This window comes from Urocampus carinirostris, chromosome 5 (assembly GCF_059441175.1).
Source record: "Urocampus carinirostris isolate Australia breed hairy pipefish chromosome 5, RoL_Ucar_1.0, whole genome shotgun sequence".
Lineage (NCBI taxonomy): Eukaryota > Metazoa > Chordata > Actinopteri > Syngnathiformes > Syngnathidae > Urocampus > Urocampus carinirostris.
Window position 1 is genome coordinate 11,286,025 of NC_142353.1, and position 262,203 is coordinate 11,548,227.

Here is a 262,203-nt window from a genome sequence, read left to right on the forward strand (position 1 = left end):
CGGTATCGTTTTTTTTTTGTTGCAAAGGAAATCCGTCTCTTTTTAGAGAACCGTCTTTTTCGGCTCAACTCATTAAAGAGAGCCGGCTCTCAAACGGCTCACTTGCTTTGATGCATTATATTACGAATTATTATGTTGTATAAAGAAGTCACCAAATGACTCCCAACACCTCAGTTGGGTTGAGCGAGGGGGCTGGGAATCCCCTCCTCTGAATCAATCTCCCAAAAAGAGTCAGAGATGACTCTAGCCACCTCCCACTAGGGGGATATGGCTGTGGTATATATACTGGACTGTCTCAGAAAATTAGAATATTGTGATAAAGTTCTTTATTTTCTATAATGCAATTAAAAAAACAAAAATGTCATACATTCTGGATTCATTACACATCAACTGAACTATTTTAAGCCTTTTATTATTTGAATATTGCTAAATTTGGCTTACAGCTTAAGAAAACTCAAAAATCCTATCTCAAAATATTAGAATATCATGAAAAAGTATACAAGTAGGCTATTCAACTAATCACCTGAATCATCTAATTAACTCGAAACACCTTGCGAGGGTTTCCTGAGCCTTAAAAACACTCAGCTTGGTTCAGTAAACTAAATCACAAGTATGGGGAAGACTGCTGATCTGACTGCTGTCCAGAGGACCATCATTGATACCCTCCATCAGGAGGGTAAGACACAAAAAGAAATTTCTCAAAGAGCAGGCTGTTCACAGAGTGCAGTTTCAAAGCATATCCACAAAAAGTCTGTTGGAAGGGAAAAATGTGGCCGGAAACGCTGCACAACCAAGAGAGATGACCGCAGCCTTAACAAAATTGTGAAGAAGAGCCGCTTCCAGAATTTGGGGGAGCTTCAAAGACAGTGGGCTGAAGCTGGAGTCCAGGTATCAAAAGCCACAGTTCACAGACGTGTCCGGGAAATGGGCTACAATAGCCGTATTCCCATGGTCAAGCCACTTCTGAACTCAAGACAACGGAAGAAGCATCTGACTTGGGCTATGGAGAAGAAGCACTGGACAGTTGCAGAGTGGTCCAAAGTCCTCTTTTCAGACGAAAGCAAGTTTTGCATTTCATTTGGAAGTCAAGGCGCCAGAGTCTGGAGAAAGGCTGGAAGGAGCAAAATCCAAGTTGCTTGAAATCCAGTGTGAAGTTCCCACAGTCAGCAATGGTTTGGGGAGCCATGTCAGCTGCTGGTGTTGGTCCACTGTGTTTCATCAAGTCCAGAGTAAATGCAACTGTGTACCAAGAGATTTTAGAGCACTACATGCTTCCATCTGCTGAAAAGCTCTATGGAGATGAGGATTTCATTTTCCAGCATGATCTGGCACCTGCCCACAGTGCCAAAACCACCAGTAACTGGTGCACTGACCATGGCATCACTGTCCTTGATTGGCCTGCTAATTCCCCTGACCTGAACCCCATCGAGAATTTGTGGGGTATAGTTAAGAAGAAGATGAAAGACACCAGACCTACAAATGCAAATGAGCTGAAGGCCGCTATCGAAGCATCCTGGGCATCAATAACACCTCAGCAATGCCACAGGCTGATTGCCTCCATGCCACGCCGGATTGATGCAGTAATCCGTGCAAAAGGATTCCCAACCAAGTACTGAGTGCATCAATGGACATTTTCAAATGTTTGATTTAGTTTTGCTGTTATAAAATTATTTTTTTACTTGGTCTGAGGAAGTATTCTAATATTTTGAGATAGGATTTTTGAGATTTTTCAGCTGTAAGCCAAAATCAGCAATATTCAAATAATAAAAGGCTTGAAATAGTTCAGTTGATGTGTAATGAATCCAGAATGTATGACATTTTTGTTTTTTTAATTGCATTACAGAAAATAAAGAACTTTATCACAATATTCTAATTTTCTGAGACAGTCCAGTATATATATATATATATATATATATATATATATAGGCAGCACAGTGGTTAGCGCATATGCGGCACAGTTCATGTAATGGGAACCTCCTGCGAAGGGTTCAAATCCAGCTCCAGACTTCCTGTGCGGAATTTGTATGTTCTCCCCGTGCTTGCGTGGGTTCCCTCCGGGCACTCCGGTTTCCTCCCACATTCCAAAAACATGCATTTCAGGTGAATTGGCCGGTCCAAATTGTCCCTAGGTGTGAATGAGCGAGTGAGTTGTCTGTCCCTGTGTGCCCTGCGATTGGCTGGCAACCAGTTCAGGGTGTCCCCTGCCTGATGATTGCTGGGATGGGCTCCAGCACCCCCGCAACCCTACTGAGGATAAGCGGTGTAGCTAATGAGATGATATATATATATATATATATAAATATAAATAAAGAAGTTAAGAAAAAAAAGGAAGTATATAAGGAGAAAATGAAAAAGACAGGTTTGTGGTTATCCCTTTAGTCAGCATATTACAATAATTTAATGCAGAAAATGAATTAATAGTTGTAATAAGAAAATGTATCATTCTACCTTATTCTATTTGCATGTATTTTTCCTTCTACAGTGAACGTCCAAGCTTCTTCATTTTTGGACTTATTTTTATAATCAACCTCATTCATGTCGAGCAACTCAGGATCTCACAACAAAATGTTCATTAACAATATATACGATATAACGAAACACATGTACATTATTAAAAAAATATATTTTTTTTTGTTGAACAATTATATTGACACTTTTAACAGCAATTAAACACATTCACAATTTCACCATGTTAAACTACATAAATAAACACGTTTATGGTGTAAGATTATTTTGTATTGTAAGGGAAAATACGACAGTTTGTAAGGGCATAGAGCCGTGGAGATTGACAGGTATGAAGACACCCCAAGTGTTAAATAATACACAAATGTCGAAGGTTTCTTTGAACCAGAACGTGGCTTGCAAACGACGAGATCAAATGAAGGAGGTGACTGTTGACGAGTTTCCGGTTTCGTGCGGAAGTGCTTTTCAGCCGTTTGTTTACATTTTGCAAAAGAAAAAGTGACAGCTAACCCTCGAAGGTCCATCGCAAGCTGCTACCAGGATGGCTTTCCCGCTGGTGCTTCTGCTGCATTTTGCAGCCGTGGCGTCGGCGGTTCCTCCGCAGGTCGCGGTGGTGGAAGTCTACGCGGAGCAGCAGCGGCTTAATGGCGTTTTACTAAGCGGGGAGGTGGCGAGCGACAGCCGTCACGAGAGCAGAGAAGAAGCCGCTGACGACCCGAGGAGCCTGGAGGGGGAACTCATTCTGGTTTGTGCAGCACGTCGATTCCTATGGAGCAAGACGCTTAAATCCGATTCTGTCTGGCTAGATTCGGGACGTGGAGATTGAGGTGAGTGGCGATGACGAGGAAGGGGAGCTTTGGATCGGCGTAGTTCCGGTGGAGAACCAGCAAAGGTCCGCCGGGAGTCGGCAAGAGTCCTTCACTGAGGCAGTGGTCGAACGGGTATGAAACACACATTCTTGAGAAAAAAACGTTGAGATAATGGAGTAGAGTAGATCCCGGGGTAGGTCATGAATAAGTTCTGAGGTGGGGAATAGTACACAGGGGTCTCCAACTTGGTACCCGCGGGTACCAGGGTGTCCCCCGAGGACAGCTGAGGTGCCTGCGGACCAGTTCTGAAAATAGCTCAGCAGTGCTGGGTCATTTTTCTTAGTGGTTGACGGTCAATTTACCCTACTTTTCTTTCGGTCTTTTTCTATCTTTCTCTCGATCACTCTCCCATGATCTCCCTCCCTCTTTCTGTAATTTTCCTTCTTCTTCCTCTCTTTTTACCATCTTCTCTCGTTTTCCCTTTTCTCTTTCTTTCACCTTCTTTTTTTTTCTTACTATTCTTTTTTACTTGTTCTCCCTTTCTTACCCTCTCATTCTTTTGCTCTCATTTTCTCTTTATCTGGATTCCTCCCTCCCTCTCACTTTGTACTGGTAATAACAGTCATAAGCTAAGTGGTACAAGATAAGTTGTTATTTTAGAACTGCAAACCAAACTAGGTGCCCTTTGTTCCACCGGGTAGCAAAAAAGTAACTTTCAGCTTAAAAAAGGTTAGGGACCCTTGGTATAGAGGATAGTAACCTATGCTAATTAGCTCTGAAACCATGGTTGCCCAGATGAATAAACATTAAAATAACAAACCAGTATATAATAAATCCAACTTGCGTTTATTAGTCTATACGAGTAAATAACATATAAGTACAGGAAATAATACATTTGTCTTTACCTTTAGTGTGACGTGACTTGAGTTGTTTGAGTGGAGTAGCAGGTGGATGCAGCGCGCAGGACATGGCAGGATGCAATTAATGCTGATATTAAAACTTCTACTTCAGAGGATTATTATGATCTTAGAAAACGTCCAAATTGCCACATTGTTTTTAATAATAGTCTAGATTGTTATTTGGTCACAGCCATGAAACTAAGCTTTCTTCATATCAGTTTTTTTCTTCTCCCTTTAGCATCACTTAAAGTCTTGGGACATGCAGCTTAGCAAGTGATTCTTGTGCCTCCTCTGTACTTCCTAATAATTTCAAGCTTATCATGTTTTGCTTCTCCCTTTAGCATCACTACAAGTTGTAAGACCCTTAGTGAATACAGTTAAGAAAATACAGTATTCTATTGGGGCGGCATTAGCTCAGGAGGTAGAGCGCTCGTCTTGGGATCAAGGGATCCCAGTTCGAATCCCGGCTCGTCCGTGTTACATGTCGAAGTGTCCTTGGGTAAGACACTGAACCCCTAATACCCCCAATAAGCAGGTTAGCGCCTTACATGGCTGCAAGGCCGCTATTGGGAAATGTGGAGCACATTGTAAAGCGCTTTGGGAAGTCATCGACTTGAAAAGCGCTATATAAATGCAGATCATTTCATTTTCATTTCATATTGCTAACTTGCAAAGTCTTTACGAAGCACACATGATTCTGATTCAAACCAAAAGAAAGAAAGGCATTGTGGGAGGGAGTTCAGGCAATGGTATACCTATACTTCATGATGCTGTGACGCAAACCAATAGCAGCCCAGCATCTGATATGACCAACAAGGGACAGGCAGCTTGGAGTCACATCATATGCACAAACATCTCAACTTTTGAATTTTACAACTTTTTGCATACATCAAATAGTTTATTGATGTGGTGTAATGGGGAAAATACCATAACGAGGGGCAGAAAAACATCTCATTTCACAGTGTGAAATGAAAACGCCATAAAATGGGAATGGCATATCTGAGGGTCTAGTGTACTTTGTATAGCAGATATGCAGAGTCCATTTTTTTTGACTCGTTTTTAATGGTTGAAGAGAACATGTTGTCTATTTTTTTCTTTCAGATGAAGCGTGCGTTGGTGCTTGGAGCATCAGCTCTTATCATCCTGGCTCTCAACCAAAATAGCATCAGAGAGGTAGAGAGAGAATTGTATTATACAAAAAGAGAATAATAATAATAGTAATAACTGTCATTGTGTTTTGGTGGAGATGGATTTGTCTCCGGTTCTTTCCAAGCCTGTGATCGTCATCCAGACGTCAGAGAACGTCACCAGACTGATTGGAGCGCTGCTCAGGTCTGCTGGTTTGATATCAATAATTAACATGCTAACATGCTAAAGCACAGGTGTCAAACTCACAGCCCGCGGGCCACATCCGGCCCGGCGTACAATTATATCCGGCCCGTGAAATACTTTTATATACATCTACTATAATAGCCCGGGTCTATGAAACCCTGATAACTTTCAAATTATACTCGGATACTAAAAACCACAATGGCAGAGAAAATCATGTTAACTGACATTGCCGGTAAACCCGTGTGTCTTATTTGTGGAGATTTTGTGGCCGTAATTAAGGAATTTAATGTAAAACGGCACTACAAGACAAAACTTCAGAGTAAGCTGAAAAACCTTGAACCTTGATACAGAAATTTGAAGAGTTAAAGAAGAATATGAAGATGTTTCTCACTAAAGCAAATTCCCAAAGTGAAAAGCACAAATTTTATTTATATTTTCCGTTTCTTTTCATATTTTCATTTTTATAGTTTTGTCAGGAGATATTTTTATGGAGCGCAACAATTTTTATTCATTTCATGTTTAAGTTTTTTTATTGTGGAATAATATTCCTGACTGTTTTAAATTCTTCTTTTTTTTTTTTTTTTTTTTTTTAAAGAAAGCGTATTCAATAAATGTTTATCCTGTTCGGCCCGCGACCAAAGGTGTGGTTTGAGTTCTGGCCCTCTGTATCATTGAGTTTGACACTCCTGTGCTAGAGAGTCATTGCAGTGTTTCTCAACTGGTGGGTCAGGACCCAAACTTGAGCAATGGCTAAGCCAATTACAGTCAATTATAGTGCGCATGTCCGACCCAATACAGTCGAAGGTCTGTGCTTCCATGTCCATTGAAATGCATTGCAGTTCGTCAGTTTTTTTTCATATATGTTTTAAACTTAAAAATGGTCAAACGGTGTGCATGGGGTACATGCAAATCTGATACGAGTATCCCAAGAGGCTGGGCGATAGAGTGTAGTTTTTACACTTTTTCGAGCTACATCTCAATTGTGTCTGCTTTTGATAAAGTTCAACGTGGATCATGTTAATAAGGATTTCTTTCAAGTAAGTCAACATAGTATTTTGAGGCATTTTGCTGAAGATAAATATACATTTATAACTATAGGCTGACATTAGCTAACGTTAGCTCTTGACCGCGTTGCACATCACGTCACTTTGTTTACTGGGAGTTCAATGGCCTGTTATGTGCTAGGTTTTGTACTTCCGTAATTATACGTGAGTGAAAAAATCCAACTAGGCTAACATGCAGCTTTGAGTTCGGTTTAGAATAATTAAAACTGGTAGCAATAACAGTCAATTTTACAACTCTCGTCAAGTTAGGTCAGTTGAAGGTGAACGATGTTGATCCTCTATCATGTTCTTATAGCCGATGAGGACTACGAGATGCGCTCTTTCACGTTTACATTGTGATCTGTAAGTTTTTGCTTGGAGCTGAAGCTTTTCATCCAACTTCTCAACAATGAAATAATGAATATAGCCCCCCAATGCATAGCTCAGGCCCTTTCGGTGACTGTGACATGCTAGTTGATCTTTGTGGGCCCAAAAAGCTTCCTGCCAAATGTCTCCTATTGTGCCATAGCGCTTCTCACACAATGTTGAATGTGTCGGATTTAGAAAAGGGGGCGGGGCTTAGCCATAGCTGAATTGGATCAATGCTAAGAAAGAAATAACTGAGTATCATTTAAATTCCTTAACAGTAGATGGCGATAATTTGGTACAAATGCGAGTGACGCCCGCCATTTCCTTACAGAGAAAAAGACTGATACTTTGCTTAGACATGTCAAGCTTGGCCAAACACAGATACAGCGGAAAATATGACAAATGGACTTGATTATCTTGAAAACAAAGCCACTGAAGCGTTTTGGATTTTTAAAAATTATATTAATATTCGACCACAAGAAGGCACCGTGTTGTCTGGTGCGAATGAGGACCAGTGCCACAGAGCACAACGTGGGGGGAAGATAATAATAATAATAATAATAATAATTTCCTTGTATTGTCATTCTGTGTAACAATGTACACAGAACGAAATGTCGATTGCACCTGACCCGTTGTAGCGAGCCGATGCAGCCGCAGCCAACAGAGGGCGCCGGCGGCGACCTGAGTTGAGACTCCACCGTGTCAAAGAAGTACAATTTCTCGACTTATAACTTTTAATGAAAATTTACATTGGTATGATAGTTCATGTATCTTTGCCTAGTGTTCAAATTAATGTTTTTTTTTCAAGTTTTTTGTGCCAATAGGATATACTAAATATTATATTATTCTTGTAATAATAGTCTTGGTAGTCAGTTGGTCACAGCCATGCAACTTAGCGATTTGTTTGCTTTCTTCATATTTCTTGATAAGCGCAAAATTCATTTCCATGGTTATCATGTTTTTGCTTCTCCCTTTAGCAACGCTTCAAGTCTTGGAATGGGACCCATTGCAAATAAATATAGAATAAAAATTCAGTATTATAGCACAGACTTGGAAAGTATTTACAAAGAAGACGATGTCCTGAACTGAATGAAGAGAAAAGAATTGTGGGAGGTAGTTTAGCCAACATAAAATTATCATGTTCTTGATGCAGTGACGCTAACCAATAACAGACAAGCATTTTAGTGACCTCGACCAATAGCAGGCAGCCATCTACGCACAAACACGGCAAACTTGTCAAGCACTCAAAATAATTTGTTTTTGATGTTGTATAGTAGGCAAAATACCCCAAAAAAACTCTTATTCTTCAACATAAAGTGAAACCGTCAAAAGGCCAGCTCGCCATTATTCATATCGCTTCACGATACTAAGGGTATCTGTAGCTGATATCAGGTTTATGACAACTGAAGGTCTGGGTATCTGTATTAGTCTAAACATTTTTAGAATCAAACAACCTTAAAGCTTCAGTGTGTAATATTTGACCACTAGATGGCACTGTTGTCTATTGCGAAAAGGGACATTGTGTATTATGTAGCGGCTCCTATTGGTTAAAAAAATCATTCATTTAAAAAAACAATATTGATTTTAATCATATGAAAAAATATTTGAAACATCATATAAACATGATTATTTTTTCAAAGAAATTGTATTTATTTGACGTATCATGAGTACCCCCTAGGGGGAGCTGACATGATTGTCAGTCATCTTGCTCCAATGTGTATCCAAAAACCCTTTTCCTTTTTTTTCCTGACCATTTCCTTGTTTTCATTTCCCCCTTTTCTTTTTTCTCCTTTTCTTTCTGAGTGTCTGCCATTTCGCTGCTAATGGTACCCCCAAAACCTTTTAAAAGGCAAAATAAAAAAATTTTAAAAAAAGTTGTCACTTTGAGCCTCCCTAGTTTGTATTCCTACTTGTGCTTTGTAATTTATTTGTATTCATTATTTCACAATCAGTGGCATCTAGTGCTCAAAAATTACACTGTCCTTTCAAAATTGCAGCTAATTGAGGGTTAAAGGGAATGTTGTTACTGTACAAGAAGTGTTTTTCCTGTTCATTGTACTTTGTTTTTTAAAAATGTGAATATGTTCTACTATCTCCGATTTAAACTGTACAAAAACTTTTTTATCCAATACATTTGAGAAGTGGAAATTATTTCCTTAATTTGGGTCGCATTAAGGTGGGACAGTGGGTCGGAACGGTGGGTCCTCAAGTCAGACCAATTGACAACCACAGTGTTAATGTATCTGGGTTCTTCAGGGGCCTCCACGCAAAGGCCAAGATCACCTTTGGCCACGTCCTACACAACAACCTGGTGAGCATTTGGACACGGTGCCGATCGGACGTTCCGTAATCTCAACATTTGCGCGCGGCAGGGCGCTACCCTGACCCTGTGGTCGAGCTGCGGGCGCTCCAGAGGGGGACGCTATGCTGAGTGGCAAGGTGTCATCTGCACTGGGGAGACCAACTCGCAGGTGCAGGTGAGAAGGATCCCTGCCAAATTTAAATGTAAGATGACAGATGATGGTTGTCTTTTGTGATGAGAATCTCATTTACTAATGTAAACGTCATTGGAACTGAAGATAATTCAGGCCAGTACAAAAATTAGGGATGCACAAATCTGACGTCAAAGTCATATGGCTCATAGGAAACAATACCTGATAATTAGTTAGACGCCACCCTATAGCATTCACACTTTATGAGGACTGGCAACTCTGCCGTTCTGTTCTCCATAAAGTGAACAGCACATGTGCGGCCGCAATCCATTATCCCTAATTGCATAATGCTGTGAGGACCAGCAGAGCGCACATGTGTCAGACCAGGCAGCTTTTTTTGCTGTTATTGTACTTCTGGCAAAAATCAACTTTACTTATGTGGCTGCAATCCATTGTCCCTGATCGCAAGCGAAGACTGTCAGAGCACTTGTCGGGAGGCATGCTTGTCCGACCCACCTAAAATGAAATGCGCGGTTGTAGCTGCAACCCGTTATCCTCAGTCGGCTATTGCTGAGAGAGAGCAAATTTCTGTCACATGTGGCGGCTTTCTTTCCAGTAATTTCTGCCCAAAATGAGATGCACCGTTTTGACCGCAATCCATTATCCCCAATCGACTACTGTTGAGAGCAAGGGCCAACAAAGCAAATTGGCGTCACACAAATCAAATATAAGGGAACAGTTTTTTTTACTAATTAATTTTTGGTGTTATGACTGATTATATTTGCCATTTTCTACACTACAGTCATTTTATGGTGTGTTTAGAAGCACCTGCAGCAGCTGTGGGACACCTTCCTGTGGGTGGCGCTCACCCTAAGCACTGGTGTCATCCTGCAGGCTCGCTGGCAAAACCAAGACGGCCACTTCCAGGAAAACACGGAAGTGAGTCCATTTCGGGTCAGAAGGATCTCAATCTATTGCTAATAAACACTTCAGTCACTCTCTAAACAGGACATCTCGGAGACGGTGTCTTCTCTCCAGATCAAAACGTACCGGAAGGCCAAAGGGCGTCGCAACGAGAAGGTGGACTGCGCCGTTTGTCTGGAGGCTTTTCATTACAATCAGGTGAGGTGAGGCAACCTGCTCGATAACATGAAGAGATTGACCACATGTTTTGCGCAGCATCTTCGAGTGCTGCCGTGCCGGCACGAGTATCACCGGGAATGTGTGGATCCTTGGCTGCTGCTGCATCACACTTGCCCCCTGTGCAAGCGCAGCATCCTGGGTGAGGGCTCACAATAATTCCCTCTCTCTTGACAAAATCAGGCACACGTCTTCCTCATGACAGTTAATAAAGCATCTACGGCAGGGGTCGGGAACCTATGGCTCGCGAGCCATATATGGCTCTTTCTATGAGTATCTGTGGCTCAGAGACCAATTTGATTGCATGCAAAATTTCTCCATCTTGTTCAAAACCGGAGTTGTCTATCCTATTCAGATACACGTAAAGGCAAACCAAAGCTAAATTCGAAGGCAACACTTCGCAGTATATATAGGGCACGTTTTTCACTACGATTTACAGTCAAGGTGTCACACAAAAAAAGGGGGAAAAAAACTCGTTTTGGCTGTACAACGCTAAAGAATCCTTTATTTAAAAGTTCACTATATAATCTGTGTTCAGTGTTCAGATACTTTATGATGAATCCACAGAACTGTAAATACGCCAAAACACCGGAAGAGAACTTAGTCATTTGATTGGGTGAGTGGGAGGGATGGGTGGAGCTATGCAAAAAGTACAAGCATTCCCTCCCATCTCTCGCCAAAGGTAAGCACATAAGACTCCCTATTCTCAGAATGTTGTGACGTTTTTACAAAATAAATGCTTGCATCTGGTTTTGAAACCAATATGTATGAAAAAAAGGGTCAAAAGGAGTTTAACCGATCTTGAGTAATTGCAAGAAAGAGACAAGTTTAAAGTGGTCTGTTTGTTGAATTTGGGACAGGGGCTCTGGCATTATTCTCTTTTTATAATTTTTATCAAATCATCAAAAATAAATGTGCTGAAGACTAAGCTTTTGTCTGGGGCGCCGATTTAGCAATTTAGTAAATTTGTCTCATAATATATGGTGTGGCTCTTTCCCAAAATAAAATTAATATTTTTTGCTTTTATGGCTCTTTGAGTCAAAAAGGTTCCCGACCCCTGATCTACGGGGTCAAATGCACTGGTAGCTTCAGCACATTTTTCAAATCTAAATTTCTTAGCATGATCCCCAACTGACTGCACACTTGTTTCTTGGGATCAAGCACATGTGTTTATGTTGGCATGTTTTTATTTTTAATAAAATGGTTGATGTCATATGAAAAGGAGGAGGAAAAAAAATATTATTTCACCCAAAAAATTGTATATTTCTAAAAAAGTGTGGTGCGCAGTTTGAGGTGTCCTTAAGGGGATACCAAAATTCTAAAACGAGCATAATGTGAAAACTACTACATGTTTTTTGAATATTATCTAGATGTCATTTGTATATTCCAATTATTTTCTGAGATAATGCATTTTGAAGAAAGCCTGAATAGTCTTATTATACGAGCTGTGACATCATCGGGGCAACACACACAAACACATACACGTAAACAAACACACATACACACAATTATTTGTATGTGAAATGTATATTACATTAATGTATTTGCCATATTCAATTATTGTATGCATTTACTTATATAATACGTAAAATTCAGACTATAAGGCGCACCCAATACATTTTAAAAGGAAAAAACATTTTGTACATGCATAAGCCGCATCTGACTATAAGCCGCATGTGCCCACATTAAAACATGAGATATTTACAAGGAAGGACGGTAAACAGAAAGAGTTTTAATAATATGCGGTGCCTTTGGCCTGGACGGATCTATTGACACTAACAAAGATGTTATATAATGAAATTGTGAATATGTTTGATTTTCGAGAAGGTTTGTTCAAACCTCACTTTGTGTTTGCTGTTAAAAACGTAATATTGGAATATAATATTGTGAATGTGCTTAATTGCTGTTGAGATTGTCATGATTGTTTTCTGTTTCTAGTGTCAATAAATTTGTTCAAACCAAAAAAAAACCTTGATATTTTGAGGGCCCGCTGGACTTATGATAAACAAATTTCTGTCTGTACGATGTCACTGAAATCGGTCATGCCACATATCACTGGAAAGTTTAAAACTTTGGGATTCAAGATATGACTGTTTCAAATATACTCATCAGAGAAACATCGAGATCACTCTAAAACAAGACACCCGAAAACTATAAAGCCGAGGTAATTCACCAATACGTTCTTTGGGCTCTTTTAAATTTCTTTGCATGTCCTCAAAAAAGGCTTTGTTACATCAAGGACACTTCATATAATCCAACAGCGTAAAATATGTCCTCCAGAACAAACGATAATGCCGACATATGAATAGAAATTCGCCTTAAACATTTCTGCTTCGTTTGACGTTGCTTCTTGCAATCCGTTCGTTTCGCCACATTATTTTCATTTAATTTACAAATTAACAGACTCGCAAAATTATTCTCAATATGGTAGTTTAGCTCTCCCCTTTTGATTGACACATTTTCCATGATGGTCTGTTCTTGCTATTTTTACTCATGCACAAAGGGCAAAGTTACATTAAACCTGTGTCTCACTCTCACTTTTACTGCTCTGGTGCCCCTGGAGGCCGTTAGAAAAAAATGCATAAATTAGATGCATCATTGCATAAGCCACATGGTTGAAAGCTTGGGGAAAATGTCGGGGCTTATAGTGCGAATTTTACAGTACTTTTTATTCAAATGTATTTTGTCAATTTCTATATATATTTTTGAGAATTATTTTAAGTAATATTTGTACGTATTTATTTTTTACATATATATTTGTTTTTATATTATAAAATATATATGTATGTATGTATGTTACTTAATCTTTTTCTCCAGGTGGCCTCCACAGAGACAGTTAGCAAACGCCATGGGAACATTCCATTTTTGGGTTTTATTTAAGGACCTCTGTGCCGGGTCAAAAAAGTGCAGCATGACATTTCATCAGGAATCTTTCACACAATGCACTTATAAATCAGCAACCTTTAAAAAACACACTGTCAGCAAAAAACCTCAAGTGTTTTATAGGTTGAACACGATCCAGGTTCAAGTATTTATTGTAAGCATTTCCATGTGCTGTTGTTACAAAGTGCTAACAAATCAGGTCCATGATCAAAAATTGTTGACTTGTAAAGGTGCAAATTGATCAATGCAATAAAACGTCCACTTTCAAATATTCCCAGTTTACGTTTTCATTGCCAAAATACACACCTCGCGCTTACTCTTCTGCTTTGGTTTCCAAACAATTCTATTGATGAGAGTGTCAGTCCTCTTCTTGTTCAGAATTTCCCGTCACGACGGGATCATACCTTTGTTCCTTTTGCGGTCGGCCATGGTGCGCCTGTTATGGTTGGCCCCCCGACTCTTGTTGGCCTCCTTCTTACGTCTGTCCAGGAATGTGTCTAGAGTCTGTCCTTGGCCTTTAGGACGGCCCACCACGTGGCTGGGTCGCTCCGGTCGGATGCTGAGAAGGAAAATCGGTCGCAGTTTAATACACGGATGTGTTTTGCGGCAAAGTTCGGTCTTTATTACCCTTTCTTTTCCTGCGTGGCAGCCCGTTTAGCCTCTGCTCGTGCCCTCAACAGCGCGGGATCCTGAATAAACTGGTCTCTGTTCGTGTTGCTCTGTGGCACAAAACAAAGCCAGGCTTTATTTTCTGTTTTAAGTTTCAAAACAACACCTTTGAAGTAGGGTTTCAATGTACTGTCGGATCTTTTATTAACGTGACTCTGTGTAACAATTCACCACTTGAACTTGTTTTAGCTTACAATGGAGCTGAAGTGTTTGCATTGGAAGAAAACACACTATGGAAGCCCAAAGGATACCATCCATCCGTTATCTGCACCGCTTATCCTCAGTAGGGTCGCGGGGTGCTGGAGCCCATCCTAGCTATCTTCGGGCAGTGGGCAGGGGACACCCTGAACCAGCCAGTTGCAGGCCACACAGAGATGGTTAGGTCACTCGCTCATTCAGAACTAGGGACAATTTGGACCGGCCAATTAACCTGACATGCATGTTTTTGGAATGTGGGAGAAAACCGGAGTGCCTGGAGAACATGCAAACTCCACAGAGTTAAGGTTTGATCTAATGACCTCAAAACTGTGTCAGACACGCACCAACCACTGTGCTGCCGTGCTGCCCCCAAAGGATACCACTTGGCAAAATTCTCAAGCCCACTTCCAGATATTATTGTGTGAGCAAAGATGAATTTCACCCAGCAACAGGACCTAAAAGCTGCTGTCAATCCCTGTCAGCGACAACCAGGGTATGTACTCCTTTTTCATCGCCAAATTGAAGCATTTTCAAGTACCTTGAAGGCCAATTTTTTCAGTACCTTCTAAGGAAAAAATTCAGCAGAGGAAAAAAAAAAAAAACATTTTTTGTTGTTGGCTGAATGAGTAAAATAAAGTCGTCATCTTGCTGCTAGCAAATACTTTGTGATATTTTAAGATGTTCTTATCTATAAACTACGATCTGTTTGTGTCAGTGAGCTGCTATAAACTGACATGAATTCTGCCTCGAAAATGCATGTGCAACTTGGCTACGTCAAACTCGTTTACAAACATGGTAAGGGCTCTAAAGGTGTTGGGTAATAATAGAGTTCAATACTGGGTACAAAAAAAAGTACTGTTTGTGTAAAAGGGCAGAAAAAATGAACCAAATTTGGACTAATTTCAATGTACCGAAGCAGAGTGCATTCCATCTTTCAATATTAGAGCCTGATGATGTTTTGCTTATCTTAATTTAGATATTTTTTTGCCAGTTTTTCCAAAAAATCTGTGCCGAAATTGGTTAAAACAGAATTGTGAATCCTGTAAAATTCGGACGAAAGAGAACCCCTGATTATAAGCCGGACCCAGTACATTTTTAAAGGAAAAACATTTTGTACATGCTTAAGCTGCACCCGACTCATGTGCCTACATTGAAACATGCTATATACACAGGAAGAGTTTTAATAATATACAGTACTTCAACCCCTTAACATTCCAACAGCCCGCTGGTGTGTCGCCGGACTTTTGATAAACAAACACATGTCTGTACAAAGTCACTAGTCACTGAAATCGGTCATGCCACGTATCATATGAAAGCTTCAACTCTTGGAATTCAAGATGTGATGACCATTTCAAAATATACTCATCAGGGAAACGTCAATCTTTAACAAGATTTCCGAAAACTAAAGTTGGCGTAACTCACCATTATGTCCCCTGGCCGTGTTCAACTTCTTTGAATATCCACCAAAATGGTTTCCAACCGTGTAAAATATTTATTCCAAAACACACGATATTGACGACAGATAAATAGAAATTTGCCTCAAACATTCCTGATTCGTTGGACGTTGCTTCTTGTAATCAGTTTGTTTTGCCAAATTATTACCGTTTACAAATAAACAGACTCGTAAAATTATTGTGAATATGGTAATTAGCCCTCCCCTTTCCATTGACACATTTTCCGTAATGAGGGTCTGTTCATGTTATTTTTATTCATGCACAAAGGGCAAAGTTACATTAAGCTTGTCTATTCCACCTGTCTCGCTCTTTCCTTTACTGCTCTGGCGCCCCTAGCGGCCGTAAAAAAAAAAGCAGGAGTCAAAAAAGTGTCGAAAGCTTGGGGAAAAAAGTTGCGGCGTGTAGTCCGAATTTGACGGTAGTTTTTTATTTTGCAATTTATTCATAGCCTTGAAGAGATAATATTTTTAATTTCTATGTTATGGTTTAGCATTTTCAGGGATTTTGTGTTGTTCAACTTTAATTCGTTCAGTATGTAAAATGCTGAAATTGTTTTGTGATTTTATATTGTATTTTGTATATCTGTGAATATTTAAATTCATATTTCATGTGTTTTGCAGGGATCCCCTGCACAACACTTTTGGAACCAAAAGAGCCTGTTTTCTAAATAGAGCTATCCTCTTAGTTGCAACCAGTAGGGGGTGGTGACGCTTCACATGACAACGCCATTATGAAAAGACACCAGAGCAGGCATACATTTTTTGGAGGAAAAATAATTCTTCATTTATTGCTTGGTCTTAAGTCAGACTTTCCAGAAACATGGCAATAGCAACCATTTACGCATTTCACCCAAAATTCAAGCATTTTCCCTACCTTGAAAACACTAAATTAATTCAAGCATTTTAAGGATTTCGAACCCCGGATAATATAACACAGAAGAGCCGATAGCTGCAGTTGGTCAGAGCTGGTATCAGCGGTTAATTTTAGTGGTTAGCTGGTGAAATTACTATAAAGGCCAATAAAAGACTGCAATCGCAAGCTTTATTTACACAGTGCATATAAAAGCAAGGCAAAGCTTGCAGGGAAGAGGCAAACATGAGCCGCCAGGGAAGGAAACTGGAAAGATGGTGGACGATGCGCCACTGACACGACTTTGCTAGTTTGGCTGTGTGCAGTATAGGCGATTAAATGCTAAAAGCATCACTTGGTCATGCTACCTTGGCAAAATTGTTAATCGGACATCCATTGCAATAAGATGGCGCCCAGACATGTTAGTTGTGTCATATAATTACTCCTTTCTTTGAAAAAGAATCATGTTTATGAGACAGCACATGTGTTTTTGTTTACTATTTGAATTGTTAGTGTTTTGTCTTAATGAAGAGTCTTTAGACTACAAGGCGTCGCTATATAACACACACTGGGGCTTTGAAATCAAACAGTTGGACTTCTTCTCCAGATATCTTAGATGACTCTTACCCGCAGTCCTTGGTCCTCTTCCTGTTCCTCGTCATCCTCTACTTCCTCAGCTTTGTTGGCTCTCTGGAGAATTCTGGGCATTGTGAAGGGTCTGGAGTTGGAAACATCATTTTCCACCAAAGTTGAAGATACAAGAGACCCAACATTGAAATTTCTTGGACAACACAAGCTTGATTTGTAGCTTCCACCTACCTCCTGTTCAGCAGGCTGTCTCCATCCAAGTCGTTGGCTCCCACTTGGTTAGTATCATAGGTGTCGTCGTATTCATCGTCATACTCGTCTGCATAGCTAGCTGACGCCGCGTCTCCGGCCTGCAGCTCCACTTCGTCCACAACCGTCTGATACGCCTGATAGCGCTCACGCTGCTCCGATATGTGTTGCTTGTCATCCAAAAGCTCCTTTGCGTTCTCACCTTTCCTGTTGAAGGGGTTTTATGAACATGAAATATTTAGTGTTCTAACTGCAGCGCATTACTGGAAAAGCAGTGGTTACCATGTAATTACTATATTAGTTGTAGTTCAAGAGTTGTAAAATTGGCTAAGAAAATTATGAAAGCATTGTCCTTGAAAAATAACGACTGCATACGTGGATTCAATGCTAAGATGTATTCAGAGTTACCAAGAAACATAAATGTTTTCTTATAAATGATTTCCAACCTCCTTCCCTTCCAGACCCGCGACATGTCCACATTATCCCTGCGGAAGATGTCAAACTCGTCGTCATCAAACACGTTGGATCTAGTGTCCAAGACGGCAGGAAGCGTTTCTTTCACCAGCCTTGAAGCACAAACATACTCGATGATAATATGCTCAAGTTTCAACATGATCGTACATTCTCACTCCATACATCCATTTTATTCCGCTTAACTGGGGTCGGGTCGCGAGGGCAGCATCCTCAATAGGGAAGTCCTGACCTCCCTATCCCCAGCCACTTCCTCCGACGGGATCCCAAGGAGTTCCCAGGCCAGGTTAGAGACGTAGTCTCCCCAACGTGTACTGGGTTGTCCCTTGGGCCCTCTACTGATGGGACAAGCCCGTAAAACCTCCCAAGGGAGGCGTTCAGGAGGGATCCTTATCAGATGCCCGAGCCTCCTTAACTAGCTACTTTCAATGCGAAGGGCAGCGGTTCTACACTAAGTCCCACGGTTCTCACCCTATCTCTAAGGGAGAGCTCTGCCACCGTACGAAGGAAACTAATGTAAGCCGCTTGTATCCAGGATCTTGTTCTTTCGGTCATGACCAACAGCTAATGACCATAGGTGAGAGTAGGAACATAGATCGAGCAGTAAATTGAGCGCTTTACCTTTCGGCTCAGCTCCTTCTTTACCACAATGGACCGGTTCAGGGTCCGCATTACGGCAGACGCTGCACCGATCCATCTGTCGATCGTACATTCTTTAAACAATAAATGACGGTCCAATTATTTGGTAGAATGTGACTATATCAAAGAATTTAAGGAAATACAAATCACTTTAAAAAAAATACCAATAATGGGGCGACACAGCTTAGTAAAGCTTAAACATGTGTATTGTAAGTCAAGCTAACAAAGCACACAGGATAACGCTTGGCAAAATTCTAAAATATGTGTGGCTATAGAAGGAAACAGTTGGGGGGGGATGCTACAGATGCCTTAATCACTGGACTCTTCAACTCTCACTGACAGGGCTCAGCTGTGGAAGGTGAGTGTCACTGTGGGACAAAGCAGGAGAATCTATGAATAACATGAGCGGAGAGTCATAAAATGCAGCCAAGTGGGAAATGTGAGTGGCTATAGAAGAAAACAGGGGGGTAAAAATTGTCAGGTGACTAAATTACAGGAAATGGCAGACATGATAGGCAGGACTCTTCTAGAGCTCTAGAAGGCAAGTGACATAGAAGGACAAAGCAAAAGGAGGTAATGGTAACAATAGTGGCTAGCAACGAGCAATGGTCTGTAGCCAACAGAATACCATGGGTCAAAGATGTCAAGCGCCATGCTTTTTTTTATTAAGACTGTTTTAGCACACTAAATTCAATGCAAGATTTGAATATATTTTTTACAGTTCAATTAATTTGTATCCAAAACGCTAAAGCAATTTTCAGTAAAATTGAAGAAATCATCACATTTAAGACTTTTCAATGCATTTTAGAACCATGTAAGACTTTTATAATGTATATCTAATTACATGATTAGATTACTCTAATGTGAAGAGTTTAGATCATCAAGGGGACAGGACTAAGACAAGCTCTGGCTTTTTACCATCAGCCTCTTTTCCCTTCTGTTGTGTCAAGTGTTTATCAAAGCTCTTGATTTAGAATTCAGAGTAACCTTGCATTGGATGATCAGTGGAAAAAAATAAAATTTCAATCCATCAATTATAAAGCAAAATTTAGTCAAGTCAACTTTATAGAGATTGAATTGTCTTCATTGTCATCAATGTTAACATTGTGAAATATTACAACGATATTAAACATGAAGCTCCAAGGTTAACATAATAAATACTTTAAAGATTACTCATGTGAGGTAAAAGACTGTCAAGATAATTAGGCAAAAATATTTACAACTTGTCTAAGTTAGAATGTTAGCGGAATGAAAGAATACTGCATGGTAGCAATAGTGCAAATGAAAAGTAGTGAAAAATTATAGCACCAACACTAATTCGCGAATAAGCCACAAGATACATATTTGCATGATTCTGTTTAGGGGGGGTGATGGCCATGGGGACAAAACCATCTTTGAGCCTGTTAGTCTTTGTTATAAAGGACCTATAGCACTCACTAGAGGACAACAGGATGACTTTTGCTAATCTTACTATTTTTCTTCCAATTTTTTAAGAACACAAATGAAGAATGTAAATTTGTGTTTCACCTGGGCATGGCGCGGTCCAGCACATCCAGGTGAGGTGCCAATCGCCCCTCCAGGATATTATTTATAACCATCTCAGAGTCATAGCTGTACTCCTGCAAGCACGCCAGTATGAAGCCCTCACCCAAGTCGGGCAGCAGATCCCGAATACATGACACCAGCGACTCCAGCTCCGCTTCACTTAAAGGACAAATGTCACCCTGGTGAGAGAAACAAACAGCCATTCAGATTTATTGATGGGATAATATGACTATTTTAGGGGGAGAATTTACATTGTTTCCTCTATGGGTGGCATCCAAAACTGCCTCAGCTCCCAACGGACTCTCTCGGCCACCCGATACTTCCCTCACATCCTGACCAATTGAAAGTGAAGCCAGGCCCGATGCTCCCTGGCTAGTCGACTGCACCGAAGACGCCGCTTTGCGCCTACCTATGCTTTCCCAGGCGCTTTGGACACCTTGGAGGAGGTAAGAAGTCCTGGTTTCGTCGCTGAGGTGCACTAATTAAGGTTTCTATGACATTTTTATCTTCTTCCAAATTGATTTTTCCTGTCAGCTACATTTTAAGTTGCGGGGATTGCCATGCCCTTATAATACTTTGTTGCTTTATTTGCCTTTTAATTTCTAATAAAAGTAAGATCATCAATTGTTATGGTCACGCAACCTAGCAAGGAAGCAATTCCTAGACCGCTGAATTTCTTCATCATTGCAAACTATTTCTTTAGATCATGTTTTTTTTCTCCTACTTTTAGCATAAATGCAAGCCTTTAAACCCAGAGCGAATAAAAACAGTACAAAAAATACAGAATTGTATCGCCGACTTGCAAAGTCTTTACGAAGCACACGAGATACTTAACTAAATCAACGAGAAAGAGGCATTGTGGAAAAGAGTTCGGCCAGTACCATATTGGCATTTTTATATTGCCATGCTTTTCATATGGAGTCGATCAATAGCAGAGAGAAGACTCAACGCGTCATGCACACAAACACCAAAGTTTGAAATTTATCAATTTTTGGGCACGCAAAAATAATTTGTTGATGTAGTATGGTAGGGAAAATGCCATAAAGAGGGGCCAAACAAAATCTTATTCAACAATGTAAAATGAAAAGTTTGTAAGGTAGGGTCGCCTGTCTTGGAGGTCTACTCTAGTCACTGTAGTCAAATTGGAGTTTCTTCAAGAAATATAAAGGGTTGCAAATATGTTTGATAACGATTGTGTGCAGCATTCATAAATAATCTCCGGTGAGAAATCCTATATTTAATACTTTCCCAAGCATTGGTCATTCAGTGAGGCTGATGCAAATATAATTAGACAATATTAACTTCAAATGCAAAAAAAAAGTGGGGGTTGGTGATAATTTTGGCAATCTCAGAGTTCTAACAACAATAAAACTATCCTAGAACTAATGAAGAGTTGAAAGATCATGTACATCAGGGCGCGGGAACCTATGGCTTGCGAGTCCAATATGGCTCTTTTTAAGAGAGCATATGGCTCAGAGATGATGTTACAAGCGGAGCCCAGCCCAGTATATGACACAATGGACTACAGTTGACAGGCAAGATGTAACACCAACACACCACGTTTTGGCTCTAAATTGCAAAATAATCCATTATATGGAAGCTCATTAAACAATCTGTGTTCATCGGTGAAACACTTTATGATGAAATGCCACACAACATTATTTAAACACCCCAAACCTCTAGCAAAGAACCTTGGGCAATTTGATTAGGTGAGTCCTAGGAATGGGCGGAGCGATGCACAAGGAGCTTGCACTTCTCCCCCTTGACCAGCTCAGTTTGCACTACAGGGTAACTACGTTGGTATCCTCTTTTGCAGTATTTTGTGATATTTTTACAAAAAACTTTCCTCGCACCTTGTTTTGAAACCATTATTCAGGACAAAAACAACAGTCAAAATTAGCCTCAACTCTATTAAGTAACTGTGGGAGTGAGATGAATTTTAAGTGGTATATTTTTATTGACATGGGACACTGGCATTATTCCTATTTCACAGATTCAAATTGTTAAAGGTCACACAGTAAATTAGCTTTTGTCTAAAGAGAAGGTTTGGTGGTTTTGTTGAATATTGTGTCTCAAAATATATGGTGAGGCTCATACAAAAAAAAATGCTTTTATGTCTCTTTGGAGGTCTCAAAATGTTCCCGACCCCTCGTGTACATGTTTTTGTATAACATTTCTGTTCTAATAATAACAAAAAAAGTTTGCAACATGGAAGACGAGAGGATACATTGCAGGAAGTGCTTGTTGAAGGAGGTTGACGTCGTCCGCAATGGGAAACAGGTCGTCGTAATCGCACAAAAACCTGCAAAAACAGGACCAAGTTAACAAAATAAAAGCAGTCATGATCCAAAGAGAGAAAGTCACCTTTTCTCAGACAAAAATCCAGTGAAATGTTGCAGCAGCTCCTCAGCGAACGTATGCATGTTTTCCACCCTGCGGGATGATGTCCACTCCTGTTAGCGTAAGCATTAGAATGCCTTTGTCTGCCGTGGCAGCCTTACCCCTCAAGGATCGGCTGCAGGCAGGTATGATGCAACAGCAGGTGAGCAGTTTCCAACATCCGGCGGCACGAGTGAGACAACCTCCGCCACAGGTCATCTTGAAGACTGCAGAAATATTTTTAAGTGGCAGCGTGTAATACTGTATTTTCAAAACTATAGGGCGCATATAAAAGATTTACGTTTTCTTCAAATTGTGTGACGCGCCCTTTCATGCAGTGCACCTTGTATGTGTTGTATGGTGGATGTAATGGACGACACCATGAGCCTAAGGGTGAAGTGTAAAACTTAGACCTTTGGACATTTAGCGTGAACCAGCCGCTTAAAGTAAGGCTGGCGTGGAAGAAAAGGATGAGCGGAAGTGGTAGGCAGCGCCAGGCAGGTAAGGCCACAATTAACAAATGAATACTTGGACTAACGTGTTTGCCGGGACTGCCAAGCTTTTGCAAAAGCCGGCATAATTTCCGGGGAGCTGCACGGCATGGAATGTGACTGATAGTGACGAAAGTGAACCTGGGGTGTTTGATACAGATTTGGCGCAGGTAAAGAGGATGAGGACTTCAATGGTGTCGGTTGATAAAGACTACTGGCAAAAAATGTGAGTACTAAAATCAGTTTTGCGCCAGCCATTTTCTAAAAATGTGTTTTATTCGTGTATTTTATCATGCCTGTACTGTTTGACTTTGTAATCAATACTTAGACCACATCCAAACGTAGTTTTGCTCCCGCTGTATTTTTAAATACGCACACTTTGTTCGCTTGTCTGTGTTGTTTTAAAGCAGACGTAGTGTATGCACGGGTTGGATGACGTGAGCAAAGCACGAGTGTCCTGTGAGAGCAGGGGTGGGTCGTAACGGAGTAAATGTACTCCGTTACATTTACTTGAGTAGGTTTTGGGATATTTTTAAATCCCTTTACTTTTACTTGAGTAAATTTATGAAGAAAAAACTGTACTTATACTCCGCACCATTAGGCAACATTGAAGTCGTTACTGAGTAACTTAATAAATCCCCTCCAAAGTAAGTATGCGTCTGTCTGTCTCCGCTAAGGCACATTTATTCTGACGCAGAACTCCGCCAGGCTCTACCATGTCTAACCAATCAAATGTAGTGACCATATTCAACTTCAGCGGGAGAAAAGTTGTTTACGGATGAAACAGAAAATGTTGCTTAGCAATTCAGACTCTGAAAACACAGAAGAGGAGCACCACTGGCCGCACATCTAAAGTATGTTCCCCTTAGAAAGGGTACGAAACACCAGCTACAATATGCAATGTCTCCTTTGTTCGAGTTCATGGGCTAGCTTGTTGTTCTGCTTGCAGAGCCTGTTAAATGTTGGGGCTTTAAATGTGCAACTTGGTGCTTCATGTGCTTAACTTATTATTTTGATTTATACTATTTTGATTTTATTGTTTATTAAATCAATTTAATTTATGTTGATTATTTTAATCTACTTTTAAATTGAATGTATTTTTTGTTGATTGGATGGACTTGGATAATTTGATGATCTAATTGGTTGTTTTAATAAAGTTTAAAAATCCGACGTCTCTACAGTTACTAAGCAACAGTAATTTTTTCACCGAGTACTGTACTATACTTTTACACAAGTATTAGGTTGACTACTTTTACTTCTACTTAAGTGATATCATTCTGAAGCAACAGTACTTTTACTTGAGTAAAATCTTTGGCTACTCTACCCACCTCTGAGTGTGCACGTGTGAGTTGAAATTCAGTGTTGTGTTTTCAATAAACAGTGCAGACTTTGTCACTCTTCAAGGAAGCTGTACATGTCAATGTCTACTTTTTCTTTAACGCAGATTGATCCAAAACCTCCCCAAAATAACACGCTAGAGTAGCAGATGGCACCCGCGCCCAACCAGCAACTGAGATTGCGCCTTTTAACACGCTGCGCCCTATGGTCGTGAAAATATGGTTTTAACTACTAGAGGTAGCTTGTTAGTGACAGAAATCAGAATCTTTAAATTCCGTTTGAGATCATTTTATAAAAAACATTCGAAACACCCACCTTTTTCCCTCAAAGTTCCTTGTTTTCAAGGCCTTCTCCAGGTCAGGCACGACGTTCTCATAAAAGGAAGTCAGCCTGCAGCATGAAGGAAGGAAAGAGTTGATGAGTTTGAAGGTGTGGACGTCATACGTGACGTTTACCTGTAAAGGAAGCCGTTTGAGTGGAAACTGCCACAAGCAGTGGGGAAGACACTCAGGAAGGCGTGTAAGGTACTGCTTAGGTCACAGAGGTAGAGGATAATGTCCTCAAAGTCCTATAGACACAAATTTGAAGTGAATAAATAAGCTGATGTTTATTTCCTGTTTTGGGTGGTTTTACCTGCTGAGCCATGCTGATTGCGTCGAGCTGTCTTTGAGAGTTGAGCTTCATGGGCTCGGCAGCGGCAGCGCCGTCGCAGCGGAGGCCGCACTTCTCAGCAATAATGTCGAATACCTGACGGGCCATATCATTGACTTGCTTTTACATGCAGAAAATAAACTGAATGAATAGTTTACATGCCTCGAGACTAACAAATAAGCCGGTAAATGAGGATTTGTGAGTAATCCGATTACAAGGGCGAAGCAGTCACGACATCATGGTGCAAATGGACGCTATTTATGAATGTAACTTTTGGCAAGAAAATAAGAGAGGATTTCATTCATGCTACCAAATCCACAGTAATTTAATGTATTGTGGTTGTTTGCTCCAAAAAGTGCATCCCATGTGTTTACAATAAGTGCTTATATAAGGCCAATCAAAAGCTAAGACTTACACTATATATGGATGGATACAAATGTGGCATCCGCCATATAAAGATGGATACACCTGTAGCATTTTTGCAGTGAAGGCCAAAAAAAATGTCCTGGAGAAATCAACTACCGTAATACAAATGAGGTTTTTTAGCGAGTAAGCCGTGGTTTGTGTGTATCATTTGTCTTTGTACTACAAGTCCCACAGTGCATTGGAGGATTTATATATTCCATAAACTGGGCATGCGGAGAAGCAGTTGAATGACTCAATTTCCAGTTATCTGAAAATGAAAGGACTTACCCAACCATTGCACTCGGAATACTTGCAGTCGGACTAAGACCTCAATCGGACTATAGCGCACCTTTACATGGCTTTAGATCACAGGTGTCAAACAGGCGGCCCGCGGGCCAGATTGGGCCCGCTAAGGGATGGAATCCGGCCCGCAAGACAACACTCAGAGAAGCACAAGAGAAAAACAAGCTGCAGGTTGAAATAGGTCAACTTGATGTTGCCTGAGCCAGGTGCCTCAGACAAAGACACTGTACTTGTATTAATTTCTCTCTCTCTCTCTCTCTGTCTTTTCCACCCCTTTTCTCCCACTCTGTCTCTGTCTCTTTCACTCTCTGTGTTTCTCTTTTTCTCTTCCTTTGTTGCCCTTTGTCTCTTTCTCTCTGTGTGTCTTTTAACCCATTTTGCTCCAACTTCCTTTTTTCTCTTTTCTCTTTCTCTCTTCACGCCCTTTGGGCTTTCTTTTCTCTTTTCTCTCCTTCTGTCTTTCTATTTCTCTGTGGATTTCTTTCTTCCTCTCCCTTTCTTTTCCCCCTCTCACACGACTTTTTATCTTTTGTTTCTCACGCTCTCTCCCTCTCTCTCTTTTTCTTTCTTTGTCCCGCCCTCTCTCCTTTTCCCTCCCTTTCTCTTATTTCTTTATCTGTTTTTCTTTCTCTTTAATCTACCCCCCGACAGAATGTTTGTTCTATCGTGTGGCCCCCGAGTTAGAATGAGTTTGACACCCCTGCTTTAGATAGTCGAATTACTAGCAATAGTCCAATCGAGTTATTGCCTGCATTTAAACCTACCCAATGTTACTCGAGCAAGCATGAATGTTTGTACACTTATCTTAACCAAATGAATGGAACTAAACATGAATTGAAACCCAATATAAACCAATATACCACAATTCAAATGGTCTTAAATGATTATAATTTGAATATACAGATAGAAAAAATTTGGCGTTTCCCCATCCATTTAATACCGTATTCACTGTGTGTGTGGGCTAGAATTTTTTTCTGGATTGGATCTCACCTCCAAAATTGTAGGAATTGTGTCATCCAGGTCTCTGTAGTAAGATGGCTGCTGAATAAAGATGTTCTCTGCATATTGATGGAGAATGCAAGAAGTCAGAAAGTGTATAAAAATGCGTCTTCATAATGAGATGTCGGTCACCTATCATCTTGTGCAGCAGCGGGGCGTTGCCCTTTCCGAAAAGCACACAAAGGTCCATCATTTTGGGGATATCAAACAGGAAGTTCTCGTACAGGATTTCCCCGAACACGGAAGGTGTGATAAAGTTCTCCTGAATAACAAAATTAGCATCAAAATCATTTTCATGATAACACAGCGATTCCCTCGTTTTTTGTGGTAAATGAGAACTAGACGGCTTTTCTTCATTAATTCAATTGGCCGATTAAATATACGGCGAGAGCTTTCCTCTGAAGCAGCATTATTCTCTTACTCGCTTAATTTTTAGGCGTTTACAACAAATGAATATTCCAAATAACGGTTATCAGACGCCTCTTAATACTAATAATTGTTATCGGCCCTGAAAAAGCCATATTGGTCAATCCCCAATCAGAACCACCCGCAAAAGGTGGAAATCTGCAAAGTAGCACCTTTGACAAAAGCCCCCAAACGTTTAATTTACCACGAGATTACGTCGTTACCGACTGAGAGTATACGGCTGAAAATAACAACTATAAATCTACAAATAACACACAACACATAATTGCAGTTGAATGGATGGTGCTCTATTTTCATTGTACAAACTTGAAACTAAATTGGAGGGCTTTTCCTTTGAGTTTAAGATAGCAATTTAGAACGAGGCTGCCTAGCTGCGTACTGGCATCGGGAGTCCACGAACTGAGTCAAGTCTCCGCAATGATTAAAATAACAGAGTGTAGCGGTTTTCCACAAATTCTTTCTCCAGATTGTCTGTTTCATGGATCAAAGACCTATTATTGGGGGCTAACCAGGCTCTGTAGGGCTAGTTTGGGAGAGTTGTTAGCTTCTGTAGCCGTAGGCCGGACCGATAATGATCCATGGAGCACCCCATGGTGATCAACATTTCTTTGCACTCTTCTGACTTTCATCAGAATCAGATTTAATTGATGATTTTTTTTCAACGTAAGGAGGCGCTGAAAGATCACGTTTGTGGTGCTTCCCAGTTAAGTTTTGATTCTGAGATGTTGAATACGCATGTCCATTCCGGTTGTTTGACTGACAGCATACACCAGCCTATCACAGTCACACCCACCCAATACATGCACACACAATATGTCCTGTGCAGCATTGTGTGCTCCCTGTCTAAACAAAATGAACGATGCGGTGGTATCAATGACAATAGAGACAATTCAATCTAAAATCAGCAAAAGAGTGAACCAGCGATAACCATGGCACCAAATAATGAGGGGCCTTTGTAATGCTTATAATAGTCATACCTTGGACTCTTTGTGAGTGGCCATTCTGAGGAAAGTGAAGAAGACGGCACGGTGGAGTGAACGTTGCATTTCAGTCACCGCCGGAGACAAAGGCGCAGAGGTCAGTTCCAGGCCACGAGGGGCATGGTGGACATACGAGTCTAAGCAAGCCTGTAGCGAGCTGTCAAATACAACCTGGGAAAAGAGAAAATTCGGTACATTTTTTTGCCTGTCTGCTATTTGAAAATGCTGTTCTGCTACTGACTTGCATCGTTAAAATTCAGATATGCTATTGGCTATAATCCCTCCCACATTGCAATTCATTGAGTTCAGAATGTCGAGCAACAAACTTGAATTTGGTTACCTATGGACATATGGGGCAAGGCTGCCACCAAAACACTTTTCATTAGTTGTACATTTTTACAATCATGTTTATTCTAATTTAATTTTCACCATTTTGTTTAGCGGACCGGATTAACAAGCCCGTAGGCAGTAGTGTGCAAACCCCTGCCGTAACCAATCAACTATTGAGACAATTATTAAGATTAAAGAGCTAACTAAAGCAAGGATGTCTTCTAAGGAGAGGGTAATCCTCAAAAGGGTAAATTTCCAGATTAGTATTTGAATCAATCTGTCTTCTCTCCCCCATTCTGCATCCACCCACTAACTCCACTGTACCAGCTCAAGTGACGTCACACCAAAGGTAAATTTTATTTCATTTTTCCTTTTCATATATTTCTTAATAATGTTATTTATTATTAAAATGGTTTGGAGCGTATTAACAGCAGTTTCTCAGCAGCTATATGGCAATTCCACGTTGCGATTTCATGCTCAGAATGGATTCATGTCTTACTGTATTTCACTTTAGTTGAATAAATAAACATTCAAGCTCCTTTTTGAAGTAATATAAATGGGCAATTATGGGTGTGGTTAAACCTAATCTCTCACCTGGCACCAAAACTTGTCATGCTGCAACGCTAGTAGCCATTCCAGATCTTCCAAGATGAACCTGCTGCGTTCAAGGAACTCTTCCACCTCAGCCGGGCTGGCATCTTTCGACATTGGCTCGTATGGGATAAATGTACGCTCCTCCCTTCTGTCAGGATGCTGAACACAATCGAAAGATGACAATGTGCGAAAAACGACAATAACAAAAAAACTCACCAGAGCGGGCAGCAAGCGCTCCTTGCCCAGGGCATCTCGCTCTGTCACCTGCTGTTCATCCAGCGGTACCAGGGCACAGGCCATGGCTTCTCCTTTGAAATATTTTTCATGACCTTTATACAACACTTCGTTATCTTAAAAGCGTATGTTTTAATGGAAAATATAATTTCAGACCTCGAAGTTAGCAGTATTGTACGTAAAGGTGGGGTGCAGGATTTTTAAAATGTGTCATTCTCTGCTACAATCTAGTGGATAAAGTGATTATTACAGCCTGTGCCTGATTTGCGTGCAAGAACATGCATTTCTTAGGCACGCTCAAATCAACTCTTTTAATCTTTTTGGGGGTTTAGGTTGGTTATTTGACTTTACTAGAAGCAGGCCTTTTCTTAAAGCGATTTTCTTCTACATGGTTCCAGCTCCTCTCGCTTCATATGCCAAGTACTTTTCCAGGTCTACTTTTTCATTACACGGTCGTACCCATGCTACTGTGGCTTGACATCACCATGCACGGGTGACATACTCCTCTTGGGGTCTTATTCGCGACCTACACTACATCAAATTTGCTTATTTTTCATACAAACACACAAACAAAAAAAAATTCCAAACTTGTGACCATAAATATTTTTAGGTGCCAAAAATACCGTGTACACACTTTTAACATTATCAAAAAAACGTATAAATAGGGGATTTTTTTCACAGCTTATAAAAGGTTATACAATTACTGATGTGTCTCTGGGGCCATAAAATCAAATTACAATAGGAATATGTAGTTTTGGATATGTTGTTTGTTCAGATTTTGTATTAACTCATCTTTGTATAGGCAAGAGGACATTTTCTTAGTTGTATTTTGATTTTCAAACTGCTTGGGCAGTAAAAGTATACTATTTACAAACATATTTTATTGCAGAAGAATTATTTTTACTTTATTTTCATACTGTTAAATACATACTTTCACCATTTTCATTCTTCACAGACAAATAGGGGGAAACAATAAGCAGGGACGAGCATGACGGCAATCTCCAGCACTCCCTTCATCCCCCATTGCTCAAACCTAATGTGATCTGCCCCAAACAGCTTTGCTTAAAGTAAAATAAAACAAGATAGGCGCAATGGAAAATAAAGCAAAAGGGCTCTTTTAAATCTGTTGGGCACAAATAACACGTACTTAAAGCGCTAATGTGTAATATTTGACCACTAAATTGCCCTGTGATGTCAGTACCACAGTGGCTGTGATCTTAGTGGGGATTCCGCTACGTATATAAAAGAAATACATACTTCTCAAACTATGTTTTTTAATTTTTCACCGGATATTTTCTTATCACCAGGAGGCGCTAAATATTACACACTGTCCCTTGAATAGAGAACATATTTAATGTTCACTTTTTAAGTGACACTTCAAACGATACAGCAACTTTATATATAAACACTGTATTTGTGTCTGTTTCGGCAAGTGCCATATGGAGTTGCAAAAAGACAAACCGTAGAAAAAAACTTCTCTATTTCGAATGTAAATAAAAGCTTTAATGATTAGTGATATTTGGTAATACACAAAAACGTGACGATTTTTATGCTTTTAAATGAAATGAAATGAAATGAAATGATCTGCATTTCTATAGCGCTTTTCAAGTCAATGACTTCCCAAAGCGCTTTACATTGTGCTTCACATTTCCCAATGGCGGCCGTGATCTGTGCAGCCATGTAAGGCGCTAACCTGCTTATTGGGGGTATTGGGGGTTCAGTGTCTTACCCAAGGACACTTCGACATGTAACACGGACAAGCCGGGATTCGAACTGGGATCCCTTAATCCTAAAACGATCGCTCTACCTCCTGAGCTACTGCCGCCCCAACATGACAGTCCTGCCTTTCATACGATATTTTCCCCGTACATCATTCTCATTTTAGTTACTTATGGTCAAATGTTATTCATGAATAATTAAAATTGAAAAAAATATTTTTAGACTGTTGTTTAGAACGGAGTTTAACTGAGCAACATCATTCAGCATTAGCACAACATGGCTAAACACACTTACAACTTTCTAATATAGCCATTTAACAGGCAATAACCTAGAAATGAATACCTTACCTTCCCTTTCAGCGTCTAGCACTCTCGGAAACCATCTTCACAGATAGATTTGTTTATCGTTTTCACTTGGAAAAATGTTTCTTTTAAGAAAAAATAGCCGGCGTGTTGAGCTGTGCTTTGAGCACGCATGCGCACAAGTAGCTCAGAATTTCTTCTTTGTGGAAAACAGATGACGTTCGTTTATTAACGTCCCCCAGTGGCCACTTCAAAACTTAATATGAAATTAAAGATTTGAATAAAAATCCAACACACGTGAATTGCAAATTCCTTTACTGTTCAAGTATAAACTTCTTTTGATTTTCTTAAAAATTGTTTTTTCTATAAAAAGAAAAATGGAATGGAAAAAAAAGTTTCTGCTTTACAAATGCTTACAGTTGATCCAGGTATTGGAATTCACTGTAACAGATCTTGACAGAATTCTGAATCACTGTCCATCGTTTCGACCGTGCAATTTGGAACATGAAAGACTACAGAATAAAATATGCAATAAATAATCTCCAGCATCAAAAAATAGAGTGGAAGTCATACCTGGACCAATAACTTTAGAAAAGCCAGAAATATCAAATTTTTAAAATAAAAAATCAGTTTCCATGATATCAAAACTCAACATAACAAAAAATGAAATTGAAAGGCCAAATACAGTAGACCCGGAGGATATGACAACCCATTTTCACTATGATGTTGAAGTTTTAGCAGAGTGTGACGCAGCTGGGATGAAAAATCAGCACTTCCAAGTCCGAGACCATGGTTCTTAGATGGCATATCCCGCCCTAAATGAGTTCGACTATTTTGGATGAGTTTGGGGAGGTCTGGGCTTCCCTGCTGCCCGCGACCAGACACTAGATAAGCCAAAAACATTGTATGGACGGATAGGATCGGATAAAACAAGCTTGAATCTGTTGAGATGGGTTTGCAGCAACAAAAATACAACAACCACGGGAAAAAAAGCTTGTAATTATCAAGAAGGGGGCACACAAATGGCTACGCTCACTTAGTTGCATGGCCGTAACCAATCGATGATCGGGACAATTATAAAGAATAAGGAGATGATTAGAGAAAGGAAATATTCTTAGAGTAAGACAATCCTTTCATTTCGCCTATCTCACGCTGCATCCACCTGCTACTCCAATCAACCAGCTCAAGTCATGTCACACAAACGTAAATAAAATGTAATATTCATTTAAATGTATATGTATTTTATTCAATAATCTTTACCTTTATCACAAATTAGTAGTATTAACTAGCTACTATTTTGCCGTTTTAGATGTTATCTAAAAAACTGGGCGTTAAGAAGTACGCATAAGCATAGGTAAATTCACTTTACAATCAATTCATGTCGTATACCAAGGGGTCTACTGCACTTGTATTGGCCTTGAAAACATATTAAAATTGGTTGGCCAGCTGATAAATTGTCTCAACATGATACTAAATAGATTATGCAGCAAATTTAAAGTATGTAACCGATTCAGTAACTTTCTAAACGTAAACCTTTGTCAACAAAACAGTCCAGTAAACAAACATTGAAAAAGACAACTTTTTTTTTTTAAGTAACACGTCCGTGTTTGTACGCATCTTCACATCTGAAAGCCAAATATCTTTGGGGAGGCAAAATAAAATATATTTATATATATATATGTAATTCATCTAATAAAAACAAGTACCGTATATAATTCAATTGACTATTATTTTCTACGAGTTTTCTTCTAAATTCAGTAAAATGGAAATTAATTGTAAGCCATACATTATAAATGCATGCCAAACTTCAACTATACTCAATCATAAGTCATCTATAATGAGGTAAGTAAACACATTTTTGATGAATCTCTGATATATAAACTGTAGTTATAAGTACATGTTAGTTAAATCCCATTTTATTACATATTAAATTAGGTCAACTGTCCCTTAATATGGGGTAGCCAATTTATTATATAATATATTAATGTATTAATACTTGGGCTTGCGATTCAGGTTTCAATTCAAAAAATGATTTTGATGGAGAAAATGTATCTATCAGTTGTACATCGTAATCAATTAAATATATTAATTAACTTAATTTGGACTATTCAAACCGCCAGCGAACAAAGAAACGATTGAGAACCTAACTCCAGACAAGTTGATACTGCAGTAAGCTTTAGCCACTGGTAACCCGTTGCCAAATAAACAAGTAGACACAAGCAATCTTCTTTGGGTGGTGCCATTGCACAAAATCCAAATATTTTATAACTCGAATGTTCTTCTGCGTATGAAACTGATTTCTTTCTTCTTCATTGTGGTCACATAATGCTGTCCAGGAAGCTAACGGCTAGCTAAGCTAGCTGGATCTGTCCAGAGTAGGTGGTGAGCAGCAACATGATGCCGAATCCCGTTAGCAGGCCGGCATTTTGGATGGCGAAAGTGAGCAAGAAGCTGCTACCGCCAGCATTCTCTTCTTCCCGACTCACCTCGTTCATCTCGGGGAACTAGGAAAAAAGAATGATCCACAATGACTCCAGTGCAGGTGAAGTTTAATTAGTCGGGCATGTTTATGGACTGTACTCCCAAATCCATTCAATTGTGGACTGAGCAATTCGGAAAAACGCTGGACTATGTGTAATGTAAGATCAAACATTCGGTTGTGTCCGGCAACTCCTAGACCAGATAACAATCCACTGAGCACCCGCCGGTGATCAAAATTTCTTTGCGTGTTTCTGATGTTACTCAAGAGTCCGATTTAATTGGAATAATTTTCAATGTAATGAGCCGCTAAAAACTAGTGGCTGCTAGTTTTGGTTCGGAGACGTTGACTGCGCATGTCTATCACAGTCACCTACCCAAACAGTCACCCCCACCCAATATATGTACACAAAATTCCTTGTGCAGCACTTGCTGTGTGCCCACTATGACCACAGTGAACGATACGTTGATATCCATGACAACAAAGACAATTTAATTATAAACCCAGGAAGGACTGAACCAGCGATAACAGAATAGTGAAGTAGCGAGGGGTCTCTGTACTGAAATTTCAGACTATAAGGTACACTAAAACCTCAAATTTGCCAGAAAATCAAAATTGCTCCTTGTAATCTGGTGTGCCTTGTAGAGCATAAAATATGGTAGATAAAATTGGTAAAGGCATAATTACAATAAAATGATACTCAATTCAGAAACTATTTAAGAATGAATCAATTTATTGTAATGCTGAAAACAGATTTCATAATGTTAGTTTGTGTCCTATAGAATAAGCTTATTATACAAATGTAAATGTATTTAATATCATAGAAGACTGTTTTGTAGGTGCACCTTATAATGTAGAAAATACGATAATCATTTTTTCTGCGGTTTAAAATTGTTTCTTATTTTTAATGGAAACTATTCTTAAAATGAAATCATCGATAAATCAGATAATATGACTCATTCTTTGTGTTATTGATTTTAGTTGACCAACTAGTGTAAAACATTGCTATCTTTGAATACAATCTATATTAGAGGTTAGAAATGTAGTACAATAAGAAATTATAGTGCATCCTCTTTTTTTGTACTTTACCAGAAAAAACATTGCTCATTTTAAATATCTCTAATTTTATTTTACTAGAAAAACAATTCAAAACTACAGTGATTTGCTAGTGAAACAAGAATGTGTAATAGCTTTTATCTGCATTGTATTAATTCGTTTTAATTATTTGTCTTTACGGAATGGTGAAGACCCCTCATCTTAAACTTTTTGACGAGAATGAGGGATATATTTTTCCTAACCAAGGCAAGTTTGATATTAAGTACTGGAGCGCTTGTTTAATATTTATAAGTGACATATTTTCACACAATTATTTTCACACCAATAACCATGTGCACTTTCTGTAATATGTGGTGCTTAACACAATGTATTGTCATTATAGTTATAAATGACAAAAAAGCTAAGTTTTAAATCAATTGTTTGATAAAGACAAGTTCTAGTCTCTGACACTTTTTAGAGGCATGTTTACAATGTATAATGCTATTGTGATCATAAACTAAAAGAAAGCCAATCACAAAAATAATTATATGTTGTGTGTGTTTGAATTATTTTCTAAATATAGCATACAGTTAAAAAAAATTGTTTATCGATATTGTTCTTCAGAGGCAGGGTATAAACGATTATTGCACCGTCAGGATAAAACTTAATGGCGCATCGCTAAGAATTAAAAAAAAAATCAGTGAACTATGTACAGACCATATCCGCCAGGGAAATGTAGAGGAACATGCCACCCGCCAGGGCGAAAATCCAGTTGGGGGAGAAGCTGTTTCCGGCCAGGATTCCGAAGCCCATCCCCAGGTAGCAGCAGCAGGCAGACACAAAGTTGAAAAAGAGGGCCTGCTGGATGGTCATGCCTGCATTTAGCAGGATGACAAAGTCACCTGGAAGACGAAGAAGATATATTTTACATCAAAATGGATTGAACATGCATGCACACAAAAAAAGAAGAACTTCTCAACTACTTATTACATTGTATGTAGGGTGGTCACGATTAGGGATTTCTGGAGATGATTGTCATAAAAAATAATCAGAATTGACAAATACATTGTCATTTTTCTCCCCCTTCTGCATAATAAGCTACTGAAATATGAGCTTAATATTACATATACTGTATACTTTAATGAAAAAAAACAACCCTGATTTCACAGAAAACAGAAGGTGATCGCAAATGTGAAAAATATTCGCGATTAGACGGATATGTCATATCCGCAGCAGCCCTAAATGTTTGCAAAGTAGGGCTGCAATTAATTTTAATAGTCGACTTTTCCCTGACTATTAAAATGATTAGTTGAATAATTTGATAGGTTTTTGGTTTTATTTTTTTTAAAATTTTCAGGAAGTTATAGAGCAGGGATCGAGAACCTTTCTGACCCAAGGAGCCATAATAGCAAAGTCATTTGATTTATTTTTTGAGAGGGCCATACCATACGTTTTTATTTTTAATTCACCAAAACCGCCAAACCCATTCTCGAGTCAAAAACACAGTTTTCAGTGCATTTTATTTCATTAGGTGACGTCAGATGGCTTGATAAAATGTATGAAATAATAAAAATGTCAGCCTGTGTCAGATATCAACGCATATACCACTTTAAACTTGCCTCCCTCCCACAGTTAATTAAGATCATTATGGCTAATTTTGACCTTCATTTTTTTGTAAATAGTGGTTTCAAAACTTAACAGTTCTCAGCTTTAAAATCAAGATCTTTGGTGACTACTCATTGGACTGCTTGCATTTAATTTAAAATACAGTACATTTGTCAGACAGACTCTGGCATAATGCTCAAGCTCTCTTTTATAGCAATTATAAGCTTTTACAATGTATAATGCATTTCATCAAAACTGTATGGGCTTTAATGTTACTTGAATGTTACAGAATTAAGTCAGACGTTTCCTTCCAACATGTTCTTTTTATGTTCATGCATCACCAAGGTAATACCATAATACATTAAGTCTGCAATGCAAACTTCACAAGTACCGTGTTTTCACAACCATAGGGCGCATTGCGTGTGACGTCACATGTCCTATTCCGCGCATGCAGGACACTTGTCACGTTCCCACATGAGGTATCCCTAGCTACGTCCGCCGCCTTACATCACACACTAGGCACACTGCACAATTTGAGGAAAATCAGAGACTTTTATGTGTGCCATATGGTCGTAAAAATACAGTAGTCTTTTTATTGATCCCAAACTTTAGAAGTTTTTGTCTCGCCAACTTGATGTTGACGCTGTCGTTTCTGTATTTTACTACTCGACACAAGTGACTATTGCTCATGATCGACTCTCAGCCGAGATTGTAATCATGTAATATGACGTACACAGTTGGGAAAAACGTGTTTGGCGCTAAAAGTTGACGATGGAGTTCATTGTAGACTAATTCTATAATAATTTTTTTCTCGATAACATCGAGTAATCATTGCAGCCCTAATGTAGTTTCTTATATAAAAAAATATAGTGGTGTACCGTATACTTACCCAGCTCATGAGGGAACTCCTCACACAAGATGGCCACCGAGGTACTAATGCCCTGAAAAACTGAAGCAGTGAAGGAGGCGCCAATGGCCAAGCCATCAATAAAATTGTGTAAGCCGTCGCTCAGCGTGATCATCCAGGCCAGCGTGCCGATGTCCGAGTAAGACGTTCCCTTGAGCCAGTGGCAGCCACCGCTCCTGCTGGCCCGCCCGCTGCCATCCACATTCGGATGGTCCTGAGATTGAACGCAATCGTTTGAAAAAGGTGACACTGGTACAGGGTAGTGAAAAAGATTTAGCCCCTTTCGTAAGTTTTTTTTTGTATATATATTTATTACTCACAATACGTGTCAGATCACCAAACCAATTTTAATATCACACAGAGACAACACAAGAAAATAAAAAATGCAGTTTTGAAATGTTGATTCCATTTATTAAGGCACAAAAAAACCTATCTGGCCTAATGTGAAAATGTAATCCCCCCTGAACCTAATAAGTTGTGCCACCTTCGACAGAGATAAAAGAAATCAAACGTTTATGATAATTGATAATTAGTCTTTAACAAGGCTATGGAGGAATTTTGGCCCACCCTCTCAAATTGTTTCAAATCTGCTATATTGGAGGGTTTTCAAACTAGAATTGCCTGTTAAAGATCACACCTCAGCATCTCAAGTAAATTTAATACTGGACTTTGACTTGGCTACGCCAGAACCTTCTTTTTTCCCCACCCCGAGTCAGTTGTTTTTTTTTGTTTAGTGGGAACTCTCCAATGTATGCCATTTTTGGCCATTGTCTTTCTAATAGTGGAGTCATGAACAGTGATCATAGCGGATGCCAGCGAGGCCTGCAGTTCTTTCATTTTTGGTCGCCTACTCCTGGGAAGGTTTGTAACCATCCCAGTTTTCTCCATTTGTAGATAATGGCTATAACAGTGTTTTGCTGGAGCCCTGACACTCGGCTTTGTGACCTTTTCCAGACTGATACATTTAAATCAGGTTTTCCTTATTTCTTCTGTAATTTCTTTGGACCGTGGCATGCCAATTGTGTTCTTGAGATGTTGTAGCCTACTTCACTTTGTTAAATAGATTAAATTTGAGTGGTTTCTTGATTCAACACACATAGTAGCAGACAATTTTGGTTGTGGATTGTGGAATTGAACTAGGTTTTCCGCAAACTCTGATTTGTCAGTTACTTAGTTATTCAACAAGGAGGGGCAATTACTTGTTCACATAGGCACAGATAGGCCTAGATTTTTTTGTTCTAATACAGTGGAACCTCGGTTTTCGAACGCCTCTCAGTTCGAACAAATCGGAGTCCAACCAGAAATTTTGAGAAATTCTTGCTTCGCTGTTCGGTCAAAAAATGCGTGAGTGCGTACGCTAGGGTGCGATGCTGAGCGGCGTACGGGTGTAGGTTGCTCTTTTTGAGACCAACTGTTATCGCGTGCTTCGTTTTGCTTACGCTTTTAATATAGGTGTACGAAGTGTTTTAGCCCCTAATTATGCCTCCGAAGAAAGTCAGTGCAAGCAGCAAAGTTGCTACAGGTGAAAAAAGAAAAGTAGTGCTTACAACTATTGCATTTAAGAAAGAAATAGCAAAATATGGAGGAGTTGTGCGAGTGTCTGATCTTGCTAGGGAATACCCCACTGTCCACCTGCGCCTTCTGCTGACCACCACAAAGGTAAGAAATCCTATTCATAATTATTTTCTTTTTCCTTTTTTAAAATTTTTACATGTTCATGTTAGCGTAATATTTTGTACGGAAGATTACGATAACGCGAACGTACGATTAGCCTGGGTTAGCTTCATGTTTAGGTTAAACATTCAAGGTAAACATTCAGGGTGTTGGAACAGATTAAAACGATATACATTATTTTTAATGGGAAAAATTATTTCGGTGATCGAACAAATCGGTTTTCGAACAGGGCTCTGGAACGGATTATGGTCGAGAACCGAGGTTCCACTGTACACGGAATAACATTTCAAAATTGCATTGTGTTTTCCTTGGGTGTGATTAAAATTGTTTGATGATCTGAAACCTTTGCGAGTGATACATATGAAGACCCCCCCATTAAATTCACAACACTGTACCTGAGGGGTCTGCGAGTGCTGCAGCATGAGCTCTCCCTCTCCGGCATCCATTTTACCGACAGCATGGCCACCGCTTACTTCTCCGTTATGCTGCAGTTTTTCACCTTCCTCCATGTCAGCATTGGCTGAAGAGTACTGCTCCTTGCCTGAGTAATGGCTGTGGCCATGACCCTGACAACAATCAAGAGAATAACCAGTCTTTAATTTTACACAATAAATCAAATATGCCCTTGTCAAAGTGTTTTGACTACTCTGGTGTTCTTTCAACAATGGACAGAGTAAAAGGGAAAAGAATAACCTTTTTTGTATGTGGGAAAAAAAAAGGTTTTACAGTCTCACATATTTGTCTTAGTGTAAATAAAACAACTGTAGGAGTAAAATACCATTCCAGTGTAAAAAATAAATGCTGATACAAAATATTTGTCATACGAAAGAGTAAAAAAAAAAAACTGACTCTCAAAAGCTACACCTTCTTCCAGGTCGCCTTGTAAGTGAGCGCAAGTACGACACTGGCAGTGCAATCGTTAGCATCAAACGTTTCAGGTAATTTGAATGAGCACGCAGTGGAACCAAAACCCTGCCGGCGACGAACCAGCAGAACCAGCACCTTGAAGCGACCGCTTGCTCTGACCCCTAAAGGCCACGTGCGATCCTGTTCCTAAAAGGCTCCGGGCGGGCAACTGTGCGGGAGCGGACTAGAACCAGTCGGGGTGGCGGAGCAGTACACCGCTGGGACAGTTCTGGACGTCAGCTGGGCGACCCTGTAACGGAGGTCCGCGTCCATCTGTACCAGTTACCTTGCTGCCGCTGGGACGGGTTCAGGAGTAAGCTCGGTTACCCTTACCACTCATGCCCTGGTAGAGCTTGAACCCAGTTATACTTTGCATTACTCCATCACAACGGGGAAGCCTACACTTTCCCATCCCGAAGTAACAACAGGTTAGAGACTGTAGCATTATGTAGGAGTTTTACGTACAGTCATTTTCAAAAATGCGAAAATCTGGATTTTCCGATGGACACATTGCATTTATTGGTTAGAGATAAATAAAGTCGGAGGAAAATTACAAATAATTCTACAACACAACGATCCATATTTTGTTCAGTTTACTTATAATATAGAGAAGACAGAAAAATTAAGATATTTTAGAGGTAAATTTATGACTTGTAAACAACATTTGAGACCTTTTTAAGGCCTTAACTTGTGGTTATCACATTTAACTTTTTCAAGTTTGTAAGACCCCGCGGAGGCGTGTCTTCAATTATGAGTTTAAAACGGATAGTATGATATCGTGTTGGGAGCGAGCTTAACTATACCATCCTCGTGAAAAACAAGCCAGATTTACCTGAAATGATGTGAGCTGTTAATAAATTTTTGGTCTATGGGAAATGCCAAATGTGTCTCTGAAGTAGAAATAAGTGTATGGTTAAAGATGGTGGGTCAGTTGTTTTCATAAATAAGAAATCCCTATTGAGCAAGTTGAAAATATTAACTTTGGCGAAATGACGACTTATATTCTGAACATTTGTGTCTCGATAAATAAGAAAAGATGGTGTCATTTCGCTAAAGTAAATATTTTCAAATTGCTTAAAAGCAGTGTTGGGAATAACACCGTTATAAACAACGCCGTTATGTAAGGGGGCTATTCTTTCAGTCACGGGGTAATCAAATCATTTTTGTTGTTGTTACCGTTACTGACGGTCAAAAGCAGTGCATTACTTTGGCCGCAGAACACAAACTGCGGGGTGTCCTCGCATACTTGATGCCGTGTTCTCTCCTCCGAAATGTCTTTTTGGATCATCTCACTTATCAAAATAGCGACTACCATATAGTTGAGATAGCGATTACGAATTTATTATTTACTAATGTGCAGAAACAACTTATTTTTAAAGTAACGGAAATAGTTACTTTCCCTAGTAACTGGTTACATTTATTATAGAGTAAATTATTTAAAGTAACATGCACAACACTGCTCAAAAGTGATTTCTATACATGGTGCAAATCCTCTGTGTTGTACTATTCTATTACATTTTCCCCCAAAAAACAGATACAAAGCCATTTAAGTGACATTGGTTTAAGTGACATTGGTTCAGGTGACGTATGCTAGGGGGACTGAACGCAATGGGACATATGGTAGAACAGGGCAAGGTTGAAATTAACAACACAGGCCTAGCGGGTCCTCTTGCAGTTTAGTGTTAAAATAACATGTGGAATGCTATACCGGGTATTAATGTGTCAATAATTTCACAGATAAATCTCACCGGAAACCATGAGAAAATACTGTAGTTGTCTTAAAGGTACAAAATTGTGTGCTGCTTAGCGGTTCAATATATTTTCCAGTATGTATAACTTTGGCTCACTTACTTTATGCTTCTGCTTGAGGAGCATCTTAAGGATCTTTTCAGTGAAGAAGAAGAGGTAAAAGCCTCCAAAGACCACAGCGGACTTGGACACGTAGAAGTTGACCATAGGGTCAAAGCCGAAGGCCTGACAAGTGGGATGTGTGGGGGAAAGAGAAAAAAAAAGATTTAGAAGCAATAATAACAAGAGTTTAGGTGTAAATAGTAGCCCACATTTGGATGCGTTTTATTTTGAGATCTGCACAATACGTGTTCTGAATTTTTGATTTTGGTTTTACTTAATGTATGGTAATTACACAACCTATGAAAAATACACTCCAATTTGTAAAGTTTTTTTTTTGTATTTAGTTGTTGTTTTCAAAAATCTGCACAATAAGTGTTCTAAATTGTTATTGTTCAAATCAAAATTTTATATTTAGTATAGGTCGTATAGTCCTAAAGTACATAAATTTTTTGGGGTAATTTTAGTCTTATTTTGTGTATTATAATCTGCATAATAAGTGTTCTGAAAGGTATTTTTATTTAAAAAAATTAGGTTTATTCTAAGTAACGTTCAACCTATTTAAAATACACTCTAATACTTAATTTGAATTGACTTCAGATTTTTTCTTTCCTTTTCATGTTTTAAATTTTCTTTTTAAATTTCATTTTATTTATTTAGGCTTCACTTAAAGGTCCATCCAACCAATAAAATATATTTTTTATTTCATATATATATATATATTATATATTATACTGTATATATAAAACATTGTTACGTATTTAAGTTTAATTTACAAGTTATCAGTAGTTCAGACAAAGTAGTCTACTTTTTTATTTAAAAAATTTAGGCTTTGCTTAACTTAAAAAGTTAAACTCAATTTTGGATTTCAAACCATTTATGTTTATTACGTATTCAAGAGTTGTGAGTAATCTAGGTGCGATCGTTTCATGATTTATTCAAACAATTGCGACTTTACCCTTAGCACCATACAACCTATTGGAAAAAAATGAAGAAAAAAAATGTTTTTGAAAGCATAATATTGATATTTTTTTTTATAATTCGTTATATTTATTACACACAATGTTTTACAATGTTGATATCAATGACAATTAAATGCAATCTGCACAACTGTTCTGAAAGTTTTTTTTTTTTATCGTCAACAATTTTAGCTGTACTTTAAAGACCATGCAATGTATTAAAAAATAGAATCCATCTGATTGCAATATCATTACAGAGTTCAATGTATAGGATAAAAATATTTTTCTCCATATGCCTTAACGTAGTTTGATTCATGTTTGTGTCAATTACAAGCAAGAAAAGCGCACGTCAATTCCTAATGTTTTCTGATCAACCCTTTGCGGATTTTCTCAAATTTGTGAATGCGGAATATTACATGAAATGTAATTGCATGACTGAATGTTTCTTTTTAGTTAGCAGTTTTCTGCAATGCACTACCTCTGGGATGAGTTGGAAAAGAGCGTTGGAGTAGAGCGTGCCAATGGCGAGCGCAATGAAGTAGAGCAGCAGACGCTTGTAAAAGGTTTTCTTCATGAAGGGAACCACGCTGGCCCCCACCAGCGAGCACAGCGAGATGAGCGTCACGCACAGGAAACCGTAACCCCAAACTGAGCGCCGACAGGAGGAGAAACACACACCATAAAAGAGAGAGAGGTTGTTAATGAAATAGAAAACTGAATTGGGGAAACCACCACCTGAAAGGGGAAAGGAGATTAGTGACAGCAGGTAGGTTGTTGTGCACCTCACGGTACGCGTTTCAACTGGGCTCATTTATGTAGCTAAAGCAGAAGGTAAAGTTGTGTTATTTACCCAAACAAACATTTGAGGATATAATTTCACCCAGATGGACAGATCACTTTAAAAATGTTATTGTGGGAGATAAAGCGGTAGCCGTTCGGCAATGGTACGTTTTAGCCAAAAAGTGTTTGGCAGATGGATTAAAAAAATAAATCGTACAGCAGGGGTCTGGAAACTTTTTAACCCAAAAAGCGATTAAAGAAAAAATATTTTTTAAAAAAATATTTTGAGAGAGCCACACCATATATTTACAGGCAAAATTCAACAAAACCGCCAAAACCCCTCCCCAAACAAAGCCAATTCTTCAGCACATTTTTTTTGCCATGTGACGTTTGATTATTTGATCAAATCTATGAAATAATAATAATGCCAGAGCCTGTGTCCGATATCAACATGAATATACCACTTAAAAATTTGTCTCCAGCCGTCATTTACTTAAAGGTGTTGAGGCTCATTTTGACCGTAATTTGTCCTAAATAATGGTTTCAAAGCAAGGTGCAAGCAAAGTTTGTTGGAAAATTGTCACAAAATACTGCAAACGATAAGAATATTGCCACAGACTGCACTGAGAGAGAAAGAGAAGTTGAATGTCTTGCGCTGTGTGCCCATCTCTCTTGAACCTTTCCTGTGCTCAACGTTCAGTTGTTAAAGTCCCAACCTCCATCCCCGCTCTCCTCTGTTCAGTGAACAAAAACACTCATATTAACCAACCAACCATAGACTTTCCATGGTATGGTAAACACTGTATCCATGTACTATAAACAAGGAATTGGTTTACTTTGTTCACTACTGCGCAGGGGCCCGTTACAATATTCCAGGATATTTTGATGTAGCAAAGCACTGTGGGACTTTTAGTACAGAGGCAAATGATATGCGCCAACTCCGCTAACTCGCTAAAAAGCCTGAAAGGTTTTGGTTAATTTCTCATTTTCATATTGTTTTGTTTTCTGCACCAACAGAGAAAATGCTAAAGTCCATACCTAGTAGTTGAACACAGTTGGATCCATCCATATATCGTGTAAGTCCATGCATACTGCATACCACGTACAAGCGCTATAGTTACGATGCACTATTATTACAACTTAGGCCAGTCTACCAGCACTACCTCGGAAACATTTTTGCATATTTACCCTGCCTTTTCTAAAAATATTTTTCTCTTTTAAGTCTTTATTACATGTTAACCCTGGAGTGCAATGTCTAATCTGGTTGCAAACAATGTTCACTACATTGTCATCAATGACAATAAAGACAATTCAATAAATCAATTTCATAAACATATGATATGCAGCAATGAAGCCCACTTTTGGAACGAGAGAAAACAGATTGTTCTTTGTTAATTTTGGTGAGTGACATAAATTCAAAAAAATATTTTTAACATCAAAAGTTAATTGCAGAAACAATGTCAATTTGTGTAATAATGAGACTTTTGTTTCGCCCTTGTTATCTGAATACTCGCAAACGGCATGTAGAAAAGGGATATACGATTCAAAGACTAGTGACAATCAATTTATTTGGATTGGTCCAAACAGCGTCTAGGAAACTGAACTCAAGTTTCCTGATTACAAGCACCAGTACACTGAAACCAAAGTGACATCGAAACTGCGCCAAATACGCAAAAATCCACAAAATTAATTGAAAGTCGAACCGTTATATGGTGAAGAAACACTGTCAATTTATAAAACAGTCTTGGTACCAAAAACACACAAAAAAAATTATCAAATGATAAAATCTGTGCACAACACACACAAAGTGTTGCTTTGTTCATTCAGCTAGTTTCACCTTAGACCCTAGACAAAAAAAAAAGAAGAGGGCAAATTAACCCAAATTACAGCAGACAGACTCCCATTCATGCTCAAATCAAGAAGCCAGTGTTTTTGTCCACACTGAACAAAGAAAACAACACATGTGCCAGGTCAGTTTAAAAAACAAAGACGGGAAGGAAAATGCAAAGCCAGAAGGAAGGTGTGGAAGGATGGGAGGGGGTTAATGGTTTTAAATGAAACCCCCGAGCATGTGCAGGTTGCAAAATAGATGTCGGCAGGGGTCAGGGTTCATCCAACCTCGGGGAGCAGCTGCAGGATGGCTGTGGAGTAGAGCGTGCCGATGGCGAGCGCAATGAAAAAGGTGAAGGTGTGCTTCATGTAGCGCGTCTTCATCACCGGCACCACGAAGACTGCGGTCAGGGCGAAGACATTGACCACGGACACACTCAGGAAAGAAAAGCCCCACACTGGAAATGTGGGCGAGGGGTTATATTAAAGGTCAACACATAATAGGTAGCTTGAAGATAGCTTGTTTGGTGAAAAAAAGCTGCTAAACACCCCGGTTTCTGATGTTAGACCTACATGAAAAGCTAAAAAAATAATGGAGAAGAAAAGCTGAAAATGCCAACAGATAAAACAACTTAAGTAAATATAAGATTTTCATTGAACAGCAATAGCAGAGAAAGTACATTAGACCCCTGGGATACGGCATCCCCGCCTTACGACATTTTCCCTTTTGACCCCTTTTTACTGTATTTCCCACTATACAACACATCAACAACAAATTCAAACCTTGCAATGTTTGCCATATAATGAGTTACGTCTCTAAGTTGCCTGAATGCGATCATAAAATGCTGGTCTGTGATCGACTTGCGTCACAGCATAATGAATTGGGATACTCTATTGGCTGAACAACCTCCAACAATGCCTATATCACTCTTTCTTCAGTTTGAGTCACAAATTTAAACTTGTTTTGCTATTGGGCCGCCAGGCTTGCAGTGATGCTAAAGGGAGACGCAAATGGATGATAACCATGGAATCGAAGCTTGGGATAATCGAGAAAAGCGAAGAAAGCAAGCGCACCGTTTACCCTCGCTATGTTGCATGGTTGTAACCATGTGTAACGACGTTTAGGACTATAATAAAAATAAGGAGGCGACATCACACCAGAAGTAGATGACATTTCATTTTTCCAAAGGTTACTAGCCCCAACAGTAAGGCAATTTCACTTTGCGACCCCAATCTCAGAACTGATTCATGTCGTATCCAGGGGCCCAGAGTATTTAGCAATTTGCGAATTGTGCCATTTATGTACAAAACGTTAAGGCCTTTACCAGAAAAGGAGCCTTTGATATTTTACAGATGAAAAAGAATGTGATACCAAAATAGGAAAGCCAGAAGTGAACAAAACAGTCTAACTCAATTTCGGAAACAAGCTTTTCTCCAGTGATTTAAGATTTATTGTTAGTGTCATCATATGCATGCTAAAAACTGCAAGGTTCATCTCATCTTTGAAGAGCAGTAGGACGCTTAACAACGACAACATCGGCGACCAGATGATGAAGGTGCCGTATCCTCTCCTTTTCTCTCTCCCTCCCTCTCTCGGCTTCAATGAAGGCGCGCCCCCTCCGAAATTTTTTTTTTTTATAAATACTCGACTAAAATACATACTGTTGAACTTTAAAATCTAACAGTTTTACATTTGTTCTTTCTCCCCCTCTATTTATGTCTCCCTCCCTTCCCCTCACAAAAAATAAATAAATAAATATATACATTAAAAAAAAGGTGCAAAACTACTTTGCAGATTTTAGCTTTTCGTGGGTGGGATCCCTGTGTTGCAAATAATGCATTTTTCTGCAACTGGCTCACTTCTGCTTTCAAAACCAACGTGAAAATAGTTTATTGCCTTTGTGTGCAAATCACTCGTATATGATTTAGGACCCCTAAGATGCAAAAGTGTATTATATCACATATATGTTTTACCTTCAGCGTCACTGGGCCTGGGTGAGCCGTCGCCGCTCGGTTCTTCTTTATTGCGAGCTCGACAGGCACCATCATCCAGTTGCTGCAACATGGCAGGGCACAAGTCCTGCAAACCCTTCCCATCCAGGCGGGATTGCTCGCCCACGTTATAGATGGCCAGCTTGTCCTCTGGCAAACACTGGAAGGGAGAAAAAAATAAAGCAGAAATCAGTATATGAGAGCAAAGTAGTAATAACAGTCATGTGAAATGGTAATGACCCTTAACGGATTCTCTTGAGTTCTTGGCAGTACATGAAAAGGTTCAAGCTTGACGGGCCAAATTGGCAAACCTTCACGAGGTTAAGCTGAAGAAAAATGCCGCGCCTTGAGTGTCTTTTAAAGCGGCTTTTTGATGGAGTGGACATCAACATCTACAAGGGAGTCCACAGAGAAGCTCATTTTCTGAGCAAGTGGTGTAAACCAACATTGACTCATTAACAAATATAACTACTGCCTTGAACATACACCGACTGATGAAAACTGGACACATCATCAGTGATGTTTTGGTTATTTCAAACATATTGCACACTCGCCCAGGCGATCAAGCTGGGGTTGATCAGACCCCAACTTGTCTCCAGGTAGCGCTACCTTACCTATAGTTGACCTCTTTACAGCCATAGCCACCTTGTGGCAACCTGTGCTGCCTCTGTGACCTCCTTAAGTGCCCTTCGCTCGTTGGCCACTGTGATGCCCGAGATGTTGTAACCCCTGCAGAGAGACTGGCCAGCAAACTATCTGCATCCCACTTCGATAGGCTAACATCGTGCTTTCCACCCGTTGCTCCGGCATTTCTCCACTAGCTCAGCATATTTTGCCATTCCTCTCGTTGGCCTCCTCAAAATGGTCCTCCATGGTATAGTGAGTTCCAGGAAAACAATCAGCTTGCAGGCCTCAGAGATAAGCAGCATGTCAGGCCCTAATGTTGTGGTGGCAATTTATTCTGGGAATTTCAGTTGCTTCCCTTAATCAACAAGCATCTGCCAGTCTTTTGTAGTTGCTAGCTAGCAAGCCAGGTAAGGTACCTCTGGCAGCTGATGGTGGCTTTTCCCCAGCCCGGAGGAAAGCGATCGAGATCTTTATTGGCCAATTTCACAGCTTAAGGTGTTCGCTATGGCCTACAAGACTATATCATGGCGCGAACGGTAGCGCCCCTCGCCCAAAGCTTTCAAATAAGCAGCTCAGGATTTGCTCCAGAGTGCCCCATTTGGAGCAGAGGTCGCAGGCTGGTGACCTGGCAATACCATTACAATATATATTTTTCATGTTGCAAAAGTGTATCTATTGCCATGCTTGCTCTGCATTTTTTTTGAACAGCACTGTATACAAGTTTGCATTTTCCCCCTCCATTTTTTTTGACAGATTAGATTAAACGGCATGACGAGCTGTGCGTGACCCCTCGGCGACAGTTTTACCCACCCCTGTTCTACATACTCAGCATTTATTTCATATTTCTGTATTCAATAAATTTCTCACTTTCAAACTTTGTCTTGCTGACTTTATCCTTTAATGTTCAATCTTTCATGTAACAACTTGAACTTATTCGAAATGATTCCACTTCATGAAGCAGTTTCCAATACTTCAACTGAATTGTTCCAGTCTTTTTGCCATCACACGCAATTACCAAAGGTTACATGTTTCTAATTCAAGAACCAAATTGTTCTCACCTTGGAGTTGTTCCATTTGGTTTGAACAGACGTGGCGATCGCATCCTGGTGCAGCGCCTCAACCTCAGCACTCTGGCTGAGAAGGACCAAGAGGGAGCGCAGCTGTGGTACACTGATGGTTCCGTTGTCCCCGTGGCGGTTCAAAAGGTCCTCGAGAACCTGGGCCGGCGACTGGCCTGGATTGTTCTCCTGTGCCGATACTTGGTAAAGCAGCAAAACTGATGCCAACATGGAAATGGGCAACCATTGGGAGATCCTGGAAAAGTCGATCCACATGACGGCTGCACTGGTTGGAAGTCTTTCTGCCAATAAGACAGGAAATTAGGGGGATATTGTACCATATTTTCCACACTATAATGTGCACCAAATTTTAATGCGCCGCCCCCTAAAAAACATTTTTTTTTTCATATATACAGTCTAAAATAGCGCAATGACAAAAATATTGCTGACAAAACTGCAAAACATTGTATGCATTGGGTATCGAACCTGTGTTGCAGCAGGGAAAACTAGAGGTCAACCAATGATTCGGCGGGCCGATTATTGGCACTGATATTTGGGAATGTCAATATTGGCATTTTTGTTTATTCCACAGGGCAATCATTAAGTCTCAGATGCAGCAGAGACTCTCAGTCGCTCCTATTCCTCTCCTCCTCCTCTCTCCTTACCACCCCGTGCCTTCTGATTGGATAAGCAACCGGGGTCAGAGCCACTGAAGCAGGAAAAATAACGTTAAGAGCAGCAGCTCAGCTAACTCGTTACGACATGCCGGTGTCCTTGATAGAAAAGCATGTTTGCGATTGAGAGATAGCGTAAAGAGTGCAGTTAACTTGTTTTAGAGCGGGACGTTCAGGTGGAAACCGATATATTAGCGCTCATCATATTATTAGTTGGTGTTTGTTTATGATTGAGAGAGCATAAAAAGCACACTAAAGTGGAAGCTGTTAACATAACATAACATTAGTTCATCAATCGGGCTCTAAAACAAGAATGCCCACTTTTCAATTCGCCAGCTACGTTGAAATTTCCAAGCACTTTTTGTTTTAAATTAATTTTCGTCATGTTAGTTGTAATAACATTTGTATTTATTTATTGTTAAAAAAAATCAGGGAACCTTTTAAAATTGTCTTTGCCTTTATACAAGTTGCTGCCAAGCCTAATTTTATTTCATGCACTGTTAGTTGTTAGTTCAAATGAAAGATTATTCATGTTAGTTTTGTTGAATTTCTAGTTAAGTCACTGTAAAAGGTTTCAGAGAGCTATTAGCATTCTTTTATTCATTTAGAACTACCGGTAATATTCTTTGATTCATTCGCATTATTAACAATTTCTTATGCCAATTTGTAAGCTTTTACGGCAAATGAATATTGGCTCTAAATATCAGTTATCCGCCTCCTCTTGATACCAATATTTGTGTCTGCCCTGAAAAACCCATATCTGTCAATCCCTAGTAAGAACGCCGAAACGCTCGCAATACAGATGACAAACGAAAATCCATTAGCTTTTATCTCTTTATCACACTATTTTTGCTCACGGTAAAAGAAACAAATGTTAGGGAATGGAATATTGTCCTAAAAGATATAAATAAAAACGGATGAAACAACTCTTTGGTGTATCTGATGATGAATCAGATTTTGCCTCTATTGTTGGTGATTAGATTCGGCATGCTCACTGCTGTGGCCCAGGCTTGATACCCATTGCACACAATATTTTATGATTATTGTTGGCAATATTTTTGTACCTATTAATTGGTGCAAAAATAATAATACTACCGTAAAACTTTGTATTCTTTTTTTAGGCAAAAAGGAAAAAATGTGGGTTATACACGCATAAATACAACAGTATTTGTGTCACAAGGTCACTTGTTCTGGGACTCCCTGATCAGATTGCTATAAAACGGCATAAATATTGTAGGACCAAAACCTAAGTCTGGATTTTCAACTTTATTTAACCGGATACTTTCTGCAAGAACTTCAAGTTTTGGGTAACCTTCCATTTATAATTGCAGCATTTTACTCCCTAATAGGCTAGCCCATTGCATTACTGAACATGACAGCATGACTTGAGTGACATGAGTGGGAGAAATGATAGTTAATCTTTCCAACTACCTCACCGCTTCAAAAAAACATTTTGGCTTCATGCCTAAAACGTAGCACAGTTAAGAACACTCATCTTAAACATGAACATTTATTCATGCTTGCCAAACAGGCTCATTCAGTCTGTGATGAAGGAGGCTCGGCTTCTCCTCTCTGACCACACTGGAGCATTCCTCAGTCTTTTTAAGGACGTTTATAGAGCAAACGGATGCACTTGGAATTTTTGAGGGTGCTTTCCCTGTAACTAAAAACAAAGTTGCTAACTGGAGCTATCAAAATGTTTGAAACAAATATAAAAGTTAAAACCAATGAACATCTAGGAAGCACACATTTTATTTTCTTACAAGAGTTATAGTTTAGTTGACTGTTACAATTAATGAGTGTCTTTTGTGTTGAGTGTACACAATTAGCTTAGTTACACTTGACTTGTTCATTTGAACAGAAAAGCCTTCGGTACTCAGCCTAAGGGTGTTTGCGCACACACGCAAGAAGAAAACATTTGCAAAAACGGAAAAGAAAAAAAATATGCCACAAAGATTTTTTTTCAAAGAACAGACCATGAAAAAATATTTAGGGAAAAAAAAAAAATCTAGAAAAAAAGATTTTTGAAACATTTCCCCCCCGGAGCATTTTGTGTGTGTGGAAAAAATTGTATTGTTTATTATTTTCAACAAGAGAATGCAGTACACTTCTGTAAAATACAATAATTAATGGTTGTTGATTTTTAACATGCCAGAATGCATTGTTTTATGGGCAATAAGATGACCAAAAGATTGTCTTTTACAGCCATAAAACCCACAAATTTTTCCTTTTGAATTCAAATGTTTAAAAATGCCATTAACGTCAGCAACTCTGACTGCCTGGAGCGTTCCTACAGCTTCAGGAAAGTTAAAATTCAAGACTTTTTAAAACTTTTTGAAATCAAATTTAAGACCAAGTTGACAAAGAAACACAATTAAAATGAATAAAACAAAAAAAAACATAAAATATGTCTTGCGCACAATTCAACGTGCCTTGTACACATTACCTGGCACAGCTTCTAGCCGTGTTGAAAAATGTTCGTTGGACAGCCACTTCCCATTAAATTGAGACTTCTCCATGGTCCAAAGTAAACGTCTCTGTCCAAAGCTGCTATGTGCATTGTGGGTATACTTAAGACGTGTCTACTTCGAAAGGCCCGACTGAAACCAAATCACCGTTTTGACAGTTCCTTTATTGTGGTCACGCAAAGTTGCCACAAAAGTAAATTAGTGAATTATTAACAAAGACAATTAATAAATGTTACTAAATCTCCTTATTTCAAACAAACAAATCTTATTAACATGTTCCCATTTTCAAGACTTTCGAAAATTGGATTTAAGACATTTTAATGCTAATCAAGGCCTTATTTTTAGAGTAATGAATTAAATGCCTTTTATGACTTTTCAAGGATCTGCTGGAAACTCTGGGCCCTTAAGAGTCCAAGGCCTGTTTTGAAAGGCAGATAAGGCGGATTATAAAAGCAGACGTCACCATTCTGATAGTAGACATAGCAATTAGTAAAAATATCAAAAGTTTTATTTTTTTTAATACAAGTTATGCACAACGGGAATGAAGACTTCTTTTTCACGTTCACAACAATGACAATACAAAGAAAATTTAAAGCATACAGCAGCATATTTTCAATCATATTTTGAATTTAATTAGGGCAAAGAGTGCAATAGTATAATAAAGATAAAAATGATGTTGACCTTTTAATGGCAATTTAAGGAAGATATTTAAAGCTGCAAAAAGTCACTCTTTTAAATGCTTAAGATCAATCTTGGAGCAAAAGTGCATTTTACTATAAAGGTTCCAATGCATTTTAATAAAATACATCTGAAAAAAAAAACAATGATGCCTACCTTAAGAGTTTGATACCAAGCTTCTTAAAGTCGCTGATGAGAAATAATCAAATTTCACAATGGGAAATGTTGACTGCCAAACAAGTTCTGGCCGCAAGTAAAAAAAAGTGCCCACAAAATTTGCAAACTCTTGCCATTGGGCTTTCAAGTCTCTTCTTTAAGCGACACCCCATTAATTATTAGGTCAACAGTAGCAGGACCGTCATTACCTGCTTCGGAAAACAATGTGGTCCTCACAAAGGGAACACTTAATTACAGATATAGTTACCTCCCTTGTCCCAGGCATTTTATTAGCTCTGAAAGTTGATTCTAAGAGAAGAGTTGATTCTCAAATAAAAATGTCTTTAATTATCATGTCGATTAGGGCAACCGAAACTCAGTCAATATTGCGATGTAACTTAATGCAAATGTGTAATCGCAAGACACTGGATTTTTTGTAGGATTTCTAGACAGCAACCCTAACAAAGTTCCCGAGACGAGGGCGCTGTTAACAGACACTCCCCTACTTCGGACAAAATAAGTTCCAGACGATCGTTTGTAAGTTGAATTTGTTCGCAAGTTGCTTCAGTGCTACATTTTGTATGTTAAAGGTTTATATAAATATGTTTAAGGCTTGTATAAGGAACCTGTATTGGTTTATACTAAAAACAAACATTTCAAAAAGTAATAGGCTCTCTAAAGATGAATAAACTTCAAGAGGTCCTCCTCCGTGTTAGAGAGTGGCCGAAAAAAAGCAATCCAAACATTTTCTCAACCGCATCAAGCTTTCTTATTCCACTTTCGTTTCAAAAGAAACTGCTTGCCTCTTCTTTACACTTTACACCAACCATATTGAATGGATGCACAAGATATTAAAAAATAAAAATGTAAAAAATCTTAGCGCCCTGGTGATAGCATAGACATAGTATAGACAGTATAGAATGTTTACACACGAACTAGAAATAGAAAGCAGATTTTTTTTCTTCTGGGTGGATGCTGGGTGACCTCTCACAGTGCCACATGCCGGTAGCGGCGAAAATAAGCACTACAGTAATGTCCTGTACTTGGAAAAAGGCACACAATACAAAATCTAACTTACAGCAATGTCCGGATATTTTTCGACATCCTGAAAAAAATGTTCGTGTTTACTGTTTAGCGTAAGTCGAATGGTCGTGTGTAGAAGAAGAAGAATGAAGAAGAATTTACTTTTATTGTCATTCTTTGTAACCATGCACACATAACAAAATGTCAATACACCTGACCCGTACAGTTAAACTGTAGTGAGCCGGTGCAGCCGCAGCCAAACAGGGTGCCGCCATTTTAGACCCAACTGCTGTGTTGGGAGTCATTAGGTGACCAAAGCCCCAATTCCAACCCTTAATGCAGAGCGCCAAACTATAGCAACTAAAGAGTCGCCCGCTGTTGTTTCAGCCGCTCCATTTGCTCCGTGTGTGATACATGGATACCGTAACTATAGTGGACGTGGCTTAGTGCTCTGTCAGATCTATTAATTAACCCTTGGATGTATTTTTTTCGCCACTAATTTTTGACCCCACTCATGGAAGAGAGTGTGTACTGGTCGGTCATTGATCCAAGGGTTAAGTACCTGGAAAAAAAATGCACAGAAAATTTACTTTTGTTTTGAAATTTAATCGAAATTGCAATACTGGTCTGGATAAAAATCGCAGTTAGTATTTTTCAGATTGTCTTCAAATTTGACAAGATATTAGGTAAGGCTTCAAGCCATTGTCTCAAATGCTTTTCAGCTAAGATGCCCATGCTACACTCATCTGCAGCTTTTTAATTGCAAAAGAATTCAGGCGAAAATAAAAACATATTTCTGTGTGTTCTAACTCATTTAACTTAAGGATAGCTGCATTTCCAGTCATCCTTTCAGTTTGGGACAAAACGTCAGAGTACGGTACAACCTTTCAAAATAAATCAAAACTGTCCATATCCTCCTAATGGTTCAAGAATATTTAATTTACTTTGGAAACATCTTGAATTGTGATTTTTAGCAAATTTTACAGAAACCTTAAGGGATTCATAATGCAAAAAGAAACAATGAATATTTGTTATAAATTCAAATAAAACTTGAATAGCTCTCTGAAATTTCAAAACAACTAACGCAACTAATCTTTCACTTAAGCCATAAACAAACAGTGCAGGAAATCCAAAATAAAAATGGAGGAAGAAAGAATGCAACGAGAACTAAGGCAGGCGCTTGTAAATTAGAATCAAAAGTATGGACATAGTTTTGGTTTGTATACAGTTCCCAGGAAGATGAAGCAGACTTGTATCCTACTGCGGTAACACGCCCAACATCACGGCACATTTTTTGCGCTTTCATCCCAATATAAACATTAACCGACCCCAACCCTTTTAGAGGTTCTATTTTATTTTATCATCTTACAGTTAAGTGTAAATAGGATCGTTAAGGACCACATTTGTGTTGTGGATCCCTTAACCACTATGGTCGTCGGGGTACAATTTCCTGCGGTGTGTCTTGGGCAAGTACAGCCTGGTGGCGCCTATCCCTCTCCTGGCCAACAAATGTTTCCACCTGGTCTGCAACCGGGACCTTTGTAATACGTTGACATTTGAGTCCATGACATTTTGTAACTGTAAACCTGTTGCACAGTGTACATGTTATGTTCTCGTTGTCTCAGTTGAAATAAATCCAAGATTCCGGACTGACCGACAAGACTGATGTGCAATGTTTGAACATCATTCATGGTCCAAGAAGTGTATGATTTAAGTTGCTCGTTTTGAGGGTTAGGTGCAGAACTGCAATAATCAGGAATCGTCATATTAATCGAATTAGCACGTTAGTATCGTGATACTGAATCGAATCATAACCTAATCATATCGCCCCACCCCTAGTGTTTCCCATATAGTTTAAAGTCTCCGGCGGGCCACCAAGGTCTGATTGATCCCGCCATGGCGTTTCATTAACTTCTATCCATCCATTTTCTGCAGTGCTTATCTTCAATACAGGGAATGCTGGAGCCTATCCCAGCTATCTTTGGGCTGTAAGGAGATTTCCAGGTTGCCACGGCACACTGAGACAGAAAAGTCACTCGCTCAGTCACAACTAGGAACAATTTTGAGCAGCCATTCAATATGACTATCCTGTATTTGGAATGTGGAACAAAACCGGAGTGCCCGGAGGTAACCCCCACAGGCACAGGGAGAACATGCAAACTCTGCACCAGGAGGCTGCGATGACTGGAATTGAACGCTGTCTCGTTAAGTTGTAATATTTTTTATGCATAATAATATTTCAAATACAGTAAAATTCGGACTATAAACTGCGGCTTTTTCCCTAAGCTTTCAACCGTGCAGCTTATGCATTGATGCAGGTAATTTATGCATTTTTGCTAGCGGCCGCCAGGGGCACCAGAGCAGTACAAGTAAGAGCGAGACACGAGGAATATATGCATCGAGGAGGATGCAAGTTTAATAAAACTTTGCATGAACAGACCGTCATCATGGAAAAGGTGTCATTCGTAAGGGGAGGCCTAACTACCGTTTTGGAAATAGTATTACAAGTCTGTTTATTTGAAAACGGAAATATTGCGGCGAAAAGAACGGCTTAAAAGAAGCAACGTGAAGCAAAGCACACACGCTTTTAGGCGGATATCTATTAATCTGTCGGCATTATCGTGTGTTTTGGAGTTAATATTTTACACGGTTGGATTCTATGAATTATCCTTGATGTAACTAAGCCATTTTCGAGGACATTCAAAGAAGTAGAAGACGGCCAGGGGATAATTTGGTGAGTTACCTAGGCTTTATAGTTTTGGAGTATCTGGTTTCAGACTGATCGTGATGTTTCTCTGATGAGTATATTTTGGAATATCTCGAAACCTAAGACTTTAAGCTTTCTGATGGTATGTGGCATGACATGGCAGTGACTGGTGACTTAGAACAGACAGAGCTTGACGGGCCAAATTGGCAGAGCCGTTGGATCGTCAAGGGGTTAAGGCACCATATGTTATTAAAACTGTATACCGGCTTTCTTTGAAAATATCTCATGCTTCAATGTGGGCACATATAACTTATAGTTAGGTGCGGCTTATGTTTGTACAAAATGTTTTTTCCGTTAATAATGTACGGCCTATAATCAGGTGTGCCTTAAAGTCCTAATTTTACGGTATATATAAACTCGAATTTAATCAAAATAATTTTAGATATCTCTTTTTTTTTTTTTAAGCCATGAAGCTTACTTGCTCGCTTTGTTTGTTTACCCACCAGCTTTTTGTTGATTGGTTGATTGGTTTATAAGCTTGTTTAGGTTTCTGTCACTGCCACGGCTTTAATTTTCTCTGATGGGAAGGAGGATGTAAGAGGGCATCACATAACACACAGGAACAGTCAGACATGATCCAAATTTGGACTTGTCTTAATTATACTAATGGTTGAAGCTCTAAAGTATAGCGTTCCTAAATGCTTCATTAAGAAAAGACTGGTGATTATTTTTCTTTGTTTTACATATTTTAGTTTTGTAATACTTTTGTGTGTTTTTCAGAGGTTCTGGGTTGTTTCTGTCTACATTGGTTAGAAAATGAATTGTAAATGGTTAAAAAAAATGTAATATTTTTATTTTGTTGTGTAGCTTGTTTTTCATAGATTTTGTGTTTGACTTTTAAAGTGCTTAGTATAAATAGTTTAAATTAGTTAAGTTCATTGTAGAGTGGAAAAATAGCAAGTTTAGCATAATATAGTACATAATAGATTTGTAATAATTCATTTCATGCGTAAGGTTACATTATTACTGGTGGTATATTGGTTAAGGCTACAAAAATTTGACGAGCCGAAATATGAGCTGAAAAAGCCGGTTCTCTTAAAAGAATGGGAATTTCCATCATTAAAAGATTGCACGTTACGATTACATACCTGTCAATTAATAGGTTTACCCCATATTTTATACAGTTTTTCATCATTTTAAATTGTATACGCTGTATAACCATTTTAGTAAGTGGAGTAAAATAATGAAAAAAGTAACTTGCTTCTTTTTTGTTATGCACAGTCCGTCTTGCTGTGAATAAACAAGTGCTGCGTTGTGTCTGTAAGTTTTATCATCACATATTAAGGGGAATTGCAATCAGTAATAGGGTGGTCACAATTAAGAATTTCTGGAGACAAATAATTGTCACTCAAATAATATAATTGTTGAATAGATTGTTCAATTATACATATACGGCGGCGCAGTGGTTAGCGCATGTGCAGCACAGTTCTGAGGTCATGAGATCCAACCTTCCTGTGTGGAGTTTGCATGTTCTCCCCGTGCTTGTGTGGGTTTCCTCCGGGCACTCCAGTTTCCTCCCACTTTCTAAAAACATGCATGTCTGGTTAATTGGCCGGCCCAAATTGTCCCTAGGTCTGAATGAGCGAGTAAGTTGTCTGTCTCTGTGTGCCCTGCGACTGGCTGGCAACCAGTTCAGGGTGTCCCCTGCCCACCGCCCGAAGATAGCTGGGATGAACTCTGGGAAACACTGAATATTTATTCATTATTCCTTTTAGATTTGTATCAATGCAAATATTTTGTATTTTATCAAAACAAAAATGAACGTTGGCAATAAAGAAATTGCTCAAGTTTGGTGAATAGGACAATAGAACTGGCGGTAAAAATAAAATAAATGATCTTGTCTTCTATGAAATGACTTTGACTTTCATTGCAAATTAAATTAGAAGAACACTTTAAAACCCACAAACGGAACTGTCAACCCCCAATACGGAGTTTTAATATATATATGATATATATTATATATTAGATATGTATATAGCATTTACGAAACATTGTGCGGCTAGCTTAGCAGGCAGGTCGCATTTGTTAGCTCAATTAGCTTCCCTACCTTCTCCGCGGATGCTGCCACAAGAGCAGCCTTGACGTCAGCTCCAGTTCCCCGGCAGCCGTCTGTCAGTCACGCTAGTAAAAACACATTCAGTTCAGGTTGAGGTTCCGCCGCTTCATTCTTCCCCTCACTTGTTCCTCCCATTCAGGAGAAACATATATAAACGAGCTCTTGGTGGACAGCGCCGGATTTAAGTTCCGGGAGACGTCACAGGTTTGCTCCGCGTGATTTTCTAAGGTACTGCAACGTTATTGACCATTAAACCAAGAAAATGGTTGTCATATAATTTTGATCTTATAGTATATACGAAAAGAATCCACTTCTCGTGTTTATAAACCAAATATCAAACATGAAGGCGGGAAAAAGGGTGGGCTCGTCCGGGATTTGAACCCGGGACCTCTCGCACCCAAAGCGAGAATCATACCCCTAGACCAACGAGCCACGCAAGATTAACGATGTATTACCAATTAGTACATAGGACAATAATGCAGATTGCAGATGAAGCCCTGTGGTGCAATTGTTATAACCATAGAATTTACATTTAATTAAAGCCGCATCGAAACATTCAAATTAATTCAAATGACAAATTGGCTTTTGGAATTACCAAAAATTTACATTAACATTTCATCCTGAGTGTATTTTACATAGTTTTAAATTTTTAGAACAGCAACCTTTTCATCTCAATACGTTTTGAAATAAAAACGTAAATTGTGAAAAATATATATGTTTTTTAAAAATAGAATCATGGCAATTAAATCAACTTATATTATTATGAATTAAAGGCTGCTCTACAATAAAAAAAAACAATTTCAAATTCAACTATGATGAATGTGTAATTAGCTTTTGATAAAGGTGTTTGATTTTAAAAGGCCGTTTTAGTCAATAAAATGTCAATTTCAAGTCTGTTTCTATCAATTTAATATTCTTTTGAAGGTTGTTGGAAATAATTGAATGTTCATTCAATTCATTGAATTATGGCACTCATAGGCTTCCATAGTTTGGAACATGTTGGTATCATATGGTAGGAGCAACTTACGGAGTTGTCAACACAGCCCAGAAAATCATGAGCTGCTCTCTACCCAGTCTGGAGGACTTGCCATCATGTGATACTGCAAGAGAGCCAACAACATTATTCAGGACTCCTCTTACCATACCTGTCAACTTCCACGGCTCCATGCCCTTACAAACTGTCGTATTTTCCCTTACAAAAATACAAAATAATCTTACACCATATTTTTTTTCCGGAATGATGCATGATGGGAAATCCCCAGGCGGCAGACGCATGCGCACAGTAGCATCATACCACTCGCTTCGTTTGCAACGAAAAAACGATACAGAGATAGAGGCTACCGCAGGCGAACTCGTTTGACTTAATTTGCCGTTTCGTGATAGTCGGTGTATACTGGATGATACCCATAATTGACAAATTTGCGTTTTTTCATACAGATTTTCTTGTACGTCGTACACGTCTGAAAATGCATAATAAACTTACTTTGTACGGCAAAAACGTACAGGTTGACAGGTATGTCTTACCCTTGACATCACCTCTTTGACCTACTTAGACAGATCATACAGATTTCTCACAACAAAGACTTAAATGGGGGCAAGTGCAGTGCTGGGAATCAAATGGACTGAACCATTACAAGGAAGTGGAGTTTTTCAGACGCCGCATTGTTCACATTTTTGTTTTGTTTTACTATTTTAATTTTTAATGTAAATCCCACTCTATTACGACAAAAAGCGAACTTGTACCACTGAATCGAAAAAAAAAAATTAAAAACTGGGCATGGACCGCACCGCCACATCAGCCAATCAGATTTAGTCCTTTTATCACGTGACAATTCTTCATCCAGAAGTTGATGTGATTGCAAAAGTGTAATTACTAAGTCATTCATTTTACTTAAATACAGAATATTGATGATAGGTCATTCGACGATAATTTCTTGGTTCCTCCTCATATTTGATACAATTGTTTTAAGTTACGATTGTGGCCACAGAAATAATGTAGTTCATCATCATCATTCGGCCGGTTAATTAAGTGGATGCAAGAGTGTGTGCAAGGGATGGATTTCGATGGCGAAAGATAGTTAAGTATGACCGATAGCGACGCATCTGATGCGGAGGGGGTAAACCAGTGTATGCTGTCGGGCTTCTCTGCTGATTGGTGGGTTGCATGGAAAAGCAACTCACCCCTTGTTGTGCTGTGGGCTTAATGTTCGGTGTCGGGTTGGGAAGAGCAAAGGGGAATGGATCTTTGCTGAAAGTGAGTGTGATTTTGACTCAACCCACCTCCTACTAGGGGTATATGACTTCGGTATATAGGTAGATAGATCTCTCTGGATTGTTGTACTATTAAGCAAACAAGAAATAAACAGCAAACGTTTCCAAGTCAGCCAATCAGGTCCACCCAAATTATCACATGACGATTCGTCATCCGGAAGTTGTTGTGATTGCGGAAGTGTTTCGGTTGTCCAGTTGAGGCAATTTCCTCAAATAATCACATTTTCCTGCACAGAATCGAATCCTGATTCGTTCCAGATATATGTAAGATCTCAAATTTACACCGTGTCCAGGTAAGGATGACAACAAATCCCCTATGTGGTTGTTTTGTTCATTTTTGTTTACAGTTAATGTCGAAAAATAGCCAAGTTAGCTACATGCAGCTAACGTGGCATCGATTCATTGGCATGCAAATATTTAACTTGGACAAAAGTAGCCATATTTAATAGAGATTCTGTTTATGACTTTATTGATGTTTTCATATTGTTAAATTGTGTTTTAGATATCCAACAGTCCTTGTTTCACACAAAAATGGCAACTAACTAAAACTTATTGGGGTTATTTGAACACACTAGAAGTGGAAAAGTGTCATTCATTTTCGATTGTATCGGTTTTAAAAAGCTCAAATTTTACAGCATTTAAAGGAAATTAATACCTCCGTTTTCACTCTCGTTGGACAGCAACCCCTCGCTTAAACGCGGTTAAACTTTCACAGCCCCGCGGCTTTTCATCATGCACTGTGTTCTTCATTTTGATTGGCTAAACAGTTCCTTAGAGAGTAGGTATTGATAAAAAATCAATATCTGTTAACAAGTGTAGTGTACAATACTTTTATTAATGAAGCAAGTGCCTGGGCTTTACAAAAAGTATTTGTTCTCTGCTTTCAGTGTGTAAAAGAATATTTAAGTTCATTAAAATTGAAAAAAATAAAATGAAGGTTTTTACTTCACATATTTTCCCTATCACAGCTGCCTTATGGAACGTTAACCCAATAATAACCAAGGGTTCACTGTGAATCTTTATTGCCTTCTGTGCCTTTTCACATTTGTTTTTCTTAAAACAAAGGCATGGATAATAATCAGATCTATTTTTGTAGCCCCAGTGCACATCTCCAGTGTTTCAGGTGGGACCATGGCAGACCACAGTGACGTCAGTCTGGCGCCTGAGGAGCGAGTGCGCATCCTTACCAAGAAGGGGAGCTGGGTGGACATCAATGACGAGGTGCCCCTGCGCCGCTACTTTCGTTCTGGAATGGAGATGATCCGCATGGCCAACATCTACGCTGAGGAGGGCAACATTGAGCACGCCTTTGTCCTCTACAATAAATACATCACGTAAGGCATACTTACCCAGGAGATGGAGTTTTCCTTATAACGTGAGCATCTTGTTTCCTCCCCATCTCCACGTATAGGCTCTTTGTGGAAAAGCTTCCCAGACATTTGGATTATAAAACAGTCAATATTCCAGAAAAAAAAGACACACAAAAGGTAGGTGCAAAACCACCTTTGATCCGTTTTTAAATGTTTATGCTGTTTTACAACCCATTCTATCCTGCAGAAATTGAAGGATGTGGCATTTCCTCAGGCTGAAATCCTCAAGAAAGCACTGCTAAAGAGATTTGAACATGACTACAATCAATATTGCGTAAAGAAGGTAAACATGATTTAACTGTCAACGCGCACAAAAAGGGGAAATCGTGTAGTTGTGGTGACGTAGATGCTTGCAACGTTGCATGTGTTATGGACAGAATGTGATTTACAATACAGAACATTCAATATATTGATAGGGTTACCATTCCTTATGACATTTTCACTTAACACTGTTAAAGATGTTTTTTTTTCATCCCCTCTTTATGGCATTTTCCCCACTATACCATATTAAAAACATTTTGCGTGCCCTAAAACTTTCAAACTTTTAGGTGTCCGTGGGTATGACAAGTAATGTCTCTAAAATGCGTGTCTGCTATTAGTCAATGTCATATAGAATGCTGATCTACCATTCGGTACGCGTCATGGCATCATAAAATTACTGATATGCTGTTGGCTGAACTACCTCCCATAATGCCCCTCTCTCAATTGAGTGCTTAATCTTGTGTGCTTAATAGACTTTGCAAGTTGCCAATACAGTACTGTATTTTTTGTACTGTATTTGTTTGCTGTGGGTCTCAAGGCTTGCAATGATGCTAAAAAGAGAAGTAAAAACATCATAAGCATGGAAATGAAACCTTCAATTTATCAATAAATATAAAAAAAAGTCGCCAACCAAACGATGAACAGTACCATTAGTAAAGAATGGAGTGATTAAAGCAAGGAAATCTATTAAGAGCATGACAATTCTTGCAGGTGGAACTTTTAGAACCGTTTTTTAATATAAATCCGTCTCGTCCCCACTCTGCATTCACTTACTAACTCCAATGTTTCAGATAGATAGATAGATAAATATTTCACAACGTTGATATCAATGTCAATAAAGATGATTCAATTCACTTGACCAGCTCAAGTCACCTCACGGTCAAGGGAAAAAGAATGTCCTTTTTACTTTATACGTTTATCTATTATAGTATTTAATCGTATTCATGTGTATTACCCATAAGTATTACTTATGATCTACTTTTTTGTTATTTGGATGCTTTTACTTTGGGTAATGGGGATCTGAGAACATTAGCTAATTAGCATACGTTTCTATCCCTTGCTATACGGCAGGGATGGAGAACCTACGGCTCAAGAGCCATTCATGGCTCTTTTACAGACCCCGTTTTGTCTGTAAATCGCTATGCAATGCTTTATATGGAAGCTCATTAAACAATTTATGTTCACTGTTGAGACACTTTATGATGAAAAGCAACTGAACAAATTTTAAACACCCAGAAGCTCTAGCAATGTACCTAGAGCAATTTTATCAAGTGAGCCTGCCCAGCGTCGTCTGCACTGAAGGTTAATATGTTGGTATCCTCTTTTGCAGCATTTTGTGCAATTTTTACAAAAAAACATTGCTTGCACCTTGTTTTGAAACCATTATTTAGGACTAAAATGACAGTCAAAAGGAGCCTCAACACTCTTAAGTAACAGCGGGAAAGAGACAAATTTTAAGAGGTATATTCATATTGATGTGGGACACAGGCTCTGGCATTATTATTTCATAGATTTTATCAAATTATCAAAGATCACATGGTGAAATAAAATGTCCTGAAAAATTAGCTTTTGTAAGGAGAGCAGGTTTAGTGATTTTGTTGAATTTTGTCTTAAAATTTTTGGTGTGGCTCTCAAAAATAAAATCCTAATTGCTATACGGCAATTTCACATGTGTTCCCCCCTTACAACTGTTTCACGTCGTATCCCGGGTTTTACTGTTTTATGTAAAAAAAGGTACCAATTAGAATCTGGTGGTTGACTTAATACCTGTATCTGTCCTGGTACTGTGAGTCTAACACAAAGTGAACAACAAATTGTACATACAGTCAAACACACAGATTCCTCCAGTTCATTGTCAAATGCGATATCAAAGAGACATTAAATATGATGTTAATATGGTCCACAAGCCAGCAGCTCCCGTGTTATTTTCGATTGTTCTCAGTTATTTTCGATTGTTCTCAGCTTAGGGATGCTGCTGGAAAAGTGAATTTCCCTTCGGGGATGAATAAAGTATCTATCTATCTATCTATCTATCTATCTATCTAAGACATGCAAAGAACTTAAAATCTGACACCCGGACTTCCAGAAAGCCGAGGACGAAGCGCTGGCTCTGCAGCAGTCCCGTCAGCAGGCTTTGGACGCTGAACGGGAACGTGTGGCGGAGATGCAGCGGCGGCAGCAGGAGCAGGAACAGTTCAGTGCCTTTGAGGAGATGATCCGGCGACAGGACCTGGAGCGAGAGCGCCAACGAGTCCTCCTGGAGTTCGGACAGCCATCCGCGCCTCCCCCAGAAATGCCGCTCATCCCGGGCATTCAGGGCCCGCCTGTCGTCTCACCCATCCTGCCACAAAGCCCCTTGGGCCCATCTGGCAACCGCCCTCTTCCATCTACGGCCCCACCCACCTTCGACCGTACCCTTAAGCCTGGATCGCTCGCCAGCCCTGGAAACAACAGTAAGTTTGTGGGCATGGTTTGACAAAGTTTGCAGATACAATAGAGCATTAGGGCCACAATTTTCAAAAAAAGTCTGAATCATTTCCGTTTTAATGTCAGCAGATTTGACTGTGGATGCCCTCCGCCAACTGCTGGTGCCGTCTGAACTGTGCCGAAGTTTCCTGAGGCTAGCCGAGGCCAACACCAGCAGGGCCGTCGAAACCTGCGGCATCCTTTGCGGGAAACTTGTAAGGAAGCTCCACTATATTGAAAAGATTCGGTTAGTTTTACATCTTAATCGTTTGTTACTTACTTTTGTAGTTTTTCCAAATTATATTTTAAAGTTTGTAGCAGGAAATGGCTATCCCAATTACAGTACACCTGAGGTGGGGGTCGCAAAGTGAGATTGCCTTACTGCGGGGGATACAAAACTTATGGTAATTATCCAATACCATAGGGTCCGCTACCCCAGATAAAAACACTAAAATAACAAAGTAATTATAGTCAGTACAGTATCACTTCTGTGTAATATATGTAAATATGGTTAAATAACATTAAACATAAATATACAGCGACCCCTAGGTTATTATGGTTAATGGGGACCAGAACCCCCCCAAGGGAAGTGAAAATTCACGAAGTAGCGTCACACCTTCATAAAAGCCCCCAAAGGTGAATCATACCTCGAGATGACATCCTTGCCGACAGAATATTCAAAAAAAAACTTGGCGAGGGAAGCAATTTGTGCGCCTTCTTTGTATTATCTGATAATCACTTTTTTTTTTGCTCCATTGTTATCATGTTTTTACTTTGCCCTCAAGCATCCCTGCAAGCCTTGGACCCTTAGTAAATACAGTACAAAGATATACAGTATTGTATTCGCCGACTCAAATGTCTGTACAAAAGACACAAGATTCTTAACTGAACAAGACGAAAAGCTTTGTGGACCAATAGCCTATCAGCATCTTCACGATGCTTTGACACAAACCAATAGCAGACTTGCATTTTATGTGACGTTGACCAATAGCAGACAGGCATCAAAGAGATCATTCAAACTCTGAAAAATGTAAATTTAAGAAGATTTTGGGCACGCAAAATTCTTTTTTGATGCTTTATAGTGGTGAAAATGCTACAAAGGGGCCAAAAAAACATCCTTTACCACATCGTTAAGCAAAAACGTTGTATGGTTGGAAGGCTGTGTCCTGGGGTATTTATTTATTTTTCACATTTCCAGACTAGAAACACATTCACGGTGACGCACGTAATCATCCCCAAGCAGTGCGGAGGCCCCGACTATTGCGACACGGAGAACGAAGAAGAGCTCTTCCTCATACAGGATCAATATGATCTCATCACTTTGGGCTGGATCCATGTGAGTCCAAGTCTGAACCAGAAACATTTCTGTGCAGTCATGCAAACTTGAAAAACCTGTTGGGCTGATATTAAGGTTAGCCTTTTTTGTTGAGTGAGTGTAACAGCCCAACTACGCTACTTCTTACTACTACATTCCTGCAATGATGAATCATATTCATAACCAAACATGAATCACTGTAATTTAAACCCTTTTTCCCAGTAAAGGCCCAGTGGAAAAAAATAATGACTGTAAGCCAGGGTTCAGCAACACAAAATGTTGAAAGAGCTGTAATGGACCAAAAAACTACAATTGTCTGGATCTGCAAAAAATTAAAAGCTTTATATAAGTCTTGTAATCTATATTAGCTATATTAGCCTACTATCAAAATGACTTAAGTTTAATGAAGCGCATCATTTGGAGAACGACCATGTGACAATGCTATTCTAGGATACCTCCTCAAGTTGAATGTCAATACAATATTCACGGACTACAGTACTTTTCATTTCTTTGATGAAATTAAAGAATTCCTATTATTGTTGTCATTTTCAGGATTCGGAAAACGGAAAACAAAACAGAAACTGCATAACGTACCCCTATGTGCATCAAAAAGAGTGCTATAAAACATAGTATGCATTTGTAAAAATAAAAAAGCAGCCCTTTGATAAGGAAAAGTAAATAAACTCACATGCATGCACTTTAAGTTTGATTTCTGCGCAAATGTCAAACAAGTTCGTGCATTGGTAAAACACAGCAGCATCCTCTTGTCTTTCTCTTTTGATACTTAAAGCAGCCATTCGCAAGCCTGGACACAACACATAAATAGTATCCCCAAGAGTAAATAAAAATATATATTGACAAAGATCAGAAATAACTTAATAGAAACAGTTACTTTGTTACTAAATAAGCACTTATGATAGCATTGTGACTGGAAAGAGGAAAACAAGCGAAGGATTTCCCACTTGTCTCATAGTTACGTGGTAACACCCGCAGTTGAAATGTAATATTTACTCTACACATTCTTACAGCTTTGGAAAACGTTCGTTTGTGTTATGTTGTCCTCCTACTGAAACCATCTTAAAAGTAAAATGTATTGACCTCCTTTGTCTATTTTTTCAATTTGTAAACATTTTTTTTAAAAGAGCCAGGGAGCCACTCCGCAGTGCAAAGAGCCGCATGTGGCTCCTGTGCCACGGGTTGCCAACCTCGGTGCTAGGCAAATATGTTGGAGGAAGTCCAAACATTTGAAATTAGATGACGCCTGACGTCATGTCATTTCATGTCATTCTGTTTCTCTGGATTAATAAATGTGAATTTGATTCAACCAAATTAAAACTATTAAAAAATATATCACTAAAATGTTTTTGTTTTTATATGCAAGTTTAGAGTAGAATATATATCAATGTTCCCTATTTGGATGTTGCATATTTTCATTGAAAGCTCCATTGTGTAATATTTGACCACTAGAGGGCACTGTCGTCTAATAGGAAGGAAAACCAGTGCTAAATGATCACTGCGTAGCAGCTCGATGCCAGTCAAAAGTGGCAGCGACTACTAGGTATGGATTTCACCATGTAAAAGAAATACATATTTTTCCGCCTATGATTTTTTTTTTTTAATATTAACATTGGTATGATATTTTAGGTATTAAATAAATGTTGTTGTTTTTTATCCACTAAATGTACCACTAGGAGGCACACAATATTACGCACTGTCCCTTTCATTTTATGACTCCATTTTTAAAATTTGTAACTACTTTGTTATTATTTTCATATCATTTTTATCTACATTTGTAATCTTTTTTAGATTTATTCAATACAATGGTGTATCTTTATAAGAAATATTGTATTGATTAAAGGGACAGTGTGTATTATTCTACCACTAGATGTCCTTATATTATTTAGTACAACGTAAAACATCTAATAAAAGCACAAGGAAGAATTTAAACAATGGAGACTCAAGGGACTAAACCAAACCATTTTTTGCATTTTTTTGCCAAGGCTTTCACAAGCTATTTGTTTTTTTTGTTTTTTGGGCTACCCGTAGCAGCAAGATGAATGAATAATTTGTCAGCTTCTTCTCGGCGAGGCTCACATTAGGTAAAATAAAAGGAAATGTGTCGACCTACAGATACATTTTCTAATAGTGCTTGTTTAGATGATAGTTCATGTATTTTTGCTTATTGTTTAAATCAATATTGTTTTAGACTTTATGAATAGGGTTTGCTGTATCACTAAGGGGTGCTAAATAATACTCTCCCTTTGAATAAAAATGTATGAAATAATTTTAAACATTTAAAAGGGAGGCGAAAATCTATAAATAAAAAGGGTTATGCATCAAACATGTTTTGAGCGATTTCATTATCATCAAAAATGCTTAGGTGTTTCATATGCAATTTAAAAACAATAATTATATAATTGTATATATTTAAGTTGTTTATTTTTATATTAATTTCATTACTGTATTTTATTTGTTTTGTAATTTATTTTCCTATACTGTATATATTTTCTGTTAGTGTTTTTGTATTTAACGCACATTTGAATTTTTTTAGTATTTCTAATATATTTTACATTTATATTTGATCCCAAATGTCCCCAATAAGCAGGTAGGTGCCTTGCATGGCTGACTCCCTATTAGTGTGTGAGTGTGTGTGTGTGAATGGGTAAGTGTAAAGCGCTTTGGGAGGTCTTCATTGACTTGAAAAGTGCTATATAAATGCAGACCATTTACCATTTATATGATTGTGTATCATTATTATCATTTAAAATATTTATCCTGTATTCAAAGTCCCCCCTCTCCGTGATTTTATTTTTAGACTCATCCAACCCAGACAGCATTCCTCTCTAGCGTGGATCTCCACACGCATTGTTCGTACCAAATGATGCTGCCTGAGGCAATTGCGATTGTCTGCTCGCCAAAGTTCAATGAGTAAGTCTTGCCAGTTATCAATAATAAAAAAAATAATTGATGTCAACAAAAATCTTAAAATGACTGTCTCTTCTACCAGGATCGGCTATTTCAAACTGACTGATCGAGGGACCAATGAGATCTCCTCGTGTAGGCAGAAGGGCTTTCACCCTCACAGCAAAGACCCCCCTCTATTTACAGTAAGTTCACTTGTATAAATGAAATAAATGGAGAGTGAATTTCAAATTAACCAAAAAACAAGGTGACCATTACTGATAGGATAAAGTTGTTAATCCTCCTATTAAGAAACCTGTAAGTTGCTGAGTTTTTTAAAAATAATTTAAAGCCCCAGTGTGTATTATATAGTTACTTTTACTAGTAGACATCAATGGTAGAGTGCAAAGTAGCTCCAAAAGCCTTTGACAATCAGAGAGATACAGTGTTACAAAAATACCCAGTGCATGTATGCAAGTAGACAGTTGTAAGAGAGTGAATTATTATTACAAATAAGCTTCAGATTGTCCAATATTTAAAGAACCCTTAATTTAATATAAGTATATGACAAGAAGAGTATGGAATAGAACAAAGTGCTTGTGTCATATCTATCATTTGTATGGACAGCATTGCTAATCATAGTCTGCCAAGCAGTTGTGGCAAAAGTATAAGCCAGTGCTTGGGGTGCAGCCTTCATAGGCTAATTGCTTGCATTCAAAACACTGTACAAACTTGTCTTATCTTTTTTTATTTGCCCTTGCATTTGTCCATACAGACTATACATCATTTTGGGATGTTTTACAACTGTCCCCGTACCCATCAGCCACCGTTAAACTAACATTTTCTCAATGTTATTGGTAGCCAGCATGAAAAAAAAACCACATACGATTGAAGGCAAGAATGTGGACATTACAGCCATGTGCCAGACATGTGTCAATCTTTCGCAGATTTGACATGAAATAAAAAACTGTGAGAAAGAAAAAGTTGGAAATCTTACCCAAAAATTGAAACAATGTCTCTCAGTCTTTAAACGTCTTGCATGAGGTCAAAATGGAAAGATGAGTATCCTATATCTGTGGCATCAATAAAACACTCTTCCAATTGGTCAAACTTAGACTGTTACAATTGCCCCCGTGTTACAACTGTACCCGGTTTCCCCTAATCGTATGTCACATAGACATACGATAGACGACATGTCATATTGGCAACAGCCTTATACACTGACTCTCACCAACTCCAGCAATAGGCTCTTACCATTTGCGTCTGTTTATCCAGCACTTTGATCATTTGTTGTTGCTTGTGGGGATTAACAGCAGCTATTTTGTCATGTCGCTCGCTTCAATGCAAAAAATATGGAAGTAGGCTTGTCAAGTGGTATTTTTCAGGCTCCTGTAGTGTGTATTTTTAAAATATTCACATTTTTGCTACATTCTAATCTACAACGACCCTTAGTGGTAGAATATTACACACTCATTGATTTGTGATATATTTTTGTTTTGTTTTTTAAACAGCACGCTGGTCACATCACCATCTCCAACGACTCTGTTTCTGTGATGGATTTGCGATGATTTCAGGATCGTTTTTTTCCTGCTGTCCATCCTGTTTTTCCGACCACAAAGACTCAAAGACTGTTTTATCACACAAGAGTGTTTTAACTTGTTTTCAGGACGTGCATTCATATCGTTCTGCGGACTACAAATGTTCTCTGAGGGAACAAGCAAAATAAGAACAACATTGTCACTACCGCACTTATTTTTCACTCTGTTGTCTTTGTCCTGAATTTGTGGGTTGTTCTACAAGTTTTCACCCTCCTGTTTTAAGTGCCACGGCCGACAACGTGGATTACATTGGTTGGAACTCAGGTGCAATCCTATGACACATCTCAAAAAATTTTAAAGGGAGTTGGAAGAAACTTGTGTTCCTTGTGTGTCCTTGCTTCAGAAAGCGTGAATGTATAACTCCACTAACCTCCCTGCTCCAGGTTTTTGCCTCAATAGTTAGTTTGCCACCCTTGTGTTGAGGTCATCGTGAAGAATTGTATCTTCCCGTGTGTGCATATGCAAGTCTTTTGTAGATATAATGCCAAGAGGAAATAAACTACATGAGTTTGATGCGTTTACTTTCAGGAATTATAGTTCACCTCCTGAGTTACGACATGAATCTGTTTCTGGCCACTGCCTGAAGATAACTGGGAAGGGTTCCAGCACCCCGCGACCCTACTGAGGATAATCTGTGCAGATTATTGATGGATGGATGGACGTACTGGAGTTAGCATGTGCTAGTTAATCAATTGACAGGTTTCCGTCTCCTGAAAATCAAGACATTCATAGTATAATGCTGATTAAACAGCACACATAATATATCAAAATTGAGATTGGTGACATTTAAAAGAAATTATTGTAAATTCGTATTGGAACTAGCACAGAAGCCATTATTATTATTAACGCAGGGGTTACATTTAGAAAACAAACACTGATAGGTGAAATCTGTGAAGTTGAAAGCATTACTATTATTTTTTTTGACTATTTGAGACACCTTGTGATTAAGGGCTATACAAATAAACTTGACTTGGCTATTATACAATACAATGTTCTATTTACAGGCTCTAGCATTTGTTTTACAAACAAAAGTACTGTTTAAGTGTGTTGTATTATCTTTTTATTTTTATATTTTACAAATATCTACTGTAATATGAAATGATAACTTTAATCATAAATAAGGACAGATTGATGAAAGTCTGAAGTAGCAAGACTGAGAAGTAAAAGGCGTCATAGTGAGGATTCCCAGTACTGACAGTATTTCTAATCAAAGTAACTGAAGAAAAAAATTTTGATTTCTAATTTTAATCTTTAAAACAGATTTTCCTGATCGAAGCAAAGATGAATTATCTAAAACTTTAATAACACTTGACTGCATCGAAGGCGTTTGCGTGCTCTTCCCCTAAATAACCCGTGAAGAAGAAATTGAACATCCGGGTCTTTTTGTAGCCGAGCAAGAGACCGCACGGAAAGCTTCGACAATAATCTTTTTTTTTTAATTGTTTTTCAACAAAAATAAACAAATATGGGGAAGCGACAGCACCAAAAAGATAAAATGTAAGCTTAAACTCGTTTGAATATACAACAGTTAACACAATAAATAAATTCAAACCTATCGATGTTTTTAGCATCCGTGGCTAATGCTAACGAGCTAACCATAGACGTTCCTTTTAAATTGAGCTGATTTTGACATACTTGAGAGCCATTTATTTGTCTTGCTTCGATTTAAAGACGTTTTCTTCCCACCACGCAGGTACATTACGTCTACAGAGTACACAAACTTCTATGGGGGCAAGCGGGCAGGTAAATGTGTTTGAATTTTGATCACTTTTAAATAAAAATCATTGTCATTGATTACAACGTAATGTACGTTTTTTACGAGATCAGACGTGGCACACCTGGATCATAAATAATAACTCATAAAACCAGATGATAAAAGCCTATCCTCACTGTAAAATGTGGAACTGGAGTCGTCCAATTTCGATGTTACAATATATCCCATGTTGTAACAATGACAATAAAGGCATATTCTATTCTATTCTATTAGGATGGATGGAGTTAAAATGTAGTGCTTGTACACTAGCTTTTTAAGATGACTCAGACAACCAAGGTCACCCAGACAGTTTAAAACCATCCATCTTTTAGAGGGCATAAGTATGACGGCATCTTTATATCTAAGTGATGTTATTGTTAATCACTTTGCTGTGTTTCATAAGAAATCCCACAGACCAACTTCAGACGGCTTCCATTTGACCACTGCAGGTGCCTCATCTCAATTACCTTTGTTTTATGTGCACACCTAAAATGAAAACCATGACCCTTTTTCTTCTTTTCAGCTTGTCCCTTCAGCCGTTTTCTTATCCCGTGTGCACCCGAGATGGTGTCGTCTATGACTTACTGTGAGTATTGGTACATTTACATGCAGGCAACAATCCTATTGGAAACTGAATATTGCAAGTATTCTGATAATGTAAACTCATGTAAACACTTGATATAATCTGATTACGGTATGAGTCTCACAGAAAGTACTCTGATTGCAATGGGTGGGCTCATCCTTTTATATTTTTGATAACTTGTGTATATGTGCGCATTTGAGATATCTGAATGCTCGGTTAACCTCATCTGGGATATTTTCATGCCAAAAAGCACTGTTGGACTTGTTTTACAGAGATGAATGATACACACAAACTCGGATTTACTCGCTAAAAAAGCCTAATCTGTATTTGTTGATTTTTTTTTATGGGAGATTACAATTTATTTTTTGCCTCCATGGAACCATTGCTACAGTTGATATACAAGATATAGTGGATGCCACAGTTGTATCCATCTCTATATACTGCAAGTCTTTTTTTGGCTAACAACTTACAAGCACATATTGTAGACGCACGAGATGCGGAGATGTAGATCAGGGCTGCTACAATGCACTGATAAAATTGCTTAAAATCGATTATTAAATGCGTGGACAATGCATTTCCTCATCGTTGCGTTGAGTTGTGCAATTCGTTCGCCACTTAGCAAGTAAATCCAATGGAGTTGTTGGGAGATGCTTGTAATAGGCCTTTGGCAGACGGCGCCTTATACCGTTTTTATAAAAACAGTATCTTACGTATTCGCAGGTGTAGCTTACCATCCATCCATTATCTGCACCGTTTATCCTCAGTAGGGTCGCGGGGGTGCTGGAGCTCATCCCAGCTATCTTCGGGCAGTGGGCAGGGGACACCCTGAACTGGTTGCCAGCCAATCGCAGGGCACGCAGGGACAGACAACTTGCTCGCTTATCGGCCAATTTACCTGAAATGCATGTTTTTGGAATGTGGGAGTGCCCGGAGGAAACTCACGCAAGCACGTGGAGAACATACAAACTCCGCACAGGAAGTCCGGATTTGAACCCATGACCTCAGAACTGTGCCGCACACGTTCTAACCACTGCTCCGCCGTGCTGCTGGTGTAGCGTATGTATTTTTGTTTATTGGTAAGCTATCTGACAATTGGATTTTTAAAAATTGTTTTATATTACAGAATATTCTGTTGTTTTTTTGCACTATTCTTCTATCCATCCAATTTATATTTGAATGCAAAGAAGAAAATTAAAATGTGTTTTTTACCCTCTTGTGTTGGTTTTCCGGTGACACCCCCATGGTTAATTTGTTAGTCTTCTTTAACCATGAACATACTGTTTTTTTAATATTTTGTTGCAGTCTCTGGGCTTTTCTATCCCAGTTCTTTCCTCAATTTCACATAATGTGAAAACCTCGAAATAATTTATATAAATAAAGAAAAGGTTCTTTTGTTACATGACTATAACTTGCACATCTGCTATATCATATACATATATATATATATATATATATATATATATATATATATATGATTTCATTTTAATGTTATTTACTGTGATAACATCTAAAGTGTTAGGCTCAGTTTCGACCCATATATAATTACTTCAGGAACAAGGCTAACAATCCCTTTTTGTTCTGCTAAAGAACCTCAAAACAAATATAAAAGTCAATCCACAAAATATTAATATTTGCATGACCAAACAAAAAACAGCCAAGAAGGACCAAGATTGATTACTTGTTCACCAAAAATCCACAAAATTAATAAAAATCTGTTTGTGCAACAAATATGTGTTAAGATCCTTGTGTGGCAAAAAAAGCTATGCTTTTTGTAATATCCGAGATATTACTTGCAGTTTATGCACAATATGTCCAGTGCACATACGATTTTAGTTTTGGCTGTAGCTAGTCTTTTATAATCTTGTTTTTTTTTATAACAAGGTCAAAATGATCCTAACAATATAAATGTATTAATTTTAATTAGAGCATCGGTTGGGACTCTAACACAAGAGGGTTTGAGTCCGATTAATCGAATAAATAATCTACCGATTCATCAATTTAAAAAATAATTTTAGTTGCAGCCCTTAAATTGAGCTTCACTTGATAAACGCTAATTGTATCAGCTAGGGCTAATCAATATAATCGATGACATTAATTCAAAAAAATAATCGATCGATGATGAAAATAATCGTTAATTGCAGCCCTTATGTAGATCACTTTTGGAACAAGCAAGCACAGTCTCTTTCGGATTATTGCCTGCATGTTATCATAGACGGTGTTTAAAAATTGTCTCAATGAGATTTTGACATGTCACTTTAGGAGCATCATTCCATGGATCAAGAAGTATGGAACAAATCCCATTTCTGGGGAGGTAACATTAAATAAAATGCATGAACAATTAGCCCCTAGCTCTCATATATGCATTGGTCCACTTGATAATAATTTGAAGGGTTCATTTATTGCGTCATATTTTACAATATTTTTGTGTAATCTTTCTTTACAGAAACTTGAAGCCAAGTCACTGGTCAAGCTCAACTTTGCCAAGAACAATGAAGGTGATCATGGTATCATTTTGACATATACCAAACCAAAAGAATTTATTTTATTTTTTTTAAATGTTGCGACTCCATATTAAAGAATTAATGACACAATTGTTTTCTTGCATTTCCTCCAGGCAAATATCACTGTCCCGTTCTGTACTCCGTCTTTACAAACAATTCTCACATCGTTGCTAACAAGGTCACTGGCAATGTTTTCTGCAATGAGGTTAGTCAAAACACTCAAAATATTAAAAATATTCCCTATTCAAAAAATGTAGTAGAGCTCCATATTCAAATGTAATAAGAAAAAAGTAGACATAAATTATCAAGATGCTAACTGAGATGCTATTTTTTTTGTGTATTTGCAGGCTGTGGAGCAGCTTAACATCAAGACCAAGAACTTCAAAGATCTGCTGACTGATGAAGAGTTTACCAGAAAGGACATCATCACACTTCAGGTTGATTTTTGTTGACGTGCATTATTTGAAATGATCCTCCTAAATAAATGTGATCCTTTATTTAAGGATCCAACAAACCTGGACAAGTTCAACGTTTCCAACTTTTTTCACGTGCAAAATGACCTTAAAGTGCTTGATCCTGGTCAGACCTTAATCAGAGCTTTTGTTTTTCTATGTGTTTTCCAAAAGTGATAATAACAGTGTTTGTTGTGATCCAGATGAGGAGAAGGCCAAGCAGGACCCCGCCTACCATCTGAAGACCACCAACTTAGAGACCAGGGAAACCCTGGCTGAGCTTTACAAGGACTACAAAGGGGACCAGCTGTTGGCTGCCACCATGAAAGAGCCGGAGACCAAGAAGACGGACAAGCTCAACACTGTGAGTAAATGTAGGCGAAAATTACAGTAGACCCCTTGGATACGGCGTGCGCCGCTTTACGACATCAACAAAAAAAGATTTTGCGTGGTTTGAAACTTCCAAATTAAAACTCTGCGGCCTTCATCATGCAGAACTGCAAATTACAACTCAAATGCCTGTCTGCTATTGGTTGACGTCATAGGAAATAACGGTCTGCTATTGCTTTACGTCATCGAATCACAAAAGTACAAATATGCTATTAGCTGAACCACCTTCCACAATGCCTATCTCTTAATCTAGTTCAGTACATTGTAAAGAACATTGAGTTAGTGTGATACTGAAGTGTTAATTTTTTACTATATTTATTAGCTATGGGTCCCAAGGCATGCAGGGATGCCTAAGTGAGCAGCAAAAACATGACAATGAAAGTGAAACTTGTAATGATCAAGAAATACGAAGATGGCTCGCGCATCGTTGACACCGGTATGAAGTATAGCTGGAACCAACCAAATTGACGATTGGGACATTATTAAGAAAAAATAAAAGGCAAATAAATCTATATAACAGTCCTTGCAAGTTGAGGTTTTTTAATTCGGTTTCAACTTGAATTTTCTGCCTATCCACCCGCTAACTACACTGTACCAATTCAAGTCGGGTCACTCCAAAGGTAGATACAAGTTCATTTTTTTCTTTACATGTACTGTATATTTATCAAATATATTTTTTAATTTAATCGTATATCACACCTAAGTAGCACTTACTATATACAGTGGTACCTCGGTCCTCAACCATAATGCGTTCATGGTTGTTGGTTGAGTACTGAATTTTTTTTTCCCACAGGAAACAACGGTAAGTATTTTAATCCGTTCCACCCATAAAAAAATACCTAAAATATTAAGAAAACGTGTATTAAAACAACATTAAAGGCCATACATGTGTACATAATATATTATAAACATAAAATAGAAGAAATATAAACTAGTATCGGTTACATACCTTTGAACAGTGATGTGATGGCATACAGGAATGGGTGTGGGAAGGTTACTTGCTTGGGACACATGTCCAAAAGCAACGCAAGAGCACAAACTAGGATATTGATAACTTCGAAAATGACGTACCCCTTCACTCATTGACGGTCCGGATAGAAGTGGCGATAAAGCTAGGCTAACTCGCGCCGCCTAGTTGTTACGCGCCAAATCTCATTCGATTCGACTATTTCCGGCTATTTTGACTCTGCTATTTCCGGTTGGGCACCAAATTCCGTCTCGAGCAACGAAACATTATTTTGTCCACATTTTGTGGTCGAACACCGATTTGGTTGAGCAGTGAGGCAGTTGAGGACCGGGGTACCACTGTACTATTCTTTTATTTAAATGTGTTTATCCGGAGTACCTTAGGTTTAGAGGTAATTATTTAAGTTTCTATACCCCGCCAGACAATAATTTACCTTTGCGATCTCCACCTAAGAAAAGATTAATGTCGTATCCTAGAGTCAACTGAACTTGGCTGCTTACTCAAAGACTGTGAAATACATGGCGTCCACGAGAGGGAGACAAACACTCGCACTAAATAAAGCTAAGCGCAACTAAATATTATCCAATGAATGTGTCTTTAAAAACAAGATGCCAAGAAAATATCCTTGTCCTGAATATGTCTGTCCTGATTTTGAGCTAATTTTTACACAACAAAAAAAGTATTTAACTTCAACATTAAAAATAAATAACACATCTTTTTTAAGCCTTTCTACAGGTACATTTTTAATCCAGATAAATATGCAGTATCTCATGGATCAGTTCAAAGACCTTTTAATCTGATTGCCACCGTGTCTGGTGTGAGTAAGAGCAACTAAATAAAACATAGGTCAAACAGCGTACAAGCGTTTTGTCTACACGAAAACTAGAGCAAGGATCTAGTTATGGACAAATTATGACTTTGACAGTGTTTTAAAATGTGGAATCATCTCCCCAGGGTAAGACAATTACATGATGTTCCTTGACTCGTCACATGTATTTTGGTTGACCTCAAAACGTTCATCGAAACATAATGGTGATCATTCAGAGGAGAAAATCAATTTTTAACATTGTTTTTGTCTCCTTCAGGCCCACTATTCAACTGGCAGGGTCGCCGCATCCTTCACATCCACGGCCATGACACCAGCCACCACAAATGAAGCAGGTAAAATAAACACGACAATAATCGGGAAAAGAAATGTGAAGATAACTAAACAAGCATATCTGATTTTAAATCCTTTAGTGTTCCTTTAAAATTCACATAAAATCCTAATCTAAAACTCACCCAAAGTCATTTGACAGCTATTCTTGAACCGTTTGTAGAATATGGACAGTTTTGAAAGGTAAGACTTTGAAGTTTTGTCATAAACTGAAATAAATAGTGCAAATGCCTCTAATATTAAGTAATCTAAGATGGAACACACAGAAATAGGGTTTTTATCCTCTTCAAACTTTTTGTTGTTGATTTTTTTTTGTTTTTTTTGTTTTTTGCAATCACATGCCTGCAAAAGAGTGTAGCATGGGTATCTTAGCTGGAAAACAGCTGGGACAATAACATGAAGCCTTACCTGGTCCCATGGAATATTTGATCACAATCTGAAAAACTAAACATTGTATTTACACATCTTAAGGTAGATTTAGGCGTTTCCAAAAGTGGCCATTTGGAGTTGACCAGTTTAGAACTCTAAAACCTTTGCAAATGTGAATTATATTTTGGCCAATTTTTGGACATTTTGAAAGAGTCTTAAATGATTGACTTCTCTTTCCAAAAGTCAATCATTGACTGTGCCCACTTGCATGTGATAATCAACCATAAAAATGGTTCACGGGTGCATTTACGCATGTTTGTTTTCGGCTCCGATTTTAAAACACCCCGTAAAATTTCATAAGATTATTTTTGGAATTTTATTGGCCAACCAATATGTCATTCAACATTTTAAGCGGTCACTAATTGGCTAAAGATTTTTCAAGCTAAAGTTGTCATGTCAGTTATCTCGATACAGGCATTCCTATGCTATGGCAGTCTAAGGATCGTGGAAAAAAAAGCTTGCAATTGGCCAAGAGGGGTGTCAATCAAAAGGTCAGAGGCTAATGACCATATTCAAAAACATCTGACGAGTCCGGACATTTTTAAAGGGCAATTATGGAGCCAGACTGACTAATTACAACAAGGATCGTCAAACAATGCTGGAATGATCTGAGGCGGATTTGTTTTCATCTGTCGGCTGTATCGTGTGTTTTGGAATAAATATTTTACACTGTTGGATTCACCAGACTCGCATGTTTGTGAAGAATCGTTTCATGAGTGGAATATTAGAGTTATTCCGGCTTTATTGTTTTCGGTTATCTTGTTTCAGACTGATCGTAATGTTTTTGTGATTAGTATAATTTGAAATGGTCATCAAGAGTTTAAGCTTTCCAATCATAAGTTGCGTGACTTTTTAGTGACTGGTGAAGACATGTCTTTGTTTATCAACAGTCAGAACGTTAAGAAGTAATGGGTTATTTTTGTTTAATAGATGCCATAGCAGATGACACGGTGCGCTACAGTTACGTCAAGAAGAAAGGTTACGTCCGCCTGCACACCAATAAAGGGGACCTCAACGTTGAGTTGCATTGTGACAAGGTATGGCTCTTATTTGATAAAATTATCATTTCAAATGAAAAAAAATAATCAGACATTGCTCTTAATTTAAGTATAATTTTTTTAATTCTAAGAAAAGTAAAATAACACTTTAAAAAATGATGTTTTTTTTTTTAAATTAGCCACATCCTTTATCATGAAAATATGAATGAATGACGCTTTATTTCGAACAAAAACAAAATTACAAGTGACAAAAAAACAACCATTTTATCGTAACATGTCCGAAAACGAATAGGAAGAAGCATATGCCTATTTATCCCACCCCCCAAATTCCTTAATAATTGTCTTAGATTGATCTCTTGTGTATTTACATGAAACACACGCCTCATGAATATACATATTTACATAGGTTCTGTGGATGCAAAGACTTCATTGTCATAACTGTTACTATTTTTACCATCATAATTATCATCGCTGTCTCCATACTTTTTCAGTATACTATATGTTGGGAATTTCTTGGGGAAATAGTTCTTTGAACAAGGACAAAAATGATCCGCCTTATCAAAAATTTTCCCTTATCTATGTAACACTTTCATTTTTTTACAAAAGGTTTTCAACTTTAGGAAAAATAATCTTTAAAAAACTTACAAAAAAACTCCAATGAGCCAGACTCTCAATTATAAAAGTATGCATGTAAACGAGGAAAAAATTATTTGCCATATCTGTCATTGTCCTTACTCTAATTATAATTTCAATTATTTTATAAAATATGATTAAAATCTTAGAAGATATATCCTTTATAAATAAGCAAAAAATTATTTTTATATTGACCGCATTTTTAATCATAAAAATGAGACTTCGAAAGAGAAACATTATTCGCCCTATCAGACTTCATTCTTAATCTGTTTAAAATCTTTTTACAAAAAGTGTTAAAATATAAAAACTATAACCTTTAAAAACATTTTTTCCATCATTGGCCACATTTGTGATCATAAAATATTACTTTAAATGAGGAAAAAAAAAAGATTAAGTACAAAGTCTAATGCGACATGTCTTTTTGTTTTATTTTTTAATCCTCAAAGATCAGTAAAAAAAAATTTGAATATTGGTAACATTTTTAACCATAAAAACATAATTTCAAATGAGAAAATAAAGTATCTGCCATAACAGACATTTTGTTTGATTTTACAAAAAAAAACATTGAAATATATGAACTAATGCTTAAAAATTAGCCAAAAAATATCAGCTATTTTTGTATTTTTCTAATTTTCCTTCAAAGATATAACATTGGCAAACAAGCCTGAGTAGAGCGCCAGTGCCATCTTTTTTGGGGGGTATATATTATTTTTTTATTAGCTGTATCAGACATTGTGCTCAATCCGAGTACAATTTTAATCATTTTACAACCATTTTAGCCAGCCAATCAGAAGATAAGACTTGAAAGCGCTGGCTTCCTCCCCTTCCTGCCCTCCCAGGAGTGCTCTATTTGCGTCCTGCTGTTTAGGAATTAATGAGCGCTGCTTGCATGTCGCATAAGCTCTCCATCACACAAATCCTCAGCTCACCTTCCTCTGCAAACCCCACCTCACTAAAAGGACCTGACGGCCCCCATCGGGGGTAGCAAAACATGACAGACGTTAGCGTGGAAAGTGCTTAATCAAGTAGGGACAAAATAGAATCCGAGGGGTCAGTCTGGGTGATGAAACCAGACGACTGCAGCCTGTTACATGTCGGTTCAGGCGAATAACGAGTATTTTTGCATATTTTTCTAAAAATTGGATTTTGACACAGTGTGTTGGAATTCTTTATTGAAAAAAAAACCCCAACAAAATACAAATGTTGTCAAACGAGCTTTGACACCCGTGGAATTAAAGGTGAGACGAGTGACGTCAATGGAGATTGTTTTTTAAGGAAGTTAGCGTTAGACAAACATAATTAACCATGTTGACAAGATAAGAGGAAATTGAATGATATTGTCTAGACCAGTGTTTTTCAACCAGTGTGCCGGGGCACACTAATGTGCCGTGACAACTTGTCTAGTGTGCGCCAAGAAATTGCCCAATTTTGTCTTAGCAAAAAAGCATGTCACTGTTCAGTGTCTTTGATTTCTTCTAGTCATTAATCGGAGTCACTATAACAGTCCTCTATATCAGTAGCTGGCTACAGATTGCTATATTTTCATTCATTTTATCTACTAATCATATTATAACAAGCTAGTGCCAGGAAATATATTTAAATACCTTTAGTTGACACTCAAACTAAGGAGAGAGGATGTCAAAGGATTTTGAACTTGCAAGAAGTACAGGAAGACGGGCCTTTAAATAAAGAAGTCCAACCTGCTCTAAAGGCCTTCCACTGAGCCCTTTCTTTTTTCAAACACCTAAGTTTGGACAGAAAAAAAGAAACAATTATTCATCAAATAATGTAAAAACCTTGTCTGCCCATCAGTCTTTATCTGGCCAGATGAACAAAAAGTTAAGAAAAAAACTACTACAAATAAATAAATGTTTTTGTTTTGGTGCTGCCTCTTTCATAAAAGACAACATAATGTCTTGCATCGTGTATATTCTATGGATCGATCGATATGGTGGTTTCAGGGCCATTACCAATACCAATTATTAGTATTAAAGAGGAGGTTGATAACCGGTATTTGGAGCAGATATTCATTTGCTGTAAAAGCTTCAAATTGGCGTAAGAAAATATTGATAATGCAAAAAGAAACAAAGAATTTATATTATAAATTGAAAAAAATATATTTACTGTAAAATATTTGAAAGAGCTATCAAACAAATTAGAATTTCAAAACAACCAACATGACTAATCTTTTACTTAAGCCAAAAACTAACAGTGCAGGAAATAAAGTTGGGCTTAGCAGTAACTTATATGAAGTTACATTAAAACTAAACATTTTTTTTTGCAATAAATAAAAATGTCGCTACAACCAACACGACTTAAATTGACATGAAACAAAGAGTGCATCGAAATTTCAACGGAGCTTGTGAATTGAAGTGTTGGCTTAACAATGGAGAGAGGTAGAAAGAGGCAAGGCTGTATCTGGGCCTGAATGATCGGCACGTTGAAAAATAAAAATGTAGACACCGATATCCATCTAATTTCCAAATATCTATGTCGATAATCGGCCTGCCCAATTATCGTTCGCCCTCTCGTATATTATACCAATGCAAAAGTCATTTTAAATATTTAAATTACTCCCCTTTTTTTCTAATTGTTTCTTTCTCTACCCACATGTTAGCCACTTGGCTGCAGGCTATAATTTCTTTGACGGTGCAGTTTTCTGAACTTGCAATATTTATTTAACATTAATTTATCAAATGCCATGCAAAGAAACACGTTTGCATTTTGAGTTTTTAATTAGTACTATCAAATTTAGTAGTAGCTGTAGTTCTGACGGTTGTAACCCAATTTTAATAAAATGGTCTAAAACATTTATAAAATAAAATATAACCTGTACATATAAATGCGTGCTTGTATTTTTTTATTCATAAATACATATTAGAAAAATAGGATGCCTTTTCCTTACGAGTTGTTAAGCTGATTTAAGTCATGTTGGCAGTATTGACATTTATATTCATTTATTGTAAAAAATAATCATGGACCTATTTAAGTTTTTATGTACCTTTTATACGAGTTGCTGCTAAACCTAATTTTATTTCCTGCACTGTTAGTTTTTGGTTTAAGTGTAAGATTATTCATGTTAGTTGTGTTGAAGGCAGCCAGGGGACGTAATGGTGAGTTACGCCGGCTTTAAAGTTTTCGGGTTTTGTTTCAAACTGATTGTTATGTTTCTGTGATGAGTATATTTTTTCATAGCCTGAATCCCAAGAGTTCAAGCTTTTCAATGATATGTGGCATGGCATATTTAAGTCACTGGTGAGATTGTACTGGCACGTATTTTTTTTATCAAAAGTCTGGCAGCCCACCGAGTGGCCGTCGGAACGTTAATGGGTTAAGTTACCGTAAATATCTCATGTTTCAATGTGGGCGCACGGAGCTTATAGTCAGGTTTATGTATCTACAAGTTTTTTTTTTTTTTTATGTACTGTGAGCGGCTTATAACCAGGTGCGCTCTATTGTTGGAATTTTACAGCATCTTATTTTTAATTGACATTTTAGTGTTTCACGGAGGAAGGCCACTTGTCGGGACACACTATGGCTTGCTGCCAAGTTATGAGGGGGGAGGGAAACTCTAAAGGGCCACCTCACATGTACAAACTGATTACGAATGATTCAATTAATATGTACTTTGTGCTTCCTCAGATTCCCAAAGCAAGCGAGAACTTCATCGGACTGTGTAAAAAAGGCTACTATGATGGTACCGTCTTCCACAGGTCCATTCGCAATTTTATGGTAAGGAATTAAAGCCACCTTGTTTTGGTGAGTGAGCCAATCACATTATAATGAAGCGGTGATCATCTATTTCAAAATAAAGTGGGGATTTTATTTAAATGTAATTAATATAATTAGTTTTGCTTTGAAGTTGTATCTTTTTTACATGTTTTATTGATTGACTAGTTTAATTTAAAAATAGAGGGGGAAAACGTGTATTATTAAAACTAAAGCTATTTAAGATGATTCAAAAACACTTTTTTTAGTTCTGTGAATTATTAGTGAGTTGTTTTATCTGAAACCCTCAAGAATCTCAAAATATTATGTTAAAGTGTTTTTTGTGTCATCCCAAAAAAATCACATTTTCTTATTTTATGGGAAAAAAATTACCAATTTACTTTAATAACCAGCTCAGTAGCCTAGATGGTAAGGCGCCCGCTTTGAGACTGGGAGGTCGGTGGTTCGCGCCCCGCCCGAGTCATTCCTAAGACTTAAAAAGTGGTCGGCGGCGCCCTCTGTTGGCTGCGGCTGCATCGGCTCGCGACAACGGGTCAGGTGCAATCGACATTTCGTTCTGTGTACATTGTTACACAGAATGACAATACAAGGAAATTATTATTATTATTATTATAATAGCATGAAAACACTTCCATGCAAAAAAAAAAATGATTTTTGGAAATTTTAAAGAAAAGTTTTTTTTTAAATGGGGTCAAATAAATAGGTTAATAATATTTTAAGTAAAACAATTTTTCAACTAAGGGCTATACAAATACATTTGACTTGACTTATTAATTTTTTTACACATTTATTTTAATTATAATTTTTTTTAACTAAAAAAACAAAAATGGCACAATGGTAGACTCGTAGAAGTGACTTGTTTACCGTTTTACTATGAAATGTAAAAAATACAGCAAAAATAAGAAAACATGTCTCCATAAGAAAAACAGCATGATTTGAAGTGTAGATGACCTTTTCCTCCATCAAGTTTTTTTTTATTTCCAACCCCATTTTCATAAAAAAATTTTTATTTTATGTATTATTATTTTATTTTATTCTGAGAAATGTAAAATATATTTCATCACATGATAAAGGAAATATTCATAAACGAAAATAATACAAACCTATACAAAAATGAATTACCCTTATTACCCTCCTGAGCCACCATGACCACAAATACAAATATTTGATTGACACTGCCAATTCAGACACCATGTACATTTTAGCTTTAAAAAAAACATCCGATGCCAGGAATTATTTTTTTAACACTTTTGATGGACTTGGTGCCTCGATGTTTTTCAATTAAAAAAAGAGTGCTTTGGGAAACGCTGGATTATAAAAAATGAGTTGCTCAGTTTGATTGATTTTTTTTTCCTTTAATTTAACTCAAGAAATGAAAAAGGGAAACATTATTATCAAATTATTCTTAAAGCGAAAAAACTTATTTTTCACCAAGGCAATAATTCAGATAACAGTTGCAATGCAGAAAACAAACGAGCAATTTACAATTGGGTCACAACACTCATAAGTCGGCAGGACAGACGAGTTCTTTGTTGCTTCAAAGCTCAAAAAAAGGTATTTTGATAATGCTGAAAAACTTTCATTTTTTAAATGTTCTTCCCTTTTTCAGATTCAAGGAGGCGACCCGACCGGCACGGGAACAGGTACCATCTCACTCTTTCTTCCCCTTGCATAACGCCTCCTTTGTCTTCAATTATTCATGCCTCTTTTTTGAGAGTGTGTAAACACGGAGAGGCCACATCGGCTAATTTTACCCCGGTGGAGGAAAAAAAAAAGGAGAAAAAAGAAGCTCTCAAGGCGCCTGACGCAAAAGGAAGGGGGGGGCAAGGGTGTGCCTCTTTTTTTAAATTGAAAGGGCGACCAGTTTCAAAAAGTCAAACCAGTCCTTGATTGTAGATGCTTACAAAATGACAGATTTATGACAAGCGGAGTTCCAGATCCTCACCTAGAAACGACACTCAAACACAGAAAATGAAAGTGTTCTTAACCGTTGCCAGATGCTTAGCAAGTAGCAATTTATGGGCTTTTCCAATCATTTCTAACGTCATCCTTTGGACACGGGAGTAATTCCCGACGGTTAACGTTAATTCAAATGTTACCGTACTTTAAAGTCGAGCACGTTTATTTGCAGACCATAAAAGTAGGTTTTTACGTGTTTTTGTTCACTGAGCAGAGAAGGGAGCGGCCAGGGGGGACTGCTGCAGCAGCACATTGAGCACAGGAACCGTTCGAGACAGATTGCAATTCGGAGGACAAAAAGGAAATTAGAAAAAAATAGAGTCAAACCAGGAAAAGGATTTTTATTAACAAAATGTTCCAGAGAAATTAACCAGTATGGGGCTTAGTCAGCAGAGTTTTAGCTTATCATTCGGCTATGTTCTGCAAGTCCCACTCTACTTAGCAGCATCAAACTATCCCAAATGAGGGTAATAGGGCGTGCACAGTAATGTCAAGTTATGTTTATTTGTTTAGCCCTGAATCACAAGGAGTCTCAAAGGGCTGCACGGACTACAGATTATTGCAAACTACAGACTGTTATTACACCATCCCCTGATCTGAAACCTACATGAGGGCAAGGAAAAACTAAACCGATTCCTTGTTTATAGTACATGTGTACAGTGTTTCCCATACCATTGAAAGTCTCTGGTGGTACAACATGGATCATTTGGTCCCCGCCAGGGTCTCAAACTTGTATAAAAAAATATTGGGGTTAATTGGTTGTTTAATCTAAGTGTTTTTGTTCGCTGAGTTGAGGAGGGAAGGGTTGGGGGTTGGGTTGAGCACAGGAACGGTCCAAGAGCGATTGCAATACAGAGGGCAAAAAGGAAAGGAAAATTTAAAAAAGGAGTCAAAACAAAAAAATGATCCTCATTTGGACCTACCGTAAATTCCGGACTATAGAGCGCACCTGATTATAAGCCGCACCCACCACATTTTAAGAGGAAAACCGATTTTGTACATACACAAGCCGCACCTGTATATAAGCCACATGCGCCCACATTTAAACATGTAACACAGACACAAAATTAACCCAAACCCGACTTCGTCCCGCGATTGAAACTAAATGTCCTTCATTAAAGTCCACAGTCCAAAAATCACAGCCGGCAAAATGAACGGCAAATGACACCGGTGCTTAAGGTTTGATGCAGACCTGCAGAGTCCACGTCCCGTTGAAAGTAATCCAAGAAAAAAAGTGTATATTTCCAAAGGTAAGGGTGGGAAAAATATATCAGATGAACACATTTACTCACGCAACTCCTTTTTCTTTAACCAACTTTTTACCCCCTCTTCTTTCCTTGTCTGTCCCTCACCTTTAGCGGTCCCCACTTAAACTCGGCACCCCGCGTTTGTTCCGCCCCTCATTTTTCGTTCATCCGTGCAAAACATATCAGAATAAGTTTCTAAAATAAATACAAATAAATACATTACAAAAATATACAGTTGCAAATACATATTATACATGGGTTACACATATTTACAAAGAAAGACGGTACACCGAGGGAGTTTTCTAAGCTTTAATAATAATAATATAGCTTTGACAGGGCAGTTAATGGTAGCACCACTTTCTCCTCAAGCGGCCGTTAGAAAAATTACATAAATTGGCCGCATCACTGAATAAGCCCCAGGGTTGAAAGTTAGGGAAAAAAGTAGCGGCTTATAGTCCGGAATTTACGGTATTTTAATTATATTAATGGCTCCAAAACATTGCACACTGTCTGTCAGAAGAATTTGAATCAGTCACTTAAAGCTTAGCTCTTTGTGTTCCTTAATGGCATTATTCAATGAGACAAATGATATTTTTGTTTAAGTTACACATTACACTTTATATTTATCCGTGTTTTTCAGAGGTTCTGTGTTTTTTCAGTCATCATTGGTTGAAAGTTAAATTGTAAATAGTTAAAAGTTATTGTAATTAAAATGTTCTTAACTTTTAAAGTTACTTAGTATAAAAAAAGTTTACATTCGTTTATGCGGGGCATGCTCCCTGACCCCCTTAGACTCTCAACCCACTGGGGTCTCACAAAATTCTACGGGAAACACTGCAATGACAGGATAAAAGTTTGTTACGAATGGGGAATTTTAAAAAAAACATTGACAAGCATATGTCATGAGAGAAAAGGACCTCCCACCGAGGTTGTTTTTTCTCCTTTCTAACACGTGAAGGTGAAATGTCACCCGGTCCGATCAATTATGTACAAATGTCATCCGTCTTGTTAGTTGTCCACTGCAAAGTGTACATTTTCATTCATACTCGCTTGAATTCAATCGGGATTCTCGGAATGAAACAAAAACAGAATCCTACATCTTTGTTTACGTTCCAGGTGGAGAATCCTTCTGGGGCAAGCCTTTCAAAGACGAGTTCCGACCCAACCTTTCCCACACGGGCCGCGGCATTCTAAGCATGGCTAATTCAGGCCCCAACACTAACAAGTCCCAATTGTAAGTGAACACAAACTGGATTGACCAATATGGGTTTTTCAGGGCCGATAGCAATTATTAGTATTAAGAGGAAGCCGATAACAGATATTTGGAGACGATATTCATTTTCTGTAAAATTGGCGTTAGAAATTTTTAATAGTGCAAAAAGAAACAAAGAATAGTTGTTATAAATTTAAATATAACTTTATTAGCTCTCTGAAACCTTTTACAATAAATAAACTATAATTTCAACACAACTGACATGACTAATCTTTCACTTAAACCAAAAACTAAAATTAGGCAGCAACTCCTATAAAAGAAATAAAACAAAAAGTGCAAAAAGCAATGAAAATTTCAACGAAGATCTCGAAATAAAAAGTGTGGAACCATCAAGAACTAATGTTAAGGTAAGAGCTAATCACTTCCACTTTTAGCTTGCTTTTAATGCTCTCAATCACAAATGCACACGCTTGATTGACGAACTAATGTTATGATAAGAGCTAATATATCAGTCTCCACCTCAACATGCTTCCCTTAAACAAGTTATCTACAATTTTTACGCTATCGCTTAATCACACACACACACATGCTTTTCTACCACGTCACGGAGTTTTCAATTTATTTTTATCAGAGGCTTGATTCACATTCAGGAATGTCGGGACTCATGAGTTAGCAGAGCTGTCACTGTTTTACAGTCCGCAGTGTGTGGAGTGCAGAAAATTTTGCCCCAGTGGCTCCACCCCTGATAGCTTATCCAATCAGAAGGTGCAAGTCTGGTATCGGGTAGGAGCAATGTTCCCTCTAATTTTCCTCGGGTCTGAGCGTTCACACAAAGTCGGTGAGCAGCGCTTGAAACAACAGTGAGCAACCATAATCCCAAGTGTGGCAAGATAATTAATTATCAAACATGTCCAAAACTTGACATCAGTTACATTTTGCCGAGTTTCCGGCAATGCAAAATTATTTTCCTCTTTTGAATGAATTGACTCGTGTACTATTGCAAAGGTTGTACGGCCTACAAACGTTGTTTGTTCTTACAATTCTTTCACAAGATATCATTTCTTTTTCCTGATATATTTTGTCGCATAATATTAACATTTTTGGGGGCTTATTTAGTCGGTTGTAAGATACAGAACTGTACTTAATCACATTTTGTAGTGGAAGTCCAATGTTGGCAAGAACATTCACTTGATATAATTGGAAATTATTTGAATGCAACACAAACTTTTTCTATTTTTTCCGTGTTTTTTTCTACTTTTTAAAAAAATCCTTTAAAAAAAATCTCATTGTGTTTATTTTTTCCGAGCTTTTGCTTTTTTCTTTTTGTTCTCTATTTACTTTTTTTCCTACATTTCTTTTTCTTTTTTCTGGCTTTTTTTCTAAAATTTTCCTTCTTTTTTTCTCTTCCTTTTGTTTCTTTTTTTCTCAGCTTTTCACTACTTTTTCATTTTGGTATTTTTTTCTTTTTTGTTCTATTCCCCCCTTCCTTTAAGTCATGTTGTGCATAATTTTACATAATATTTGAACATGTTGGGATTAAAGAAGCAAAAACAACCTAAAGAGCCGTTTAGGACCCAAAGGAGCCAGTTCCTTTTAGTGAGCCGAGCCGAAGAAGCCGGTTCTCGACAAACTGTACTAACTTTACTCAACTTTACTCGACTTCAAAAGCCGCATTTAATAATAATAATAATAATAATAATAATTTCCTTTGTATTGTCATTCTTTGTAACAATGTACACAGAACGAAATGTCGATACACCTGACCCGTTGTAGCGAGCAGATGCAGCCGCAGCCAACAGAGGGCGCCGCCATTTTTACCAATGTTATAAGTCTTAGGTATGACTCGGCCGAGGCGCGAACCAGCGACCTCCCAGTCTCAAAGCGGGCGCCTTACCATCTAGGCTACTGAGCTGGTAGGACACAACGTCAGGGGAACCCATGTATTTTTACCTACGTGCACTGTAACTTTGACTTAATTCGCTTCTTAATTAGTCATTTTGAGCCCTCATTTTTGTGCGCTGGCTAGATTTTCTTGTGCGCTGAGAGTGTGCGAGCAGTGCGCAATTGCGCACGCGCGCAGCTTAGAGGGAACACTGGGTAGGAGTAGGAGCGACGGAGAGAAAGGCTCCGCTGCCTCTGAGCCTTAACAACTCCCTGTTGGATAGATAAGAATGCTGATACCGATATTCGTCAAATTCCTAAATATCAATGTAGATAATCGTCTCGCCTAATGATCGGATGACCGCTACCACAAAAGTCAATATTTTTACAATAATTCATATTTTTTCTCGAGATATAGATTTCAAATATCTAGGATAACATAGGTAGCATTTATTTATTTCCCTCAGCTTCATCACATTCCGTTCCTGCGCCTACCTGGACAGGAAGCACACCGTCTTTGGAAGGTAAATGTGTCTACTTTTTCCTTGTCTTGCCACTTGTCTTGCCTGCTTTATATGGCTCACCGCTAGTCTCGATTGTTAGTTAGCTGCTATTGCTTTGTCTTTGATTGTCACTCAGCTTCCACAGCTTCCATGCTAGCAAATGTCCCAGAGTCCTGCGATTCAGGAATCTGCTTCCTTCTTACCAACATTTTCTTTTCAAGCCACTCATGTTAGAATATTGTCTGCAGACTTTTGCTCGTCGCTCGCCACTTGACTGCTGGTCATTGTTGGCCATGAATGTTAGCTGCTTCTGCTTTGTCCTTCAGTCTTACTCACCTTCTACAGCTGAAGTCTGCATGTGATGGTTGCAGAGTCCAATTATATAGGCGTCTTTCACTTTTTTCCACTGTTTCCTTCTCTAGACAATCACGCTAGCCACGTGGCTGCAGGCTGTTGTCTGCTACTAGCCACTATTGTCAATATCTCCTGCTTTGTCCTTCAGTGTCACCTGCCTTCCATTGCTGAGTTCCATTCATTGATCTTTTTTCTACTCTTTCCTTCTTTAGCCACTCATGTAAAATGTAGACTATGGCTTGCCACTGTTGTTAATGTTGGTGGCTTCTTCTCCATCCTTCTGTGTCACTCGCCTTCCATGATTGAGCCCTGCATGTGATTGTCGCAGAGTTCAATCATTTAAGGGTCTTCCACTTTTTTCCCCAATTTCATTTCCCTAGCCACTCATGTTAGCCACTTTCTGCAGGCTTGCCGTTAGCAGCTTTAGAAATTTGCTAAGTGGTATACTTTAGGCTTTCGTAGTGTATTTTCTTTCAATGCACACGCTTGAGCTCCATTTTAATTTACAAGAAACTCTACTGTCCTTTTAAGCGTTCGGAGCACTTGTCTAAAAAGACACAGGAAAGTGATTGAGGGTCATTCAAACTTTTTATCTACAGAGTTGTTGGAGGGTTTGAAACATTAACAGCTATGGAGAATGTGGAAAGTGACACCAAAACGGACAAACCAAAGGTAAAAATCAAAACTTTGTCAGAAAGAGTAATAATATCATCTCACTAAGCATTTTTTTTTCCAACAGTCCGAGATCAAGATCATAAGCGCGACCGTGTTCGTGGACCCGTACGAAGAAGCCGACGCGGAGGTTGTCCCCGTTTGTCACAGCAGGATTCATGCAAAGGCTATAAAACTGAATATGTATTTTTTTTTTTCAATTTTGTCTTTTAGATCGCAGCCCAGCGCGAAAAAGAGCAAAAGAAAAAGGAGGATGAAGAGCAGCAGGCTAGCGCCACTCTGAATAAAGAGAAAGAAGCTCAAGCACCCAAAGCCTTCAAGAAAGGCGTGGGGAAATACATCAACCCGACTTCCGCGTAAGCAAAGCAGTTTGGATTTTTTCAGGATACGACATGAATCCGTTGTGAGGTGGGGATTGCAAAGTGAAAATGCCATAAGAAGCCTATGCTAAAAGCCCCAAACCCCTCCTACCTCAGGTAAAACATTATAAAAACAAGATAGTATATACAATGGGACCTCGCTACTTCGCGGTTCCACGTTCGCGAGTTCAGAGCTTCGCGGGTCAAAATAATAATAATAATAAAATAAAATATTTTCTATTTATTTATTTTTAATTTAATTAATTTATTTTTTAAGCATTTTTGAAGGGGCGTCGCTACTTCGCAGATTTTCACTTTTCGCGGGTGGTTTTGGTCCCCATTAACCGGGTCTAAAAAAATAATAATAATAAAATAAAATAATTTTTAAAAAATGTAAGCATTTTTGAAGGGGCGTCGCTACTTCGCGGATTTTCACTTTTCGCGGGTGGTTTTGGTCCCCATTAACCGCGATGACCGAGGGATTACTGTAGTAAGTGCTCCTTATGTGTAATGTTCGTGCATGTGGATTTCCCCTTAACAATCCAATTTGCCTAAAATCCCAATCCAAGACTAACCCAAAGTAAATATAATGCTGTGTTTGACCCGTTTTGAGAATTTTAATGGTTTTAGTCTCTTTTAAAAGATAACACTCTGAAGTTTTGTCCAAAACTGAAATAATCAAGGCGCAGGTGCTACTACCTGAGAATACTCTGAGATGGAACACAAAGAAATAGAAGGTTTTTATTCTCGCCTGAATTTTCTTTTGCAATCAAATGCCTGCAGAAGAATGTAGCATTGTCATTTTAGCTGGAAAATAGCATGAAGCCTTACCTGGTCCCAGGTCATATGTAATCACAATCTGTAAAACTAAACATTGTGTTTTACACAGTTTCTAAAGGTATTTCAAAGTGTTTCCAAAAGTGGCCATTTGGAGACGACCAGTTTACAGCTCTGAAACCTCTGCAACCGTGTATTTTACTTGGCCAATTTTTTTGACATTGTGAAAGAGTTGTAATTTCATGACATCTCTTTCTAGAAGTCAATCACTTATTGTGCGTACTCGCATGTGATAACTGCGTTTAAAAATGGATTCCGAGTTCATTTTAGACTCCAAATTGAATACACATCGTAAATATGAATATATTTATGTTGGGAATTTCACTGAAGCCAAAATTATGATCGTGTCAATCATCATTTGGCTTCAAAAATTTTCAGCAAAGAGTGACCAAATCAAAGTAGGTCATGTCAGTTTTTTTAATACAGGTATTTATATGTTATCGGAGGCTGACTGTGAAAAAAGGCTTCCAAGTGGTTGAGATTGATGTCAATCAAAGGGTGTTTTATTTTCCTCATTCTTACAAATGGTCCTGATCGTTGACTACAGCCATATACCTCGGGAATTCATCTGCTTTCTTCACATTTCTTAATAATTGCAAGCTATGTTTCCATGGTTAGCATGTTTTTGCTTCTCCCTTAGGCATCAGTGCAAGTAATGAATAAATACCATACAAAAAATACAGTATGAAATTGCCGCCTTGCAAAATCTTCACGAAGCACACACAAATCTCATCAGAATGAAAAGAATACATTGTTGGAGGGAGTTTAGGCAATAGCATATCAGCATCTTCATGATGCAGAGGAGCATTTTATATGACGTTGACCAATACCAAATCTTAGTGACTTAACTCATACATGAAAACGGAAAAGTTATAATTGTACTCATTTAGTGATAGAGGTCCACCGATCATTGACTGGGCTGATTATTGCTAGGCCAATTATCGCTCGGCTGATTATTGGGCAGGGCGATTATCGGCACCAATATTTTAGAATTTGACGGATATAGGTATGGGCATTTTCATTCATTTGATGGGCCGATTAATAAGTCTCAGATGCAGCCGAGGCTCTCTACTTCGCTCCTACTCTTCCCCTCCTCTCTCTTCGCTATTCACAAGTGGTGAACTTTTCTGTTCGAATCCGTGAAGCGTGTGGCAAGTATTTTAGATGAGTGCTTCTGAACCGCAAGTTGAGGTGTTTGTTGAAGACGTAAGGGATGAGTAACGTTTGAATCCCTTTCTCCTTAATCCTTGCTACCCATCCCACGCTTTGATTGGATCATGTATTTATTTTATTGTAAAAAAGATTAAAAAATCACGGAGCTCTTTGTTTATAAATACCTTTTACGAGTTGCTGCTAAGCCTAATTTTATTTCCTACACAGTTATTTTTTGGTTTAGGTGAAAGATTAGTCATGTTAGTTGCGTTGAAATTCTAATTCATTTATTGTAAAAAGTTTCATAGAGCTATTAAAGTTTTATTTGCAATTATAACAAATTCTTTTTGCATTATTAAAAATGTCTAACACCAATTTTTAAGCTGTGACAGCAAATGAATATCTACTCCAAATATCGGTTATCGGCCTGTTCCTAATACTAATATCAACCGGTATGGGCCCTTAAAACCCCATATTGCTTGATCCCTAGGTTTTGAGCATGAAAAATAATTTGATATTTTATGGTAGGGAAAACGCTGCAAAGAGGGGCTTAACAAACATTTTATTCCACACTGTGAAGTGAAGATATCGCAAGGCGGGGTTGCCGTATCCTGGGGTCCACTCTAAAGTTTACATGGCATGAACGCATGGATCTACTTCAATTGTAACCAAACTGTACAACGAAGCAGAGAAAAAAAAAATCCAAAATTTGAGTAACTATATGAATGTCATCTACCTCCAGGAAACGTCCAACCTCAGAAGAAGAAAGTGGACCTTCCACGAGCAGCGCCCCCAAGAAACCGAAAGGAAAGAGCACCTTTGGTGATTTCAGCTCCTGGTAGCATGTTCTTCAAATAAATAATATTTTTATTTTTTTATGGCCACTCTGCATCTTATTTTCAACATCCCAAATGGCATCGAGCGGCTCTTTAGAACTTGAAAGAAATCTTGTGATTTGGTGGAGAATATTCATAAGGTTGGAACACCATTTTGTCATTGAAATGTTCCATGGTCATACATTGCTTTTAAAAGAGGCCGACATGAATAAATGAGAGCATTGGGAAACCTGAATCCAAAGCAAGAAAACGGTCATGCAAGCAATGCGTATTCTATGCTTTGTCAGCAGAAATAATGGTGCTGTTTGATGTCATTTCTGTAGGTCTTAAACATAATTAGTTGACTAGTTTATCAAGGCCGATACCAAATATTAGTATAAGGTGGATGCCGATAATTATTTGCTGTAAAAGTGTAAAAATTGGTGCAAGTTTTTTTTTAAAAAAGGAAACAAGTTTGAATAAAACTAAACTAAAGCTCTTCAAACTCTTCACAGTAAATCAATTAGAATTTCAACACAGGTAGCATGGCTAATATTTCGCTTAAACCAAAAACTAACAGTGCAAAATAGAGATAAGCTTAGCACCAACTTAAAGGTACATACAAACTTAAATAGCTCCTGTTTTTTAAAATTAAAAAAAACAAAAATACTTTGACAAACAGAAAAATGAATATTTTGACTGAATTGAAAATTTAAACAAAACTCAAAATTTTAACATTCTGAAGAACAGAAAGTAATTTTGAAAAAACTGACAAAATATTTCAAAATCAAGAAAGATAATTTGGAATAACTGATTATAAAAAATAAATTAAAAATAAAACATTTTTATTCAATGAAAGCGAATTATTTTGCAAAATGACAAAAAAAATTTAAAACCAGAAAAAAATAGATTAGAAAATGGAATAACAAATATATGAAAAATATAAAATATTTTCCATAAAAAAGCAGAACCATATTTTGAAAAACTGAATTAAAAAAAATCAGTAAAAAAAAAAAAAAAAGGGAAATTCTGTGGGCAGCACGGCGGCGGTGCAGTGGTTAGTGCGTGTGCGACATAGTTCTGAGGTCGCGAGATCAAACCTCCTGTGTGTCGTATTCTAAAAATGTAAAGAAAAATGTTTAGAAAAATATTTTAAAAACCAGAAAAGATATATGAAAAAATAAAAAGGGTTTTCAATCAAAAAACGGAAAAATAATTTCTAAAAACTGGTACTTTTCCCCCCAAAATTTGTATACACAATATTCAATTAAAATCTCTATAGCAATTTGTCAAATAACAAAGGCCTAAAAAAAATATTTATTAGCATTAAATTTTCTCCTCTTTCTTATTAAAAGTCACTAATTGTTAGCTATTAATTAGCATTAGCTTTGTTTACCTTGGCCCCTCGCAGCTGTGACGTCACCATCCTAATTTTGCCTGTTAATCGTGTTTCGGGGTCCGCAAACCCGTTGTTTCTGTTGCCATGGCGACGGTGGATGCAGAGCGTGTGACGTCATCGCTCAGAATCAAAACAACATGCCCTCCTAGACTGCGGCATCACAAGTGTCCAGTGGACCCCACCCCCACTCCCCACCCAAACCCGCCCACAGCTGTGACTCATGTTCGCCCTGCCCACATCACAAACTACCTAAAAATAGCATCAGTGGAGGGGGGGGCAGTGGGTGGTTTCGGTGTTTTACATACAGCAACAGAGGATGAAGGGGACTAGATGGGGGGAGGAGGGGGATAGCAATCCCGTTGTCATGGTAACAGCATCACTGCAAAAAGAATCACGAGATCAACACTTTTTTATGTTATTTTCAGATTTTTGCCCCTAGTTTTTTTTTTGAATAACTTTTGTCGCCGTGAGACGAAAATATTTTGAAAAACTGAAAGGAAATAATTTTGAAAAACTGACCAAAGTAATATTTGAATGATAATAATAATATTAGAGATTTAGAGAGCGAGAGAAAGAAGAAACATATGAGAAAAACGAAAAAAATAAAAATTTGTAAAAACACACAAAGAAAATATTTTAAAAACTGAAAGGAAATACTTTTGAAAATTTGATCAAAGTATTCTTTTAAAAATTGAAAAAACACTTGAAAAAAAATGAACAAATGTTTTCATAAGAGCAATTAAAAATTAAAAAATCAATTATACATTATTTGTAAACACATTATTTTACAATTTTTTTTTTTTTTTTTCAAAAACTGGATTATTAAAATGAATAATCAGAATAATTTATTTTTAAGAAACTGAAATGACAACTAAAAATAATAACATTCAAAAACAAAACAATAGAATAATTTCGAAATTCTAAAAATATCTTGGGAATTATTATTTTTTTTAAACTTGAGAAATATATTTTGAAAAACTTTTTCCAGAAGGTAAAAATTACTTAATTGAAGAATTATTAACTGAAATGAAATATTTTTGAAAAACCTAAAGGAAATATAAAAAAATAAAGATAAAAATAAACAAAGAAAAAGATCTGGGGAAATACATAAACTGAAAAATAAATATTTGGAAAAAACATGTTTCTTAATTTGGATTATTTTCCAGGATACAAACTGAATTAAAATTATTTTTGAAAAAGAAAACCTAGATTACATTAAAAAATCATTTGGAAAAACTGAAATTAACTGTTTGAAAAACAAAATGAAAACAATTAAAAAGACTTTGAAAATCAGAACGTTTTTAATTTTTATCATTTTGGAAAACAAAACTTTAAACCTAGAAAAAAATATTTGAAAATAAAGAAAAAGAAACAAAGTTTAACACATCAGATGTTTTCTAGGAAATTATATATTAAGAAATGACAGCGATGGAAAATATACATTTTTTGAAAACACCTCAAAAACAAAGAATGATTTTGTAATACAGATTTGTTTTAAAATAATTCTCAAAAAACAAAACAAAACCATGAAAATATTCAACTAAACAGAAAAAACCCAAAATGTATTTAGAATAGAACTGAAATGAATTTAGGTGGGAAATTTTACAGTTCTTTAATATGAGACATTCAATGACATCGCGTAAAAAATGTGAAGCATCCAGCATTAGCATGGAAAACTTTATTGATAGAAGTTTTACACGAGTGAAAGAGCCGTGACATCATCCATATACGGAGGCAGAATGCGAAGCAACTCAAAAAAAAGCAGCATCTCAAGAACTAACTCCAGAAAACAGGCACAAACAGCAAGAAAATAACAAAAATAGTCGTCATAGAAACAGAAAATGTCGGCCATTTTCATTTGCCAACGTCCATAAACACCTTTTTGGATCACGCTTTTTTTTTCCTTTTCTTTTTTGACTTTTTGGTACTCGCTAAAAACATCTTTCAATGAAAGCAACATCTCATGGTCAGATAATACACACTGTCCCTTTAAAATGAGTGCCACCCCCTGGTAAAATGAATAGACGAAGAAAATCAGAGTATGTATCGAGAGGAGAAATCGAAAAAAGTCGGAAAATTTTCACAAGGAAATTTTAACCTACTGTGACACCAAAAACCTTGCAAAAAAGAGCAAATGAAAAAGGATAACTAGCTTACCACAGGAAAATAACGTTGCTAGCAACGAATAAAAGAATTGGAACACTTAATTGTGATTGTCAACGCGACAACGATAAAATGATCGAAACAACGATAATGTAACTCAAGAAATAAGCAAAATTTATTTTTGACTTTCAAATCGTCAAAAGGTGAAAAAACAAAACCCTGCAAAAAAATGGTCATTGTTACAAACATCGGAACTATTTCATCGCACACATTTCTAAAGAACCTGAAACAAAGATGTAACAAAACAGTAATGTCGACGGTCAAAACGTGAATAAAATGAACGCAAAACACACACAAAAATGTAACTTATTGAAGGAAAATTAAAAATAGAAACGTGGTCACTGTGCAGAATTTACGTAGAAGTCAACGTAAAAATAATAATCCGATCACAGCAAACGTAGCTCCATTTTTAATGGTCAAATTCGAGAAAAAAAACATAGGAACGTTGCAAAGCTTTTAAAGCAAAGTATCAGAAAGTATTAATACTTATCGGACAAAAATTAAATATTGCAAACGAAGATTGTTTCCAATTCTTGTACACAAAATATGGGAACACATTTAATTGCAGAAGTTAACATTTTAAAAAAAAAATAATTTTTTTTTAAATCACGTTTTTTTTTCTACCAGTAGGTGCTAAATAATAAATAGTCCCTTTAAGAAAAGCTTGTTTGCTACTTCATTTACCCAGAAGGGGGCGCTCAATGTTAAAGGCACAGTGTGATATTTGACCACTAGATGTCGCTGTATTGTGTAGTGTAACTGAAAAATGATGGTTGATGTATTTTTGCTTATTTTTCTAAAATCAATATTGTTTTTTTTTAGTGATGAGGGTTCTCTTTTTTTAACAAGTATTACAAACTGTCCCTTTAGGGAGAATAATCTTGCATCCCATGATCAAATTGCAATGTCTTGAAGTACAGCCCCCTTTCTTTTTTTATGAATATTCAAACAATAACAAACAATTAAAAAGTCCTGGTACCAATTTTCTTACGGACACGGGTGTAAAAATAAGTGACGATCTAATTTCCTGTGAGTACTCAAACGCACCATTCAAAAACAAAACAACAAAAAATAATCAAAGCTTCTGTCCAGCCAGCGACAGGAAAGTTTCCAAACTTGATCAGTAAACTTTAAGGGTTGTATTTTTTCCCAGTCAAGTGAAGTTTCCATGAGTTAATGAACGGAACGCTGACAAATTGAAAACAGTGGTATAGCAGGCCAGAGTTCAGGTGTGTCAATTATCTCCAGTTCGTGACACTGCTTTGGAAGTGTGACATTTCCAGACTTGGTAGGAATACCTGAACGCAGCGTTGAGCCTTTGGAAAGCGTCAAAAAAAAAATACTCGAGTGATGTAAACAGAGTTCCTGATTCGACTCAAGCACCCGAACGAACAGTTGGATAGACGTCAAGCAGGGATGCCCGGGTGAGTAAAACAAGCATCCAGGAAGCTGTCATCACCCAGATAGGTGAAAAAAAAAACTCAAATTTAAATGATTAGGATATACCTGAAACCATAATCCTGTCTCAAAACCCACATTTGAAAAACGGCAAACTTTCTTAAAACCCTAAATGGTTGTTTGATAAAGCCTCTTTCCCTATCGACTCTTAGTATAACTGAGATCAGAAAACCTAACTTGAAACCCTAATCCTGGTTTCAAACCCCACCTTAATGCACGTAGTCTTATATGACACTACAAATTAGTAGTCTTATTTAAAACCCAAATGAGAATGTTTTTTTGACCAATTTTTACATACTGAGCATTATTTGAAAACCCTTATCCTGTCTTAAACCCAAATCTGTTTTACAAGATGGATTTAGAAGCAAATATAGGCTTGAAACGCTACTTTTAAGTCCTAACCAATTTTTGAAACCCTAATAATTTTTCAACCCCCAATTTATAACCCCCAAAACTTTCTTTAAAAAACCTAAACGGTTGTTTAAGGGTTAGTTTTGAAACCTTAACTCTCACTGTACATCATAACTTTGAAATTATAAACTCTGGATATAAACCTAATTTGAAACTCTAATCCTGTCTTAAAATCCCACTTTAATGGAATAACCGTTATTTGGAACCCCGATCCTGTGTTTAAACCCAATTTAGAACCCTAATCCTGGTTAAAATCCCGACTTGAAGAACTAACCCTTATTTGAAACTTTGTGTCTTAAAACCTAAAATAAAAATCCTAAAATCGCTCAAGACCCATCTTTATAGTACTAACCAATATCTGAAACCCTAATCCTGTCTTAACCCCCAAATTTAAAACCCTAAACTTACTCAAAACCTAAAACTGGTTTGAAACCCTCCCTCAAAGTACTAGCCATTATTTTAAACTCTAATACTAAGACCCAAATTTGTAAGCCTTGATTGACTTGAAACCTTAAATGGAATTTTGTTTTGGTCTGTTTTGAAACCTTAACCCTGACTGTTATGTAACGAGCACCTAAATGCACCATTTATTTTGATAGCTGAACTTGAAGCAGGGATACCCGGGTGAATAAAACAAACGCTCGTGTCTTTTTTTAAAGATAATTCATAACCCGGAAAAAACAAACAAAAAAAAAACAGCAGCGAGCCCTGATTTTGCAAACAAAACAACTGCTAAGGCTAGCAAGATGCTAATAAATATCACAGAATACAATCAAGTGTGCGGCCTGAAAGAAATTATATAAAGGACTTCAAAAATGGCAGCCGGGCGAGAAAATGGCGGGAGATTCCAGATCGCCCTTGACGTCCAAACACTGCGCTAAATAAACAGGCTAAGCTAACTAGAGTGGTCAAAGCTTCACTCAAACACACACACCAAAGTGCTTCAAGTTGGGGCCAGAACGGGAAAAAAAGCTGGTAGAAATATACGTATAAAAAGATTAATTATGTCACTTTATGTACACAGAACAACAGGGACTATGTTTTTTTTTTGTTCAAGTAGAGAAGTAGAGTTGCTAATGCTAAACATTTCATTTGATGGGGGGAAAAGACGCGATCAGACTTCCTTTGCTGGCAAAGTCATCAATCACTTTTCATTCGTCCCGAATGCGCACAATCCGACAAATATTTTATTTTGATGCAAAGGGGGCGGAGTTATGCACTGCACAACGTCCCAAATTTTTCGCAAAGGCGTGCGATTGTCGGCAGCTTGCGAGGTCAAACGCTATCGAATTTACGAGATTGTAAAGTGCAGACGATAAGCAGCGAAAAAAAGAAAAACGAGAGACGTATCGTAATGCGAGACAATGAAAACGGAAAAGTCCGAAAATTTCAAAAAATTCACAAAAGAGATACAAAACTGACATAAAAAGATCAAACTTCAAAATAAGGCAAAGGAATACTAGTTATCATTGGGAGGAGAAAACGACAACATAATAGGTAGCCGTGAAGAAAAACTAGAACTTATATACTTAAATAATAGAAACAAACGGTTAAATTGTCAAGAAAATATTTTTTTTCTTTGCAAAGATGTCGGAAAAAATATCAGAGCTTGTTTGAATAAAAATGTGGCCATTGTTTAAATTTTACGTAATAAACATCATAAGAGTATTTCATCGTAGAAGATGAACAAGAAGTGTCGAATTGCAGAAACCGTGTTTTTGACGGTCAAGTCATCGAGAAAATGAATGCAAAAACTCAGAAAGTATTGTACGAAAATTCAATACGCAAACGTTTACAATAAAAAAAAATGGAAAAAAATGCAAAAACGTTGCAGAACTCACGAAAAATATCGGAACCTATCAAACGAAAACAAAAATAGGAATGTGTTCATTGTTAAACTCTTACGTAATGAACATCGTAACTGCGTTTCTCCGTAGAACTTGAAACGCAAATGTCACAGGTGTTGAATTGATAAAGCTATTTTTGACGGTGGTTTCATCGAGACAATTAACTGAAAAACCCGAAAGTATTGTACAAAAATTCAATGCGAAAATGTGCGTCAATTAAGAAAAAGGGGAAAAAAAAATGCAAAAACGTTGCGAGACTTTGCAAAAAAATATCGGGACTTATCGTATGAAAATACGAATGGAAATGTGGTCATGGTTTACATTTTACGTAAAGAACATAGTAACAATTTCGTGGCAATAGTTGAAAAATAAATTGACCTAAAGATGTTTTGAATTTTTGACACTCAAATCGTTGAGAAAATTAAAGCCCCAGTGTGTAATATTTGACCACTAGATGGTACTGTTGCCTAATGCGGATGAAAACCAGTGCCTCAGAGCAGCCAAACATGGTGGCGACTTCTACAAAAGTCAATTCCATTGAAGTTGGGAAAAAGTTTAAAATGTCAGTAAAATTAGAATAGAATGACTTGCAAACCTTTTCTAACCCATATTTAAATGAATACACCACAAAGACAAGATTATCCATGTTCAAACTCATAAACTTTATTTCCATAAGCAAATAATGATAAACTTAGAATTTTATAATTGCAACAAGTGCCAAAGTAGTTGGGAAAGGGGCTTCTTCACCATTGTGTTACATCACCTTTCCTTTTAATAACACTCAATAAACGTTTAGGAAGTGAGGAGACTAGTTGTTGAATCGTTGATAGTGGAATCCTTTCCCATTCTTGCTTTATGTACAGCTTCAGCTGTTCAACAGTCCGGGGTCTCCTTTGTCTTATTCTGCGCTTTATAATGCGCCACACATTTTCAATGGGAGACAGGTCAGGACTGCAGGCAGGCCAGTCAAGCACCCGCACCCTCTTACTACGAAGCCACGCTGTCGTGAGACGTGCAGTGTGTGGCTTGGCATTATCCTGCTGGAAGAAGCAAGGGCGCCCATGGTAAAGATTCTGTTTGGATGGCAACATACTTTGTTCCAAAACCTGAATGTACTTTTCTGCATTAATGGTGCCTTCACAGATGTGCAGGTTACCCATTCCTTGGCCACTCATGCACCCCCATACCATCACAGATGCTGGCTTTTGCACTTTGCGTGCATAACAGTCTGGGTGGTTCTGTTCTTCTTTGGACCGGAGGACACGACGTCCACAATTTCCAAACACAATTTGGAAAACTGACTCATCAGACCACAGAACACTTTTCCACTTTGTATCAGTCCATTTTAGATGGGCTCGGGCCCAGAGAACCCTGCGGCGTTTCTGGATGTTGTTGATGAATGGCTTACGCTTTGCAACATAAAGTTTTAACCCACACTTACGGATATAGCGTCGAACTGTATTGACTGACAGTGGTTTTCCAAAGTGTTCCTGAGCCCATGTGGTGATGTCCTTTACACATTGATGTCGGTTCTTAATGCAGTACCGCTTGAGGGCTCGGAGGTCACGGGCATTCAATAATGGTTTACGGCCATGCCGTTTACGCACAGTGATTTCTCCAGATTCCCTGAACCTTTTCACAATATTATGGACTGTAGATGATGATATCCCTAAATTCCTTGCAATTGTACTTTGAGGAATGTTGTTTTTAAACTGTTCAACAATTTGCTCACGCAGTTGTTCACAAAGAGGTGAACCTCGCCCCATCCTTGCATGTGAATGACTTAGCTTGTTCGGGTCTCCCTTTTTTATACCCAGTAACAACTCTCACCTGTTGCTAATTCATCTGTTCACCTGCAAATAGTTGGTTGATTTCCATTCATCCACTTTCTGAGTAGTTATTGACACCTGTCCCAACTATTTTGGCACGTGTTGCTGTCATCAAATTACAGAGTTGATGATTTTCTCCCAAAACAATAAAGTTTATGAGTGAAGACAATAAATATGTTGTCTTTGCTGTGCATTCATTTAAATATGGGTTGAAAAGAATTTGCAATTTACTTGGATCAATTTTTATTTGCAATTAACACACTTTCCCAACTTCATTGGAATTGAGTTTTGTATGTATGGATTCCACTATGTGAAATACAAATTTTTCGACCTATGATTATCATTTAAAAAAAAACATTGGTATGATAGTTAATGTATTTTGGACTAGTATTCAAATCAATGTTTTTTTTTTTTACTGTAATTTTTTCTTTCTACCACCAGGAGGCACCAAATATTACACACTGTCCCTTTTACACATTAACAGCACCAAACTCGCACACATCGAAACTTATGGTTCATTAGTATAATATGGAAACGTAGTCATTGATCATAATAAGGAAAAGCAAAAAAATTTAAAAAAACTCGCATGGCTCACTCGAATCTTATTTTACGAAAATGCATAAAAGGTAGTTATTGTTTACAGTTCAAGTAAATAAAAGAATATCGGAACAGTCTTTTAATCGTAGAAGTTGACGTGAAAGAGATTTATCAGATTATGATAATAAAAAAAAATATGTCAAACCTCTGAAAACAAGTGTCAAGTTAGGAATTAAAACAAGCCAAACTATTTTTCAAATGTCAAATCGTTAAAAAAAAAAGTATTGAAACGTAGAAATAATTTACGATGAATTTAAGTGAGAAAACGACAACAAATAAAATGACTAGCATGTAACAAACCAAACCAAAATTGTCATTAAAATCCGATAAACGCAACAGTTAACAAAAAAATAACGTAATGCTTAAAACGAGAATATGATCAAAATGCTGCGATTGCAAACAAAAGAAAACTCAAATTTATACTAACGTGTAAAAAACAAAATTGTCCTACTTAAAATCCGATAAACGCAACAGATTAGCTAAAAAATGATCGCAACGTTTAAAAGAGAAAATGTAAAATATCGTCGCGGTTTGACCTCCAAGCTAACGCACAAGCCTCCGCAAAGTGCAATGACGGCTAGTTATATATATATATATATATATATATTTATATGTATAAATGTATATGCATAATATCTACACACTAAATAGAACTGCAATGTTTATCAAATGGGACCAGCCACTCTCATGAACCAATCACTATCGACTACTTTTTTTGTATATAACTTTGCGTTTAAATATTCATTTCTTCGTAGTTTTATATATGTATCGTTGATAAATACTGCTTTGACTGTTTTTCGTAAAATGGACAAAAACGGCTAAAGAAAGAAAAACGGGGTTAAACTCTGATGTTAGCGCACTAGCTTGCAAACATGCTAACTCAGTAACTTGCTAGCAGGTCGCCTCGCTAAATGGCTAGCTTGGTAAAGTGTAACACAATCAGGAACTTGGGAAAGGTTAAAAAAATAACCTAATATGGATTAAAGCTCCAAATAAAATCAGCCGTTTGCAAGCTAGCTCCCAAACATGCTAGCGCCCAAACATGCTAGCACGTCACCTTGCTGAACAACTAGCTTTGCATGATTTAACATGGTTAATAATTTCCCAAATTTCAGGGCACGAAAAGGGGATTAAACTCACAAATAAATCTGACTTTAGCACACTAGCTTGTAATCATGCCAGCTCAGTAACTTGCTAGCAGATCTCTTCGCTAAACGGCTAGCTTGGCATAATGTAACAATCAGGAACTTGGGAAAGATTAAAAAAAAATTGGATTAAAGCTCCAAATAAAAACTTCTGTTTGCACGGCAGCTCCCAAACATAGCTCAGTAACATAATAGCTCAGTAACATGCTAGCGCGCCGCCTTGGTAAACAGCTAGTTTGGCATGATGTGACATGATTAGTGGTTTCTTTCCCAAGTTTAAAAGACAAAAACGGGGTTAGAGTCAAAAATTAAAACCAGACATTCACACGCTAGCTCTAAAACACGTTAGGTCAAAAATTGCTAGCAGACTTTCTTGCTAAATGGTTAGCTGGACATGATGTAACATGATTAGAAATATAGGAAAAAAGATTAAAGAAACAAAAACATGGTTAATGTCACAAATGAAATAAGATATTAGCGGTCAAGCTTGCAAAAGTGCTACCTCAGTAGCATGCTAAAACGTCGCCTTACTAAATGGCTACGTTAGCATAGTGTAACACGATCAAAAGCTTAGTAACAAGAAAACCAAAACAAAAATTGGGGTCAAAGTCACAAATGAAATCTGAAGTTAGTGGGCTAGCTTGCAAACATGCTAGCACAGTAACATGCTAACACGCTGCCTCGCTAAACGGCTAGTTGGCATAAATGATGATCAGAAACCTGGGAAAGAAACCAATAAAATAAACTAAACGAAAATGAAGTTCAGGTTACAAATGAAAACACATGTTAGCGTGCTAGCTTGGATACATGCTAACTCAGTAAATTGCTAGCACGCTGCCTTAATAAACAGGTAGTTTGACGTAAAGCAAGCTCCTGTGTTGCTGCTACATTTTTTCAAATAGAAGAAAACCACTTCGCTAGAAACGCAAAATCACGAGGAGATGCTAACAATGTAGTGCTAAGGTAAAAAAGTGGTCCATCATGAACAGATTGTGTGTGGGGGAGAGGGTCTTTGTGTGGAGGTCGCAGTCCAAAAGCGCTAGCGTCACTCCCATCCATTGTCTTTGATCATGTGAGCCAGCTCGATGATAAATTTTCCCTCTTTGTATTTTTGACTGCTCTCAAAGGCGTGCTCCTGAAAGACACGAGCGCTAATGTTAGCTTAGCTGCGCCAGTTCGCTATTTATAAACACATCGAAGTTGATGCTAGTTTAGCAGTTGCAGTGAAATTTTTTTTGAATACGATTAACTTTGGCTAAGCATGCTAGCGAGTTTCGTTAACAGATGTTTCAATCAGTAAAAACAGTGGCTAAACAGGCAAGCAAAAATTACAGGTTTTTCAAGAAATTTGAAGAAACAGGGAGCCAGACGAATAAGTTTCCTTGTTTAAAGAATTGAAAAAAAAGACATTTTTGTTTTTACAACTCATGCATAAAAATTAGTTTACCATGCGGGTTCACTTTTCATGTTATAGATTTTAAAAAAACATGGAAGTTAGCATTAGCTTGGCAGCTACAGCAGATTTTTAGAAGTGAAAAACACACACACTAACATTAGCTAACCACGCTTCAAAAGATTTGAAAAAATGTTAACCAGCCAGACTAGCAAATTGTTTTTGAAGGACTTTGTGGGGGAAAAAAACATTTTCAAGTTAACCAAAAAAGGGTAGTAAATGTTCTTGTTTTTCAAGAAACAATGATGTTAACGTTAGCTGAAACAGATTTGCATGTTTGTTAACCGAATTTGAAAAAAAGAAATATTTCAAGTTGGCTAAGATAAAAGAATGAAAAAAATAACAACGAATGCTAGCATTAACTAAACCCCACTACTATTTTTTTCAGAATAAAAAAAAAATAAGAATAATAAGAGACGCTAATGTTAGCTAAACCAGACAAGAATTTTTGTTATGTTTTAACGAGCTTTGTCCTTTTTAAATAATTTGAATTTCTCTAAATTAAAATAACGAAATGCTAACATTGGCTTAACCAGACTATCGAGTTTTTTAAAAATGAATTTGAACACATTTTTTGAGATTTAAAATAGTTAAAAAATGTGGATGCAAATGTTAGCTAGCTTAACCAGACCAGCAAGTGTTTATTGTTAAATCAAAAATATAGCTTAGCCGCATTAGAGAGCCCTTTCCTTTATTTAAAAAAAATACAAGATTGAATTCCTCGGATTTAAGTTAAAAAAACAGGAATGCTTCCAATGCAAGCTAGCAGTTTCTATTTTTAACATAAAATGAAAAACATGTATGTTAACGGTAGTAGCTTAGCAAAATTAGCTAATTTTTTCCCATTCATTTTTGTTTAAAAAATTAAAAAAGTCTTAGAACCAGAACACCCCCCTCCAAATAAAAATAACATTCTAAAAGCATTATCTGAAGCAAGTATCATCCCACCGAAGAATTGAACTCACATATTTCCATCCCAGCGTTGTTTTGCAGTTTTCACAGTAAATGTCGGCGACGGCGTGAAGACCCGTAAGGAGAACCCGCTCCTCGGCTGGACCGCAACCTACGTTCACGCTGCAAACAACGACAACGTCAGTCAAAAATAAAATCCAAGTAGGGTTTTCAATTAAGGCGCCGACTACTTACACAGAGTTGAAGAGATACGCTCGTCCTTGGCTGCCCTGAAACGACTGAAAGAGGAAAAGATCTTGGCGTTAAAACCCAAACCAGGACCCAAAACCTTAATACGGAAGCCTATCTTTGTTTTTAAACTTTGAGACTATAAACCTGGCTCAAAACCAAATTTAAAACCCCACTCCTGGTTTGAAATCCAACCAAAATACTTTCATCTAGACCAGCGTTTCAAACCCCAATTTTAAGACCAAATCTTGTGTTAAATTTAGGACTTAAACTTTAAATAATTTCAAACCTATGAAGCTGTCTAGTGTAAACCCCAATTATAAGACTTAAGTACATATTGTAACTTTGAAAACGCTAACCCTAGTTTTAAACTTCACTTTTAAGAACAACCCCTATTTGTAACAACTAACCCATATTTAAACCCTGCCTTTAGATGTTTAAGAGTTATTTGAAACCCTAACCCTGTCTCAAAACACCATTTTTTTAAACTCTAAACTTTTTGGAATACCTAAATGGCGATTTGACTGGTCTGCTCTGATACCGTAAGCCCAACTCTATGTTGTAACTTGGAAATCAGGAAGCCTGGATATAAAACAATTTGAAACCCTAATCCACGTTCAAAATGTTACTTTGATTGACAAACCCATCATTTGAAACCCCAATCCTGTCATAAAACCCAAATGTAAAATTATTTACCCTTTTGAAACCCCCATCTGGTCTAAAATCCCACTATTAAAAATTAACCATCATTTAAAAACCCTATTCCTGTCTTAAAACTCAAATTTTGATATCCAATCATGTCTTGAAAAACACATTTAAACACTTGAATTGTGTGTAAAAAAAACATACTTTACAGTAATATACATTATTTTAAACCCTACTCTTGTCCCAAATAGCAAATTCGAAACCCCAATCTTGTCTTGAAACCCAGATTTAAAGGCCTAAATTGTCTTGAGCCCCTAAATTTGCTTTAAACCTCTTAAGTATTTAACCATTTTTGAAACACTATGCCAGTCTCAAAACCCCAAATTTAAACAGCAATATTCTTTTAAAACCCAAATTTCAAAGCTAAATTGGCTTGAATCCCTGAAACTGTAAACTACTTTGGAAAACATTATTTGAAACCACAAATTTTTTTTAATCCAAATTTTTAACCCCAATCTCGTTTATAAACCCAGATTTAAATGCCTAGATTGTCTTGAAACCCTACATAAAAGTACTAACCATTATTTGAAACCCTAATCAAGTGTTGAAACTCAAATTCGAAACCCAGATCCTGTATTCAAAGCCACATTTAAAAGCCCAAATTCGTTTGAAAACCTACTTACAGACTTGAGTTAAATACTTTGATTTAAAACGCTAAACCAGTTTCAATTAGAAACCCCTAAACTGTTTTGAAATACTTTTGATAAAAAAAAATACCCTGTTAAAACTCTTTGAAATATACCCATTGGTCTTTTGTTGAAACCCTAATTTGTGACCATAAAATCTGATCGGGAAACCCGATTATCTGTTTGGAACTATAAAGAACAGTTCAAACCCTGATTCAGAACTGAAACCCTTCACATTAATTACTCCATAAGTCCAACACCAAAACTAGTTATTAAACTAAGGCCGGCTTGATGCCCTACCCCACCTTTGAGATGAGCTCGTCGTGGTTGGCCAAGTGCGCCCTGCAGTGGATGCAGCTGTATGTGCGGTGGCAGCTGGGCAGGTAAGCTTGGAAGGTTTTGGACTTGGTCATCTTGAGCATGTCCGAGGACTCCTGGTCCGGTTCTGGTCGGGTAGGGTTGCAACTGCGCTGGACTTGCTGGCAGAAGAGACAGCGCAGGATGCAAGCCAGGGCCGTCGTGGTGCCGGTGGGCGGGGCCGCGTGGCAGCTCCACGCCCACGCCGCCTCGGGATTTTGAGCCTGACCGGGGGCGGAGCCAAGGAGTAAACGTCAAAACCCTATCGCGTACCAGTCGGGTTTTCGGCCTCTTTAACCATCGCTTCTCCCTCTTTGCGATTGGACTGATTTAGTTCTTTTCATATTTAAATCGTGTGCTCTTGATCGGTCCAAGAATCCAAAATCTTAAAGTTTTAGAACCTTATTAAAGTACACCTAAGGATACAGTGGCCCACCTTATGCCGTCTTCACTATGGGTGTTGAATATGATGTTTTTGAACCCTCTTTACCTAATTTTCCCTACTATAAAACACCAACCACAAATTATATTTTACCTGCCCAAAAACTTAAATTCCAACTTAGTTTCATCTCGAAGACCTCTGTATACTATTGATAGACGATGAATATGCAGACACTTCCCACAATGTCTATTTGTCTTCGGTTCAGAATCTCCTTTGCTTTAAGACTTAACGAGCCGACGATAGAATATTGTATTATATTAACTGTGGGTTTGGAGTGGTGATAAAGGGAGAAGCAAAAAATTGATGACCACGAAAACAAAGCTTAAAATCGGTTTTCATTGTAACCCGCTGTCTTTCCCAAACTCTGCATCCACCCACTAACTCCATTGTACTAGCTCAAGTGACAACAAAAGTTAATTCTCATATTTCTTCTAAATAACATTATACATTAATATACATGTAGTCATAAAAATGTATAATACATGCAAGTAATACTTACTATATACCATTTTGTTACCAATGTTTAAAATGTGTACACAATTTGAATGTTTTACCAGGGGTAGCATGGTAGCTAAAAACTATAGCTTTATATCTCTTGCGATACAGCAATCTCGCTTGGTGATCGAGCCTCAGAACAGTTCAATGCCATATCCCCGCGTCTACTGTACTACCTTTTGGACCGCAGGGACTTAAAAAATGTATATCGGGTGATGCTAAAGGAAGAAGCAATAACATGATAACCACATATTGCATTAAATGTTTGTGTTTTCTCTTTCAAGGCAATTCATTGAAATAACTCATAGTCGAAATGTACACAAAAAATGTATGACCCAACAATGAAAATACATCCGCCCACGAAGTCTTTAGGGTATGTAAGCCAAACGGTGCCAAAACACGAAATAAATTATAAATTAAACAATAGTTTCTATATTAAAAAGGTATAAAGATTTTAAAGAATAGTATGAAGATTTTTTTTTATAATAAAGACATCCTACTTAAAAACATTATTTAAAAGAAAAAAACTTTTATATAAAGTGTTTTTGACCCTCTTGGGCTTCCATATTAAAGACCTGCTGTCAATCAGTTTGAGGAGGCGGGACCATGAGGTCTTTGACTACTGGCGTTAGCCTGTTTACAAAAGGAGCTGCCTCTTCCCTTAACTATAGAAATAGGTTAATAAAATATGAATAAATAAATTAATATACAAAAATATCACACAAATAGCAGTTGAATACAATTCTTTACAAAAAGGTCGCTTTGATTTACTGCGTTTTCCCCCTACTATTGGTCTTGCATATCAAGGAACCTGCTGCCAATCAAGTAAAAAGAGGCGGGACTATGACGTCATTTGAGTACAAAAGGAACTTCAGTCATTTATTTATTTTATGTATTTACTTCACAAAAAATATTTTATGAAGTAAAAAAGCAATCCTTTTTTGTAGATTAAGGTTTGAATTCATTGTAAGAAAAAAATATGGCATCCATGTTTTTTTAAGCGAGAGGAGAAAGGAAAGGAAACCATCACTACTTCCATTTCTTTAAAAAAATAAGTTACATTATAGTTCATAAGACACACAAACGTTTACAAATAACTTAAGAGCAAACAAAAAAATAGAACTCAGACCATTAAAACAATGCTTAACTGGAAGTAAACAAATGTCGCACACAGCAAAAGCCGTCAATGACGATTTGCGACCGTGTGCGCATGTGCGCCAGACGGCTCATCTCTTCATGTAATTAGCCCACTTTAATTAAGCCTCGCGCGCTCCCGATTGGTGTCTGTGCTTACAAAAAGCCCTTGCTCACGCGCATGCGCTCTCTCCACGACTACTTGATAATAAACTTGTCGCTTTGGTGTCTTAAAAGCTGCCAAACATTTCCGCTTTTTATTCGCCATGCGACACCATACGACATTTGTGTCATTTCTTTTAGAACAAAAACGTTACTTCAGCGTTTATAAACAGTTCTTCGCCACAATAGCATTTGAGGCACTTAAAGAGCACACGAAACACGTCTCGTTGTGTTCGTGTAAAAACGAAAAAAAAATGTATAATGTTTAAAAGAGATGTTCTTCTTGCAACAACAACAAAACCACTACAAAACTAATCTTTTAGGTGTTCAATGAAAAAAATAGAAAATAAATGGAGAAACGGGGAATAAGCTATAAAGACAAAGCATTAGAATGTTTTTCCCAGCACGCTTCGAGCCAGTGAAGCAACCGCGACCTCGTGACACCTTTTATGGTTAAAACAAATTAAATTCCAGATAAAACTGTAGTAAAAATAAAAACACAGTCAATCGGAATATTAATCCACGGGTAATAAAATAAAAATAGGAATTAAGTAGCTGGAAAGCCACAAAGCGAGTGAAATGGCTTTTTTCCCCGAGATAAAAATATTCATTTTGATCGGATCTCAATAGAAACACATTTAACACCAATGTGGTAGTACTACACATGCATTTTTAACCAAAGTAGAACGCGCTTCACGGGTAATGAACTACAAAGAGGGATTTAGGATTGTAAAAGCCAAAAAGCGGCCAAAATCGCATTTTTTTCTGCAACTCTTATACCACTCTATGGTTAAGTCAAATTACATTGCAAGTAAAACAAATAGATTTTTGTTACACTTTAATCACTCTCGCAAGTAATTACCTAAAACCAAAGAACTACGCTGCTGAAAAAATGCCACCTGTGTTACTTTTTTCCGAGGTACTTTGAACGCCACTACACAAACCACGTTTAACGTCGAGTTTATAAAAGTTTTTTTTCGTTGTTACTTGCTGGCACTGAACTCCAGTGAGAACACAACCATTACAATTAAATCTGTATTCATGTAGACGTTTGTCTAAAAACCAAACGTATTTCAACGCTACAACCACCGCTGATTTTTTTTCTTTTGTCTGGAGGCACAGGTGAGGGAAAAAAAGAGGAAGTGACTAGTACAAGTGACAACAAAGGAACTCTCTCGCGAAGGAGCGCAAACAATAACCCGTTTCCTTTCAGACGCCGAAAAAACACTTTCACGCGGGGGAAATCGCTTTTTTTTCGAACAAATACTGCAATTTTTTCTGCCAACTCAGCTCCGAGCAACAACGTGGTCGTTTTTCCCCAGTTGTTTACCAACCCGTGAACTCACCGCGACAGCAAACATGGATATTTTTTTTACTCATTGCACGAAAAAATATTCAAAATCATATTTTAAAGTATTGTCACGCACCTAAATGTTTGCAAAGGCAGGTCGACAAGCAGTCGAGCACGGAAAAGCGCAGCCACGAAGACAAGAGCCTTGTTGTCGTCACGATGTCCTCGTAAAAGTCATCATTTTCCATTTAAATCCATTTGGGGAAAGTGTGTTGCGTTCACGGGGTGACGTCAAGAAAAGGACGAGTGGATTTTTGGAGTCCCCCACGCGAGCTTTTGTTGTCTTTTGTTGTGCGCGTTTCGTGGTGGCCTGCCTGTTTTGGCACCAAAACGTCACCCACGCGGGAGGGCGCTAAGAAACTGATTGACGGACAGTTTGGCCAATCAACAACGGCGTTGGGTTCACGTAAATCAGGAAGTGTAGGAAACGATGCATCGGGATGTTTACAGTCTCCTGTTATTCGGCTAGCCGTTTTGTTTAAAGCAGTGGTGTCAAACTCATTTTTAAATAGGGCCACACAAGCCGTCCTGAAAATGGCTAGTATAATTTAGAAATGTAACTAACTGTCTTTGGTATGTAAAATAAAAAAAATAATGTAACTACTTTCTCGTGTAAGGCAGGGGTCCGGGTGAGGTTGGTCCAAATCTGTTTTTCCACAACAACATAAAAGTCAGATAAAACATTCAACTCTTCCCAAATATCTACCTTTTCTACACAAAACAAAATTTTATATATATGTCTATATCAGTAGTAATTTAATCGATAATTCGTATGGGCTGCACTTAAAGGAACAGTGTGTATTATTTGGTGCCTCCTTGGGGTAAAAAAAAACTTCAAATCAAGTGTGCACTTCGAAGTGCAGCGCCAAAATAAACACTTTGGCGCCGAAGAGCGCATTTTGGTGAAATGAAACTTAATGAAATGGCAACGATAAGAAAATCTTGTTCTGCAGATTATAAGATGCAAATAGTGAAATATTTGGCCGAAAAGCAGAACGTTGTTAAAGCTTGTAAGATATTGGGTAGAATGTTATGATTTGATGTGGAGCGTGTGGGGGAGCAAGGAACTGCAGCTAAGGTCGCTTAAAAACAAGGACGGTATTTATTACCAAAATCAGGACCAAAGTACCAAATAAACAAGCGGTCACAAAGTAGTTACCAACATTTCCAAACAAGAAGGTAGAAACAAAACAAGAGACAAAACAAACCTGACATGGAAGTGAAAAATGACACAAGGAGAATGACGGAAGACAGAGATTTCTGAATAAAAATGTCATTTTAAAGGGTTCAGGGTTAAAGGGCACTGGTGGGTGAAAATTGGACACACCTGTGCCCAGTTCAAAACACCAGTAGGGGCCCTCTTGAGGTGGGAGGTATGCTCAACTCTAACAGAAAAAGGGAAATGACGTCTGATGTAAGGGACGTAGAGGTGGAAAGAGGAAGCGGCGCATCTTCTACAGTGAGGATGAAAATGTCTTTGGATTGAGTAATTTGGAGTTCTTTATGATAGAGTTATCTGAATAATATAAATTCGGTGCCGAAGTCCACATTTAACGTTACTTGAGAAAAATATTACTCAGGTAGAAGTAAAAAGGAGTCATCTAAAAATGTTCTTGAGTAAATGTAAGTGCATGCTGAACAGGTCAGCCACGAAGCAAAAAGGGTAAAATGTTGCTATCAAGCTATCTTGATAGCTTGCAAAATAGCTAAAAAGGTAGAACGATAACTAGCTAAAAACATAGCACATTGTTTGCTCAATAAAAAAATAACAAAATGTGTTTGGTACACGAATTGATTCTCATTCTAGTCTCTCAATTGATTGCTTAAAAGCAATACTTGAATAGATTTATTTGGTCCATGAATTTCTCAAACAGCTTATCATGTTGTTACTATGTTATTACCAGGTTAAATAATAAAAATAGGGTTAAATAGACTCAGTCAACCAATAAAAAAATATTTTACTAGAAAATCACAATGACCTAGCACTGGTGAGCTATTTTCAGAACAGGTACGTGGGTACCTCAACTGTCCTTAGGGGGCACCATGTTGGAGACCCCTGATCCGGAATGTAAGACATTATTGTTTTTTTTTTTAATTGCTTTACAGAAAAATAAAGAAATGTTTCACAGTATTCCAATGTAGTTTTTCTTGACTGTAGTATTATTTCAGTTGGAATTACTTTGAAATGGCCGGTACACGACACGTTCTTAATCAGATTATCCTGATTGCTATTATTAGTAAGATTAACCGTCTTTTGTGTGCCAGACAGACTGGAACACAGTCGGACTAATGGAGTAAAATGGTTTCATATTTTATTTATGAATACTGTTGTAATATTGGAATATGTCACTCCCCATATTTGGTCATGATTGTTTATATTTTATATTTGATTTAGCCGTAATTATAGCACTTATTATTTCTGTGTGTTTTGTGGCCAGGTGTGGTCTTGAGCGTTCTCATATCCTACCGGATAGAACCAGTTTAAGCAAAAGCTCGTTTCACGGTGGTAAACTAAAATGTTTAGTTTCAGTCTCAGTCTTGGTAATGTTTTAGCTTCCTGATCGCCCTTTAAGTATAAGAGTGATTGTCAGCTTGTTATGTATTTTGACTATATTGTGCACTGTTATTTGTTGTTTTAACCATTACATAATGATCACTATGAGCCAATCATGTTGCTTTTCTATATTTCCACACCCCTTTTTGTAACCTTCAAGCTTAAATGGCTCGGGAAAAGGCCTTAGAATGGGTTGGAATTCCTTATCTTAAGGTTGAGAAATTTGAATTTCTTTTACATAGTGGAATCCATAAATAGTAGTCGCCGCCATGTTTGTATGGGTTTTTTTGCTGCACTGTGGTCTTCAGCAATGTTTTTTGCTCGAATAAGACAGTAAAGTGCCATCTAGTGGTCAAATATTACACATAGGGGTTTTAAACTTATCATCAAACTGGCTAGGAAAGCGAGCTCTGTTGTGGGCAAAGAGCTGGACAGCCTAACAACAGTAGCTGAGAGACGGGCACTGGAAAAGCTGCGGTCAATCATGGACAATCCATCGCATCCACTACACAGCATTATCTCCAGACAGGAGAGCAGTTTCAGCGACAGACTGCTGTCACTGTCTTGTACTACGGACAGACTGAAGAGATCTTTTCTTCCTCATGCCATGAGGCTCTTTAACTCTACCCGGCAGAGTAAAAGCCCACAGTAAACCACACCACCTACATTGCATATTACCGAATCTTATTGCAATATGTATTCTGTGTAGCACTATTTAGTTATTCTATATAACACGCTACAGTGGGCATTTGCACGTCACACTGGGTATTTGTATATTGTATTCTTTTTGCTTTATTATTGTATTGTTCTCAGCGAAGGGATGCTGCTGGAAATGTGAATTTCCCTTCGGGGATGAATAAAGTATCTATCTATCAGCCATTTTTGTTCCGATACAGGGTGGCACGGTTGCTGGGTGACTAATGCACAGCCCCACGGTGCAGAGGTCCAGGGTTCAGTTTGAGCTATCGGCTTCCCCCGTGCGAAGTTTGCGTGGTTTTCCTGTGCCTGCGTGAGTTTCGCCTGGGCTCTTCAGTTTCCTCCCATATTCCAAAAACATGCATGTCAGGTTAATTGGCCGGTTGAAATTGTCCCTAGGTGTGAATAAGCGAGTGAACGGTCTGTATCTTTGTGTCCTGCATCTGGCTGGCAGCCAGTTAATGGTGTCCCCTGCCCACTACCCGAAGATGGCTTTGATGGGCCCCAGCACCCCTACGACCCTAGTAAGCATAAGCGGTCCAGTAAATGGATGGATGGACTTCCGATACACCAATTGTCTTGACTTCATTGTGCCCAGAATGTTCTGCAAACAAAACCTTCAGAAGAATTGCTTATTTCTCTATTCCTCAACACCCCCTTTTCCTATCTCAGGGAATTAATGATAGTGTTTTCAATGAAGAGTGATCGAAAACATACTCATCTCATTAGCCGTACCGCTTGGTGAAAACATACTGGGATACTGGAAGCAAAATCATCAACACAGCCCAAATCATCATCAGCTCCTCTCCACCCAGTCTTGAGGATAAGAAAAAATGCCGTACCGAAAGTGAAACGAAATGATCCATAAAACTTCACAAAGGTCCCTCTTCAGTTCAGTCTTTTACTTTGGCCGAATTCATTGAGCTTGGCATATAACCAAAATCAAAATATGTATTTCAGATTGATAGTGACAAATATTCCAAATCTCTAAGACCAACCAAAGTTCATTTGGAGCATTCATTAATTCATAGCTAACAACAATACAAATTCAAAGAATAACTATTCTGAATAAAAATCACTAAAACCCAATACTGTACCCATAAATAACTGAATATAAACATCAAAAGTGCAGACATGGCATCACAAAAACTTAACACCAGCATAATCAAATGTGTCAATGTTTAAGTGCAATTGTGTCCAACTGTCATCATTATTCATTTGGGAAGAAGGGTCCTACAAGTAGTTAAAAAACTATGTGTATGTTAGTTCATGTATTTTTTGATCGCCATTTAAACCAATGTGATATTTTTTTAATTACGCCTTTAACTTTAAGGGGCGCTACATAATTCACACTGGCCCTTCAAAGACTTATTACGTGTTTATCCTGAACTGCTTCGTTTAATCTCGATGTAAACTATGTTGACTACATTTCTTATAAACTATTATTGACAATGTGCATGTAGTATGTATTTTGAAATAACTGTCCCACATTCTTTGAATAAAATACAGTATTACATTTTTATATTTACTATGAGTGATCTCTTTGCGCATTCCAGGTCATCTGTTGTTTATTGGTGTTCCAATTTCCCATGTGACGTGAATGCGCCAAGTCAGGAGAGGGAGGAAGCGTGCCAAGCAGTCTGGCAGGTACCCGGATGTGTAAATAAATACAAGACGAGGGTATAAACTTCGGGGGGGACAAATGTGATTTTAATTCCTGTTTTGTTTAAGGCCACAGCTTGTCGTGCGTTGTATTCATTAATTGATGGGGTAATTAAGTTGTTTAAAGATGTCAACAGATATGAGGTCAATTTAAAGTCACGTACGCGTGTTGGAGGGCAAAATCACGAGTTTAAATTTAAATTGCGCTAAATACATTTCGATCCAATGGTGTTCGATTAGTAAGCGTTGATGACGTCACTGTCCCACGGACACGCGCTTTTTACGCAGTCGACTTCAATAAAAACAACAGCAATGGCGAGAGAAACGAGGCGCTACTATACACCACCACCGACGCGACATCGAGCTGTTTGTATTGTATCATGTTCAAAAACAACAGAAAATATGTGTCATTTGAGGTCAGTCGTGTAAAGACATCAGAATGGCGATGTTGAACATTTAAAAACATGAATTATTCAACAAAAAAACAGCGAGAACATCGTGAACCAAACATTAAATGAAATCCCTTTGAGACGTTTGAGGACCGTGTCCTCTGATGCGTGTCACTCACCTCGGAAAAAGAAAAAGCGACTCCCGGGGAGCCCCCGCCGAGGATCACCGGCCCATGCAGGCTAGATAAGCCCGTCTAGGCTGAAAAAGAGGCCATGTAAGGCGGCGTGGGAGTGATGATCCACGGTTGTTGGGTAAATCCTAGCGGGAAGCTGGCGGCTTGTCGTGCGGGACGAGGGCAATTCTTTCTCGGCCATGAGCTGCTCCTCTAGTCTCCGGTGATCAATAATTCAAATAAACGGCAACGAGGAGTAGAAATAAGCCAACCTTGCGAGATAAAAGTTGGAGGAAACGTGCACATAGAGCAGCTTTCCGTCTTAATACTTATGGTGCTTTTACGGAGTCGGGATATTTTTGTTTACAAACACACAATGCGGAAATAACTTTTCTCTTTGTAGTATCAACCCTCGTTTTTTTAAATCACATTACATGACATTTCAACTCATCTTATAAATATCAAACTTTTATTATAAGTAATGTTTACGTGTCAAAGCAGGCGAGCTTTATCATTGTTGATTTCCGCTATTTGAGGCATTTATTTTGACAGGTTTATCCACTTTAAAAGTATTTAACAAACATGAAAGTCATGACGTGCTTTCGTTTCCCTTTTTCCGTTTCAAAACGTTTATTTTGCGTGGTTTCTTGTTCCGAAACGACAATGTCCGAGTTTTGTCGAAGACCCTGATAGCAGCAGCAGTTTAGCTACTAAAACCGCAGCTACAAATAGTATCCAATCAGTGACGAGTATATCACATTCAGGCCAATGGCGGTCCGGTAAGGTGGAGCTAAAAGAGGAGAGCCAATTGAATACAACTAAAGGCGCCTGACTTGTTTACAACGGCGCGCGCCTCCGAGAAAAGGCACGTGCAGACGTCATGGTGCATTAATGCGCATGCGCGGGCCGTCATCAACACGTGGTTTGAAGGGAAGTAAACAAAAAATGGTAATCGAAATAAGTCATGCCCTCAATGATCTATAATATGTTTATCACAATTTAAGTAATAAACTTTTAGTTATCAGTTTTAGGCAAAAAAAAAGAAGTTTAAACGACGCATGTTGGGAGTAACAGTAATAATAAAACATTACAAGGAATCGGACGCTCCCAGACGCCCCTTTCTGGATTTCGTTGACACTTTTATAGTTTTCTAATAATCAAATTAACAATTTGTTTTTAAAACATTGGGTTTAACTCTATCTTAATGAACACAGAGTTTTATTTTTGAAGGTACATTTTATTGATTGAATAATAATAGTGCATATCATTAAAAAGTGCCTTTCAGGACACCCAAGGTCGCAATCCACACAATATAAAAAACAAAACAATAAAACAAGCAATAAATACAAATAAAAACAAAATACAGAGATCCTCCGTTTTCGCTGTTAAAGGGCACCAGAGCCACCCGCGAAAAGTGAGAACCCGCGAAGTAGCGTCACACCTATCTCAAGATGACTCAATTACCGACAGTATAACTTCAACAACAAAATAACAACACATAATTTCAGTTAAATGGGTGGTTTTATTTTCATTATACAAAAGTAAAACCACATTTCAGAGTAAAAAAAGCAATTTAGATATCGGCTGGCTACCTGTGTGCTAGCTTCAGGGATCCTCGATTTGAGCAAAAAGCTGAAAGCTCTGCTCCTTATGAAACTATGACGGGCAGCAGGTGGAGGAAGATCTGAATGCACAGGATGGTGTGGCAATGTGAAGGTTGTAAAAGTAGGGAGGGGAAAGGTTATGGATGGCCTTATAGTTGTACAAAATGATTTTCTATGTGATTCTTTGGTTGTTTGAGAGCCAGTGGAGTTTCTGAAGAAAAGGGTGATATGTTGAGATCGGGGTGATGATGCGGGCAGCAGGGTTCTGGACCGGCTGTAGTTTATAAAGGGACTTTAGAGGTTGGCAGTGGCGCATGGGTGGTCAATTATTTGGAGGTGGAGGCCACAATATGATAGGAAATGACCAAGGGGCTAATCCTAAATATTGATCCAATTTTTAAATTTATTAATTAATATATACAGTACATATATATCTACATATTTTTTTATTTATACTTTGTTTTAAATGGATTAGTTTCTTCAAATTGTTTTTGAAAAACTCAGATAGCAAAATAATACAATAGGTCCTTGCATTAAGCACTAATTTTGATATTAAGTATTGTATTACTGAAGTAATATTTTATTAGTATTTTTGCAGTATTAGTTTTATTTTTCTTGTATTTTTTGCAGTCCTGTACTTCCATAGTAGTCTATATTATTTCTGTAGTCGATTATTTGTAGTATATCTTTAGTATTTCATGTTACATTAGTGCAATGATTGTTCAATCTTGCCATACTTTTTTAGTAAAAATTGTCATATTGTTTTGTAATGTTTTTATATTATAGTGGTATTTTTGTAGAACTTCTGTGTAAGTATTTTTGAAATATACAAAGTGGCATAATAGGAGCTTTTCTGTAGTTTTTTTTTGTAGTACAGTATTTACATATTGGTATTTTTGTATCATTTCTTTGTTAGTTTTGTAATATTATTCTAGTTGTATTTTTGTAGTACTTTTCATGTAATATTCCCGCAATAGTGTTTTTGTATTATAAGGTTACTGTAGTAGTATTTCTATAGTGTTTTCTTTTTTCAGAATGAAAGCAAAATAGGGGACCTATTTTGCCGCACCAAATATGAAAAGAGAGGAGGGAATAGCCTTATACATATAGACTGTTGGCTAGTCTAGATGTTCTGGCCTGTATTGACTGGTATCTCCTCCCTGAAGGGCAGCAGGTAGAAGAGGTGGTGAGCAGGATGGTGCTGGTCCCGCAGGATGTTGTGAACTCTTCTCAGACAGCGAGTGGTGAAGGTGGTGCTGATCTCGGCGAGATCTGTTCCTATAACCCTCCTGGCAAGTTTTGCCACCTGCTAGAGCGCCTGCTGGTCAGCCTTGTTGCAGCTGGAGAGCTATATTAGCCTGCTATCAATGACTAAGTTGGATGGAGCGCATCCTCTTGATAATGATGCATCACGTGACTACCCTGTTGTAGGATATTGCCTTAAGTTTAACTTCATTACAATATGGATGAATTACAGTTTCTGTCATTGTTCGAACAAAATAAAAGAAATGCAATAAATAAATTCATCAACTCCCAAGATTCATCACACACAATTGAGTATTTTGGTGCTGAATGTACTTGATATGTTCGGCGATGTGGTTTGCCATTTTAACGGGCCTTCACTGTCTTAGTGGAGAGAGTAGTATCTTTAGTTTTCTGCATTATTTCACTTTTGTTATTGAAGTCTGCAAATACAGTCGGTGTTCTGATATCTTGATGAATGATTCCTTCATGGAGTCCCCATCTATGACAGTAAAGCTGAACGATTTTGAAAATAAATAAACAAAATACCCAATTACGATTTTTCAGATTTGTATTGCAACTCTGATGCGATCTTCGATTTTAAAAGCAAAGTGCATTTTTGTTCTCGTTTCGTTTTGGGGAAAACTTAACACATAGTGACATGTAAAACCTACCTCGCAGTGACGTCTTTCGAGACTGAGCGTATACAACTAACAAAATAATAACAAAATATCTACAAATAAAATAATTGCAGTTGAACAAATGGTCTTTATTGTCATAAAAAAGTACAACAAAATTGGAGGGCTACTCCTTTCAGTGTTGGAAAGCGATTTAGAGAGCCGATGGCTAGCGTCGGGTAATAACGGCCTTTGTGATGATTTGAATACAAAAGTCTCAAATGTAGCGGTTTTCCACAAATTGTAGCTAATCATCCTCTGTAATTATTGGTAATGGGTCAGGCAGTGGCGACTAGTCACGTTCGGCAGTGGTAGCTTAAGAGTTGTTAGCCTAATCGTTAGCTTTCACTTCTGAAGCCGCTTCAATCAATTCCCAGATGCGATAAAAATCCAGGCAGCGCCTGCTGGTGATCAGCTTTTCTTTGCGCTCTTCGGACTTTCCTCAGAGTCCGATTTAATTGATCAATTCATTTTCAATGTATAGAGCCGCTTAAGTTACAAGCGCTTACATCAGCCTATCAAAGTCGTGCACACACGTCTCGTAAACTTTGCCTCGCATTTACTGGCTGGTGCCATTAAACCCAGCTTCTGATTAAATCCCGAAATGTGACCCTTTTTGTAGGCCAAACACTCCATCACCCAAATAACAAACAGGAACAATAAATTCTGAAAAAACTAGTTCTTTGCCCTTACACTATCGCACTACAACACATAGCAAAATAAATTAGATTTTGGTTAATCGTCCAGCCCCGAAAAACAGTTTTCCCCACTTTATTATCTCCTGGGTTGCAACCATACTCGCAGCAGTAGTGTAGTTTGGAGATGCAATCAACTTCTTAAATCTATTTTTGCGCTCATGTAATTTCTCCAGAAGTGATGCAAACACTTTTCCCCTACTTTCCAACTTGGCACTCCTCTGCAAATATACAGGGATCAGAATTTTCCGCGGATCCGCGGATTTCCGCTGTTTTTGAACCCCAAAGGCATTCCGACTTTTTCACTTTTTCTCTTGCGTAGCAAACAAATTCAAAATCCGACTGTCTCACTCTTTCCTTTATTGCTCTGGCGTACCCTGGCGGCCGTTAGAAAAATTGGCCGCATTGTCGCACAAGCTGCAGGGACTGAACTGCATTTGAATTTATCTTGCAGCATTTACAAAAAAATCAGTTATGTGGGCAAATTATTTTAATCTTCTAAAAATGTTACTTAAATGATAAATATAAGCATGGTTTTGGACATGTAAATTGCCTAAAACCCAGGTTTTTTTTTTTTTTTTTTGGGGGGGGGGGGGGTATTGGGGGGGGTATTGGGGGCTCCGCCCTCATTTATTCCTGGACGCTGGCTATTTCAGCTGAAAATGAAAATCTCCATTCTGATCCCTGAATATAGCATGCTTTCCCTAAAAAGTTCTTCCCACATTATTATTTTTTGAGACTCCTTGTGATTAAGGGCTATACAAATAAACATGACTTGACATTTGAGAACTTTTCTCTACAGAGAAACTCATCCGCATTGGCAATGCATCCAAATAATTTGGTCCTAGAAGCGTTGAATCCTCTGTTCAATTTAATTATATATTTATTTTTACCTTTGTGGAGCTTGGGTCACGCGGCCACACAGGACAGTTGAGAGAGTAAAGCGGAGGAGCAGTGAACGCGAATTGAGCAAATCGCTCGTGAACTAATACCTAGTTCAAATTCAATATCTATTCTACACATTTTTACATAACTGGAATACGTTAAAAAAGTATACGTGTTGTGTCTATCTTTCTACAGAAACCATCTCATCTCATCTCATTAGCTGCACCGCTTATCCTCAGTAGGGTCGCGGGGGTGCTGGAGCCCATCCAGCAATCATCGGGCAGTGGGCAGGGGACACCCTGAACTGGTTGCCAGCCAATCGCAGGGCACACGGGAACAGACAACTCACTCGCTCATTCACACCTAGGGACAATTTGGACCGGCCAATCCACCTGAAATGCATGTCTTTGGAATGTGGGAGGAAACTGGAGTGCCCGGGGGAAACCCACGCAAGCACAGGGAGAACATACAAACTCACACAGGAAGTGTGGTAGCTGGGTTTGAACCCACACAGGAGGTTCCCAAGACCTTAGAACTGTGCCGCACACGCGCTAACCACTGCGCCGCCGTGCTGCCTACAGAAATATTAAAATAAAAATATATTTTCTGCCAGTTTGAGACCATTTCATAAGTCGCAAGTGATAAATGTGTATGGTGTTGAATTTCAAATCCACATCATTTTACATAGTACAAATAATCATTACAAAAAATAAGGCATAAAGATGCTTGGGTAAAACACGTTTTTATTGATCGTTTTTTAATTAAATACAATTTTGAATAGTTTGCTCCAAAGAAAGAAAGTGATTTGGCAATTGTTGATTGTTGAGAGCAGTCCAGTCACTTCAAATACTGATTGTTGACTTCAAATTACGTTTGCGGTTGTATTATCTTCTCTCCCTGCTTCCGCCAAGACCACTAAATTCCACTTTTTAGTTTTAAAAAAACAGTCTTCAACAATAACAGCAACAAATTATTCACACGACAGCAACTTAAAACTGACCCAAAAAACATTTGAGGCGGACGCACTGTTAAAAACACGAGTGGGACCTTTTTCAAAGTTCTTTTTTTCTTCTTCTTACGATTGACCAAAATACACGGCGAAGCAACAAGATCATTTAGTGTCTGATAGAAACAAAACATTCATCGGACAGTAAAAATATCTGCACAATAGAGAGGGGTAGAAGGGAAAAATATATATATATTTTTTTTATCACAAATCGCGCACACGCAGTGGTGGCAACACATCGTAAAATGTACAAAGCTCACTTTTTTTTGTCCTTTGATTGATCACGTCAGAAGCTGCACACGGAATCATCAAAAAAGGCACAAACAGACACCCGAGAAGATAAAAAAATAAATAAAAGGAGCACAAGCGCTGATCAGCACACAAAAGTTTCCGAACGCTGCCATTTTCAGGTTTATATGAACGCCTCACGGCCCGAAAAACAAATCCACATGCCGCCGCCAAACGCAGGGGAATAATGATTTTTATTATAATTTTTGTAGTCTAGCTCAAAGTGCAAAAGTTGACTGTTTCTTTAAGGAATGGCCAAACCCACTTTATTAAAAGTAACATTTATTGATGAGATTAGATGTCGATAAGCACACTATTATTTTTTTGCGGGGAGGAACATCTATGATGAATGATTCCATTTATTTGGCCCCCTTGAGGAAATTCATTTTCACTGTCTGTAGCATGGGGTACAGTCAGTGCTGTTGCAGCAGAGAGTGCGCCAAATGATTTATTTACAGCACCTGGTATTCCTAAACCCATCGGATTACGAACCATGCCCCGCCCTGCTCGTCTTCCCAAGATCGAGCATTCTAAGGGTGGTATTGCCGTGAACAGGCATTTCATAATAATAATAATAATAATAATTTCCTTTGTATTGTCATTCTTTGTAACAATGTACACAGAACGAAATGTCGATATTCCATTGTCGTGTTTTGTTCTTTGACTTGCATGATGGATGGCAAAAGCAAATTACATACTCGAAAGGTTCTGCTGCAGGCTAGCGAGCGTGTGTTAAAATTTCAAAACAAAAACGACCTTACAGTTTGTCGCAAATAATTTTAGCAAAAAAACCCCACTAGCATTTCTGTTGACAATATCTGAGCGGGAAAAAACAATATTTAATTAAAAACAACCTTGTGGTTTTTGTTGTCGTTTTCTTTTCTTTTTCTTTTTTTAAAGAAGCGTTTAAAACCCACCAGATTGTAAAATGGCCGCCAGTGAGATAAATCGCCAGCTAAATTGATCTTCACACTGCATTTGTGGACAATGCAGAACACAAAACCAAATTTGTAGCCTAAAGTGTGCGCAAGCTGGCTAATTTAACACTTTCAATTATTATTGTTGTTGTAAACCTGCTAGCTCAAAGAAGTGTAGAATCAATCATTTAAAGCTGACTGTTCCTTTAAGAACTTCTGGCTAGGCCACACCCACCTAATTGATCATCTTGAGAATGTATTGAGTCTATTGAAATACATCGCAGTTTGTGAGTTTTCATGGACTTTTTTGGGTGTTTTTTTCTCACATTTAAAACTTTAAAATGGTCAAATAGTGTGTGTATAGGGTACATGGTAATCTGATACGAGGTATCCTGGGCAATAGGTGGTATTTCTACCTGATTTAGGCACATCTAAGTTATGTGTCGACCGCAGCACATCCTCAACATGATAATAAGGATGTCAGCATCTGTTCTAAGGTAAGTCAACATGGTGTTTGAGGCAACCTATTGTCACTTTGCTGGAGGGAATCAAAGTTACTTACAAAATTAACATTTCTAACGTTAGGTCTTGGCTGCATTATACATCACATCACTTTGTTTACTGGGAGTTCAGTGGCCTGTTATGTGCTAGTTTATGTACGTTGGTAATCATACACGATTGTTAGCTGTTGTCCAAATGGATTAAGTCATGGTAACGTCAACTTTTGGAGCTAAGCTTCTTTAAAATACCTGTAAATAACCAAGATAACGAATGTTGGCAATGTTATGCTGAAGGATTTAAGGTACATTCTGTAGCACTAAACTAACAGAGAGACACTCCTTGTAGCCTACGGATGATAAAAATGCTTGTCCTGGGAAAATATGCAGCTTAGACATAGAATTGTTGAAGCTTTTCATTGACCTTCTCAACAATTAAATCATGAATACAACCCTCCAATGCATATTTCAGGCCCTTTTAATGACTTTGAGATGATATGAGATATTTGTGGGCCCAAAAAGCATAAACTGCCCCCTGCCAAATGTCTCCTACTGTGACACTTGCCATCGTGCTCTTCACACAATCTTAAATGTTTGTCCAAGTGAGTAAAGGGTGGGGCTTAGCCATAGGTCAATTCTGTTTTGTCTCGGAGCATCATTTAAATTTGCAAAGAAAAAGTGGCCTCAACCATACTTATTGTTGCATTTAAGGTCTGCAGAAAAAGGTAGCGCTCCCAAACTATGTGTTCCTTTTAAGTTAACTGGAACTTAAGTGCTGTATGAAAAGGTACCCAAAATCCCCCCCACACCCCAAAAGTGTTTTTCCGATGCATTCACTGACACAAGATCTTAAAGACGCTGGACGGCGGCCCGTTTAAAAACCAGGGGAGAAAAAAAAGACGCAGAAGCACCTTTTTGGAGGCGTAACGGTAAAAGGCCTGTGTGGCACTTGCCATGCTCTTTGTATACACAGCTGCTAACAGTCATGCAGAGGGAGAGGGGTGCACTCGTCTTCTGGGCAGGCCACGCACACAAGTGAAAACCCAACATAAACACATTATTTCACTATTTAGAAAGGATAAACTACAGGGAGCGGGCGAGGAGAAGGGAGGGGTTGTTCTTACTTTCCCTTTCAAAACGTTAAGACTGCCCCGTGCTGACCCCGCAAACAAAAGAATCATGTACAATAAGAGGACGATTCGGTAGAACCATCACAACCATGGCTTTTTTTTTTTTGTGGCTGCTGATGATGTCAAACTTGTTGCATAAATCGCTCGTTTTGAGGGTGCTGCATGATGGAGAAAAAAAAGAGAAAACGAGGGAAAGGACCCAAACGGGGGATGAAAATAGCGCTGACCTGCAATGGAGCCCCCACGTCCAATTTTCCTCATCTTGGGATGACTGACTGATTCCTGACTCCAGTCCTGAGGACTTTGAGTGACGGCTGAGGATGCTGGGTATAAAAAAAAAAAATGTACGGAGGAGGCAGGGCATAGGGCGCAGCGGCAGCAAATCCTCTGTGGGGTTGGGGGGTAAAAAGGAGAAAGAAGTTTGTTATGTTACACTTTAATGAAACAGAAATACAAGCTTTAGAGATTATTTTATCTACAGAAAAATCTATTATTTTCTTTGATTAGAGCTAAAAATTATAGTTTAAATCAGGGGTAAAGATCCTATGGCTCTTTTCGTGAGTAGGATAAAACTGGACGTCTTATAGTTTCTTGGTGTTGTTCCAAATGTAGGTGGTGTGAAAACAATTTTTGCAAATGAGAAGCCAAATCAGCAGTAAAATGCCATTTGGTTCGCTCCAGTACATATAGAGCACAATTTCAACTTCAGTTAACAGGCATGGTGTCACACAATAACAGACCCCGTTTTGGCTATACATCACTATGAATCCTTTATACGGAAGCTCATTAATTAATGTTTGTTCACTTTTGAGACACTTAAAGATAAAACCCCACTGAACAACTGTAAACATAAAATCAGCAGATAAATTCAAATGGGTGAGCGGTAGGGATAGGCGGAGCTATGCACATAGCACCATCTGCACCAAAGGTAAATATGAGAGTATCCTCGTTTGCAGTATTTGTGACATTTTTACAAAAAAAAAAAAAAAAACCTTGCACCTTGTGTTGTATCTATTATTTATAGAAAACGTGAAGGTCAAAATGAGCCTGAACGATCTTAAGTGACTGCGGGAGGGAGACAAGTTTTAAGTGGTATAGAGGTGTGTGGCATTATTTTCTTACATGAATTTTATCAAATACAAACAAAATCACACAGTGAAATAAAATGCACTGAAAAATTTGCTTTTGTCTGGAGTGCGGGTCTAGCGGTTTTGCTGAACTTTGTCTTAAAATATAGGAGTCGATTAAAAAAAAAAAAGCCTAAATATTTTGCTATTAAGGCTCTTTGGGTCAAAAAGACTCCCTTGAGCTCGGGGGAGAAGCTTCTAAAAAAAAGGACGGTAAAGTATTGCAAGAACAACATTTACACGGAGCAACTAACAATAACAATAGTAGTTAGCAGCAAGCCATAGCCTGCAGCCAAGTGGCTGACATGGGTGACTACAAAAATGAAACTGTGGAAAAAGTGGAATATGCCGAAATGATTGACCCATAGACTATCACATGCTTGTGTGTAATAAACTAGCAGCACCATTTGCATAAACGGGCTTTGTAAAAACTTTGTTTGTGCGTCCGTAATACAAACGTGAGAACCAAACATGTCAGCGTTTTCAATTTGTGTCATAATCTTCCAATCCTAAAATCATGTTTAAGTGATAAGAAAACCACATGCACCATTATTGGAATCAATAGTGCCTTATTTTAGTATTTTTACCAGACTAGGGGTCTCGGTATAGTACACGCTTGGGCTTTGCATGTAGACAAAAAACATTTTTGTTTGAGGGAATTCAGCAAAATAAAAGCATGCAAGCCATAATTTTTGACCAGCAAAATGCTCCAATAAAAAAAAAAGTTGACCAAAAGGGAAAAATGAGATTTGGTTACATTGTTAGCAAAATAAGTGAATTATCTGACACATTCCCCATCCAAAATCTTGACAAAACCATATTCTGATAAATGATCTAACCTCTAAACGCAGCGTCCGTTGTAGACCCGTGGTGAGGCGTTAGGACCGAAGGCCGGGCTGGAATCGTGCAGTCTCCTCGAAGATGAGCTCCTTGAGCGTCTCTTTAGGGAGGTCGTCCAGCTCCATGTCAAACTTAAACGGCGCTTCGGCCACGGGCTGCGACGAAAAACATGGACGTCAAGGGATGAGAAATGCCATAATCGTTCACCGAAAGGTTACTCACCTCGTCGGTGGGGTCATAGTATTGCTCCAGGTAGGGGTGCGCCAGGGCCTCCTCCACCTCGATCCTCTTGTGGGGGTTGAAGGTGAGCATTTTGTCCAGCAGGTCCAAAGCTAAAACAACATATATGACATTAAAATAACCACGATTGGTAGACCGGGCCACTAGAAAGAGCCGATTTATTGGACTATACTAAACATAACAAACCGATTAATTTGGGTAAAGGCAGAAACTGATATTTGGGAATTATCAGTATGGGCATTTTTTTCCCCCTGAAGGGCCAATTTTTAAGTCTCAGATGCAGCTGAGACTTTCCCTCCTTTGCGTCTACTCCCCCTCCTCCCTTCCTACTATGCACCCTCTGATTGGATAAGCAACCATGGGCATAGCCACTGAAGCAGGAACAATAACGTTAGAGCGGCAGCTCAGCTAACTCTTCCAGCCATGCCTCTGTCTGTGATAGACAAGCATGTGAAGTGTAGTTAATTTAAAGAGGCGCGTTGAGTTGGAGAATGATATAAGAAATGGAGACATAGACAGAGAGAGATAGAGAGAGACCGATAGAGAGAAATACATCTCAAGTTTGTGAGTTGCGCCCATCTTTGTTGGAACCAAGTGGACAGAAACTACCGAAACTACGTAATGTTGTAATTATAACAAATATAAAGAGATACATTAATTGGGTTTTGTGCATGTTTTTACATTCCTCAATAACATGTACTGTATTTTTACGACTATAAGACGCACCTAAAAGCCTTTATTTCAAAACCTGACCGTGCGCCTTTTAATACAGTGCGCGCCTTATATATGGATCAATATTGAGTCGCAAGGTCTCGCAACTTAAGCAAGCAGCCGTCGACTCGATTTTCCCCCGTAGGCGAACTAGTCCGGGGTGTATGCTGGGGTATATATACACACACACCGGTGTTTTATTTCCTAACCAATGTGTCAAACATCATTGGAATCGATCACTGTTGGCTAAAGTTAATCAGAGGTAAAGGAGGCGGGTCCTTTTTAGCATTTAAAGGCTCGAATAGGCTAAAGCGGGGCAAAACAAAGCCTGCAATTGGCACGGGGAGAAAACATTTTTTACTAGTCTGTATTTGTAAACAGGAAATATGGGGATTAATAGACAGCTAGCAACAAGCAACGTCTAACGATGCAGATGCTTCTCGGTGGATCTTTTCTTTTATTTGTCGGCATTATTGCGTGTTTTGGAGTGTGTAAATATTTTACACAGTTGGATTTACTACACTCACGGTTGTAAGAGGACCATGGTTGGGCATCATTATTGAAGGTGACGACTTTGGTGAGCTACCCTGACTTTTTTTTGTTTCAGGCTGATCTTGATGTTTCTGTAATGAGTGTTTGTTGTCATATGCACAGTAAAGAACCACGTTTCCCTGCACAATAAAAATCCTTCCTTTGCTGTCCACACAGTTGCCAGCAAAAAAGAAAATAGAAATTAAGAAACGGTTGGAAGTTCTTGAATCCCAAGAGTTTACCCTTACGAATGATATGTGGAATGACGCATTTGAGAGATTGGTGACATCGTTTAGATACCGTGTCCGTACGTGTCTGAGACACGTATTTGCTTCTTTGCGAGCTGTCGGAATATTAAGGGGATATTATTTTCAACACAAGGATACTGCTGGAAGTGTGAATTTCCCTACGGGGATGAATAAAGTATCTATTTATCTTATTAAGTTTGACTGAACTATCTGGCTGTTTTGTTGACGTTCCCACTTTAGCGCTTTATAGTCTGGTGCCCCTTATGTATGGAAAATATAGGACAAAAAACAATTTTTGGTGGGTGTGCCTTATAACCCGGTGCGCCTTATAGTCGTGAAAATACGGTAATTAAAGAAAATGATTGAGTATTGGTTAAAATAACAAAACAATGCATCCCCTATTCCAACCTTTGGCGTCGGCATTAGGAAAGAGGCGGTTCCAGGGTACTTTGCACCGCAGCGGGAGGGACAGCAAATAGTTCCTGGCTTTGATGTTGATGATGCAGTTGAGGTCCTCCTGAGATGGAGAACCCAGGATGCCTGAAGATAGAGGCAAAAATAATCAGGAAAATGCATCAATATGGGGGGGGATAATATAAGAAAATAGTTTTTTTTTTTAACCCAGAATGTGGTTGAGCTGATCCAGGTAGTGTTTGCCGGGAAAGATGGGCCGGTTGGACAACATCTCAGCCAGGATGCAGCCTACGGACCAGATGTCTATGGACTTGGTGTAACCCTGAAAGTCCAGCAAAATAAACACCAAGAAATACTTTTAAAGCAGGTTGATTCTATTATAGAGTTTGATATTTTTTCAGGCTTCTAATACTGAGGAAAGAAACAGACACGACGGGCCTCTGAGGAAAACTACGAAAGCCTCCTCTTTTGTTCAAGATGAAATGTGAACTTTTGTGCCATCTTGTGGTATGTATGCATACCTCCCCAACCATTTAAAGGAGTTTCTTCGCAATAATGTACATGTTGACGGTCAAAAGCGGTGTGTTACGTTCGTTTTTATTTGCATTTATGAACGTTTTTGTGGTGCTTGTTGTTTTATCATATTGTTTACTGTTTATATTGGTTGCACTTAAGCTTTAGAATGAATCTGTTGATGATGTTGTTCAAAAAAATATTACGAGGTTCTTTAACACAACTACTTATCTGTTCTTCTCAGGTCAACTGACTCGAATACTTTTTAGAAAATTTCAGATTCTTTGACATACAACAACTTTTTTTAAAGTAACGTAAATACTTTTTCTGGTAACAGTTACTTTGGAGTAATTCAGTTACATTTTGGAAGAAGTAGTGAGTAACTATAAGTAATTACTTTCTAAAGTAACATGCCAGACACCGATTAGACCTTTCACTTAAAAGGAGTACAAAAAAAGAACGTACTTTGGAGTTCAGCATAATCTCAGGAGCTCGATACCAGCGCGTGGCCACGTACTCTGTGAGGAAGCCGGTGTGGTCGTGGTCCGGGTCGGCCACGCGGGCCAGTCCGAAATCACAGATCTGTGGACCGGCACGGAGGTGAGAACGACATAAAGGCCCAATTAAAAAGGCTTTTTTCTCCCACCTTGAGATCGCAGGTTGTGTTGAGAAGGAGGTTGGAGGGCTTGAGGTCCCGGTGAAGCACGTTAGCCGAGTGGATGTACTTGAGGCCTCGCAGGATTTGGTAGAGGAAGTAGCAAATGTGGTCGTTGCTCAGGTGCTGAGTCTTCAGCAGCTTGTAGAGGTCTGTCTCCATCAGGTCCTGCACAATGTAACTGACAGGTATTAAGGAGATCTTAGAAGTTTGCTGGGGACTAACACCAAAGGGAAACAAATACAACAGACTAGATAGAGGTCGACCAATTATCGGCCCTGGAATTTGACAAACATTGGTATTTACTTTTCCTGACGGGCTGATTATTAAGTCTCAGATGCAGCAGAGACGTGCTCTCTCTCTCTCTACTCCTCCCTCCTTGCTACCCATCCCGCACCTACTGATTGGATAAGCGACCTTTTTATGCTCTTTCACTCAATCACAAACACACACGCTGGATTGACAATCTAATGTTATGATAAGAGCTAATATATTAGTCTCCACCTGATCATGCTTTTCTAAAACAAATTAATTACACCTTTAACGCAATCTCTTAACACACACACACACTTTTTTATAACAAACACAGGCATGTTGGGACGAATTGGGCCGCTATAACGTTTTTGTTTCTACTTCAGTGGCTACACCCCGGTTGCTTATCCAATCAGAAGGCACAGGGTGGGTAGCGGAGAGGTAGGAGGAAGGGAGGAGAAGAAGCAAGAGAAAGAATCTCGGCTGCATCTAAGACTTAATAATTAGCCTGTCGAATAAAAAAATGCTGATATGGGTATCCGTCAAATACCCAAAATATCGGTGCTGAGAATCGGTTGACCTCTGATATGTATAGAAATAAAAATGAAAAGTTTGGCAAGCAAAGGATACACATCCTTCATCTGGTCGATAGTGGGCGTACGTATGATGTCGTTGATGCCGATGATGTTCTCGTGCCTGAAGCGAAGCAAAATCTTAATTTCGCGCAGAGTGCGCTGGCAGTACGTTTGGTGTTCGAAGGGGCTGATCTTCTTGATTGCCACACGAAGCTTGTTGTCTCGGTCGTACGCAGAGCTAAGAAAACAAAAAAAAAAAAGATCAGCGTGGTCTTTTTCCTAGCGCTGGATCGCCTTGGGTGTCAAAATGGGGTCACACATTGAATGTTTTTATTTTTAACAATTTAAAAAATATATATTCTTTAAATGTAGAAATGTAGACACACACTTCTATGTGTAAATATATTAGTATGAAGATGAATACAAATTAAAAAGGGAAAGTAAGTTTAAAAATAAATCCATTAATAAAACGTGAAGATGAAAAAGAAGAAAAATTGTAATATAAAAAAATAATGATTATCTAAATAACAAAATAATGAAAAGTAAATAAAGAAAGAAATTAGATATGTATTAATAAAGAAATAATGATAAAAATAACAAGCATAAAATTTGAAAAAATAAATGTAAATTGATAAAACTAATGAATAAATAAAATGTAAAACAAATATATAAATAATTAAAGAAAAATATAAAAGAATAAGAATAGTTGATAGATGAAAAAAACAGTTGAAAATTTCAAAATAAATAATACGTTTAATAAATAAAATTGATAAAATCCAAATATAAAACCAATAATTAATAAAAATATAATTAAAAAAAATACATTTAAAGGGACAGTATGTTATATTTTGTCCCTTCTAATGGTACAAAGAAACTTTTCATTAATAGGAAAAAAAAACCATTTTTCCTTTGTAATAGTTGTACGCAAAGCTAAATTATTCAAGCTATTTGTTTAGCTCTACCATAGGCGTTTGATCTGGATATTGCTTTTCTGTTACATGAACACATAACCTTGGACAACATAATCTAGTCATTTCTAACTTGCGTGTGTGAGAAAGAGTTGTCCGTGTGGTGCCATGGACTGCGTCCTTAATTTTAGATATACATTCATCAAAAGAAGGAAAATTGAACAAGTACATCAAATCAGAGCAAAAAAAAAAACTTATAGTAAAGGCTTTCCAATGTATTAGAAGCATGAGCTAACAACAAGTGATTTTCTTCAAAAAAGCTAAACGGTCAAAACGTATGTCACTCACTCACTCACTCACTCACTCACTCACTCGCTCACTCACTCTCATAAATGAGTACTATGTGACAAATATGATAGACTTACTTTATGAAGTTATACTGGAAGTCGTGTGCAACATTAGGATAGCGTTCTGGAGAACATCCTGACAAGGCTAGGCTAACAAAGCTGGCCCGCTAAATTAAATAATCAATAAATAAGACTAAAAATACATCAATTATGGTAACCAAAGCAGTGATGTAATTTGCTGTCCATTTTGAAATTATAAAATGTGTCCTTTTTTTATGCTCGTATATAAGCACGCTGTCGAATTCTCGTCTAATTCAATCAACGATACGAGCAGCACACAAAATGGTCGACTCGTATTTGCGCTCAAGTATTTTCACCAAAGACATGACAATAATATCACAATGTCCTAAATCTGACAAGCATCACGACTACAACTGCCGCTTGCTTCTTCTCCCTTTGTAGTGATTTTTTAACACTGTGTAAAGCAGCGAGTTCAAACTCATTTCAACTCGGGGGCCACATGGTTAAGAAAAGCACTCTCACTGGGGATGGGGTAGCACATTTATGAAGGAAACAAAGAACAAGAGAAAACAGAAGTTGAGAGACAGAACGGAGAGAAAGAGAGAACAGGACAGAGAACGAGGGAAAGAATAAGAGAAAGAGTGACAAGAGAAAAAGAGCAAAAAAGAAGGACAGCAATATATAAAGAGAGACCAGAGAGAGAACGAGAGAAATAGAAAAGAGAAAAAGGAAAAGAAAAAGAAACGGTGATATAAAGAAAAAAGTGAGCAAAAAGGAGGCAAGGAGAGGAAAATGAGAAAAAAGAATAATCAGAGAGGAAGAGTGAAAAGGTGAAAAACAAAGGAGAGAAATAGAAAGAAAACGATAAAGTAATACAGCTCCCGTTGCTTTGCAAGTGGTGCCTGGCTTTGTCAACATCAAGTGGAGATCCTTCAAACTGCAGCTCATTTTTCTCTTGTATTTTTCTGGGTGTTGTCCTGCAGGCCGGATTCAAACCCTTGCCTGGCCTGGTACGGCCCGCGGGCAGCCTTTTTGGCACCCGTGCCGTAGAACGCCCTTGCCGTTGCCATGGCGACAGCTTAATGTAAACAGCGGAGTGCCAGCCTTCTGCCAGGGAAATCAGACTGACCTTCCTTCACACTTGGCTGTGAAGAATGTACGAGTGTGTGTCTGTGTGCCATCGTGTAGGAGGAAACAAATGTGTGCGTGGGAGGACGAGCTGCGAAATACGGACGGCTGCTCTTGTTGCACTCGGCATGACGCAATTGCGCTCATCTTTTTCACGTATTTCTGCCGGGAAAAACGAGCAAAATGGCTTTTGTTACGATAGTTAAAATGTGTGACTGAATATGCTGTCGTTATTACCGTATTTTCCGCACTATAAGGCGCACCGGGTTATAGGACGCACCCTGAAAAAATAGTTTTTGGTCCTATATTTGACATACATAAGACGCACCGGATTATAAGGCGCTACAATGGGAACGTCGACAAAACAGTCAGATAGTTCAGTCAAACTTATTACCCCCTTAACATTCCCAAAGCTTGCAAAGACGCAAATACGTGTCGAGAACACGTGCGGATGCGGTGTCCGTACTATGTCACTCAAATGCATCGTTCCATCATTCGGAAGGTTAAAGTCTTGGGATTCCAGAAATGCCAACCATTCCTTAGTTTCTATTTTCGCTCGCAACTTTACTGTGCATATTACAATAAACACTTGGAATTGAGTTTAATTTAAAAATAGACACTCCATTCCATCCATTATCTGCACCGCTTATCACAGAAACATCGAGTTCAGTCTGAAACAAGATACAGGGAAAATATAAAGCCGAAGTAGCTCACCGAAGTCGTTGTGTTCAATAATAATGTGCAGCCATGGTCCTCTTATATCTGTGAGTTTAGTAAATCCAGGAGAATAAAATATTTACAAATACAGAATAGTAAAAACATGCTTTCTGTATGCCGTCAACGATGTGCTATACGCATTCATCTTTTTCGGCCAATTGCAGGCTTTGTTTTGCCGCTTCAGCCAATGCCAGCCTGTAAATGATAAAAAGGATCCGCCCCTTGACCTCCGAATAACTTTACCCAATAGTGATCGAGTCAACTGATGATTGACACATCTTTTGTTGTGGTAAATACACTTGCATTTGTAGAAATTTAGAAAGACTTGCTTACAGTAGTGGGAAAAGGTCGGGTAGACATCCTTGAAGATACTCTTGGCAGACATTAAGTTTCCTTGAAGATAGCGTGCAAGGGACGGGACGCTCTGTACTTGATACGTGATACAGGACCGCCTTTTGGGGTGTACTCAATCGAAGCCTAATCGTCACTACCAGCTTTAAATACATTGTCATGTTCCTAGCTCTGTGAGATCTTTATTGACGCATCAATAAAGTGACATCTCCCTCCGTAACGAGGCTGGCTCCTGTCCATTTCTCTTATCCACATATGAGAAGACTTTTCTCTCGATTATCGGACCTCCAATTTCTCCAACATTTGGCGCCCAACGTGGACTGGCACTAATTAAGTAAAAAAGAAAAGGGAGGAGGACTTCTCAGTGGACCTGTCTCGAATAAGCGAGTGAGGTAAGGAAAGTTTTTCTCTCCTTATTTCGGTTTGCTTGTCGAGATTCGTGGGAGGACAGGAGCCTGTGACGTCGGAGCTAAATTATGAAAATGCGTGCACGTGGAATTTTCCGTCTATAATCAGGCCCAAGTTCGGACGGATGAGATATGTAAACTGAGTTGAGATTTCTTTTTTTTTTTTTTTTTTTGTGTCCCGGGAGTTCGGTGCTCAAAGAATCCTGTTTGTTTTGGGACGTAGGCTGCTTGAAAAAGGAAAAAGGCTAATTTTACCTGGATAAAATGGTGCAGCGGCGTCGGTATTTGTAGATTTATAATTGTCTTGTGATCTGTATGGAAACGGTGATGAGACGTCATCATTTGCTGAAGTGACAGTTCGGGAGTAGACGATCTATGTGTGGTTAATACGGGGCATGTTTTATGTGTTTCCCTAGTCGATTGATGGTTTGGGAGGGATATGTAACCTTGCACTTAGGAAAAAGTGTGGTGCATGGAACCTCGCCATTTTCTACAATCTGAAAGGTTATACCGACGTTAGAAAAATGAGCAGTAATCAGATGTTGTATTATTAAGATATATTCGCATAGAAACAAGCGATACACAGAATGTGTGAGAATTGCTGACATGTTTTCAGTCTGGGAGATGTCTCATTCGGGAATGTTGGTGTGTGTGCCAGCTGGCGTTAATTGTACGTGTGTCTCTCTGTCTGTGGATGTGTGTTCTGTTCGGTTCGGTTTCTCCCCCGCCCGCCTGAGTGAGTGAGCGCGGGTGATTTATACTTAACTGTTTTTTGTTTTTTTTGTTTTGTTTGGCGTTGGGAGAGGAGTTAAGGAAGCATGGATGAATGATGGAGTGACTGCTTATTCTACATTTTACGGTCTTGTATGTGCGTTAAAGTGTCTTGCTTTTTTGTGGGTTGTTCTCGCCCCCAAAGCTCACCCCCACCCCACCCCCGTCTTTCCCCCGTCTTTCGCTCTGTGTGAGTTGAGCTCAACCGTGTGTATTCCCGCCCCACCCCCGTCTTTCCCCCGTCTTTCGCTCCTTTACTGTATGGAAAATAAATAAAAGTGGAGGGATTACTTAATTCGTCAAGTGCTCCGTTTGCGTGTGGCCTTTTGATTTGTGAGATCTTGTTCCGATAAACGTGATAAGTATAGTTTGGGTAAATTGAGGAAACAATTTGGCAAGCATTTTCAAAAGACAATGAGGAGCAGATTACTCGATCTTGAGGAAGACCATGAAAAATTTAAGAATTTAATTGCTAAGGTGATGTCTTCATGGTCATTAAACCTAGACTAAACATCCGAGTTTGTAAACATGACCGATTTAACAGGATTCAGAAGTCAGACGCACTGTTGAAAAAGGCTGAAGATGGACAGAAAAACAAGTAAAGAACAAACAAAGACGTTCACTCATCCGTTGTCTGCGCCGCTTGTCTACAGCAGGGTCGTGGGGACACTGGAGCACATCCAGGCTGTCCTCAAACAGTGAGCAGGGGGCAATCTGAACTGATTGCAGCCAGTTTCGAGGAGAAAGAGGTAGACAACTGGGCACCAAGGTCAGTGTGGCACTGATAAAGCTCATGGGCGCATTCCTACAGCGGATTACGAGTGGAACGTCACGATGGACTGAGCCAGACGGCCAAGGCCGTCGACGAGGCGGTGATAACGAACAACACGAGTCTGCATTGAATCACGCTAGAATCTTGTTGATTGACGAAGTGTTTACAAATCTGAGGAATATTGATACGTTTGGATTGTGAATTATTTTATTTTTAACACAGAAATACTGCTAAAATTGTATTTTGAATCTGCTTTCCAGGAAATCAGTAATGTGTCTCCAGATGCAGGAGCATCAGGAGGATTATTAAGGAGAATAGGTAACAGGGGAATACCTTTGACTTTATATCAGATACAAGTGCACAATTTAAAAATATTATGCAAAGGGGGGGTGTGAAATAGCTGTAGAAATAAGGGTATAGGTCTCCGTATTTACAGGCCACGGTAGACGGAGGGAATAATAATGGAAAAGAGTAAATGGAATATTAAAATCGAAGATAAACAAGATCTTTGTGAGTACTAGGCTCAACTGAGGGGATGCGCTACAGTAAGCGCTGATGAGTTATCGCATGCAAACTCATTGGATCACGCATTTAACACCGCATGAAATGCTAACAGGCAGACCAGCGCCGCATCTGGGAGGTCCCTATAAGGGGCCGCCGCTTGAGCAACTACAAACTGAACTGAGAGACTATATGAGACAATTGACGGCTATCCAGAAGGCCATCTACATGCAGGTGAAGAGGCAAGAGTCCAAGGTCGAACAACCATTCGAGAGGACGGTCGTCCCAGGAGATCTCGTGTACATCAAGGTGTTTCGACGAATGTGGAACCAACCGAGGCGTGAGGGACCCTACACCGTCGTAAGGGCAACGCCGACCGCAGTCCAGGTCGAGGGCAGCTCAACCTGGTACCATCTGAACCACTGTACCAAGGCTCGCGCTGCCACCGTCAACGAGACCAAGCAAGATCAACAGGGCAGTAACGTTAAATTAGGAAAACAAGATGTGGGTGACAAAGCTGTGTGTGATAATAAATTGTCTGATATGATTGTTACTAGGAGCGGAGCTCGAGAAATCGCAGCGGCGAATGGAAATTGCGGGTCCGAAAGTGCAACCGGAGATCCAAAAAGCGACACTGCAGTTGCAGACCATGACGCATCCTAGAGACAGCGGCCCGGTTAAGTGTGACACTACTGTATAACATGCCAAAACGGTTGAGGATTTGGAAAGTACAAGTACATTTTACCTCATGAAGGGCTCACTGGCCCTGAGGTATGGAAGCTCGAAAGTACCAAAATTAAAATATTACAGGAAAAGAGAAAAAATGTGAGATATGACGAAAATGTGTAAAATATAATTCTTAGAATATGGTTTCGTAACAAACATGCACTCGAAATCTTTTAAAGGGACAGTGTGTATAAATTGACCCCAAGATGTCTCTGCACTGTGGAGTGCAACCGAAATAAAAGTGCTTAACGGGATGAATAGGAGAGTCACAGTGCCCACATAAGCACTATTTTCCACTGCCTCTAGGTGATGCTCATGTTATGGAAAACTCAAGTAACTCCAGTTTACAGTCACGTAGTCACACCAGCAGTCCCTGTTTTGGATGTAAATTGCTAAAAATACTTTATAAGAAAGCTAATTAAACGATTTAGGTTCACTATCAAGACATTTCTAATAAAAACTCGCAGGAAAAAACCTTAACCGAGAACGAACGTTTTATCCAGAAGCTGTAGCAAAGAAACTCAAACGTTTTGATTGGGTGAGTGTTAGGAACTATAAACAGGACATGCGCACTTTTACTAAAAGTAAATACGTAAGTATCTTCAGTTGTAGGAATTTTTGACATTTTCACAAAATAACTTGGCTTGCATCAGGTTTTGAATCAATAATTTGAGACAAAATGACAGACAAAATGAGCGTCAGCACTCATAAGTGACGGCGGGAGGGAGTCGAATTTTAAGTCGCTCGACACTCAAAACGTCACACAGTGAAAATTAAAATCGCTGAATGAAAGTACCGTAGAAATACTACGACAGTAATACGGTAATAGAGAAATGCCCCTAGAGGTATACTAAACAATATCACAAAACTAACGATTCAATATAGTACTTTAAAACATAGACATAGTACACTACATCAATTAAAAATAAATAAAAAATAAATAACTACAGAACTAAATACCAAGTTAAGTGCAAAAAGGGCATTTATGAGCTGGCTCTCTTCAATAAATTGAGAAAAAAGCAGTTTTTGTCCAATGAAAAAGACTGACTTAACCAATTACCAACAGCAATGACGTAATCTCGAAGCGACGAGATCTCATTAGCTAAGATCGGCGTGCAGAAGAATAAAAACTCATACAGCAAAACCAAAGTAACGATAATGTAATGCGTTGAATCTTTGTTAAAGAGGAATTAAATGATAATGACAATTTAAGGGAAAAGTTTGCGTCCCCAGCATGAATGATGCATCTGGGACACAGGAACATGGTGAAATGAGAACACTGAGTGTATACAAGATAATTATACAGAATAGTTTCAAAAAGAAAGAATGTTTAAGTAACAAAACTAATCATCTTTCGTTGAATATGCGAATGGCAAAAGGGTAAGAATTTTTAAGACGTGTAGTTATGCTCCTAATAAAGCAAGGGCGAGTAAAACAAAGAAGACGACTGGAAACCGTCCATAATTTTAGTGTCCATCTTTTCGTTGGTTATAAATGGACAAATTCAAAAGAGGCGTAATACGTAAAAGGATTGTTTCCTTAGTTTTTCTCATATTCAATAATAGATTACTAGTGGTATGAATGATTTCGAATTATCAAAAAATTGAAAGAAGTTTGAAAATGACGACATATTATCACAGGGAAGAAAATTCGAGACTAGAAATCATTAATAACGTAGCTGAAGCTATTTCAGTCACTGAATGAAATATTTCTTTTAGAAAGAAAAGAAAAAGAAAAACAAAGGGAACTAAGACAATTGCGTAAAAACGAAGATTGTTGCGCGGAATAAAAGATTAAGATAGTAATATAAAATAAATACGATTCAACAAGATAAATCATAAGTGACAAGTAGGTATTGCTTTATATCGAATCAACAATAAGAGATTATGATTACAGAGGGATGAAAAGACAATTAGAAATTTTTGACATTGAGTTCGAGTTGGCAGTTTTTTTAGGACAATTGATTCCACACTGAATTTTTTAGAATGAGTGTTACGTTCGACAAATGATTAATAAATGTGAAACAATAGCTGACTTATGGTTTGGTTAAGTTAAAATGAAACATTGTCTATGGAAAAGAGCATTTTTTTTAGAAGACAATGAGAAAAAGATTGATCAATCCTGGAAAGGATTAAAGGAATTAAAAATAACGGATTAGTGGATTTAGAGACAACCATACAAGACGATTTTGGTGATTTAGAAATATAACTGCATGGGAAATGAATGGAAATTAATTAAACTAAGATAATTAATGTCTACTAGTACTTAAATTTAGAGAAAAATTTAGAAATTGAATAAACTGGCTAATTTACTAAAACATCTCAGTACGTAAGCACGATAAAACTTAACGAGACTCTAAGTGCCCCTGAATTCCACAAAAAGTTAACCTAGTATATTGTTTTGCTTTAATTCTGAAAGAAAAAGAAAAGGAGACACTAAGACAAACATACAACATAAATTATTTAAATAAGGATAATTTGCTGAAAATTAGGTACGAAAAACTTGAGACAAAAGTATGAAAAACAACACATTAGGTAGTGTTTTTGGAGTTCCCTAGGGTCTTGAAAAGCACTATATAAATCCAGACCATTTATGATGGAATGGAATATACCTTTACGGACATAGGTACAAAACGGGTTCACATATTGTAACTGACAATTAAATTTGGCATGACACTCCATCTTCAGAGTTAGGTAAAGGATCGGAAAAGATAAGGTTATAGTTATAATTAATACAATATTTACACAAGAATGTGCATTTAAAATGTTACATACAGTTGAGGTTTGTGTAATATGCATTTGGTCTAAAAATAGTCATTGTAGTGCAAAAAAGTTGTCAGCATTGTGCAAAACATATAACAGTATTTTTATAGATAAGCTATGAAAATAAAAGGAAATTATTAAAAGAATCAATATAACAATCTATCCTGGTCATCTGCCTCGAGGGGAATGGCCAACAGCAAGATAACACGTTGAAAATCAAAAGAAAATGCAAATAAAAAGTGCATACAAATTTTTTTCTCGGATGTGATCAATCTACAAAAGAGAACACTCAAACACTCAAATCAGGGTGAATGATTCTGACAAGGATAATGGTTAAACTGATCCAGTGACTGTATTTAGTGAGAAAGCAAAATTTGAAATTTAGAACTGACAATTTAAAAAATAAATTGTTTATCTTCTAGTTAGAATTTTGGGATAGAATGCTCAAAATGGATAGGGCATCTTATAGTGGGGATTTTGATTTTCACTTAAAATAAATATAGAGACGTGCAACCAGTCGGAGTGCCGATGGACTACCGAAAACCAAATGTGTTAACGACAGTACAGACTAAAGTGACGGATAATATGCTAAACCTTAATGTGACGATACAGGCGAGAAGGGTACCGACACACCAAAGTCCAGAAAAACCTACACCCACGGCGACAGCACGGAAGAGTGAGGTTACAACGCCGACGGCCAAAAATGAGTGCACGGCCAGTACGTAAAGTTCGGGAAATTGTGTAGGAGAGGAAAACCATAACCCTAACTCGGTAGTTGTGTAGGCACATGGCCTCAATGTGCACTGACTTAATTAGACTAATTAACTTAAATTTTTGTGGGCCATCTGTCTTGTTTTATGTTTTTTCAATGTTGTAAGTGTTTGTATTCTTTCCTGTATTCTTATCTTTCTTGTCTATATGGTTGTCCAGCGTTTAATCGGCCCACGTAACTGAAAGGATTAACAGAAAAATATCGAAGGAAAAGGAAAAAGGGAACAATACAGTGCTCATTGAGACGAGGAAAAATCCAATTGAGTGAATTGGAATGGAGTAATTTGAGAATGAAAAGCATTGTTATACGAAAATAGTGGAAAAGCGTGAGTAAATACTTTCTTTTCATTGAATATGGAGGAAAAATTCATTGAGTCGAATAAAAATGAGTAAGATGGAACATTGTAGATCAATGCACGTCATTTTCACATTAAGTAGGTGAAGCTAAGATAGTAGATTGAATTGGTTTGGAAAGAAAAATAAATAAATAAATAAATAAATAAGTGAGATGGTTATATGTCAATTTCCCATTAAACTAGTGGGCTAAAAAGAATGTGTTAGAGGGCGTAGAAGAAGGGAAAGTTATGTAGAAAATGGATTGTTGGCAGAGCAGGTAAGGAAGTTACAAATACAGAAAGATAAGAGTAAGTAAAAGAAGGTAAAAAGGGGAAAAGAAAGTAGGTGTTGAGGAAAAGAGAAGAGGGGGACATGCAAGTGACAAAAGGAAGGAATGTAAAGGGGAAAAGGTAATTGAATGAAATATTTTTGTTGACAATTGGCCGCAGTAAAGAGAACATATATTCCGGGTGGACGTGTATATCTAGATACCATCAGACAACCGAGAGGAATTCCAGATGAATTTAAAGCTAGGAATGAAATTAAGTCTGGATTGGAATCGATATTTATCTGGATAACTCCGAAAAAGAACGCAGAATGGCTTAATTACATTTATTGATTTATTACAACCAACGACGTTTTATTAATTACATTAACGAGGCCTTTAGTGCAGTAGGAGAGCAAAGCGATTTTCTCTTAGCCAGTAAAGGAGGCGTGTGTCATATGATAAAGGAGGAATGCTGTACTTATATACCTTTATACACAGCCGAAGCAGGAAGCTTCACAAAAGCAATGTCGAAAATTCGTGAGTTGAGCAATGAAGTGACAGTAAATACTGAAAAGAACAGTATCTCTTTTGATTGGTTCTCGTCTACATTTGGGTACTGGGGTGGTATGTTAGCGAAGGGGGAAATTTTTGTACTAACTGTCGTAATAATTATGTGTTTGTTGTGTTTCTGTGCCATACCTATTCTTAAAAGAGGAATTCTTAAGACTTTTGGAGAACAAATGACAGTAGTGGCTAATACTAGGGTGGCAGAAGCTCAATGAGCACAGTTAGTGATTAAATATCCAAGCCTATTCCTTAGTGAGGAAGAACAGATGACTCGACTAAATTCAACGCCTTGAATTTTATCTGGCAACATTAACAGTCAGTCTACATTACATTAAATAATGGAGCATCTACGGAAAGAGACCCATATGATGATCTGGACTGAATACGATATCAATTAGCACTATTGTTAAACACGCAACACACTATATAGCACTAGGAATAACAGCAACAAATATATTGGTTTCTGATTGTGATTCTTTTGTTGGTATGTCACACTGCCGGGGAGCAAGCTGCTGTCTGGGATGGTCAGGATGCATCGTCGCTTCCGGGTTTTTGGCTGCATGGAAACTGAGCGTGATGCCTGCTGGGATGGACGCTCACTCCAACATCTGACTTCACGACACCCGTTGACGAATACGACATTGCATGGTCTTCAAATTGTTCACGGGGGTCAGGCCAAAGGCCAATGTGTACACCGTATCACTATCCAGTCATGCACTCATCTTGAAATGTGTCGACGGCTGTTACCAAAATTTGTTATCACTCACTTATCAGTTCATTTATTCATTTACCTTTATCACGTACCGATCAACCGTCGACGGTCCACGTGTATAATCCAGTATGTACGGATAAAGATAAATGAAGGGGGGGTTAGTGCATGGGTCGGATGTTTGGAGTGTTGGGGGTTTTTGTAAATGAAACATTGAACAATGAAAGTTAGAATGATCACAGCAGGCTGACCGCCAGAATTTTATTTTATTTTCGATTCGCGTAAACTCTGTCCGTGTATTGATATTATTGATTTGTAATACTTTACCACTACCCTGTATTGATTTTCAATTTTAATTTCCATTCAAAGTGGGAGTATAAACTCCCAAAAGGGGGGATAAGGTAACAGAAGAAAAAAAAAAAAAAAAAAAAGGGGGGGATATGTTGTGGTAAATACACTTGCATTTGTAGAAATTTAGAAAGACTTGCTTACAGTAGTGGGAAAAGGTCGGGTAGACATCCTTGAAGATACTCTTGGCAGACATTAAGTTTCCTTGAAGATAGCGTGCAAGGGACGGGACGCTCTGTACTTGATACGTGATACAGGACCGCCTTTTGGGGTGTACTCAATCGAAGCCTAATCGTCACTACCAGCTTTAAATACATTGTCATGTTCCTAGCTCTGTGAGATCTTTATTGACGCATCAATAAAGTGACATCTCCCTCCGTAACGAGGCTGGCTCCTGTCCATTTCTCTTATCCACATATGAGAAGACTTTTCTCTCGATTATCGGACCTCCAATTTCTCCAACACTTTTTCGGCCAATTGCAGGCTCTCAGTAGCCTAGATGGTAAGGCGCCCGCTTTGAGACTGGGAGGTTGTTGGTTCGCGCCTCGGCCGAGTCATACCTAAGACTTATAACATTGGTAAAATGGCGGCGCCCTCTGTTGGCTGCGGCTGCATCGGCTCGCTACAACGGGTCAGGTGTATCGACATTTCGTTCTGTGTACATTGTTACACAGAATGACAATACAAAGGAAATTATTATTATTATTATTATTAGTTTTACAGCTTAAGCCTATGCCAGCCTGTAAATGATAAAAAGGATCCGCCCCTTGACCTCCGAATAACTTTAGCCAATAGTGATCGATTCAAATGATGATTGACACATTGGTTAGCCAATGAAACGCCAGTAAATAAATCCCAGCATACACCGCGGACTACTTGGCGTTCGGGGGGAAATCTAGTCGGCGGCTGCAAGTTAGTTGGAAGACTTTGCGATTTAATATTGACCCATAAATAAGGCGCACTGTATTATAAGGCGCATGGTCAGCTTTTGAAAAAAATTAAGACTTTTAGGTGCGCCTTATAGTGCGGAAAATACGGTACATGTGTTCCAGCTTTATTAGTTTTATTATTAAATCATCACATAATTACTTGGTAATCCCATTATTCATTTAAGTATTATAAATGCACTTTATGTTTATCCACCTACTTAAATGAAGTCTTTACTTTCTGTATCCATTTGATGTTTCAAAGTGTCCATTAATCCGGTACTCATGTTTCCAAGTGCTCTTGAATCTATCATACTCTTATCAGAACACCTGCAAAAGCCAGTTAGATCCAGTCTGAACAAAGGTTACTTGTAAAAATGTCCTTCCCTGGAAAACTAGAGATAATGCAAGTTTTATTTTCTATTTCGACAAATCCACGCCTTTCTTTCTATAAGACAGGGGCGAGACATTTTTGGGTGCCTATAGTGGGAGAATGCTCTCCTGATCAACCGGCCCAGAGTATACTTGTTTTTTTTTAACTTGGTAATACAATTCAACTGAAATGCTTTCTTCAGCTTTTTTTCTTCGTACTAATACTCTGTCTGGTCCGAGGAGTAGAAAACGCAGCAAGAGACGGAATGTCTATGCCAACAATTTTAACAACTAGCGTATTTTTATGACTAGTCGCTCCGTAGTATACATAGCACCAGCCCAAAAAATTGATTTTTAAGAAGGGAAAAAAATTCTCCAAGTCGCACTGCAGTATAAGTCGCATTTTGGGTGAAAAATGTATTTGATAAAGAATCAACACCCAAAACATACATCTCAGGCAAATGTTCCCACGCGTCAAATGCCTTCCCTAGCATACGTAACTCGGGCAGACGTTAAAGAGACTTCATATCTCATTTTCGGGGAATGGTATTAGAACAGTAAAACACAGAACATTTGCACTTTGTAGAAAAAAAAACCTTTGACTAAGTTAAAAATATTTACCTTGGCAAATAATGCCTTATCTTCAGAACATTCAAAAATTAGAAATGTCAGGGCAGCACGGCGGCGCAGTGGTTAGCGCTTGTGCGGCACAGTTCATGTCATGGGAACCTGTCGTGGGTTCAAATCCAGCTCCAGACTTTCTGTGCGGAGTTTGTATGTTCTCCCCGTGCTTGCGTGGGTTTCCTCCGGGCACTCCGGTTTCCTCCCACATTCCAAAGACATGCATTTCAGGTGAATTGGCCGGTCCAAATTGTCCCTAGGTGTGAATGAGCGAATGAGTTGTCTGTCCCTGTGTGCCCTGCGATTGGCTGGCAACCAGTTCAGGGTGTCCCCTGCCCACTGCCCGATGATTGCTGGGATGGGCTCCAGCCCCCCCGCGACCCTACTGAGGATAAGCGGTACGGCTAATGAGATGAGATGAGATGAAAATATAAGTGGCATCATGACCATTTCAAAATATATTCATCAGAAAAACATCACGATCAGTTTGAAACAAGATACCCGAAAACTATGAAGAAGGCATGGCTCATCCAAAAGTGCTGGGAAAATCTACTCATGACACGATTCCATGCAAAAACAGACACAAAGTCCAGTGAATCCAACAGTGTAAAATATTTACGCCAAAACACACGATAAGGAAGACAGATTTAAAAAGTCCGCCTAAAAGCATTCATGCATTGTTTGTAATCTGTCTGTTTGGCTCCATAACTCTCCTTTAAGAATAAACAGACTCAGAGATTTCTGATGCAGGCGTCAATCAAAAAGTGAGAGGCTGACACCACTCTTGGCCAATCGCAGGCTTTTATCACAATTCTTAGCCTGTGAAAACCTAAGGGGGGCTCGTATTAAAAAAAAAAAAAAAAAGGTTATGAACTTCTTTGACTTGAAAATGTTTAGCCAATTGTGACCAGTTCAAATGTGGATTGACACATCAGTTAGCCAACGAAAATTCCAAAGTAATTTTACACAATCTTACGAGCTGTATTGAAACCGGGGCCAAAAATAATCGCACGTTGGTGCAACCAGGGATCATTTTTATGTGTAATTATTACGGGCTACTGTGCACAGTTAGTAGTTGACTTCTAAAAAGAGAGGTCAAACATTTACAACTCTTTCACAGTGTTCTAGGCTAAACATGGTTAGGATCCATCTTATTATACAACGTCTTGCTGTTTAAGAGAATTTGGACTGAATGGCCCACACTATAGTAACCAAACCTCTCATTACCCAAAAAAAAAAAAAAAAAAAAAAAAAAAAAAAAAAACACATCAAAAACCTAGGCTGATCTTTGCTGAGCAGCATGTCACGTGGACGCAGAAGAACTGGTCCAGAGCAGCAGAAATTGGGCCTCTTCTACAGCTACATAGCTGAGTTAATGCAGATGTGTATCAGAACCTTCTTCAACAACACATTGTTACTTGCGTTCATCACCCAATAAGCCTTCAGTCTCAATGCAGGACAATAGACCATGTCAAACACCAAAACAGGTAAGGAATTTTCTTAGAGGTGCAAACATTAAATCACTGGCATGGCCTGCCCAGAGTCCTGATCTCAACCCAATTGAGAAGATATGGAAAATCATTGGTGACAAAGTTATGGTCAAGAAACCAACTAAAATCACCGAACTGTGGATGAGGCTGGAAGAAGAACGGACCGAAATCACACCAGAGCAGTGTGAAAGACGAGTGCTATCCCGTGGCCGCAGATGTGTTGAAGTCATTCACAGCAAAGCCTTGAACACTTATTACGAGAGGCAAGATCTTGGGCCCAGGCCGGGTTCGGGCTTAAAATGTCAATCATAAAGTCGGGCACGCCTTCTCTCTCGTGAAGGATCTGAACACTATGCACTTACTTTTACTCTAGTAGGTATTTAAATGACTGTTTTTTTAATTCTGAGTAATATTTTTCTGAAGTAACAGTACTTTTACTTGAGGAACACACTTTGGCGGTGCAGTTCAGTGCGGAAATGCGCACTTCAGCGCCAAAGTGCACACTTGATTTGATGGACTCAGCCTCAAGTAAATCTGAAGGTTCGAGTTTACCTCGGCACCGAAGTAAAGCTTCGGGTTATTTTGGTTTATTGTACAGTTTGAGTGCATTGTTTACAAAAGTCTTACAATGTTGCGTAAGGTGTAACGTATGGTATATGCGTTTGTTCAATAAAGCATAATAAAAACACTGAGTTTACGACAGGCTCGTTCCCTCAAACCAAGGTAATCGGTCGGGTTCGAGCTTATATGCCTGCAGGCCGGGTTGGGTTGGATTTTTATGCCCGATCGTACTTGTGCTTCCTACTAATTGAAGACTGTTGTAACCTTCAGAATTTTCTTCCATGCCAAAGTCATCGTTGTTCTAATTTTGAGCAGCGTGTTCTGTAATTTGGAGCATAGCGGCTTCTGAAAAATATTTTGGGGTGAAATGCCTTTAGTCATTTTGTGAAAAAAAGTGTTGTAGTACCATTATACAGACACAATAAAATGTCTAACTGTGGAACAGTGAAGATGGTATCTCAAAATTATTCAATGTCAAGTTGTTCTCTAATTTTGTTCAGTAGGCACGCCGCTCAAAGGTGCATGTCATATCTACTCATTTATATTGATTAAAATATGTAAATATGTAAACAGATTAATGCATACCTGCCAACTTTTGAAAGTGAAAAAGCCTAGTAACCACGGTCAGGTCCAGGACGATGCAGGGGGTGGGGTGGGGGGTGAATCGAAAGAAAGTTCTTTAAAGCTCAAAAATGTAATTAATATAACAAAGTCATATAAAACCCTCAATAGTTTTTTCTTTTCAATATTTGATACAATAAGAAACAACACACACACACTATATATATATATATATATATATATATATATATATATATATATTATATCTTGATCCCAAGACGAGCGCTCTACCTCCTGCGCTAATGCCGCCCAATATTAAATCACCGTTTATTAAATAATGTGGTGCATAGGGTTTATTTTTGATAATATATCATTAAATAAAACAAAAATCTGAGGAGCTGTTTGGGGGCCAAAGGAGCTCTTCTCAGCAGAGGCAAAAGAGCTGGTTTTCTAAGTAGAGCTGTCCTTTTAGGTCGAACAGTGGTGGACGGTGGCGGATTACATGACAGCGTCTTAATGACAATCCTTAAGAGCTGGTGTGTCAGCGTCATTTTCACACACTTTGAAAAAAAAATCTTAATTCATTGTGTGGTCTAGAATCAGACTGCCAAGAAACATGTCAATGGCAACAATTTCAAGCACTTGACACAAAATTCAAGCACTTTCATGACCTTAAAAACAACATGAAAATTCAAACATTTAAGGATTTTAAGCCCTGTACAAACCCTGACACACACGCACACAAGAATGGGAATCTGAAAACTGTACATAAACCTAGAAATAGTATGTACAGTTCTGCAGTAAAAAAATATATTAATGAAAGTATTCGTTTTTAACACCACAGCTGGACCACTACCAACATTAAACAATTATGAATCTTTTGCCATACTCTTGACAATAACACTCCAATAAAAATGGCCCGGCGGCATTTCCCACCTCTTCGTCCTCGGCCCTGTTGCCACGGAGACAGGAACGCAAAAGCTTCACGCCGCATCCGCGTTATGTAACGCCATTATTGCCATGACGACGTGCGAGTGGTGGGGGGGAGACCAAACGGCTCTTTGCGATGGAGGAAAACCGGGACAGTGAACACCGCAAAGTCCCACGATTGGGGGGGTGGGAGCTTTGAGCATAGCATTAGCAGACTTGAGACTATTACAAGCTAATGTTGCTAGCGGAAAACCCAAGGGTCTGCAAACCCTCAAGACATGCACGCTCTTTAGCGATGCCAAGGGACTCCCTGGCGCTTTTACAAAAAGGTTTACCAATTAAAAATTGCAGGGGAGGGAAATATATTCATTGTTTTGCAGTCTTACTGGTATCGGGTTGTGAAAACACGGAATACTGGTTGTCGCCTCAAATGCAGCAATGTCATATATTCTGAAGTGAGATCGTGGCTCTCAGGCTTGAACTCCTCCCCGGAGAACTAAGCTGCAATACTAAACTACGGAGCTGTAGTACTCTTCTACGGCTTTTTTTCCCTCCTCCCTCCACTGGTCCGTGTTCGAAGTGAAGCCCAAGGTCTGTCCTTATTAAAAGGGCAGCGACACAAGCAACCAATTGTCTTCCATTTCATTTTAATAAATGCATGCTGCATTTTGTTGCACTCTTAGTCTTGTTCTTACGTGTTAAGGGACACGTTATTCACTTTTCTCTTTGTTGTCTTTTGAATTCCCAAGACAAAAATCACATTAAAAAATGGATTTCTTCATTGCATTTCTTCAATTTTATCAAAGCAATTCAACATACTGTAATTAATTAATATTGTAAAAAGTTAAACTTGAGACAGTGTCCTAAAACAGAGGACATTGAAATTGGAGGGCTACTTGTTTCAGTGAAAGAAAAAGATTGAGAGAGCAGCTGGCAAGGGTTTGACACGCTAGAGTCGGGTCCCAACAGACTTCTGCAATGTCTTTGTGATGATAAAAATACAAGAGTCACAAATGTAGCGGTTTGACACGAGTAGTAGCTCCAAGTCGACCGCTTTATTGTTAATGGATCTGGCCTTTGTGACAAGTCACGCTCGCCAGTGGTGGCTCAAGAGTTGTTAGCCTAGCAGTAAGCTTTCCCTTCCGACGCCACCTCAGTCAATTCCCGGGAGCACCCGCTGTTTATCAGCTTTTCCTTACGCTTTTCTGACATTCTTCGGAGTCTGATTTAATTGACTTAATTATTTTCAACTGAGGTGTTTGTTTTTTTGGCCATTGGTGCAAAGTCTGTTTGACTGACTGCGACTGGCTGGCAACCAGTTCAGGGTGTCCCCTGCTCACTGCCCGAAGATAGCTGGGATGGGCTCCAGCACCCCACCGACCCTACTGGGGATAAGCGGTGCAGATAGTGGAACGATGGATATTTGATGATTGGCAGCTTACACCAGTCTATCAAATTCGTGCATAGACATCTAGCAAACTTTGCCTCACCTTTATTGGTTGGTGCCATTAAAAGTCTGCTTCTGATTGGCTGGCGCTGTTAAACCACAAAAGGTGATAATTCTTGTTGGCCAAACACTACGTCAATCAAATAACAAATTTGAAAAAAAAACACAGTGGTTTGCCGTTACACTATCCCACTACGACACATCGCGATATCAATCCGATTTCGGTTAAACGTGCAGCTCTAGTGCCTAATAATACACAATGTCCCTTTAAGAGTGTGGTATTTGTTTTATCAAGCATTTTGCTGCTTATAAAAAAGCTTGTAGTATTTAGCACTAGTTCGGGGATTGAATTAAACCAAAATCCTTGTCTTGCTTCATGGTTTAGCAGCCTCGACGTCAGGCCTCGCTACAGCATCATGTCGTACATTGGTCGTTGATTCCTTTAAATCTGTCAATTAATCAAAATAACTAACGATGATAATAAGATAAAATCGAGGCATGTCAATTGTGTTCATGAGATTTTGTAGCCTACTTCACTTTGTCTAACAGATTGAATTAGTGAGTTTTATCTATTTAACACAGGTGGGTGTGGCCTGTGGAATTAAACTCAGCTCCCCCAAAACTGGTTAGACACAGTAACTTTGTGATTAAACAAGGTGGGACAATTACTTTTTTACATAGGGTCAAATTGGTTTTGATTTTTTTCATTGTGCCTTAGTAAATGGAATCAACATTGGGTTGTCTGTGTGATATTAAGAGTGATGATCTGAAACCTTTCCGAGTAATAAATTTGCACAAAACACAGAACTCAAGAAGGGGGTGTAAAGTAAGCTACTTTTAGTTAATGTGTATTTCTCAGACTGCTATGAAATTAACTTGTTCAACCTGTTTTTCTATTTTTAATATACAAGTAATCATCACACACACACACACACACACACACACACACACACAGTCACATTTTCAAAAATCTACGTTTTCAGTCCATTTCCATTGTAATGTAATACGCACTCCATTGTATACTACTGCGCATGCGTGACCTTTCAATAAATACGCCTACTGAACCGGATGTGGTCAGAAAGATCCGGTCAGCTGAACAAGCGGCTGGTGGGTCGATCTCCTACATGCGCAGTAGTAAAAACCCTATTTTTCCTGCCTCTACCTGAATTATTTGGTCAGCAATGGGTTTATATCTTTATAAACTTCACAGGGGCAAATACATTTTCATGACGTAGTATGCATTTATTATTTTGTTAACGTATATCATTAATAATATTTGAATGTATACAGGTTTAATGCAGTAATTCCAATAAGCAGGGAATGAACATTGTTTCCGCAGGTTTGTACATCGCTGCCTCAGCCATCGGTTCTAGGGGCGGGCGTTCTATTGATGTCTCAGGCAGCGGGGTTGCCAAGGAGAGGAGGACCACAATGGCGTTCATAGAGGACAGCAGTGGCAAAAAGAATTGGCTGCGAGGTGACGTTCAGACTTAATAAAGCAGAAACGCATTTCTGCGTGGCTTTCGTGCAGACAACAGCACTGTGGCTCTACATTGTTAATGTTGCTGACATTGTATTTGAAAGAAATACAAGACCAGGACCCAGCCATGATCTGCACCGCATATCCTCAGTGGGGTCGCAGGGGAGCCCATCCCAGCTGTCTTCAGGTGGTAGGCAAGGGACACACTGAACTGGTTGCCAGACAGTCGCAGGGCACACAGAGACTGGCAACTCACTCGCTGATTCACACCTAGGGACAATTTGGACCGGCCAATTGACCTGTCATTGAACCCTGAACCTCTGCACCATGGGGCCCCACAGTGCGGAGGTTCAGGGTTCAATTTAAGCAATTGCAGCTTCCCCGTGTGGAGTTTGCATGTTGTCCCTGTGCCTGAGTGGGTTTCCTCAGATCACTCCGGTTTCCTCCCACATACCCAAAAAACATGCATGTCAGGTTAATTGGCCGGTTCAAATTGTCCTCAGGTGTGAATGACCAAGTGGATGGTTGTGTATCTCTGTGAGCTCTGCGACTGGCTGGCAACCAGTTCAGGGTGTCCCCTGCCCACTGCCCGAAGATAGCTGCGAAGGGCTCCAGCACCCCTGCGACCCTACTGAGGATAAGCGGTGCAGACAATGGATGGATGGACGAGACCAGGAACCAAATATCAGTGTGAACTATTTTTTCCTTTTATAAAAACTGAACAGTTTTAACTATAGGGCTGCAACAATTAGTCAAAATTATCCACAAAATCACCAATATAGAATGTTTACAATGAATTCTATTGTCAGGTATTTTCACTACACATTTAACCAACTGCGCGAGGCAGCTTACATGAATATAATCGCTGCTGAGAGCAGGGCTGTCGCAAATATGACATTAGTCAAGTTGCCATTTTTTTCATATTTGCAAACATTTTTCACATTTGTGTTTACTGTCTTTTTTGCCACAAACTGATTCAGTTTTTGGACACATTTTGTGTTTACACCGAGCGACAGCAGTAAACCCCATAATACCAAAAAAGCGGTCAGCAAACTGTCTCAAGAAGATGCCAGTGAAAGGAACAAACACAACCAAATTCAAGCAGAATTTGGAGTCCAGGCATCCGGTACAATTCGCCGAGCTAGTCGGCAAAGGAAGAATAGCAAACAATCCAGGGGTTGCAGCTTGTCAATTGGATACACGTTAAGTTTATACACAAGTCAAGACATACAAACAAGACAGTGTAAAATGGCGCACGCTAAAAAAATAGTAATACTTGGTACAGCGCTACTGAAATGCTGCCGCTCAATATGCTTGACAACTAGCGTTCAGAGACATGCTGTACAAGTTTGATAAGCTGTACACCAAGCAAAAGGTTCATCTCGCAGACGGCAATCCTGAAATTGTATAACAATGTTAAGGATTGCGTTCTCGGGAGGTTAGCAAGGCAGATTTCTTTTCACTCACCATAGACATTTGGTCAAGCTCAAATACGACGCTGCACATAAACATAAAAGTCCACTACCTTGCATCTAAGAGGGAGCTTAAATCAAGGTGTTTGAACACAATAACATATACTCCAGAGAACCACACTGCAGAAGTCCCTGCAGTCTCTGAAAGCTGTTTTAGCTAAATGGGGATTAGACCTAAATTATTTCTTGACCTTTAAATTACTCTTCTTTATTAAGCTGTACAATATATGTAATATTAAGCTATAATCATAAAAGAATACATTGCGTCGGGAAAAAAAAATTGACAATGTATTCATCAATCGTGATCATTTGTGTGACAACCGGCTCCGGATATTCCAAATTGTGACAGCCGAAGCTTAGAGTCGCTTACCGGCAATAACGCCTCGGTCTCGAGCACTAACATACAAAAATTACAGCATCAACAAGTTCACGTACCGAAACTTCTAAATTTTGGGAGCATTTTAGCCTGGATATGACAAATTAAAAAACTGCTGTATTTTTCAGACTATAAGTCGCATTTTTTTTTTTCATAGTTTAGTTATTTTTCATAGTTTCATAGTTTCCTTCTTAATTATGCATTTTTTTGGCTGGTGTGACTAATAATCCAGAACGATTTATAGCCTGGAAAATACGGTACTTGCAAAGTTTGCAAAGCAGGCCTTGCGTTTTATGGCATTATCTAGGTACCGCACTAACATTTAAAGAGAAAGCACGTCAGGCAGTTGAACAAAATGGAGTCTGACTAGCCTAGGTAGGATTTAAGTAATATTTAACCCTTGGATGCACAAGTGGGATGAAAAAAACGACCTCCTAGGATGTTATTCTTAAATATCTTTAAAAGTAAAAATGTTGTAATATCATATTACAGATATTCCTTATAAAAAATGTTTATGAAATGATGCCATTAGTACTTTTATTTTACCCCCAACAACTTTCAACCCCACTTATGGAAGATTATGTAGTGCTAGGTTATGCATCCAAAGGTTAAGCCAGTTTTGATGACATGAGTTTTATGCGCACCAGTTATACATGTATACATTTTGCTCTAAAAGAGAGCTTAAATGTTATTTCAGAGTGTGCCTGACAAATTGGTGACAGGCTGGATAGTTTCATAAATGAGCTGTTAAAATGGTTGCAAATGACTTTTATACAAAGAGGGTGGGGTATGACAAAAACAAAGCTTTCCCCTTCACAACAGCCCTGGTAAATACTGACGAAACTCAAGGTCTTTTCCAAACTGAGAACTAAAGCCACCACTTGTAACAATGTAGGGACTGAATAAGAATTAGAGGTAAGATCTTGGGCCCCAACCCGAATACGGGCTTCTCTCAATGTTTTTTTTTTTCCTATTTCGTGGAGGATCTGCACAGCATGCACCTACTTTTCCCCAAGTAATTATTTGGATGACTACTTTTTACTTCTACTTGAATGATATTATTCTGAAGTAACTGTACTTTTAATTGAGTAACAAACTATGGCGCTAGCGCGTTTACTTCGGCACCAGAGTGCACACTTGAATTGAGGTACCGAACCCTTAGTAAACCCGAAGCTGCACCTCGGTTCCGTGCATACATCAGCCGAAGAAGGCACTTGAGGGCCGAAGTGCACACTTTGGCGCCAAAGTGCGCACACCGCTGAAATGCAGCTTCTGGTTGACTTCGGCGTGGTCCCTCAAATTAAGTTAATCGGTCAGGTTTGGGCTGGATCTGGCTTTTATACCCGAGGGGCGGGTCAGGTCGGCCTGGATTATTTTTCGGCATGATTTTACCTGTAATAACCTCTGAATGAAATAGGCAAGTGACTATATCAACAGGGTATTATTTAGACTCAAATATATGATTAGTCATGAAGTGCAGTATTTACGACTAAGTGAAGGCATTCTAAACGGCATAAATGTTAAAAGTTTATCATGAAAAACGTACGCAAATCTAGAAAAAAGTTGAGTGATGCTGTTGTGCTGAAAATAGGAGCTTAAGTACATGAGTACAATTACATCATTGCTGCATTTGAGTGCTTGAAAGCAGCATTGCCTACCAACTCCTTGAAAACTACTCAGTCTCTATATATACTGTATACATGTTTAAACTGTACTACTTTGTAGTATTGCCCAAGGCAGCAGCAACAGGCACAGACCTACAGTACACGCAAGTGCCGTGATTACGCAATATGGCTTGTACAATCACAAGGCTGCAATCAAACGCCTGCAAAAAGTTGGTGTTACGGCAAAGAAGCAACAACTAGGCTATTTTTCAGCAAGGTGAATACATTTGTGATTGGAGATATTTTAATGGTTGCATTTTCTGTACTGAATAATATAGAGCAGATGCTCGTATTACGACGTCGCTAACTTATGATCTATTCATATAACGATTTGGAATACACTGTTCTTTTATCCACTATGGGTCCCAAGACTTTCAGTGATGCTGAATGTTTAAACTTAAATTGTTGAAGTTTAAATTTCATTAGACACTCAAAAAAAGAGAAAGACATAGATGGATTTTAAATGTGCAAGGAGGCCCAGGAGTGGGCCTTCAGATAAGAGATTTCAATCCCGTCCTAAGGCCCTCCCTTGAGTCCCCTCTTTTCATTAAATCTTTACGGCTTTAAAAACAGATCAGCCCTAAGAGGTGTGGGAATCAAAGATCGGCAAAAATAATTGGCTGATAGCGACAATCATGTGATAGGCAAAACAACAAACAGTGCCCGAAACGTAAAAACAAGGAACTGGCATCCTGTGAAAACTCCTTTGCATTTGTCCAATATTAAAATCAAAATAAACTTATCTTTAGAGGTAAAAGCAAAAACATAATAAGCATAGAAACGAGGCTTGAGACAAAAAAAATGCAAAGAGTGCACAAGCATTCTTACACTCGTTAAGGAATATGGGCATAACGAATCGACAATTGGAACTATTGTTAAAATAAGCTGTCTATTAAAGCAGGTAAATCTTTTAAAAGGCATGACAATCCTTGCGAGTGGAAGATTTAAAATCAGTTTAATTTGTACCCCCCCATCTCCTTCCCCTCGCTCCTCTCACTTGACCAGCTGAAGTCACGTCACACCAAAAAAAAAAATATATACAATTTTATGTTTTGCCTTTACATGCATGTTTATTTAAAATGTTATTTAATCATATTGGTGTATGATACACATAGGTAGTACTTAACATCTACTAGTGATGTGCTCCTCAGTTCGAAACCCTAAAGTGTGTGCAGAGTATTTTAAATGAGTGGTTCATAAACCGCTAGTGGAGGTTTGTATTGATAACATAAGCAGTTACGTTCGAAGCCCCGCGAGGCGGGTGTACCACGTAACCGATTCAGAAAATGATTCGCTAGGTTTGAGTGTAGTTTGAAATAAAGATCGACCGAAGTAGGTTTTTCGGTGCCAAAACCGATTATTAGTATTAAAAGGAGGCCTATAACCAGTATTTGGAGCCTATATTCATTTTCTGTAAAAGCTTAAGAATTGACATGAGAGTATTTTAATAATGCAAATACAAATATGAATTAAAATAAAACATTAATAGCACTTGGAAACCTTTTACAATTTGAATTTAAACACAACTAACATGAATAATCTTCCACTTAAACCAAAAAACTAACAGTGCAGGAAATAAAATTGGGCTTACCAGCCACTCTTATGCAGATATATAAAAACTTAGCTCCCTGATTTTTTATGTAACAATACAATGCAAAATACAAAATACAATGTTTAGTTTTTCAAATTGTGATCAAATTTGACCTTGGACTAGGTAAGGTTTCACACTACTGTCTCACCTGTTTTCCAGGTAAGATGCCCATGCGACACTCATCGGCAGGCAATAGATTGAAAAAAATAATAATAATAATAATAGAATAAAAACCCATTTCAGTTTATCACAACCGAGATTACTTAACGTTAGTAGCACTTTCAATTATTATTTTAGACAGAACTTTAGAACGTTACCTTTCAAGAGACCAAAACTGTCCATATTCAAAGGGTTCAAGAACAACATTCAATTTACATTGGTTACGTCTTGGATTTGGGATCTGACAAGTTATTTTACAGGATTGTTTGTGGGTTAAACTGTCAGACATTTTCAATCAATACAAAAAAAGCAAAAAACACACAAACATTTTTGGACCATGGCCAACCCAAATGCCATGGTCAATGCCCAAACACCCAAACAACTTAGGTGCCTAACTTGTTTGGGTGTTTGGGCATTTGAGTTAGCCATGGTAAAAAATGTGTGTTTTTTTTTTTCTAATTTTTGCTAAAAATAAATTTTCCCTTTTTATTTTTTTGTATTTTCTGTGTTATTGTATGTGTTTGTCTTGCTGTCGGTCACCCCTCTTGAGGGATATGACCATGGTAGATAGATAGATAGATAGATAGATAGATAGATAGATAGATAGATAGATAGATAGATAGATAGATAGATAGATAGATAGATAGATAGATAGATAGATAGATAGATAGATAGATAGATAGATAGATAGATAGATAGACATTTGAGAATGGGAACTGATTTTTTTGATTTATGTCGCGACTTGCATTTAAAGTGGAGCGATGGGTCCCCAAGTCAGACCAGTTGAGAACCACAGTGGTAAGTCATTTTCCTTACGATGATGGTAAACGATAAAATGTTTTAAAAAGGGTTTGCGAGTTGTCGCTAAGTCAGGCTAACGAACAAATACTTTTATTAGTTGTAATGAACAATACGATACGCATCGCAACAGTGATTAACTCACTTTCCCAACAATGTAAAAATAGTGTTGAAATTGTTTCCGTTATGTTCCCTGACTAAATGTTTATCATTCGGCAGAAAACATTTTTTATGGCAGTGACCCAAACACGGCGCTTACTTAGCTGTTCAGCTAAGCTAACAGGCTAACACCAGAACCGACGCGGACAGACAAAATGACGGGAAAACGACTCGGAAAAACGGGGCCCCACTTACCACACCATCCCGTAAGCTCCTTCGCCAATGTACGACAGGTTGCTGTAGCGAGGCCCGACGTCGAACGCCTGGCCGCGGACCAGCTCGGTCCCCGGGCCGGGACTTGGGCCACCGGTAGGGGCAGACATCGCCGCGGTCGCCATGATGAGTTCTGTTCGCCTTCTACTTATTTTCTTCTTTTTTTGTGACAAGGCTGTAGGATGGAGCGAGGAAATTCGAGGCCTAGTTTAGTAGCGAGTCTGAGGGGGAAAGAAGGTACACAGCGCCGCCGCGGACGAGCTGCGAGTGGCGGTCAGGCAACGCAACACAGCGCAGCAGGAAATAACCACAGTCACGTGATCATATCTAGTCCATTTTGGTGATAGTTACATTTTTCCTGCTTCCAAATGACTTTTACAGTCTCCACCGTGAAAAAAAACGTTTTAGAATCATTGTTAATATATTATATAGTACTGTACGTTTAAATACGGTCAAATGTAAATGTTTTTTTCCGATGCTTTATTAAAAGTGTGTAATATTTAGTGCCTCCTAGTGCTACAAAAAACTTTCATTCAGTAAAAAAAAAAACATTGATTTGAGTACTAGGAAAAAACACGTAAACTATCATAACCAATGTTTATTTTATTAAAAAGATTAGGTCGAGATTTTTTTTTTACCTAGTGCAGAGGTGTCCAATCTTTTCAGATTTGGTAAACTGAAAATGTGTGACGGCCGACTAGTCAGCCTGGCAATCTTTGAACAGTCTTTAATAAATTCTCCCTCTGTTAAAGCTTTGCAGTGCTTGGTGATCTGCGTTGCAACCTGGTAGCTCGCCTTTGTAGCCTTTTTTATTTGGGTCTGTTAAAACAGCTTCCAGTTGCTTCACCTTTTCGCAGTGTTCATTTTCAGTTATATTTTTGTAGTCAGCATGTTTTATTTGGCAGTACCTCTTGAAATTATATTCTTTAAAAACAGCCAGTCTCTTGACAAATTAAGTAGACGCAGTTGTTTTGGATTACGATAAAAAAATTCCAATGTTTACTGTACTTGTCAGGGAAGCAGCAGCCCTTGCAGCCAACTTCCCTTTTTTATCTACAGTCGCAATGTCAGAAATGCGGTGGGCTAAAGTTCTCACAGAAAGCCAAAGGAAAGGTGGCCAAAGAGCTACTGCCATCATCTCGTGAAAGGGTGATTTACTTTTGGCAACATTCATCTTATGCAGTGGTCAAAATTACTGGTTGGCTACATATTATTAATTTCATGACAGAGGCCGCAGGCCAGTAAAAGTTTAATCACAGGCTGTAATTGGCCCCCTGGCTTGAATTTGGATGTGCCTGACATATTGGAATCCTTACCTAGAAGTTCCCGCTATGTTTGTCTGGCATCCAGCCTCCACGCTGTGCACTGCAACCTTACCTTACGGAACCTTAAAGTGACAAAACTGCACCATTTAACTACTTATTTTTTGGGGAGCTGTAAGAGCAAGATAGCAGACAATACAAGACAGTCCATTTCAGAAGTTTTGACTAATGAGCCATTAAAATCAAGCTAGTTGTCACTGTACTCTACTGGGCAACACATATACAGCGCCACAACTAGGGACCTGTTTTTCTATTCAATTATTTGCATTTCCATCCATCCATTTTCTGCACCACTTGTCCTCACCAGGGTCGCAAGGGTGCTGGAGCCCATCCTAGCTATTTTCGGGCAGTGGGCAGGGGCAACCGGGACCAGTTGCCTACCAGTCACAGGGCACACAGAAACCAACGATCAATTACACGCTCACTCGTGCTTAGGGACAATTTAGAGCCACCAATCAACCTGACAAGCATGTTTTTGGAATGTGAGAGTAAACAGGAGTTCCCAGAGGAAATTCCCCTTGGCGTGTGAAAAACATACAAACTCCACACGGGGAGGCTGGAATTCAGGGTTCGTACACATTTTTTATGGCCAAATGTATGCACTTTTTAGGCACTTTCAAGGCCATCTTTTTAAAATATTCCAGTACCTTCAAAGGAAGAAATCCAGTAACAATCAAAACAACGCTTCTTTTGTTGTTGACTTTGATGGCCAAAATAAAGTTGCTATCTTGCAGCTAGCACATACTTTGTGCTATTTTGATCTAGTCAAGTCATGTTTATTTGTATAGCCCTTAATCAAAGAGTCTCAAAGGGCTGCACAGACCACAGATTATTGCAAACCACAGACTATAATTACACCATCCCCTGATCGAAAACCTGCACGAGGGCAAGGAAAAATTCAAAAACCTAAACATGAGGAAAATGAAGAAAACTTGAGAAGGGACCGCACATGAGGTAATCTCCCTTCCAGGATGACCAGGCTGCAATGGATGTTGCAATAACAAACACACAGATAGTGTCAACATAAAATATAGGTTATTCATATCTTATAGAATAGAAGTGTGTTTTAAGCCTAGATTTAAACAGTTGTACTCAGGTCACAGATGGAATCTCAGGGGGAAGAATCTACAATAGTTTTGTGTCAATGGGCTGCTATAAACTGACATGAATTCTGCCATTCTGCCTACACGCACAACTTGGCTACGTCACACTTGTTTAAAGGGCTTTGTTGGTGTTGAGTAATAATAGAATTCATGTACTTGCATCGATTCTGTTGTTGTTTGACTTTAAATCCATTCTGAGTGTAAAAGGCTAGTTATGTATTTTACATTTTTTTGTAGATTTGTAAATATTTCTCATTTGTCAAGTCAAGTCATTTTTATTTGTATAGCCCTAAATCACGAAGAGTCTCAAAGGGCTTCACAGATTATTACACTATATTACACAGACTATTTTTCAGCCGACGAGAAGAGTAGGTTATTCATATGCTATGGAGTAGAAGTGAGTTTTAAGTTTAGATTTAAACATTTCCACTGAGGTTGCAGATCGGATCTCGGGGGGAAGAGCATTCCACAGCACCGGTGGTGCCCGGATGGAGAACGCTCTCGAACCAGCAGAACACTTCTTTGCTCTTGGGATCACCAAAAGACCGGCACTCTCAGATCGTAGGCTTCGGACCGGGACATAGGGGCAAATCAGATCTGAAAGATAAGAGGGAGCAAGTCCATGTATGATTTTGTATAATACTAAGAGAACCTTGAAATCACATCTAAGGCTAACTGGGAGCCAATGCAGGTTAGCCAAAATCGGTGTTATGTGATCGTACTTTTTTGTCCTAGTTAAAAGCCTCGCTGCGGCATTTTGTACCAGCTGAAGAGACTTGATTCTAGACTTCGGGAGACCAGAGAGTAGTGCATTACAGTAATCGAGACGGGAGGTAACAAATGCATGAATTATAATTTCCGCATCCGACTGAGACAGTATTGAACGGATTTTAGCAGTGTTACGAAGATGGAAGAAAGCGGTTCTAGTAATTTTCTTTACATGCATTTCAAAGGATAGATCAGGGTCAAATATGACACCTAAATTTTTAACTGAGTCACTCTGTGTGATGTGACATTTGTCAATGTTCACAGCAGTTTTCTAGAATAAGTCACGGCATTTAGATGGACCAATGACTAACATTTCGGTCTTTTCAGAGTTAAGACGCAAGAAATTGAGTGAGATCCACTCTTTTATCTCAATGAGGCAGGCCTCCAAATTTCCACAGTTTAGTGTGGGAGATTCCTCCAACGGAAGATATAGTTGAGTGTCGTCTGCGTAGCAGTGGAAGCTGATATTGTACTTGCGAATAATATCACCTAATGGAAGCATGTAAATGCTGAAAAGAAGGGGGCCAAGCACTGAACCCTGTGGAACACCGCAGGTAACATTAAAGGGCTCAGATGTCATTTCACCATATTTAACACAGTGGGTCCTATCTGAAAGGTAGGATCTGAACCACGAGAGGACGGTTCCTGAGAGACCAATCCATTTTTCCAACCGTTCTAGTAGGAAATTGTGGTGCACTGTGTCAAAATTAGCACTAAGATCCAGCAGCAGCAAAAGTGATGAAGCGCCAGAATCCATTGCCAGTAGGAGATCATTTGTTACCTTGATCAGAGCTGCCTCAGTAGAGTGGTTAGCCCTGAATCCTGATTGCATGGATTCAAAAAGGTTATTCTCAGATATGAAAACATTCAGCTGCTGTGCCACTACTTTTTCAAGTACTTTAGAGAGGAAAGGTAGGTTTGACACAGGTCTATAATTACTTAAGATTTCTGGATCAAGGTTGGGTCGTTTCAGTGTGGGTTTAATAACGGCGGACTTAAAAGCTGCTGGAACTACACCTGAGGAGTGATATGTTTATAATATTTAGAACTGAAGGTCCAAGGACGCCAAAAAGACTTTTAATAAGTGAACCTGGGAGCGGGTCGAACTGGCAAGTTGTCGGTTTGGCCGCATTCACCACCTGTTTGAGATCATCAAGTGACAGTTCACTAAAACCGGACAATTTCCCAGGACAGCCACCCTGTAGATTTCAGCTCTTTAATAAGTGTGGTATTAATAATTTCTTTAGCAATTTCTTCCTGTATGCATTGAATCTTCTTGGTAAAGAAGACCATTAAGTCATGAGCAGAGTGCGTCGAACTATCTGCGATAGTCTGTTGCCTTGTAAGCGATGCTACAGTGTCAAAAAGGGCTTTGGGATTGTTCTTTTGAGACGCAATCACCTTCGAAAGGTAGGCCGATTTTGCAGAGGCAAGGGCCGCTTTATACTTTAACAAGCTGTCACACCAGGTTTGATGGAAAACCTCAAGCTTGGTAGCGCGCCATTTTCTTTCCAATTTCCTGCATTCTTGTTTAAGGGTTCTAGTTTCAGCAGTAAACCAAGGCGTGCGTCTTTTAGGACGTGATTTTAGCTTTATGGGCGCTATTGAATCCAGGACACTAGTCAGGGTGGTATTGAACTCATTCATGAGTGAGTCAATCGAGCCATTGTATGAAGGAAAGGACGCAACTGCTCCAGGAAGGAGTTCAAAGAGCTCAGAAACTGTGCCAGTGCTTATATTGCGTCCGCTAAATCCTTCAGCTTTTTTAACACTACATTTAGCTAGCACCTCAAATGTAACTAAATAATGATCCGAGATAACGGTAGTACACGGTAACACCATAATGTTTGAGGTTAAAACTCCGAGTCAGAATCAAGTCTAGCGTGTTTCCATTTTTATGGGTTGGCAAATCAACCAGTTGATTAAAACCAAATGCATCAATTAGAGACCTAAACGCAATAGTACGTGAACTGAGTGGGGAGTTCATATGAATGTTAAAGTCCCCCATAATTATAATTTTGTCTGCATAGGTTACTAGTTCAGAACTGTAGACCAAAGTTCAGCAAATTCGTCCAAGAAAGTTGTGTATGGCCCAGGTGCGCGATAGATAGTTATTACATAAATTGACAATAGAGAGGACCGCATCACAAGAGCCTCAAACGCCTTGTAATTATTAGCGGTACGAGGATTAAATTTGAGCGATTTTTCAGAAATGAGCGCAACACCGCCACCCTTTTTCAACGTGCGTGCTACATGGCTACTCGCGTAGAGAGGGGGTGAAGCATAATTTAGCGCTAAATACTCATCCGGGCGTAACCAAGTTTCACAAAGACCCATACAGTTAAGTTTATAATCACGAATAATGTTATCAACAAGTAAAGCTTTAGGAGCAAGCGATCTAATATTTAAAAGACCAAATTTTAGCTTTGCTGAATCATTTGACTTAGCTGAAGTCTTTGTAGTCTTTGTAGAGATCTTCAAAAGATGCCGCCGTTGGGGCCGTTCGTGAGCGCTGAGTGTAACTTACACAAGCGTCGGTTGTCCGGCGAGGAATGAATGGTGGAATTAGTTACATCCTCGCGTCCTTCTTGCTCCTTAGACTTCGCACGCTTCACACATCTACCTGCACGGCAACCACGCTTCTGTTTTCTGTCTTTACGGCGCCGTTGTCGTCGTTTATTAGGAGGGATAGCTGTCCACAAGGATGCCGGATCTCTTTGAAGTTCGCTCGGTATATCATAAGCGGTATAAAAAGTGCCCGAGAAGTCGAAATTTAGACGCCCACCCAACCGAATAAGTTCGTCCCTACTGTAAGTATTTTTGGCCACACATGTGTCCAAAAGTGAAAGCAAAAAAGACAAGAGAACGGCAATAAATAGAAGATTAGCTGGAGAGCATGTTGAATCGACAGCCTTCTTCGCACTGAGTACATTTTTAAAGTTCATGTGTTTTATGGGATTATGTCTTTTACTTTGAATTTAATCAAAATAAACACATATATTATTTGACTAACCAAAATATGAAAGCAAGTTATGTTTACCATTAAAAAAAGTGTATTTTTATATTCCATCGCCTCGGCCGAGACATACCTAATTGGTAAAATGGCGGCGCCCTCTGTTGGCTGCGGCTGCATCGGCTCGCTACAACGGGTCAGGTGTATCGACATTTCGTTCTGTGTACATTGTTACAAAGAATGACAATACAAAGGAAATTATTATTATTATTATTATTATTAATTTGTTGTTGGACTAAAAACTAAATATTTTTATTATATATTTTGTTGTGTTGCTTGACCTCAAAGTTGCTTAGTAGAAACAATTTGAACGTTTGAATTAAGTAAGCTAAAAGTACACTGTACACTGCTTCTATAATATAGAAAAATAACACATTGTTTTAAATGAATTACTAATGAATGTAGTGCATAATGTTTTTCCATTATTGACAGTAAATCACTAAAAAAGAACAAAAAATATGAGGAGCCATTTGGGAGCCCAAATCTTCTCAGTGAGCTGAGAGGAAAGAGACGGTTCTGGAAAAAAGACAATTCCCATGACGAGTCTGATGAACCTGTCTTCTTGGATGCTTCAAGTAGGGGAAAGTGACGCTTCACATGAGAACTCGAAAACGAAAAGCCACTATCGGCGCCATTTTTCTCACTTATTACATTTATTTCTCAATTTAATGCGTAGTCAATCGAGTCAGATTACCAGGAAACATTGGCAATGGCAGCAATTGCAAGCATTTTTAAGCATGTCACCAAAAATTCAAGTATTTTCCTGACTTTAAAAACACATTAAAATTCAAGCATTTTCAAGCATTTCAAGCACTCATACAAACCCTGTGAAATTGAACCCTTAACCTCAGCACCATGGGGCAGATGCGCTAACCACTCAAACACCGCGCCACCATATTGGCATTCCTTAGCACTTAATTTCACATTTTGCATTCCCAGGTGAATCGGAAGACTTCCAGACAACTGGAATAGCAAAGAAAAAAATACACAATGTCTGTCGAAATACAAAAAACACACTATTCAAAGTTATAAGATTTTTATTGTTTATAAGTATTACAAAAAGTAATTTTTATACCATTCCAGGCTTTGTTACGATACTATACTCTTGTTAGAATCTCTAATAGTGGGAGAGAAAAATAAAATCAGAGGGAAGGTGAGTTGTGTGCATAGCTTATTATCATCCATCCTCCGGGCAAAACCATCATAGAATAAAAGGACAAAACAAAACATGGATAAATGCTATTCCTTTTTTAAAGAGTTAAATAGGTTGTGTCAACCCAACAAATTAGTGGTTCATCCCCAAAATATATCGCTAACAACAAAGAGTAGTGTGAGGATCAAAAAAAAAATGTTTGGATGGAAACTTTTTCCAAAACAAAGTTGAAGACTAACAAATGACGCAAAAGAAAAGCTTGCAAGCAGACCAGCTGTAGGCAAACGTTTCCGCGCATAACATTATGCAAGCCACGTTGGTTGTAAACAGTAGCTGCTTCCACCAGGGAGCAGCAAAACGATGAGTCTATGGCCGTCATCGGCGTCTGTGCAGAAGGTGAAGACGCTTCAGGCGCATTTAAAAAAAAAATACAAGTAAAGTAGCAGCCTCTAAAAACTACAAAGTGGTTCACATGGAGTTCCCCGATCAACAGGGACTTTCCTGGCCTTTTCACGCGTCATATTGGGTAAGAGGTAGGGAAAAGAGCCAGTGGCGGCTTGGGAGAGTTCAGGCTGGTTGGTTGGTGGGATCCCTTAACCACTTGGGTCGTAAGGGCACCATTTCCTGTGGTGTGTCTTGGGCAAGTTCAGCCTGGTGGCGCCCATCCCTCTCCAGGCCAACATATGTACAGTACGTAAAAAAAAAACAAAGTTGTAGATCAGAGCTAGGGAACCTTTTTGACCCAAAGAGCCATAATAGCAAAACATTTTTTGTCACAAAAACTACAAACAAAAATCTCAGGTATTTCCATTCACTGCAGTGGGCGAGTACTAAGAGAGATAGGAGTGTGCTATGTGTAAATTGCTCTTTGTACTTTTCTGGTGTTTTTTGTGTGTTTACATTTGGTCCTGTGGGTTTTCATCATAAAGTGTCTCAACAGTAAACCTAAGTTATTCAATGTGCTTTCATATAAAGGATCCCTTAGTGTAGTCCAACTAAAATGGAGTCTGCTGGGGTGTTACCTTGACTGTAAACTTTAGTTGAGACTGTGCCCTTTATATACTGGACAAAGCCCAATGAAATATCATCACTCCTCCAGCTATGCACGCACCCAACTCAGCATTGCGCTGATCAAAATTAATTTTAAACCATCAGATTTGATCTCAGAGCTATGTACACCCATGAAAAGAGGTTTCGGACCCCAGATGTAGAAGTATGGCAACACAGCTGACAACAGAGCTTTTTGCACAGAACTCATAACATCATTCAAATTCTGTGAAAAAACCCTTGACCACTTTGAACATCATCTTAGCAGTATCACAATCAACGAGGTAGTGTCCTCAGTAAATTACTTAAAAAAAAAATATTTGCTAAAATTTACCTCACTGTGATAATGTTCAATACAGCAATCATATCCTCGAGCAGGGATGTTTTCATGACTACATATGGCTCGGAGTACAATTATACTCATGCAAGTTTCATCTACAGGATTCCAATTCTAATAAGTGCTGAGTACAGTGCGCACATAGCTGACGTAACACTAACGGTATGAACTGCTCTGTCCAGTATATAAAGACCATATTCCTTACTATATTTTACAGACCCCTTTTTTGGCTGCACATCGCAAAGGAATTATTTATATAGAAGCTCAATAAACAATTTAAGTTCTCTGTTGAGACAATTATAAAAAAACTCACAGTACAACTTTAAACTGCAAGAAACGCACCCCGGCAAACAGAGCAATTTGATTGGGTGAGCAGTAAGGGTGTGTGGACCTGTGCACACAGCGCACTTATCTCTACCCAGCGCTGTCTGCCCCGACGGAGAAAAGTTATTTGTTGATGTGGGATACAAGCTCAAGCACTATCCTTATTTTATAAATTGTATCCAATCATCTAACCCCACACAGTAAAATGAAATGCACAGAAAAAAGATTTTTTTTTGGAGAGCTGGTATCGCAGTTTTTCTTGAATTTGTCTTAAAATATATGGTATGGCTCCCTCTAAAAAAATGTTTTAAATATATATATATATTGCCATTATGGCTCTTTTGGTGAAAAAGGTTCCCAACCCCTGACCTAGAGAGTAAAATAACATTAAAATGGCAAAAGGTCTATAGACGGGCTGCAGCATAATTTGTAAACAAACATCTAACATTAAAAAATGACAATTTTGAATGCTAAACTGTGATGATGGATAGGAACACTATTAATATTTGAATTATTGTTAACGCCAACGACAATAATTAAAAAAGATGTTACAACGGAGCACGACAAAATCTGTTGTAAGGACTTTTTTTCAGGCCAGTGATTATTGGCAAAAAAATATCCAATAAGGAATATATCAACCAAAAATATTTTAGTTTCCTATGGCTTACAAAAAATGTTGGTTTTGTTTTTCCCGTTTACAACTCAGGGAAACCCCCTCTTTCCAATTAGGGTCGCAAAACGGGCTGCAGCAATGTTGACATGTTTTTTAAACATATATTATTATGTAATGTCAATTTAAAATCCTATGATAAGCTGTGATAACGGATAGTAACGATAGTAACCATATTGAATTAACGAGACATATTTAACGCTAACAATGATATAAAACAAAACAACGGAACACAACAAATTTTGTTGTAGAGACTTCTTTTAGGCTAGTGATGATTCCAATTCTTGGCAAAAAAAAAAATCTAATAAGGGATTTATCGGCCAAAAACATTTTAGTTTCCTAAGGCTTACAGCAACAGAAAATTGTCGTTCGATCTCACGACACAGAATATCGCCACCTCCGTCCTCCAATTTGAGGAAACTCACAGAGGAGCAATATTTCAACGTTATTTTCAAATTATTATGTTGTTTATGCAGGAAAAAAAGATAAATTTAAAAAACTTTTTTTTTTCTGAATTAAAAAGCTAGTATTGAGTGAAATTGTCTTGCTGATTATTTTGTCAGGCCCAACTTATTTTGATCAAGTTCTGTCAAGACTGAATCACTTATCTTCCCATTCCGATAATGCTCGCGACACAGAGGAACAAGCAAGCCCCGTGCGGAAAACAAAATGGCAACTGGAGGTTAAAGTGCAAATAGCCGTGTTTTTTTCCCACTTTGCCATGTTCGGACCAGCCGAATCTGCGTCTAGTGGCTTTCTAGTGGCTCTCGATGACTACCGGCTCATAGCCGCCCGCTGACACACTAAAGGGGAAAACGGAAAGCGGTTAGTTTTTTTCTGGTGTGCCAAACGGCCAGAGGTGGGTAGAGTAGCCCAAAAAAATATTAATGTAAAAGTACTGTTACTTCAGAAGAATATAATTTTGGGATTTTATATTTTAAATCTATATTCCAATGATTTATGTGTTTAAATGCATGAATAACTCAATGGATAATAAAATTATTCCATCAAAAAATAAAGGAATACATTATTCAAAATAAGTTCCATACAATTTAAAAAGTTCTCAAAAAAAAAAAAAAAATCAAAACATGCCTCCATCAAAAATATGTAAATAAATATCTAGATAAATAGATGTGAAATGAAATGGTACTTAATGAGCAACTGTCCGGCAAAACAGTAAAAAAGAAATCCCAAGCCTGCTCATAAGTGCCACCTTATGGTTCTTTAAGTCACTGGTCAAATTTAAATAAAAGCAACAAAACGAGAAAACAATGCGCCTTAGAGATAGAGACGCTTACTTACATGGAGGGGATTTAAGTAACGGCTTCAATGTCTCCTAATGTAGCAGAGTAAGAGTACCCTTTCTTCCCAAAACTTCTTAAGTAAGAGTAAAAAGTATAGTGATTTAAAAATACTCCTAGAAATAAAAAGATTATCCTAAACTTAGGCAAGTAATGTAACGTAGTAAATGCAACTCGTTTCTACCCACCTCTGCATACGGCCAATAAGAAACGCTTACCTGTTGCCCAGCTGGATGGCGCTGAGCGCTGTGCTGCCGTCTCGGTTGACGAAGAGACGCAGGTTGCTGTCTGTGTTTTAGAGATAAAGGACGCTATGCGTTAGCTTATCACTGAAAATAAGCAAACATTAATGCATTCTTTTTACTGTACAGTTAACTTCCGGGATACAGTAACCCTGCCTTATTACGTTTCACTTAGCGGTGTGGAATGAGACGTTTTTTTGGCCCCTTTTTAAAGGCATCTGCCCGACTATACCATATCAACAAGAAATTGGTTTTCTAGCCAAATACTTCATACTTTGTGATTTTTATATTTATTTACTAAAGGTTCAAAGCTTGCAGTGATGCTAAAGCAGGTGTCAGGAACATATGACCTGTGAGCCAGGTGATGCTCTTTTCTTATCTGGCTCGGAGATAAAATTCTCTATTTTAACGCTTTGGGTACAGGAGTGCAATACCGCGTTCTAACACTAGTGGCAGGAGAGCTATAGTACTTTTATATTTTTAAAGCCCCAGTGTGTAACTTTCCTCCACTAGATGGCATTGTTTTTGACACAACATAGCAGAAAGTTGCCAGACAAACACGGCGGCGATTTTAGGTAGAGATTCCACTGTGTAAATGAAATACAAATCATAAAGATTTTATTTATTCAAAATGTGTACTAAGATGACTTTATGTTATGATTTTATAATATTTATTAGAACTCGGTGAGTCTAATCCACACCTCACAAAGCACAATATAACACACACTGATTTATACATATTTAATATATTTGCTATTATTTACAAGTAAACTAACATACTATTTTACTAGTGATGATAATCAACAATGCATTCGTTTTTGTGGTTACAATAGTAAGCTAGATCCCTAATAAAAATAAATGGTAATAAGCAATCTTTAGCATAAAAGGTTTAGACAAAACATTTTTTTTAATCTTTTGGTTCTAAATAATGCCTGCCAAAATTGAATTAACCCTTTCATAGGGTTGGGAGGATTACTTTAAAAATGTAATCCGATGCATTTACTAGTTACCAGTTGTAATCAGTAATGTAATCCGAAATACACTATTGAAGTATTGTAACTGGATTCAATTGGATTTCTTATGGATTACTCCAATACCAAATATGCTAATAAAAGACAAAAACAATATAAATAAAACAACTAAATTGTGTTTAACATAAATGAACTACGTAACCTTGAAAATGAATTGGAAGGAAACCAAGGTTAGGTAGTTCCCTGTAGTCCTACGAGAAAGTACTCATATTTTAACAACTTAGCTCATCTTGGGATTAAGAGATCGCAGAATCGATTCCCTGCTCCTCCGTGTTATATGTCGAAGTGTCCTTGGGCAAGACACTGAAACCCTAATGCCCTCAATAAGCAGGTTGGCACCTTGCATGGCTGCACAACCGCTATTGGTGTGTGAGTGTGTGTGTGAATGGGTAAGTGCGAAGCACATTGTAAAGCGCTTTGGGAAGTCTTCATTGACTTAAAAAGAGCTACATAAATGCAGACCATTTACCATTTATTAAGAAAAATTAAAATGTTCTCTTTCACATGACAGACAAGATACACCCCGTTTTAGTTTACATTAAGAGGACATGAGGAACCCCATGTTGTTCTAAACACATTCATTGTTTAGTTCTAAATTCGAACTAACTTTTTAATTGTTGGAAGTGGGGAAGCCAAACCTCTTGAAAGTATTTAGATTTACTATGCTAATTATTCTTACAAAATAACAATACGGTTTTTGAATAGTGGTTTTTAAACAACTATTAATTGCAAAATACAACAAAACAAAATTTCAACAAAATGTGTGCTACATTGATGGAGAAAACAATAAAGACAAAAAGAAGAGTGCCTGCATCTGCAACATTCTTTCAGTGCCAAACCCTCCTCTCAAGTGGGACTTTCTGGTGCCAGCAGTTTTTTTTTGCCTCATTTCTGACTCATTTTTGTAGGCCTACAGAAAATGTAGCTCTGTAGGTATACAGGGATAGGACAAATCAAAAGAAAGCTTGAACCCTCATCATTCATTAGAAGAAAAGTCTGAAAAAAAACAGCTTTTTGTAAAATGATGCATTTCCTGTAGAACTTTCACTCGAGTCCTTTTTTTCCCTGTATATTTTTTATACTTCCTACATACAAACAATGCTTTCCATAAACACAAAGGTGCCTTTGCTTGCAAAATAACATATTATTGCAAGAACATTGAACTTGTGCATGAACGATGCATAAAATTTGCAAGAACCTTTAAGCCACCTATATTCTGGTGAAATGATCACATGATTCGGTTAATCATGACAATGTGATGTGCACTAAACTTCATCCCTCTCTGTCCCGACGTAAACAAGGGCCCTTCAAAAGATTAAAGCTTTAAAACGGTTCAGTCTATACTTATGTCATCACGTTTATCACCACACTGCAAGTACTTGGGATACGGGCTGTCGCCTACACACTGCCATACGGTGTCCTACTGTGGAAAATGGGACAGAATTAGGCACTAAGTGTTGACAAAGATCTGATCAAAGTCACTCCTGCTATCTAATGGTGATTTATCATACAGATATAATTCCCAGAGGCTTGATACTAACGGAATAGATACGCCTAACAAAACAAAACAACGCATTTTTTAATTTTTGGCACTCAGGGACAAAGCTTCTGAAAACTTATGTATATGTTATGGCATTGAATAAGTTAATGTGTTTCTGTTGTATAAGAACACACACACAAATACATTGAGACTTTGTTACATGAAAAAAAGATTTTGTTGTCATCAATAAATAATGAAGACTAAGGTTGAAACTGATGAAAGGAACTTGCTCAAGTACTAGTACACTATGTACTTGACTTTTTCTTCTTTTGTGGCTGACGTTAACATTTGTGAGTACCTTCAGTGTTGCTGACATCCTCAAAGTTTTGGCTCTGGACAATCTTCTCCACTATGTCGTCTGCATCCATGCGAGTGTCGTCCACCCAAGACGGCTGACTCTCCACAGAATCTTGCTTCCTCCTGAAAGTTGCAACACAAAATGTGTGACCATGGAGCTCAGAAATGTCTTTGGCTGCACTTTTTTGTTCCCTTGATTGGATTTTACAGTTGGTTTTTGTTGACTAACTTTGCATTTATTATTTTGTTGTGATTTTTATTTATAAAAACTTCAAGAAAAAATGGCTTGTGATTGTTCTTTGAGGTTTAGTTTGTTGATGTGCAATGTCTAAAAAAGGGGTCACCAAACTTTTTAATGCTGAGAACTACATTAATTGTTACTGATTAAAGTGAAAGGCTATCAGTATTGGGCACATTACTTTAAAAAAAGTAATTATAGTTACTAACTACTTCTTCCAAAAAATAACTTGGAGAGGAACTGAATACTTTATGGTAAAACTAACCAGTTTCCAGGTAAACTAACTATTTCTGTTACTTTAAAAATAAGTTAAAATAATGTAAAAGAATTTGAAATTTTCTCAGCAGTATTCGAGACAGGTCAATAGAGAACAGTAGTTGTGTTTTAGAACCTTGCACCTCACCAGCAACAGATTTACCCTACAAATTAAGTGTAACAAATATGAACAGTAAACAATATAATAAAATAACTATCAACAGTAAACAATATAAAGTGAGTTTAATAAATGTAATGAGAACTAAGAAACAAAAGAAAACATATGAGAGCAAAGGGAGAAAAGGTATGGAAGAAAAAAAGAATAAACTTTACATTTTTATACAAACACATTAACAATGAAAAACAAAGGGGGGGAAATTGAAATATTGATAAAAATCCCAAAAAGATTGTATACCAAACAATTTTACCTTTTTTATGCTCAACAAATTTAAAATCAACAACACAGAGTCCCAAAAATATGCATATTGACCAATCATATGAGAAAAAAGACATCTTGAAAGGAAACAAGCTGTTTATTGGTGGAGGGCTGCCTCCCTTTAATCACTTCCAAGAGCCGGCTCACGAATCTGTTCCCACTGCATCCATAAATGTCAACAGCACTGGTGGCTCACTTTTTTCTCGACTCAGCAGCCTTCATTCGGCTTTTGTGCGAGCAGTGGGCAGTGGCTCAGGAGGTAGAGCGCTCGTCTTGGGATAGAGAGATTGCAGTTCGAATCCCGGCTCCTCCGTGTTACATGCCGAAGTGTCTTTGGGTAAGACACTGAACCCCTAATACCCCCAATAAGCAGGTTAGCGCCTTACATGGCTGCACTGCCGCTATTGGGAAATGTGAAGCACACTATAAAGCGCTTTGGGAAGTCTTGACTTGAAAAGCGCTATATAAATGCAGATCATTTCATTTCATTTCTTTCTAACTATGTGGTAGTCGCTATTTTGAATGAAGAAAAGATCCAAAAAGAGGCGACGTGAACAACTCTGGAGAGCAGAAAACCACGCCACCAAATAGTTTCAGTGTGCGAGGGCACCACGCCATTTCAGTAGTCCCTTGCTGTATCGCAGATTCACTACTTCAACGATTTTCATTGTGCATTGTGTTCTGCATTCTGACTAGCTAAACAGAGGAAGATGCTTTCTATCGCCAACAAGTTCGGACCTCTCCACCCACCAAACTTGCTCTGGAGATATATGCGGTTCTTTGGCGCTCCCTAGTGCTTTTTCAAAAATATTGATAATGTGAAAATATATAGTTTCTGCAGAACAGAACCAAAAAGTTAAATGCAGTTTTCCATAACAAAAAGTGGGAGCGCACCTGGGGTTCCTATTGGCGGGCAGTAGCGGCCTGGGCGGCCGAGGGGGTCTCTCCGGACGCCCCACTTCTCTTTCTGCATCAGCTGGGGTGTCGGTAGCAAAGCTACCCAGGCCCCCTGAGGTGCTGCTACCAGTGGAGGTATTCCTGCGGTGCGTCAGGTCCGACATGCTGGAGGAGCATGAGTGCTCCGTGCTGTAGCCTGTGGCACATGACTGAAGTGAGCAAATGCTAAATGCTAAACTCAAAGCTAGTTCCGGTTTGGAGAAAAAACACCAACCAGAGATTTTGCTTTGCTGGCTGGCGTAACTGGAATTGCGAGAATGTCCTGACTGAAAAAGTTCTCCGGCGACGCACGGATTGCTTTCGGGGTCTTCTAGAAGACCTGAGAGAAAGAAAACACACATTTTGTCAGAGCGAAAGAAGGAACGACTCCAAGTTTTCAATCGTATTTTACTGTCACCGTGCACCTGAGCTAACGATAGAAGGTCGATGTTTGGGCGTTCGGCCTAGAGAAATCCCTCCAGGCGGGCCGGGTTCCGCCGTGGTCCCCTCCCCTTTGCAGTCCAGCTGCAGGGTGTGCTCACGTCCCGGTACCGAGATACTCTTGGCTGTGCTGGCTGGCCTGATGCAAGCAAGAACACACCCAAAGTTCGCAAACTGTTTTTTTTTGTTTGTTTTGTGGGTGTATGTGAAATTTCCAGAAAAATAAATTTAACCACTTCACAATCCTGTAAAATTCGCCTGAAATCCTAATCCAAGACATACCCAAAGTAAAACAAAATATTATTAAACCCTTTGGATATTATGGATGGTTTTGGTCTCTTTTGAAAGTTAACATACTAAGGTTTTTTTCTTAAACTTAAATAATCACTGCAAGTGCTACTAACATTGAGTAACCTAAGTTGTACACACAGATAAAGAAGATTTTTATTCCCGCCTGAATTACATTCCTGCAAAGGAGTGTAGAATGGGCATTTAGTTGGAAAACAGCTGAGACAATAGAATTAAACCTTACCCGTTCCAGGGTGAAATTTGATCAAAAACTGAAAAGATTCACATTGTATTTTACACGTTTTTCTTAAAGTATGCAAAGGCATTTACAGAAGTTGCCAATTAGAGACTACCAGTTTACAGCTCTAAAAGCTCTGCAACCATGTATTTTACTTTGGCCAACAATTAGACATTGTGAAAGCGTTGTAAAAGTTTGAAGTCCCTTTCCAGAAGCCAATCACTGAAAGGGTGCACAATTGTGCGTAAAAATGGATCACTAGTTGCATTACACACCTTTATTTTTGGCTCTGATTTAAATACACAACGAAAATATGCGTATATTTTAAATATTTATGTTGGGAATTTAATTGGATAACTAATGTGTCAATCAACATTTGAATCAGTCACTACTAGCTGAAAATTTGGAAGCCAAAGTAGGTGATGTCCTTTTTCTCAATACAGGCCTTCATAGGCTATCGCAGCCCATGGACCGTGCAATTGGTTGAGAGTGGTGTCAATAGAAAGGGTGAAGGCTAACGGCCATATTGAAAACAGTCTTACGAGGTTGTTTACTTTTAAAAGGGAATTATGGGGAGGATTACAACAAGGATTGTCAAACGATGCAGGAATTCTTCTAGGCAGATTTTTTCTAATCTGTCAGCAGTATTTCGAGTAAATTTTTTACACTGTTGGATCCACTTGACTGTCGTGAATGTAACAAGAACATGTTTATGAAAAATTGTTGTACGAGTGGAATATTACAGCACTTTTTGGGTTATGCCGGCTTTATAGTTTTCCGTTAACTTGTTTCAGACTGATGAAATATTTCAGTGACTGATGACGTCAGAAAATTTTGGGGTTAAAGTGGTTTTCTTGTCAAATAATGACATACATTTTGAATAGTTTGTTCCAAAAAACAGAGTGTAAATAATTAGGCTGTATTAAAAACAGTGGTTCACAACGTTTTCTTTACCCTAGAAGGTTTAATGTGAGACAATATTTTCGCAAACCGGCCCAACAAAAACATTAGAATAATAGTTAAGTCAAGTCATGTTTATTTGTGAAGCAAATAACAATAATTATATTAATAATAATGATCAACCTAAATTCACTGCACATTTACTAGATTGCTGCGGATCTAGATGACATAAGAAAAATCATTACATTTTGTGCTATCACACTATTTTCACTCACGCTAGATTGTACAATGTAGTTATGCCTGAACTATTTCCCATAAAAATGGTGTAATGAAGAGAAAAAAAATCAATTGCCTTTTCCTATGTCATCTACAATCCTAATGGCCTAGTGCAGGGGTCGGGAACCTTTTTGACTCAAAGAGCCATAAAAGCAAAAAATATTAATTTTATTTTGGGAAAGAGCCACACCATATATTATGAGACAAATTTACTAAATTGCTAAACCCGCGCCCCAGACAAAAGCTTAGTCTTCAGCACATTTATTTTTGATGATTTGATAAAAATTATGAAAAGAGAATAATGCCAGAGCCCCTGTCCCAAATTCAACAAACAGACCACTTTAAACTTGTCTCTTTCTTGCAATTACTCAAGATCGGTTAAACTCCTTTTGACCCTTTTTTCATACATATTGGTTTCAAAACCAGATGCAAGCATTTATTTTGTAAAAACGTCACAACATTCTGAGAATAGGGAGCCTTATGTGCTTACCTTTGGCGAGAGATGGGAGGGAATGCTTGTACTTTTTGCATAGCTCCACCCATCCCTCCCACTCACCCAATCATCACTCATCCCACTCACCCAAATGACTAAGTTCTCTTCCGGTGTTTTGGCGTATTTACAGTTCTGTGGATTCATCATAAAGTATCTGAACACTGAACACAGATTATATAGTGAACTTTTAAATAAAGGATTCTTTAGCGTTGTACAGCCAAAACGAGTTTTTTTTTCCCCTTTTTTTGTGTGACACCTTGACTGTAAATTGTAGTGAAAAACGTGCCCTATATATACTGCGAAGTGTTTCCTTCGCATTTAGCTTTGGTTTGGCTTTACGTGTACCTGAATAGGATAGACAATCCCGGTTTTGAACAAGATGGAGAAATTTGCATGCAATCAAATTAGTCTCTGAGCCACAGATACTCATAGAAAGAGCCATATATGGCTCGCGAGCCATAGGTTCCCGACCCCTGGCCTAGTGGTTACTATTTGGTGTTATCACCGCCATGATCCAGTTTGATTCCTGTTGCATCAAATGCTTAGCAAAATCATTGCTCAAAGTCGGTAATATACCATCACGCGCACCCAAACTTTCGGGTTTTTTTGCGTAAAACATGCATAAATTAAATGCAGAATAAGCAAAGAATAGGGAAAGTTAATTTCTTTCTGTGCGGCCTGGTGGTTGCTGGCCACTGGTATTTTGTATTGTATTTGTATTTTCAAGATTATTTTTTCCTTTCAATTATGGCACAGCAAACATCACAAAACTAATGAATTACCTTAAAATAAAAGGGATTACAGGTTGAGGCCAAAGGCTTATAAAAGACCCAAATTGACTTTGGATGCTTCTTCATCCAAACATATACACAAATTATCATAACTTACATCATCATCTAACATATAGTTAACTTAAATCTAAACGGCTGCTAATCTGCACTACTGGCAGTTTTTCTTTATAGCTTGCCACTCCTTGCACATTGCTCTCTGCACTATTGTAATTACAGCATTATTGTTACAGTGTTAATGTTACTGTGTACCTGACTTGTTAACCTGACTGCCCATTTTGCACATCTGGTTAGCTACTCTTCTTGCACTATCGGCACTATGGTAAAATACTACACGTAGCCAAAATACAATACAACATTATTTATATCTGTACATTCAAGGAAACTGTGGGGGTCAGATGCATCGACATTTCGTTCTGTATACACGTGTACTAGAATGACAATAAAGTAGATCTGAATCTGAATCTGAATCAGTCAAACAGCAGGGCGGGCACACAAGTGGCCACAAAAACAAATTGTTGAGCATGGCACCAGATAGCTTTTAGCTACTTTAAGTTACTTTTGAGATTTTTCTCCTTCTTGTATGTTATGTTTAGTTTGTTTCTTCAGGCCGAAAACAAAGATTCACACTTTAAAAAAAAGAAGTACTGTACTTACGTTTTAAAACAGGGGTCTCCAGACAGAAGGGACATCCCAATAATGACCTGTGAAAAACAAACCGAATTGGTTTGTCCCCATGACACTTAAATCGCCATCCGCTAGCCAATGCTAAGAGATGCTAACCTTGAGGATAGAGTTGTCCTGTCGCGTGTTCTTGGTATCATAGCCCTCCAGCAGGCAGCAACGCACCGTGGAACCTGAGCCGGCAAACTCCGCCATGTTCAAGTCCGCAAAGCCCAGCTGGATATAAAAAACAGTCACAGTTAAACCTTTTAGTCCAAACAAAGCCCTTTTCTTTCTTCATTCAGTTCAGAATCTTGTGTGCATTGTAAAGACTTTGCCAGTTGTATCGATACAATACTGTATTTTTGTACAGTATTTTCCCCAAGGCTTGCAGAGATGCTAAAGTGAGAAGCAGTAAGGTGACCATGGTAACCAAGCATGCAATGATAATAAAATAAATACGAATAATGTAAATTATCGAGGATCAAAACTAATGTTAAAATATAAAAGGCGACTAAAACGAGAAAATCTTCCAAAGGCATGACAATGCTCACAATTGTAAGGTTTAAACTCAATTTCATTTTTAATCCTCTGCCTCTTTCGCCCACTGCATCCACCCGCTACTCCACTGTAACAGCCCAAGTCACATCACACCAAAGGTGAATACAATAGTTTTTCGCTTTACATGATATCTGCTAAACAGAATTATGATTGTCCAGATTTAATATAAATGCTTATTTTCTTGTGTGATGATGAGATGTCAATTATGTTACTCAAAATGCGTTGTTATAAAATTCTGATTACATGACTAGAATGATGTCAAAAGTGTTTGGGTTGTCGAGGAGACAGGACCAAGATAAGCTCTAGCTTTTTCCTGTCTGGCCTTTTTTTCATTATGTTATGTCAATTATCTATCAAAGCTGTTGATTTCCAATTTATTGTAACCTTGTAGGTGATGACCAGTGGAGAAAAATGAAAATGTCAAACATCTATACTTATTTTATTATGTGCACATATGTTACACATAAGAAGTACTTACTAAATACTATTCTGATAATTTCTGTTTTCATTTGGGGCACCGGAGGTTCAGAAGGCATCATCTGCGCATTACCCTAGGTTTCTATCCACCGCTGTACGACAAATTCACTTAGTGATCCCCACCTCAGACATTATTCACGTTGTAACCTGGGCTTTACTGTTTTTTTCCCTATATAAATATTGGTTTAAACCTTTTTTTGCTACACAGATTCATGTGTAAAATATTTTTATGAGTACCTCATAATTTTGAAATCCGTATCATATTAAATATTTGTAAAATTTACGCATCTAATATTTCCTCATTAGATAAAAATCCACGGTCACGTCGACCAGTTAACTTGGCGAGACCCTAGGGGCCAACTGGGGCCATTTTTCATTCCCAGTTTCCTGGATTTTCCGGCGGCTTCTGTTTTCCTCTGAGGCGCGTGTGATGAAGCCTCACTTCCAAGGAGGGAAGTGGACTAAATTTAGCAGTTTACAGGAAATGGCACACAAGGCTTCGGAGGTGTCGCCGACAAACTCGTTATTTTGCTATTTGGGGGTCTCGTACCTTTGTGTATGCTTTCCCGCCTTTCAACTCCTGCAGAGGCGAAAAAACAGGAAGGAGGACATGGTAAGCAAATGAACACACAAGATGACTCATTTTTCTTCAGAACTGATTTGAATGGATAAATAATAAATTATAAAAATGATCACACAGAACACATTTAAGAAGGATAAGCCACAGCAACACAAAATTCTTTAATCAGATTGTAGTAGGTCTTATTTGGTGGACATTTGCTTCTAATAGGAGAATTCCATGTCAGTGGCCAAAACCTTTTTGGAAAAATGTATTGAGGTCTATTGTCATAATGAATTCCAAGATTTGGTCCAGTATATACAGTGCATACTTCCAACTACATTTTACAGTCAAGGTGTCACACCAACAGACCCCATTTTGGCTGTACATCACTAAAGAACCCTTTATATGGAAGCTCATTTAACAATTTGGGTTCAGTGTTGAGACATTTCATGAGGAAAACCCACAGGAAAACTAAGCGGCCAGAAAACGCCAATCAAACACACAGAGCAATTTGGTTGGAAGAGCGGTAGGTGTAGGCAGAGCTATGCACTTATCTTTGCCCAGCGCTTTCTGCAACAAATGTGGATACATCAGTATCTTCGTTTGCAGTATTTTGTATACAAAAGAACTCTACTTTCACCTTGTTGTGAAACAAAAGATTTTAAGTAATTACAGGAGGGAGACCAGTTTATATCTGTTGAAATGGAACAAAGGCTCTGTAATTATTCTTATTTCATACATTTTATCAACTCATCTAACGTTACACAGTAAAATAAAATGTGCTGAAAATTTTGATTATTTTCTAAAAATACATATAGAATGGCTGGCCCTCTTTCTCAAAATTTTTTTTTTTAACATTTTGCCATTATGTTTTTTTATGGGTCAAAAAGGTTCCCGACCCCTGCTTTATATGCCAAACATCAGCTGCAAAATTTGTATCTGTAGCAATGTATTATTGCATTATCTAACAAACTAATTTAAATAGATATATGTATATATTGTGAGTATAAATAATACATTTTAATATTTTAATGAAAATAAAATGTTAATGCTTTTTTATAATCTAACGAGAAAAAAATATTGTGAAAGATTTTGAGTCACATAAAGATAATTTAATTTAAAATGTATTTTACATGACAGAAAATGTTGTCAATGTTGTAAATAGACATTCTAAAATCGTTTTCCTAAAGATGAGAACATATTTTTCCATGTGTATTAGACATTTTAGGTCGCCAAAGGCTAGTTACATGAGACAAAAAAAAACAATTAAATAAATGAATTAAAAATAATGAGCAAAATTTAGTGTCTGTGAAAAAAGATCTTTTAGTTTGTCTTTTTTTCCACAAAATAGAGACAATTTTTAAGTTAGATGTTTGACTTGAAACATGCATATTAACGATGTGTTTTTATTTACCTTTCTGACAGAAACCCGGCAGACGGACGGGTCCAGCACGCCCGTGTGCGGGTTTGCACTCATCTTGGACACAAAGGAGAACCTCTTCCTCCATCGCACACAGTTTTCACGTACTTCCTCCCTGCACAGACACAAAAGCAGAACAACATTAAATAATTGAATGGCATTGCGAGAATTACGCACATTTAAGAAGAGTAGAGAACAAAAAAGGAAGTCGGCTTTTTTGGTTTGAACAGGTATTTTAAGGCTTCTTTTTGTTGTTTTGTCGCAGTTCTTGTTGGCCAATTTATTTTACAGATTTTTGGGGATTATTACAAATGTTGTCCCTAAAGTTGGTTTCACAGAAAAACATAGAACTCGTTGTCACATGAGGGGCACAAGTGGGAACATAGACAGGAGTCACAGAAATTGGGAACCAGAAAGTCTTGATAAATGGAAAAACATTGCTGCTGGCTGAGTGCATACTAACAAACTTCAAACAAGTAAAAGAAAGCTGGCATCGGAAAGCGAGTATAGGGTCCCTTCGACATATTTCCGATTGAGGACAAATTATGATGAGTAAGTAGAAAGATAAGAATAAAAAAATGAGGCAAATTTCACACAATTAAAAGAAATAAAATGCAATGCAATGTTGATATTTATACATTATTTACTTTTTTTCCAACGGTTTCCTTCTCTAGACACTTATGTTAGGCCATATCTTGCTGATATTTGCAGTTTTTATCGTTGCTGCTCTTGCTTTGTCCATTGGTGTCATACAGCTGCTTATGCAAACAGATGATGCAGAGTCCTGTCATTCAGGCATCTTTTACCTTTTCTCCAGTTTCCTTCTCTAGCCACCAATTTTAGCCACTTGACTGCCGGCTATTGTTATCGTACATTTTAATAGCTCCTCTTTTTTCAACGGCTACAGGTGTATCCAGCTTGTAGAGATTAAAACCAGCTTTCATTTTTCATTAGTGGCTGAATTGCCAAAAATATGTAAGTAGGCTTCGAAAAGTTCTTCCAATGCAAATGCTTTATCGCCATTCTAAACTACAACAGCCTTTAGAGGTGAATCATTCCACTCGGTCACTTTAAAATTTTGAGTCTTAATCATAAGCAAACACATAAAAAAAAAAAGAAAAAAAAAAGAAAGAAAAGAAAAACACTTCCTGTAAAATCTACAAAGTCGAGCAAGCAAGGTCAAAGTCTTGAAAATCATTAACAATATGATTACTGCACACAAATGCACTAATGGATGCAAACTTAACCACAGAAAGTTTATAAAGTGGACCAACTGGACAGCTGCAAGCACTCTGTCGTGTTATTTTGGGGATAATTGGCACTGCCTTCGAAACACAGCGAGAGTAAAAACATGAAAGAGGCAATTTGCTGGAAATGACAAGTTTTCTTGGAAAGGCCGCACACTCATTAAGGAGCATTCTGAAACATCGTGTTATTAAAGTCCTGTCATTTGCTTGCAACAGCATGCAGGTTAGTCGACTTTTTTGCTACTTTGAGATTTTTGGAAATTGTTAAAACTAGCTTCTATACAAGGTAGTGGTGGGCGGTTTGGCAAAAATACAAAATTACGATATGGATTTATTGTGATTTAGAGAATAAAAGAGTGACGAATTTACAACCCTTTTCCTTTCATATTATAATAAAAGAAGAAATCAGAAATTTTAGGAAATGCATCACCTTTAAAGGCTTTTTACACTATAAATCATACACAAGTCAAAATCATTGTACTGCAGCTATCAACTGTCATAAATAGTTCAGGCCCGTGCCACCAGCAAGTGCTGCTTATTTTTTAGCATTCATTACTACATGTGATGCTAGCAGAGAAAGTATACAGTGCATCCGGAAAGTATTCACAGCGCTTCACTTTTTCCACATTTTGTTATGTTACAGCCTCATTCCAAATTGTATTAATTTAATCTCTTATCTCAAAATTCTACACAAAATACTCCATTATGACAATGTGAAAAAGTTTTTTTTATACTTTTTTTGAATTTATTAAAAATAGAAAACTAAGAAATCACATTTACATAAGTATTCACAGCCTTTGCTTAATACTTTGTTGATCCACCTTTGGCAGCAAATACAGCCTCAAGTCTTTTTGAATATGATCCCACAAGTTTAGCACACCTATCATTAGGCAGTTTTGCCCATTCTCCTTTGCAATAAGTCTCAAGCTCAATCAGGTTGGATGGGAGACATTTGCGCACAGCCATTTTCAGATCTCTCCAGAGATGTTCGATCGGATTCAAGTCTGGACTCTGGCTGGGCCACTCCAGGACATTCACGGAGTGGTTCTGAAGCCAATCTTTTGAGATCTTGGCTGTGTGCTTTGGGTCGTTGTCCTGCTGAAAAATGAACCTTCGCCCCAGCCTGAGGTCAAGACCGCTCTGGAGCAAGTTTTTTTTCATCCAGGATATCTCTATATATAGCTGCATTCATTTTTCCTTTTATCCTGACTAGTCTGCCAGTTCCTGCTGCTGAAAAACATCCCCACAGCATGATGCTGCCTCCACCATGCTTCACTGTAGGGATGGTATTGGCCTGGTGATGAGCGGTGCCTGGTTTCCTCCAAACATGGCGCCTGGCATTCACACCAAAGAGTTCAATCTTTGTATCATCAGACCAGAGAATTTTGTTTCTCATGGTCTGAGAGTCATTCAGGTGCTTTTTGGCAAATTCCAGACGGGCTTCCATGTTCCTTTTACTAAGGAGTGGCTTTCGTCTGGCCACTCTACCATACAGGCCTGATTGGTGGATTGCTGCAGAGATGGTTGTCCTTCTGGAAGGCTCTCCCCTCGCCACAGAGGAACGCTGGAGCTCTGACAGAGTGACCATCGGGTTCTTGGTCACCTCCCTGACTAAGGCCCTTCTTCCCCGATCGCTCAGTTTAGAAGGCCGGCCAGCTCTAGGAAGAGTCCTGGTGGTTCCAAATGTCTTCCATTTACGGATAATGGAGGCCACTGTGCTCATTGGGACCTTCAAAGCAGCAGAAATTTTTCTGTATCCTTCCCCAGATTTGTGCCTCAAGACAATCCTGTCTCGCAGGTCTACAGGCAGTTCTTTTGACTTCATGCTTGGTGTTTGTGCTCTGACATGCACACTCAACTGTGGGACCTTATATAGACAGGTGTGTGCCTTTCCAAATCATGTCCAATCAACTGAATTAACTGCAGGTGGACTCCAATTAAGCTGTAGAAAGATCTCAAGGATGATCAGTGGAAAAGAGATGCACCTGAGCTCAATTTTCAGCTTCATGGCAAAGGCTGTGAATAATAATAATAATAATAATAATAATTTCCTTTGTATTGTCATTCTTTGTAAGAACGAAATGTCGATACACCTGACCCGTTGTAGCGAGCCGATGCAGCCGCAGCCAACAGAGGGCGCCGCTATTTTTACCATATACTTATGTAAACGTGATTTCTTAGTTTTCTATCTTTAATAAATTCAAAAAAAGTAAAAAAAACTTTTTCACATTGTCATAATGGAGTATTTTGTGTAGAATTTTGAGATAAGAGATTAAATTAATCCAATTTAGAATGAGGCTGTAACATAACAAAATGTGGAAAAAGTGAAGCGCTGTGAATACTTTCCGGATGCACTGTATATCAGCTAAGACATGAATGATCAGAATTCTTTGTGTGTTATAACTAATCGAAATGTCCGATTCAACCAAATTCATCGTTTTGACATATAGCCCTTTTTGTGCAGTTCTACCACATAGCAAGTGAAAGACGTGGGTGCTTCTGGAACTTATTTGGCTTAAGTTTGTCTTGATCAATGAAACATTTGGAACATGCACATCACACTTTAGCTCAGGCTTCTATTGCTAAAGGAAAGATAGTGAGGACGTCTCCATGGCGACCACCTCCTGACTAGAAAACTAAAGACACAGATATAAAACAGTGTGGGCTGGTGGGAGCAGCTGCTTTTCACACTGGCACCCCTTCCCCCACCGACTGCCATTGTTCCATGCAGCCCCTGCTACTGAGCGTGTCATTTTTATTGCTTGACGACTTTTCTTCAAGGATTTTGGTCATTTCCGTGGGGCAACGTAAAACATAAATAAAAATCTACTTATTTGAATATCTTGAGATTTTGCAGCCATAAAAAACAAATATCCAAAAAAGGATGCGGGTTTTCACGGATACAAGATATTGTTCATGCAAAGTTGTTGCTTTGTCAAGCACATGGGTCCATAACAAGCAGCTCTGGAGCCGCTCGGCTCCCTGGTGCTTTTTCAGAAATGTTTGATAATGAAAAATTAGATGGTTTCTGTGGGAGGACAAACATAGCACAAATATTCTTAACGTCTTTTTCAATTAAAATAGATATTTACCGTAATATGTATATATATATATATATATATATATATATATACATACACTGTATATAATACAAAGTATGTTTTTTCTTTCTTATAAGGCTTATGTAAAGCTTTTTTGTTTTTTTTCTGCGGCTCTAAACATATATAGTTTTGTTTTTATTTTTGGTCCAAAGTGGCTCTTTCAACATTTGGGGTTGCAAACCCCTGGTCTAGCATACTGTGATGGGTGTGGCAGTGAATTCAACTCACTAAAATGAAAAATGGTATCATAACAGATGAAAGGGCTGAATGTTTTTAAAATATTCAGTACAGTAAACCCCCAGATTATGGCGAATAAACCTTAGTTAATGTTTTCATGCTACGGTGTGAAATACGTTCTTTCAGCCTGTCCTTAAAGGGACCGTGTGTAATATTTAATGCCCCCTAGTGGTACAAAAAAGACTTTTCATTAAAAAAAAAGCATTGATTTGAATACTAAGCTATGTTAATTTTCATTTTTTTTTAAATCATAGTTGGAGAAATTCGTGTTTTGTTTACACACTGGAATCCCAATTTAGGTCAACGCCATTATGTCCAGCATCCTGCTGCTATGCTGTGCCGTGTATCACTGACCCTCGCTTGTGTCAGATAAGACGGTGCCATCTAGGGGTCAAATACGACACTTTAGTGCATTTTTCCACTTAAGGACATCTACAACAATTATTTCACCCGCTCCAAAACTCATATATAGTTACGTCTCTAAAAGGGCTGTCTGCTATTGGTCGGCGTCATGTTAAAATGCTAATCTTGTCAAAGCATTAAAGGCAACAAGACAATTTTGATTTGCTTTTCTCTGAACTACCCTCGCTGAGTTGCATGGGCCTAACCCATGGACAATGTGGACCAAAAAAAAAAGTTGATTACAGCAAGAAAATATTTTAGAGGAATGGCAGATCATCCTAGAGGTATTTTTTTAAAATCAGTTTCATTTTTAATCTGCCGTCTCTGTCACAACCCGCTGATTCCACCCGCTACTTCACTTGACCGGTTCAAGTAACATAGCACCATCTTTCCTTCAAATGTATATGTATTATTAATGTCATTTAATCAATGCAAGTAGTACTTATACCATTTTGTTATTTCAGCGTTATTATCCGTGGTACGGGGGTTCTGAACATGTTAGCTAATTACCATAGGTTTCTACCTCCCGGTACTCTGCATTTTCACTTTGCAATCCCTACCTCAGAATGAATTCATATCATATCCTCGGGCTTAACTTTATAAGTAAATTATAAGTGGAGAATTTGCCCCTTGGTATCTTCTTGTTTACATTGTAACAGATTGGAATGTGCAAAGTCTTACAAAGAGCATGAACCATCTATCTCTTTGCCAGGAAGACAATGAAAATAAAAATCAGACATCCCCGCCCAACCCTGATCGTTACATCATATCATTTTATCAAAATTTCCATCTCATTTATTAAGTTGTTATTGAACTAAGAACCCCAAGAGTCCAAGGAAGTTCCTGGTAAAGGTTCTTATCAGGGAGCGTCACGGGTGGTCCAACAGAGCAACCAAAGGGGAAGAACAACATTCCTGAGGAGCCTCAGCTTTGTTGGGTCACCAAGGATGAGTTCCCTGCTAGGCCAGAGTCCATTCGTGCTTGCTCCCGGACATTTATTTGGAAGGTCAAGTGAGCTGTTCCCGTAACCTTTCACACTCTTTTCTCAATATTTGTTCCTGGGAAGACAACAACCAGAGGACTAATTTGTCAACTTGAAGGATCGTTTCTCCGGTTAACAAAAAAAAAACGGATTTTGAACATGCTAGGATTTGTCTGGCAAATACTTTTGACTAAGGAGTTGATCTTATGTATGCAGCTTCCAAAATAAGAATTAAGAAAAACAATAAAAATAGCAAAAGACACCTGAATATTGGATTTTAAACAAAAACAAGTAGAAAAAATATGAATGATAAATAATAATCATAATAGTTTTTTTAAAAAAAGGGAAGAAATACATTTATATTTGTTTTTTGATTGGGTTGTTTTCTGGACCCACTCAAGAGGGTTTTCTTTTATAAGAAATAATAGAAAGAAACAAATAAAGAAAAAATTATAAAATACTCAAGTTCTACCTACACATTTTCATAATAAACTTTTCTTCAGATAGTCATATGAGAGCGACAAAGTGTAGTTAAATTTTTGGGAAAATTGCAAACAAGATAATAGTTTGAGGTTAGACCCCGTTCTGTGCAATCTGAGGCATGTGGGCCAGATACGGCCCACATCACAAAATGTAAAAAAAAGGATGAACTAACTAAGAAAAAAAAAAAGTACCACAGATTAAAAAAAAAGATGAGGTTTTAGTGCCACTCTGGTCACCAGTTTCCCTTTATGGCCTTCTTCATAAACAGAGAATTGTGTTCATTTAGCCTAGATGGTAGTGTGCCCGCTTTGAGACTGGGAGGTCGCTGGTTCGCGCCTCGACCGAGACATACCTAATTGGTATAATGGCGGCGCCCTCTGGCTGCGGCTGCATCGACTCGCTACAACGGGTCAGGTGTATCGACATTTCGTTCTGTGTACATTGTTACAAAGAATGACAATACAAAGGAAATTATTATTATTATTATTATTATTAAAATCATGTAATTGTCATTTTTAATATAATTTCAAAAGTGCATTTCTCTGTATTTGAAATTTAACAAATGAGATTTGAAAGAAAACACTATTGATCAAGAGATCGCAGGTTCGATTCCCGGCTCCTCCGTGTTATATGTCTAAGTGTCCTTGGGCAAGACACTGAATCCCTAATGCCCCCAATAAGCAGGTAGGCGCCTTGCATGGCTGCTATTGGTGCGCGAGTGTGTGTGTGAATGGGTAAGTGTGAAACACATTGTAAAGCACTTTGGGAGGTCTTCATTGACTTGAAAAGCGCTATATAAATGCAAACCATTTACCATTTATTGCATGAGTTTTTTTCAATGCATATTAATGTTTCAAAAAGGGGTTAATAAATGTATATACTTGAATTTAGTAATGCAAAAATAATTTGGCTAAAAAATTCTATTAAAAACAAACATTAAATGAAATATAACATGTAGCTATAAATGTCAGCATAACTATCAATCCATTCATCCATTATCTGCACCGCTCATCCTCAGTAGGGTCGCGGGGGTGCTGGAGCCCATCCCAGCTATCTTCGGGGAGTGGGCAGGGGACACCCTGTACTGGTTGCCAGCCAGTTGCAGGGCACACAGAGACAGCTCACTCGCTCATTCACACCTAGGGACAATTTGGACCGGCCAATTAACCTGACATGCATGTTTTTGGAATGTGGGAGGAAACCGGAGTGCCCGGAGGAAACCCACGCAAGCACGGGGAGAACATGCAAACTCCACACAGGAAGGTTTTATCTCATGACCTCAGAAATGTGCCACACACGCGCTAACCACTGTGCCGCCGTGCTGCCTCGGCATAACTAGTTCTTAAAAAACATAAAAAAATATATCGCCATTCGTCATGCAATGCCAAGCTATGGATGAAAACTATATCAACAGATACCAAAAAAAACTACACATTTTTAAACTTAGTTCAGCCCATGACTAGAAAGGTACCCCCCCATCCCCCCCCCCCCCCCCCCCCGGGGTTACACAAACAAACATATGTGAACAAACTGTCGGACAAGCGTTTATCAGCCCAAGTGAGGCCTGCTGATTCGAAACACAAACATAGCACGTTCCTGCTTGGGTCACGAGCAGAAAGCATGTCAGATAAAGTCGCGCTGAGGAAGCAGAAGCGGACCTGACGTCAAAACTGTCCCCAGTAGGGTGACGGCCTTGGTAAGAACGAGAAAATACAACAACTATCATGGAAATGTTTGGCTGGGTAGCACGGAAGGTAAGAGACCTCAGTGAGACATGAAATGCAATGCCCCTCCACTGGGGTGTGTTTTCATGCATTTACTACCGTTGCACACTGGTGTAATTAATCTTTTTCCAATGAAGATGGTTCTTAACTGTAGAATCGCTCCAAGAATGCACAGTATGCAAATAAGGCGAAAATCTAGACGAAAACAGGAAGCAGCTGCTGCAGGCTAAACTCTCACTTGTACAGACTTCCCAGTCATTTAACCTTGCACGCACAAGCACCATCCATTCATCCATTTTCTCTGAACTTTGTTGTCACGATGGCCTGGGTTAATATTCTATCGCAGGATACATAAAAACAACCAATCATTCACATTTACAACTCAAGGCAAATCCATGTCCTCAACTCCAAAATACAGAAGACCCACGGGATACGGCAACCCCGCCTTATGACGTTGTCATTTCATAGTATGGAACAACATGTACATTGTTACAAAGAATGACAATACAAAGGAAATTATTATTATTATGTTATCTGCCCCTCTTTACAGCATTTTCCCAATTATACGACAGGGCAGCATTATTTAAAAAGATCACAATTTTTCACACCTGAATTGCAATTTCGATGCGATTTTCGATTTTAAAAGGAAAGTGCATTTCTGTGCTAGTTTTTTTGGGTGGGAGAACTTTTACTGCCAGAGAGTATATGACTGTAATAAAATAACAACTAAAAATTTACAAATAAAAACAGAAATGCAGTTGAATAAATGTGATTTATTGTCATTGTACAAAAGTACAACAAATTGAAGGGCTTCTCCTTTTAGCTCATGACATATTTTAGAGAGCAGCTGGCTATATGCACCTGCACACTAGCATCAGGTAACCACAACTTCTGCAAGGTCACTGTGATGATTAAAATACAAGAGTCACAAATGTAGCGGTTTTCCACAAGTAGTATCGCCAAGTCATACGTTTCATGGGTAATGGATCTGGCGTTGGTGACTAGCTACGCTCAGCTGTGGTGGCTTAAGAGTTGATAGCCTCGCCATTGCTTTCTTCCCTGACACCGCCTCAGTCAATACTTGGATGCAATAAAAGTCTAAGGAGCACCCAGTGGTGATCAGCATTTCTATGCGCTCTTCTGACTTTTTACGGAGTCCAATTTAACTGATGAATTCCTTTTCAATCCAACGGGCTGCTAAAGCTACGAGCAGTCGCGTTTGTTTTGGTGGCCATTTGTTCAAGGGCTGTTTGACTGACAGCTTACTCTAGCCTTTCACTGTTGTACACACTGCTTGCAAACATTGACTCACTTTTATTAGCTAGTGCCATTAAAACAACGTGCAGAGGTTAAGAACGTATAAACTAATTACCACAGGTTTCTATCCCCCACTCTATGGCAATTTTACCTTACGATTTCCAACCCAGAATGGAATACTATAATGTCATATCCCGGGAGTCTACTGTATGAAATCTTAAATGTACGGGGTTGCACTGATCACATATTTCCACGTTAAAAGCTGGAGAATATCCTGCATGAATATCCAACCAATAGTGGGCTTCTTTCACCAAGCAAACTTGTCTGCATGAGCTAATGATGCAACAGGAATCCCCATGTGCTCATTTGCTTTTCGAGCCATTCCCAAGAAGCACTTAATTGCTCAACACAGCCTGGACTCAGACGTCAATCATTTGGAGCAAAACATGTCCACATGTTATTAGCTACAAAAGAGGAGTGGAATAAACTGCCAAGAAACAGATGAGAACTTGAGGAGCTGCACGTGTTCATATATCAGCATTTCTGTAATCCCACTTAATAAAATGTTTTTTTGAAACTCAGGACAACAAATACAAGTTGATCAAATACATTGGATAAAAAATATTATCAAATTGCTGTCCTTTTCCTGTTTTAATGATTTCAGATTCTACAACATTCCAGCTTTAAGGCCTGTTGGAGCTAGCCGCCTTTAGGAATTCGAGATGACTTTTGCTTTTTTTCCCCTCTCAGCTTCAAGCAGCTGTTCTCAATCACAGCAACGTTTGAGCCCAGGAAAAGTATTTCCAAAACTTTCACTTTGGTATGAAAGCAAAGATTACATTTATCTTCTGCAGTCTTCTGTCCGGACGGGCTGCAGGATATTCAAATAAGGGGGAAAAAACAGCAGGGGCGGGTCACTATTGCCATGTTGGATTGGCAAATACTGAAAAAGGGGTGTGACTGCCACGAGGACTGATTGACAGCTCTGGACTAAGGTTGGTTGACTGGTGAATGTTTGACAGATGCTAGAGGATTGATGCCTTGGCCATGGGAGAGGTCTCAACGTTCTTGAGTGATTGAAAGGTCCCTGATTGATAGCTTTTCCATGGGCTTGTCTCTTTAAAGACATCTTCGTTTGATTGACAACTACTGCAGCAGAAATCAAGGGACTATTTAACTAACCAATATAGGCTGTATAAGTGTCCGTAATTGATTGACTGAAACTAAATGACAGTGTCAAAAGAAAAAAGATCAGGGTGGACTTTCACCACCAGGCCAGGACCACAAAGTCACAGTTACAGCATGTGACAGAGGGGGCTGAAGAAGAAGAGAATAGTACAAATACATGCATTGTCACACCGGTGACATAACACTAATCTGATTGGACTAAAGAAGGAGGGAGAGAAGAGAGAAAGAATTGTTTGGATATGATAACGGTGCAAGGGGCGGGTTGTTATGTAAGATCTAGAAAGGAGGGTGTCTGCACCGAGGAGGGTTTCAAGAGGTTTGCAAGGATGAATCATGACCGAACTTGCACGAAAAACATGTCTAAAAACAACAGTCATAAATAAAAAACACATTGCGTTATGGAAGACTTTGGAGTACACACGCAACACTATGGCACAGTGTCAAATTCGAACAGTTTTTTTTGTAGATAAATCAATCAAAATGAAATTTTTATTAATGTGTGAGTGTGTGTGTAATATTGTGAAAGGACACCATGTGAAAAGAGATTCATGATGCAGTATAACCATTAAAGGGACAATGTGTAATATTTAGTGCCTTCTAGTGCTACAAAAAACCTTTATTAAGTAAAAACAAAACATTGATTTGAATAATAGGTAAAATAAATTAACTATCATACCAATGTTATTTTTTATAATTATTCTTAGGTCGAGAAATGCATATTTCTTTTACATAGCCGAATCCATACTTGGTAATCGCCGCCATGTTGCTGTGGCATCTTGCTGCTATCCTGTGCTCATTTGGCACTTGTTTTTCAATTGCATGAGTGGTAAAATATTCAAAAATGTTCTTTTAAGGGTGTTCTATACTACATTTTTCAGACTGATAGATACCCAGGGCTTCAATTATCATAAAACCTCATATCAGATACAGATACCCTTAGTATCGTGAACCCTTGTTCATTGCAGGCATTACCTTCTAAAAAGAACCTGTGATAAGTGAAATTCATGAAAACGAAAAGTATTTTCATGGTCCAATTATTATACAATAAAATACAGTACAACCCCGGGATATGGTGACCTCGGCTTTTGACCTTTTCCCTTTTTTTTTTACATTTTGACCACATTACAACATCAAAAACAAATGATTTTTTTGTGCATGTTTGTGCGTATATGACATAGAGCCTCTAAGACGTCATCTAAAATGCTGGTCTACTATTGTTTTGCGTCATGGCATCAAGTAAATGCCAATATTATGTTGCCTAAACTACCTCCCACAATATTTTTCTCTATAGAAATAATACAAAAATATGACTACTGCAATGCTCTAAGCCAAAAATACTACTACAGAAATATTACACCTGAATTACTAAAAAAATAAAAAAAATAAATCAACAAAAATTAGATTGCATAAGTATTAAAGATATAATACCAATTAGTACTACGGAAGTACTACAGAAATAATGCTTTGGAAATACTTCAAAATACTTGTACAACAATACTAAATACCACTAATCAATGTAATACTATAATGTAAAAATACAACTATAAAAATGTTACGGCAAAAATACTGCTACAGAAATATTACAACATAAATACTGCAGAAAAATACTACTACAGTAATACTACAAATATACTACGGATGTCCTACAATAACTCTTCTAAGGAAATACTACAAAAATAATACCACAAAAATGCTAAAAAAAAAATACCACAAAAATCCAACTGCAGATATACTACATAAAATACAACTACAGTCATATTAAAAAATCTAAAAATAAAATAAATTCCAAAAACAGACACTAATATATTATTTTGCTTAAAATGTGAGCGTTTGAAAACCAATTGGATGAAACTAATATATTTAAAAACAAATATAAAGAAACATAACATTTGAATATATAGATGCATCCATTATCTGCATCGCTTATCCTCAGTAGGTTCGCGGTCGGTGCTGGAGCCCATCCCAGCTGTCTTCAGGCAGCGGGCAGGGATCACCCTGAACTGTTTGCCAGTCAGCCTCAGGGCTGAATATATACATTTATTCATTAATAAAAACAATTGTGTAGGTGTCCGTGATCAGCCCTGTAACCAGATTTTATTTTTGTAACTCCGTGGTCTCAAACTGCATTTACTTGGGGGCAGCAGGAACTAGGGTCTGAGTGAGGTTGGGCGGCATTTGGTTTTCAAAGGCAGAAACTCACCGAAAGTGGCATCCAATGTTGTTTAAGCTTCAGTTCAACAGCATTGCCTATCTTTTTCCACACCCCATCAGTCCCTCCTTCCATATTTGAATTTGAATGAAATATTCTGCGATCAGTTTTGATTGAGTCAGCTGATCTCTTGAAATTGATAGCTGTGATGTGTACTCACTGTTGTGAGTCAATCCAGGAAGTAGCTAGCCAATTATAACATTAGCGGGTACATTTAGAACGCTGCCTTAGTAGTTAGCACAAATGTAGTATCCATATCAAACTTGCAGGGCTGCACTCAAATTAAGCTTTCATATTATGGCGGAAGGCCACGTTCTATCGTCTCGAGAGCCACAAATGGCCCGTGGGTCGTTTGTTTGAGACTGCTCGTTTAACCCATTGCGCCCCTGGTCTAATATGATACAGATCCATATAGAGACGGCTGTCTGACTAAACCTTGGCGTTTTTAATGTCATTTTTAAGTATTTTGAATGAATCAAAGTGATAAACAAAAACCGGAGGATCGAATCATAAAAACAATTCCGTTTCGCTGATATCATCGATTAAAAGTGACCTGGAGGAGGAAGCGACGAAGTCTCCATCCAGCAGCCGAAGTTTGCAGAAGAGAACCCCGTTGACGAAAGGCACGGCGCTCAGCTCCTCCAGCGTCAAATGCGTCTGGAACTTGAATTTCTTCTTTTTGACGAAGAACGCCATTTTACGCCGCTGTCTTCGAAACAACAAACCGCTTCTTCGTAAATGGAGGAGGGGGGGACTCAATGGTGGCGCTTTATTCCGGCAACCACTTCTTTCGTGATCTTCTCCAGCGACGAGTTAAAGCAAAACGCTGAAAACAAATCAAATAATTGTGTTAAACACGGTTGAAAGTGATTAAAGGTTGCGATAAAGGGGTGGAAATCACCTGGATTCATTTCTGCCCCCCCAGTGACGATTCTCCCAAGCGAATGACTCACTTTTCCACCCTTTCGAACAGGAATAATCTAGCCACCTGGGAGTGGAGGGGAAAGAACATTTGGCATAAAAGCTACGTTCCGGTTTTCCTTCAAAGTAATAGTAAAACGACAATCAGAGACACTTTGTGCATTATCAAATCTCGTTCAAAAGCAAATAAATGAAACATGACTAACCATTGAATTTCTAAACTTACATCCAGTTTAATTTTTTGATATTATATAACATAAACGTTTCAAAACTATTGTCTTATTTTTAATCACTGAAATATAATTTCCGTGTATTTACATGGTGAGGTTTATGGTTTTAGCGTTCTGGTTTTATATTAAAGTAATAACATATTGCTAATCAGAGTCACTCGGAGTCACGGGGTTAGCAAAAGGTGACCAAAATTAAACTTAAGTGATCTTTAAAGCGGTTAATTTAGACTCAATATGGTGTTTATTAAATTGAAAGTTTGTGTCTTATATTTTAACACAAAATATAATTTTCGTGAATTTACATGATTGGGTTTGTGGATTCGGGTGACATGCAAATCTGTGCGATACAACAAAGCAGCAAAACAGTGCTCTCTAGTGGCTAATATACGAGCGTGCATTTAAAAAAATCTTTTGACGAACACGCAACATGTTTTTTCTTTCAAACTTAATATGAAGGCAATCGGAAACTGTTCGTGGCAATCCTTGTGGTTCTCGGTTCAGAGCAGCTTATAAGATAAAAAACCCAGCTCCCACGCACAAATCAGTTTCCCTGGTGGTCTAGTGGTTAGGATTCGGCGCTCTCACCGCCGCGGCCCGGGTTCGATTCCCGGTCAGGGAACAAACGTTTTGACGATAACACGGGGAATAAGATGTACAATATATACTCAAAGACGCATATATAAACGTGTCATGCGTTCATTATGTCGATGACATGCAGGGGCAATTTCGGCTCTGATCTTTGGAGTGGTGTGCATCCAGTGTCTGGCTTTTTTAGGTTCACTTAAAGTGATGTAACACAATTATGATAACATTTTAATCAAAAAATTTCGATAAATGGATTTTTGGCTTACAAGGCCGTTTTTATCCCTTGAATGTATATTTTAAGGTCTTTTCATTAATTGGATGTTCTTTTTTTGATTGAATTATGGCACTCTTGGGCTTTCATAAAAAACATACTCTCACCATAATACACTGGAGCCTCCACAGACTCCGCCTGTATGTCGCAAGTGAAACTAGCCTAGCAAAAGGGGAGCGGGGTGAGAGTTGTGCTGGGAATCTAATAGACTAAACAATTTCAAGTAGGTGGGAGTTGAATATTTCTGATAATAATAATAATAATAATTTCCTTTGTATTGTCATTCTTTGTAACAATGTACACAGAACGAAATGTTGCTGGGTCGTTCACATTCAGGTTTTGTTTTCCTATTTTATATTTTAAGCCAGCGTTTTTCATGATATTTAAGCCTATCCTGTTTTTTTTATCAAGAAAAGGAAAGTTTGAAAATGTTATAACTTATTGGGGGTGCTTGAGAAGCAGGCTGGTTACGTCCATGATGAGGTTGTAAAGAACCACTGAGCGTTTTTCGCGGCTTCATACTTTTTGGGTCAAGTCAAGTCAAGTCAAATTTATTTATATAGCCCTTAATCACAAAAATGTCTCATAAAATGTCTGTATTACACCATGTGCCACTCAAAGAAGTATTAACCCACTCACTTATTTAGATAACGACCTTAGAGTTGTCCCTAATTTATATCAATAATACATTTTGTAGACTCTGAATATTTTTGCGAAATACACTAAAGAAAATTAAATAATCACAAGTATCTTCAAGTGATAGATATCATAGGATGCCTTAATGGTATAATTGCATATCCATCCATCCATTATCTGCACCGCTTATCCTCAGTAGGGTCGCGGGGGTGCTGGAGCCCATCCCAGCTGTCTTCGGGCAGTGGGCAGGAACATACTGAACTGGTTGCCAGCCAGTCGCAGGGCACACAGGGACAAACAACTCACTCGGTCATTCACACCTAGGGACAATTTGGACCATCCAATTAACCTGACATGCATGTGTTTGGAATGTGGGAGGAAACCGGAGTGCTCGCATTAAACCCACGCAAGCACGAGGAGAACATGCAAACTCCACACAGGTTTGATCTCATGACCTCAGAACTGTGCCGCACACGTGCTAACCACTGCGCCGCCGTGCTGCCCTAATTGCATATCTAATATGTGTTTTTTATTTGCCTGCAAGATAAACAGTATTATTGGTCAAGATGTGTTATGTATTGACTGATTGTATTGCACGGATGATTGAGTACAATTGTGTGTGGTTGTTTTTTTTCAATAATTATTCATTGGTGTTGTTTTTGTCCTGCTCCAAATTAGAAAGGCCACAATAATTTTCCCAATTTAATTTTTATTCCACCAATCCAATAATAACAAGATAATGGCATATTGGTGCAATACATTTTTACTGAGATTTACTTCAGGAGTGCTCATTTTTCCTCCGGATATTGTATTGTATTAAACTGTATAACTAGGATTCTATTTAGGATTACAGAGAGACATTAACAAAACCCAGGAAAATAATTGGAAAAAAAATCTTAAGAGTAACATTTAAATAGATTTTTTTTTGTATTTTAAAAAAACTCTGAGAAAATAATAAATGGTATTATTGTGTAACACTGTATTATGTATTCCATTAGCAAATGTACAAAATTATTTATCCCAAACTAGCAAAGATGTGTTTTGCTTTTGAGTAAGAGTACCTTTATGCATAATTAAAGATTTGCGGTCGCTGTCATTCATTAGCCCGAATGCACCGAATGCCCGAACACTTTGTTATTGACCTTTCATCTCAACATTAACCAGCACAAAAACATCATAAAGATTTTTTAACACGTCAAAACAAACCTTGTTATGCCAAATTCTGCCCACCCCCCTATTATTCCTCAGACATATCGTGGTGTTTGTGCTATTTTGCAGGTTAAAGTGCAACCATTTCTGTCATTGAAGCCGTGTGACGCAACTGCAACGTCGACAACAAAATAGCTACTGTGACACCACACAACATATTCCGTGTATAGGGATTTTTTTTAAACTAAAAAACAAATTACAATTATTGTGTGTGTCTACATGAAAAAAAAAAAAAAAATATATATATATATATATATATATATATATATATATATATATAATTATGTATGTATTTATTGTTTGAATGTTTACATTGCTTGGCCATCTTAAAAGTCAAATGGCCTCGGCACCAGGATAGGGGGGAGCAAAATTAGGTCACAAATTAGCAACATTTGGGTTGGATAAAAATAATTAAATTGTATTTGTAATGGTTGGTTGGTTGGTTGGTTGGTTGGTTGGTTGGTTGATTGGTTGGTTGGTTGGTTGGTTGGTTGGTTGCATCCCTTAACCACTAGGGTCGTAAGGGCAACATTTTCCTGTGGTGTGTCTTTGACAGGTATAGCCTGCTGATTTCCCCCTATGTTCCGGGCCGAAGCCTTCGTTCTGAGAGCGCCGGTCTCCTGGTGATCCCAAGAGCCAAGAAGTGTTCCGCTGGTTCGAGAGCGTTCTCCATCCGGGCACCGGTGCTGTGGAATGCCCTTCCCCCTGAGATCCGATCTGCAACCTCAGTGGAAATGTTTAAATCTAAGCTTAAAACTCACTTCTACTCTATAGCATATGAATAACCTAAACTTTTCGTGGACAATATCTATGTATTATTTGCGATTGCAGCATCCTCTGCTGTCTGGTAATCCTGGAAGGGGGATACCTCATGTGCGGTCCCTTCTCAAGGTTTCTTCATTTTCCTCATGTTGAGTTTTTTTTTGAGTTTTTCCTTGCCTTCATGTTGGTTCCAGATCAGGGGATGTTGTAATAATAGTCTGAAAAAAAAGTCTGCGTAATCCTGTGAAGCCCTTTTAGACTCTTTGTGATTAAGGACAAATAAAAATGACTTGACTTGACCAATCCCTCTCCAGAAATACATATTAAAACTACTAATTATGACATTGGGTGTCAACGAATAATAAGCCAACTGTTTTTAAAAGCAAATCCTATCAAATCTTAGTGGAAGACTGTTTTAAAACCCGTAACATTAATAAAACAAGAATATGTCAAGGGCAGCACGCCGGCGCAGTGGTTAGCGCATGTGCGGCACAGTTCAGGTCATGGGAACCTCCTGTGTGGGTTCAAAGCCAGCTCCAGACTTCCTGTGCGGAGTTTGTATGTTCTCCCCGTGCTTGCGTGGGTTTCCTCCGGGCACTCCCACATTCCAAAGACATGCATTCCAGGTGAATCGGTCGTGTCCAAATTGAGCAAGTGAGTTGTCTGTCCCCATGTGCCCTGCGATTGGCTGGCAACCAGTTCAGGGTGTTCCCTGCCCACTGCCCAGAGATGGCTGGGATGGGCTCCAGCCCCCCCCGCGGCCCTAATGAGGATAAGCGGTACGGCTAATGAGATGAGATGAGATGAGAATATGTCAAGTATTTTTGAATGATTTTGAATTCATTTAATATTATTTGGTTTTCATTTTTGACAGCGTTATTTCTGTTTGATGCTTTTTAACGTTTTACCCCTCTGTTGAGTTGCATTCTGTTGTGTGTAGTTTGAGTATCTGATTTTTTATTGATAAGTAGTTGGTGCTTAAATTTTGTGTTCTTAATCTGAGTTAAAATGAAAAAAAAAATATTGAGTTGGCATTTGGTTGTGCATATTGTTTTTTTTTTATTGCTGCTGCTAAATGTTATTACACTTATATTTATTGTACTATTGTTACGATGCACCAGTCTTCTTCATTGCATTATTATTATTATTAATATTATTATTATTATTATTATTATAACTTAGGCCAGTTTTTCTAAGCACTGTGTTTTTTTTTGTATTTATTCTGATTGTCTTTATCCTTTTTCTCTTCAATGTCACATGTTTCACCCTAGGGTGCCATGTCTAATCTCGTCGCACACAATGTTTCACAAGGTTGATATCAATGACAATAAAGGCAGTTCTACATACCTGTCAACCTGTACGTTTTTACCGTACAAAGTACATTTATTATGCATTTTAAGACGTGCGCGACGTACAAGTCAAACGAGTCTGCCACGGTAGCCTCTATCTCTGTATCGTTTTTTTTCGTCGCAAACAAAGCGAGCGGTTTGATGCTACTGTGCGCATGCGTCTGCCGCCTAGGGATTTCCCATTGCATCCATGTGGTAGTTGTGTAGTGAAAGAAAGTCCGTCTCTTTTTAGAGAACTGGCTTTTTCGGCTCAACTCATTAAAGAGAGCCGGCTCTCAAACGGCTCATTTGCTTTGATGCATTATATTACGAATCATGTTGTATAAAGAAGTTAAGAAGAAAAAGGAAGTATAAAAGAAAAAATGAAAAAAGACAGGATTGTGATTATCCCTTTAATCAATTTATTACCAACAATAATTTAATGCAGACAATTAATTACTCATTTGAATGGGAAAATGTATTTCGCATGAGTTTTTCCTTCTACAGTGAATGTCCAAGCTACTTAATTTTTGAACTTTTTTTAATAATAGACCTCATTTATGTCGAGCAACTTAGTATCTCACAAAATGTTAATTACCAATATACTAGTATATGATATAACGAAACACACGTACAATATAAGATGTTAAACTACATAAATAAACACGTTTGAAAAAAAATGGTGTAAGATTATTTTGTTTTTGTAAGGGAAAATCCGACAGTTTGTAAGAGCATGGAGCTTTGGAGGTTGACAGGTATGGTTCTAGTTCTAGTCAGGTCAAGTCATCCCCCTCATCTAAAACCTACATGAGGGCAAATAATACACATATTATCAACATAAAATATACTAATTTTTACAATGACAATATTATTTCTGTCCTATTTTTTAATTTTAAGTTTTTTATTACATGTTTGTTCTGGAGTGTCACGTCTTATCTTGTACACGATTTCACTACATTTTTATCAATGGCAAAAACTCAATTCTAATTCTTATGCCGCCAATCACCAACCAGGCTGCTATGGGCAGCGTTTGAATAAACGAACACATCTGATTGGTTAATCATTGACACGCTACACGTAAGTGTGCATACTATTGGTCTAATAAATCCACTTCCTGATCCAACTACAAGGCGGGACCAAGCAAAGCCAGTCAATGAAGAAGCTTTTTAATTGGCTAGTAGTAAATACAGACGACCAAAACAGCCAATAATAAGATACTATTACCTAATGGGCGCGGCATTGAGACATTCGATAGAAGCCGGCTTCTCGTGACTCACCGGCATTTCGTTCGTCCATGGGAAGGAGTAGTTCGCTAATCCCTCCTCTATTTATTCATTTATTTATTCTGCTTTAATTTCCAATTAAACATGCTTGCCCTGTGCCTTTACGTACCCGTGTCCAACTCTGACCCGGTAGAAGTGGATTACTTCGAATCTAATGGACTTCCCAGCGAACTCAACTCGCTCTTTAATAAACTGAGCGTGTTCCTTCCGTCTCAGGAATATTCCACCTACCAACGATGGCGAAAGGTGAGAAACAAATTGATATTATACTTATTATTTGTACTGTGTAAATGTTTACCCACAATTCAGTCCGTAATAATACAAGTAATAAATCGATTATGTTAACCGATTGATACTGTATGGGCGCCGGCTGGTTTAGCTTAGCTGTTAGCGTGAAGCCTTACGACTAGGCCGCAAAGCTCCGCGCGCTTCAGTCGAGTTCTTTCATTCGAATTCTAGCTATTTGTGTAAACATTTTATTGTTTTAGAAAACTATATTTGACTGTAAAAATCGTTTTTTATCGGACCTCTTTAAACACTTTACAGCGTGGGGGCGGGAGTCCTCCCATGCGAGGAATTTGCCGGTACGCTCCATTCATAGTGGGTGGTGACGTCACAGGGCGCTTTATAAATTCACCAGATTAAGAAATTACGCTATCAAAATTAAAAAGTGCCATTTGTTTAAGTGATTTTTGTACATCAGACAAGCGTGTTTATTTTCTTATTAGTGTATTGTGTAATTGATTGGAATTAACATTTTTTTATGAGGGACATAGTATATGGTTAACCTTATTTTATCGCAAGTGTTACATTCGGGGGTGGGACGTGATATGCAAAATCTTTGAAGTTGAAACTTTCGTTTAATAAAATAAATAGCTTATTATACATAGCAACCAGAGGAAAATATATTTTACAGGCTTGTATAAATGTAAAAAAATACACAATTGTCAAATATCCATCAATTATCTGCACCGCTTATCCTCAGTAGGGTCGCGGGGACTGTCAATATCATTACATTTATTATTGGAAGTTGATGACAATTTATTAATATAATTAAATAATAAAATCGAAACATTTGTTTAACAAAGGTACTGTATAAACCTTTCTTATTGCAATTAACCACTGTACCCTCAATATCTTAAATCACCTATGTGAACTGATGGTCTAGCCAATCAGTATGCAGAGCACGATGCTAATGTCCCCTGCATTTTTTTTTTAATTTATTTATTTTTATTTTTTTTGTTAAAAGCTAAACATAGCAATTCATGTTCAGTTTCCCTGGCCAAATAATTTGGAGGCAATGTTTGCCTTTGCAGCAGGAGACTTTCTTGCACAAAGGTGGTTCCCTGTTCTTTCGTGTGATATTTCCCTGCCGGTCAGGTCTAGTTGCCGTGTTAGTCGGCAACCTACTCTTAATTTAGTTTCAGACAGGATTACCGGTGTTGGCAGGGCTTTTGCGGCCTTTGGGACAGAGATAGAGCAGGTGTTGCGTCACTCAAGGCAGCACAAATAGGTCACGGGGAGATGACTTGACTTTAAATGGGAAAGGAGAGTTCATTAAACTTTATTGTTTTAATTTTTCTGTTTGTGAACTGCAGAAAACTTTAAGGAGAGAGCCCAACATGTCCGATGACCAGCTGGACTTTGAAGAGTTTGTGCACTACCTGCACGATTATGAAAAGGACCTGAAACTGGTGGTTAAGACACTAGACAGGCGGCATGCAGGTGAGCGTTTTATATTTGATTCCAGACCCCACTCCCATGCGTTCCTGGTTTTGTACTAAATCATTTTACTTCTCAAGGACGACTGGATAGCCAAGAGTTCATCCAGGCTCTCCAGGACATCGGTGTACACATTTCACACCATCTTGCAGAAAAAGCCCTTAAAAGGTAATTTACTTAATTCTATATCTACATTATTTTTTAGTAGGTCATTTATTGAAGTTATTATTTCTTTGTGTTTCAGTATGGATAAGAATGGAATTATAGCAATCAGCAGTAAAGAATGGAGCAAATACTCAAAGGTGGAGGAGACTGACAGCATTCCAGAGATCATCCTATACTGGAAGCACTCCACGGTGGGTTGCATAACCATTCTTTCTCAGACTTGTGGGTCTTTGCTGTTACTGTACCCTGGTATTTATAGTAACTCATGATGTGTATGCGTCTTGTCTCTTGTGTTTGTGCTTACTCTGTATCAACTTCTCCTTGACATGTTTTTAATTATCAAATTTATTATTCAAATAACATGGCCTACTTTTAAATGAGAAGTGTTTTTTTCCCGTATGCTCCAAAGTGTACCTTCCTGTCTGCTAATGGGGCCAATTACGAGGCACAGTTCTTAGGAAGGGATCTGTCCTGTGCGTCAGCATGGGAACTGCTGGGATTATGTGTGCTGGTTATGTAAACGCTTTAAAATTAGTCACTGGTACTGAAAGCACCGGTTTAGTTGAGAAGCGATCACCAGTGGTGTTAATGAGCATCAAATTGAATCGATTGCCCATCTGGATAATTGTAAGAGGGCACGTCACGGTCATTGGTTGACTGGGTCGTGCTTTTGGCCTCTTGTGGGGTCCACAAAAAGCAACTTTGGCATTGCGCCCATCTTTTAGTGGTGCCAATAACAACAAACTTATCGCTCGCTCTGACCTTTTATTGGGGACAAGGAACACGATCTTCTTGCCTAGTTAAATTTTACTGAAGGCAAATGGTTGATTTGCAAGTCTGCTCAGTCTGCTTGCATGTGCAAAGTCAATTATGAAGGTTAAGCGGCATTAACTTTGGAAGCACATTTTAAGTTTTGTGGCTTATTTAGGCCCGAATTGCTTCAGTAAAACAAGTTGTCTTAAATTCCTAAAAAGGTGTGTTCTATTACCCAGCAATATGCACTCCTAAAGTTCATTATACTTCTCATTAAAGCTATATTTATCCACATTTAAAACCAACATTTCCAAATGCCAGGTTTCCAACGAAATAATTAAGAATATTAAAGTGTGCAAATGCATAGCCTGTGTGTTTTGATCCTTGTATGAAAAATGCTTGACGTGCTCTTGTTTAAAAATGAAGCCTGCAAACCGCACAAAAACTGGAATAAGCCTAACTAATTTTGGGGTTTGGTCTATTGTTAAACCGCTTTCGTTAAAAGAACCGAACATAGAAATGTTTATAAAATTGTCAATGCTACCATTTTTTAAAAAATATGTTCCGCAATTTTAAATACAGACAGAAAAAAAATCAACTCGATACTAGTATTTTAGTCTATGGCTACTTTATCATAACGCGTGAATTTGTGCGTCAATGAAGCACAATGATCACATTTGATATTCGTTTTACAAAAGTTTGCCACTTCGGCTTTTAAACAAGCATGTTTTTTTTCATCACTATTCTGGAGACCGAAATTATGTGCATAAAGGGTGCGCGATAACATCTGCTTTTTGTCGCCAAAAGGCTAATACATACGTGCCAACCTAACTTGTTGACTAGATTTGCGAAAATAGAAATATCTAAATATTTTACTATCATGCATTTAATGCCTACAAAACTTAATGTTTGTATTTTCACTGTATCATGTACAGATCTTTGATGTGGGAGAGAACTTGATGGTACCTGACGACTTCAGTACAGAAGAGAAGCAAAGCGGCATGTGGTGGCGTCACTTGGTAGCGGGCGGCGGAGCCGGTGCAGTTTCCAGGACATGCACGGCACCCCTGGACCGCGTTAAAGTTATGATGCAGGTAAGAAGGGGTCAGTCAACTTTAGGAGAAAGTGGAGCATCTTATCGGCGCTTGACGTCAGCGATTGCAAATTGGTTCTATCTTTTCATTGTAAAACAAAAGTTAATATTTAAATTGGCTGGGGTTTGAGGTCTAAGACCTTTAGCGCGGAGTTGCGTGCGTCATTCTCGGGTTGAAGGTCCGCACCTGCTTTAGTGGCGTCCGGTAGCTCAACTCTCACCCACATGGTATTTAACTTCTACACAAGCAATTTTGAAATGAAGCTTAGACTGCTTAACGAAACAAATTGAATCCGTTCTGAGATGAGGCTCGCCAAGTGAAATAGCTGGATAGCAAGGGATAGAAAACTATGGTAACTAGATAATGCGTTCCAAACCAGAAATAAAAATATTCAAATAATGGTATACAGTTAGTACTGCTTATGTGTATATGATTGACTAAGGATGAGTAAATATACATGTAACGAGAACATTTCATTTACCTTTGGTGTGATGTGATTTGACCTGGTCAGTGGAATAAGACGGCCACTGTAGATTAAATATGAAAGCAATTTTAAAAATTCCACTTGCAAGTATTGTTGTGCTCTTACAAAATTTCTTTGCTTTAATCGCCTCCCTATTAATAAGTCCTGATTGTCTGTTGGTTACAGCCATTTAACTTCGCATGGGTAGCTATTCGCGTGCCTTTTTTGTTTTTCTTGATAATTGAAAGATTTTTTTTTTTTAATAAATAAGGTACAAACATATTGTTTTTTTTTTTTCCACCAACGTTCAAAGTTTTTACGAAGCTGAAACTGAAAGTAGATAATGGCATTGTGGGAGGGACTTCAGCCGATAGCATTCTGGCATTTTCATGATATTTTGATGCAAGCTAATTGCAAACTGGCATCTTGGAGCCATAGTCTTTGGGGACTCAAAAGTGTCATATAGTGGGGGAAAATGCAATAAAGAGGCGCTAAAAACCTATTCCCCACCGTAAAGTCCAAATGTTCCAATCTGGGGATGGTGTATCCCAAGCTCAAACTTTACTCCCTGTGGTCCGGTGGTTCACTGTTGACATGTTAGAAACTGCTTAAACCAGTTATTTAAACAACTCGATTGTTAACATAAGTTCAAAGATCCAACAAAGTGTCATCTCTCTAGGTGTACGGCTCCAGAAGCAACAACATGTGCATCATGAGTGGCCTGATGCAGATGATCAAAGAGGGAGGCGTGCGCTCACTGTGGCGAGGCAACGGCATCAACGTCATCAAGATCGCGCCCGAGTCGGCCCTCAAGTTTATGGCCTACGAGCAGGTACAAGCACTCATCACCCCGTAACTCGCCCATCAACCCGTAGATTGAATCTGAAGTATACTGACGTGTCCGATTTCCCGCTGTAGATCAAACGTCTCATTGGCAGCGACAAGCAGACTCTGAGCATTGTCGAACGCTTCGTGGCCGGATCTCTGGCCGGTGTTATTGCCCAGAGTGCCATCTATCCTATGGAGGTGAGAAATCATGAGCAGGGCTCGTAAGGGTGCTATATTGTTTTCAATATCAGGAAAATTCTTGAATTTTGGTCGAAGTGCTTGAAATTGTTGACATTGCCATGTTTTTGGCAGTCTGACTCTGTGGACCCAACTATAAATGTAGAGAAAGTGTGTGAAAATAAAGCCTGCTCTGGTGGCTTTTCATTATGGCGTTATGTGAAGCATCACTTCCCCCTACTGGTCGCATCCAAAAGGACAGCTCTATGTACAAAACTGTCTCTTTTGGCTCGGCTCACTGAGAAGAGCTGGCTCTTTCGGCTCCCAAATGGCTTCAGATTTGTTTTGAATGTGAATAATGATAAAACATTATGCACCAAATCATTTAGTAATTTCATATGTTTTGCGAATATTGACTACTTAAGACACAGATCTTCTGAAAAACACGCAAAAATATCAATTTCTATAAATAAAACAAAAGTACTTGAATTTGATGGTGCACAAAGGTGTATGGACGCTGAATAATGGAAAATGTTAATGTTTTGCTCTGCTGTAGGTTTTAAAAACACGTCTAGCTCTGAGGACAACCGGTCAGTATTCGGGCATCGGTGACTGTGCCAAGCAGATTTTCCGCAGAGAAGGCCTGGCGGCGTTCTACAAAGGTTATGTGCCCAACATGCTTGGAATCATCCCATACGCCGGCATCGACCTCGCAGTGTATGAGGTGAGCATCACTACAGCGCTCAAGTTTCTTTCTACTCTGCCCTTTCCGTTGCTCACGTCTTACCATCTGATATCGCCAGACTTTGAAGAACAGCTACGTGCAGCAGTATGGGCCTGCCAAGGACCCTGGTGTATTGGTTCTCCTTGCATGCGGTACCGTGTCCAGCACGTGCGGCCAGCTAGCAAGTTACCCGCTAGCGCTCGTCAGGACGCGCATGCAAGCTCAAGGTGAGGCTGGGACACCAAAAAAAATCAAATACTAGTGGGAAAGTACTACTTCTAAAATGTTCAAAAAACAGATGGGTTCTTTTTTTAATGATATATCATCAATAATAACAAAACCGGGCACGAAATTATTTAGCAATCAGTAATTCCATGTATTTCAGAGGATGCCTGAAATGCACATGAAATATTAAATTAAATATTCGCATGTCTACCCAAAAACTGTATTATACAAAACCTTTTCCCGTGTTTACCAAATGTGATGCAGCCAAGCTGCGGGTGCATTGTTTAAGCAGAACAGCAGAATTCACGTCAGTTTATAGCAGCCCACTGACACAAAAAGATCGTAGGTCATTGTTAGGAACAGCTTAAAATAGCACAAAGTATGTCGTAGTAGCAAGATACTGACTTTATTTTAGTCATCAAAGACGGCCCCAAAAATTGTTCTTTTGATCTGTGCTGAATTTCTTCCTTTTGAAGGTAGTGGGAAAATTGGCCTTGAAAGTGCTTGAATTAGGCCATGAAAAAGTTGTACCAGCTCTGTATTTGAGAACCACTGATTTAATGAGATATGTAAATTGGATGTCTGTCGTGTCTCTGAATACACATTTTAAGTGAAATGATTTATAAACTAAGTGTTCGTTTTCAATCAAAATGAATTTTTGTTATGCATTTGCAGCTGCGACAGGCAGCGGGCAGCAAGCGAGCATGTCTGCGCTCTTTAGGCAGATCTTGCAGGCGGAAGGCCCGACGGGCCTCTACCGGGGTCTGGCGCCAAACTTCCTCAAGGTGATCCCGGCCGTCAGCATCAGCTACGTCGTGTACGAGAACATCAAGACGCAGCTCGGCGTGTCCTCGCGCTGAACTAAAAACCACAGAATCCCAAGCTCCCACCACGGGGTTCGAAAATCACAAATCATTCTGTGAATGTCAGCTGACGAAAGATGAGACGCTGCTAATCGTTACGGTTGCGTAAGCGACTCGAGGACCAAACGGAGTCTGAACACTTTGCACAATTTGTTTTCTTCGCTGCCACACACTATTTATTTCCAACCGCTATTTATTGTTTTAAATGAGAAGCGCCGAGATCGAGCTCTCTGTGTTTGAGAGACAAATTGTGCTATTTAAAGAGCGGCCTTGTTATCACTGCGGGTTGAACCGCAGAATTGTTGTAATGTTCAGCTCAGGTTAAAGAAGTCACAAGTGTTACTATTTTTACAGTGCAACAAGGGCTTGACTTAAAAAAAAAACGACTTTTTGCACTTTAAACCTTGTGAGGAAAAACGTCACAGCAGTCCAGATATTACAGGGATGACTTTTTTGTTTTTAGTATTTTTTGAAGATCTATTTTCATGCAAATAAATGCAATTTTTAAAAATCAAATGTGTTTTGTCTTGTGTAATGCATTGTGAAATGTGCTGGTTTATGAAATGCCGATGATTGGTCATGGGATTTAAAATCATGACATGGACGAGAACATTTTCAGAAGATTTTTAGTTGTTTTAAAACTCTTTACAAAAGGAAATTGTCCTTTTGACAATTCATAAAAATCCCTGTACATGATCTACAACTTTGTACATTGATAACTTACAAACAGGTAAAGAAACATTAAATACATTAGTTTTGACCGCACCTAAAAATGAGAATTTATGAAAGCGCCTTAGATTCTGCAATACAAATAAAAAGACAATCTTCTGGAGTCAATAAATCCAATTAGAGTAAGCCATTTATTTAAATAGTGTGGTTTACAATCAGAGTATAGTTTGTCTAATTTTCAAATTGGATGTTTTCACCATAATCAGTCACATTAAAACAGAAGACTTAAAATATTTCAGTAGTTGATAAATCAATGTATTTCTCTAACGGCATTACAGAAAATACCATTGGAACACTATTTTCTTAAAGATCAGATACACGTACTTGACCACAAGTGCAAAAAAAGCAATACATGTATATGAATATAAAACGATAAACTTTGTTTTTATACATCTATAAGAGCTTTTGTGGTTGGCTTTGAGATGTTTGAAGCTAATCTCTGCTAGATTCTATTAATAATATTCTGAAAAAGTATTTGCAATAAATATGTTGGAGGAAGGGGAGCACAGCGGCGCAGTTCTGAGGTCATGAGATCGAACCTTCCTGTGTGGAGTTTACATGTTCTCCCCGTGCTTGCGTGGGTTTCCTCCGGGCGCTCCGGTTTCCTCCCACATTCCAAAGACATGCATTTCAGGTGGATTGGCTGGTCTAAATTGTCCCCAGGTGTGAATGAGCGAGCGAGTTGTCTGTCTCTCTGTGCCCTGCGACTGGCTGATGGGCTCTAGCACCCCCGCGACCCTACTGAGGTCAAGCGGTGCAGATAATGGATGGATGGATGTTGGGGGGAAAAAAAGCAAAATACTCCAGTCCCTGAATATTTAAAGATTGTGAAAGTATTTTCTGTAATGTAATTTCAATTCTGGATATATTACAAAGCAACTGAAATATTAAACTTCCGATTTCAATATTGCTGTTAATGGATTAGTCTACCTAATATGGAATATTTGAGATTTTGCAATTATTTGCACAATCAAAATATAAAAGACTTGGGGCCACTTGATTTGTAATGAATCCAGAATGTATGACCTTTGTTTTTATAATTGCATGACAAAAAATAAACTATCACAATATTCTCATTTTCTGAGACAGTTCCCTTTATCAAACAAATCAAAAACGAAGTTGTTATCTATTCCGTATGGGCCACTTTTTATTCTGCTCCTTGTTACGTCCAACCCTTTCCTCGTATCTTTTTTCAAACTTGGAATTGTTCAGCTGTATTCCGGACAGAATTTTCATATACATTTTTCTGCTGTGTCTTTCTATACTTGGACAATTACTAAAGTTGCAGGGCTCGTGGTCTGCCTGCCATATGTTGTCATCGTGCCGCCACAGGTTCCCTAAAAACATAAAAATGGCATTTAACTTCAGTTCATCTATTACAAGTCAATGCACATTTTTCAGGCAAATTAATGAATATATGTAATAAGGAATAACGTGCCAGAAGCAGGATTCAATGTCGTATGCGGAAGTCCAGGCTGGGTCACGGTTGGCACATTTGACTTGGCATTCCCAAAAACAGACAGTTGTCATGGTGACAACTCCGCAAGCTGTCATACAAGGAGTCTGTCCACATATTTGTGGCTTGCTGAACTCCAGTTTTCACTCTTGCTCGCTCTTTATGATTGGTGGCCCCACTTCTTTGACGATCTGGAAAGGAATGGGGAAAAAAGATGTAAGCTACAACAAAATATCGGTTTAGCGTGGCTAACAATAGTTATTTAGGGTTATGGAATGGATACAAATATATATTTGTCTCTCAAGAACCAAAAAAAAACAAAGTAGAACCCCAGGATACGCCATGATTCCATTCTGAGGTGTGGGTCGTAAAGTGAAATTGCCGTATAGCGGGGGATAGAAACATGTTAGTGCGTAGCTAATGCATTTTTAACCTGGAACCCCTAAATAAAAAATTTGATATAACAAAATTAAATCATTTCTGAGCATAATGTTTTGTGTAACTGTCAATATACACACATTAATCACATGTCATCAATATATTGTTCATTAACAATGGATCCTTTTGCACATGTTTAACTTTTAATTTTTTTTACTTGCACTAGAAGGAGAAGCCCTCAAATTTAGTCATGCTTGAATGAGGACAATGAAGGCCTTCAGTTAATCATTCATTTAAAAAGTACTTCCTTTTCGTAATATACATTATAAATGTAGGAGACTACACTGCTACCAATACATTTCCCCTAACCATTTCCAACCACTGACTTAAACCTCAAAGACTCATAATCAATCACACAGAAGCAAGGCACACCAGGGCCCCTTCATCTAAAGCACAGGTGTCAAACAGGCAGCCTGCGGGCCAAGTCAGGCCTGCGAGACAACACTCAGAGAAGCGCAAGAGAAAAACAAGCTGCAGGTTAAAATGTCAATTTGATGTTGCCAAAGAAAATTGCCTCAAACAAAGACACTACTTGTATTTCTTTTTCTCTCTCTGTCCTTTTTTTCCACCCCTTTTCTCCCAATATTTCTCTTTCACTCTCTGTGTCTCTCTTTCTCTTCCTTTGATGCTCTTTGTCTCTTTCTCTCTGTGTGTCTTTTTAACTTCTTTTGCTCTAACTTCCTTTTTCCTTTTCTCTCTTCCTACCCTTCGCGCTTTATTTTCTCTCCTTCTGTCTTTCTATTTCTCTTTGGATTTCTTTCTTCCATTCCCTTTCTTTCCCCCCTCTCTCACGACTTCTCTTTTTATCTCTTTTGCTTCTCACGCCCTATCCCTCTCTCTCTTTCTTTGTCCCGCCCTCTATCCTTTTCCCTCCCTCTTTCTCTTATTTCTTTATCTCCCTTTTTCTTTCTCTTTCATCTACTAGTCTGGCCCCCGACAGAATGTTTGTTCTATCGTGTGGCCCCCGAGTTAAAATGAGTTTGACACACCTGATCTAAAGGAAATGACCAGACTCTCTAGCTGTATAATAAAGATTTGAACCACCAAAGTGTGCATATGTAACCAGAAGATTAATTAGGTGCCCATGTCATGATTCATGCAAGAGGTTTATTTTGTTGTGTATTTCAATAAAATCAGTCAATTGGAGAACTTTATGTTGAAAAGCATCAACAGAGAACTTTGACCTCTTCGGCATTTAAAATGGGCAGGCGGGAACTTTCTTTGCTCTTGCTTCCAAGACAGTGGCCCAAAGGGGGGCTCTGGATAGCCTTTGCCCCCTTGGACAATGGGGACAAAAGCCCAGGAACTCGGCCCCTCACTCCAATGATGAGGCTCGGATGGGCAACACGGTAACAGTTTCCCTGATAATTCTTGGCCTGACAAAAAGGTAACACTAGAAAAAGATGACTGAGCAAACCGTTTTGTGCTGGGCAGAAATATTTTTTATTCGGACACGCTATGAAGTAATTCCTGATCATTGAAATGAGTTGATTGTTATTTAAGCTATTCATATCTATGACCTACTATCTTTTTGTGTCAATGGGCTGCTGTAAACTGACATGAATTCTGCCATTCTGCTTCAACAATGAACGCCCAGCTCGGCTACGTCACGCTTGTTTATAAAAACGGAAAGGGCCCTATAGTTGTTGGGTAATAATTCAGTTTAATACGGAGGACAAAAAGAAAATACTGTATGTATAAAAAGCAGAAAAATTAGCAATATTTTAACTCATTCAAATCATATTGCTCTGAATAAGAGTGCATTCGATCTTTCAATCTTATAGACTGCGGATATTGTGCGTTTTGTTTTACTTATTTTTATTTTTTGAGTGAATTTCAGGGGATAAATTGGTTGAAAAAGAATTGTAAATAGTTAATTGTTTTTGCACTTTATCATTTCTCCATAGCACTAAAGAGTTAAAATGTTTATTCGCATTTTATTGTTTTGCGCCTCCTGGATTTCTTCTTTCGAGGAAGGGAGTGACAAAAATAATCGAGAAGCACTGCAGTAGACAAACCTTCCTGCTAGGTAAAATGTAGGACGGTTCAAGGGCCTGAAGCAGTTCCCTGAAGCCGGCGCTCTCCACAATGCTGAGGGGTTGCGATTCCTTGATAATGAAATTTAGAACCGCCTGGTCCAATGCGTGTTGCCTGGAGGCTGTTTTTCAGGGGAAACACAAACGGTAAAAAAAAAAAGCATTTCTCGTCCGTCAAGTGGATGAGCAAATACCTTTGGGAGCTCGGACCGGGTTCGAGAACTCGTCGTGGTCATGCCTGGCACGGAAATGTCTCAGCATGGAGGACGAGCTTTTGTTGAAGTACGACAGTTCGGTGTGGCAAATGCGACATTTTATTATTTCAAGGTTTTTGGAAAGCAGAGCTTGTAGACCGCGAACTATAGTCCCCCCATTAGGGTTAATATGGGATGTTTTTTCAGCCCCCCCCCTCTTTATGACATTTTCCCCACCATACAACGAATTATTTTGTGTGCTCAAAAAACTACAAATTTCATGTTAGCACATGGGAAGTTACATTTCTAATATTCTGTCTGCTGTTGGTCAACATTTTATAAGATCCTTGTCTGCTTTTAGTTTGCATCACGGCATTATAAAATGCCGATTGGCTGAACTACCTCCCACAATGCCTTCCTCTTTCTCACTTAGTTCGGAATCTCATGTACTCTGTAAAAACTTGAATACAGTACTTTTCGAGCTATATTTATTCGCTATGGGTCCTAAGGCTTGCAGTGATGCTTAAGGGAGAAGCAAAAATATGATAAGCATGGAAATGAAGCTTGCTATTATCAAGAACTACGAAGAAGGCATAGCCTCGCTAAGAAATATGGCTGGAACCAATCAACAATTAGGACACTTATTAAGGATAAGAGGCGATCAAAGAACTGAAATCTTTAAAGGCAAGGCAATCGTTGCAAGCTTTAAAATGTTTCATTTTTAATCTACTGTCCCCTTCTCCTCCCCCTCTGCATTGGCGCAAAGTCCGATTAATCATCAGATAGTTATTTACCTTGTCATGCTTTTTTGCGTTTATTTATACCTTTCAGGACGGCTTTCTGTTTTCTCCATTCTCTAACATTTGTTGCTGGTACCGTGAGTGAAAATAGTGTGATAATGAATTAAAATAGAAGCTTTTTGTAAGTCATCTGTAACACTAATGGTCTAGGGGTAAGATTTTGACCATTGGCGCTTGCTCTGTCCACTCCACGCATCGGCCCGGTATTGCAGTACCTCCGGGAACGGTGCATTCGCAATGATCGCAGCAAGGCTTTAGGGCTAGGACCTTAGCTTGGCCTTTTGGCTGAGAGTAAGTGTCCCGGCTTCTAGGCTTTGTAGCGTATTATGAACTGACCGATAACCGATAATGGATAATGAATAACGAAGATAGAACAATAACCCTTAAAAACCCCAAAACCCACCTCTTATAAAAATAAAAATAAATACCCTTATTGCTGATACAAGATCAAAATGCTCCCACACAGCTGAACTCCGTCTCGTCCTTTCCTCAAAATCGAAGGTTTGTTGATTTTTTTCCGCTGGTTCCTCGTGACTGGGAGAGGCGGCAGCAGCTTCGGGGGCCGGACTTTTCCGCAACGTTGTACCTGCACGGAGGCGAGGTATGGGTCTGTAAACCCGAAGTAGGCGCTGATGAGGCCCGTGTGTGACGGCATCTCTTGATTCCTCTTCCATGTCGTCGTCCTCGCTAAAGGAAAGCGGGGCAAAATAATCGTCAGGCGCTTCCAGATGTCCTCCGCTTTGATGAAACTGAGGCGATCCGTCTCGATCGTCTTCGCCTTCTATGGAGACGCTGGCAGCTTGCAATTTACTTATAACGAAACTTTCTTGTTCCCTTTTGACGGTGGGGGTCTTATTCCGGGGAAGGATGGAGGTCCCCGACTGCGCCTGAAATGAAGGTTCTTCTTGACAGGCAGTCAGAGGCTCCTCGTCTGCAGGAAAGAAAGACACATGCGCCATTCTGTATTCAATTACTGAAATAATAAAACTCTTTAATGTTACGCCGACAGACTATTGATAAACAAAGTCGTGTCTTCACATCGTCACCAGTCACTGAAATATATCCTGCCACATATAATTGGAAAGCTTAAACCCTTGGGATTCAAAATGCACTCATCACAGAAAAACCATGATCAGCATGGGACAAGTACTTCTATATGAATATTTTGTAGCAGTATTTTTGGTAGTATTTCTGTAGTAGTGTTTATGTTGTAGTATTTTTGTTGTGTTAGTGTAGTTTTATTGTCATCCTATGCTGCAGCAAGGCTTTTAACTAAGACAAGAAAGTTTGATCACATTACCCCGATTTTAGCTAACCTGCATTTGCTCCCTGTTAGCTTAAGATGTGATTTTAAGGTTCTGTTGTTCCGGAGCCTTCGCTCTGAAAACGCTGGTCTACTAGTGATCCCAAGAGCCAAGAAGAGATCCGCATGTTCGAGAAAGTTCTCCATTCGGGCCCCGGTGCTGTGGAATGCCCTTCCCCATGAGATTCGATCTGCAACCTCAGTGGAAATGTTTAGATCTAAGCTTAAAACACACTTCTATTCCATAGCATATGAATAACCTATATTTTATGTTGATAATATGTGTATTATTAGCCCTCATGTAGGTTTTAGATGAGGGGATGGTGTCAGAATAGTCTGTAGTTTGCAATAGTCTTTGATTTGTGAAGCCCTTTGAGACTCTTTGTGATTAAGGGCTATACAAATTGAGTCAAGTCAAGTCATGTTTATTTGTGCATCAATACAAGGCAGATGTTAAAACGCTTGATTGACCAATTTTAACCCTACTTCTAATAATTTAAACCTGGTAATAACGAGATGATAGCATAGTAATAAAATAGAAAGCACGTTATTTTTCACATCACTGGTATTCCTTTGCGTTAATCTGGAACAGAATAGTAGCTCTACAGACCAATAGCTCACCAGTGATGGGTCATTGTGATTTTCTAAGAAAGTGGAGGTCTACCTACCATGAGAAATCATTGACCCCAAAGTTTAATCGGAATTGTCCTATAATTCATATATGTAAATCACTCAGCATCCTAATACAAGGTGGATGTTGAAATGCGTGGCTGAGCCTATTTGATTCCAAGAGCCAAGAAGAAATCAGAAAGTTTGAGAGTGCTCCATCCAGGCTGTGGGCTGTGGAATGCTCTTCCCTATGAGATTTGATCTGCAACTTCAGTGGAAGTGTTTTAATTTATATTAGCTTATGGATGATGTTGACCTCAGGAAGCTGTCAACCAAACATTCTGTTATTACCTTTATTTCATGTTGATGGTGTATGTGCAATGTCTGTACAGCCCTTTGAGACTTCTTGTGATTGAGGATGTCACAAATAAACACGATTTATATTGATTACAACCTGGTAATAACAATATTCAGTAATAATATAATTTATAATAGAAATTCATATCAGGAACACAAAAGTAACTCTCAGCATTAACAACGTCGGTATCCCCCAGTCTAAAAGAAAGCTTCTTTCCTCATGATCGTTATTTATGTTAAACATATGATGACGTGGCATACCTTGGCCGGAAAGCATGATTGGACTCGTCCTGACAGCCTCAATTTGCTGCCGCTGTCGCTGGTTCTCCTCTCTCGCTTGCCGAAGCTGCTCTTCGTACGAGGCGATTGTTTTCTCGAACAATCCGAAAATTTCATCTGCGGCCGCAATCAGACGCTCCCTCACCAACTCTTTCAGCATTTTCACCTTGAATATCGTCCGAGCACGACGGGAATGACACTTGAAATAAGAGCTTTTATCTATTTGAAGCGATGGATGCTATGCTATTGCTAACTTCTGTATTTATTCTTTTTCTCTTCGGTAATTGGTTGGTAGCAACGATAAACTGTTGCCTAGGACACGTTACCGCCACATACTGTTGGTTTCTTGTAACAGCGGCTAAAAGACGCTTTGGGATTCGCCTTTAAATAATATATTCCGTTTGTTATAACATAATATTGAAAATATAGTGAAGGTAATTGAAACACAAAAAATGAATGTGATCATTTTCAAAGTAATTTTAAAAATGATGAAGATTCGACACATTGACGATTGCTATTAAGAAGGAAGAGAAATAGAAAGATAGAGAGAGGGAGTGAGAGAAAGAGAGAGGGAGTGAGAGAAAGAGAGAGAGAACAAGGGAGACCGAGAAAGAGAGAGAGAAGGAGAGAGAAGAAAGGGAGAAGGAGAAAGCTCAAGAGAGAGATAAAGGGAAAGGGAGATAGGAGGAAGAAGAAAAGTGAGAAAAATAAAGAGAGTGAAAAATGTACTGAAGGTAATTGAAACACAAAAAAATAATGTGATAACTTTCAAAGTAATTTTAAAAATGATGAAGATTCCACACATTAATGATTCCTATTAAGAAGGAAAGAGAAAGATAGAGAGAGGGAGTGAGAGAGAGAAAGAGAGAGAGAGAATAAGTGATACCGAGAAAGAGAGAGAGAAGAAAGGGAGAAGGAGAAAGCTCAATAGAGAGAGAAAGGGAAAGGGAGATAGGAGGAATAAGAAAAGGGAGAAAAATAGAGTGAAAATAGAGCAAAAGAATGAGAGAAGAAAAAAAAGGGAAAATAATGAATACGAAAAAGAGAAAGAAAGGGAGTGACAAAGTGAGAGAAAAAGAAAGAGAGAAAAAGAGAGAGTTATATGGAAAAGGGAGTGAGAGAAGGCTAGAATCATAGGGAAAATAGGCAAGGAAAAATACATAGAAACAAAGAGAAAGAGAGAAAAAATATGAGAAAAGGAAAAACGGCATTAGAAAGAGACAAAATGAGAGCAGATGATAAGAAAGGGGGAAAGAGAGAGTGAGAAAAAGAGAAAGAAAGCGAAAGAGGGGGGAAAAGAAGAAAGGAGAAAAAGAAGAGAGGGAGAGAAAGAGAGAGAGAAAGAAATACAGTTCCAGTTGTTCCAAGTCGAGAGGCGCCTGAATGTGGGGACATCAAGTGAACATATTTATAACTGCAGCTCAATTTTATTTCATGCTTTTTTTTCAGGCAATGTCTCTCGGGCCGAATTAAAACCCTTAGCAGGACTGGTCTGGGCCGCAGGCCGCATGTTTTACACCTGTGGGTTAGACGCTTAAACGTGAAAGAAGACATCCAGAAGCAGCGTAACCGGTGAAAAGTAATAAAAGGAAGCTGATAGGCAATTTGGTATTATTTAATAAGTATTCATGAATGAAATAAAATCAACATCAATATTTCGGATGTTTTTTCCCATCAACAGACAAGACCTTGTAGGCCCTCACAGCCCTACACTGGTTTATAATACAGTAGGAGTAATTAAAACCGCTAAATACATTTGATAAAGGTAAAAACAAACCTGATACTTTTCAATAAAAATAATAAAACAAAAACTCTCAAGATTCAATGCATCGTGAATAATGCTATGCTATCTAATTTGATCGTTGGAGCGGCGGTTTATTCAAATGTACTCTGGTTTATTCTTGGAACGCTCTTCAGAACCTCAATAACTAGCCTCGAGTCAAGATTTTTTGTTTTAATTTAAAAAAAAACGGTAGAATTTTTTTTTTGAACTGAACGGTCGTGTTTAATATTTGACCAGTAGATAACACTGTTGACTAATACAAACAGAAACAGCCACAGCGAGTAGCCTGACAGCAAACTTTACGGCAACCTGTACGTTTTTGCCATCCAAAGTACGTTCATTATGCATTTTCAGACGTGTACGACGTACAAGAAAATCCGTACGGAAAAAACGCAAATTTGTCGATTATGGGTACCACCCGGTAAACACCGACTATCACGAAACTGCAAATCAATCAAGTCTAACGAGTTCGCCGCGGTAGCCTCTATCTCTGTATCGTTTTTTTCGTTGCAAACAAAGCGAGCAGTTTGATGCTACTGTGCGTATGCGTCTGCCGCCTGGGGATTTCCCATCATGCATCATTCCGTGGTAGTTGTGTAGTGAAAGGAAGTCCGTCTCTTTTTAGAGAACCGGCTTTTTCGGCTCAACTCTTTAAAGAGAGACGGCTCTCAAATGGCTCACTTTCTTTGATGCATTATATTACGAATCATTATAAAATTTAAGAGAATGCTTAAAAAATAGATTCTCTTTCTTTTGGTTTTACCATTTGTCTCAAAGACAAAAGACGTCCCATAATGTGTGTATGGTACGTACGTGTTGTATGGTTACAATTCAGGGAATGGTGTAATGGTAGTCTGTACAGCTCTTTGAGACTTTCTGTGATTAGTGTAGTACAAATAAACGTGAATTGAATTCGTTGAAAGTGCCCTTGTGATTTTATTTCGGAATGTATTACATGATTTCCGGGTCTGACAATGTAGGTGCAGGACAGTACAGTCGGTTTGGTGCATGACTGTGCAGTCTGCAGCCAGGTACTCTTAATAAATGCTGGTCTGCTGTTGGTTTGGATCACGGAATTAAATACATGCCAATATTATATTGTCCAAACAACCTCCCACAATGCTTTTCTCTTTATTCATTTGGTTCAGGACCCCGTTTGCTTGTAAATACTTTGCAAGTCAGCGCCATACTACAGAATTTTTATTCTATATTTACTTGCTTTGTTTCCCAGGACTTGCAGTGATCCTAAATGGAGAAGCAAAAAACATGATAACTGTCATGATTACTGATGCGAGGCACCTGAGTCTGCTCCGTTGGCGCCAACATCCGCAGACGCTGATTGGCTGCTTACTCTTTTTTAAACCCCCGCCTTCCTGTCATCATTTGTCGGATCATCTGCGAACCTACGCTACACGCTAGGCAAGCTTTTGTGACTCCTGATTCTATCCTGCCCTGTTTTCCGTCTGATTCCGACCTCTTCTCTGGACCCGTTTATGTTTTTGCTCCTCCGTCCCGGCCATCGACCGTTTTTTTCTCGCTCTCGACACTGCCTTCGCTTTGGACGGAAGTGCCAGTTCCGCGTTCCGAGCTATCTGTTACCCGTGACCGACGATCATCGGATCGTGGGTGCAAGTCCTTTCCTCCTTCTAAATAAAGCTGAGTAAACAAACGCAATTGGGTCCCCTCTCCGTTCCTGGTCCGTGACAGATAACAGTGGAAACCAATCTTAGGATTTTTAATAAATACGAAACAAAAAAAAAAATGCTATCCTCCTAAGTTGCATGGCTGTGACCAACAGACTATCAGGACTACTATCAAAAAGTTGGTTGGATTCATAAACCACTAGGGTCATAGGGGCAGTGAGCAATAATTAGTGTCTCTTAGTAGTACAAAAAAACCTTTATTCAGTAAAAAAAACAAAAAACATTATTTTGAATATCAGGAAAAAATACATGACTTATTATACCAATGTTATTTAAAAAAAAATCATCGGTTGAAAAATTCATTTTTCTTTTACACAGTCGAATCCGCATTTAGGTCGCCTCCATGTTTGTCCGGCATCCAGCGCTATGTGGTACTGGCACTCGCAACAGAGTGCTATCTAGTGGTCAAATATTAAACACTGGGGCTTTAAGTTTTTACTTTTTTTCATTTTCAAATGATGAGTATTTGTCGGTTTTGTTGTTTTCCTCATTTTCCGTGTCCAATTTTTGAAGTACATTACTGAACAGTCGCTCGGTGAGTATGTTAACCAGATGATGAAAGCGCTATATCTGAATCAGATCAGGAGTCTTGTCCTGCTATTGGTAACCACATAAACCAGTGTTTCAAGTGGTGAAGCAAACCCCGACTCAACCAAATAAAAAATAAAGAGCATCTAGAGGGGCACTGCCAAGCTGTAGTTTCCCAAGACACACCACAGGAATCCCTCATGATTCAAGAAATCTTTATTGATTGTACAGCCAAAAGTACATCCATATATATGCAACAATAAAGAATGAAAAATGGAACAATAGTATTGTTAGACAATAAACTGAAAAAAAAAACATATACACCGTCAGAAATTTTCTTTTATTTACATTTCAGCAGAAAACACGAAAAAAACAGTACTAGATCACCAAAACATTCAACTTGTGTTGCTTGAAACCAAAATTTTGTAAGGATTAAAATTGTAGTGCACCACAACATTGTTTTGAACATGCTATAGAATAAAAAGTTGACATAGCCACAACACGGCACAACAAAGTTGAATACAGCAAGGTTAGCAATAAATAGTTATTCTATGTATTTATTTTATCCTTTTTCTTTTTAAAATCGACCTGCATGTACCATATTTGACATTTCCATCATGTTTTATTTTTCCTTTGTGTTTATACAGGGTTTGTACATCTTTCCTATGGGCAAATTCAAGAACTGTTAAAAGACTTTTAAAGCCATTTTCCCAGTACCATTAAAAGAAATCCAGTGACCATCAAAAGAACGGGAACCTAAACCTTAGTTTGCAAACCTAACTACACCCCCCAACCTAATTTTGAATCCCTAATATCTGTTTAAAGCCCTTACTTACAACCCAACCTTAGCTCCTATCCCTAGCCGTACACCTGACCCTAGCTCTAAACGTATTTTGGGACCCTAGATTCCGTTTAGAACCCTAACATGGATGTCATACCCTAGTTCCTAGCCCTAAACCCACACTTAACCCTAGCCCTAACCTTATTTCAAACCGTAACTTTAGCTCTAAAGGTATTTTGGAAGCCACCATTCAATTCAGAAACCTAATATGGAGCTCAAACCTAGTTCCTACACATAACTCTAGCTGTATCCCTGGCCACTACCCTTTTTCAGAACCCTTAATTCAGTTTAATACCCTAATAAGGAGCCTAAACCTTTGTGTCTAATTCTAGCCCCAATCCTTTTTTGGAATCATAAAATAAGTTTAAAGACCTGAGACTCTTTGTGATTAAGGGCTGTACAAATCTAAATGACTTGACCTTATTTGAATACCTAACATAGGAAACATGGCAACAATTATAAGCATTTACAAGCACTTCATCTGAAATACTAGCACTTTTCAAACCTTGAAAACACAACATCACAATTAAAGCAGTTTCGATGGTTTCAAGCACCTGTACGAACCGTGTTTATAACTTGACTTTGAAAGGATTGTTTTCACACAAAAAAATTACTGTAGAGGTTTTTTGTTAGAAAGTGACTTTATCTTGGTACCACAGTTTTTGTAAGTGTAGCATGAAAAAATGATGAAAGTAAGAACAAGTCTGTTTCAAGTGCAGTCCAAACACCAACTCAAAGGTAAAAATGAGTTTATCTGTGTGCATCTAAGAAATGCACGTACTTGCACACACACCATCAACAGGCTAAGGCTGCAATCATGACTCTAAGCCAGAATATGGCCTCAACAAGTAAAAAAGTTCCAAATTCCATACAGCACCGTTAATCTTCTCCATGATTTGCAGGAACGTTTAAATTAAAATCGCCTCTGTGTACTTTCACATGCAAAAGCATACCTTGTTTTCTATTAAATCCTTTCCCGCAAAACGGACAAGCATACGGTTTCTCCCCTGTGTGTCTCCTCAGGTGTGATTCCATAGTAGGCTTGTGCGAGAATTTTTTATGACAAACTGGGCAACTGAAAGGTTTCTCTCCCGTGTGTGTTCGATTGTGTATTTCCAAATGTTCCTTTCGAGAGAATTTCTTGTTACACGTCAAACAATGAAAAGGTCTTTCTCCTGTGTGCGTACGCATGTGTCTGTCCAATTTCTGAGCGAAACTTTTATCGCAAATCGGACACGTAAACCGTGTTTGCGAGGGGTCCTTATTGCTCTGACTTTGTTTTTTCGAACTTTTTGAGCGATTGTCATCTTTTAAGTAAATTAGGTCACTCTCTTCGATGTTTGTGGGTGACAATGCAGGGAAAAGATTATCCTGTGACGGTTCTCCACAACTGTCTCCACCAGGACTGTGGGGATAAAGGTGAGACCACTCGGCTGGCTTGTCTTCATTACCGGAAGAGGTGCCAGAGAGTGGAAAATTGCAGACATCAACGAGTTCCTCCTCATCCTCCTCTTTAATATTCTTCAATTCCTTTTTCATGAGAGGAGGTTGAAGATCCTGCTGCTCCAAATTGGAACTGCAGGATTGGTGTTGGGGAAGATTTTCTTCCTTTTGATCTAGCAGCTGCTGGAGGTCTGGAGGATGTAAACAAAGTTCAGATAACATGAGACAAATATAAGCTGATGTATGTACTAAGGATTGACCGATAATGGGTTTTTCAGTGCGGATACCGATTAGTATTAAGATGAAGCTGATACGGATATTTCGAGCAGATATTCTTTTGCTGAAAACGCTTAAAAGTTAGCGCAAGACATTTTTAATAATGTAAAAAGAAACACAATATTTGTTAGAAATTAAATCAAACTTTGATAGCAGTAAATACGTTAGAATTTCAACACAATTAACATGACTAATCTAACAGTGCAGAAAATAAAATTAGGTTTAGCAGCAACTCGGTTAAAGGATACATACAAAACTAAATAGCTCCTAGATAATTTTTTTAAATACATAAACCAAAATGTAAATACAACAAACATGACTTCAATTAACTCAAAACTAAAAGTGCATAAACATTTTAACGGAGCTAACGAATTGAAAAGTGTGGGTACTCGTGTTTTAGAGCCTGATGGACCAACTAATGTTATGATAAGAGCTAATATATCAGTCACCACCTTAACGTGTGTCACTAAAACTTGTTGACTACACTTCGCAAGCTATCTCTTAAATCACAAACACACTTTTTAAAATCTCAATAGTATCAGTGGCCTTGATTCACAGGTATGTCGGGACACAGGAGTTAGTAGAGCTGCCACCGCTTACTCCGTACTAACGTTTTTTCCTGCTTCAGTGGCTCTGCCCCCAGTCGTGTATTCAAGGGGAGGGTAGCGTCAAAGACAGAAGGCAGGAAAGAGGGAGATAAGGGCTTGGCTGTATCTGAGCATAAGTAATTGGCCTGTGGAGTAAATAACAATGCCGCGTTGCGCATGCAAGTACGTGAAATCTTTAGTTGTGCTCTTATAAACTCTTCCTTTCACATCTTTTGGGGGGTTTGGGATGGCATTTAGAATTTATTTGAAACGGTTCTTTTCTTACTTTCACCATTTTCATCCTACAAACCAAGGGCATTACACACTCATCCAGACATTTATATCTGTAGTATTTTTGTGGTATTATTTGAGTTGTATGTTTGCAGTATTTCTGCAGTCATATTGTTGTTGTATCCCTGTAGTATTTTTTAGTATTAATGCACTTTTATTTAAAAGTAATTTGTAGTAATTATACAGTAGTATTTTTGTAGTATTTCCACAGTATATTTTGTTAGTATGTCAGTAGTATTTCCATAGTATATTTTGTTAGTATGTCAGTAGTATTTTGTAGTATTGCTGTAGTTGTATTTTTGTAGTATTTCTGTTGATATTTCTGTAATAATATTTTCGTAGCACACTATTACTGTAGTATCATTTCTATAACATTTCTTTCTAATCAGAAAGAAGACAAAATAATATGTTCGACCCTGTTTTAGGGACTACATTTGTTATTTCAGTAATAATTTTGTAGTATTTTTATTGGAGACACACAAAGGGACAATTGGGAAAAAGTTGGCACACAAAAATAAAACGTTTTTATAACTGGTACTATATTTACTATTATATATTATATCTCGATTGTATCTTGACCATTTTTGTTTGGCGGGTCGTTGTTTCCCCGCCCTGATCTAGATGCTCGACACCCCCAAAGCTCTGAAGCTAAAATCGTTCCAGTTTATGACATTTGATAAATAGGTGGCACACGAGAGAGTTAGTAAGCAAACCTTCAGCCACAATATGACTTTTGCAAACCGCTTCCAGTTGCCTTCGCTGTCTTTTAATTTCCTCCTCGTACGAGGCGATCGTTTTTTCAAACAGTCCGAAAATTTCGTCGGCTGCAGCGACGAGACGCTTCCTCACCAATTCTTTCAACATTTTCACGTTTTAGAGAGTTTACGAGAAAAAAAGAGAATTTCAAGTCAGGTGTCTGTGTACCGGATGTAAAACCCGGAATTATTGTCCGGAAATGAAATAGTAAAGCCCAGTGTGTTCTTCTTCGATTGAAGTAATGTGTGTTGAGGTTTAAAGCCGAAGACCCGTTACTGTCACCCTGTGTTTATAAGTGGAACTCAATGAAAGTCGGTTCATAGATGGTTGAAAGCACCGGTGTCAAACATGCAGCCCACGGAACGGATCAGGGCTGCCAACGGTGTGAATCCGGCCAGCGAGACAACACCGAGAAGCATGTGAGGAAAACACCAGCTACAGTTCAAATATGTCCACTGGATGTCGCGAAAGCCAGGCGCCATTTCCAAATTCAAGCCATGTTTATATGCTGTAGCTGTATTTTTTCATCTCTCAATTTCTTTCTCTGACATTCTCGCTCTATTTCTCACTCTTTCTTTTTTCTCCCGTTTTCTCTCTTTGACCATCTCTATTTATCACTGTATTTTTGTCTTTCTCTCTTTCTTATTATTTTCTTCTCTTGATCCATCTTTTTCTACCTTTCTGTCTGTCTGTGTCTCTATTGCTTCCTTCCTTCCCCTCTCCCTTTGCTGTTTTGCACAAATAAACCCTCATTTCCTCTCTAGATTGCATAAATGAATGCCATGATTTTGAATAGACACTTTATTCATTAGGCTCTTGCAAAATAGTGACATTTTCCCCCGGAAAAAGAGAAACTCAAGACATCCTTTCTCCGATGTGTACTCCCAAGTGTTGAAACAGATCAGAATGTTTGGTTAAATGTTCGCCACAATCCAAACAATTTAAAGAATTATTCCCTTCGTGAGCTTTTATGTGTTTGACCACTATTAACTTTTGAGTAAACCTTTCCCCACATACAAAGCACCTATACGGTTTTTCTTCCATGTGTGTTATAATATGTAGTTCCAGACCAAATTTACTGGTGAAGCCTTGACTGCAAAACGAGCAAGAAAATCGTTTTTCTCCCGTGTGCGTTCTCATGTGTCTCATCATATTGCTCCGTCGGGCAAAGGCTTGGGCGCAAAAAGAGCAAGAGAAGGGTTTCTCCCCCGTGTGCGTTCTCATGTGTGGGATCAAAACTGACTTTTGAGCAAACGCTTTCCCGCAAACGGAGCAGGAAAAGGGTTTTTCCCCTGTATGTGTTCTCATGTGAGTGATCAAAATATACTTGTGAGAAAAGGCTTTCCCGCAAACGGAGCAACGTTGGAGAAAACCTTTGCGACAAATTCGGCAGCAATCACGCTTCTCTTTCCCGATACGATTCAACAAATGTCTTTTCACAAAGCTTACGCCGCAAACTGAGCAGGGGACGACCCGTTTGGCACACTTTTGGGAGTTTTTTCCGGGAGTGGTCTTCTTTTTGGAGCTTTCCAACATCTTAAGCTTCCGTTCGCTGTTAGCGCTGCTTTCTTTGTCATTGCTGTCTGAAAGAGGAGCCAAGTTGTCATCTAGTGGGGACCTTTCAGACCCGTCGCCTCTTAGACTGTCAAGATGGAGCTTTGAGGATTCGGGTGGGTCGTCATCGTGATTTTCATTCTCCGCAGCCGATGGGAAATAACTCAAATCAAACTCCTCTTCTTTCGTTTTAACGAGGGTAAACAGTGGCTCCTTTTTTTCTACTTTGACGATGGGCGGTTGAAGATTCTTCTGTTCATAACTCGAGCTCCCATTTTGGTCCTCAGGGGGATCTACATCGAGACAATTTTGCAAGGGCCGGATGTCTGCAGGACACAAACACAGTTCAGATAACACCAAAGATAGACTGGTGCAATACGAATCTTTAATATGGGGCTGCAACAACGCATCGATAAAATCGATAATTGAAGGCAGCTAAATTACCGTATTTTCCGCACTATAAGGCGCACCTAAAAGTCTTAATTTTTTTCAAAAGCTGACCATGCGCCTTATAACACAGTGTGCCTTATATATGGCTCAATATTAAATTCGCATGGTCTCGCAACTTACTCAACAGCCGCCGACTCGATTTTACCCCGAACGTGGAGTAGTCCGCGGTATATGCTGGGATATATATACCAGCGTTTCATTGGCTAACCAACGTGTCAATCATCATTTGAATCGATCACTATTGGCTGAAGTTATTCGGAGCCTCGGATTGGCTAGATGGGCAAAACAAACCCTGCAATCGGCCGAGTTTAGCAATGGCGTAGGAAGTCCGCGGTGTATGCTGGGATTTATATACCGGCGTTTCATTGGCTAACCAATGTGTCAATCATCATTTGAATCGATCACTATTGGCTGAAGTTATTCGGAGCCTCGGATTGGCTAGATGGCCAAAACAAACCCTGCAATCGGCCGAGTTTAGCAATGGCGTAGGAAGTCCGCGGTGTATGCTGGGATTTATATACCGGCGTTTCATTGGCTAACCAATGTGTCAATCATCATTTGAATCGATCACTATTGGCTGAAGTTATTCGGAGCCTCGGATTGGCTAGATGGCCAAAACAAACCCTGCAATTGGCCGAGTTTAGCAATGGCGTAGCAAGCTTGCTAAAGTACACCATAAAGAAACATGTTTTATTAGTCTGTATTTGTAAATATTCTACTCTCCTGGATTTACTTCACTCACGGTTGTAAGAAGACCATGATTGCGAATCATTATTGAACGTGAGAACTGAGGTGAGTTATGCGGCTTTATATTTTCCCGGTATCTTGTTTTAGAACGATCTTGATGTTGCTGTGATGAGTTGAGTGAATTAAACTCAATTCCAAGTGTTTATTGTCATATGCACAGTAAAGTTGAGAGTGAAAAAGAAAATAGAAACATAGAAATGTTTGGCATTTCTTGAATCCCAAGACTTCAAACTTCCGAATTATATTTGAAATGACGCATTTAAGTGACATCGTACGGACACCGCATCCGCACGTGTCTACGACACGTATTTGCTTCTTTGCAAGCTTTGGGAATGTTAAGGGGGTAATCAGTTTGACTGAATCATCTGACTGTTTTGTCGACGTTCCCATTGTAGCGCCTTATAATCCGGTGCGCCTTATCTATGGAAGATATAGGACCAAAATCTATTTTTTGGGGGTGTGCCCTATAACCTGGTGCGCCCTATAGTGCGGAAAATACGGTATCTAATTAGCGATTCTTCGTGTTGCTCAATTTATGAACCACTAATCATGTTAAATCAATGCAAATAAGTGCATTGGATCTTGTTGCGAAGTTGTAGAGTTGTAGTATAACTTTTGTCCGGCAGAAGAGCCTTTTTATAAAAGTATCTTGGGTAGGTGGGTGTATTCCTTGGTAGAGGGAGAGTTTCCTATGGTGTGTCAGGCAAGTACAGCCTGGTGGCCCCCATTCCTCTACTGGCTAAGAAATGTTTGCACACTGTCTCGAACCGGGGACCTTTCACGTGTTAGGTGAATGTATATAACATTTCTTTTCATTTTTTTTTTTGTTAAATTACCACGAGACAGTCAAACACTACAAAGTTAACTATTTTCAAGGGATCAGAAAGTGCTGTAGAAAAACGAAGAACAAATATGAAAATAAATTAATGAAATCTCTAAAGTAAAATGAATAATAACGATGATACTATGTTAATTTTAACACTAGGGAGATTCTTAAGCATATTGTATCATTTGCACATTGAGAATGTTTATCATATTGAAATATTCAAACAAAAAAACAAATTTGTTGATAATATTTTGAAAAGTGAGTTTACATTTTAATTTTTTTGGGGTGGCTAAAAATGTTGCTGCACATACAATTTAATTGCTCTTCTTTTTTTTGGGGTGGATAATTCTAAATGTAACATGATCTTTGGATAAGATGGTAGGAAAAGAGTGTATTACACATTTTCAAGTGTGGAGCATCCATCCATCCATTATCTAGGCCTCTTATCCTCAGTAGGGTCGTGGGGGTGCTTGAGCGTTTGCCAGTTATCCTCAGGCAATGAGCAGGGGACACCCTGAACTGGTTGCCAGCCAGTCACAGGACACACAGAGCACACAGGGATAGACAACTCACTCCTTCATTCACACCCAGGGACAATTTAAACCGGCCAATCAACCTGATTTGCATGTTTTTGGAATGTGGGAGAAAAAAGTACCCGGAGGAAACTTAAACGAGGACGGGGAGAACATGCAAACTCCGCACAGGAAGATTGGTAGCTGAATTTGAACCCATGACCTCAGAACTGTGCCGCAGATGCACTAACCACTCAGCTGCCATGTTGCCATGGAGCATACATTTGCATGTCCATCCATCCATTATCTGCACCGCTTATCCTCAGTAGGGTCGTGGGGGTGCTGGAGCCCATCCCAGCTATCTTTGAGCAGTGGGCAGGGGACACCCTGAACCGGTAGCCAGCCAGTCGCAGGACACAAAGAGAGACAAATCACTCGCTCATTCACACCTAGGGACAATTTGGACTGGCCAATTAACCTGACATGCATGTTTTTGGAATGCGGGAGGAAACCAGAGTGCCCGGAAGAAACCCAAGCAAGCACGGGGAGAACATGCAAACTCCACACAGGAAGTTTCGCTCTCATGACCCCAGAACTGTGCCGTACACGCGCTAACCACTGCGCTGCTGTGCTGCCCACATTTGCATATATTTTTGTTTGTTTATTTGAGAAACACTTGGATTTTTTAATTGTTTTATATTATAGAATAATCTCTTCTTTTATGCCAGGGGCGGCGAACAAGTTTGACACAAAGAGCCGAAATTTTTAACTGTGAGAGTCAAAGAGCCACACCAGGCACTGACCTGCCATGACAGACAGACACAAACACACACAATTAAAAAGATATTTCCCATAACACACTCCTCTCCCTACAATACAACAAGTATTGTTCTTGTGTTGATTTCAAGGAAAGTGTCCACCCTCAATACACACAAAAAAAAACTAAACATGAAATGAGGCAAAGAGCCACAGTATATAGAAAATATGATGAGGCAAAGAGCCGCATTCTTATTGGCCAAGAGCCACGTGTCCTCCACCCCTGTTTTATGCAATATTTTTTATCTGCTCAGAACTTCAGTATTAGATTATAAGACGAAATGTAGTATGTGTTTTAAAGAAAATCCTACTTATAAATGAATCGAAAGACTAATCGACCGAATCGTCGCTAAAAAAATCGTTAGTTGCAGCCATACTTTAAAAATAAAAATAAAATTTTGGGGGCACACTCAGCAGCCAATGCACCGATTGATTATCTTTAAAACACAGTGGTATATTACATGTGGGGTTAAACCAGTCGTGGGCCGTGCATTTCACACCTGGGACCTCAGAAGTTTGATGGACTGTATCCAACTCTAAATAACTTTTTATATATCTATAAAATATTTGCTACATCTACAGCTGTAACACATAAAAGGACATCAATTTTTTTCACAATCCAGGGCTTTTCAGAACTGATTGTGGAGGCCTTTGGTTCGATTTCAGACCCTGGAATCAGGTCATGGCTGAAAATGTGATTAATTAAATGCTTTAATATAAAAGCACACATATACATGCAGCAAAGCCAGTGAAAGGCAAGGAAAGGAAGCAGAAAAGCAATTTGGACTCATTTAATTTGTATTCGTTGTGACAGATTTTATACATTTGACTGTAATTTATATTTGATCGAACAAAATCCCTTACATTTAATGCAAAAGATATTCACTGAGTGGGCTTCAGGTCGCGCCGTTCCGAGTGCGGAGTGTTTTGGCTGGGGAATTTTGATAATAGAATTCTGACGCAGATAGCAGGCGATGTTTGGAGAACAAAGCCCTGATGACGCGGAAACGCGCGGGGATGTTTTGACCATGACAGACATCGAGGCGACAAGGTGGAGCCCACAAGGGCGGGCCGGCTTGCGGAAAAAGGTGTGGGCCTTTCAACTGATTCGGCTAATTCGATGGAGTTCACTTAGTTAAATACTTTAAGAAAATAAATCTGCCCCCGTGTGGAAATGCTGGTCTCTTGTCCGTCTTTTCACAAAAAGAAACGAGCATGCATTGTTAGGTGAATGAAGGTTATGTTTGGTTAATGGAGTCAGGTAACTAATTCAAACAATTTGGTAAACGGTACATTTTAATAATAATTTCCTAACAGTTGACAAAATGTAATCACCATCACGATTCAGATATTTTTAGGCCAGCAGAGAAGGCTTTGCAAGCCGTGACGGCCTTCCACTGGGTTAAACACAGCAAAACATTCCGTCGTGTGACGCTATGACACTGGTTTTGAAATAGACTAAAGCAGCACAAAATACCTTCATTGATGCTAAAACCTACTCAATAAAACAGAGTTGGAAGTGACGTTTGAGAGCAGACCTTCGAGCCGGGGGACTATTTGATTCTTGCAAACTGCATCCAGTTGCCGTCGTTGTCGTCCGATTTCTTCTTCGTACGAGGCGATCGTTGTTTCAAAGAGTCCGAAGATTTCGTCAGCTGCAGCAATGAGTCGTTCTCTTACAATTTGTTTTAACATTTTAACGTTGAAAACAAAGTTTGACAGATAACACGTGTATTGCGAGACCTGTCGTTGCGTGGCGGCAACAAACATTCGATGAACTTCCTGACTTCCGCGGTTTTCTTCTTCGTTTTACGCAGAGATACTATTTAGCGTCCCAGACGCATCACTGCCACTCTGTTTTCTTGAGTGTAGGTAAATAAAAGGGCGGTACGTCCGAAAAAAACTTTTTCTATTTTCTCTTTTTCACTTTTATATTGGTTCTTCCTGTTAGCATTAGAGAAAGAGGAGTGAAAATGTATCTCACAAGGTGTTGGACAGACCCAGTTGCTGGACACAAGGGGGATCAAAAACAAGGGATGTGCTAATACCCCACGAGGTTGGCGTGTATTAACTCTTGCAAGGGAATCTAAAGGTTTTGGGGTGATGAAAATCTTGACCGGGAGATTTGGGAGTACAGTACCTTTAAAATCTTCAGCAGACGATCATGGGACGAAGAGGGAACTGAAGAAGGTAGTTGGAGTGACAGGCCTTGGAGAGAGTATACCTGGCACTAGGATGGAATTGAATGAGGTGGTGGGAGAATTTTATTATTTTGGCAAAGGAAAGTCTTCAGGAATTGAAACTAATCAGCGATGTGGGGTGGGTGCCTCAGCCTGATGTATTTATAGTGGAGGTGGCTAATTGTACAAGTTGAATCCCCTGAGGAGAGAAAAAGTGAGGACTGGGAAATGGGGCAACGGTGCCATCTTTGGAGAAGGACTGCAGGCACCAAACCATGACATAATCAGACATAGTGTATTATTTAGCGCCCCTTAATGGCAAATTTAAAATAACCGTAATTCATTAAATAAAATGAAGTGATCCCTCGTTTTATCGCAGAGGTTATATTCCAAAATGAACGTGTGATAGGCAAAAGTACAAACCTTAAATTATTTGAACAATTTTTATCAACTGAAACCAAATAAAAAAAAACTAAACACGCTTGTGCGTTTTGAAAACAATAAAATTAATGTAAAATGTTTATTAAGTTCACAAGTAACTCCTGTACCATTAAATAACACATTGAGAGACTGTTTAGCCAATCAGAATGCAGAACACAATGCAAATGGGTCCCGGCTCCTCAGTGTTATATGTCAAAGTGTCCTTGGACAAGACACTGAATCCCTAATGCCCCTAATAAGCAGGTCGGCGCCTTGCATGGCTGACGCTGCTATTGGTTATTTAGTGCATGTAAAAGGTAAAGTGTTAAGCGGGGACTGTATTAGAGTGTGATTGTGCCGACTGTGTTGTATGGTGCAGAGACTTGGAGCCTGAACGCAGATTAAATAAGGAAATTGAATGTTTTTGAGATGAAGTGTTTGAGGAGTATGCTGGAGTGACAAGATTGGATAGATTGAGAAATGAAATTGTGAGAGACAGAGCTGGAGTAGTCGTGGAACTGAGCAAGCGTGTTGATAAGAGAGTACTCTGTTGTTTTGGACACATGGAGAGGATGGATGAGGAGCGAATGTTGAAGAGGATCTACAGAGCAGAAGTCAACGGAAGGAGACCAAGAGGAAGGCCGCGATTGACGTGGATGGATGGTGTTATGAGTGCACTGCAGGAAAGAGGTCTAAATAAAATGGAAGCTAGAGCTCTTGTTGGTGATAGGAAGGAGTGGAGAGATGTTGCGGACGCGATCTTAAGGATGGGCTGGGCACCCATATGATGGGGCAGGGGTAAACCAGTGAAAGCTGTTGGGCCATGCTGTTGAACAAGAGTGTGTTGTGTCACCCTGACCCGAGTGACATGGCCGCTTTCTGGTGTCCCATTTCATCTGGAGGGACGAAAGCATAACCAACTTAGGTGCCGAGGTGCCTAACTTGTTTGGGTGTTTGAGCAATGGGGTTGGCCATAGTCCCAAAAATTTTGTGTGAGCTTTTTTTGCTATTTTTTTTCCCTTTGTATCTTCTTTGTTATTGTATGTGTTTGTCTTACTGTCGGTCACCCCTCTTGAGGGATATGACCAAGGTAGATAGATGTATAGAAAAGGGAAAGTGTGAAGCACATTGTAAAGCACTTTGGGAGGTCTTTATTGACTTGAAAAGCTCTATATAAATGAAGACCATTTACCATTTATAGATAGATAGTATGTATAAAAACAGCAGACATTCATTTTGGGTCAAATTAAATCTTATCAGACTTTAAACTTTCTTTTTTCTACAAATTGAGAAACTCAGGACTTACTTCCTCCTATATGCATGCTCAAGTGTTGAAAGAGATCAGAATTATTTGTTAAATCCTGACCACAATCCAAACAGGTTAAAGAATTCACCCCTTCATGAGCTTTGATGTGTTTAACCACATGTAATTTTTGAGTAAATGTTTCCCCACAAACGAAGCACCTATAGGGATTTTCCATGTGTGTTATCATGTGCATTTCCATACCAAATTTCTTTGTGAAGCCTTGACTACAAAATGAGCAAGAAAATTGTTTTTCACCTGTGTGTGTTCTCATGTGTCTGAACATATTGGTCTGTCCGGCAAAGGCTTTGCCACAAAAAGAGCAAGAAAAGGGTTTTTCCCCCGTATGCGTTCTCATATGTTTGACCAAACCAGGTTTTTGGGAAAATGACTTTCTGCAGACAGAGCAAGAGAAAGGTTGCTCCCCCGTGTGTGTTCTCATGTGTATGATCAGATGAGGCTTTTGAGGAAACGCTTTTCCGCAAACTGAGCAAGCAAAAGGTTTTTCTCCCGTGTGCGTTCTCATGTGTATGATCAAATGAGACTTGTGAGAAAAAGGTTTCCCACATACGGAGCAACGTTCAGGAAAACGTTGACGACAAACCCGGCAGCAGTCCCGTTTATCTTTCCCCATATGATACAAAAAATGTTTTTTCATGAAGCTGACACCACAGACTGAGCAGGTAACGTTCCGTTTGCCACATTTTGGGGAGTTCTTGCCGGGACTTGCTTTCTTTCTGGAGCTTTCTAACAGTTCAGGGTCCCATTCAGAGTTGGTGCTGCTCTCTTTGTCATCACTATCTGACAGGGGAGCCAAGTCTTCACCAGGCGGGGGTCCTTCAAACATGTCGCCAGTTGCACTTTCATCGTGGAGCTGTGAACACTCGGGAGGGTCATCGTCCTCATTTACACTTTCCAAAGGAAGGCAAGCCAGTGTCAACCTGCTGACATTAAACTTCTCTTCCGCTTTAACGTGGGGAAGCGGCGGCTGTTTTTCTTCCACTTTGATGACGGGCAGCTGAGGATTCTTCTGCTCTGACATTGAGCTCGGGACTTGGTCCTCGGAGGCATTTTCATCATGGGAATTTGGCAAGGGGTGGACGTCTGCAGGACACAAAAACAGCTCAGTTATCATCAGTCAAATATGAGCTGGAACGATGTGAACATTTAGAGAACATAAGGGGCGCACTTAGCAGCCTATGCAGGGATACGGTTGCGTTTCAACACTTATAAGCACCATAGCTGTCGACTTATACGTTTTAACTCTTATTTTGTTAAACTGATCTTTTTTTTGCCCACCTTGAATTTAATCCAGATCGTCGTGGTCACTGGTAACCAGTGTTGGGAATAATGCCGTTGTAAATAACACCGTTACATAACGGCATTCTTCTTTCGGCGATAAATCTCGACTTAAGACTAATATTTGAGTCCATGGCTGCCCTATTTTAAAGCAATAAGTCTTTGTGTGTGAATAAACTGCTATGATGATCGCATTAGATTGATTTGTGAAAATGTGCCACTTTTGGTTTTAAACAAGCACATATTCTAGAGAGGAATTGTGTTTCTCACGTAAAAATAGTAAACGATAAAATCTACTACCTTTTAATGTCAAAAGGTTGGCACGTTTGAGTATAGGAAGACCAAGAAAACGGATACTCTGACATCTTTGTTGCAAATGAAACTGAATTGTGACAGTTCAGTAAATTAGATTTGTAAACCAGATTCGGTCTGTGAAAGTCTGCACTGCTACGTATAATAAGCAACACTAAATTCACTGCAAGCGGGCAAAGAACTAAGTAAGATGCTGAAACAAATGTTTGTTGTTCATTTGGTAAATAAGATAAACTTGTTTACACAATTTATCTATGTTTATGTTCTACATTGTCTGTCTTACTGTGAGTAAATCGGTGCCGGGTTGAATTTGTAAGGTTTGTTATCGCTTAGTAAAGGGAATTGCAATCATTAATAAGGGGAGCAACTGGCTGAAGTTGACAACTTAAACACAGCGGGCTAATTTTAAATTTGGGGTTTAACAAAGAAAGCACATTCTGTTGGGTGATCTATAGGCAGGTAACCCTTTAACGTTCCAATGGCCTGCCATTTCAAAATGTAAGCATCACAGAAACATAACGATCAGCTCGAAACAAGATAGCCATAAACTATGAAGCCGGTAAAACTCACCAATACTGTGCTCGAATAGTCAGCTGATGACACCGCTCTGGTCTCGTTACATTCACGAGAGTCCAGTGAATCCAACCGTGTAAAATATTTACTCCAAAACACGACAATACCTACAGATTAAAAAAGATGCCTAAAAGCATTTCTACATTGTTTGATCATTCCTTTTTAAAAATAAACAAAATCCTGTGTTTTTCCCAATATGGCCTATAGCCTCTGACCTTTTGATTGACACCACAATCGACCAATTGCAAGCCTCTTGACAGTCCTTAGCATGCGATAGCCGATGAGAGCCATCAATGAAAAAACAGACATTGCCTCTTTTAGCTCCAAATATTTTTAGCCAGTAGTGAACGATTCAAATGATGATTTACACATTGGTTAGGCAATTAAATTATCAACATCAATTAATGCATATTTACAATGTGTATTCAAATCCGAATTAGAAAATAAACGTCCATAATGCAACTCGGGATCTATTTTTACGCACTGTTATCAACTGCAAGTGTGCACAATCAGAGAATGACTTCTGAAGAGTCGAACATTTACTATTCTCTCATAATGTCTAAAAATGGCCAAAGTAAAATACTTTGTGGTCTTTGAGTTGTAAACTGGTCGTCACCGAATGGCCACTTTCGGAAACGCCGTGACAAAAAAAAGGAGAAGTATAATACAATGTTTACTTTTTCAGATTGTGATCACATATTACCTGGAACCAGGTAAGTCTTCATGCTATTGTCCCAGCTGTTTTCCAGCAATTGCCTGATACATTCTTCAACAGGCATGTGATTGGAAAAACATGTTTTAGACAAAAATAAAAACCTTCTATTTCTGAGTGTTCCAACTAAGATGACTCCGTGTTAGTATCACTTGCAGTGATTATTTCAGGTTAGTATAAACCTTCAGCGTATTACATTTCATTAAAGACCGAAACAGTCCAAATACTCCAAACGGTTCAAGAAACAGCATTCATTTGACTTTGAATACGTCTTGGATTAGGATTTTAGGTGAATTTTACAGGATTGTTAAAGGAATAATAGCCGATTTTAAAACAAGACGCACACACACAAGATAATCCTTAATAATCATTATAAAAAGTTAGAAGGTAAGCTTGAGTGCAGACCTTCGAGCTGGGTGACAATTTGACTCTTGCAAACCGCTTCCAGTTGTCGTCTTTGTCTCACAATTTCTTCCTCATACGAAGCGATCGTTTCTTCAAAAAGTCCAAAAATTTCGTCGGCAGCAGCAATAAGTCTCTCCTTTATCAACTGTTTTAACATTTTCGCATTGAATAAAGTTCGAACGAGGACACGTGTGCAGATATCCCAAATTTGCTAACCTTCGGCGTTTTTTTTCTTCGTTTAACATGTCAGAGATCAAATTTTGGCGTCCAAGCTGCAACACTGCCACCTTGTGGTATTTTTTATACATATATATATATATAAATATATATACATACATATATATCTATCTATCTATCTATCTATCTATCTATCTATCTATCTATCTATCTATCTATCTATCTATCTATATATATATATATATATATATATATATATATATATATATATATATATATATATATATATATATATATATATATATATATATATATATATATATATATATATATGGGGGTGGCAAACATTTCTTTAAAAATGCCGAATTTTATTTAATTTAAATGGACTTATTATGGTATTGTTTAGCGCAGACAAGTCCAAAGTCTGGCCCGGGGGCCCTTTACGACCTGTGGTCCGCCAGTTGACTGCTGTATAAAATACATTTTTACAAAAAGATAAATAAATCACAATTTCCCCAGATGATGGCAGTAGTCTTTTGGCCACCTTGCTCTTGTCTTTCTGTGAGAATTTTAGCCCACCCCATTTCCAACATAGCAACTGTAAAAAAAAAAAAAAAAAAGGAAAGTTGACTGTGAGGGCGGCCACTTCCAGGACAAGTGGAAATTGGCAGATTTTTTTCCACCGATGGAGGAATCTCCCACACTAAACTGTGGAAATTTGGAGGCCTGCCTCACTGAGATAAGAGAATGGATGTCACTCAACTTCTTGCGCCTTAACTCTGAAAAGACCAAAATGATATTTATTGGTGCATCTAAATGCTGTGACTTGTTCTCAAATACTGCTCTGAACATTGAAAACCAAGTCAAAAATTTAGGTGTCATATTTGACCCCGATCTGCCCTTTCAAACACACGTGAAGAAGATGACTAGAACAGCTTTTTTCCATCTTCGCAACATTGCTAACATTCGCCCTATGCTGTCTCAGTCCGATGCGGAGATTATTATTCATGCGTGTGTTACTTTCCGTCTCGATTAGAGTAATGCACTAAAATCAAGAGCCTTCAGCTGGTACAAAATGCTGCAGCGAGGCATTTAACTAAGACAAGAACGTTTGATCACATTACCCCGATTTTGGCTAACCTCATTGGCTCCCTTTTAGCTTAAGAGGTGATTTTAAGGTTCTGTTGTTATTATACAAAATCATGCATGGACTTGCTCCCTCATATCTCATCTCATCTCATTAGCTGCACCGCTTATCCTCAGTAGGGTCACGGGGGTGCTGGAGCCCATCCCAGCAATCATCAGGCAGTGGGCAGGGGACACCCTGAACTGGTTGCCAGCCAATCGCAGGGCACACAGGGACAGACAACTCGCTCGTGCATTCACACCTAGGGACAATTTGGACCGGCCAATCCACCTGAAATGCATGTCTCTGGAATGTGGGAGGAAACCGGAGTGCCCGGAGGAAACCCACGCAAGCACGGGGAGAACATACAAACTCCACACAGTAAGTCTGGTAGCTGGATTTGAACCCACACAGGAGGTTCCCAAGACCTTAGAACTGTGCCGCGCACGCGCTAACCACTGCGCCGCCGTGCTGCCCCTCCCTCATATCATTCAGACATAATTTCCCACAGATATAATTTCCGGAGCCTTCGCTCTGAAAATGCTGGTCTGCCAGTGATCCCGAGATCCAAGAAGAGATCTGCAGGTTTGAGAGCGTTCTCCATCCAGGCCCCGGTGCTGTGGAATGCTCTTCCCTCTGAGATTCGATTTGCAACCTCAGTAGAAATGTTTAAATCTAAGATTAAAACACACTTATATTCTATTGCATATGAATAACCTATAGTTTATGTTGACAATATCTGTGTATTATTTGCCCTCTGCAATAATCTTTAGTCTGTGCAGCCCTTTGAGACTCATTGTCATTAAGGGCTATACAAATAAACATGACTGTGCCCGCCTAATTTAAGACTGTGGCTGTTTTCTAAGAATATAATATCAAGAGGCACTGCCAGGCCAAACACGGTGACTACCAAAAGCTAACTTGAAACGAACACTGTGAAAAAGTAAAGCAACTGGAAGCTGTTGCAACGGCATTGCAGCCCTTTTTCAGGAGACACTACAGGTCAAATGAAATGCTACAAAGGCAAGCTACGGGGTCGCGACGCTGATCGCCAAGAACTGCAAACCTTTCCTGGAGGCTGAATTTATTAAATACTGTTCAATGAATGCCAGGCTGAATAGTCTGCCCTCACACATTTTCAGCTTACCAAATTTGGCCTGCTTTTTTGAAAAACACAAAACAAATAAACAATATGGATTTAAATAATTGGCAAAAAAACATGAACTATTACATAAACATGCTTTAAAAAAACGAAAAAAAAAAAACCAGAGTAAATTGTGAAATTAGCATTTATTTTACATAACATCTGCCTTACCAAAATGGAGCTGACATCGTTGTCCTCCACCTTGCTGCTAACAGTTACCCAAAATCCTCAAAAAGGCTGGGCGAAAAAAAGGAGAAGTAAAGGCTTTGGTCACTTTGAGTCTCTGCAGTTTGTATTCTTCCTTGTGCTTTGCAGCACTCGTTTTCAGTAGCACTACACATAGAGACATTTAGTGGTCATTTATTACACATGGTCACTTTAATAATATTTATTTATTATACCCCAAACACATAAGTTGTCACTGCCCATTGGAACATGTGTTATAATGTAGTGTTTCCAAACAATAACAATAGTAATATAAGTTGAGGAAATATCGGTTTCTTCTGTACAAAAGATTTTATCCCTGAAATTGATGTTTTCAATATTTGGCATTTAGGAAGAGGGGTCTCCAACGTGTTACCCGCGGGCACCAGGGTGCCATCTGAGGACAGCTGAGGTGCCCGCAGGCCTGTTCTGAACATAGCTCACCAGTGCTGGGTCATTGTGATTTTTCTAGTACAATGCTTTTTTTTTATTGTCTATTTCATTCTATTTTTGATAATTAACCTTGTGATGATGATAAGTTATTTTAGAAATTCAAATAAATTCCAGTTCATGGGCTTCATAAACAAAAAAACCTCTTCAAGTATTTAGTTTGGAATAGAATGAGAATCTATTTATGAATTAAACAAATGTATTCATCTTTTTATTAATTTATTTTACAGGAAATACAAAAATCTAAATCACAATTTGTGGGTTTTAAAAAGAAAATGAGCAAAAAATGTGCTGTTTTTTTCAGCTACCTTTTTAGCTTTGTAGCTAGCTATCATCCTTTTTAGTTATTTAGCAAGCTACCTAGATAGCTTTTTACATGCTATCTAGCTAACATTTTACCTTTTTGCTAGTTATCAAGCTAAATTTAGGCCTCGTTTCTAGCTAGCCATCCAGCTTCTTCTTTCCTTTTTTTCATTTTGCTCTGGATCTTGAATATTAGTTGGCTTTTTACTCTTTTAGCTAACTATTTGGCTCACTTTTTTTTTTTTACCTGTTTTCTTTCCTAGCCAACTATAAAGCTATCCTTTAAGCTATTTAGCAAACCAACTAGCTAAGTTGTAAATTTAGAAATCCATATCAAAGTGGGTGACAACAAGTAGCCTGATGCCTGAAAAAGGTTGGAGATCCCTGATCTAGAATGTTGTAACAAAATGGTATATTTTGTAAGTCTAAAAAGTTGAGTACAAGTTATCTATACATTTAAAAAAAATGCACAAGTTTCATCTTATCGATCCATCTCAGACTTTTAGACAACTTTTTTTCCACATTTAAAGCAATTCAGGTCTTCCTATTTCCTATGTGTATGCTCAAATGTTGAAACAGATCAGAATTATCCATCAAATTTTGACCACAATCCAAACACCTCAAAGAAAGTTCCCCTTCGTGAGCTTTTATGTGTTTAACCACGTTTAACTTTTGAGTAAATGTTTCCCCACAAACGAAACACCGGTAGGAATTTTCCATGTGTGTCATCAAGTGCATCTCCATACTCAATTTGTTTGTGAAGGCTTGACAGCAGAGTGAGCAAGAAAAACGTTTTTCGCCGGTGTGCGTTCTCATATGTCTCAACATATTACTTCGCTGGGCAAAAGCTTTGCCACAAAAAGAGCAGGAAAATGGTTTTTCTCCAGTGTGCGTTTTCATGTGATCTATCAAAATAAAATTGGAGGAGAACGCTTTTCTGCAAACAGAGCAAGAAAAGGGTTTTTCCCCCGTGTGCGTTCTCATGTGTGGGATCATAACAGACTTTTTAGAAAATTCTTTTCCGCAAACAGAGCAAGAAAAGGGTTTTTCCCCCGTGTGAGTTCTCATGTGCTCGATCAAAATGAACTTGTGAGAAAATGCCTTGCTGCAAACTGAGCAAGAAAAAGGTTTTTCCCCTGTGTGTGTTCTCATGTGTATGATCAAGTGAGGGTTTTGGGAAAATGTTTTTCCGCAAACAGAGCAAGCAAAAGGTTTTTCTCCAGTGTGCGTTCTCATGTGAACCATCAAACGCGACTTTAGAGAAAAGGCTTTCCCGCAAACGGAGCAACGTTTGTCCGAATGGTTCTGACATCCTTGGCAGCAGTCGCGTTTATTTTTCTCTTTACGATTCAGAAAATACTGATTGACAAAGCTAACGCCACAAACTGAGCAGGTGATGTCCTGTCTTCCACATTTTTGGGAGTTCTTGCTGGTAGTGTTTTTTTGGGGGGGGCTTTCCAACTGTTCAAGGTCCCATTTCGAGTTTGCGCTGCTCTCTTTGTCATCCCTGATTGACAAGGGAGCCAGGTCTTCATCTCGTGGGGCTCCTCCAGAACTGTCACAGCTTTGACTTTCATCCCTGAGATGTTGTGAGCACTCAGGTGGGTCATTATGGTTGTCTTTCATTTCCGCAGAGACGCCAGTCGGTGGAGATGTGTCGATATCAAACTCCTCTTCTTCCGTTTTAACAAAGGAAAGTTGCAGTTCCTTTTCCTCCGATTCTGCGATGGGTAGCTGAGAGTTATTCTGCTCCAAACTTGAGCTCCGATCATGGTCCTCCGGGGGATTTTCACCCTGGCCATTTTGCAGGGGCTGGTTATCTAAAGAATAAAAACACACTTTAGATAATGTTGTGGAATGGCTTTTTCCTCAGCGTGCTTGTTGGTTCCATATACAGACGCTGCCCTACTTACAAACGAGATAGGTTACGGACGATCGTTTGTAAGTTGAATTTGTTCCAAAGTTTCTTCAGTGCTATATTTTGTGTGTTTAAGGTAAAACGTCTCCTTGGAAGTGAACAAATTGAGCCAGCTCCCCACCAATAAACAGCTATTTCCTCAGTGACGCCTTTTTTTTCTTGTGATTGGTCAATATGCATTTTTAGGGGATTCAGTGTTCTTGACTTTAAATGAGTTAAGCATAAACATGTTTAAAAAAAATATATATTTTATCCTTTTTTGTATATTCATTAACATTTTAATTATATTTCTGTGTTTTTGAGTGTTATCGTGCTTATATCAAAATGTACCTTTTCCGCAAACAGAGCATATATTAAAGTATATATATATATATATATATATATATATATATATATATATATATTTCTACTTTGATATCTCTTTATCATTTTTTATTGTATTTTTTCGTTTTTACCCCATTGTTGACTTTTTTTCTTTTACTTTTTCACCCTTTTTAAATCATTCCATGCCTAAGGTTACATAATAATTGGTAGTGCATGGATTAAAGCACAAAAAAACTACTGAAAGAGCCTTTTGGGACCCAAACGAGCCGGCTCTTTTTAGTGAGCCGAGCCAAAAAAGCCAGTTCTCTTAAAGTAGTCGGAATTCACATCTATACGAGTAAACTCTCGTCAAAGATGTCACCACGGTTTTTGGTATTTGCTCAGATAATTTCCAATTCTTTGACATACAACACCTTGTTCTTAAAGTAACTGAAATCGTTACTTTCCCTGTTAACTAGTTACTATTAAAAACTAACATTCCTTTTTTTCTTTTCAGGTTATATGTTCATTCTGTAGGGCAGCGCGGCGGCGCAGTGGTTAGCGAGTGTACGGCACAATTCTGAGGTCATGAGATCGAACCTCCAGTGTGGAGTTTGCATGTTCTCCCCGTGATTGCGTGGGTTTCCTCCGGGCACTCCGGTTTCCTACCACACTCTAAAAACATGCATGTCAGGTTTATTGGCTGGTGTCAAATTGTCCCGAGGTGTGAATGAGGGAGTGAGTTGTCTGTCCCTGTGTGCCCTGCAACTGGCTGGCAATTAGTTCAGGGTGTTCCCTGCCCACTGCCCGAAGTTAGCTGGGATGGGCTCCAGCACCCCCGCGACCCTACTGAGGGTAAGCGGTGCAGATAATGGATGGATGTTCATTCTGTGATGTAATGACTGAAAGACAAAATAAACAAGAAATAGAAATATTTATAGTATTTAGTAATCAGGGTAGCACGGCGGCGCAGTGGTTAGCGCATGTGCGGCACAGTTCTGAGGTCATGAGATCAAACCTCCTATGTGGAGTTTGCATGTTCACCCTGTGCTTGCGTGGTTTTCCTCCGGGCACTCCGGTTTCCCCCCACATTCCAAAAACATGCATGTCAGGATAATTGGCCGGTCCAAATTGTCCCTGAATGAGCGAGTGAGTTGCCTGTCTCTGTGTGCCCTGCGACTGGCTGGCAATCAGTTCAGGGTGTCCCCTGCCCACTGCCCGAAGATAGTTGGGATGGGCTCCAGCACCCCGCGACCCTACTGAGGATAAGCGGTGCAGATGGTGGATGGATTTAGTAATCAGTGTTGGGAATAACATTATTTTTTTCAGTAATGTGGTAATCTTGCGTTGCCATTACCGGCGGTCAAAAGTGGTGGGTTAACTACGTTTTTGTACGTGTTTTTGTGATTTCACCTATGTTTCCGTGCGTGCGTATACATATGTTTTTTGTGTGTATTTACAGGCGTTCTACGTGTTTATGTACGTTTGGTGTGTTTATGTAAATTGTGTCTGCGTTTATAACCCTGTTGTGCGTATTTACGTACGATATGAGTGTTTATGTACGTTACGTGTGTTTATTTACGTTTTTTGTGAATGTTTACGTACGATTTCATTCGATTTCATATGCGCTTTTAGGTGTGTTTTGGTACATATTGATTGTTATTTTATTATATTATTTACTGTTTTTTTTGTTGCACTGCAAGTGTAGGATAAATCTGTTGCTGGTGAGGTGCAATTCAAATGACCTGGTTTTACAACACAACTACCTCTCTGTTCTTCTCTATTCAATTGACTCAAACACTGTTCAGAAAATGACAAATTCCTTGACATACAACTTTTTTTAAAACAACAGAAATCGTTACTTTCCCTAAGAACTAGTTACTTTTACTATAGAGTAAGTCAGTTACTACCTCAATACCTTTTTGGAAGAAGTAGTGAGAAATAACGAATTACTTCTTAAAAAGTAAAATGCCCGACACTGGTCACAAATACAAAGTTTCGATAAACTTGTGACCTTTGAGCTGGGTGATAATTTGATTCTTGCAAATAGCTTCCAATTGTCGTCTTTGACGGCCAATTTCCTCCTCGTATGAAGCGATCCTTTCTTCAAAAAGTCCGAAAATTTCGTTGGCAGCAGCGTCGAGTCTCTCTTTTATTAACTGTTTCAACATTTTTAAGTGTAATAAAAAATGCGACGGATACCACGTCGAGATCTTTCGTGCGTCGAAGCAACAACAAATGTATCGAAATTGCTAACTTCCGGGTTTTCTTCTTTCTTTTGCGTACTTAAAAGTTAATATTTAGCGTCTTAGATGCAACACTGCCGCCCTGTGTTTTTAAGTGTATGTACTGTAATGAACATATCGTGATAGAGGAGCGCATAATTGAATGGTAAATGGTCTGCATTTATACAGCGCTTTTCAAGTCAATGAAGACCTCCCAAAGCGCTTTACAATATGCTTCACACTTTACCATTCACACACACACACTCACACACCAATAGGGAGTCAGTCGTGCAAAGGCGCCTACCTGCTTATTGCGGGCATTCGAGATTCAGTGTCTTGCCCAAGGACAAATTATGATCAAAAAACAAAAATCACAATTTAAAGCAGTGGTTCTCAATAAATGAGGCACCTGAAGGCCCGGGGCTCCGTCAAGCCTCTGGGAACTTTTTTCAGTAGCAGCATTTTTAAATATTTGGTATCACATTTGTACCGTTTCCGAAGTAGTTTTTTTCTTTTCTGAATGAAAGCAAAATAATAGAGTTTTAGGTCCTTTTTAGCACTAAAATTGACAAGAAAAATGTTTTTCACCAGTGTGAGTTCTCATGTGTCTCAACATATTTCTCCGTTGGGCAAAGGCTTTGCCACAGAAAGAGCAAGAAAAAGGTCTTTTGCCCGTGTGCGTTTTCGAAGGATCGCTAAAATAGAATTTGAAGAAAACACTTTCCTGCAAACTGAAAAAAAAAGGTTTTTCCCCCATGGGCATTTCAAGCAAAAAATCTTGTGGGGAAATGCTCTCCGGCAAACAGCGCAAGGAAATGGTTTCCCCCTTGTGTATTCTCATATGTTTGATAAGAGCAGACTTGCAAGAGAATGCATTTCTGCAAATGGAGCAAGAAAAGGGTTTCTCCCACATGTGCATTCTCATGTGAATGATGAAATGAGACTTTTGATTCAGAAAAAAATATTTCAGCCAAGCTCACACCACAAATAAAGCAGGTGACATCCTGTTTAACACATTTTTGGGAAATCTCCACCAGAGATGTTTTCTTTTTGGAGTTTTCCAACTTTTTAGGGACTCGGTCACAGATCGTGCTGCCCTATTTGTCTTTGCTGTATGGCGGGGGCCATTTTAGTGTAGGTTAGTGCAGTGGTTCCCAACCTTTTTTGAGCTAAGGGACTTTTTTGTCATTAAAAGGAGTGTGTGTAAAATTGAGTGCGTCTCAGCAGTCCCAAAAAACATTCAGTAAAAAAGAATTGATTTGAATACCAGGCAAACATACATGAACTATCCATCCATAATCTGCACCGCTCATCCTCAGTAGGGTCGCGGGGGTGCTGGAGCCCATCCCAGCTATCCTCAGGCAGTGGGCAGGGAACACCCTTAACCGGTTGCCAGCCAGTCGCAGAGCACACAGAGACATAAAACCATTCACATGCTCTCTCACACCTAGGGACAATTTGGACCAGCCAAATAACCTCACATGCATGTTTTTGGAATGTGTGAGAAATCCGGAGTGCCCGAAGGAAACCCACGCAAGCACGGGGAGAACATGCAAACTCCACACAGAAAGGTTCGATCTCATGACCTTAGAACTGTGCCGCCCACGCGCTTACCACTGCGCTGCCGTGCTGCCCTACATGAACTACCATTCCAATATAATTCTTTTAATAAATATTCATAGGTAGATTTTTTTAAAATTTCTTTTACGTAATGAATCCATATCTAAGGTTGCAGCCATGTTTGTCTGACGTCTTGTTGCTTGCTATGGTTTCCGTTCGTATGAGGCAACAGTGACCATTTTCACGTTTTTTTAAAATAATTTATGTGATCATGTTACCTAAATTAGCAGTACGCCCGTTTCGAGACTGGGAGGTCGCTGGTTCAAGCCTCGGCCGAGTCATACCTAAGACTTACAACATTGGAACTCATTGCCTACCTGCTTGGCGCTCGGCATTAAGGGTTGGAATTGGGGGGTTTGGTCACCTAATGACTAAAATGGCTGCGCTCTGTTTGGCTGCGGCTGCATCGGCTCGCTACAGTTTAACTGTACGAGTCAGGTGTATCGACATTTCGTTCTGTGTGCATGGTTACAAAGAATGACAATAAAAGTAAATTCTATTCTATTCTATTCTCTTATTCATTTTTGTTCGAAATTTTGCTGTAAATTGGGGTTTTATAAATGTCCGTTTTGTCTTTTTTTGAAAAAATATTTCATTATGTTTTTTAGAGAAATACACGACAAAGTAACTACAGTAATCCCTCGGTTATCGCGGTCAATGGGGACCAAAACCACCCGCGAAAAGTGAAAATCCGCAAAGTAGCGACGCCCCTTCAAAAATGCTTAAAAAAATAAATACATGTTTTTTCAAAAATTTATTTTATTTGATCATTATTATTTTTTAGACCTGCGAAGCTCTGAACCCGCAAACGTGGAACCACGAAGTAGCGATGCCCTTTCAAAAATGCTTGAAAATAAAAATACCGGTACATATATTATTATTATTTTTTTTATTATTATTTTATTTTATTATTATTATTTTTTTTTTTAGAACAGGGCAGCACGGCGGCGCAGTGGTTAGCGCTTGTGCGGCACAGTTAAATGTCTCGGGAACCTGTCGTGGGTTCAAATCCAGCTCCAGACTTCCTGTGCGGAGTTTGTATGTTCTCCCCGTGCTTGCGTGGGTTTCCTCCGGGCACTCTGGTTTCCTCCCACATTCCAAAAATATGCATTTCAGGTGAATTGGCCGGTCCAAATTGTCCCTAGGTGTGAATGAGCGAATGAGCTGTCTGTCCCTGTGTGCCCTGCGACTGGCTGGCAACCAGTTCAGGGTGTCCCCTGCCCACTGCCCGGAGATGGCTGGGATGGGCTCCAGCCCGCCCCCCCCCCCCCCCCCCCGCGACCCTCATGAGGATAAGCGGTACGGCTAATGAGATGAGATGAGATTTTTTAGACCTGCAAAGCTCTGAACCCGTGAACGTGGAACCGCGAAGTAGCGAGGTCCCACTGTACTTTATATTACCAGAACTTAGTTGGGTTATTATCTAGGTTGTAACTTTCGTCTGTTTGCTTAATAAAATTTGTAAATTACATTAATCAATGAGCAAAATTATGTGCCAGCTTGTTATTTCTTTCTTCTATATCATAACTTTTTGTCAGGTAATCTTAAACAGCTTCGTCAAACAAAATAGGTAAGTTTACTTCCATGTAGCAGATAATTAGTATACAGTGTATATAAAATGGTAATTTTCTGCCACCTACTGATATGGATGAATGTTACAGTTACTTGGTTGATCAATGGAAGAAACGAAAGCTACTGAACAAAGGGATGTTTTTTTGCAAAGATCAAATTGCCCTTGCACGCTGCTTGAAATACAGAGTTAATAAAATACTATTGATAGAAAAGAGAATCTCTTGTACAGTATTATAAATCCAGTCTTTAGCTAAAATAGTCCTTATTGAGAGTGATTTAAAGATACCTGTCATCAATTTTAGGAGTTTGTTTCCTTGCACGTTTCCTTCTTCGAAATAGAAATGTCCTGGAAAGAAATCAATAAAATATTGATATACAATAATAATCAGTCTGTGCACATGTCTCAAAAGAACAACAAATCAGAAAGAATGCGAAACCCAAATTCTATAGAAATTAAAGGTGATCTTTCCATCAATTAATCAATTAAATCCGTAGATGTCAAACATGCGGCCCGCGTACTGAAACAGGCCCGCCAACAGTTTGAATCAGACCCGTGAGGCAACGCTGATAGAAGTGCGGGAAACAAAAGCTGCAGTTTGAAATGTGTCCACTTGATATCGCTACTAACAAAGACTGGAGCTGTATTTCGCTCACCCTCGATTTTTTTCCCTCTTTCTCCTTCTATGTCACAGGTGTCAAACAGGCGGCCGCGAGACAACACTCAGAGAAGCGCAAGAGAAAAACAAGCTGCAGCTTGTAATATGTCAACTTGATGTTGCCAAAACCAGGTTTCTCTCACAAAGACATTGTACTTGTATTTATTTCACTCTCTTTCTTTTCCACCCCTTTCCTCCCACTCTGTCTCTTTCACTCTGTGCCTCTCTTTTTCTCTTCCTTTGTTGCTCTTTGTCTTTCTCTCTCTGTGTCTTTTAACCTCTTTTGCTCTAACTTCCTTGTTTCCTTTTCTCTCTCTCTCTTCATACCATTCACGCTTTCTTTTCTCTTCTTCTGCCTTTCTATTTCTCTTTGGATTTCTTTTTTCCTCTTCTTTTCTTTTCCCCCTCTCACGACTTTTTATCTTTTGTTTCTCATGCTCTCTCCCTCTCTCTTTCTTTGTCCCGCCCTCTCTCCTTTTCCCTCCCTCTTTCTCTTATTTCTTTATCATTCTTTTTCTTTCTCTCTAATCGACTAGTCCGGCCCCTGACAGAATGTTTGTTCTATCGTGTGGCCCCCGAGTTAAAATGAGTCTGACACCCTTGCTCTATGTACTCCGACGGTCCCTTTCTTTAACCTCCATCTCTCGTTTTTTTCTTAATCTCTTTTATTCGTTTCCCTTTGTCTTTCTCACTTTGTCCTGTTTCTATCTTCTACTTTATTTTTTCTTTCATTCTCCAATGCTTTCTTTCTCCCTTGCATTATTTCTATTTCTTACTCTAATTATAACGATTTTTCTTTTTCTACCGCTCCCTCTCTCTACAAGTCCAGCCCTCGTGAGTTTTTTCCCTACCACGTGGCCCCCAAGCTCTAACGAGATTGACACACCTGATCTACTGTATTTTTCTCCTGTCTGTATCACATAATTAGGTTCCGTTATTTCTGATATACAATTTCTTCATCACAACCCAAACACAAAGGACGTAACTCTCAGTGGGGTGGCATGCTCGATAACCTTATGTCAAACTACAAAAATAACGCCTCTCATTAGGCACCAAACTTGGAGACAAATATCAGTTTATTTTTTACGTCACATACACAATTACAATTGTCTTTATTGTCATTTATAACAAGGTAGTGAACATCTACGATAAAAGACGTAGCACATGTTAAAAAATATGCAAAGGATATAAATTAAGCTAAAAAAATGTTAGAATAAAAAAGGCAAAACATTTTCAGGGTAGTGCTCAGAGAAGAATGCCTTCATGAATTTGTTTTTATTTTCTGTGCATCCCCAAAAAACAGCTTAACTACATACCTGTACTTCTGATAAATCCTGTTTATGAAATCCACTGTGTGAGAAAATCATTTTTTCTGGATTCAATGTTGCCCACATTGAGCATCTGGACATATTATTTATCAACGCAGTAAGATACAAAGGTCTATTGTGAATATCCTTTAAGTGCTGTACTGAAAAATGACAGTACAGGATGCATCAATTTAAAAAAAACATGCTTTTCACGTCATGTCATATTGGTCCTTATCGGTCTTTTTAGTGAACATTTTCCACAGAGGAAGAAACAGAGGTCTTTTTTTCTCCAATATGTATACTCAAGTGTTGAAAAAGATCGGGATTATTTGTTAAATCCTGGCCACAATCCAAACAACTCACAGAATTTTCTTTTTTGTGAGCTCTTAAATGTTTAACCAGATTTAATTTTTCAGTAAACGTTTCCCCACAAACGAAGCACCTACAGGGATTTTCTTCAATGTGTGTTATCATGTGCATTTCTACACTCAGTTTGTTAGCAAAGGCTTGCCTGCAACACGGGCAAGAAAACCGTTTTTCGCCTGTGTGCGTTCTCATGTGTCTCAACATATTGCTTCGCTGGGCAAAACATTTGCCACAAAAAGAGCAAGAAAAGGGTTTTTCCCCTGTGTGCGTTTTCATGTGACCTATCAGAGTAAAATTTGAAGAAAAAGCTTTTTTGCAAAAAGTGCAAGAGAAAGGTTTTTCCCCCGTATGTGTTCTCATGTGTTTGACCAAGTTAGACTTATCGGAAAATAATTTACTACAAACAGAGCAGGGAAAGGATCTTTCACCCTTGTGTGTTTTCATGTGTTCAAGCAAAAAACACTCACGAGAGAATGAATTCCTGCAAAATGAGCAAGGGAATTGTTTTCCTTCTGTGTGTATTCTCATGTGTTTGATCAAATTACATTCCTGGGCAAATCTTTTTTTGCAAACAGAACAAGCAAACGGTTTTTCCCCCGTGTGCGTTGTCGTGTTTGCGTTGATCTTTTTGTCATCGCTGTCTGACAAGGGAGCCAAGTCCTCATTTGGTGGGGGTCCTTCAGACTTGTCCCCAATTGGACTTTCACTGTGAAGCTGGGAGCACTCAGGTGGGTCTTCCTTATCATCTTTAAACTCCACATTAATGCCAGTTGGTGAAGACTTGCTGACCTCAAACTCCATTTCTTCCGCTTTAACGTTGTGGAGCTGCAGCTCTTTTTCTTCCACTTTGATGATATGCAACTGAGGATTTGTTTTCTCCAAACTTAAGATAGGACCTTGGTCCTCAGGCTGACCTTGGTCCTTAGGCTGACCTTGGTCCTCAGGCTGACCTTGGTCCTCAGGCTGACCTTGGCCCTCAGGCTGACCTTGGTCCTCAGGCTGACCTTGGTCCTCAGGCTGACCTTGGTCCTCAGGCTGACCTTGGTCCTCAGGGCAACCATGATCCTCAGGGGGAACTTCATCCTGGCGCTTTAGTAAGGGCTGGATATCTAGAGGACACAAACACAGGGGCTTTCACAGCGGCTCATCAGGCTCTCGTGGCTCAATTAGTTGTATCACACCCGATCCTATTCAATATATTTACGTTCAGAGAGGTGCAGCAATTGTATTGTACTTAAAAACAAGCCTTTTCTTACTTTCACCATTTTCATGCTACACTGATAACAAACTGTGGTAACGAGTGAAAAGCCACTCCACTCACTTTCCTCCCACCTAATGTGTTCCACGACACCATCCGTTTTGCTAAAAGAGGCGCAGTGGGGAAAAATATAAAAGCTCTTTGAACTCAGTTGAAGATTGTTAACATATACTGAATACAGAACATTTTCTACTTTCAACTTTTTAAGGACACTTCATACATCGCAACCGACTACTTTTTACTTTGCACAAATGATGTTGAACTGCTCTTTAGACTGTGTGTTTTAAATATGTCTGGGTTAGAATTTTGTTGTATTTTTGTATGGAAAAGTGTTAAAACTCTAAATACTGTGAGTCAAAAAAAACCCTAGAAAATGTCAATTGTATACTGTAAATTAGGCTATTGTGATATGATTAAAGTCATGATAAGTTGAATGCTTGATAGAAGCATTCATTGTTATTTAGTGGACGGGCCTCTTATATATAACCTGTCATTCTTTTCTTCTTTTTGGGTTATTTGTTCATTTTGATATGTGACACTGAATCCCTAATGCCCCCAATAAGCAGGTTAGCGCCTTGCATGGCTGCACAGCCGCTATTGGTGTGTGATTGTGTGTGTGAATGGGTAAGTGTGAAGCACATTGTAAAACGCTTTGGGAAGTCTTCATCGACGTGAAAAGCGCTACATAAATGCAGACCATTTACTTGAAAAGCGCTATATAAATGCAGACCATTTACAATTTATCTTGGTTGCAACATGCCTGAAAAGACCCTTTTAAATCAACAAAACAAAAGACTGGGGCACTCAGAGCCGATAAAAATGGTTTTGTATAATTGAGAAAGGAGCTGAAGGCAAAAACAAAGTATTTAAACACAGTAGGCTAGTTTTGAATTCTGGGTTACACTCAGCAGCACAATCTGTTGTGTGACGTCATGACACGATTCTTAATAGTCTACAATAAAACGAGAGGCCTTTGCACGATCCTGTTATCATTGCACAGGCAAGAAGTTAATAATATTTAATAATAATAAGTTTGCAAGCAGACCATCGAGCCTGATGGAAATTTGACTCCTGCAAACCGCTTCCAGTTGCCGTCTTTGTCGGCCAATTTCCTCCTGGTACGAGACGATCCTTTCTTCAAAAAGTCCGAAAATTTCGTCGGCAGCAGCGATCAGTCGCTCCCTTATCAACTGTTTCAGCATTTTCACCTTGAAAGAAAAAAATCTCAGCCAAACAAATAAAACGCTTCAAGCTCTGTCGTCGTGGAGCGGCAACAAAGATTCATCCAAATATGCTGACTTCCGGTATTTTCTTCTTCGTTGTAATAATTAGGATGTGGCATTTACAACTCACACTGCCCTCTTTTGTTTGGGAGTAGATAGATAGATAGATACTTTATTCATCCCCGTAGGGAAATTCACACTTCCAGTAGTATCCTTTTGTTGTTTATTAACAGATTAACAGGATGGCCTCGGGGTGCTGTGTTGTAGTTTAGCAACAGCGAATTGGATGACGTCACACGCTAGTCCAAAAGTTCAACGTCCCTGCAGCAGATGGAAATCTTTGTGCCCAGGGTTACACCACCTCGTGTTCACGTAGATAGCGAGTCCACCTCCTGTCCTTTTGTGTCTCTGTCTGAAATGGGGAATCACGCCGGCACGAGTGTGTCAGTTATCAAACTTACAGCCAGGGTTTCAAATTCAAAAGAGTAAGGGGCCGCTGGAGATAGGGCCCGGGTAAGGTAGGGCCAAATGTGTTTATTACTCCTCAGCTTAATTAATGTATGGCTCTTTGGTTTCCTGATGTCTAGCATCCAAGGTTTGCAGCTGGTTCAAAATCTGGCTGCAAGACGTTTGACTAAGACAACAACGTTTTGACCATAATACTCCAATATCAGTGAGACAATAGTACATGTTTTTTTTGCATATTTCTTTATATATCTTATCGGGATATTCCTATTATTTTCTGAGATAATGCATTTTGAAGATAGACTCTCTCGTCTTTGACTTCCTGAGCTGTGACATCATGTGTAGAACATCGTTACCCTAGCAAGCCAGTCACCATATTGATCTATAAGTTAATTGGTAGAAAAGGTTTTGAGCGTTTCAAGCAAAGTTTTGGTATTTTTTGTGGAGAATGCCGAGGCGTTGTGTCACATGTGGGTACGGAAATGGTACAACGAATGGAGGGGCAGTAAGAGGGGCAAAACCAGCCAGGACACAGCAGGGTCCCCAGGCTGTACCAAGGGCTAACTGAGACAATTAGCAAAAAAAAAAAAAAAAAAAAAAAACAGGAGGGCTTTGCCGAATAATACATGCAGTATGCGGTCAGGATAATTGGGAGCCAACAACAAAAAAATATTACGGTAACAAACATGAGCCAAAAGGTAAATATACCAAATGAGAATGTCAGGCTAGCCAGCTAGCCGACTGCTAACAGGGAAAACCTGGAAACCTTTGAGAGCCTGCACGCTGACGGGGGAGCTATCTGGACAATATTATAATATTTGCATGACACACAGCGAAAAATATAAAAAAATCAGTGAAAATCACACACCTAAAAGGAGGCAAAGGCAAAAAAGGAACGCACGCTGTAGACGACAGCAGGTATAATTATCCTACGCAGCTTTTAATGATCGAAGCACCCAACCCGTACAGAACAGTCAGAAGTCCTCCAGTGACACGATAATCAAAGTTCCAATTACTCCAAGAAAGAATTAGCGCTACGTATTCACTGATTACGGCAATCGCAGTCGGGTTTTTCAATGGGACCCGCCATTGTCTTAGTCCTTGGTGTCATCCGGTGACGTCACAGCTCTAGGGTATATGAGTCAAACTGTCAACGTTTTCAATTCATTTCTCGAGATACATGGCGCGTGGAATTTTATGGAACATGTGTGCATTGGACTCATATACGTGAGCTCTGGGAAGTTTTGTTGGAGGTAGGCAGAATGTGGTGAGTGCTCACTCACCATTAAAGTGCAAAGGTAGAATCTCAACTCACTGAATTTTTAAATGGAGTAATTGCAGATGTTTTGATCCCTTGCAAAGATTGTGTGGCTAGATTTTTTTAGGAAATTGTTGGGATATTTATCTAAGGCTTCCTCAATTGGCCGTGCGCGTGCGAAGGGAATTCCCTTCGGCAGAGTCCTGCCTCGGCCGGGCATTATGCCAGCGGGCGGAGACATAATTGCGTACGATTCTTATTCAAAGATGTAGGAATGTCAAGACTTGATTTTATAAACAAGTTTCTTGATAAAATTCTGAAGTTTAAAATGGAGGACTTACATTGCGTCATAAACTTGCCTTCTGGCAAAGGCTTTGATGTAAGTTTTGTAACGGCGGCTCTTTATCAAGAGTTTTGGAATCGTTTTGAGGGGGTGAGGCCCCAGTTTTCTGGATTTACAGTGGAGAAGCTGTCTGATAATGCTAACAAGATAGTTATTGTCAGGATGTTTAATGAAATGGTGAATGCTGAAGACATCTGTTATTTGTTGAGTAGATATTGCTCGATAAAAGGCCAGGCTATGAAGGTGAGGGATGAGAAAAACGTTTGGAATTGTGCCTGGAGGATACCCATCCAGCAATGGCAAGATCCTCAGGGCTTTCAGGGACTGAAACAACTCCCGTCGACTATATTCCTGGGGGAAAACCGTGGCTTTATCCACTATCAAGGACAACCGAAACTCTGTCGTAAATGTGGTGAGCATGGGCATCTGGCTGAGGTATGTGATCGAATTTTTTGTGGAAAGTGCAGGACAATTGGACATTCCTTTGAGGAATGCACCAATAGCAGAAAATGCAATCTCTGTGGAGAAACGAACCATCTCTATAGAAACTGCCCGAAATCGTTTGCTAACAAGTTGAAAGCTAGGAAGGCAGTTAACAAAGACAACAAAGGCAATGAAATGATGTCAGACAACATAGATAATGAAATTAATATATGCAACAAAGACAATGAAATGAAAAAAGACAACAAAAACAATGAAATGAATAAAGTTATGGAAATACAAAATGAAAATGAACAAGAAATGAATAAAGTTATGGAAATACCCAATGAAGATGAACAGGAAATGAATAAAATTATGGAAATACCCAATGAAGATGAACAAGAAATGCACGAAGAAAATGAACAAGACAAACAAATTGAAAATACACCCCAAACCTCTGGAGGAGAGACCAAAGAATCAAATTTGAGTCAGGAAGGAACTGAAAATTCTAATTCGATTTTTCATCAAATACCTGAAATAGAAAAGGCAACTGTCACTCCAAAAACACATATTAATCAGGAAGGGCCTGGAAGAGAGTCCAAAATAACAAAATTGTTTTCTATGCCACTACCAGGATTTGAAAAAGACAAACAAATCGAAAAGGCGAACGACTCCCCAAAAAACCCTACGGGCACTGGAAAGAGGGGTAAAAGTAAGACAAAATTGGGGGTGGTGAAAACACCGGAAACAAAGAGAAGAGATTTAGAAGAAAGCCGATTGCCGATGAAAAAACCCACAAGGGAACTGTATGAAGTTGAGACGGAGGAAGTCGGGGAGGGAAAAAATCTGACCCTTTGTGGGCAGGGAAGTAAGAGACCCCTTGATAGGTCCTCTGGCTCACCCCCTAACCCAGAAAAAAGGGGAAGACCTGGAACCACAGACAGAGAGTCAGAGGATTCCAAAGTTTTCCCCGGTGAGTCTCCAAATGAGGTACTGCTCTTAAGTGATGTGTCTGACACAGGTGACACCCTCGATGATCACCAAAGAATGGACTTGGATCCCCCAGTTTTGTCCAAGTAGTTTGAATACTTTAACAACAATTATGAACATTACATTCTCTACTATCAATGTGAGAAGTGTGAGATCAAAGGTTAAGGCTCACAGCGTTTTATCGTTCTTAAAAACTATCAGAACGGATGTGTTTTTACTACAAGAATGTTGCATCCCCTTTCTAAAAAATTACAAACAGTGGGAAGAGATTTGGCCATATCCGTCATTATGGAGTGGCTCGAATGAAAACCGTAACGATGGGGTAGCCATTTTGATAAACAACCCTCAACTCATCATAAAGGGGAGTACTGTGATGAGAGACGGACGCGCAATCTTAGCAAGACTTTCTTATATAGGGAATGATTTTAACCTCATTAACATATACGGCCATACCGACAGACAACTCAGGTACGAACTCTTAGAGGACATCCAGTCGGATATGCTTGGCCATCAACCACTAATCGTGGGAGGAGATTTTAATTGCATCCTAAGTAGGAAGGATAGAAAGAGGACCGATGAGGAGTTTAAAGTAGATAAAACATCAACTTTATTACAAGACATGTGCCGGACATTTAAACTGGTAGACTGTTTCAAATCCATACATCCAGGAGAGGAGGGCTTCACCTGGTTCAGTAGTGACAATGCCAGAGCCTCTCGAATAGACTACATATTTACGAGGGGTTTGGCATTGAGTGATGCAAGATTAATTCCTGTTTTTTTTTTTGGATCACTTGCTACTGTCCTGCTCTCTCTCATTTCCTTCAGGTATGACTGTTGGGAAGGGTCTGTGGAAGTTAAACTGCTCCCTGCTAGAGGATGAGGCTCTAGCCGCACAATACAGGGAGCTGTACAAAGACTGGCAGACCCTTCAAGACTCGTATGATTCACGAGCACAATGGTGGGAAATGACAAAGAAACGAACACAGACCTTTTTTAAAAATGCAGGAAAAAACAAGAAACTTAAAGAGATGAAACGCATGTCGGGACTACAAAGAAGACTCCAACGCTATTTCATCCTTACAGAAAAGGGGATGGACTTTAATGATGAAATCAAAGAGACCAAACAAGAACTAAACGCTTTGGTGGAAATAAAGAGCAAGGGCATCATAATAAGAAGCAGAGAAAGAGAAATAGAAGAAGGGGAAAAATGTACACGCTACTTTTTAAAAAAAATTATGAGCAAAAGTGAGGGGGTTTTTAAACTTCAAAACGAAAACGGGCAAATAACAAAGGAAAGTAGTGAAATAAACAAATTAATCGAAGACTACTACAAAAAATTATATGAAAAGAAAGAAACACATGAGAATGAAATGGGGCATGTATTAGATCATATTTCAAAATCAGTGCGTCAAGACCCCTTTTTAACATCGGACTTTACCCAAGACCAACTGAATGATTGCATAAAGACTATGAAAAAAGGCAAATCACCCGGGGAGGACGGGCTCAACCTTGAATTTTACCGGACTTTTTGGGATATTTTAGCACCAGATCTGATTACTGTTTTTAACGAATTTTCCAGTCGAGACAACATGCCAGACTGTTTCAGAATAGGGATAGTTACTCTATTGCACAAAAAAAGGAGACAAAATTGATTTAAAAAACTGGCGACCAATAACGCTTTTAAACGTGGACTGTAAAATTTTCAGCAAGCTTCTAGCAACACGAATGTCTGTAGTCTTGGGAGACTTGGTTGATCTGGACCAAACCTGTGCCATCGTGGGAAGGAAGATCAGCGACAGTCTCATGCTGATCCGTGACACCATTTGTTATGCGAGAGACAGAAACATGCGACTAGCGGTCCTAAACCTAGACTTTGAAAAAGCCTTTGATCGAGTCTCACACCAATACCTCTTCAGGGTATTAGAAAAATGTAGTTTTCCCCAAAAATACATCAAGTGGGTGGGGCTGCTATACCGAAACATTTACAGCAAATTCATGATTAACGGGAATTTATCAGAAGCAATCGAGATCAACTGCGGTGTGCGTCAAGGTTGCCCTATGTCTCCACTTCTCTATGTTCTTTGCATAGAACCTTTGGCACAAATGTTAAGAAAAGATAGATTTGTCGAAGGGATCAATATCCCAGGAAGTGGGGGACAAATTACCAAGTGTGTTTTGTACATGGATGATTTCAATATTTTATGTACTGACCGCGCATCTGTTGGAAGAGCCC

The 262,203-nt window shown here is 38.7% G+C and overlaps 13 protein-coding genes, 1 long non-coding RNA gene, 2 other non-coding genes and 1 pseudogene across 24 annotated transcripts; 6 read left to right on the forward strand and 11 right to left on the reverse strand.

Moving 5' to 3' along the window:
- Nucleotides 1-2,904: 2,904 nt before the first annotated feature.
- rnf215 (ring finger protein 215) lies at nucleotides 2,905-13,377 on the forward strand. 2 transcript variants are annotated; one of them, XM_088335705.1, is made up of 10 exons: nucleotides 2,905-3,208; nucleotides 3,270-3,404; nucleotides 5,273-5,344; nucleotides 5,418-5,503; nucleotides 9,172-9,226; nucleotides 9,288-9,392; nucleotides 10,170-10,286; nucleotides 10,341-10,469; nucleotides 10,527-10,629; nucleotides 13,305-13,377. In XM_088335705.1, the coding sequence occupies exons 1-10, from the start codon at nucleotides 3,005-3,007 to the stop codon at nucleotides 13,325-13,327; spliced, it is 1,029 nt and encodes a 342-aa protein (XP_088191831.1). In that variant the 5' UTR covers nucleotides 2,905-3,004; the 3' UTR covers nucleotides 13,328-13,377. The 2 variants fall into 2 exon arrangements, with proteins under 2 accessions (XP_088191831.1, XP_088191832.1); XM_088335706.1 differs by having other exon boundaries at nucleotides 10,356-10,469.
- A 129-nt stretch (nucleotides 13,378-13,506) lies between these two features.
- ascc2 (activating signal cointegrator 1 complex subunit 2) lies at nucleotides 13,507-31,377 on the reverse strand. Of its 2 annotated transcripts, XM_088335698.1 has the most exons (19): nucleotides 31,229-31,377; nucleotides 29,145-29,236; nucleotides 28,929-29,087; nucleotides 28,002-28,175; nucleotides 26,731-26,860; nucleotides 26,590-26,657; nucleotides 24,874-24,987; nucleotides 24,696-24,808; nucleotides 24,556-24,630; nucleotides 22,534-22,638; nucleotides 22,397-22,465; nucleotides 22,260-22,334; nucleotides 20,284-20,500; nucleotides 20,015-20,211; nucleotides 17,824-17,943; nucleotides 17,360-17,584; nucleotides 17,168-17,258; nucleotides 13,998-14,089; nucleotides 13,507-13,929 (listed from the first exon to the last, which is right to left on the reverse strand). In XM_088335698.1, exons 2-19 carry the CDS (start codon nucleotides 29,226-29,228, stop codon nucleotides 13,758-13,760), a joined length of 2,280 nt encoding a protein of 759 aa, XP_088191824.1. In that variant the 5' UTR covers nucleotides 29,229-29,236; nucleotides 31,229-31,377; the 3' UTR covers nucleotides 13,507-13,757. The 2 variants fall into 2 exon arrangements, with proteins under 2 accessions (XP_088191824.1, XP_088191825.1); XM_088335699.1 differs by lacking the exon at nucleotides 29,145-29,236 and having other exon boundaries at nucleotides 31,229-31,370.
- Nucleotides 31,378-32,053: 676 nt separating this feature from the next.
- On the reverse strand, nucleotides 32,054-58,910 carry slc39a14 (solute carrier family 39 member 14). 3 transcript variants are annotated; one of them, XM_088335704.1, is made up of 9 exons: nucleotides 58,697-58,910; nucleotides 48,884-49,185; nucleotides 47,181-47,358; nucleotides 45,495-45,664; nucleotides 41,641-41,763; nucleotides 39,279-39,449; nucleotides 37,192-37,423; nucleotides 35,415-35,599; nucleotides 32,054-33,687 (listed from the first exon to the last, which is right to left on the reverse strand). In XM_088335704.1, the coding sequence occupies exons 2-9, from the start codon at nucleotides 49,157-49,159 to the stop codon at nucleotides 33,535-33,537; spliced, it is 1,488 nt and encodes a 495-aa protein (XP_088191830.1). In that variant the 5' UTR covers nucleotides 49,160-49,185; nucleotides 58,697-58,910; the 3' UTR covers nucleotides 32,054-33,534. The 3 variants fall into 3 exon arrangements, with proteins under 3 accessions (XP_088191830.1, XP_088191827.1, XP_088191826.1); XM_088335701.1 differs by lacking the exon at nucleotides 45,495-45,664 and adding an exon at nucleotides 43,075-43,244 and having other exon boundaries at nucleotides 48,884-49,181; nucleotides 58,697-58,907; XM_088335700.1 differs by lacking the exon at nucleotides 45,495-45,664 and adding an exon at nucleotides 43,075-43,244 and having other exon boundaries at nucleotides 58,697-58,906.
- A 155-nt stretch (nucleotides 58,911-59,065) lies between these two features.
- On the reverse strand, nucleotides 59,066-59,137 carry trnap-ugg (transfer RNA proline (anticodon UGG)). Its single transcript has one exon. It is a non-coding gene; the product is annotated as a tRNA-Pro (tRNA).
- Nucleotides 59,138-61,079: 1,942 nt separating this feature from the next.
- LOC148365216 (STAM-binding protein-like A) lies at nucleotides 61,080-71,400 on the forward strand. 3 transcript variants are annotated; one of them, XM_088335708.1, is made up of 10 exons: nucleotides 61,080-61,269; nucleotides 62,092-62,310; nucleotides 62,388-62,463; nucleotides 62,534-62,629; nucleotides 64,694-65,060; nucleotides 65,161-65,288; nucleotides 66,272-66,409; nucleotides 69,204-69,316; nucleotides 69,396-69,495; nucleotides 70,801-71,400. In XM_088335708.1, exons 2-10 carry the CDS (start codon nucleotides 62,108-62,110, stop codon nucleotides 70,855-70,857), a joined length of 1,278 nt encoding a protein of 425 aa, XP_088191834.1. In that variant the 5' UTR covers nucleotides 61,080-61,269; nucleotides 62,092-62,107; the 3' UTR covers nucleotides 70,858-71,400. The 3 variants fall into 3 exon arrangements, with proteins under 3 accessions (XP_088191834.1, XP_088191833.1, XP_088191835.1); XM_088335707.1 differs by having other exon boundaries at nucleotides 61,084-61,269; nucleotides 62,073-62,310; XM_088335709.1 differs by having other exon boundaries at nucleotides 61,085-61,269; nucleotides 62,073-62,310; nucleotides 65,164-65,288.
- An 840-nt stretch (nucleotides 71,401-72,240) lies between these two features.
- ppil2 (peptidylprolyl isomerase (cyclophilin)-like 2) lies at nucleotides 72,241-95,539 on the forward strand. Its single transcript, XM_088335710.1, has 20 exons — nucleotides 72,241-72,384; nucleotides 72,581-72,630; nucleotides 73,044-73,089; nucleotides 73,164-73,226; nucleotides 75,483-75,534; nucleotides 75,667-75,718; nucleotides 75,838-75,929; nucleotides 76,072-76,161; nucleotides 76,228-76,303; nucleotides 76,380-76,540; nucleotides 78,619-78,694; nucleotides 80,049-80,155; nucleotides 84,392-84,481; nucleotides 86,088-86,121; nucleotides 88,801-88,918; nucleotides 91,246-91,302; nucleotides 92,235-92,307; nucleotides 92,375-92,437; nucleotides 92,521-92,663; nucleotides 95,398-95,539. Exons 1-20 carry the CDS (start codon nucleotides 72,353-72,355, stop codon nucleotides 95,495-95,497), a joined length of 1,575 nt encoding a protein of 524 aa, XP_088191836.1. The 5' UTR covers nucleotides 72,241-72,352; the 3' UTR covers nucleotides 95,498-95,539.
- Nucleotides 95,540-104,871: 9,332 nt separating this feature from the next.
- Nucleotides 104,872-114,633, reverse strand: ypel1 (yippee-like 1). Its single transcript, XM_088335747.1, has 5 exons — nucleotides 114,261-114,633; nucleotides 110,549-110,824; nucleotides 108,919-108,962; nucleotides 108,738-108,846; nucleotides 104,872-107,454 (listed from the first exon to the last, which is right to left on the reverse strand). Exons 2-5 carry the CDS (start codon nucleotides 110,663-110,665, stop codon nucleotides 107,365-107,367), a joined length of 360 nt encoding a protein of 119 aa, XP_088191873.1. The 5' UTR covers nucleotides 110,666-110,824; nucleotides 114,261-114,633; the 3' UTR covers nucleotides 104,872-107,364.
- Nucleotides 114,634-119,290: 4,657 nt separating this feature from the next.
- On the forward strand, nucleotides 119,291-122,788 carry LOC148365219 (uncharacterized). Its single transcript, XR_015850414.1, has 2 exons — nucleotides 119,291-119,797; nucleotides 122,434-122,788. It is a non-coding gene; the product is annotated as an uncharacterized LOC148365219 (long non-coding RNA).
- Nucleotides 122,789-125,484: 2,696 nt separating this feature from the next.
- On the reverse strand, nucleotides 125,485-162,229 carry mapk1 (mitogen-activated protein kinase 1). Its single transcript, XM_088335711.1, has 9 exons — nucleotides 161,918-162,229; nucleotides 134,761-134,943; nucleotides 133,870-134,059; nucleotides 133,689-133,805; nucleotides 132,918-133,032; nucleotides 132,705-132,836; nucleotides 130,789-130,898; nucleotides 130,566-130,721; nucleotides 125,485-128,986 (listed from the first exon to the last, which is right to left on the reverse strand). Exons 1-8 carry the CDS (start codon nucleotides 162,058-162,060, stop codon nucleotides 130,605-130,607), a joined length of 1,107 nt encoding a protein of 368 aa, XP_088191837.1. The 5' UTR covers nucleotides 162,061-162,229; the 3' UTR covers nucleotides 125,485-128,986; nucleotides 130,566-130,604.
- A 6,931-nt stretch (nucleotides 162,230-169,160) lies between these two features.
- Nucleotides 169,161-198,893, reverse strand: LOC148365221 (early estrogen-induced gene 1 protein-like). Its single transcript, XM_088335712.1, has 12 exons — nucleotides 198,787-198,893; nucleotides 198,439-198,711; nucleotides 185,050-185,170; nucleotides 183,624-183,653; nucleotides 182,156-182,272; nucleotides 182,030-182,076; nucleotides 178,374-178,528; nucleotides 178,184-178,288; nucleotides 177,907-178,105; nucleotides 176,085-176,206; nucleotides 173,192-173,261; nucleotides 169,161-172,475 (listed from the first exon to the last, which is right to left on the reverse strand). The coding sequence occupies exons 2-12, from the start codon at nucleotides 198,579-198,581 to the stop codon at nucleotides 172,430-172,432; spliced, it is 1,155 nt and encodes a 384-aa protein (XP_088191838.1). The 5' UTR covers nucleotides 198,582-198,711; nucleotides 198,787-198,893; the 3' UTR covers nucleotides 169,161-172,429.
- Nucleotides 198,894-199,583: 690 nt separating this feature from the next.
- Nucleotides 199,584-199,655, forward strand: trnae-cuc (transfer RNA glutamic acid (anticodon CUC)). The gene has a single exon. It is a non-coding gene; the product is annotated as a tRNA-Glu (tRNA).
- Nucleotides 199,656-205,079: 5,424 nt separating this feature from the next.
- Nucleotides 205,080-212,640, forward strand: LOC148365223 (mitochondrial adenyl nucleotide antiporter SLC25A25-A-like). Its single transcript, XM_088335713.1, has 10 exons — nucleotides 205,080-205,356; nucleotides 206,709-206,835; nucleotides 206,913-207,000; nucleotides 207,077-207,188; nucleotides 208,686-208,844; nucleotides 209,987-210,139; nucleotides 210,226-210,333; nucleotides 210,869-211,036; nucleotides 211,116-211,263; nucleotides 211,937-212,640. Exons 1-10 carry the CDS (start codon nucleotides 205,195-205,197, stop codon nucleotides 212,119-212,121), a joined length of 1,410 nt encoding a protein of 469 aa, XP_088191839.1. The 5' UTR covers nucleotides 205,080-205,194; the 3' UTR covers nucleotides 212,122-212,640.
- Nucleotides 212,641-213,855: 1,215 nt separating this feature from the next.
- Nucleotides 213,856-220,604, reverse strand: LOC148365224 (uncharacterized). Its single transcript, XM_088335031.1, has 6 exons — nucleotides 220,308-220,604; nucleotides 218,203-218,708; nucleotides 216,978-217,098; nucleotides 216,766-216,905; nucleotides 214,292-214,500; nucleotides 213,856-214,190 (listed from the first exon to the last, which is right to left on the reverse strand). Exons 1-5 carry the CDS (start codon nucleotides 220,483-220,485, stop codon nucleotides 214,453-214,455), a joined length of 993 nt encoding a protein of 330 aa, XP_088191157.1. The 5' UTR covers nucleotides 220,486-220,604; the 3' UTR covers nucleotides 213,856-214,190; nucleotides 214,292-214,452.
- Nucleotides 220,605-224,576: 3,972 nt separating this feature from the next.
- Nucleotides 224,577-235,250, reverse strand: LOC148365225 (uncharacterized). Its single transcript, XM_088334972.1, has 4 exons — nucleotides 234,938-235,250; nucleotides 229,396-230,413; nucleotides 228,491-228,651; nucleotides 224,577-226,814 (listed from the first exon to the last, which is right to left on the reverse strand). Exons 1-4 carry the CDS (start codon nucleotides 235,206-235,208, stop codon nucleotides 226,060-226,062), a joined length of 2,205 nt encoding a protein of 734 aa, XP_088191098.1. The 5' UTR covers nucleotides 235,209-235,250; the 3' UTR covers nucleotides 224,577-226,059.
- An 803-nt stretch (nucleotides 235,251-236,053) lies between these two features.
- LOC148365226 (uncharacterized) lies at nucleotides 236,054-240,863 on the reverse strand. The gene is made up of 2 exons (XM_088335717.1): nucleotides 240,643-240,863; nucleotides 236,054-238,445 (listed from the first exon to the last, which is right to left on the reverse strand). The coding sequence occupies exons 1-2, from the start codon at nucleotides 240,797-240,799 to the stop codon at nucleotides 237,334-237,336; spliced, it is 1,269 nt and encodes a 422-aa protein (XP_088191843.1). The 5' UTR covers nucleotides 240,800-240,863; the 3' UTR covers nucleotides 236,054-237,333.
- A 3,078-nt stretch (nucleotides 240,864-243,941) lies between these two features.
- Nucleotides 243,942-251,992, reverse strand: LOC148365227 (uncharacterized). Of its 2 annotated transcripts, none has more exons than XM_088335716.1 (2): nucleotides 251,971-251,992; nucleotides 243,942-245,866 (listed from the first exon to the last, which is right to left on the reverse strand). In XM_088335716.1, exons 1-2 carry the CDS (start codon nucleotides 251,975-251,977, stop codon nucleotides 244,581-244,583), a joined length of 1,293 nt encoding a protein of 430 aa, XP_088191842.1. In that variant the 5' UTR covers nucleotides 251,978-251,992; the 3' UTR covers nucleotides 243,942-244,580. The 2 variants fall into 2 exon arrangements, with proteins under 2 accessions (XP_088191842.1, XP_088191840.1); XM_088335714.1 differs by lacking the exon at nucleotides 251,971-251,992 and adding an exon at nucleotides 248,282-248,524.
- A 1,995-nt stretch (nucleotides 251,993-253,987) lies between these two features.
- Nucleotides 253,988-256,673, reverse strand: LOC148365228 (uncharacterized; annotated as a pseudogene). Its single transcript, XR_015850482.1, has 2 exons — nucleotides 256,317-256,673; nucleotides 253,988-255,122 (listed from the first exon to the last, which is right to left on the reverse strand). The product of XR_015850482.1 is annotated as an uncharacterized LOC148365228 (transcript).
- Between the last annotated feature and the right edge of the window lie 5,530 nt (nucleotides 256,674-262,203).

Coding starts and splice junctions, on each gene's coding strand:
- ypel1 (XM_088335747.1), bottom strand. CDS start 110,665: ATGCTCAAGATGACCAAGTCCAAAACCTTCCAAGCTTACCTGCCCAGC. Junction 108,963..110,548: donor ACGACGAGCTCATCTCAAAG/GTGGGGTAGGGC, acceptor TTCCTCTTTCAG/TCGTTTCAGGGCAGCCAAGG. Junction 107,455..108,737: donor CAACGCTGGGATGGAAATAT/GTGAGTTCAATT, acceptor CGTGTCTTTCAG/GAGCACGCCTTTGAGAGCAG.
- LOC148365221 (XM_088335712.1), bottom strand. CDS start 198,581: ATGGCGTTCTTCGTCAAAAAGAAGAAATTCAAGTTCCAGACGCATTTG. Junction 183,654..185,049: donor GCCGGGTTTCTGTCAGAAAG/GTAAATAAAAAC, acceptor TCGCCTCTGCAG/GAGTTGAAAGGCGGGAAAGC. Junction 176,207..177,906: donor CCCGCCAATAGGAACCCCAG/GTGCGCTCCCAC, acceptor TGCAACTTTCAG/GAGGAAGCAAGATTCTGTGG.
- LOC148365224 (XM_088335031.1), bottom strand. CDS start 220,485: ATGCTGAAAGAGTTGGTGAGGGAGCGTCTGATTGCGGCCGCAGATGAA. Junction 217,099..218,202: donor TTGTATCAGCAATAAGGGTA/TTTATTTTTATT, acceptor CTTGAAATAATA/AAATGTCGCATTTGCCACAC. Junction 216,906..216,977: donor CCCGGTCCGAGCTCCCAAAG/GTATTTGCTCAT, acceptor CCTGAAAAACAG/CCTCCAGGCAACACGCATTG.
- LOC148365223 (XM_088335713.1), top strand. CDS start 205,195: ATGCTTGCCCTGTGCCTTTACGTACCCGTGTCCAACTCTGACCCGGTA. Junction 206,836..206,912: donor ACTAGACAGGCGGCATGCAG/GTGAGCGTTTTA, acceptor TTACTTCTCAAG/GACGACTGGATAGCCAAGAG. Junction 210,334..210,868: donor GTGCCATCTATCCTATGGAG/GTGAGAAATCAT, acceptor GCTCTGCTGTAG/GTTTTAAAAACACGTCTAGC.
- slc39a14 (XM_088335704.1), bottom strand. CDS start 49,159: ATGTGGATCGACTTTTCCAGGATCTCCCAATGGTTGCCCATTTCCATG. Junction 37,424..39,278: donor AGCACTCGCAGACCCCTCAG/GTACAGTGTTGT, acceptor GTTCAATCTCAG/GACCATCCGAATGTGGATGG. Junction 35,600..37,191: donor GGAGTTCCCTCATGAGCTGG/GTAAGTATACGG, acceptor TTCGTCTTCCAG/GTGACTTTGTCATCCTGCTA.
- LOC148365227 (XM_088335714.1), bottom strand. CDS start 248,438: ATGTTGAAACAGTTAATAAAAGAGAGACTCGACGCTGCTGCCAACGAA. Junction 245,867..248,281: donor AATTATCACCCAGCTCAAAG/GTCACAAGTTTA, acceptor TTTATTCTTTAG/ATAACCAGCCCCTGCAAAAT.
- ppil2 (XM_088335710.1), top strand. CDS start 72,353: ATGGGGAAGCGACAGCACCAAAAAGATAAAAT. Junction 75,535..75,666: donor CAAATCCCATTTCTGGGGAG/GTAACATTAAAT, acceptor CTTTCTTTACAG/AAACTTGAAGCCAAGTCACT. Junction 76,541..78,618: donor AGACGGACAAGCTCAACACT/GTGAGTAAATGT, acceptor TGTCTCCTTCAG/GCCCACTATTCAACTGGCAG.
- mapk1 (XM_088335711.1), bottom strand. CDS start 162,060: ATGGCGACCGCGGCGATGTCTGCCCCTACCGGTGGCCCAAGTCCCGGC. Junction 134,060..134,760: donor ATCGACCAGATGAAGGATGT/GTATCCTTTGCT, acceptor AATACCTGTCAG/TTACATTGTGCAGGACCTGA. Junction 133,033..133,688: donor AGATTATGCTGAACTCCAAA/GTACGTTCTTTT, acceptor CTGGACTTTCAG/GGTTACACCAAGTCCATAGA.
- ascc2 (XM_088335698.1), bottom strand. CDS start 29,228: ATGGCCTGTGCCCTGGTACCGCTGGATGAACAGCAGGTGACAGAGCGA. Junction 26,861..28,001: donor CCACTCACAAAGAGTCCAAG/GTATGACTATTA, acceptor TTTGTTATTCAG/GAGAACTTTATCACACCTTC. Junction 20,212..20,283: donor CCACCCATAGAGGAAACAAT/GTAAATTCTCCC, acceptor TTCTCTCACCAG/GGTGACATTTGTCCTTTAAG.
- rnf215 (XM_088335705.1), top strand. CDS start 3,005: ATGGCTTTCCCGCTGGTGCTTCTGCTGCATTTTGCAGCCGTGGCGTCG. Junction 5,345..5,417: donor ACCAAAATAGCATCAGAGAG/GTAGAGAGAGAA, acceptor GTTTTGGTGGAG/ATGGATTTGTCTCCGGTTCT. Junction 9,227..9,287: donor ACGTCCTACACAACAACCTG/GTGAGCATTTGG, acceptor TGCGCGCGGCAG/GGCGCTACCCTGACCCTGTG.
- LOC148365225 (XM_088334972.1), bottom strand. CDS start 235,208: ATGTTTGTTGCCGCCACGCAACGACAGGTCTCGCAATACACGTGTTAT. Junction 228,652..229,395: donor GTACACATCGGAGAAAGGAT/GTCTTGAGTTTC, acceptor GTAAACTCTCTA/AAACGTGAAAATGTTGAAAG. Junction 226,815..228,490: donor AAGTCATATTGTGGCTGAAG/GTTTGCTTACTA, acceptor TACATCCTCCAG/ACCTCCAGCAGCTGCTAGAT.
- LOC148365216 (XM_088335708.1), top strand. CDS start 62,108: ATGGCAGACCACAGTGACGTCAGTCTGGCGCCTGAGGAGCGAGTGCGC. Junction 65,061..65,160: donor CGCCAGCCCTGGAAACAACA/GTAAGTTTGTGG, acceptor TTTTAATGTCAG/CAGATTTGACTGTGGATGCC. Junction 69,317..69,395: donor TGCTCGCCAAAGTTCAATGA/GTAAGTCTTGCC, acceptor CTCTTCTACCAG/GATCGGCTATTTCAAACTGA.
- LOC148365226 (XM_088335717.1), bottom strand. CDS start 240,799: ATGTTAAAACAGTTGATAAAGGAGAGACTTATTGCTGCTGCCGACGAA. Junction 238,446..240,642: donor AATTGTCACCCAGCTCGAAG/GTCTGCACTCAA, acceptor TGTGTCCTGCAG/ACGTCCACCCCTTGCCAAAT.